The following is a 286987-nucleotide window of genomic DNA, read 5'->3' as shown; positions in this document are numbered from 1 at the left end:
AGAGCTCCCTGCACTGGAGGTCCTCACAGGAAGGCACGAGGCAAGACACTGCTTATAGTGCAAAGCTCAGCAATGCCTTACTCCTTCATCTTTATGCGTACAAGCATCTGTACAACCTCTCTTTACAATGTGTCCCGGTGTGGTTTTGCAGGGACTGTGTTTTCTTCCCTGCCTGATATTCACCACACCCTGCAGAAGATGCACACGCTGGACCTCGTGTTACAGGGGCTGCTATACAGCAGCACAGCCCCCTTTCCCTAACTACCCTGTGGCTGCTGCACCCACCCCTGGTCCTGGCACAGTATTCGCAGAGGCTATCAATCACTCCTGACTTAGCACCATTTCTAGCATGACAGAGTCACAAGCTCTGCAAGCAAATCACTGCAATACATTACCAGTGTGGAGCTGGTTTCCTTCTGCAGGCAAATGAAGACTCAGGTGCCCAAGGCAGTACTGTTCTCCTGGACTCCCCATTCCCTTCTTGCATTTTACCTCGCTGCCTCATGTCCTCTTTATCCATCATTCATTTCTGCACTTTGCCCTTACCTCAGCTCCCCCATCTATCCTGATCATGTAATGGCTATATAATAATATTACTGATGGATTTGTTTTCTTCTGCGGATAAACTGTCCGTAGTCCAGCTGAGTCAAATTTAAGCCCAACAATGAGGACTTGGTGAAAATGTAAAGAAAAAGACCTAGAGGAAGAACAGGTCTCCTGAGTCATGATCAGCGATCTACCATCAGTGCAGATGTGCCTTTCTATAGACATTTCTTACAGTACAGTATTTTTAAATAATAATAATAAAAAAAGACCCTGGAGAAAATAACCTTCCATTTGGCACAAAATACAGTTCTGGACACCAACCAGATCTGCATACATTTGCTTCCTCTTGCACAATGTCTTTTGTTGCCTTCCTCCCTTCTCTAGAAAATGGACAACACAAGACAAGCAAATATACGTATTTTATTTTTGTTGTGAAACACTTCTCCTCATGAAAGAAAGGAAGCCTTGAGAGCATTTCAGACTGTCTTTTATAGTTCCTGTGGCTATAACTACAATATGTGTTTTCAACATGAATCAGAGTGATATAACTACTTACACATCTTGTATGGTGCCTTTTTGTTCCTCCTACAGAAAACTCCAACAGGTTCCAATAGAAAATAACTCTTTTACATCCAGCTTCAAAAGCTACATTCCCATTTATAGCAAACAAAGAAAAACATGAGAGCAGATGATGGCAAAGCAAGCTGGGTGATGCAGACCTGGGGGATCTGGGAGTTCTCCTTCTGTGCAACACATATTTTACTGAAGCTACGAAACCATTTCATTATGAGGTGCCAAGAGAAATGCATGTTCCAGTCAGATCAGATTTACCCAACTGGGTCACTGGAAGCCAAGGTGCAAATACCCAGGCTGTGCCACATAGACTCTGGCGTGGCTGGTGGAGCCTGGCTGGTTTTCCACCCCTGTGATGGGAGAAAGGGTTGGCATCTCAGATGTTGCAGAGGAGGAGAGGCAGACATCGTTAAATGGTCTCTCAGGCCAGCTTTGCTGTACTGGCCACCCAGGGACCCCGTGTGCCCTCCGGGTGAGCGATAAGGGAAGCATGGTTTGAGAAAGGTGGCTGTGATGGTGCAAACATCCTCTGGCTACAGCGGCGAAGCCTAACTGCAGCCAGCCACAGCCGTGATGAGAAAGTGGAGTGCCAGAGCCACACAGCCCGGGCTCAGGCTGGAGGAGCTGCCTGGCTGGCTCCTCAAACAGGGGCTTAGAGCGTGACACGGAGGCACAGCACCGCCTGGAAATGTATGACCACAAGGTGAACCAGGGAGAGCTGTCAGCAGCAAGAATGGCAAGAGGAGGTGGGGCTGTTTGACTTGGCTCTGGGATGCCGGTAAACTGAAGGAAATGTCAGTAAAGGTAAAAATGTCACTCTAATAATAGTAACTGACATTGCTGCTCCCTTTTTAATCAGAAATAACAAACACTCGGGGGTGGGGCGGGGAGGGTGTGATAGGAAGAAGATTGTTTGACCCACAAGGGTCGGGCGGACACCTCTGAAACAACAACATGGGAAGTCTGGACACAGAAACACCTAAGACATGAGTGCAGAGCCCACAAGAAGACCCTAGAAACGTGGGGGTCACCTTTATTTTCAACAACCACCAGCAGGAGAGTTTGAGCCATGCAAAAAGGCAGAGTGCAGATTTAGGTCCAGCCCAAAAGGCAGTTGTTCCCGGTATGTCAGGTTTTAGATTGGATTCACACAGGCTCTGGTTGGAGGAAAAGGATCAGGAATATTACTATTGCTTTCTGTGGAGCGGTAAGAACATAACCTTCTCCAAGCCTGCCATGGCATGGAGCAGCATTTTGCTGTTACTGGTTGATGAAATTGCACACCAGCGAATGACAATCAGCTGTCCTGAAGGTTTTGTTTTCTTGCCTTTTAGACTTTACTGATCCTCTTCCCAAAATCACACTCTCAAGCTTGACTGCTGCACGTGGTGAAAGGACACCATGGAAATGCCAAAAGCAGCTCTGAGAAAGCCCTGTGCTGGCATGATGCCTGTGCACTGCTTCACTAACAAGTGCCACTCATGCCCACCGAGCTGCCAGGATGCCTGAGAGTGCCGAGAACCTGCTGCTTTTGCTGGAACTCACTCGTAGGAGCTCTGGGACAGAGACAGTGACGTTGACAGGACAGCGTGCTGTGGCACAGCTGCTCCCTATCTCCTGGCCTGCAGCACGCACTGCATTTGGCTGGCACTCATGTGGAAGCAAAAACGTTCTGAGCACCCCCCCTTTGCTATACCCCAAAGGGAAGCCTCTCTGCCCTGTGGATGCTCAGCACTTCTGAAAAGCAAATGTACAGCTGGGAAAGTATATACACAGACGTGCACTTTTTTCCTCAGCCAGGGCCTATGGATGTTCCAGATCCAATAGATGTGACACTTTGCTTGGGTTTGTTTGGAAAGAGCTTGAGGGGCAGAATCGTGAGGTACAACTAGCATGCACTTACTAGACACGTCCATACTTCTGGTTGTGTGTCAGTGGTAAGATTGAGAGCCAACATCCTGGCAGTAGGCATAAAGGCCACTTGCACCTCTGAGAGATACTCTTAGACAGCCAGGAGTTTGCGTGCTGTTTACACTTGGAAGGATTTTCTTTGCAACCAGATACTAGTCTGCATGTGTATAAAGGGTTGAGAAGTTGCTTCAGTGATGAAAGACACTAGGCCAGCATGCTCTGAAGTCAAACGCAGACAGGGTTTTTTCTTCCTTTGTTTCTGCTCCCCACCTATCTTGCACTGTGTGGTTTATTTATTAAGAACATTACAATCATTTAGCTTACTATAAGCCCAGAGAGTGCTCAAAAAGGGGAAGGCAATATGTGAGTAACTTCTGGCTGCTGCCCTCTGTTGCATCTGTTAGGACAAATGCATATAAGCAGAAAAGCTGTGTGAGCAAAGAGGCAAACGACAAAGTTCTGTTAGAGAAAAAGCGCCATCACTGTGTACTGGATGGTATGTTGAAATCAATGCTAATAGCTTCCTTGGAAAGAGTTTTCAAGGTAAATGTTCCTGAGAAGTACCTAGCAGATAGATGTTCTGACTCACAGGAGGAGGCTGTAGTGCTCGTGACTCTCAGCTACTTACTGATACCACTCGGATGAGACAAGCAGAGGTTTCTTATTTACTGAGCTAGAGAAAGGTGAAAGTTCTGATGTGTTTAGTCTTTTAGTTATTTCAGTAATTTAATTCTGATTCGTATAATATTCTTTTTTCCCTTTAAAGCCCTTTCGCTTGGAGTCCTGTGATCAGAATCAGGGCTTTCATTTCTTGCAAGGAGGAAGTTTGCGGTTCCGATGTTTTATGGGGGAAATCTTTAAAATACAGCCCAAAAGCTAAAAAAACCCAACCAACCACAAAACAGATCAAGTAAAACCCAACAAATACCTTCCTTCATCTGGCAGTGAAGCTATATGCACACGCCTTCTTGTCTGCATGAAGCAAATGCTGGAGCTCTAATCTGCACATGACAGTCACTCTGGGTCAGAATAGCAAAGCTATTTAAATTTGTTGAAAAGATGTCTCCAAACCTTTGCTTCAGCCTATTGTCCCCTTGAACATCTAGGCACACAATTTGAGGCTTTGTGTCCTGCACTTCCCTTCCAACCTGTTGAGATTTCCCCGGTGCTGGCCCTTGACAGCCTGGTTCTCCTCCTTGCTGCTCTGGCATTGCTCCCACAGCTGTCTCCCGGCTGGCCGCACTGGCAGCCCTGTCCAGGAATGATCTTCCCCAAGAGAGGGAAGGCTGAAAGAGGAGTGCCAAGCCCGGCAGAGCAACGGGCAAGGACAAAATGCCAAAGGACCCAAATTCCTCCCAGGCATCCAACACTAGCACTCTGATCACCATCTTTTAAAAAGTCCTGCACTATTGAACTCTTGGTATCCAAGGCATCTGATGGAGGGACATGAAAGATGTCACCTCTAGGTGCCTTTTCACTTCTTAAACATGATCTAAACAACCCTCTAAGTGCAGCAGCAAAGTTTTCTTTGCCATACTGCGGGACCAGAGGGATTCCAGACTTCACATTTTTACTATCTTACTTTCATGCAGTGTTAATTTTGTGTAGAATAGAAGTGCTGGAAAGAAGCACAACAGTGCTACTACATATAATGAAACGATGGTTTTGGATGCTGGGAACAGGCTTAGTACAACAAAACAAGCTCTGGTGTACGACAACCATGGCTCCTGGTGCTCTGAAAGTTTGGGTGTGCTAAACACACAGATGCTGAGACACTGGTTTACATCATCCCAGAACAAAACTTGCTCTTCACTTAGGTCTTTCACATCAAGGGGATTGTGTTATCCTCAGGGACAATGAGAATGGGCCCAGCTCTGTCTCCCGGTGCTCTGGGCAGGGCTTAGTGACAGCTTCCTTAGCTAATCATCAAGAACCTTTACTTTTCCTTCCTTGGTGGCACAAGACATCATACCCCACTGCTTGGAAGAAGACTGTTTCTGGTGGATTAAGGCAATTAGATGTCGTACCTAATGGCAGAGGACTGTGCTCTCTCCCTTCCCAGCAACAGCAGAACTTTGCATTGTGAGTTAGAAATATGTCTGCTATCAAGGACGAAGGAAGCAATTCAGGAATATCTGAAAAATCCAGGAGTCTGCAGATAGGACAGCACAGAGGGCTTAATATACTCCCCAGAGTGAGTATGCCAAGACACATCACCTGCTCCTGGTGGACAGACAGCAATGCCAACAAGCAGTGGAGTCCAACTCTGGCCGTTGGACTCCACAGTTCGGGAGCAGGAGTTGAAGTAATATCATTTATCCTTTAGTTGCTAGCTGTTGAACTGCTGACTGATGCCAATGACTGTCATCCAGGAAAAAATGATACCAGTGTATTACACTCAGTTAGTGTTAACGAGCCTGGAATAATCTAAATTTGCAGGTTAATTAGGCTGCTCCCATCTCTGGGCTTGTACCACAGCATCCTGCCTCTACAGCAGTGAAATATAGTCTTGCCCTGGGCTGCCCAGGTTATTCTGCAAAGAAATCACTAGCATAACACCTGAAGAAACTCGGTGGTTCACATTCAAATAGTGCTATTACACTAAATTAAGGTCACCAGGGCTGTATCCAGATCAGGAAACAAATAGATGCAGGACTGCTATCTGACACTGCGGACAAGTGGCCCAACGCAGCCCACATCTGCGTGGCTAAACTCTCCTTTCCAGGAAAATAGGATGGCTGTCTCCAAACTCCCTGTTGGAAATTACCTGGGACATCCATATCTTAAGTCATACCTTGGATGGATCCATAACTCTAAGAAAACTGTTCACATGAACACTAAAATTATGCCTCTTTTTATCTAACAGACCTCTTAGATCCAAACCTCCTTTCATAATGGTGTAAACCGATACTATAAAACATGGATGTAGGAAATAATGAATAAAGCCCTGTTCTCCTGTGGCACAAGCAAGTTTCTCCAGGCATCTAAGAAAAAGAAGATTTTTATTTCATTTTATTCCATTTTTATTTCATTTTCTCAATTTTTCAGTTCTGCAATTAGTAAAATCGTTAGTATTTTTTAAATGCAATTCACAGAACACTTTCAGATGAATGATGACTGGTTGGATATGTATTCAACCTAACATCTTGACCTTGCTTTCCTTTACATGCCAGCATGAATCAGTGAAATCACTATATAAAACCAGTGTGAGATCAAAATCAAGTCTATGTGCAGTGACCATTATTAGAGGAAAAAAAAAGTGCTTCTTTCCCATTATATCACATAGAATCATTTGCCAAACAACATGCCATGTTGCCTTCAGGCACATGATTAATGCCAGTGCAGTTCCAATAAAGCTTACAAAGCGCACAGCCCCGGTCTCCCTGGAGAGTTAGGAACAACAGCGAGCAAAGCCTAAACGATGCTGTTCTTCGTCTTTCAGTCACCAGGGATTTCCAGCCTTTTCCTCATTTCTGAGTATTAATCTTTATTTCTTTTTCAGAGTAATGACATTTCTCAGCAGTGGATATTTTTATCAGCTGGCTACATCCACAAGACACTGAGTGTTCATTTCAGCTGTCCTGTTGAAAGGATTTTGCCTTGGAGTGCCACTTCCATTTCCCTTTTTCCGATTTGCTTATTCTCTCATTTCCATATTGTTTTCCAATTTGTTGTGGTCTGGGTTTTCTCTGTTGTAAATACCAGCCCCCAGCTTCTTTGCCAGGACATAGGGCTTTCTTTCAAAGTTATCTAAGGTATGCTGTGTGTCTTTTGTGCACAGCACTAGGTACAAGTCCCTTTGTGACCAGGATAGTGGGCTAAATGCAAATGCTTTCACCCAGGCAGAACTACCAGGGGCCAAATTCTCATTTACATGAAAACCTCTTTATACCAGTCTGGTAGTGGCAAGAGCGCTTACAGTGCCTACAGATACTTAAGGGCCATTTCCAGTGCCAGAACATCAGCATCCTTCATTGAAGGATCAGCTCCCAATCCTGATGCGTTTGGGCTAACTCTGAAATTGTGGTTTTGACCCACCGTGGCTTTTAATCCTGGACACTTCATAATATCAGTCAAGGCACTGCACAAACTAGGCATTTCTCTGCCTCCTCAGAGGCAGCTGTTTGCAGTGATTGTATTCAGGTGTAACAGTATCATCTCTGAAATGCGAAGGTCAAGGAGTGAAAAATACCTTTTCCTTTAATCCTCCAGGGGCAATTTTTGGTATGAAAAAACCCCATAGGTGCTCAGCCTAACACCTACCAGTGCTCTGGGATTTCAGTGGCCACACATTGCCCTTCCCAGCAGCGGGGGGAAGGCAGGCAGGGAGGTGTGGGGTGCGTGCTGCTGGCACGCTGCAGGACCCAGCCCCAACCTCCAGGCTCAGACTGCTCGGGCAGGTATAGCTGATGAGCTCACAGCATACAGGCAGGGCTTCGGTGTGACAGAGTATGTATGTTTACTTTATTCATGGGTGCCTGGTTCTATTTTCTGATAGATAGATAGATAGATAGATAAATAGATAGATAGATAGATAAACAGTCTGTGTGAGTGCATTAATAGAGTGCTTTCTTTGAGTGAATGCAAATATGCTTTCATTACCAATTGACTAAATCAAGTGTGGCTGTTCTTTCTTTTACCCGTTCTTGAACATGCTTATTAGAAAACCCTTGCTGATCAGGCCAGAAATGATTTTTAAAAAGGCTTCTAATGAAAACTCCTAGCTGCAGTTTCCTGAGGAGCCCTGCATATGCACTGGAGACTGATAGGGAATTGGGCACTTAAATCATTGGTGGTGCAGCTCTGGGGGAATAAATACAAATTCAGTATGTTTAGTAGTGTCAGCAAGATCTGACATGATGCAAGACACTAAAAGCGTAGTCAAACCTAATGCATTAGGGCATTAGTTGAGCATGTGCAGGTGGTGAGACACAGGTAGCATTGTTTCACTGGATACATGAATTTTAAAGGAGTCAGTGGAGAGAACTGCTGTTTTTTACAGCACCATCCACTGTCCATCCCTGGAGGCAGAAAACAAGATGTGATGAGCCAAGAGTCTGATCTGGGGTGGCAGATCCATCTTTACATGGGAAAAACAGATAGTTCACTATGAAATGACATCATCTTTAATAGCGTGGGATCTGTCACCAGCAGTTGTAAACAGAGACTGATTTACAAACCAAGCAGCCTTCTTAGACAGCAAGACTTGATTCAAATTTGCAATTGCAGACCTTGGTAGGAGAGATCTTAAAGTACACTGATGTTATCTAAATCCTTCATTTTAAAGTTACACGGCAAAGAATTTCTCTAGACTCAGCAAATCTGACCTTCTCACCAAGCATTTTCTACTTAAACAGAAGTTACATGGAAAATCACCCTCTCAGGGTCTTTAAAATAAAGGATCACATGCAGGTGAGGGCCAGTTCTGCAGCACCTAAGACTCCTGCTCATTTCATGCTATGTCACACATAGGACTTCAGCATGACCCTGTCATTGCAACTAATTTTGGACCCTGAGCACAGGTTTCAGTTCCAGCAGTTGAAGTCCATGCTGTGGACTCCAGCCTCACACCTCCCCGGGGCTTGGGGACGCAGCTTGTGCGTTAACAGCCCCCACGACACAGCCTGTGTCCTGCTGTAGGGCTTTGCCTTGTCAGGCTGTGATCTGCCAACCCACAATCTCCCTCCTGTATCAGAAAGGGGGAGAGCAACAGAGGTGCTGCCTTGCAACTGCAAGAGCTGTCCCACAACTCGTGCTACAAGCCATCCTGAAAATCACCCTACAAGCCAGCCCAAAAATCACCCTACAAGCCAGCCCAAAAATCACTCCACAAGCCAGCCCACTCCTTAGGGGCCACCAAGAGCCCTGGCCCTTTGCACCAGAGTTCTCTGCTGTGTCCCCTGCTGTGATGCCCAATACAGAGCACATAAAATGATGCTCAAGACAAATGTGTTACAGCATCTCTCTGAGAAGGTGGTTGCATGCAGATATGAGAAAATTGTCATCCTAAGACAAGTTGCCATTGTATGGATGCTTTATAGTACTAGAGCCTTCCAACTGAACAATTGTAACAGTGTAGAAGTGGTTTTATTTACCTTAGCCTAAGTGCCTCCAAATTTGACATGATAAAACAGCAGAGACCTTCTCATATTAAAATAGCCTACATTACTAGACTGCTATAAATTTACACCTGAAATTATAGCAAAAATATTTATGTGCCTGTATCTTTCTTCCAAAAAAGACAGTAGCATTTCAAAGAGATGCTCAAAATCAGCTCCTGTAAATTTTAGAGACTGTTCCCATGAAGTGGTTTATTAAATAAACCCTAAGAACGAACAGGGGGCAGACGACCCTTTACGGAAGAGTATTATTGATGATCTTTACCCTGCAGGACGATAACAGTGGAAAGCTTAAGGCAGTGCTAGTGCTGCAGCTGAATTTTTAAAGACTGCCACCTCACGTCAGTTTAGAAAGGAGACACAATCCAGGCCAGTCTCCCAGTGCACTCGGTGGAGATTCCTCTGGTGTTTGCCTAGCAGCATATGGCACGGCAGCCTCGCTCCCAGAGGCACTGTTGGCCACATTATTGTTGTTAATTTTTAATTGAAAATCATTAATAATGTCCATACCACTTTACAAACCTAGAGCCAGCATGCACTCACTCTTTTCAGGGCAAGCATCCAGAAAACATGAGCTATAAAGCCAGATACTGCTATTTGCTGTTTCACATTGGTACCCATGTTGTGGTGGCTACATCGACATCTTTTGAGAAGGTGTGAGGCACCAGAAGATCATTTCTCCTCCTTTCTGACTCTGCAGGAAGGCTTCAGGGGAAAGCTGGACATGGACAGACACTCCTGAGGTGCCAAGGCTGCGACTCCAAAGGACAGCTGCCCCTGCAGCTGGCTGCGTTTCCATATCCTGCAGCAGGGCTTGCTTTATTGCTCTATTTTCTGCTACTTCTGAGCAAGAACTGAAGTTTCTTGCTTCCATATCAGGGAGACAACTGGTGAGAGACTTCTGGCATGACTGTTGGTTTTAATATAGAGCAAAGAGTTAAAATGAGTGCTGTGGTTTTGCAGTAAATAGGAGCGCTTCTGTATATAATATTTCAGTTATCCAACTGCAAAAGGACTCTTTTTGTACCTGACCTGCATTGGGCAGTAGTTACATTGCAGGCCAAAGAGCAGGACTGCAACCCTTTGTGCCTCTACTGCTGGCTAAAACTTCAGCACAAAGCAGCCAAATTCCTTAGGAAGAGCAGAGCTTGGGGATTTGCATCCCGTGCACCTGGGAGCTGCGGCTGTCCAGACTGCAGCAAGGGGAGCATCAGCAAACTCGGTGCTGAGGTTACCCTCCCAGAAACATCTGGGGACTGGACTGAGGTGCTGTCTTCATACATGATCCCGCCTGAAAACAAACCGCTTCTTGCTTTTTGGACAGTTAAGTTTTCAGCCTGTTCAGCTTTCTGAGACAGCTCACAGGAGTTACAGTGTTGTCCTCGGGACATGCCCTGAGGATGGAGAAGGCTCTACAGTTGTGCACTGTCTGCTGCAGTGTTTGTGCATGCATGAGCTGAACTAGGTAGACCCATGGCAAGGGCTAGGGGTCCCCCAGCATCCTGTCCTGTTGTCCCCTCAGTCAGTCTATGTCTGTTCATCTTATACGTTTACGTGTGTGTGTGTAACTCACACACACAGGGGCGGCAGAATTAGGCTCTATTTCAATGCAGTCAGATGCCCAGTTCAGCAAAAACACATAAATGTGTGTTTAACTTCATGCTCTTAACACTAGGAGTAACGTCAGTTTACGCTCACTTTAGGAGGCATAATTCTTACTTCACTTTGAGTAGTCACCTGCTTGATCGCTTCCTCCAGCCTCCCTGAGACAGTCTGGCACCTACAGAACCCACAAACACGTTGTGCAAGGAGCGCGCTGAGCCTTGAAGTGCTCCTCTGGCTCCTGCAAGCACTCGGCGGGGACAACTTCTGAGGGTGGTCAGCTGGGGCGCGGGCACCGCAGCAGTGCCCCGGCGCCAGCCGGCTGCAGGGAAGCAGTAAGGTGCTTGTGGGACACAGGAGGGGAAAGTGTCAGCAGTCTGGAGGTGTGGATTAAGGGCAAAGCAGCATCTCCATGCTGAAGAGAGAGAAGTTTAAAATCTGCCTTAAATACTTACATGCTTCCCAGAACGGGTGTCAGGGGCAGACTTAGCCCGTGGGAGGCTGCGTTTTCCAGTCACCGCTCACCCTTTGGAGGGTCTCCATGGACAAAACTCCCTCATTCTCAGTGTGATGGAGACTCCTGCATGGAAAAGTAGGTAGGGTTGAAGGTGGGAGCCTGTCACAACCCAGTCTTATGCCAGTTTTAAATGTCTGGGAACCACATCCTCCAGCTGCAAATGTTTCAGAGCTAGAGACAAGAATTGCTGCCATGGAAAACCAGAGAATAATCCTCCATCTGCCCATGGGGAAAGTCTTTTCCAAACTCTAATCTGTTAGTAGCTAACCTAGGTCATGTAGCACAGTGATTTGTATTTCCCATTATGCTATCAAATGTAACAGTTTTCAGTATTTACCTAAATGGTTAATCCTTCTTGCATTCAGCCTCTATTATGGGACAGATCCTGACATGCTGTAGCTGCTCTGGGCCATTCTGTTCATCTCTAGTACCCAGAAATCTGGATTATCCTGCTAGATGTCGAATTTCCAGGTGGAATAGATGCAACTACCCTTACCATCCCTCCATGCTTGTGCCCTTTGTACAGCTTTTAGGGATTTCTGCAAGAAATCTCATTCTCTGCTGTCTTTTTGACACCAGATTGTCAGAAAAAGCAGAACCAAAATGAAGACCTAACTTCCAGAATGGTGGTTTGCAGATATCCATGCTTAAAATTATATGGCTGCATATTTAGGTGTAGTTAATACCTTCGCCTGAACAAACAGGTTTCCCTGCTGTGATGAGACAAGCCTCCCATGCAAGTATCTAGAAATCCCTTTTGCACAGTGAAAACATCTGGTAGTAGGTGGATTAAGTAAGTCAGAAATTGAGCCCAGAGGAGAGGAAGGAGACAAGGATAGGAAGGAAGCAAAGCTAGCAATCAGGTCCAGAGAGCTGTTACTGGGCAAGCTGAAGTGGGAAGAGAGGGAGTGAAAACATTGTTTGGGTTGTCTGGAAGAAGAGAAAATAGAAGTCATGACAAAGAGGGAAGAACAATAAATATAGATGAGTTGAAGTGCTCTTCAAATCCACGTACCAGTTTTTGAGATTGAAAAAGCTTACATCAGACCAGGGCTTCTCTATCAACTCAGCCCAGTGCCGTCCTGTTCTCTGAAGAAGTCATGATCCCCCCTCAAGGCAAGATGAGTCCTGGCACCCCAGAGGCTCCCCAGTGCCAGTATATACAAACACATGCACATACATGCACACACAAGCAAACAACAAGGACACACATGCACACAGCATGACAGGAGAATATTCAGAATCGCATTTAGCATCCCAAGAAGCTTAGGGTTTACAGACTGGACTGCAAAAATAAATCTGTGCAGCCTGCACTGGTACTGAAAATCTACGCCCACCAGCCGCTTGGTAGCCATCTGTCCTTGCCGCTGAATACCAAGCAGGAACACTCCACGTATGCTTGCTCAATTGCAATTCTGCTCACCTTAAGTTTGGGAGAAGCAGAAAACACCATGAGAATGACAAGGTGACAGCAACAATACTGCAACAATATGCTGTGGTGTAAAGAAAAGGAAAGAAAGAAAGGGCATTTCCAAAAGAGATGAAGAAGTGATGCTGACATTATCACACTCCAGGGAGAGGGCTGAAACCACGCAACTTATTTAATTTTCAAACTTAAGGTTCATTCAGATTTCCATTCCTAAAGGTAAGCAGCCAATTTCCTTTCTCCATGAATAATTCAGCCTTGCTATGTATTTACTATTTCATATGCCATCTCCACCTTAGTGTGTAACAGCTCATTTTGGATAATATCTCCTCAGCATTCTGAAAAATATCTTTCTCTTTCCTATTACAAAACATTTGCAAATTTCTTCAGTTTCTAGATCAAAGCTATTGGAGTAAGTCCAGGAAAAGTTGGACGGGGGGGTTAGCTTGTGGTTGTGTATCAATCAGCAGGTCACCAAAGGTTTCTGGATCCAATGTTAACACTGCTTGGGAAGATGTCCATAAGTTACTGAACATTTCAGCACAGGAAGGAGGAAGCAAAGAGTGAGTGACTCAACTGAATCTAGGTTTTCTTGTTTTCAGTAAGAGAAAACCAAATCTCTTCAGAACTTTGCCAAAACCCATGATTGAAGGCACATGGAAACACGTCATAGCATAATGTAGCTGTCCCTAAAGTCCATGAAGACATCCTTGCAAGGTCTCTGTGGTCTTCGGCTCAGACACAAAACGTACACAAAGTAGTAATCAGCAAAAGGACTGTGGAGAACTCCGTAATGAAACAAAACCTATCAGGGCAGGCTGATAGGTTAGAGATCAAACTGAACTAGTTGTGAACTCCTCTGAAATGTAGGTTGGAAGGAAGGTTTTTATTCCTAGAGAAAAAGCATCTGAAAATTTTAGAGCCAGGTCTAAATCACCTCAAAATTTGGGAGACATTTGGGTTTGGGATTCTGTCTCGCATTCATCCTAAGTATAAATAAGAGGAGTACTGAGAAGGGGTCCTTTCAGTAATCTAGCCACTGGTGCTGAGCACAAGCGAAAGCAAACTAGAAGTCTGAACCAGATCCCAAACTTTGTGTTCAAGCTTGAAATTAAATTTCTCCCCCACTAAGTTTTAGTGTCCAGCTCTTCCAAGTGTGAAATAAACCGCATTAACGGAGCCAAGAGAATCAAAAGGAGACACCCTTCTCACACCAGGCTGGTGCCGATGGGATGAGAAGCTGCTTGCATAAGGCAAGCTTGCTTTATACTCCCTGCAACTAATAAAATAAAGGCCTCGCTATACTAGCATTTTAGATAATAACAGAGGTATAATTTGCAAAACTGTAGTCGAAGGGTGTCTTTCTCTCTTCTCATATCAGCACGAAGACAGCCTTATAGGAACTGAGCCAGAACTTGTTGGAAGCTCCATCTATGACCTGGACCAAAGTGCCTTCCCCCCACCCAGTTCACAGAAGTTGAGATAAGGATCTGCTATTTTTGTCTTTCAGCCTAGAGCTGACTGCTGTCAGTCTTGTTAAATGTGCAACATGTTCAGGAACTTGTACAGGGCAGAATTTTGCCAGAGGGCAAAATCCGGCTAAGGGTATTAAGTCTCCAAACATCCAGGGTGGACGAAAGCAGGCCTTGTAGTGAGGCATCCCTGAAAGCAGTAATAAAATGGTAATCTTCCTTCCTTCTCATAAAATAAAGCAACAAATGGTATCTGCAGTGCTGACAGAACTTGCTGTTTGCTGAGGCTGAGATATAGCCATTGGCTGTTTATCTAATGCAGATAAACAAGCAGATATCAGAGTAAAGGTCAATGAAGTATTTGCCCTATCCCTAAATTACACAAGCGTGTGTCATCATGTGGATCATAGCTCAGCCTAGCTACCCTGGCTTGTGTTTTAGCTCATTCCTTTCATCCCAGAAGTGAACATTCCTGCTTTTGGCATGTAAAGGCATAGTGAACAAAGTTCAGGAGGCACCACACAGAGGGAGAGCTCCCTAAGGTTGTCATGGGAAAAGGGCTGCTGGCCAAAACAACAACTGTGTCAGCAGCACGTGTACGTATTCAGAAAGTACATTTTATGTAGTGAGAGAATGTCAGAAAGCAAACACAGAAACCCCCTCCACATAGTTTACCCAAATAAGTGGCCTAGCATAGTCTAGGAGGAGAGAGGGAATGGGAAGTGAGAAGTTTTACGTGACTGAAAGAGCTTTTTTTCAGTGTGTGGCCATACTAAATATGAAAAATATGAGTAAGAGCCATGGGAGAATGTGAGAAAATCCCTTTGGAGCAGTTAGAGGTCAAACCCTGTTTCCTTGGACACAAATCTAAAAGCAGGGTGCGCACTGGTGAACCTGAGTGCGGATGGAGTTCACTGGCTTCGTACTGGCTGGGCTGAATGTGGCTGGACACAGATGCCAGCGCATCACTCGCTCCTCCTCTCTGAGAGAGTCCTCCTGGGCTCCTATGATACATTGTTTTTTCTTCCTCACATCACAGCAAAGCATTCTTGGGGAATCACTGCACTGAACAGGATATGGAAAAAACTATTCTTACTTTTTATTTGACAACTGCCATAGTGCCCTGAGGCCCCAGCTGTGGCTGGAACTCCACTGTGCAAGGCATCACGCCACGTGGAACAAACATCTTTCCTGGCTTTCGACATCACTCCCTGCCTCTGAGGAAATAGTATCCTCAGGGGATAGTCTGCAGCCCCACACTCCCCATGCTCGAGGTGAGAGCCTTCAAGTGGGCTCAGGACTCCAGCACAAGCTCTGCTCCAGAAGATGTGTCCACAAGCCCATGTTGTGGCTTTGTCTCACCTCTGTTGAGCATCTCTGACCTTCCACTCCCTCAACAAAAAGGAAGAGTAGCTGCTTCATGCCTCTGTGACTTCATGCAGCAAATTTCCTCCTGCAGCTGGCTCTGTGCCCTGTATTACATCACTAGAAGGTGGGATAATACAAGGCTGGGTCTGTCTTCACGATTTCAAGACACTGGGGACAGTAATGTTTTCCAAGCCTCCTCCACTCATCTTCAGGAACTGCAAGGCTTGGAAAACCAGATACTCAGGCATATAATTCAGGCACAAGGTTGGTGCCATGAATCAAAAACAATGCAGGAAAGGATCTTGACTCATTACCATGAAAGGGAGAAAGCTGAAACTTGTGGCTCAAGCCTTTCGAGAATTTATGCTCAGATATAACTGAAACCTCCCAGGAGATCCTGGGTCAAGATAGAAGAAATAGACAATTTATGTCATTCCTAATGTATCCATCTCCTCCCCCAGCACATAGCTGCCATTTACAATAGCTGTGGATTTTACTCAGACAAATTACTTTTCCTGCAAACCACTGTGATGATTCCTGTTTCTTTGCATGAGAAATAAGAATACACACAACAGAAAAGTCAGATGGGACGGAGTAGAGGCCAGAAAAAACTTTATTAAAAATTATTATGTATCCACAGCAGCAAGTTATTACAGACCAGTAACTTCAGTTAGGGTGAAAAATAATAAAGCAGTTACATGGTGCCAGCTGAACAGATGTGGTTGTTCAAAGAACCAACATTTGCAAGACATACCAGAACTGTTAAATAAACATCCTCTAAGAACCTACAAGACAAAAGATGAGACACCACTTGCTACTTTCTTTTGTAAAAGGTCCTGCTGTAGAAATATGCACATTTCAGAGGGGTGCTGGTGGCCTCATGCCAGCAAGATCTGCAGATGTCGGGTGATACCTGTCTGGTGGATGCTCTAAGGTGCTGGGTTCTTCAAGCAAGTAGCATGTGCCACGGTTAAGAAAGCGCTGCTTCCACAGCAAAATGGGAAGCTTGCCTTTGCTGCCTATCTGGCCCAAACCCAGACTTTGAAACAGTCATCTGTCAAAAGCCACAGCACTTCTTCCTCAGCTTTGGTGTAAATGATCGACCCTTTGCCCCAGTTACCACCGGCTTGGATTTTTCAAACCACTTACAGTGCTCAAGAGTGACCAGCATCCCAAAGTTGGCCTTGTTGTCCCCCAGTGATACCCCTTGCAGGCCCAGGTGAGAGCATCACTCAGTCCCCAAAGCAATAGGCCATGCCCACTGGGCTGTCACACAGCAGAGCAGAAAATAACCCACTAGAAAATCACAGCCTTTTGTTTTACCAATTACACTTCCCAATTTAGCTGCACCAAGACAATTGCTGAGTTGTTTATGGTTTTTTTTTTCCACTGTGGCAGCTGCTACTTCTTTGCTTTTTCCAAGTCTGCTTTCTGGCCACCGTTCAGCAGCTGGCCAGCCAGGGAGCAGGGGGGTGCTGGAGCAGCAGGTTACATGCGCTTTCCCACAGCCTCACTTCTGAGGAATTACTAATATTGACTAAATACAAACACTTTCTGGATTTGACAGATATATTTGCTGTTTGTGCTATCACAAAGGCTAGAAAAGTTGGGTCCCAGGAATTTTACAGCTTTCTCTTATTTAGTAAAATGGCATGAAATAAGAGGTAGATTTCATTTCAAGCTTCTTCTCTATTTGCACAGGAAGAAATTATTTATTAGGTACAATTAAAAAGAATCTTTGCATTTGCTAAGTTTCTATAAAACATTCAGAAAGCAAGACCTAACAAATTTGTGAAGGACATTCTGTTTAAGGCATTTATGTTTAATAAGAGATCAATGTAGCAGCATTTTCACTCTTAATAGATGTTATTAGAGGTTTTTCAGTTTACTAGGATACTAGTGAGGGTTTATTTGAATGATGACATATTTATGATTTCTGTATTTGACAACCAGCTTTGAAAATGAAATGTTGGTTAGAAGAGATGTATAATTATGCACATCCACATGGGGAGTTCTGTATGTTTTACACACAGATGAGGCAAGCCCTGCCTTTAAAAGCAGCTTCTGGCCCCATCCAGGGCATCATTGGAACCAAAGTCTGGGAGCATTTTTAGGAGTATTTGAGGAACTTTCCTTTAGGGGTGATGCTAGTGATTCCTAATTCTAACCATAGTGGCCAAATGTCTGAAACTACTGGAAGCCCAGTTTAAATTACCTGTTTTCTATGAGCCTTATTTTTTGGAAGGATGGATCAAATTAATCTTACTATTAAAACAACGGCAAGGAAACCATTGACTGCAAGCACAGGGCATTGGTCCAGGGAGAATGAGATAATTAATTGCAGTTGCTATAAACTGACTTGGGTACACCTGCTAAACTGAGGAAGCCAAAGCAATATTTATTTTGACACATTTTTGTGGGAGAATGATTGGAAAGCTAAGGATATTGTAACCTTATTAGTTTGTGTAGTTTTAAGTCTGAATTGTCCACAAATGATTGAATTTCACTGAGCTGTTAATACATGAGACTTACACATATCCAATTAGGGCTATTAAAAGCAAGAATGTTGTGGATAATGTGTCCAATGTTAATTAATTGAAATAGTATCAGCTCCTCAGAAGCTGCCTCAACCAGCCCCTACCAGCTATGATTTATAGCCACTTGGCTTGGCAGTGTGGAAATCTTGAAGACTGAATTGCTGCTGCAAGCTTACTCTTTAGCAGTGAAATTGGGCTATAACTCCATACAATTTGTTAGGAATGAAATAAAGAAATATTTTTCTTTTAATACTGATGTTATTTTAGAATATTGTAAGGATTTGCAAGTTGAAGCCCAAAGGATTTCTGTGATGATTACTTGAAGCAAGTAGTGGGTAGCCTCTCTAAGTTTATTAATTTTATAGAATCGTAGAATAGTTTGAGCTGGAAAGGACTTCTAAAGGTCATTTAGTCCAACCCCCTGGTTCAATGGCTACTGTGAAGAAAAAAGCCACCAAAGAAAAAAACAAAACTGCTCACAAATCTCAAATGTAATTTTTCAGCATGAGCTGGGGCAGGGGTGTCAATTCCTGTGTACTGCAAATATGAAGAACATGTTTTAAGACTCTATAAATTGGGAGATACCTGAAAAAGCCTGAAACAGGAAAAGATGCTCATTATAGGATGGTGCGGTGAGAGGCAGGTTTACTTTTAACCTTACAAAAGGTTTGAGGCAAAACGACTAAGACATCCAGTGGGTGCTCCCTGAATAAAATTCTCATTTTAGCTCAGTTTTGAGATACAGGATTTGCTTATTTTTAAAGATTTTTAGATAGCAGAACCTGTTGTATACGTTTACGGTTAAGAACCTTTCCAGAAAATGCAGATGAAAACTATTAGTTAAAGTTTTGTGTGCAAAATGCATCAGCCACAAAAAACCAAACTTGTAATTCAGTTTAGAATACATCATCTGACTAATGAAAAGGGATTAGAAGAATTATTCAGCCAAATATAAATGGATAGGGAAATAAATCATTTACTTAGTTGATAATAACTAAGATAACATGCTAAAGTTTTACGACCCAAGCATGAAATATCCCTTTCTCATTTTATTACTTATTTAAATAATTTTAAAATAATTATACTCACAGAGTTTTATTACCTGCCATGGTGTTTCAGCACATAATTTAAGAACTATTTGCATTTTGGCAACCCTCACACTATATCCAAATATGGTTCTTCTTGTTGGGATGGGAAGACCCTGTCTGTGTCATTCTAGAGTTTTTACCTGTACATGTGTGATTCACAAGATGCTGATATTTATGCACAATCATGCATTTCTGGTCATTTTGAAACCAGGATCTATAAGACTGAGGATTAATTCCATGCCTCCCTTTTAAGTATATAGCAGGAAGATACAAACATTAATATCCAGCTTCACTTTGTCCATAGGTGTGGTGGGTTTAGAGTGACAACTAAAAAGTAAGCGGTGCGAACTAAGAGAAAGACAATGATCAGAAAAATTAATTAGAAGAATTTTGGTCAATGGTGCATGATGTACCCCAAAAAATGGGCAAAGAAAAGCATCCAAGTAAAGGTATAATTAGCATATGGGTATTTATTTAAAATACCTCAAAGCCCAACAGAAAAATTCAGCAGCTACAATAAGCTTTCATTTAAAATTTTATTAAGTCCTAGGAGTATTGTGGCTGCATAGTTATGATTTAACTTGCAATATTAACAATTTATTAAACAGAATTATTTTTGGTAATAGAAATTAATAGTCACATGCCACTCGCAAATCTGATTACTAGTACAGGACCAAAATTGTTACCAACAAGATTAAACACTGAAGATGTATTAAAATCTCCTTCCAAAGAAAGGCTGCCTATCAGTGTGTAATCTTGTTATCAGCTCAGACAGGAGAGACTCCCCCGACCCTGAGGGAATATCCTAATTTTGCAGAAATACAGGTTGGGAATATTTAGAGGTGAGATGTTCACCTAATGTCAGTGAATTTCATTGTAGGCATGCAAGTATGTTACTCAGAAAGGTTACAGGAAGCCTTTTTCCTGGTTAAGAAGGAAAATGAAAATATGCTGGTTTTACAAGTTTACTAGAATTCCTTTTGGTTAGTCATGAAGACAAGATAATATGAAAATATAGTGATGATTTACATTTTGTAGAAACCATTTGTGGAGCAACAAGATATTAATTGCCTTGACTAAAAGTTAATTAGAAAGGGAGAAATAGAAATAGAGAAAGCAGGGCCTGAGCAGCATATTTAGGAGGAGGGCTCTTCTAAACCCTCCTAAAAGTGACATTTCTAGACTGCCCGTCACAACGCTGCTGCCTGGCTGTACTGGAATAGCCTAGGTAAACAACTGCTTTGCTGAGAGCAGTAAAGAAAATTACCGCTATATTTCAGTTTTAACATATCCCTGAGGTTTCTCTAATAATTTGTAAATGATGGGCCAGAAATTAAGCTGGCAAAGGCAAGAGGTTAATTGGCTGGGTTTTAATCTGAGGATAATCCAGTGCTATCTTTGTTAATGTCTCCAACAGAGAAAGCTTCGATCTGCCTCTGGACTGCTGAGTGATTTGTGCCCAGAATTTTTTAAGTATCTAAAAATTGTTTATTCAGGCCCAGGGCCTTCTCCCAACAGTATAGACCATGAGCATCATTTGAGTTATCCTCTTAGCAGATCACAACTGGAAGCCCAGGCCCAAGAGCTTAAATCTTGTTACAAGTCTTTTAGTGTAACTGTAGTGTTGACAGGCTGTAGGCGAAGCTCCCAAAATCTCCTTTTACAATATCAGATGGAGTGACATTTTTTTTATTACTAACAAAAATATTCTGAGCACTTGTGCAGGGAAAATGTACCGAAACACGCACAAGGTGCAGAAGCTGAAAGAACACAGTGTAGAGCATCCTGGGCTGTGGAGCTTTCTCCCACGAGAAACAATGGGCTTGCACTATGTACCCTCAGAACATGATGCAGACTGTCTTTTTGAATGTATGCAGCAGAAACCACCGAGAAGATCATTCAAAGTAACCATGCATGGAGTCCCCAAAGGAGGGAGTGAAATCAGTCTTTTTCTGTCTTAATCAATGTGAATCTCCTCGATGTACAAGGTGTTTAAACACTTCTGTAAAAGATATGTTACAAAATATAGAGTTAGGCATGCTGGATCAATTGTACCTCCTGCAGAACTAACTCTCACTACTGCTTCAGGAAGTAAATCCACTGGATTTATACTTTTATAGGATTTCCATTAAGTCCTGTGCTGTTTACATTGGCTTTATATTAAGGACCTTATGTAGACCTAAATCTGATTTCTGGAACTTAGGGAGGGATTGTGTGTCTCAGCTGTAGTAAAATGTAATCCTGAGCCAAAACTTTGAGCACAGTCAGTGATCTGCAGAGTATGAGCATCACCCCATCAGCTAAGTGGTGTCAGAAAATTATCCTTCCAGAAGAAGCTGACCTACACTGCTCCTGTTATATTTAATTACTTTAATTGACTTTGTCCATCTAGACAATGTTGAAATCAACACATAAGCAGAGCTTTCATGGTTTAATTGACAGAAGCCTGCAAATACATATTTGTATAGCTTTAAAGGATGATGAGTTGTTCCTGTAGAGAATCAATTGCTTCTTTCAGCTGCAGCTAGGATTTTGTTCAGTTCCATTTCTTTTTCACTCTCCAGCACAGAAAACCTCTGCTGTTCTTTTGTTTATACGGAAGAGCATCCTACATTCTCAGGCAACACTTCATCCACTCAGCAAGGTAAGTGCTCAATTTATGCTTTGAGCTCAGCAGGATTTTCTCCTTTTTTTTTTAAGGTCTTTTTTTTCTATTGCCATGGACTGACACTGGCATGACCTTCCATGGAAGACCCCAAGAGCTTTGCTGGCATACACTCCCTGTCCCTTAAAAGGAGAAGCATGTGAGAGCTTCCAAGCTGCCTATTGCAAGACAGCTCATGTATCTGGCAAACGGCTCCTGCGCTCTTGTTCCTCCTTTGCTGAAGGAGAGGTAAACACCTGTGGTCAAGAGTAAAAAAACATTGTTCAGATACATATGTGCTAGCTGTCTGAGGAGGCCACCATGCTGTTAGGAGGTCACTTGCCAGGTTACGGAGGTCAGGTACCAAATATTATGCCTGGCACAGCACCAGTGCCTGTGGAGAGGACCCAACCAGCCTAGGCCCAGTGCCATCCTGACAGATGGACATGTGTGCAAGCATCCAAGTAGATGTAGGCAGGATACCTGGTTTGGGATGCCTAAATAGGCATCTTCTCTGAATTTCTGTGCCCTTCTGACTGAAGGGAGGCACCAACCCTGATCCCAGTCGATACACAGCTGCAGAAAAGCTACAAGCTGAATTCTGGACTCTTAGTCCCACATCTATACTTGCTTCAAGGACATTTACATTGACAGAGTGATCCAAAGGGACCTTAACATGTGAGAGACAGGTTTAGACACGTGCTTTTAACCAGAAGGAGGTGCTGCTAAGTGCGTCTGCCCTCAACGCTGAGAAAGGGAATTTGCCCTTCTGGGGCGCTTGTAATGGGCAGAAAGAGACATTGGGACGAGCTGGTTCCTCTGATGTACCCGGCTGTAGGCACTGCTGTAGGTTCAACGCACTTGAAAGACCAAAAGAAACAAAAACATTCAGCTGGCTTTGAAAGAGAAACACAGTGAAGGTCAAGTCTTCTGACAGACTTAAAAATTCTGTAACATCTGCCTCATTTGTCTTCAACTCTCCTCTAACTGGTGATAACAGATCTGTGTGGGTTTTATGTGACAGCAACAGCTAGGAAGCTAGATAAGATCATCAAACACATTTTATATAAGCCATCAATAACAATATTCAGTCACTAGCACTGTAGGCTGGATGGAAATCTATGCCCATTCATTTCAATCAATGTGTCAGTTTAATGATGTAATTTAATAAAAAAAAAAAAAAAAAAAAAAAAAAAAGGAGAAAGGAAGGAAGCTTCTTCATAGACCAAAAGTATTTCCAAACTTTTCTTTTTCAAAAAAAACTATGGAAAGAACAGCTACAGAGGCAAAACTAGATACAAGGTTATCTACAAGTGAAGGTGAACCAGGCAGGAACACAGCCATGAAAAGTTATATGCATGGCTAGAGGCAGAATTGCATTTTGGGAACTGAGACTCACTTGCTGCACAGATATTGTTATATTTAAGCACAGATTCTTCCTTCAGACACTGTTGAACATGCCTAGTGCTCCTTTGTAGCCCAGGGGAGCTTGCACACCTCATCCACACGGGGCAGCTCAGCCATCTCTGTCCCAGCAGACACAAGGTACATTCCTTGGCTTTTATACCAAAAATATTTTATATAACGAAGCGACTTTAGACCTTAGATGTTCTGAATTTTATGTGTGTCTGCAAAAAAAATAATTCAAAGTCTGATCCCTCAATAGGTGACCATTTATTAAGATTTTTTTTGTGTGGAATGCTTCAAGAGTATATGATAGCAAGCTGAAAAATGCTAATCTTGCAGCTTTACAGACAGAAATATTCTGTGGTTTCAGAGAAACTTAGCACATATTTAGCAGTGAAAGGCTTAACACTGCATTGCAGACTGGTCTTTTCAAACCATCTTGGCACAGATCACATCTCCAGGCTCATGCAAAGCCACAGCAAGATTTTAGGCCTAGAGATATTGCCTCACACATGGCAGCCTTCTCTTCCCAGCCCTCTTCCAGCTGCTGAGCTCTCCTTACGGCCACAACAGATGTGCAATCTGCCCTTCTTTGGCCTCTTTACGTGAGAGCTGACCTGTCCCAGCTTTCATGGCTGCATAGTATCACCACGTTTGGGAGAGAGAGCAGTATCAGGAAAGCACGACATGCAGTTGCAGATTATTTTAACAACACTGAGGCTGAAAACCACAGCACCTCATGACCAGAGGATTCTTTTGCTGGTCAGGGAGCTCTGAGCATAGCTTGGCACTGCCAGTGTCCCACCAGGTCGCCATCTAATCACATCTGTACACACAACAAAACAAGCATATTCCAGGAGCTTCACAGTCTGTTTAAACCATTTAATGAAAGCAACTTTCAGAGGCAAGGATGCCACTACAGACTGTATGTTTAAAGGTATGCAGCAGTTCAGAGAGGAAGATAAGCATATTAAAATCTGGCTTTCCTCACCAAACCTGAAAAAAGGTTGCCCATTATAATTCCAATGGCATGATGAACTGCCAGTAGCAGGTCTAGAAGCTGCAAAATAGTATACCATCAGCCAGTTGCACACACCTCCTGGCCGCTTCCAAAAGCAGCTGCCAGCAGAGCCTGCTGTGAGTATGCTGGCAGCAATGGATTCCTGGGGAGGCAGGAAGGCAGGGGACAGCCAAGGGACATGGAGCCAGGGGATTCAGTGGTTTTCCCCACCAGCCTGATGCCTCATCACTGGCCCTCCTCCACTTGCACAAGTAAGGTCTGAAGAAAGGAAGATGAAGCCAAACCCTCTGGGGTGGGGTTTGACAATTCCTGCTTTTAGGTATCTATAAGTCAGTTTTTTAAGGCCTGCGTTGGGCTCCCTCTGTAACACAGCCAATGAAGAGAAGGTGATCCATTCTGTCCTCAGATGATGACAATCCCTGGGCTGAAGACCTCTCTGGAGATGCCTCTCATTCTGCACTGATACAGACAGTGTCAACCAGTTTGTGTTTGGGCTACACCTGAACAAGGCACATAGGACTATTTCCTTGGGCCAGGGTCCAGCTGCACTGCTACTTGCAGCCCCTACCACAGCAAGGTATTTTGGACAGGTCCCTGGTTGAGCTAGCTGAGAGACAAGGACCTTGGAAGCATGAGATCACGCATCCACCACTTGGCTATCTGTAACATGGGATGTGACAAGACAAATTTCTCCTCAAGCATGCAGCTCATGCACGGACCCAGACAGAGGCACGACTTGCTGAGCCATCCAGGTGAACCATGCAGGCTCACACCGGTGTCCAAGGCCAGCCTTGATTGCTTCCCGGTGCTGCATTCAAAGCAACTGAAGAGGCAGAATTTAATCAAGACTGCTACATTGCGTCTTGGAGGATATTAACTTGAGGAACAGGACCCAGATGAGCAAGCTTTTAATTATATGCGAGTTCTCCTGAGCAGGGAGAACCGTTTTGAGCTTGAAATGGGGAACATTCATGTGGCCTCGAGTGTCCCTGAGTAATCTATTAAAAAATCTAGTTCAAGTATGTGGCATTAAAAATATCAAACCCCTCAGCCATTCCCTATTGTTAAAAGTGAAAAAATGCAGCTAATTACATCCCATTAGCACTATTTCACCAAAAAAGCAGTTAATCAGTGACACCATGAGGCTAACTTCATAAAACACAGGTGTCACACAAACCTCTCTGTTCTAGACACCGTCAACAAGTAATGCACTTTTATAACATGTCCCAAATTTCTGCTGTCTTCATTTTCCTGTGCCGCTCATGACATGCTGAAATAAGTATTTAGGCCCCTTCATTCTACATGGTTCTTGCAAAATTAAATCGCTTTTTTTGAAAGCTATGGCCTAATCTGATTTGCTTTAATTTTTTTTTCCTATTCTGTGCATTTCTTTGTTAAATACAGGGGTTCTATATACCTTTATGCTAGTGAAAATGCACTAACATGTTCCCCTGGACAAAACACCTAAAAACATTACATGGGGTTCCACAAGACAAAAAGAGATGGTACTCAGTCCCACATCAGGGCAAATTTGTACTTCTGCATTATAGCATGAAGCTATCCTAAAATGAGCTTATCCCAGCTTCTGGTGATTCTTCACGAATACTAAGTTGCACAGTGTGGCGCCTTCTCCCTACTACTGGTGAAGAGAGCATGATAAAAGAAAAAAGCAGATAGCTAGAATACAGCATGCCGGACTCTAGCCATCACTAGCTGTCAGTACAGTAGTGTAACTTGAGGGCTTCATATTTATTCTTGGAAAAAGTCCATCATGGGGCAAGATAAAGGAGTTCAATTACAGCACAAATGTACCTTTGCAGTCACCTTCTTCACCAGCTCCCATCAGCCTGGGCTAACAGCTGAGGGATGAGCCCACGATTTTAGAAGTATCCAACCCATAAATTTTCATGCATAACTGCAGTTACATTAATTGACAACTCTGTTCATAGGTTGAGGGCAGCTTCTGTGGAAGATGGAGATGACAGTGTTCAAATTATGTCAGTTGTTTTCAGATGAAGTCACGTGGTCAATGACCCTGCATACAGGGAGGTCGTGGAAATCTCAGAGGTTTCTCAGAGCATCAATCACCTATCATCATATTTCATTTGGGTTGTTGAAGCCAAATTAATTGCTGCTTCAAATCAAGCTGAAGCCTGCAGCTTCCATATACACGGTTGCTTTCCGTAGTCAGCACGCAAAGAACAGGGAAATGCGGCTGAATACATTATTCTCCATTTCACCTGAGTCTCTCACATTTGCCACCCAGCCAGAACTCATCGAGAAAACACACACAGCAGTGTCAGGCTACAGCGGTGCCTTTCCTGTACGGCCTCGTAGTGCCACCTTCAGACCACAAGAAGATGTACCCTGTCACTCTCCCAAGGAACAGCCCATCCCACCTGTAGCTGCGCTCCCGCTCCAGCCAGAAGCACTCAGCCCACAGCGAAGGTGAATCCAAAAGACGGCCCAACCTCAGATCCAGGCTGAACTTTGTTTCCCTGCAATACGGCAAAGGAAAGCGGAAGGATCTTTTGCAACACTAGGTCATTAAAAGCCGTGTCCGAATCTGCAAGTCCTATCCAAGTCTTCTGTTTTGGAAGAAGAGCTTTCACAGAGTACCCCATCCTGAGTCTGGCTCTGATGAGCTCTTGTGGGTCCTCTTCCATTCCTATTACGGTACACTGGTTAGTAAAAACTAGTGAAAAATGAGATTAGCAGTTTTAGAGAAACCTTAACCTACTGAGCGGCAATTTTACAACCACAAACAATTACAGGCACAGTAATTGTGGTGAAACTAATTTGAGAAACAAATGAAAGCATTTAAATGCCTGATCTGCAGACACAATTTGCCATAATATATCTGTTTTTACACGAGCCAGAGGCTTCCAGCAGATGTAAACAACAGAAACTATAAATCAGAAGAAGAAGTAAACATTTGGGTTTTGGGTTTTTTCACCCTCATATTCAAGATGGACACCGATGAGGTCAATTCTAGCTATTTATTTTTTGATTACTCAGAATGAATGATTTTATTAATCATTAAAGGACCCTATATTCTCAAATTACCAAGGCATCAACTATATATTTTCTAACATAGTTCAATCTTTCTTAATTATGTCTGAATTTTACTTTTTGTTCTAATTTCTCTTCAAAGCACAAATACTGAAACACAACTCCTATATGCTCTCCTGTCTTTGCTTTACCATTCTTCCAACCTCCATCTTCCTCTTCAGTATTACTAATAACTCTTACAGAAAGCTTTACAGTTTTAATGTATTTTATCGGCGTGTGCTTTTAAACTAACTGAGAGTGGTTGGAGGCAGAGGAGTGTGGCATTGGTGCAGTGACATACCTATCAAATATAACCTCCACATAGGGAAGCTCATCTTGCAAGATACACGCAATAAAAAACAAGACCTGACAAGACTGATTTGTCTCTTAAAGGATCATTTATACAGTGTAAGATGTCTAAATGTCCATGTTTTCTTACTGATATAACATGACATATTTTTAGTAATCTAGTAAAATCTGTCTACTTTCGTGTTAACCAGTCTTAGGGGACTTTTTTCTTAACACTTTTAGTTTGGTTTTGGGGTGGGTTTTTTTGTGCAAAAATAACCAACATCTATCAGGGTGATGTATTCAGTGAGGTTAGACCAAACTTCTTCAAGGCCCAGCCTAAGCCTCAAAACGTACTCTTCTGGGGGAGAGCTTTCAGCCACAAAGCTCTCGTCTGTGACAAACTGGGATCCATGCGGCTCACGTGAAGACCCCTCAGCTTCCTCCAGCGTTCTGGAGAGCAGATACCCCAGAGAAATGCTCACGTTAAATTTTAGACCTCAATATCCCCTGTGCATCAGGGCTATGATAACTTTGGGAACCTATGTATATAACCTCTAATTACTGTTAAGAGCAGGAACTCGTTAAGTAGTTGGTTCTTTGAAAACTGTAACAAGTTTCTTTGTCTATATGTATCCACAACATCAAGAATAATCGGCAGGTTCTGTGAGGGGTTCTTGGTGCTGGCTCAGTGTCTCACCGATCAGAGATAGGAACTTAAAAGCTGACCGTAAATGGCTGGGCAAGGAGGTGGCTGGGACTGACAGAAGCAGTTTTTCCAACAGCTTGGGAGATGACAGAAAAGCAGAAAGAATGGGAAGTTGCGAGTTAAAAAGCTGGGAATAACAGAAGAGGAATTGTTGAAAGAACTGGCAGAAAGGAGAACGTGGGGGACATGCAGGAGGTATTGTCTGGGGAGGGAAAAGGTAGACAGGCTGTTGTGAGGGAGCCTTAGTGCCCCTTGCTGCCAGACTAACCAGGATCCCAGGGGAGTTAATAAGACATCAGATGAAGGGTAATATAAATGAGGTGGTGTTACATTCAAGAAGTTCATTCAACAATCTGACTATCTTGGAGGTAAGAAAAGCAACGGTGAAGTCAGGAGCACTGCAAACAGACCCAGATCCCTGTCAGGTTATGTACACCATGTCCCTTAGAGAGATTGCAGCCTTTGGCTGAAATGCTGGCCCATCGGTGGGGCAGGGGGACAGGTGCTATTTCAAAGAACCTGGGGTAGACATTTTAGAACTAAAGCTGGACAGTGGGATGCAGATTTCAGGAGGAACTGCCCCAGGGATGTTCTACACCAAGGAAAGAACGTGCTCACTAGCAGTAAAGTCAACTGGAATGAGCTCAGATCCAAGACAATTAAAACGTGCCAGACCCGGTAGTCGGGCAGGAGGGCCCTGCTCCCCGCAGCGGCCCCCCAGCGGCTACGCTCCTCAGGCAGAGCTGAGGGGAACTTCTTAACCGCACAAACACCATCAGCTGCCGAGCGGCGCGGAGTGTTCGGTGAGGGAGGGCTTTGCAACACCGACACGGCGGGCGCTGCCGCCTCACCTCACGGCCCGGGGTGAGGGGCGGGCGGTCACGTGAGCCGTGCCCGCGCCCCGACGGCTCTGCCCGCCCGCACGTGCGCCGTGTTGTGCTGACGGGCGCCAGCGGGAGGTAGGGGCCGGCCGCGAGCCGCCGCGCCTGCGCGGAGAGGCGGGGCTCCCCCCGCGACACCCCTCCCCCCCGTCACACCCCTCCCCCCCCCCCGTGTCACCCCCCTCCCCGTGACACCCCCCTCCCCGCGGTGGCGGGGGGCGTGGCGGGGGGCGCGGCGGGCTGGGCGCGCGTGCGCAGCGGGGGCGACTCTGGCGGGGCTGAGGCGGGCCGGGCCCGGTGGGCCGGTCGCTCGTCCGCTTCCCTGCCGGCCCGCCCGCTCGGCTCTGCCGGTCAGCGCCGTCCCCGGGCGGGGCGGGGCGGGGCAGGGGGGCGGGCTTACCGCTCCGGTATGTCGCAGACTGCCATGTCCGAGACCTACGGTAGGAACCGCGGGCGGGGCGGGCTGGGGGAATCCTCCTCTTCCTCCTCCCCGCCGGGGGAGCGGGTCTGGGCAGTCACCCCCTGAGGAGCGGGGGGGGGAGGGGGGTGCGGCGGGGCCGGTGTGGCGAGAGGAGCGTGCTGGCAGGCGGCGTCTGCCGGGGGTTTCTCTGCGCCGGGGGGTGTGCTTGTCCTTTTCTTATATATATATATTTTTTTTTTTTTTTTATTGTTATTATTCTTTTGCCTGTGAGTTGCCTGTACTGCAGTGCCCTCCCCCGTGCCCGGAGCGAACGCTTAGTGAGCGTTCAGGATTATCTTCCGCGGTGCGGAGGTGCTGGCTCGAAATTTAAGTGAAATCTGGCCGAGGGAACTTGGGCGGTACTTGTTACAGTCGGGTGGATCCCGAAGGGAAGGCGCAGTGCGTGTCCTCCGGGAGAAGCCGCACGTTTCTTTCCTTGGAGGTGGCGTTCCTTTGACGGTCAAGTTAGGATTTCGGGCCTCTTGCCTTAGGTGTGCGGGCATCAAAAAAAGCTGGTTGTGAGTTAGGCAAAAAGATCAGTGAGTATGTTCGTACGTCCCTGTGCTGGCCTGAATGTTTAACTACTGGTAGTAAAACACCCGAAGGAGTAAGTGAGGGTGCAGGCACACCCTGGCAGTGATTACACTGGAGCATCAAAGAGCAGTGAGCAGTCTGGAAAAGGTATTGCCGGCTAGGTGGAGGAGATGGGAAGTGACTGAATAGTATTAATTTCTCCTGTTGGTAACTTTGCTTGAAACAGCTCTGCTTGATTCAGTTTGGTTTTTCTCCCCTTTCCCTAACTTACACTTCTGTAATATTTTGCAGTATAAAAATGTCATCATACGTGTAAATGTAGTCAAAGTCCATGTGATAGGTTGTTGGAGAGTAAGACCAGAATTGAATACTGTGACAAACCCCCGCTGTCATTTTCTAGCTTTGTCTGTTGCAGCATCTTCAGTAGCTATTCAGACTTCAGAGCTGGACTTGCATCCTGTTGCTTTTAGTTAGTCTTGAAAATGAGGAATAGTTTGGATAATTAAAGCAAAATAGGACACAACAACTCTGCTAATGGTGAGGGAGGCTGGGGCGCCCATCAGAAGCTCTTACTAGTAGGCTAACTGACCCAATTGTTTCTGCTGTGTAAGTCAGTTTATTTTCAATGCTCTTGTCATCCGTGCTTAAAGCAGTGAACTAAGAGGCAAAATGAGACAAGAGTGTGGTGCAGCCCTGGAAGTGCAAACGTTAGGATATTAAGATCCAGCTTCTTTTTTCCGTACTTTCTTGAAACATATAACATTTATATGTAGAAACCAGAGGTGCGCTTTGTAGATCTAGATTTGAGTTTAAAGTAGTTCTTCATGCTCTGAACTCTTGTGAACAAGAACGGGGATCAGTTTGGCTGTGTTTATAGTAGGATTGGTGGTCTCTCTAAGCAGAGGGGTTGGTAGACAACCAGAGATGATAGAATTTTCAGTGATGTTCCTCTTTTGATGCTGTAACAGTAAGCAAGCTAAATAGATTATTATATCTTGAACAAGTACACTTCAACAATTTTTGCATCATTCCAGTGATGCAAAATAGTGATTGTAAGCCCACTGTAGCTGTTGATACTTTCTGATTGTTTTGGTATCCTAAGATAATTAAAATTGGAGAGTTTGCAGTTGTGGGTTGTTCCTTTTGTTTGTTTCATTCTGGTTTGGTATATTTCTCTTTCGAGTTTCAATGTTTCTTCTGTTCTTACACAAGCTACAAAAATTCTGAGCTAGAATACTTGAGAGTTCCAGGTTTTAGAGTAGATAGAAGAATAAAAACCAAGTTATAACGTTTAACAATGGCTATACCATCACTGACTAACAGTAATCAGTGTCTAATTTTGCAGTGTCCTGTCCATATATGTAGCAGCCCAATTGACAGTTCAAAGTAAACAGTATGATGTGATAAAATCATGGATCTTCCGCGCTTGATGAACTCTGCAATTTAGAGTGCTTGCTGTCCTAACGGTGTTTCTAACCAGCTGTTACAGGGATCATCAAGGACGGTAGAAGTATTAGGGGAGTTTCCCACTGGTGGCTGAGGTCAGTTGTTGCTGTATCGCCTCAGTGCTGGAATCCCTGTATCTTCTGCCCTTGTAGATGCTTATTCATGAGTTGGATTTTTCATCTTATCACCTGGATTATGAGCCGTTCTGATTATGTAACCTCAAGCTTTTCATCCTGTATGGATAGGCTCAGGAAAGCGGTTGGTGGTTTGTCTGACTTTTATATGACTTTAATTTTGCTGTGATGTTTCACCTTTTCCCTTTGAAAGGAGGGAATTTTTTTCTGATATTTTTCTCGATCCATGAGAAACAAAGAGCCTTTCCTCTGGTCTGCCCTTTCTGCCTATCATACTTCATTACCCACCTCAGTTAATTTACATGTCTCTTCCTGTTGGGTCTTTTTTTCCTGCCTGAGTTCTTTTCTCTGTGTCAGATTGTCTGCTTTGAAGCTTTTCTGTTCACCTGTTTTTCCCAAGTCTTTTTGTCCCTACTGTGATTCTTGTCTCTTCCCGCTTCAAATCAGCTTCTGTAGCCTCTCACTAAATTCTTTGTTCGCAATCCATATTTTCTCTCCTGTGGATCTATTTCATCAGTTGTATATCTTCTGCTCTTAGCTTTCCGATCTGTTTATCGCTTTCCTATGTGATCAATTCATTTCACTTATAAAGTGCCAAAACAAACCAATCGTGAATAAAAAAAAAAAAGTCTGTGAATTAGAGACTGAGTTTAGAAAGAATGTTTCACTGCTGCTTTTGGGAGAGGAAGGTCATTCTTTAAAAAGTTACCTGGTAACATTGGAAACAAATCTCTTATTCATAGGAAAATCATTTTAACTCAAATTTTCTGATATTCAGTGGCCTCTCTATGGACAGGTGCTGTATAACAACACATGGATGCTTTCTGCTTCCAGTTGCAAAATGCTATCAGTTTTATGTTATGGGAAATATAGACTGACATAAAAGTAGCTTACCCTTATAGGTAAATGCAAAGCAACCTTTGGATTTTAAATGGTAGAAGGATAGAAGAAAGGTGGTAGTACCTTTGAGTAAACATGATAAGTAAGATTCCAGTCAAATCTCTTCAGTCCTTACTTCCCTCTATTTTTTCCACCAGTATCTACTACTCACAGTCTGGTCACATTGGTTTATCAATCTCTGTTGTTGTCAGAGAATGTGTAGTCTTTCTGTCCATTTAAAAGTACTCCTTTTTGGTCTGGACAACTTGATTCGTCCTTTTCTCCCCGTCTCACCCCCCTTAACTGATGGTCTCTGCATTTATCACCCTGGCCTTTGGTTTATTTCAAATCTGATTTTATTGCTTAGAGGGCATAGCTCTTTTGCTTGTCAGATGTTCCCTCTTTCAAGCATTCATTATGCAAATTGGAATAGAGCCAGGCTTATCTGTTCTACCTGTTTATCTTGCTAACTCTTACTGCTAGAGAAAGGAGTAAGCTGGGGGAACAGGTCCTCTTGTCTCTTATTTAGAGGCAGCGTATGCCAGTAGGAATGTTTCAGAACACTTTTCCCTTTTGCAGACTTGTGCAAAATAGAAAATGAGAAACTATGAGAAGACTTCTTCATGGCGTGAATTAGAGTTTCCAAAGGGTCAGCATTAATGAATATAAGTTCTACTCATCAAGGAGTTAGAAGACAAAACAAACTGAGATTGAGGATATAATTGGGGGGTTTTTTCCCCTTCTGTATTAGCAAGCATATAAGAAAAAATTCAGTCCAGAGTACATTTTAAAGACTAAGCTGTAGTAGCTCAGAAGCTGTTCTGTTATTCCTTCTGCTGGAATAAACTTCGGTCAAAGGAGGAGGTTGCATGTCCGGGGGTGGTTTCCACATCAGCCATCTGTTTTTGCTGGTACTTGAGTCAAAGCCCGCAATTGTCTCCTCCTTTCCCCTCGGCTCCCCACCCCATCCCACCCACGTGTGGTTTAGCAGCTGATGCATCTTTGGGATGGAGCCACAGTTTTACTCCTTTTCACCTATGCTAGAAAACAAGTTTTGTTCCCTGTACCCCCTACCCAGTTTGGGATCAGGTGATGCATGTAGCTCACAGAGGGGAGTAAGTTGATTATTTACATTGTCTTATTTGCTTAAACAGCCATGCTATCCTATTTTTCATCTCTCTGTGCTTTCTCTAGTACAGGTCTTGTAACCCTTTTTTCCTTTTGGCACAGAGTTCAGTTTTCATCCCAAATCTTTCCTGTATAATGATGATCATCTTTACAGGCAAAGTACTTGAGCTTTTCTAGACCTTTTCAGTAGCCAGTGTGGTAGCAAGGATTTGTAACATCTGAATGATGTTGCTTTTCAGCTTTTCCGTGAAGAAGGATCAACAGGATTCAAAAGAAAAACTTCTCTAGGGTGACAGCCTTGGCAGCTAACTGGAATGTTGGAGCTCAGAGCTGCTTTGTCAATCACAAAAAAAAAAGGCCAAAGAAAAAAAAAAAGCTATGAAATTAAGTGACTTGACTTCTATGGGAAGAGGAGAAGAGGACACCAAAAAGAAAAACTACAGCAATTAAGCAGTAGTGAAGCACTAGAATATGAGTTGCATTTGGTGAAATTGCAAAGAATGAATATATAAAAGTTTTTCCCAAGTGTGAGTGCGCAGTGATGTTATAGCTGGGCTAAAAGAAGCTGCCCAATCTCAGCAGGTTTCTGCATTACCTAACTGTGCTAAACTTTTAGATACATCTGCAGAGTTCAAAGAGAAGATATTTCATGTCCTAAATAAAAAGTTATAAAAATGTAATTGATGTGCTTCCCTTTATCATACAGTATGACATTATAAGAAAGAAATTTCAGAATAACAAAATGAAGAATATTCTCCCTGTTCTTACCTGGTATTACCTTACTTATTAATATGCTAGGCTGTGAACTTCAAAATTTGTTAAATATGGATATTTGAGACTTTTGGTATTGGCAAATCCTTTTGGTTTTTTGTCCTTCCTTGCAGTTGATTAAATGTGCAAGGTATTCCATATTTCCTGAAATGTGTTATCCAGTCCTTGTGGATAAACCGTTAACTTAAGTCCAGAAGCCTTTTGCTGTTTTGAACAATTAATATAAAATTGGAGTGTAAACTGATGGAAGCACTGTTACATTTGTGAATGTGACTTTTAAAGTGTCATTTAGAGTCTACCTGTGTTTGGAAACATTGCTGCCGCCTTTGGTGCAGAAAGATTTTTATTTTTGAATGATAAAATTTTGATATGGTAGAATAAAACACATTTCTCTTACTTTCATACAGTAAACAAGTGAATTTTAACTGCAGCTTCAAGTTTCACCTTAGAACACCCGTTTGCTATTTTGTCAGAGGGAAATAATGGGGTTTTGTCTACTAAGTGTATTGAATGGGCATTTAAGTGATGTATTTGTAAGAAAGATTCCCTTTTAAAGTTGTCTGGCAAATAGAATCTTGGTAGGAATTGAGTCTATTAGAAAGTGCTGCTAGAGTATGCTCTCAGTTTAAAGACACGAATATAAAATCCCTAAATAGCACTCTTGCTTTCAGAGCGAAATATAAAGCAACTCCACTTAAAACACCTCAGGAAAACTACGCTGCTGTTGTGAAGCTGTTCTGGATCTGTCCCTGACAGTGACACCGTTGTCTCAGTTTCTTGCTGGCCTCCAGCCTGTCTGCACAGAACAGAGCAGTGTGTTAGATTTGCTGTTCATCATGGGTTTGGGGTTGCACAAGTACAGCGTCATGAGCTGTGTTTAACAACCAGCACTCACAGTTACAGAGCACATTAGCACAGGAATACAGTTTTGTTTTTCTTCTTTTCCTGGTTTAGTTTGGAAGTAGCTGTTACACTACGGTCAATAACCTTCCTTTGAAAAAAGGAAGGTAGACGTGATTTTTGTAGTTGTTTTTAACAAGAAAGTCTAACAAACAGCATTCACTGGGTACAGAGGAGAACCAGTTTTAACTGGATTTTAGATTTACTTTTTGAAAAACTGCAGAGACCAAAACCAGATTATTTCCATTGTGACTATGTCTCAGAACATCTTGCTTTTTGAGGAACTCTCTGAAAGTGGTAAAAACAGTGAGATTACACCCACCCACAGAAGTTTAAATATGCAAAAAGGTACACAAGACAGCTAACTAGTGATACTGGGTCCATTAAAAGAGAAACTTGGCTTGCTTTCAGAGATGAATTCTTTCTTAACCTAACGCTTTGGGGCTATTGGTGATATCTGCATTTCATACTAACAGTGAAGGTTTGGTAAACGAAGCATTCTCAGCTTCAGCACCTTTTGCAGTTGAGATGACATGAAGGGCCCTTCTTCACAGAAGATAACATACAAAATTTTCACAACCTGAAGCAAAATCCTTTTTGTAACTTATTTTTTCCATCCAGAAAGCATGAGCAGCTGAGTGGGGGTGTGAAGAATGTGTTTGGAACAGAATGTCTTGAGCATCTAAATGGTCATATTTGTGAGCACGAAACAGCAATCTCTTTCTGAGAAGGGTAGAATACAGAATCTATACCAAGCCTGTTAAAACACTTGAGACGAGAAAAATCATGCAAAGGTAAAATGTAAAAAAGCAAAAATCCTTAGTAAAACACTACCTCACTTTAAATATGAATGAAATTTGGAAGACAGGTGAAGACAAAAAAGGATGGTGGACATTCCCAGGGCTCATAGGCCTCTGTTCTCATTGATTTCGTCAGTGGGAGTTTTGTTACCATATGAGAAACTTGCTTATTGCTTTTACCATTGCTAGAGGGTGTTTATGAAGTACCGTAACAAATAACAATTCCTGCATGAAATGATATGAGCAGGTAGATTTGTGTGCATGTTAATTCAATTTGCAAAACTAGACTCAAACAAACTTCCGATAGCGATGTATCAGTGCTTTGACTTGCTTAGCATAGTCTATTTTATATTTCTTTTCTGCCATCCCTGGGGCAGTATCTATGTAACCCATCTGACAGCTCTGAACACTGGTAATGAAATTCATGTTAAGTTTTTATTTTTGTTGATATTGCAAACCTAATCCTTTTCATCACATGCTTACCTGATGTCTTCTGGAGACCTGCTATGTTCATAGGAAAAACTGTACAATAAAGTTGTAAAGGTGACTGTAAAGAAAACTGCTGGTGGTAGAAAAATACATAGTGGATCCTGGGTGAACTGTAAAGGTTGCCTTGTTTGCTATATATTAGGGGAAGGAATTGTAAACCTTCTAATCACAGTTTATCAGTGTATATGTTTGAGAGGGGTAAGACAAGGAAGCTTTCTTCAGTCTTTAGCCAAACCGAAAGCAGATCTGAGAAGGTAGTATTAAAGCATTATATGTAGCGGTTGAAATAATACAAATGGACCATAAATCTTGAATATATGTATTACTAATGCACACTGATGTAAATGGCTCATAAATGGGTAAAGTACCAGAAGTATCTGTATCTTCATTTACCCTGTGGAGGAAATGTGAAAGCAGGCATTCCAGAATAAAAATTACTTCTTGCCTGTAAATTCTGTAGAAAAATATTGTAGGTGTTCTAGCTTTACAAGTATTAAAACAGAGTTTTAAGCAGTTAATATAGAGAAGTTCAAATCAATGTGAATAAAAATTTTAAAAAATATTTAGAAGTACCAAAACATACAGATGTAAAGAAACAACATCATTATATAGGAAGTTTGTACTGACTGTAGTTAATGCCTTACATACCTTTAAAACAGGTTACTGGAATACAAGTCAGCTATATACCTGTAATTCAGCGTATTTTAACTTAATTCAGATTCAGCCATTTCCATCTCTTCTTGTCATTCTTGTATCTCCATAAAGAGATAGCATTCTTAGCTCTTACTTTGTAACGTCGCTATTGAATGCACCGGGTTATTCTTCAGTTTTATTGTTATTTTGTTGATTTTGTCATCTGTTCCCTTCTCTTTGAAATAACAGCTACTAGAGAATAGCTAGCTTGTGTACTTGGTCTTGTGGAAAAAAATGTGAGTGCATACTAAAATTCAGCCGTTTCTTTTTTTTGTCTTTCAATCTTCAGATTTCCTGTTTAAGTTCTTGGTCATAGGAAATGCTGGCACTGGAAAATCCTGTTTACTGCACCAGTTTATTGAAAAGAAATGTAAGTATATGTGAGCACAGTAGGAGTCTCCATTGCTTTGTACCACAGATGAAGGCTCTCCTTCATGGGTGTTTATTCTTTGTATGGAAGTTCCCCTAATTCTCTTATTTGTTTAGATGGGGATTTTGACTGAGAAATGTGTCCAGAACCGTACTGTAAATCTTTGTTGCTCACTGTTTGCCTCCAATCAAAAGCCTGATATTGAGCAGTATTCTTTATTATTCTTAAATAAATATAACAGGATGTCGATGAAAATACAGACTTACTTTTAGTGAGAGTTGTGTCTTGCAACTGTAAGCTTTCCTAGGTATAGAGACTTGAATCTTTTAGAAAAAATACCGAACAGATGAAAGAAAAGTTGAATTGCTTGGTTCTGTTTAGAACCTGTAGTCTCTTTCTAAATAGACATTCAGTGTTCTTTGATAAGGACTGTGCTCTATGATGAGTACTGGCAGAGACTCAATTGTAAATTTAGAGATAAACAGATGATATAAAAGAAAATTCCATGTTGGGTAGTGCATTTAGCATCATGATTTAACAAAAATAATACGCGTTTAGAAGCCTTCTTACCTTGCTCAACCAAATGTTAATTCACCTTATCTCTCAAGGAATAATTTTATGTGTAAACACTAAGGAACATGGCAACGTTTCTAGGATTGAGCTTGAACTGTGTCCTTGCTTCTAGTAAGGGCAGTTGTCTGTTGCTGATAATCTGTGATATCAACAGTGTACATAGAGCAAGTATCATAACTTTGCGCTTTAAAGAAGTAGCTTTTGCTTATTCATGTCTTTTTGTGCTCTGCTTTTCCATGAATTTAAATTTTAAATTGCACACAATTGGTAAAAAAGTGTACAAATGTTATCTTGCTATTTATTAATGTGAACGGGGAATGAGTTGATTAAGGCAAGTGTTTCTAGTAGTAATTTTGAATTGAATAAGCTGTTCAAAAACTGTAAGTTTTCAAAATAAATAATTCAAAAATTTATTTCTGCATGGTGGCAGCAGACATGAGCGGCACTGAATATGATGATTCAGGAAACAGTTTGTAAGTTGAACACTGGGGAGTTTCAATTACACTTAAATTGGACTATGTGAAAACTAGTTATTCACTCTATATAGTCTCCAAATAAGTCTTGTTTTTATTTCTTTTTTGTAGTCAAAGATGACTCAAATCATACTATAGGAGTGGAATTTGGTTCAAAGATCATAAATGTTGGTGGCAAGTATGTAAAATTGCAGATATGGGATACAGCTGGACAAGAGAGATTCAGGTACCCTTTTCAGTCCTCGTATTAAGTGTTGTTAAATTGTTCCTGTGGGTGTTGGGTATTATCCCTGCGTTTAAGTAGGCATAGTTTCTTGGTCAGTGGAATTGTTAGTCTACTTTCATATTACTAACTAGGTCAGGTCTTACAACTTGGACGTAGTGACAGAGATCCACTGATTCCAGTAAAGCAGTGCTGCCTTGCAGGATTGGAGATTCTGCCCTTTCTTTCATTGGGTATTTTCTGTGATAGTTAAGGTGTACGCGTAGAATATATGGCTAAAAGTTTGTTCCCTAGCCAAACTCAGAATAGTTTTTTAACTAAATGTGTGTGCTTAACGCTGTTTAGAAGACCTTCTATTGGTTGGAATAAATAAATGCCAGGAGGTTGTAAGCTGTTCAAAATCTGCATGAGAGCAATTTTGTAGTATAATACTATTTTATTAAAAGGGGGAAACAATCAGTTGTCAAGTTCACTTGGCTAAATACACTTCTAGAAAGACCAAGATCTCTTAATTTTCTTAAAGAAAAAGCAATGTATTTGTCAGCTTAGAACCACCTATGTATTTTTAGTGCTGTATTTTAACTGTGTCATACATCTGAGGCATAGATCAAACTCAGTAAATATCTAATGTATTCCTGAGTATATTCACCATCAAATAGCACATAATTTAAAAAATATTTTTAGGGAGTGGGGTGTGGAGGGGAGGTTTCTTTGGTTTGGGGTGGGGAGGCAGTGGTTAACAAAGGTGAGTATGGTGGTAGAAGTCTGAGTAATAGGCAGCAAGCCAGGTAAATCTTCTATTAGGCAAGCTCTTTGGAGAATCCGTGACCACGTAAAGCTGGGCGGTAGTCTCCATTAATGAGATCTCTTCAGTGCGTTGGCCAGATACCCTGAGGTTCTGAGGAGCTTGGAGGCTGTGTACTTTCAGAGGCTTGTGCAAATTCTGCTCATTCAAGTTCAAATTGTTCACAGATGTGCAAGTCTTTTTTTCTGTTGCTTTTTATAATTTGTCTAATTCTTTTCTTTTTAAGGCTGATCACACCTCTATGTACTTAGCAGGTGGTTTTTTTTCTGCTTCCTCTGCCTTTTGAAGGAGGCTTTGCTTTGGTTTGCTTGCCTCCTTTTCAACTTAAGGAGTCTTAAATTGTTCAATTACAGCTAATTTTCTCATTCTTTTCTCACTGTTGAGATTTCAAACATAAATTAATTACGTGGGTTTCATGCCACAGAAACCACCATCAGCTCCCAGTTCTGTATCAGGCCATACAGTATGATACGAACTTTGAGAATCCCTGTACAGCTGTATTTAGTGAAAGTGCTTTGTCAGAAGTCTAGTTGTAAATAATCTGCTGCTGCACAGCTGATAATGTTGTCTTAAAAACACATTTTATTTTAATTATGTAAATGATAATTATGGTTCATAATATAGATTGCATTATATTAATACAGATTTGAAACAATGAAAATATTACAGAAATGTGTATTTTTAATTCCATTTCAGGTCTGTAACAAGGAGTTACTATAGAGGAGCTGCAGGTGCTTTGCTTGTCTACGATATAACCAGGTGAGAAAGCTAGCAACTCTTTTGCTTATAGACTACCAGATACAATTAATGTATAGTGATTCCTCCCCAAGTACATAATTCTCTAAAGGAGAATGGGCAGGAAGAAAAGAAAATAAGTATAAAAAGTACTTCTGTTTTAGTGCGTATTTAAATTGTAGAACTTGCTTATATGAGATATTGTGAATGTCGTAAACATAAATGGTCTCAAAGGGTTAGACAAATGCATGGGAGTTGGCCCACCAGCAGCTGGTCTAATCGTGGTGGACTCCATACAACCACTTGCAACAGAAACTAAGAGCAGACTTTAGCCACTTCTAATGAAGGTGGTACACCCCTATTTGTGGAAACAGCTTATTAGTATGCTGGTATAACAGGTCATCCTCTGGAAAAGCTAGCATAGGTAGGGCTATGTATAGTAGCCCAAAATTCTGTTCATCTCTGCATCTTTTTAAAATTTTAATATTATAGGCAGCCAACAGAATACCTTACCATTACACATTTCTGCATTTATTCCTGGCCACCATTGACTGATACTTGTCAATCAGTTTTGTGTTGGTCAATGGTGATTTGCTAGTTCTGTTGCCTTTTGTCTCATGAGCGGACTGTTCTCCTCTGAGCAGTCTCTGAAATCTGTGTTTTGTGCTTAAGGTCAGTTGGACTCACCTGGCAGTCTTGCTGCTTGCAGGCTTTATCTGTCACCACCACTGCAATGGCTAATGGTGTGTGCTGGGTATCTGCCTGTGATATTACTGGTCTTGACACAAACGTGAACATTCAGAAATACAATTCTACACAAGCATAGTAGATTCTTACAATCCCACCTGAAACTTAAGTAGCGGTTGCATTTCACATTAAACAATAACTCATTCTGTTATCCCAAAATTTCATGCACAAAGGGCTGAAACTAGATTAGTGCTTAAAATTTTAGTTTTTCACATTAACAGGTTATGTTATAATTGTGTGTATTTATTTATTGTGGTTGATTTAATTTTGCTTTTTAAAAACTAAGTTTTTAAGTAGTTTCATGAAGGAACTTGATACTCTTCCCAGTTCATAGCTGGCATATTGAGATCGTAGGTGACTTGCCTGGCTAGCAGCAGTTTGTTGTTTGCCACAAATACAAATTTGCCTTTTGAGTTTTAGTACAGTGATCTGTTCACAAGAAACAAATGTGTTCTAATAAAGGATGTAATTTTCTACATAGCCGGGAAACCTACAATGCGCTTACAAATTGGTTGACGGATGCAAGAATGTTAGCAAGTCAAAATATTGTGATAATACTGTGTGGAAACAAAAAGGATCTTGATGCAGATCGTGAAGTTACCTTTTTAGAAGCATCCCGGTTTGCACAAGAAAATGGTAAGTAGTACAAAATCCTCATGTAGCATTCAAAGGTGCTTAATACTTAAAATAATTTAAATTTTTGTGCAGTTCGAGAGTACTTTGCCCACAGTACTTTGTCAAGTATCTATAGAAAGGAGAATTCTGTCAGTATGTGAGGCACAGAGAGAGGATAGTGCCTGCAGTGAAAACTACATGTACTGTTTTAAGTCTCATTATTAGTGATTCTTACAGTCGCAGCTGCTACTGAAAGAATACCTTCTGTGTGGAGATCTGTTCCCTAGGAAATGTTAATACAACTTCAGGTGTTGCCTTGCCTCCAAAGGGCTGAGCACAATTTCCTAGTTTTCAGCATCTTACAGATTCTATGGATCATAGACAAGGTTGGATGGGCTGTGCTGCTGTTGGAACCAATGAGTTTTACTCATGGGAAACTGAGTTCAGTGCATGGCGTGAGTCCAGAGGACCATTACCTGGTCTATTTATTAATAGTATTCAGAATTTTCAGTCTGAGGACACATTTCTGTGGTAGCTAAAACTAATCTTAGTCTGAGCTTCTGTGCTGCAGTCCTGCCATCAGTAAAACCTGATTTTTACTTTTATAAATAAATCACAGATAAAATTTTCTACCAACTGTTGCTACGGGCTGTCCTTTTGCATATAACTTTCTATTAGTGGGAAACTATGAAGTTCTTTGTCTTCATGTGCTATTTTGCAGCTCAGACCAGGTTATTATCTTTGGATTCCAACCTTCTAGGATTAATATATAAATTTCAGAGGAAGTTTTTTTGTGGTTTTGCTATCAAAAGCAGATTTTTCTGGACCATACTATTTGACAATAGTTCTCCTTAAGAAAATTTTGACTGTTCCTAGCTTTCTTGCTTTGAATTACTATGTCAGATACTCCAGACTTCATTTGAGATTGTTTTTTCTGGTGTCAAATGCAGAGCTGATGTTCTTGGAAACAAGTGCATTAACAGGGGAAAATGTTGAAGAGGCCTTTGTACAGTGTGCAAGAAAAATACTCAATAAAATTGAATCAGGTAAATTGAGATTTTTTATTTTTTTTTCCCTGAAAACTAAAAGTACATGTGGAAAGATCGCCATTCAAAGTTCTCGAATAGAATTAACCCTAAGAACCAAAATTTCATTGCAGTAAAATAACCCATCTTCTTTGAAGCTGCTTCCTGTATGTTTTAATAGGAATGGATGTCTAAGTCAGGTCTGTATACCTAAAAAGGGGAGAGAGTGAATTACAGATATTTTTACAGTGTTTACCTTAACAGTCAGTTCTGAGTGTAGGCTGTGCATTTTGTGGGTTGCTATGTCCCTACAAATATCAAGCCTGACGTGAGACAGTTTTAGCAATGCGGAATAAAAACCTCTTATCAGGGCAGACTTTTAATTCTGCTTCTCATATATAGCAGGAAATACACTGAAGGGAACTTCAACAGTAATACTGAAAATTTCAGGGATGTTTCCTAGCAACTGTGTTTCTCTGAAGTGACCTTCCTACCTCTGAGTTGAAACCATTTTGACTTTTGCAGATCAAGAAATATACGAAAGCTTCTCAGCACAAGTGGGCAGGTTTCTGCTGGAGACAGGCTCCTAAGTGTTAGGTGTCATTACAGCTAATTTGCATTCCAGTTTTCCTCTCTTAGCTTCTAGCTGTTTGATATCTTCAAAGTTTTAAGTATTGGCCGTGTTGGAAAGTCTGTCTCAGAGTAATTGTTTATTTTGAATGCCAAACACAAATTTTTGGATTATAAGAATATGGTATTTTCATATGAGTTTCCTGATCAATGCACCAAATCAATGCCAAACAGCAGCTTTCATTTTAAACAAACAAACAAAAAAAAACCAAACAAAAAAGCAAAGTATAGCTTGTTTTTCATGATACTGATGTAAAGAGGCATTACCGCAACAGAAGTAAGTCCTGTTTTCTGTGAGCTGCTCCTGTTGTCTTTGTGCCAGCACACATACATTGAATCATGGAAAAAGTGGGACAGGAAAGAACCTATGGAGGTCTCTGGTGTAGCCTCCTCTTTAAAGCATGTTCAGGTTCAAAGTGAGAGCAAGTTGCCAGGGGCTTATCAGGGCACATTTTGAGATGTTGGAGGAACAGAGATTCCACAGCCCGTCTGAGCAACATGTTCCAGCACTAAGCGGTTGCTGCTATATACCTAGTCAGTCCCCAGCCGGTACCAGTGCTTGGGCTTGTTCCATCACAGTTGCAGAGCTCTGCAGTTGTAGCTGCTGAATTTCATGATATTCCTGCTGGCCTCTGGCTCAGCCAAGGCCTTTTCTTAATGGCAGCCCAACCCTTGACCTGTCAGCTGGTCCCCTCAACATGGTGTCATTTGCTAACTTACAGAGGGCTCACATGTGCACAGTGAACCTGAGTGAGTGATCTGAATTATTCAGAGGGATTCTTTGTTTTGTTTTGTTTTTTTTTTGTTGTGGGGGCTTTTTTTCCAGCCTAAATGTTTCTAATCTTGGCCAGTAAAACCTACAGCCGTAAGAACACTTCTGAAGACACGGGGTATGGCAGAAATGGGTACCAGAAGCAGGGAATCATTTCCTCTGGGGGAGTGCTTTATGGAATCCTGCTGTCAGATTGATCCATTTTTGTTTGGCTCAGTATCTACAATATTACTATCTTTGCATATTAGTCTCTGAAAGCAGGTGTATTTTAACAGCATTCACAGAAGACATTTTGGACATTTCCTTTGTTAGAAGTAGTTAGTGCAAATACATTTCTTGTTGCAGCCTAACTCAGAGACAAATTGCTTTGTCATTATGACTAAGGGTACATGGTTGAAATTAGAGAATAAAATGGTACAGGTTTGGAATTGCCTGAAAGTAAACAGAATTGTGGTAGATCTCTCCATAACTAGAGCAGAATATTTACTCCATTTAAAACTGCATTTTTTATCTAATGTTGTCAGTTACATCAAAATGTATTGTTTGCACATGATCCATCCTCTTGTGACCATTTTGTTTCTCATCAGGAGAACTGGATCCAGAAAGAATGGGCTCAGGTATTCAGTATGGAGATGCTGCCTTGAGACAGCTGAGGTCACCACGTAGAGCACAAGCACAAAGTGCTCAAGAATGTGGGTGTTAAAGAAACAAAACACAAAAGCCCAAATACTTCCTTTAGATATGGAAGGTAAGGTTACAAAAATCTCAGGGTGTTGGATAAATTACTGTGTTTCATAAATGTGCTGTATTGAGAGCTTGGCTTTTTCACAGTTAGCCTGTAAAGGAACGTAGAATCTAGTGAAATAATGCACAGTAGAATGGATGGGGTTTTTTATACTTTTGATTTTTTTATTCTACCGTCTGCCCACTAAAGCAAGACTACTGCTCTTAATGAAGTATTTCTAGATCTTTGCTTCTTCTGAGTAATGCTGTGGAAAACATCTTAAAATTCTGCATTCCTGAAATGCCTTATAGCCCTAATAGTTCCCTAATGCACTGTAGGGAAGGTGAATCATTTGTGTTGTATCGTGGACAAGTATTACTAGAAATGAGAATTCACAAAATGTATGGTGCAGTGTCTTGTCCAAAGCTATTATATAGTCTTTTCTGAAAATACGAAGTTTAAAAGCTAAGACTTGAGAACTACAAATAATACTGGATTTAAAACCTCTACTGACTTTTTTTTCCTACCTAAAAGAAGTCTGAGGTAGTTTTGATTCCTTTCTGCTATGAGCAGAATTGTGAACAAGAGAATAGTAGTATTTGCTGCTTAGGCAGTGTTGTCATCTTAACAAAGCTCTTCTAGGGCTGTTGCATCCTGTGGAAAGGGTGTGCAGTCTTCTAAAAGTCTTCCAAAGATGTTCTTCAGAGAAAGTGAGGAACAGATTTTTCCCTTTAGCAGTGGTAGGGGAAGAGATGTAAGTCATGTTACCTACTTCTAAATACAGCTTGGTGGTTAGTCTTTCTTATAAACAATTGTCCTTAAGACACTTCTCTGTTCATGGATTTTACTTCTTGCAGTATGTAAGTGGCTCCTGGGGCAGTCCTTTCTCCCTGTGTAGTTAATTATTCTGATATAATTAATCCTTATTCCTCTAATACAAGAACTGTGATACCAAATTAAACAAGTACCACAGACATAGTTATTGCATCATTTTTACTGTATTAAATTTTCTTATCAGTTTGAGCAGTGCACACCAGCAGAAGCTTTACAGAATGTTAAATAAGGCGGCATACAATTCTACATTCTCATAATTTGTTCTGTATTTCAGGAGCTTGGCTCCCAATTAAAGCTCAGAATTTTAAATAATGGATAGGAATCCTTAAACTGCTTTCCTCCTTTATTTTCCTCTTATAAAATATCATCCTTCAACTAAGAGACTGCTGGAAAAGCACATTAATTTAGTTCAGCTCTGGTCTGGCTCCACAGGAGTGAATATTTACTGATCTTACTTCAGGACCTGAGTTTCCAGATTGATCTGATGTAGGTAATTGATGGTGGTCTTGTGTGTTTTACAGCTGTCCTTGCAAATGGTGTTTGAAGAAACAGAAAAGCTTGAAGGCTATGCAGTTCTTAAAAACACTTTCCCGCTATCTACAAACAGAACAGACCACTGCTGACAGAAAGGTGTTTCATGTGGTGTGGGGCAGGAATGTTCACATGACACAAAAGTCTGCAAAGTGAACTTGATAATTTGGTGGACAATATTAAGACATACCTGTATGTAAACATTTTCCATTACCTATTTTTGTTCTTTCACCTCTAGTTTAAAGCATTGCTATATACTGTAAATAATGTAACAGTAAATTTACAAAGCATGGTATACTTACGTATGCTGATAGTGTTGCACTACAAGCAGTTTAATATTTTATTTTTTTATCATATAAACAAATTTAACTGAGGTAGGCTTTGTCATGTTTGTTTGCCGCACAATAGTTTATATTTATGACCTGAATTATAAAACCACTGGCACTGTTGGTGAGGGGTGGTTGTTTTATTTTTTTCTTATTTAGCTTGCCACATTATAACAAGATGTTGACATGACTGATTTTCAACATGTGGTTAGGACCCACAGTTATATTTACTAATATGACAACTTGGAAAAGTAATTTTTGTTGACATTCACATATCCTGTTTTATCACAGTTCTTAAATAATTTCTGAAGCTCTTTTATCAAAGTTCAAAAGTTTTGAAAAAATAGGTTTGAAGTCTCTCAAATGGCTGTTGACTGACTTGGATTTTTTTCTCGGTCCTGATGTTTTGTATAGCACTGGCATCATGAAGGTGGAATGTGTATGTGAACAGAAAATGTGCATCATCTGTGTATGTTGTAATTCTAGGGCAGGGCCATGGGCTTGTGGAGAGTTACCACAGCAGGAGTTCTCCTAACCTTTCATCACGGAGCGATCAGCTGTGAATATATATGATCTCTGTTGAAGCACACCTGGTGAAGTAGTGCTGCACCCCGGTGGGTGGTTCTAAAATAGCCTGAGTGTATGAAATCTAAAATACTAATTTCTTAAAAATTCATTAAGTTCAAAAACTTTAATTTTAAAGTTAGGCTTTAAAACTAGGAATTTACAGTCTGTCTTGCTGGAGCTTTGCCTTTGAACTTCATGTGAGTCCATTATACATATTGCCCCCAGGAGACTTGTGGAAAGGGAAAGGGAAAACCCAGGCATACTACTTAAGGAGTTCTTTCTTCCTGTGAAACTCAATGGGAATTTCAGCCTTGGTACTGATTCCTGCCCCCTGCCCCTCCCCATGTAAAAAAACAATTCAGACTTTCTTTCCTGCCCTCTCTTTATTGTGGGGAACAGGCATGGGGCAAGAGACTAGGAATCTCGTCTTCATTCCTCAGCTGGAGACAGAAGAGACTTGCAACGTGTCTAAATATTGTGTATTGTTTTCACAGTGCTGTGACATCTGATCAGGTAAGAAACCCGTGGCTATTGCTTTGCCAGACAAGCAGCTGCAGAACTAAGCTCGTGTTTCTGGAGGTAGCTGAATTCTCCCAGTTCAGAGGGACAATTTCACTTGTACTGATGAGAATCACTGGTGACATCTTTACTTAGTTACACGCGTAATTGAATGTCTCCTTGGAAAACACAAAATAATTCATTTGGTCAGAACTCAGTACTAAAATTCCAAGGTCAAACATGCTTTATTATTTTCTATATATGAGTATTTTCTATTTAAGGGTTACTTGTCAAGTGCATGTTTAAAAACTAAACCAGAAAACTGAACTTAACTGTGTAATTCAAAGGGCAGTTAAAGCACGAGAGCAAAACAAGAATGCTACCCAGAGGTATGCCATCATTTATGCAATTAGAGTTGTGTTTAAAACTATGCCCTTTGTCCTGGTATTTTTGGTTCAAATGAATGCTTATATGAAAACTATATACCTTAGGTCATCTCTGAATTAAAAGGAGATGAGTTTGGTCTGTACTTGAAAAGCCTGTGGACCCAACAGCCTAAGTTGTTTGTATCTCTCCAAGGTTATATTTAAGATTTGATTTGCTACCTAACTAACAGCATTTATTTCCAAGGAGTATCTTCTACCTGGTAAAAGTGTAAAGTATTTTTGAAGCAGCTTAACTGCATTTACAAGAGCAACAAAGAACTACAAAGAAACTTACCTGTCTTAATCCTCACTGAGTTTATTTTGGCTTCCAGTACACAGAACTGGAAGTAACTACCAAAAGCAAGTCCTCTTGGAGGAGCAGGATGGTGTTGGTTCCAAATCCCCAAACCAGTTCTGGAAAAAGACGGAGTACTGGGGAGTCTGTTCCCCTCTTTACCACTATCTAATCAGGTTTCTTGGTACACTGACAAAGGTGAAAGCAGAGTACTTGCTTATCAGCTGGGACATGGCACCAGTAAAGCTAAAGGTCTCCTGTCACTCTTACAGTGGTTGAAGGGGTAGTCTTGGCTGTGGATCAAAGTTCCTTTCCATCATTACAGTAGCAGTTGAAAGGAGCAGGGGACTGCTGTTAATTAACTCTACTGCTTTTCAATAGAAATTTCAGGGAGTTGGCACAGATTTTCTTAGGCTACTTCCTGTCCTTTTCCCTTTGCATACAGGACTGGGCTCTTTTGTATACTTAGTTCTTACGATCCTTTTGGTCAAGTGTCTGTAGTTAATAAGCAGTAAGCACAGTTTTAACCTTTCTGTAACCAACAGTCTCAAGCTGTCCCCTTCCTACCTGGAAGGAAAGAATGGTGTCATTATAATGAGGTTTGCCACAGTTTTATTATTTTTTTAATGTATATTCTTTCTGTACACACATTAACCAGGTTAATGTGCATGTTTTGTAGTATTGCAACCTTTTATGCTGCATATCTTGCTAACATTTTAAAAAGAAACTTTCTAAACTGGCAACTCCGGAGGGAAATACTGTTGGAAGCAATAGCTCTTACCCATACAAGCTATAGTTTACTATTTCTTCTCTGAGGGTTTTTATTTCTAGGAATAAACCTTATGCCAATAATAGCCCTGGAACAGATTTTAGCCTTTAGCATTACAGTGGACACAGCAAACCAAACGTAGCTCACCTCATTGGTAAGTGATAGATAGGTTACATTATGTATTATTTACAGAAGTAAAATTCTTACTTTACCAAAGCAAGATGGCTTGGGAGTTTTACATGAACCAGTACTGGGTACCTATATCCTAGGATTTATTGGATGTGGAGCTTTAGCTGTTCAGACCTTTGAAAGATTTAAATGTCATATTAAAGCCTGTCTTGCCTTTTAATGAGTCTGTTGGCCTACACTATTTCATTTAATGCTTGTATCCAACACCAAATAAAAAAAAAAAAATCTTGATTTTCTAGGTACTTTCTATTTACTTCTACAAGTTCTGCTTGCTAAGTGAAGTCTAAAACATAAGAAACCTAGAGGGTCTTGAAAACAACACTTTTTCTAAATTCATTGTGTAGTCAGTATGTGGCAGGGAAAGCAGCAGCTAAAGGAGCTGGAGGGCTTCAGGGTATTTCCCAGGAGCAGGGCCCAGGGCCCTCATTGCCCTCCGTGGGGGCAGCTTTGCCCGTGACATGGGCCAGCCCCAGCCCTGCTGTGACCCCCTGTTCAAGAGGAGTGGTAGGGCGCTTCCCCTCTGTGTCTCCTATGGCTGCAGAGCTGCACCTGCTTCCTTGTGTCTTTCTGTGCTGCTGACTAGGGATGAGATGGATCCATCTAGGTGTCTTGGAGAATGTGGCTTCAGAAGTCTGTGCTTTAAAAAAGCTAGAGCAAAGAGGAAGGTGCTTTTCCTGACTATTAGGCAATACAGATTGAATTTACAGTTGACCCATTTCATCTGTTCTTTGTATTCAGTTAGGCACCTTATGGCTCAAAATACATAGCTCCCATAAATCCTTAAAAACACACACTATAAAAACTGATTACTTGCTGAACAATTAATGCTATAAAATTCTCAAGAAATACATTGTAAATCCACAGGAGTAAAAACACGGGTCTCATTTACTGTAGCACTTCAGTGTAACCATCCTTTAGTAGAACAAGTACAATGGTACAAATAGCTTAACCTTTGCTAAGTGATGCAGCTTCCTTTCCCCATGTTACCTTTTTTTTTTCCTCCAAAGCTCTGAATTTAGATTCCCAAAGGCTTCAGCATGCATAGCAGTTCAGGCAGCTATTTTAGATTCAGTTTTTTTCCCCACCCTCAGTGACAGAAAAAGCCAGTCAGACTAGGAAAGGGTATTAAGAGTCTGTGGCAGAGTTACAGGAGGAACATAGGAGACAAGCTCAGCTCTCAGACAGACCTGTAACTGTAATCTAAGCCTTTAGCCAACACCAGTCATTACAGAAGCCTGTCACTTACTTTCCAGGAGAGAATACATGGGACAAGCAGAAGCCACAGTTGGCATGCAGAGACTAAAGCATCTGGTAATGGAAAAAACACAGTACAAGCAGTCAAGGCACTTTGTGTCACTTATTTTATTCACATATACAAGTTGACACTACACTAGTAAATATAGACAATATAGAAGCATTAAAAACAAATACTGTTTAAAAACTTTAAAAAACACATATTGCTTCAAGCTTAGATGATATTTCCCTATTGTTTTTAAAGTGAATTCAGTGCTAACAGTAGCTGAGGCAGCTTCCCATTCACTTGTACCCCTGATTTTACAGGGGCTACTGCCAAGGTGTTGAGTCAGGTTCCACATATGGCTTTGCTGCTGAGTGCACTAAGTGAGCTGGAAAATAAACTGGAACATCCAGGTTACCACACACAAGGCCCTTGTTGCTAGCTTTTGGTCCCTATCACAGTAAAAAAAAAAAAAAAAAAAAAAAAGAGGCCTTTATAGTTCAGTGGCACTGCATTAAGCCATTTAAAAAAAAGATCAGATATACTTCCCTAGAAGTTAAAAAAATTTTATTAAAACATGCATTTGCTACCTGGATAAAATTCTTACCAAAAATTCAGGTCTGCCCCTCAGTTTTAAGTTTGGCTTTTAAGTTTAGCTATCGCTTTGACTATCTCAGCTTCCAGTGGAAAATTCTGTAATTCATAGTTGCAGAGATTTGACAGCAGTGACTGAACAGGCATGCTACTGTATTTTACAGAAACATTCTTACGCATTTCTACATTGTAAACACTAGTCTTCACAACACTATAAATTGCAGCATTACACATTGTAGAAGTCTTGTTTCACTTACCTAAGTACTTTGAGAAACAAAAAGGAATAAACAGCTATTTTAATGAAGACTTTGGACAACTGAGTATTTACTGTGTTCTTACAAAGTTTTACTTCTAAAACAGGAGTGAGAAGTGTTTATCACTTAGCTGAATTCAAGAGTCCATGCAAGACAAATTTCAGAACTTCCTTAATTGATAGGGTGACATTCACTATGTTTTCTGGTTTTTAGTGAGTCCAGTTTGATGCAAAACAGCCACCTCCTGTAAGAATCTATGAAATATAGTTAAAGCTTTTACACTTGAAAAGTTCTGCTTTCCAAGTAATTTGGCTTTTTGTTTGTTATCAAAACACTAAAATAACATTTTTCCAGACTTCAGCCTGCAGATGCCAAATATTTTGCATATACAACTTGCAGTGACCAGAACTATACTATTTCACAGTCTAAGCAAACCTACTAGCCTTTTATTTTTCATCATTGCCCAAATGCAGGAAGGCTACCTGATTCACAGAATAATTTACCCCTCACTTCAGGCATTATATTACTTAAAGCAAGATGGTACCAACATAGCACCCAGCATTATTTTTAGCTACAGACTCTTTGAAAAAGCATGACAGTGACTCACATGACCTGATTGGTGTCACTGCTGTCTTGGTGGGGAACAGCTCTTGACCAGACAAGGATAAGAACTGGATCATTTCCTCAGTACACAGCAGCCCTGATGCTGTCAAAGATTCTCCTGCTCAGCAGAACACCTGAACAAGCCTGTTTGAGACATTTTAAGTTTGGTACCCTGTATCCAAGGCAGAAGACATTTAAGCCTTCTATTGGAAAGACCAACATCTAACAGGAGATCCATCTTACCCAAAAATGGGTACTTAAGGCAGGCATATAGTCATCTTGGCTTTTCCCTTCTCAGTGGGAAGAGAACTGTAGGAGCTGTCTTTGAAAGCATGGCAAGATGAGCCCTGCCCTATACAATCAAGGAAACTGACAAAAATGTACTGAGAGCACCGTCCATCTACAAAGCTTGTGGGCAACAGGGACAGGCAGAGTTCTTGGTGAATAAGGCTGTTAAACGCTACTGAATTGGTGCTTTGATACTGTTGCTCAAAGCTAGTTTAGATTTCTGAATCAAGACAGCATCAGATGCAACTTAAGCATATTTACAGCAGCTATTTAAAGAGGAAAACACAAAAGGAAATTAAGAGAATCTCATATGGAATTAAAGGCATCCTTTGGAATAGTTTGCCTCAGTTTTGGGCACTGTTCTAAAGTTTTAGGAAGTTCTAGCCTGTGGGTTGTCTTAAGTTGGACTACATTAATTTTGCTGTGCATAAAACATAAATGATATTTTGCATTCCCAGACTTAAAAGCTCTAAGATCTCTAGTAGGTAGCCTCAGCAGGAGTTGCCTGTATTTTCATAGCCTTATGCTTAAGACGACAGGTAAAAAACATATTATAATTTCACAGATTCCAGGAGTTCTTAGCAAGACTAGAATTGAGAGTAATGAAACCTTTACCGATGTAATGAACACTAGGAGGCAGCAGGGCTTGGTCCCTATGCACAATTACTTTCCTTCAATAACACAAACCAAACTTTCCACTAAGCACATAGCTGTGTTGCTGTAGTAATTCTAGAGTCCTGCTAACACACTGGAATTGTGGAATGAAGCTAAGACTGGTGCAGGTTTCTGCTGCAGAAGTGCAAGTGTGCTTCCTGTGAGAAGGTGTCCAGTCTGTAAAACACAAGCTTCGAAACAATTAAAATGAGATAACCAACATATGTCACTAACACACAACATCTGAACAAAACTTTGAAGCTCACAACTACAGCAATAATCTGCCTAAAGCTTAGTTATCAAACTGAAAAAAAATTTACAGCAGCTTAAGGGAAAAAGACAACCAAACACTGAGGGTATCACAATGCCTTACTCTATAGAAGTAGGACCTACAAAGCAAGAGTGCTCAAACTCCATTATATGTTCTTATTTACTAAAAGGTACAACTCTCCTTCCCCTAGCCCTCACCCCTCTATAGTGAGGAGTTCTGCATGAATTTTGAGAGGCAGAAAGCTTCTCAGAACTTCCTCTACAAGTTTCATCAACGTGATTTAAGTTTAAAACCTTTTAACAGTATACTTGTACAGTACCACCAAATGGAATGCTTATTGCACTCTGACCCCCACTGAGCAGAGCAGATAATTCTTGTGTTAAAAATAGACTTCACTAGATAGGAGCCAGCCCTCTCCTTCAATAAATGCGTCTACATGATTAAGTGTGGAGTAAGTGTGACCACAAGCTTAATGCAGTGGTACAACTTGATACTGGTAGAACAAGCAACTGCTTATTGAGCAGCAGCTATCAGCTAATGATTGTCTACATCAGTTATTTGGTACAACAGGCACAGCAACAACAAAACAATCCTGTAGCTGCTCCTTGCCCTGAAAATTAGTAGTTTACTCTAACGACCTTAGAAATAACAATAAAAGTTAGCATTGGCAGATTCACTAATTGAACAAAGGGGTTTTTTTGAAAATTTCTATATACAGACAATACTTGGTATTTGCCTGCCTAAAGCATCTACATTTATTAGTGCTGCTTACCAGAGCCACTGGCTTTCCTGCTGCCTGACTTAATACTTCTACCAAAAAAGTATATTAAGTCAGATAGTACTATAAATGCAAAGGCACCTCCATCACACCTTTAAAGTCTTTCCCCAAGACCACCTCCCTGTGACTTGGACTTTTAAAATAAGGGACAACAGATTAGTTGTAACCAAGATTTTAAAAGGTGTTTGCTTTGACTCCCTGTATGCTAAGGTCTCCCCCCTCCCACCCCCACAACAAGTCAACTGAAGTATTAGAAAAATTCCCAAAAGGGGAATTGTTTTAAAAGTTTGGGTAGCTATATCTGAAAGCCTCTTCAAATGTTATGGCTCCAACGATACACCCCACTGTGAGGTAGGTAGCCAAGATAAAAACATTGTAACAAATATTTTAACAGCTGGAAACTCCCTATAAAAACCTTGCATAAGTAGTTTGGTTCCTTGCACCAGTGTCCTGATATGCGTAACTTCTTTTGAAGATGCCTAAGGGAATGCAAATTCACAGAGCTCTCGCTGAGTAGCATCTCATATATTCTGTCATCCACGGGTTATCTGGTGGGGAGGGCTTTATTCGCCAGGCTGTCTCTGCTTCTGCTGATCGTACTCGCCTCTGAGAAAGCTTCCTTTTCTCCACTTGCCTCCTGTTCTTTGCTCGTAGAGCAGATTCATGAATCTAAAAGACCAGAGTTAGTATTACAGCAGGAAAACAGCCTAGGGACACACACACACACCCTTCAGGAAAACTAAGGATCACTTTGTATTTGTCCCAGTCCCCATCCTGAAGAAGTGGGGTTTGCTGGCAAGATTATGTTTTCTTCTTTAACTTGTACCACTAACAAGAAAAGCACAGGGGGTTTTTTATATATAAAAATGCCTCAATTTCTATTCTGCATTATCATTCCCACTTCACACTATTAAACAACTGCAAAAATCTGGAATGTTTCTCAATCCTACTGTGACATATTCTCAGTTCTCTTATTTCTACCATTTTTAAATTCTTAAACATCCTCAGTATGCCCAAGCATACCTTAAAAAACAAAGCCATAATAGTAAGGCAAATCCCTAGAGACTGAAGAACTTCATCTTGACAATATGCTGCAGGCACACCCACATTTTTATGTTAATAAATTATCAAATTCCCAAAATTTATTTCCCCAAATTTAGTCTTAAGAGCCAGCTTCTATGTTTGCTTGCTTCTGTCTCCAGATTTAAAACTGTCTCCCATCTCAATTAGGGGAAAGTAACACTTTTCAAACATTTAAGAAAAGTGACTTAGCCTGGCATTAAGTAGTCAGTTCCCAATGAAAGAGACATCCTTGGTGACAAAACACCATGTAATTGGAAGGGTTTCAGAAGCATCCTGGCCATTCACTCCAGCTCAAGACCTGATCTTAGGGGTTCTGTAACTGTTTCTAGAATAAGAAACGTAGAAGTCTTAGAAAGCATAAATATCTCTGCTCAAGACAGGCATCAGCCTCTGTTAAGCTTCAACGTAAGGCACCAGTCAACTGTTTCCTCCGCTGACCAAAGCTTATCAACCCATTAACAGTGTCCATTATCAGGAAGGGCAGCTTCTTTCAAGAGCTGCAAGGCCCAAGTTCCACCTTTCCCTCAAAGGCTGACCTGTCAGGAAGGAAAAGACCGTGCTTCAAACTCTTTCCAAAGCAGCCCATTGGAAGTCAGCTCTACCTTATACATCAAGAACACCACCCACCTTAATCCTCCGGTATCTCTGGTCATAAATTCAGACTCTAAATTCGTAGCAAGATAAAGACAAGACACTAGCAGGGATAGAATTAATGATTACATTTTACCAGGCCATGAGCATTACAGAAAAAGAAACGGATCTACTATAAAACTCCAACCTTAGTGTTTCTTGCTAAGCCAGAAAACAGACCCCGCTACAGCAGAATCCTAGTGCTGTCCGTGACTGTATAAATTTTATTTGTGCTATTTTGCTAGTATTTACATCAACCCTGCAATCAATCAGCTATCTGACAGCCCATTCCACTCTCAGCAAAAAGTTCCCTGCTGGCAGCCCACTGGAACAGGCTGCCCGACAGACGTTCTAGCAGTAGAGCATTTGTACCTTCTCAGTAAGGCTCCTATTCCTCAGAAGCACCCCAGCAAAAGTCACTCTTCCCCAGCACAAGTGCTACCCCAGTGTTTATATACATGTCTGCTATGGGGTGCCTGGTGCTAACTGCCTGCTGCTTTTCTCTTGTTTTAGTGAGGTTCAGAATGCAAAAATACATTTATAACAGCCAGAAACAAGATAGCCAAGTTTTAATCAGAACTTGCAAGGATTAGTCAAACATGGGATGTTTCAAAACCAATTAACAGTTAAGAGCTATTTGATTTGGACATATCAAACCTCTTCAGGTTTATTACTACATATTTTTTTTAAAAAAAAATTATTGCTGGAATCTCCATGCACTCAAAAGCATCCCTGAAAAGTTTTACCTGGGTATTAGATATATGTCTTACCCAAGCACTAAGTAGTCGCCACCCTTTAACAAAACAGAAACTTTTACTTACATCATTTGCTGAAGCAGAAGCACAGACATTGTGAGTTTTCTGGCTACCAGTATCTGTCTGTCTTTCACCCCACCCATACAGGGCAAATGGATGTTTATTCTGCTTTGGTGCATCTGTCTTTTGAGGACTTTTGGCTGATCTTCGATCATTACGACTGGACAAGGCACTTTGGCTTGGACGGCGTCCTGTACGGCTGGTTTTGTCTGCTTCCTTTACAGAAGTGTGTTCTACAGTTTTTTCTTGCTCTTCCTTCTGCTGCTTTTCTTGATCTTCTCTTCCTTTCTCTAAAGAAAGGAAATAATCAAGTTATGCTTTAAGCTCCCAATGATAACATATTAACATCTGATTTGCACAGCTTCTCTTAATACATCACTGAAGCTGTGCCTTTTTTAGAAATGGAAGAAGTCATTATTCCTTAGCAACAGATATATACCCTGCTTAAATGCCTTCATTCTTTCTCTAGTGACTACAATATTTCAAGCCCATCCCTCTGTACATCAGCTTTCACATACTTAAACATGCCTTTTGCTAGTGAGGCTACAGAAAACAAATGGCTGCAGGCAGCATTTTAAAGACTGTTCCCAGCGATCTTCCATCTTCACTATTTCATCCTTCCATCTTTCAGACAGCAAACAGATGGACTGCCGAATGCCTTGGAAATGCTGCCAGCCAGTCAGAGATGAAGCCTGATAAGACTATGTGCAATATTAAATCACTCATGTTATAAGCTTCCACTGAAAGAAAAAGGTGATTCATTTTCAAGCTCCCTGATTACACATACATCTCGACTATGGTTTTCTGTTCATGGAGGAGCGGGGAGCATGAAGCAAAGACATACAAAGCGACAGACATCACCCTTGCTGTCTGTTCTGTAAAGTACCACGCTCTACAGGCAGTACTCTCTAAGCCTTATTTCCTCCACAGGCGCTTTTTAAACCTTCCATAACAAGGGTCCAGCATTTGTCCCCTAGGCATTGGGTTTGTAAAATAAGGTTTGGGAGGAAGAATTTAAAGTCTGTATCATTGTTAATTTGCAGATGTAGATCAACACTGATGGCTGAATCAGCAGTATGAGACATTAAGTAATAAAAACACAAACAACTGTTTCTTAAGATCTAATCTTCTTGCATTATAGAGGTATGGAGAAACTAGTTTTCCTCTGTGGTGCCTCACAGTCAGCAGTTCTTGAGGTTCCCTGAAGCATATACTGCTACTTATACACAAAAATTTGGGTGTTAGACTTGAGACGAGGAAAGCCAATATCTGGTATAGCACTGCAATACTTCATTAATCTAAAAGGCTGGTAAGAAAGTCATGCCTTACCATAAGGATATAAGTGGTTTTGAACAAGTCTGTTTTATAACATCATTAAATATGATTCTGTGATTAAATATAGTCAAGTAAATGCCCATGGATAACAATTACTGACTGGAAAAGAACAGCCAAAGATTTTTTTTTTCCACCCTTGAGACCTGTAAAGTATTACTAACTGGTAACAAGGGGTCTTGAACTGTTAATACTAAACTAATATATTTATCAATGATCTGGACAGGGAGATCAAGTGCACCCTCAGTAAGTTTGCAGACAACACCAAGTTGGGGGGGGGGGGGTTGATCTGCTTGAAGGCAGGAAAGCTCTGCAGAGGGATCTGAGCAGGCTGGAGCAGTGGGCCAAGGCCAACTGTATGAGGTTCAACAAGAAGTGCCAGGTCCTGCACTTGGGTCACAACAGCCCCATGCAACCCTACAGGCTTGGGGAAGAGTGGCTGGGAAGCTGCCTGGTGGGAAAGGACCTGGGGGTGTTTGTCAACAGCCAGATGAATATGAGCCAGTGTGCTAGCCAAGAAGGCCAACAGCATCCTGGCTTGTATCAGAAACAGTGTGGCCAGCAGGACCAGGGCAGTGATTGTCCCCCTGTGCTGGGCACTGGTGAGGCTGCACATCAAATCCCATGTTCAGATTTGAACCCCTCACCACAAGAGGATAGAGATACTGGAGTGTGTCCAGAGACAGGCAACAGAGCTGGGAAAGGGTCTAGAGAACAAGTCCTAGGAGGAGCAACTGAGGGAACCGGAGGTGTTTAGTCTGGAGAGGAAAAAGACTGGGGAGGAACCTTATGGTTCTCTACAACTATGTGAAAGGAGGTTGTAGGCAGGTGGGAGTCAGTCTCTTCTCCCAAGTAAGAAGTGATAGAACAAGAGAAAATGGCCTCAAGTTGCACCAGGGGAGGTTTAGATTGGATATTGGAAAAAGTTTCTTCACCAAGAAGGTTATCAAGCATTGGAACAGGCTGCACAGGGAAGCGGTCGAGTCCCCAGCCCTGAAAGTATTTGAAAAACAGACATGGTACTTATGGTCATGGTTTCGTGGTGGACTTGGCAGTGCTAGGTTAACGATTGGACTTCATGACCTTAAAGGTCCTTTCTAACCTAAATGATTCTATGACAGTAATCAAATATATTGCTTTCAGTACATTAGTGAAATATTACTTTGGGAAAAAGTAAATACTCAGAACCCTGGTTTAGTTCTCCATCCTGCAAATCTTCTACAGTAGTCTGCACAAGTTGAGGTTAGACATTGAACATGACCCCTAAGCATTGTGGGCACAAGCAGACACCGTGATCCGAATCCTCTTTAAGGCCAGCTGTGCCTTTTATGTAAAGGCAACTAAAGCCTTTTATTAAGCCAACAGCGTAACAGTCCACTAATAAGCAATTCCCTTCAGGTGTCCACCTTTGAACATTAGGTGCTGCTTTCTGCTAGACAAACAGTGATACAGTTCAAACTCTGCTGACAAACACGCTGAACTTGCAAGTTTTCTGCCACACCATCTATTTCTAATTGTGGTAGGGACCACCTGCAAGCTACCTCTGTTCCGAGTCTCAGCACTTCCAGCCACCACCAGCATACCTGGCACATACAGAGGGAATTCCTCCACCAGTGCAGTTCACCTAGTTTAAGGCTTGCTTACATATTGAGAGGTTGACCACAAACAACTAGCACAAATTTTGCCTAAGTGTCTTCATTAAAAGCAGAAGGGCTTGCAAACCCTGTGACAAAATAGCAATCATTCTCGCTAATTGCTATGATTTAACTAGTCAAGCAAGTACATGCCCAATCTGACACTGCTTTAATTTCGCTTCTGCATCCATCCAGCTCTGATGAAATGGAAGTTACCTGCCTGGCACACTGGTTAAGGACCCATTTACTCTTACACTCACTTTGTGCTTGTAAAGACACGAAGGCTTGCCACATGCCCCAGCATTCCCATAAGGCGAGCCTCATGCGCTCTCCTGCTAGCCATTAGTCTTGCCAGCATGTCTTCTGCTTGCTGCCAACCAGCACAGTGGCCCTGGTTCAAGCCAACCTATACATGCTTCCAAGTTGTGCAGGCGCAGCATTCATCTACGGATGAAAACGCAGTACAGCTGAGTATTTGGTTAAGACTAGCCAGCAGTGTTAAAAGGATTCGAAGCTGTATTTGTTAAGAATTCAGCTGAGTGTCTGTCCCCACAAGACAACCAAGAAAAGCAGTCAAGGCCAAAGGAGTGACAGAGTGAGAACAAAAAATGGCCCGAAGACTTTCACATATCTAAATATTGGGTGCACATAGTTTCAGTCATTACAGCCAAGGCTGGATAAAAAGCAAGCAGTAGTGATGTCAACATGGTAAAAGACCTGCTTTGCATAGTGTCCTGGGCTCTGGGACACACAGCTTCATGTCTAACAAAGCAGCTCATTCATCACAGTTGCAACAGGCAGCACAAAGCTATTCTCTTACGAAATATTATCCACACATCTCTCTACACAGCCCACTCCTAAAAAGGGACAGGGCTAGGTCCGTTATCAGAAGGATGCACTGTTTTGAGAAAATAAAACACTGAAGTAGGACATACTGCTGTCAGTTCTGAAATAGGAGTGCTTTTATTTTAGGAAGCTGTTCCATCCTCCATTCAAGGGAAAATGTCCTCTTCCTTCTCTACAACGGAACCGAGCACCACAGAGTTCACGAGCAGCAGAGGAGACATTTAGAGACTTAAAAATACAGTAAAGTAGGGACTCTGCAATTGCATGGATACTCTAGCTTCAAGATAATACTACTTCAAGGCAACAGCCGTGCCTGGGGATGCTGTTCACTAGGATTAGTTCCAGCTGGTGTAGAAATGATTGAGCCAGCTTGTCCCAAAATAGCAATAAAAGCATATGGGTAAATGGCACACAGAGTCCTGCACACAGTCTTGCAGTGAATGCTGTATGCCAGAGCATACTATAGCACCTACTATTAGAGCAGGTATTTCAGTGAATTCACTCCTACAAGGCATTTATACAGAACTCTGTTGGTGAAAGCACAAAGCAGGTATCTTTAGCAGTTATTTAAGACTTTTGTTTAAAACTAGAGTTTATATCCAAGCCTTTTGTTAAGCAACCCTTTCCACAGGAAGGTAGAAAAGCAGCAGTTGATAGCAGGAAAGACCCAACGGCTCAGGGAGCCCAACCACCCGCAACACCTTCCCGCTCCAGCCGACACGGGAAACTCAGAACTGACTGGCCGCAGCATTACAGGGATTAGACAGGAGAGGGGAAAAGCTAGGAATATTTAAAACTGCATCATGGATGCTAAGCAGAGCACACTGGACAGGAGGGGATTAAGTGCTTAGCAGGCAGAACAAGGCTGCCAGGCCCACCCAGTATGGCTGTTGAAAGCTCCTGCACAGAAGCAAGTCACTTAAACCCTGCTGCATTGCCCAGCTTGCGTAACACCTCCCCTCCTGGGCTCAAGCAGAGCTTCTCACCCTCCCACGGGACTTCACGCTCGATGGGGCAGCTAGGACTCCCATTTCAAAGACTTTCTACAAGTACCAAAAACCTTCTGATTAGACCTCACAGGTACCAGGGGTCGAGCATTCTCTCTCTATAGAGATGTTTGCTTCTTACAGCATCACCTCAGGGTCAGGAGAAGCACTTTGTGCTTGAACTGCCATGGGCAGAACTCTGTTTCCTGCTTTAGTACAAACACCTCTGCAAACAGGGCAGGTCTCCAAGGCCTCTTGAAGGCAGCATATGCTCACTTGTGGGTATGAACAGGCTACGGCTGGGTAGAAAATAGTTACTATAGCTGCAATAGACTGCAACATCATTGCTTCGAGACAGATCTTGTATGAGGCAGTATCAGAGCTACCAGCAACACAGCAGCTCAGTTGATTAGATTCACAGAAGCTTCATCTGCAGCAGAGTTCAGAAAGAATGAAAGAAATTCAGGCTTAATAGCAAAGCTCATTTCCAACCAAAAAAAAATAATTGACCTATCTTTGAATCACAGTACCATCACCCCCTAAACCAACGCTGTTGCCTTCCCCCATCACAAGCTACTCCTTCCCAGCAAATACGCCTGCAACAGGATGGCTGACAAGATCAGGGAACAAGTTTGAAATTGGATCTTCTGCTGAGTTGCACTAAGCCAGATCAGTCACTTTCCAACTACTGTGTGGCAACTGCTTTGATAGCAGCTTGTCACTGCCATCACTTAAGACCTCTGCACAAAAATGCTGAAGGCAAGATGGCCGTGAGGATTGAAAGATGGCTTTATTCCCCGTGTGTGTGCAGCAGTATCATTTCACAAGCAACAGGTCTGACAGCAGTGCTGCTGCCAAGAGCTCCTGTCTTTCACTTACCAGCCCACTGGGTTCTGTTGACAGTTTTGAGGATGTGTCAACTCAACCAGTTGATTTAGGTCAAGACGTTGTTGGATTATGCTTAAAGCACATCTGTGCCTGGGCATGGTCTACAGAACAGTCCCACAAACAGCTGCTGCAAGTGAAGGGCCAGAAGGAATTAACCCAAAGTTGCACCAAGCACACCTTTGTATCGCTCAGCTATAGCCTGGGCATGAGATACAGTGACAAAACACGTTTGTCCTATGTGCTCTCTCAGGTGTTCATGTTGGTAGTACCTTAGATCAACACCACTGAGCCTTAAAGTCAAGCTGCATACATCAGCTTTCTGTACACACACCAGAAGCATTCACAAACTGCTTTACAAACACACAGAGGCTCGTCTTACTGAGGGAAAGAAGCAACTGTGGCCACACACACCATCACAAATGGGCTTTACCTCAGATACTAGGCAACACTAGTGCTTGGCCAAACACACTTGGCCACAAGCACTGTCAATACCACTCAGCCAGAAAACAGGCTCCCCACAGAACAGAGGGAAGCAGCAGTAGCCAGGTAACAACCAGGATGCTGCAGCATGTGGGTGGATGTCAAGATTCAGAAGACAAAAGATATCATCAACATGAGCACACACAGCTACCCACAGAGCGCTTCAGTGTAATTAAGTTCTTCCAGAGGAAAAAAAAGCAGCAAATAATGGGAGATTCAGAGCAATAGTTTCTATGTTATCTCCTCATGTTTTAATCAGCCAGAAAAAAGAAAAATACATCTTCAAAATTTTCCAGTACTGAATGAGTCACTTGCTTATGTATTAGCATGTACACTAATATAACACGCTTCTCCACTAAATCCAGCTGCCTAAGCAGAATTGTTCTCAGTCCTTTTGCTAAGGGCTTAGCAAAGCTCTTAAATACTTGCAGAACTTCAAACATTCATCCTAAGCCACTTGGCAAAGAAACAGTTAGGTACCATTTTTTTCCCATTCTAAGTGTGAAATAGCAAGGACCCAACAGAACATTAGGCATTCCCTTACAGCAGCCATGGCAAAGTTGCATCAGCTACAGGGGCACAATTGCCCAAAACCCTATGGCCTGGCAGGCTGCTGTTGCTCCACAGTCCCTTTGCCACTGATAAAGTAATGAGGACACAACTACGCACGCACTGCAGAGTCACACACACCATCACTGACCACAGAGTGCCCACATAAGCGGCACATCCACAGTTATCCAGCTTTCACCCACTGCCAAAGCTAACACAACCAGAATCAGGCTACCAAGCAACTCCAGCCAGATCTCTTCCCCGAAAGGAGTCAGAAAGAGCAGCAGGGAGCAGGTGAAGGACCGAGCAGAGTGCCCTGGCCAGCAGTCTATAGCCTTGGCAACTGCCAGTCCCATCTAGATTATAGGAGAATACCTGCTCTATCCACTGGCTCAATGAGCAGAAGAATGAAATTCGGGTCCCTACCGCAACTGCCCAAGACTGGCATGTGTTCAAACTGCATCAGAAAAGGTGGGAATGCAAAGTCCCCAGAGCAGCTTCAACAGCTTCCACCCTACCCTCACTAGAAGCCAAGCCTTTAGGCTTGCCCATCAGAACAAATCACCTTTTCCCACGCAATCATTCCCTGCTCTTTTGCAAACCCTTAGCGCTTCTGAGATGCTACATACTTACTTCTTCCACACATACTCTGCAGTTTAACTTCCTCAAGGCCTGCGGGAGGAAAGCAAGATTAGACCCACTAATACTTTGTTACATACTGGCTAACTGGAGTGCTTCCATCACTGCACAGCTTTGGAGAAGTGGAGTACATTACCCTGGCAGCTAGCAGCTGTGTATCCCCCCATATGGGGGCTGGGTACCACAGGCCCACCCAGCCATGAGGACTACAGCTCACCGCAAAGCCCGGCATCACCAGCGTGCTCTGAAACACCAGGGCTCTGAGATAACAGCGTAGCTAAAGCTTTTGTATAACTGGTATTCTTAAGGACAGTGAATGCAGTTTAGCCTTGAATATCAGAATACAGATCATTCTGGTAAGCTCAAGCCCCAAGGGACAGAATCATATTAGTCTCCCCACTCCAAACAGGCACATCTAGCTGAAAAAAATACCACACAACAAAAAAACCCAACAGGCAGCACAAGGCTTAGCTGAACAATTGCCAAGGATTTTCCCTGCTACTGTACATTTACAGCTGATCCAAAATACTTTGCAAAACACCTATCAATGGCTGCCAGACGACGTCTTCTTGCATTATAGGTAAGAAACTGTACCCTATGGGATAAAAAAATACTAACTTGGGAAGCTTGACAGTGGTCTACCTGCTTTGCATAGTGAATTTTTGAGACATCAAAGGGCAAGACAAGCTGGAAAAGAGCAAAATACCATGAGCTCTGCACCTGCTTAGGCCTACAGTTGCCTGCACTCAGCTGCAACCCCAAGACCAAACCTCAGGTCTTGGTTAAGAACCAAGCGTTCGGCTGAGACAGATTACATGCGCAGATGCAGGAAAGCCACCGCACCAAGCGCCAGTCACTGGCACAGCGTCCAACTTGCCACTGCTTTTGCGGGAGAACCTGCTTATATAACCGCAGAGATGCTCCGCTCCCATGGCAACAGTTTACATAAGTGGCTGTGACTCAGGATGAGAGTTCCCACCACTTGGCTCTTCAAGAGACGCCTCCGATGCGGCAGCTGCGGCTCCGCCGGCCGGGCGGGGAGCGGTGTCACCGCCGAGCCCGGCGGGCCGGCACACCCCGCTGGGCGGCTGCGGGACGGGGGGAGCCCCGCACCCTGCCCTCGGTGAGGCCCTTTCCTCAGCGCCACCCGCTCCCTGAGGTACCGCCCGGGCTGGGCCGCGTCGGGCCCCCGCGCCCCGAGAGCGGGCGAGCCGGGCGCCCCCGCACCGCCACCCCGCAGGCCCCGGGCGGGGCCATCTTTGACAGCCCGGCAGCGGAGGGGCAGGGCCCGCACGGCCCCCGCCGCAGCGGCTCCCCCGAGCTCATCCACCCCCACACCGCCGCCGCCACCCCCCCCCCACACCGCCGCCGCCACCCCCGCTCCCTACCGGGGCTCGCCCGGCCCGCCTCGCTCGGCGCTGGCGTCGCCGCCGCCACCTCCTCCTCTTCCTCCTGCGCGGCCGCGGGGCTGCCGGCGCCCGGCGGCGAGGGGGACCCGGCGGTGCTGCCGCCGCCGCTGCCGCTGTCCTGCTCCCAGCCGTCCCACAGCCAGGGCCGGTGCGCCTGCTCCAGGAGGCGGCGGCTGAGGCGGTAGCGGAGCAGCTCCAGGTAGCAGGCGCCGCACGACTCCCACTTGGGCTCCTTGAAGCGCTTCATGTACTCCGTCTTCACCCGCCGCGCCGGCACCACCATGGCGGGGCCGGGAGGTGGCAGCCGGGTGAAGCCGCGGCCGGGAACCGAGAGCCGGGAGCCGCCGGCCGAGCCCGCTCCCTCCCGCTGCAACGTTTAAATCCAAACAGCGGCGCCCGGCCCCGCCCCCTCCCCAACCGCCACCCCCCGGCCGGCGTCACGGCGGGTGCCGGAGCGGTGGGGGGGAAGTTCCGCCGCCCCCCGCGGCCACAGCGCCGCCCAGCGGCGGGGGGTGACGGCAGCGGAGCGGGGGCACCTCGGCAACCCCTGAGGCGGGGTCCCGCCCGGGGGCGGCCGCGGGTGCTGGAGGCTGCGGCCGCCCGCGGCGCGTCAGAACGGCTGCGTGTGCGGCGGCTGTGCCCTTGCTGCGCAGCGCCGGGCAGGCCTGAGCTAAACGCCGTTTCTGCAGGGCACAAGGGACGGGCAGCCGCGGGGGGCCGGCGGGAGGGAGGCAAAGGTGCCCGCGACAATGCGACAACAAGGACATCTCTCTGTTTTGCATTAATCTGCTTTAAAAACCCGTCTCCGGTGAACGCCGGAACAGGATTCGCCTAATCCAGCCCCGCGTTGGGCGGTCACTCGGGAAATCAAGCGCTTGGGAGGTAAATGCGGAAAGCAGCGGCCTCCGCAGCCTCGCCCGGCCTCCCGCCTGCCCGCGCCGGGCCACGGCCACGCCAGCCGGCCACCCCCCGGGCCCCCACCGGACGGCTGCGCCCCTCGGCCCGGGAGCGGTGCCCGGGCATCGCCCTCCCTCTGGCACTTGCTGCCTAAGGCCTCGCACCCGCATCCCGGCCCTGGGGCTGTGGGGGGCTGGGGGCTGCCGCGCTGCCGTCGCCACCCAGCACACGAGGCAGCCCCGCCGTGAGGAGGTGGCCAGGGCTCCCCGTCCAGCCCCAGCCCCTGGCCAGCCCGGTGCACACACTTTGGGTGCCTGCACAGGGCCCTGCACGGCGGCTCTCCAGCGGCCGCTCCAACGCACGGGGGCACTGATGGATTTTGAGAAGCAGTTCTAGGGGAATACTTTTTTTTTTTTCACCAGTAAGCAAGCAAACCCTACTTTTTCCTTGCTTTACGCAGTGCCCCCCCCCCCCTAACCGGCACAAATGAAAACATGCAAGCTGACATCGATACCCAGGGTGGAAAACACCGGCCCAGACTGTTCAGTGTCTGCCTGTGCAGCAGATTGATGCAGTGCCGGGTACGGCCAACGTAACCAAACTGACTTAGTTTAATCGATGCTCAGACCGAGCAGAATGTAGCTTTCAGTTTTTACGTGGACTGGTTGAGGCTTTGCAACCCTGTGGTGCCCCGGCGTGAGTGAGAGGGGTAGAGGTGCGACCTGACCTTTGCAGAAGTGCTGGGATATGCCCCTCCAGCCCTCACAGCACCCCTCCCCCCCACCCCCCACCCCTCCCAGTCCTTAGAGTTACAGAAACAGCCCCACGACAGCAGGATATCAGGCAAATCCAGGGTCTCCCTCTGTGATTCAGGAAAATGCAGTCAGGAGAGGCCAATTGCACTGGCACCCAGGGCCTGGTGCTGCAGGCAGGCACATTGTACAGCTGCATTCATAAACCTATTAAGCTCCATTTAAAAAACAATTACAGCTTCTCCAGCTCCCTTCAGCTCTGCTGGCTGCTCTCAGGGGTAGGCGGTGATGGAACTACAAGGGAGCGGAGCCTAAGCAGTGTGTCTGCTGGGAACACAGGCACAGAAATAGCACGCCTGACATGCCTACCATCACACAACAGCTTCAAACATGAGTGAGGAGCTCCTTCTGAGCACACCTCCTCCCCATGCTGTGCCACGCGTGGTGCCTTGCTGGAGGAAAACCAGGTAGATGCAGCAGTTTTCCCCCTCTCAGTGCTCTATCCTGGAGATTACATTGGGGAGCTGCCTTGCTCATTCATTATCCCCACCGAGGGCTCAGGTGACAGCTGGGTTGTACCTGCTGCCTTCTTCCATTGCCCTCAGCGGTACCTCTGTGATCCCAGTGCCGTCCAGCTGTGCCCTCAGCACCACCTGCTGTAACAGAGGGTGTTTCCTGGAAAACAATGGGACAATTGGTATAAAACCACCTGTAACTGAAGACAGGCGCTAGGGAAGATGGCTGTAGTAGTGCCAGCTAGAGAGAATAGCAGATTACTCCCCAATTAACCAGGAATCTGGCTTCTTACTCTGATACGCTGCTCAATCTATACGAGCAGATGGTATTAGTGGATTTCATACAAATGGTCAAGGTCTAGGGTTTGCAGCATTTGTTTTCCTTCTAGAAAATGTTATTTTGAACAAATTTCATTTTGAGCAAACTTGCACAGTTTTAGCTTGGCAGCTGTGGTTATGAAAAGGCTGCTGTTGTTCCCAGGTATCTTTAAAGCAACAATTGTTTATGGCTTTTCCTTCCCAAAGAACTTCTGTCCTCAGTTTAGCAAGACACAGCTTTATCAGAGGTACATGGATACTCTCTGACGGCTTCCCTTCCTGATAGAGAAGGCAGTGTTCACCTTTTGCAGGACCAAACTTCTCCTGGGGTGCCCATAAACCTACCACCCAGTCACTGACCCCTGTTTCATCCATTACACGTGAAATGCCAGAATGAGAAACACCAGTTCCTGGCACACAGTCTGCCTGTTCCCATTTTCTGCATTTTTTCCCCTGAACTCCTCAGAGCAGGCATCTACTCTTCACGTCCCTGCAAGATGTCAGCGCTTTGTGAATAACATAGTATTGTTAGTAGCTGCTTCTACCCATCTTCTCCATTGTACCGTACTGGTTTTAGGGCATGTATCCCTTGCTGGCATGAAAATGAGCATCCAGCCCTTACCACGCTATGAGTAAGCTGCACCTTCACACTCCCGCTCCAGTTTGTCCTTTGCAGCGCAACCCTCCTGGCCAACGGTTTGCACACACATCCCGCAGTGCCTGGCAGACTGGCAGCAGCTAGGCTTGGAAAATAACTGTAAAATAATACTTTATGTTCAAAGACCTGTAACAGAAGCATGCAAAGGCACCCAGCAATGCTGATATTGAAAATCACACATTACCTAAGGGTGATGCAAGCAGCAGCAGTGGCTGTCGGGCATGTTCCCCACAGCCTGCCACGACCAGTCTTCAGGCTTACAGTGCAGCAGCCAGCAGGCAACAGGGCCCAGTGTCCCTCTGGGCCAGCTGCCACCCCAGACCAGCTCCAGAGACATGTGGCAGCTCTGGGGGAGGATGCTGAGACTGTTCTGGGCAAAGGACAACTCCTCCCGCACCGCTCCAGCTAGAGCCAAGCAGCTCCGTATGTGCCAGACAAGAACCATTCCCTATCCTCAACACAGCAGCTCTGGATGTTCTCAGCATAGCTGTATAAATATTATTATTTTTTTAATCCTAATGAGTTTTGGCTTTGATACCTCATGGCAGAGACTTCCACGGGCTGAGAGTAGCCAGTTATTAAACAAATCCTGAATGAGGAACTACAATATTTACAAGGCTGATACTAGCAGTAGAATTTCCTCCCTTGCGTATTTTGCTGGGATTTTCCCTCCATTATTAAAAAAACAAAACAAAGATGCCATTCAAACCATAACACTGACATTCTAAACATGCTTTTTCCTTTTAAAGCACTTTTCCCCTGAGGAACTTACTTATGCCTCTTAATCCTTACTATTGCTTTCCTACAGGTAGCAAACAAAGTGGCCACGTAGGTCGAGAGTTTCAAACCAGATCCATGCCAGAAGACTGATCAATGCCAAATGCCAGGAGTTCTGATTTCCTCTGCCACCTCTGTTCAGATGGGAGCACCAGAGTTTCTCGCTAGGGAGGAGAGCAGCCTGGCCCGAGAAACAGTCTTATTTCTGTCTGAAATAACCACAGCAAAGTCAACATGAGAGAGAGAACCTGATTTTAATGCAAAAAGTAGCAGGTAATGAAAAATGAGCACAGATGTTATTTTGCAGAGCGTGGTCACAGAAAGACCCAGGGTAATTGCATGGATAGTTTACACACAGCTTTGACAGTTTTTTGCCATTGCACTTCTCTTTGGCTCTGGGCAATAAGGGGGGATAGCATACAGTTTATAAGTAGTAGGCATGGAAAATTACATGTCAACACATCTTTCAGATCAGCAGACTGGCTTCCAGCTGAAGCAGGAGCTGTCATGATCTGAAATTGGGCTTCTCAGCTATTGCTTGGGTAAAGTCTGGAGGAGAGAGAAAAGAGGGAAAAGACATAAGCTGTTTCTCATAGAGAACCATATTTTTAAAGTATTTAACAGCATAAAACACAAACCAGCAAAAATATTTTACCAGGCAGGGAAAAAACACAGGCTTCCTAGATCTGTGAACTCTGCCTTCACCTAGGTCAGTGAAACTCTGCCAAATACTAGGGGTGCCTGTCCCAACCACTTCACAAAACAAGCCACCGCGCTGTTAATAGAAGCCTGGTTAATCCCATAGGTGCGGGCTCTTTGGTTTCACGGGCTATTATCCCTTTTAGGTCTGCACCAGCTGCCCACAGGGTAACACTGTCATGAAAGAAGGATCAGAAGAGCCAGTTCAAATGCTCTGTGGGGCAGGTTAGCCAGCGGTAGCGTGCTTGGCTGCAGAAGTCCTCCAGAACTGCCTGATACTATTATCCAGAGCTCTGGGAAATTTGGTTGTGGCCAGCACGGGCTGTAACCTGCCAAGGAAGCCCCGTAACCCCTCTGCGAGCAGCTCTGAGCACAAATCCTGTTACTTGTGCAAACCAAACATTTTTCTTGGAGCAACTTGAAGCTTTTTAGTATTACAGCTCTGAGTGGCTGTGCCTCCAAGCACCCACCGCAGCATAGTCTACAGCAACATCAGCAGCTCCTCTGAGCCTTATCGAAGGTCCACCCTTGCCATCCACCTTTCTAAAAGATGGAAAGAGAGATGTAGCTCCTCGGGCCGTGTGCTGCAGGTTTGGGCCCAGGAGCAGGGAGAGACATCTGCTGCTGAGTGCCTTCTGGCTGCTGCAGCTCTGAGTCCTGCACTGGGCACCCAGCAAGGCTGGTGCTTCACCACGTGGTGCAAACACAGCTCATCTCCCAGCTTAAAAACTGTTACCATAGGCAAAGAACAAGGTCCTTACTGGTGTCTGTCCTTTTCTCCTCTTTCTTTTCTTCCTGGCTTCCACTCCTTAAGGTTGCGCAGCATTGCTGACAGGTCAAGGGGGTCCTAAGCAAGGGAACAGATCTTAAACCCAGCACTAGCAGGGTGCTTGTCAAGGCATTGCTCACTGCAGCACATTTGCAAGCTGTCTACTTAGTCTAAGAAAAATCCAAGTTTACATGCCAGCCAAGACAGAGGCAGGAGAATTGGAAGAGATTCCCTGCCTGCTTTCTTTTTATCTCCGGCTTGAGCAGCTCTAGCGACCAGCAGCCGGCTGACAAGCCTGGGTTGCTGCCTGGCTGCCACCCATCCCATGGGTGAGGTGAGGAACCAGCTCTCAGCTGTGCAGCAATCCATGGGCAGTGCAGGGGACTCCGCTCTCTGCTGCACACTTGAGCGTTTTCCATGATGGAGGTGAGCATGGCCCCTTATGAACAGCAAAGCATGGGCACTGGTGGAGGTGGCTGTGTGCTGGCAGCAGTGCTCACCCTGCACTGCCCCACCACAACCCTTCTTCCCAAGTGGCCAGCGAGTGGGGTGTAAATCGAGATTTCAGCTGCTCCCTGAAAATCCACATGTATTTGCTTGCCATCTCCAACCTAGGGCTCTTCTAAAGGCTTGGGGCCACCGCAGGAGCCTGCAGCCACCTCTCCTTCTCCATGCTCAAAGGGGATAGTTCAAAGAAACCCAGTCTGGAAATGTCTGGGCTCTGAATGTCTGTCAGAAATATCTTGTGTTATTTCTGAAGTTCCCCTGAAAGAAAGGATAAGCCGGGATCAAGGCAGTTCTGCATGCGGAGGGATCTCACTTTGATAAAAAAAGTCATCGAGGCAGAACTGGATCATGCTCCAAGTGGCAGATCCCAACATGTTCACTTGCAAGGTGCAAGACATTAAGTTTGTGGTCTCATCCACCTGTAGGATGCCACCTCCATGAGCCAAGGCAGGAGGCAGTCTGTGTGCACCCATCTGGGGAGAGGCAGACAGTGGAGAAGCATCTGAGCCCACATACTTTCCTCCAACCTTACCTCAAGCTCATAATGCTGCACAAAGCTGTTCTCCCCTTACACTCCCTTCCCTCTGGAGCTCCGGGACAGCAATCCAGCCGCTGGTCAGGTTTACTTTTGCTGTTGTTCCTGTTCATATTCCTTTTTCAATCCCAGGCACATCTTCCTCTCTTCTTGCCCCTGGACCACAGCACAGCACCCACAAGAGGCTGGTACAGCATTTGCCACAGGCACGGGGTTATAAATCTCCTGCATGGGCTGGCCACCGCCGAGTGCCAGTATGACACTGGGAGAACACAATTCTTTTTCTGAGAAACGGAGGTGCCTGTGCTGTAACCTGCTCCCCATCTCACAGCAGTAAGGGAGCGCTGCTGAAATGATGAGCTCCGAAAGATCAGTGCTTCAGACGATCGCAGCGTCAACCTCTAGGTGATGGGGACAGAATCTGTTCCTACAGCTTTGGGCTGTTTTTTTTCAGCACGCCTCACTGTCCCCACGTACAAACCTGGCACCTGCCTGTCATGTGGCCCAGTGCTGGTCCTGAATCTAACACCAGCCCATACAGCAGTAGGTCTCAGTTTCCTGAGCAGTAAACTGATGGGCAATAATAAATGCATTGGGGAAATTAATTTAATGCTTGAAAAAACTTCACAGAATTTGCAATGAGAGGGCTAAGGAACAAGTGCAGCTCATATGCATATTCCTGAATCTGATTTTAAACACCAGAAATTAGTCACAGCTCAGTGTTGACTCCTGGCTGATTTCACTGTTAGTCTGTGAAATCTTTGTAGCCTCATCTCGTTGTTCCTTCCCCCAGAAACAGGGGGTCTTCAACACAGAATAAACATCATCCCAATGTAAGCTCTATTTACAGACCTCAGTGGCATGGCTGTGTGCTTTGAGACCATACGCTGAAGATTGCCACAGCCATCTACCTTTTCTCCAAAGTAGCTCCAGCACCAGTTCAGAAAAGCCTGGGTATTAAAAGCTCTTCCCCCGCACACCTAGAAAAGCATCCCCAAAGGACTTCCCAGCTCCAGCTGAGGATGAGTTGTAGAGGAGGAGGATGCAATAGGGGGGGGAAGGGATGCAGGAGGAAGGCTCTGCAGGGAGCTCCCCAAGAGGGGTTTCCTTGCCCTCAGTGGTACCCAGCAGTGTGCAAGAGTCCCGGCCTCTCGACGGGGCAGTGCCGTGCCCTGCCAAGGTTCAGTCCCAAATAAAGCCAGTTGCATCAGGAGCTTGGCTCTGAACAGGGACAGGGTTCAGCTGCTGAGCCGAGCTTCTAAATTGCTTCCAAAATTGCACACAGGCAGCAGAAAGAAACTGGGAAACGGTGTTTGGGAAGGGGAAGGCAGGCTTAGGAACCACCAGCAGTAGGCTGCGGTTCCTTCCCTCTCCGCTGGCACCTTGGCTTGTCCTCACTTTTACCGGTCCAGGAAGAGCACTGGCTTGGAGGAAGAGCAGCCGGGCCCCATCCTCCCTGCCTCTCACCCAGAAGCCACAGCCTTCACTGCCTCTTTAAGTCAGGGTAGGGGGGACCTCGTGGGGAGCCTTCCTATGGGGAATGTGATGGGAGCATGCAGTCCGGACTCAGGGAACAGCATCCCTAATATGGTCTCAGCTGCGCTGACTGGCTGGGGGCTCCCAGGGGAGGAATAGAGCCCCCTATAAAAGCACCCAGGTCCTCCCACAAAGGCAAACCTCCCCGGGCTTTAGGAGAGCTAGAGAGAGGCTTGCTTGATATGGGAATTCTGTCTGCCCTTTGGAGATTATCCAAGCTTTCTTGGGTTTCACACAGTGCAAGGTGGTGGCCTGGGCTGTGCGTGACCCAGTGGATGCCAACAGAGAAAGCCCCTTTTCAAGTAGCACATGGCTCCTGCCAGCATCACTCTGCAGAAGAAACCTGCTGGCACTCCCCTGCCATGGGTACCTCCCTGCCATGGGCACCCTGCCTTGCTCCCTGCTCCTGGCCACTGCAGCGGCAGCACACCTCCAAGGGTGCAGACCAGTGCCACCACAGCAGCTCCCACCTTGTTGCTCCCCTCCGTGGCAGGACCTGCAGCAGCTCTGCTTTGGTTTTCCTTCTTCTATATCTGCCCAAGTGCCCACTCGTCTGCTACACCGATCAGCTCATGCCATCCGCATCCTAAACAGCCTCCTTGGCTCCCAGAGCTGCATGTGGGAACCCCCACCCTGCAGTGCCAGCTGGGGCTGGACCCTGCCCGTGCCAGTGCCGCAGTGTGCCCAGCACACACCGTTTCTCCCCTCCCTTACCGGTGGCAGGGAGGTAGCAGCCCCGGGGAACCAACCCTGGCAGCTCTGATGAGTCTGGGGAAGGCACCAGGCCCGGGATGGATCACCTGTGAGCTGGGGTGACTGGTGCACCCAGGTTCAGCCCCAGCTTTTCCCTATAGCATGCACATGGCAGACGCTTGGAGGAATGCATGTGCTAGGTACCTGCTGGGATGTCCATCCCAAAAGTAGCACCAGCACCCCCCACATGGCCAACATGAACAGGTGGCAGAAAGGATGGTGCTCTTCTAACAAGTCTTCCCTGCCCTGGCTCATAAAAAAAAAAAAAAAAAAAAAAAAAAAAAAAGGAAGAAAAAAGAAAGAAGGAAAACACTACTCCTTCAGAGAGCACCACAAACGTGTGGGCAGTCATGCTGTGGTGCCCGCTTAGAACAGGGCGGTGGGGGCTGAATGCAGCCCCGTGGAAACAGCGCCCGGGAGGGGGGCTAGCGCAGGCACCCACCGCTGTGACAAACACAGAAAAGGGCCTTGAACAGAATGTCACTGTCATGAAGGCATTCTCTCAGGTCTCACAGAAGAGCTAGGATGGAAATGCATTAAAAGCATCTGCGGCAGGGGGGTGGGGTGGGAGGAGAGAGAGGTCTATTTTTAACCCCTTGGAAGTCTGCAGATGTGCGAAGCCCATGTGTGTGGGTCTCTGCAGCTAGCGAGAGGCGTGCGCTCAGCCGTTCTGCTATCCGACTGGGAAAGCCAGTGTAGTCAGGGTTCATTTAGCCCCCCGTGAGGAGGAAGATTAAAGTCTTACCGTGCCCCTTCGGCTCGGTAGCAACCCCAGCCAGCAGCCTGCGCACACGCCTACATGCTGAGCACGACCAACTGGAAACCAGCTTCGCAGTTTTCTTTTTGGAAAAAGCCACATGGGGTCTGGGTTTGTAACCTCGGCATCACCAGGCTCTGCCGGCGGGAGGGATGTGGCAGCAAGGCCAGGCATCCTGGGGAGGGTGAGACACGTGCCAGTGACCCACCGGTAGCCGTGACCAGCAGGACAGCACTGTGGCAGAGGCTCAGCCCATCTGTCAGCACCACTGCGAAGCTGGCGGGCTGGACACCAGCCATCCTGGACTGTGACCTGCCATTGCCCTGCGCCCCACCGCCCCTTCTGCACGGGCGGCAGGCAACATGCACCTGCCAACCCAGGCCTCCTCCGTTTCTGTAATTAAACCACCAGCCTACCTTGGTGGTGGGGTAGGGGGTTTCTGCAGCCCCTCATGCTGTCCAGCACTTTGTAGAATCTCCCATCATGTCTTAAGGGCTTCCTCGTTGCTTCCTGGGAGAAAAGCTAGCTGTTCATCAAAACACAGTACCGATTTACAGTGCAGAACAGCAAACACTGCGGCCATTTCCCCAGATCTCTCCGGATTAAAATTTTAATACATTTGTCTCCAGGCACCTCTTTGTCTGCTCTAGTCCTCTCCATCCTAAAATACCCCAGCAAAGCAAGCCTCCTCACAAGGACAGTCACCAAAATGGCCAGCCGCTCTCCAACAGCAGCTACAGACCTTAGAAAAAGGATACCTCAAATCTGCCGTCACATGGCTTGGCCCTGGGATTTTGGTTCTCAGAGGTCAGGGAGCAAGCGCAACCCATGCCCAGCAGAAGAAGCCCCAACTTGAAACACTGCATCTCCCCCAGGCACCAGAATTTATCGTGAGAATGGTTTTGACAAATGGATACCCTTGAAAAAAACCTGTGCACCACTTGTGACAGCTTCCCTAGAGAGTGCTGACATCTGTGTATATTTTTTATAATGAATTATCTACTCGGCACAGGAAACCTGCTGGCTCTGGAGAGTGGTGTTAGGTGACTTTCATCTCCCCAGCTTGCTCGTGTGAATCCAGCCTGAGCCGCCAGTGAACCAGACCTCTCCCTGCACAGCCCACCGTGGTGCCCTGAGCCCTCAGTGGCACCAAGGCAGCTGGGGCTGGGACCCCCTTCTCCCCGCCACCCCACGCAAAATGAGCCATTGGTCTCCAGAAACACTGCTGTACGTGTCAGCTAGGCTGCAGGTGGAGCATTGTGTGCCCGTTTTCCCTCTGAGGGGGCCAAGGGTGCTGTGGGGTGCTGGTTTCAGGACAGCGAAGGAGCTGGCTGTGCAGCTTGCAGACTCCTGCCCCAGCACTGACACTCACTCGCTGCCCCGGCAAGAAAGAAACGATTCCTGCTGCACCCGCTGCTCACCCTGGATCGGGGGTGATGGACAACGTGAGGGAATTTGAGGGATACGGAACTAAAAAAGCTGTGCTGAGCCGAGCTCGTCAGAAAAGCTCAGTACCAGTACATGCCTGCTGAGAGGCAACACGAGAGTTATCCACGAGCAAAGTGACTGATGAGACAGATGGCTTTACTCCTGAGGGAGAGGAGACTGGGAGGTTGGGATGCTGGGTTGTGCTCCTGGCACTCCCACAACGCTGTGGGCATCCCTGCTGTCCCCACGCTCCCGCTTGCCCACCCGTGCAAAGGCAGAGCAGCATCTTCCTGTGGCTGTGAAATACCAACGAATTTATTGCCGTACCACTGTCCGAACAGCCCTGCGTGACAGCTTTGGTACACTGTCCCCATGCTGCTCAGACTGACCGCCTGCCCCGAGACCTCTGCGGAGGGAGGGGCTCAGCAAAGTCAAATAAATGCTACGGCATCCCAGCCTTGCTGAGCTGGGCAGGAAAGAAATTACTTGCCTATGCCGTCCTTCAGAGTCAGACAATTTCCACCAGAAAGCGGTTAGGAGGCACACAGAAAGAGGCAAGCAGGAGCAAACCCAGTACCTTCAGTCACTGAAGTCTCAGAAATGGGCACCTCTGCAACCCCACCGATTAGCTTTCCAAGGAATATTATGAACGTGCTGGACATGCCTACCTCGATATTCATAATTTTACAGCTATCCCCTAAGGCTCCAAGGACGACAGAGAAGTAGATCTCCTGTAGAAATTGCCCTCCATCCCTCCTCTATCAAACTTCTCCATCGAGAGGAACAAGGCCACATGAACCCGAGATTCTCCCTGGATGTTGCTCAGGGGACAAGCCTGGCCAAGAGATACAAGTAGAAAGAGGCTTCATTAAATATAGTAAATAATGAGCAATCTAATTTCCCAAGATACAGCAGCTGTGCCGGCACAGGGCTCCATGGCCAGCAGAGGCAGAAGGACACCGTGCCTGGCTACTTCAGCGTCACCAGACAGTGAAATAGAAAGGCCTCAGCCGATCTGGTTTCTTGAAGCTGACTTCTGATTACCTGGGGGTTTGCACAGTCATTCTAGACACCTTTGCCTGTCCCATTGAGCCTGAATACTGATTTACATGTAAGGAACTTCATGTATGTCTGTGCATGCCACCAAACTGTGTTTTATGAAAGATCTTTGGGGCTACGGGCTGCTCCTGAAGCACCACCGACTGCACCACCCCGCCTTCTGTGAAGGCAGACATGACCCTTCGGCCCCAAGGTAGCTCCAAAGATGAGGATGAACGCGTGTCCCAGTCATTTGCAGACGACCACCACAGAAAAACGGCTGACAGGGAAAAAGATGATCATGCATTCACCCAAACCACCCTTTAAACCCACTTTACATGTCTTTGTCCCTCTTTGCCTGTTGTCTGTGGGGAGGAGATGGGCAAAACAGGTCAGGACTCTTCCTTCTGCCTTTGGTGGCACTGCTGCTGGGCTCCCCAGGACAATTTCCACTGTGTACCCCATGTCCCTTTGCCTCCCCACCCCTGCCCTCCGCCTGCTCGGTGGGGAGCTGTGCACCGCTCTGCACGAGTCACAGATCTGGGCATTTGAAGGAAACACCAAGCGGGACTCCCTGCGTGACCCAGCAGCTGTGCACGAGGGGTCTGGCTGGGTCCTTGTTGGGGGGGGGGGCACCTCTGCCCCACTCAAGGCAGTAGCAGCGGGGGCACAAGGAGCTTTGTCCTCCTCGTTGCAGGGAGCAACACAACGGCAGAGACCATGTGCCGGAGGTGGAAACCGATGCAGTGTCCGGGAGGGCTTCGGCAGCCCAGCATCTGGTAACACCCCCTTTTCCCTGGCTTCAGCTGGAGCCCGGGGAAGGAGGACGCAGCTCTAGAGATGTGTCTGCTTGCCCTCCTGCGTGTCTAACCCCTGTCAGCACCGAGGCACCCCATGGCGGGCAGCCGGTCGGTGGGCAGCGACCCGGAAAGAGCTCTCGTGTGTGGCGTGGCCCTGGGCAGGTGCCAGCGGGGACCCCCACTGAGACTCTGCTCCTCACCACCAGCAGGGGTATGGACCAGCTCCAGCAGCTCCACGGCCTCCCTCCAGGCACTGTGCATGGGGAGCGAACCGCCAGCGTGGTTGCAGGTGGGTTTGTAGGCATGCTTCCCTGGGGAAACCTCACCCTGCTCCTCCACGCGGCCCAAAACACAGCTCGGCTCAGGCAAGCCCTCGCTCTGCTCACCGTTCCCCACCCTGTGCCCAGCAGACTGAAGCTGACCGCTGCCTCCCGGACTTTTTCACGGTGAAAAAGCCAAATGGCACATTAGCTCTGCTCTTCAGAAGGCGGCAGGCACGCAGAGATTTGCTGTGCCCTTTCTGACTTCCCTTACTCTTCTAAATTATTCCCTGCGTCCCATAATACGCCATCAGAATCCCCTCCGCAATTTGGAAGGCTTATTTAGCAAGTCAGATATAGCAAGGCATGACTTTATAAATAGAGTGGGGCATGGTTGGGGACTGTGCAACGTGACTCACAAGTCAAACTGGCAGTCAAGAACTTATCAGACATTTGCTTTAAATATTCATTTAGCAATACCAAACCCTGCTCACAGTTACACTTACCATATAAAAATATTGTTCCCATATGCAGTTAGTATATTTATGGTAATTTCTCCAAAACGACTCAGAAGCCACTTACCGCCTTGCTGGTCAGAGATAAACCAGGGTTGGAAAGGAAAATACCTCCTCGGAGCTTAAGCCTGCCCTCACTTCCAGCTCTGCAGCTCAGCACTCTTTCCCAGCACAAAGCTGATGGGAAGACGGTTACATCGTAAAACATTTTCTCTGTAAATGCTTCTTTTTCCACCCATGTATCTTATTTGTCAAAGCCACTACTCCTACAGAATACCCGTGGTCTAGACTTGGGACTTACTGCTTTTCAGTTTTCTTCTAAACCCTCATTTTCTCAACTGGTCCTTAATTCAGACTGATTCTTCCATAGAAAATGGAGAAAAATAGATAGGAATTATGAAATCAGCAATAAAATCTGTACAGAACAGGCAATAAAGGCATACATCTTACACGTTTCAGGAAAATAATTTTTTTTTAAAATCTTTTTCTTCCAGCTGATCATTTCATGGCCTTAAGCCATACCAGGTTCTGGATGTACAACAATAAAATTAATGATTTCCTCTTCCTCCCTTCTGCTTCCTCATCTGATTGCTTTTATTGCTGTGGCTTTATTTCTTAATCTGGGACCTGATCATGCAAGCACTTAAACACTAACCAAATCCGTTGTCCTCTCAGCGGCAAGAGGATTACTCGCATGAATCAAGTCCAGCACGTTTGCAAATCATTAAAACAAGGGTTGGTCTAACCCAGCAGAGGGCATCTGAGACTGGTTAAATGGGCTGAAATTTTGCTGCAGTGCTGAAACAGGCCAAATCTGACCTGCAGAAATAATGAAAATTAATACTCAGTGTAATGTCAGTACAAGACCCCTGGGAGCCTCCTCCACCATTCCTGCGCTGCAGATCATCCCAGATGCCTTCTCCTTACGTGGTCGCAGCTCCACGTCCACAGCTCCCATCCTGTCCTTGCCCAGACCCCCCTGCCCAGGCATGAGCCCTCCCCATGCCGTCTGCTGACCTTGCAATATTTTCCGTGTTATTCTTTGCTCTCCCCTTTTTATTTTTAAACAATGATGCACGTGCAGCAGGTGTGCTCCCCGGGCTGCCCGGAGTCTTGCTGCAGCCTTTGCCACGGGAAGCTGCAGCTGATGGAGACACCAAGCACCTCCAGTCCGGGCAGAGCTACACCTGGTTTCTGGATCCCAGTCAAGATGTGACAGGAGTTACGTCAAGTTAATTCTCCACACAGGAACATATGCAGCAGACACTAAGAAAAAATAAAGCAAAGTGTCAGCAGAGGTTAAGCACCTCAAGCATTAAATGACACCCTTTTTAACTTGGACTGTGGATTTTAGCACCAAGTTCCACTTAATGCCATATTTTCCTGCCTAAGCAGATCAATCTTTATCAACCTGTTTGGCATTTAACGCCTCACATGTGAACGAGGGCATTGTAACTCCTTGACCACGCAGCCCGGGGCGGGCTGGCTTCAGCGGGCTAACAAAAATAAAGGGAAGAGGGAGTAAATCTCAGAGTAGTAGGTCTGAAATCAATTGCCATGTTTTTTCCTAAAACATTTATCCCAAGAGAGATTTCTCATATTCTCTCCAAGTTGACCCGATTGAATACTGCAGTCGTCCTAAATTTGCCACTTTCGTTAGGTCTGAAGAACAACCTCATCCCACAGGGCTCTTGCAGGCCAAGTACGGAGGCATCACACCTAAAGCAGGGACAGAAGCTGCTGGTGTTTTGGGTTCTGGTGTGGACAGTTTGGGGGGAAAGCTGCAGGTCCGGGCTGCCAGCAAGTCAATGGACTCTCCAGAGGCACCACCGGAGATCTCTGGCATCGCTGGCAGCTACTGCAGCCTCCGGCTTGTGGCCACAGCTGGAAAAGGTTCAGATTTCAAGACTTTCTCTGGTATTTGTGCCAGGAAACTGGGCTGCATGACTTTCAGAGCTAATTTTAGGATTGCAAGTATTTCACATTCCCCAAACACCTTCTATGACAACATCTCAAACCCCTTCATGAACATTAGCTATTCCTCCTTATCTTCCTTTGAGACAGAAAACAGAAAAGCTGCTTTGCTGGCAACAAACAGAACCACAAGTGTTGACTTGCTCATGATCGCAGAGGAAAGCCATGATGAGGTTGGTATGGGAAAGGAGAAAAGGGAAAGAAAACCAACCTCCCAATGTAAACTGCTCAGTTCCTGCAGTCACAGAGACACGGCATATCACCTGCAGCAGTGCTGCTGCGATCATGTAGGAGCACCACCATCACTGCTTCAAAATGGTCGCGGTTAGGGAGCTTTGGTAGCTCTCTGGTGGGTTTTTTTTGGGGGGGATAAAGGTTTCCAGGAGGAAAAAAAAAAAAACCTTTCGGAGGAAATATCCTGTTCTACAGCCTTTTGAAAATTGGCTCAATCCTCACACAACCACTCTGAATAACTCATGGCAAGAAAGCAGACGGCCTCAGCACCTGGACCACACTTCATTTGCAGCATGGGATGCCGTGCAGAGCACGCAGAGCTCCCTGCTGCACCCTTTGGCTGCACCCCGCAAGCGATAGCCCAGTGACAGCGTTGTCCATCACCAGCGCACTCAAACCGGTTTAGACCCTCATGTCTCTGTTATTGTAACCATTCTTTGTGATTATGGTTGCTAAAGGGAGTAAAAAAAATTTTCTTACAGAAGCAGGTACAGCTGCCCTGGGAAATCTTGTTGCCTTCTTTTGGGTTGATCTGCTTCAGACCTCTCCCGACTTGTGTGGCCTCCCACCCCCTCCCTCCCCTCCCTCTGCAGACAGGCATCTCCCTGCAGCCACAGGGAGGTTTGGGAAGGGCAGGACTGTCCTGTCATTGCCTACTCCCCCAGCACGGCTGGCAGCGCTGTGGGTCCTGCACCGCGCCAGTGACCAGCCCTTCCTGCGCTCTCTGGGCATCCCCTTCCCAGCGCTGACCTGGCCAACGCAACACCAGCAGCCTAAGCTCAGCACCGGCCACCGCTAATGGCAATGGAAACTCGTTTTAGTTCGCACTCAGATAGATCAGGTCTGTGTCTGAGGGACCAGTAGGTGTGAGATGGAAGGGCCACTGTCTCCTGTAACCAGAGCAGAGGTGCCTGTGGGAGCACCCTTGTCCCTGCCTGCGTGTGCCAGGCACCGGGGCAGCTCTTCCCCTGGGAAAAGGAAAGACCTGCATCCATAGGGAGGTCCATTACACCCCTGTACCTGAACCCCCACTCACAGCGCTCCTGCTTTGGTGAAAGAGGACAACCTAACCAGCAGAGCTATGAGGCACAACCTCCTTGGCAAACAAGGCAGGTCCACACACCTGGGTGAGCTGGGGTCAAGGACTGATGCCTGTAGCCAGTGGCTTGAGGCTGCTCATCTCTGAGCACATTTGAGAGCCCCTCTATAAGGTAGTCCTCCCCCTTTTCCCTCCAGCAGTGAGGTTTCTCAGCTTTAAAGCCTTGTTTTCCCTGGAAGGGAGAGAAGCTGCTGGAAGCCAAGTAGCGAGGGCACGGAGGGGCAGGGAGAGCATGTTTAGAGGGTATTGCGGGTGGGAGGGATGTGCCAAGGAAGAGCGCTGCTTCCAGGGATCTATATATACGCAGGTCCCCGAGGTGGGGTTACAGAGAGGCTCATTCCCAGGCTGCCTGCGGCACTCCCTGAACAGCGGCGGCCAGAGCTGCCTCTGCACCACACGCTTTATTTTCAGAGCATGGCCTTGGGCAGCTGATTCCAGATGGGGTTCGGCTGTGGTCCCTGCAGGCACAAGAGGACAAGTTGCCCAGGGTGGCTGCAGCGCTGGAGGTTTGCACGCTGCTGGCCCCAGTTCTGCGCTGGGCACTGTAGCTTCAAGGCTGACAGGATGCCCTGGGGGAGGGGGAAGAGGAGACCCCCTGGGCAGTAAAAGGTTTCTCCATCATCTGCTCAACTCCGTAACACATAGCACATGTCCCCAGCGGGAGCCAGCAGCGCTCCCGGCTTTCCTGGCTGCACAGCAATCATCAGAAGCTGCTTTATTTTTCAGGCCCTAAGCAACTGAAAAACAGAGCCTTTGCCAGCTGCAATTGCAATCGGTTCCCCAGGCTTCAAGCTGGACCCTTTTGGTCCCCTCAAAGGCTGTTCTCCCCCTGAGGGACTGAAGAGGATCCCCAAAGCTGCCAGCAGTTCCCAGGAAAGAGCGTGAGGCCGGGGGATGCTCCAAAGGGCCCTGTCGCTAAAGCTGGCCACCTTGCCCGGCGTCTGTCCACGTGGGAGCCCTCCACACCAGCACTGCCTGCAGTTACCCATCGGCTGATCAACAGGCTACAGTCACCCTCATGTGCTCCTTTCTCCAGCCCCCAAAGGTGCACCATGGAAATCTATACATCTGAGCAGCTCTTTTAATCATTTTTTAAGGAAAAATACCTGTTCGGTTCAAAAAGAAAGAAAGAAAACCTAACAGGTAATGTCCCACTTGATTAATTTTTTTCTGTGGATTAATGAAAGAGAAACAGCAAAATTTATTTCTATAAAATAAAAGCGCCGAAGTTTTGAAGGGCTGTGCTTTGAATGGCTTTGTTTTCCTGATTCACTTCCAAAAATAAAGGTTGCCAAAGAATTTGTTGTTTAGGAGTTTCCTGTGAAAACTAATGGTTATTGTCAAGTGGCCTCTATTTTGTCATTTTACTAAATCACATTGAACAAATATTACTGGCCAAATGTCCATGGGAGATTCCCAGTCAGCCAGGTATGGTGCTGCACTGGTGTCGGCATGGAGGGGGTGTTTGGGGCCTCTCAGCAAAGCCAAACCCAGTCAAAGTGCTTTTTGTTTCTGTGGTTTTGGAGCCCAAGGGGAGAAATGTGTCAGGGTGCCAGCTCCCTTTCCCAAACGGGGAGCAGAGCCATGACATTCTGTGGGAGGTAGCCCATGCTGGACCACATTCTGCTCCCTGTGCAATGCAGATTATCACGTTAGCAAAATCTCTATTAAAATGAAATTATGAAGTACCTTCGGTGCCCTCATCTGTAGTAGCATAGGGATGTGGCGATGCGGAAGATCACGTGTTGTGACGGAAACGTAGGAACTAAGTAGAAAACCACCCACGAAGGGCTGGCTCTGCTACTAGCATCTAAGTGCCTGTGTCTTTCAATAAACTGCCATTTTGCCTTCCTCTCCATGAGAACCTGAGTGCTGATGGTCCCTCAGGTGCTGCGCTGAGGTTTGGACACGTCGTAAGCTGCTACACTCATCTTCTCCAGGATTCCCTTTGCTCTGCTCAGAGGCTCCCTCAAACCCGTCCCTCAGAATACAGGTTTTCCCTGTTACTTGGCTTCTTCAATAGTTTTGCTGACGGCGCAGGCACCTGCAGACCCTGAAGAAGCTGACACCAAAATCCAGTCATGACTGTGCCTCCCGAGCTCATTTAAGCAGCCCCACATATTTTTTGTCCCCTCGAGGATGCTTTCTTTCTCCATTTTTTCTATCCCTTGGTGATATTTGCATCCAGGGCAGCTCCTTGAGTTGCCTACTGGGTGTAGCTGTGGAGCCAGGCTTCGGGGGGCTGTCCTGCACTGGTCCAGCCCCAGAGGATGCAGGCTGTGGAGCAAGCAGTGAGCTACAACCCCAAAGGATGCTGCGGTGCAGGCAGGAGCCATTCTGCCATCACTCTCCCTGCCACAGCACATGGGTGTCCTGCATTCCTATGTCTATTCCCTTTACTCCTCTGTGGTCATATTTATTCCTTTGCCTCTCTCAAAACAAAGGATGCTGGTCCTGGCAGTCCTTGCCTGCCACCAACAGCGCTGTTACAGGCACAGGGAGGATAATTACATTGTACAATGAAGACCAAACCCAGACTGCTATGCACAAGTGAAATATCCTGGAACAGCTTCCCAATGCTGGAGCTTGTGAGCCATGTGGAAATCCAGCTCGCCTGTTTCTAAAAAATCTGCGTCTTCGATTGCTGAAAATCCTAAACTCAAATAAAAGGCTGGTTTCAGATTAAAAAACAGGTTTTGGTTTAAAATTAAACCCTGAATAGGTTTGATTTGGTAGGCTTAAAAATTTGTTGCACCTCAGTTCATCCCACAACAAACCCAACAAAGCAGTCATTTTTTTCAACTGTAAAAATGCACTTTTTCACACTTAACAGGATGAAATTGGCACTAAGACTACCGAGAATACCTGATGCTGTAGAGCAGGACGAGACAAAATGCTGCTGTTAGCAGACAACGAGATGCCAGTGGCAGCACCAGCCTCCTTGTGCGAGGCAGTGTCCGTGTAACGCCCAGGCTGCTGGAGGACTGCCCTCTGCCCACAGCTGCACTCAGGAGTGGTCCTGAACCCAAGTCTGGCACTGCAAAACCTAGGTCTTCATTCAAAGGGAGCAAGCATCCCCTGCTCCACTGATTTTGATCAGGCTGGAGAGTGGGGGTGTCTGGCTTAACATCACTTTCCCCAAAAATCAGCCCCTTCTGTTGTGGGTTCAGACCCTAACTTTAATCACGCAGGTGGAAAAGCTGAATCTGTGCTGGTACCCACAGTGAGTGTTGTCTGATCCACGAGGCTGCTTTTCTATCTTTACTTTTATCTGTGCCTTTTAATTAAATAACAGAAGCAGGTCCTAAAATCCATCTCATAACACCACTTAAGCCACAATTGAACCTGAGATCAGGGGTCAAGTACTGAGGGCTTAACGTTATGAAGCCACATTCAGATGAAACACGTGCCACTACACAACAACTTGCACAAACAGCAAGTAAAAACTCGTGTTTTGTTTTTAAGAAGCAACAGTGTTCCTGCTTTCCGGTTCAACCCCAGTCACTCAAAGAGGGATCTTGGCTCAGGAGCTCCTTCCTAGGGCTGCCTCAAGGCCTCCCTGCCCCCAGATACCAGGGAAGGATCAGGCCAGCTCTTCCCGCAGGCTCTTCCTTTGGGATGAGGCTAAAAAAAATTGTACTCACTTACAGGTCTCGCTTTAATGCAGGTAAACCCAGCCAAAATGTGAAGCAAGTGCACCCTCAGCATAGTCACAGCAGAGCAAAAAAGCTTCCTGGGCTGGAAGTTTAGCTGAAAATCATCATCTTTTTTACCCAGCACTGCTCCCACAGCAAAGGGACACCCCAAAACTCAAGCGCTGCTTTCCTGCCAGCACCCTTTGCTCCAGGAGTCCTCCTCCAAAGGCTGCCGGCTCCTGCATGTGTGCCCTCACCCAGGGAGATGTGCCAAGGCTGGCAAGGCTTTAGGGTGGCTCCTCAAGGGACCTAAGTACCTGGTGGGGGTGGGGGACAGTAGAAGCAAAGGGGGGGGCCCAGAGCCCCCTGCCCCAGTAAGAGAGAAATGAGACAGGCAGGCAGGGGCAGCTTCCCCACTGCCCGCCCTGCTCTGCCTCCTCGTAGGCAGCCATGCAGGGGGAAGCCCCTGGGGTTTTCCTTCGGGTTCCCAGGGAGTCCCTGTGTGAAGGATCTGGCCCTGGGACGGTGGAGGAGAGGGTTGTCCCTTTGCAGGCAGCCCCTCATGTGTGACCACTGCAAAGGGCAAACGTGTCAGGCAGGGTGAGGAAGTGGCCCCGGCTGCCCTCGGCACACCAGGGGCAGCATGGTGGCAGGAGGGTTTCCCATAAGCGGAGTGGAAAGCTCTTTATTTAACCTGCACATGCCACCTGCCCTCAGCCCCAGCCATGCCTCCATCCATCATGCCTTGGAGCTGCACAAGCATGCCAGGGCTACTTTTTTGGCAAGTGGAACCAAATAAAATCTTTTGCAAGCCAAGACTCCAGGTAACCCTTTCCCACCCTGGGTCTAGGGGGAAGCACGTTGCAGAGCAGTGGGCACCCACCTTGTAGCGGCATGATGCAAGGCACAGCCACCACCAGGCTGCTCTCAGCCCTGCTGGGCTCTCTGCAACCCAAGCAAGTCCCATAGAGCTGGCTCCTGTAGCTGGGGTCCCCTCCCCTCCACAGCCCTCCTCCCGCCTGGGGAGGTCCAGCCCCACCACCCCCTGCCCTCACCATTAGACGACACGCTATGCCAGCGAGTGATGGAAGAACCCACACAAATGAAGACATGAACCACATGAGGGGTGTGACAGAATGACTGATGATTTAATGCTTCTTGAAGTTTTTTGTTTCCTTCCACAGGGCGTTGGTTTTAAAAACAAACAAAACGAGGTAAAATAAATTAATTTATGTACACTTTACATACACTGTGTCACATGGAGCTTTGCAGCAACAGTAACCAGAAATCGTTACAAAATAGAAAGTTACATGGCTGTTGCAGGTCCTCGGCAACCTGCAACCTAGAAGGTTGTCATCCTGAGCGTGGCTGGCAAAGTGATCATGTAAACATGTTTAGAAGCATTTACGGTGGACAATGGATGGGCCAGCCTCATCGTATTCCTGCTTTGTGATCCACATCTGCTGGAAGGTGGACAGGGAGGCCAGGATAGAGCCACCGATCCAGACAGAGTACTTACGCTCAGGTGGGGCAATGATCTAGAAAAAGCCAAGAATACAGAGATCAGGAAACAAGCAACCGCTGTGGGTGGCCCGCACGGGGGCACGCACAGGTAACCCGCATGCTGTTTACGGGAGGGCAAGAGAAGGCTGCTCCTGCGCCTGGGTCCTTCGTGGTCCAGCCTTACCTTGATCTTCATTGTGCTGGGGGCCAGGGCCGTGATCTCCTTTTGCATGCGGTCAGCAATACCTGGGTACATGGTGGTACCCCCAGACATGACATTGTTGGCGTACAGGTCCTTCCTGATGTCAATGTCGCACTTCATGATGCTGTTGTAGGTGGTCTCATGGATCCCTGCAGACTCCATACCTGGGGGCAGAGAAGGAGAGAAACGCAGGCACAAGTTCAGCGCAAAGCGAGAGCTCTACAGGAGGACTCTGGAGAAAAGGGAGAGCTGGTAGGGGAGGAGAGAGGGAGAGGGGGCACGCGCACCAATGAAGGAAGGCTGGAAGAGTGTTTCTGGGCAGCGGAAACGTTCATTGCCGATGGTGATGACCTGCCCATCAGGCAGCTCGTAGCTCTTTTCAAGGGAGGAGGAAGAGGCAGCGGTGGCCATCTCGTTCTCAAAGTCCAGCGCCACGTAGCACAGCTTCTCCTTGATGTCACGGACAATCTCACGTTCAGCTGTTGGGGGGAAGCAAAGGCATCAGTGCTTGCAAAGGAGGAACAGTGAAGGCTTGCATCTCCTCCATAGGTCCGCCAGGACTCTGTACCCCCAAGCACAGACAAACTCCCGACAGGGAGGGAGCGCTCACAGGACTTGCAACGGGACATGAGGCTATGGCATCCCTGGAGCTGCAAGGGCTAGAAGCAACGGGGGCTGTTTTACAGGAGGGAATAGTGCTTACCTGTGGTGACGAAGGAATAGCCACGCTCAGTCAAGATCTTCATCAGGTAGTCGGTGAGGTCCCGGCCGGCCAGATCCAAGCGCATGATGGCATGGGGCAGGGCGTACCCTTCATAGATGGGGACATTGTGTGTCACACCATCACCGGAGTCCAGCACGATACCTGAGGGAACAAAAAGCAGCCACCTGAGATGTAGCCCACAGAGGGCCCTGCCCTGGGGGGGCTGAGCACTTGCCAGCTGTAGGGGACCAGTGCCGGGCACCCTCGCTCGGGGAAGGGGGACCGGCGGGACACTCGCACTCACCAGTGGTACGGCCAGAGGCGTACAGGGACAGCACAGCCTGGATGGCCACATACATGGCAGGGACGTTGAAGGTCTCAAACATGATCTGGGTCATCTTTTCACGGTTGGCTTTGGGGTTAAGGGGGGCCTCAGTGAGCAGGGTGGGGTGCTCCTCAGGGGCGACGCGCAGCTCGTTGTAGAAGGTATGGTGCCAGATCTTCTCCATGTCGTCCCAGTTTGTGATGATGCCGTGTTCAATGGGGTACTTCAGGGTCAGGATGCCTCTCTTGCTCTGGGCTTCATCTCCTACGTAGGAGTCTTTCTGACCCATACCCACCATGACGCCCTGTGGGGGAGGAAAGGGGGGGCTCGGCGACCTGTCCACGGGCGGCAGCGCGGGGCTCCCTGGCGGGCCGGGTGTCCTCCCTGCAGGCCGAGGGCTGGGAGGCGGTGGCGGGGCCCGGCGGGGGGCTCGGAGGGGGACGTCGCCATACCTGGTGGCGGGGGCGGCCCACGATGGAGGGGAACACGGCCCTGGGGGCGTCATCCCCGGCGAAGCCGGCCTTCACCAGGCCGGAGCCGTTGTCGCACACGAGCGCGGTGGTCTCGTCCTCGTCGCACATGGCGTCGGCTGTCTGCGGGGCACAGGGTGCGGGCTGAGCCTGGCGGCCGGCGGCGGCCGCACACGGGGGCGGCGGGGCCGGGGCTTACCTGGGCTGGCTGCGGGGCCGGGGCTTACCTGGGCTGGCTGCGGGCTCCGCGCGTCGGGCCGCTGGCAGAGAGGCCTCCCGCTCCTCGCCGGGCAGCTCGTGGGCCGCGCCGGCCGCCGGCCTTTTATCGCGGCGGGCGGCGGCCCCGGCCGGCCCCCAGGAATGCGGCCCCGGCCGTCGCCATATTTGGGCGTCGGGCCCGGCGCGGCCCCGGCCCGGCGCTGCCCAAAGAAGGCGCTGCTGGCGGCGGCCCAGGTGAGCCGGACCCGGCCGTATAAGGCGCGTCTGCCGGGCCCCCCCGCCGCGGCCGAAATAATCCCGCGGCACCGCCGGGCCCGCTAAGGGCAGAGCAGGTGGGGGCCGGCGCGGCGGCGCCGCCGGGGCAGGGCGGGGGAGCGGGCCCGGGCCCGCCGGGGCGTGAGGGCGGAGCGGGCCGCGGCCCTGCCCGCGGCTGCGGGGGCCGGGGGAGGCCGGGGCAGGCCGGGCCTTCGGGGGCCGCGGAGGGGCCTTCCCCGCCGGTGAGGTGGGGACGGGGAGCTGCGGGGGCCGGCGAAGCGACGAGGCAGAGCCGGGTCTGCACATCGCGCCACGTTACGTGCAAAAGCCACGGCGTTACGCGCCGAGCTAAGCCGCGCCATTCTTCCTTTGCGGTGGTTTACAAATGGAAAATAAATGCGTGGGGTAGCATCTGTCAGACAAACGCCTGCAGAGAAGCCTGGCGAAGCGTTAATCCTGGTGACCAGCTGATCCCAGAGCTCTGCCTGACGCGGCCGTGAATGCTGGTGCCGTCACCGAGTGGCGGCTGCGAGGCAGGAGCCCACCGGCCATCGCTGTGGCTCACCCTCTCCGACCAGAGTGTGGGCTCATGGGCAAGGCATCTCTGACGAGCTGAGGGTGCTATGCAAGGAGGAGGAACAGCTCATCTCCTTCAGCTATGGATACCGAAGCAGAGGGTCCACCTGGGACGCTTGGAAGACGTTACATAGACATTCTGGTTACCGATAAAAAGAAGAGGCAGTCACACGAGCAGCCCTGCCAATGAGCCGACGCAAATCAACCTTCAAGACCTGTGAGGGCACAACTGGCCCAAGGGTAAATCCTTTTAAAACTTAGGGAGTCGGGAGAGGAGGAAGAAGAAACGGTAAGCCAGAAGTACTCAAGCTGCAAGGAGTCTCCCGCAAGTGAAGGCATTTCTGCAGCTGATTTCCTCCGCTGCAAGGCAGAGCAGACGGGCCAACAGAGAAGCAGACTTTTCTCCTCCTTTATTTAATTTCTGCATCTTCCAGCTTGGCAGCATTTCTCTTTACCTCTGGCAGCGCTCTATTTCATTCTATAGATTTTCAGTTCTTGTCAAGTTATTGAAGTACGCCAGGGATAAAACATGCTATTCTCTCATACTGCTCTGCAACTTGTCATGTTATTCTTCAGTTCTGTCATCAACAACTGGTAGTACAAAAATCGGAAGTCTGAAAGCACTTAAAGGCATCACGGCCATTGAATCTATTTACAGAACTGTAATGCTCCATCACAGTTTCCAAAATACAGTCAGTTGTGTTGAATCAGAAATCAAGTAACGGAAAGCCCAACGTCACTGAAAGATAAACATTCTTAATCCTACAATGAAACCCGATGCAAGCATAAACCCCACTTCATCCCTTCTGTTTCCCTTAATTTTCTCTCCACCCCAATCTAGTTTACAACAAAATGCCCAATGGCAATGTTAACATTCTTACAGTTCTGCATAAAAGATCATTTTCCATGGGTAGATCAGATACTTAACTGGACTCTAAGTAAATTTGGCTTTGGTGCCAAGTCAGAAAATGTTTGAAGTTAGTTTCCAGAACAGAGCTGGGCACAAAGAAGATCACTATCCACAATGTGTAGCTTCTGAAATTGATCACAAATGACAACAGACAAGCTTTCCCGCTGCTCTGGTGACAACAGAAGATAGAAGCGTGGACATTCTGTACCGTGTATTTTCCGTTTCTGAGAAAACTATTTAAGAAGCAACATATACTTCCTTACTCAAAAGGAGTTACCCATACTCCTTAAGCCATTTTAACCAAAACAGGAATCTCTCTGTCCCAAGTTTGTATTTATTATGCTTGGAAACAACCTAGAGCTCTGGCATGACCTTTGATGTGCAGTGGTAAACGAAGGCATCCTCCCCATACAGTAATCTGAGACAGGAGTTCTGCACCAGAACAGCTTATTACATAATGAAATGGAGGGCAGAGAAGAGAAAGAGCCCCAGATCCCAGCCTCTTCAAGCTTTCCAACAGAATAGCGAACCAGCTCAATGTTCCTTATACAAGACCATCAAACTTCAGTTTAGACGTGGAAGTTATTCTGTTTTGGCAATAGTCAAATGGAAAGCTGTTGCACAAATGCCAAACACCTCTCAACCCAGCAGCAGAATAAACATTAGTTGTGAAGCCTACATGGCTAATAAGTTTCCCGAGACCCTGGAGAATGCTTTTGCACCAACTGGACTAAACCCATCCCAGTGGAGAAGCCAGGCACCTTGGAACAGATGGATAGCGAAAGATGAACAGGAACGCCTGCTTCTGGAGCAAGCTTTCTGGGGCTCACCCTGCTGCTCCTGACAGAGTACAGTAGACAGTCTAGGAAGGTATGAGATATCCCTGCAGTGTTTTATGGTGGATGACAGTCAATTAAAAGAGATTTCAAGCAAGATTTAACAGTCCAGTAGAAGTTCAGGTAGAACACATTTCATCAGGGGGTGGCAATCATTTGTTTGATTATTCCCTTGCTCCTAAAACACCGAGTTTATCAATGATGTGAAATCACCTTTAAAGTGACATTTAAGCAAGCATGGGGAATTCTTCTAAGGCATTAAATGACCCACTCCTTTGAAGCTGCAGCTGGGAGTCATACCCGCTCTTTTGTCTCTCAGCCATGCAAGGCTGCAGAAGAGCAAAGTTCGCTTCTTCGAACAATCTTAGAAGATGACTGCTAGTGCATTTCTTTTCCATATTAGTTAGAACCTCTCTAGATAAATCTATTCTTCCAAACATGTTCAGACTCTCAGCCCAGCTTACTGTATTAGTACAGAGAGGAGGGGAAGCCACGGCAGGGGAGTTGTGCTTTTAAAACTAGAAACTGGATTCTCTTCAACCAATTTAACTTCTGACCTTCTCAGCTGTTGGATCAAGTTGTAGCAGCAGGCATGGAGCCAGACAAGTAAAACATAAGGGCATGCAAGTTGCTCTGCATTCACTCTGGCTGCCGAGCTACTTGCGAAAGAAAGGTGCAACACATCAGATTGAAGTAACTTTTATTTAAAGATGAAAATCTGCTGCCAGTCAGAATAATTAAAATTGAAAAGTTAAATGGATTTTTTTTATTCCTGTGTCAGAGGCAACTAACTGGGGCAGTGGGGTTAAAAAAAAAAAAAAAAAGAAGAAAATTTAGCATCAACCAGTAGAGAACAAGTCAACGCATAAGGAAGATCATGCTGGACCTCCCACACTTTTATAACTGCTTTCTAGGTTTCTTCTGAGCCTAGGTTCAAGCAGTTGCTGTGAATGACGGCATGGTGAGCTGTTAATCTCATTTTTACATGTATTCTAGAAATCAGGATATAGCTTAAATGAAAGTTAGATAAAATATTAACATGTTTTTAAAAAGTTTAATCTTACAGACATAAACTGAAAGAATGGTACATTTACTGGACCAGAAGACTCTGAGAACTGTGCTTTATTCCTTTCTGTCACAGAAATGCTAAGTGACGACTGACAAGCCAGTTTGTGCCAGTAATCTTTAATGCAAAAATTGAAATTACCTAGTTTCTACAGCAAAAAGTGTTGTACAAAGAGAGAGTAGGGATATCTTACAGAATAATTATTTGTTTCTTGGGCAAGCTACATAGTCTCCCAGCATTAATGTTTTCAGTATGTTTCTGAATTGAAGTCACATCCCCAATTAAGTGAGAACAAAAGTTTCCCCACCTTCTGCAGTGGGTCCCACATTTCACTCTGTGTGTCTGTGTATCTTTGAGCCTCAGGCAGGACTCATACTGATGAAGATATAAAATGAAACCACAAGTTTATGAAAGGCACAGAAAATGAAAACTTTATTCTTCTTTTGCCCGAAAACACAACTCTGCCTCTCCTGACTAAAGCGCCAATGTCTATACATTTAAAACCAAGTATATTACTCATACTGATTTTATTACGAAGTTTTAGCAAAAAACCGAACAGAACATAAAAAAGTATCCATTAATTTAACAGGTCTTTAGAAAAAATATTTAAAAAAATAGAGAGAATCATACTTGTCCCTGAACGTAGAGTTCATAGTTTGCCTTTAACACAAATTCGAAGTAAGCACTAGTTCTCAAGTTGCCAAGTTCATCTGCTTGCAGCAAGTCCTTCACCTCTGGTAAATATTCACTTAACTGAACTCCTGCAACACAAAACCTTTTATTACAGCACTGATAAAAGTACTTTGCATTAGCAGTTAAGATCATTTTTAAGTAAACATCTGTACCTGCCTCAGTGTTAAATTACTCTTTTGAATTGAGAAGATCTAATATTACTATATACATCAAGACATGCAATAACGCTTAAGTAGCCTGTAAAACTGAGTTAAAAAAAATATTCCTACCCAAACAGGGCTTCTTAATGAATTCATGATTAAACCTAAAATCCTTAAGCCTAAAATTCAAGTATTTACTTTTTCTTTTTTCTTGGTGAAATGTTAAAAGTAAGATCAGTCATCTGATAAATACTTCTATGATCAGTCACAACATTTCAGTCTCCGGTGTGAGAGTCTTACAAAAGGAAAGAAATTGACAGGACTGAACACAGAAAACCAGAACTGTTCTGAAGAACATAACTTCTGTATTTTTGCCATGGAGCCTTCTGTGTTCTGGAAAACGTGCAGATGCAGTAATATTTAAAATGGACTTTGACTCTAAATTGTTTCCCTCCTCTCCCTCCCCCCTCCAGCTGTAACTTCGATGGCCATAACTTCCCATAGTCAGTTTTAACCCTGTGTGTGTGTGATTGTATTTTTGCTTTTGGAGGGGGAAGACAAAAGCAAAAAACAGTTTAAGCAAAAATAGATTAAGCTCCTCTGAGTGACAGTCAATTAGTTATTAATCCTGAATCTTACAGAAGACATAAGTATTTAACTCCACAAGACACACTTTGCAGTAAGAAACTGCTAAAAATCTGATGGCTGCCCTACTGAGCAAGTAATCTGAGGGTACTAAGATTATAACCAAGAAATCTGCTCATCTCACCCCCCCTACGTTTTACAGAGATAGAATTAGCTCCATATGATTATAATTACCTAGTGGAATGCATATGGAAGTTTTTATTATTCTGAGAATTTATGAACACTACTTCTTACATGTTAGTGTTCATCTTAAGCAAGTTTTGAAACAACTAAACATTTCAAGAAGTTCAATAATATTTAAGTTCACTTTACCTTCTTTCAATAGTTTTTGTAGTATTTTCACAAATATACTGTCTTTAGATGCTTCAATTGGATCATCTTTACCCTCTGAACCGGACCATCTGCAAACGAAAGGATAATTTGTGGAAAGAACTGCACAGATGAAATGAAAATTAAAAAGAAACAATACGCAGAATAATTTCATAAGTTATCAAAAGTGGCTAATACATGTTCACACAGAAGTGTTATCTGATCGGCTATAGCTCAAAGCAAACGGATTTTTTTCTATCTTCTGTTAATTATTATTTATGCTGAGTAAAACTATAATAAATTACACTACTGTAATGTAGTCTAGTTAGAAGGACAACAGAAATGCTTCCTCTCTTCTAAACTGTAAAAGAAAAATTATGTCTTTGATAAAAAATATTATTTATCAAGACAAGACCTACCTATTCTCAGTAATTATATTTTACAATTGAGATGATGAAACTATAGATTTATTTTTTGGTAGAATGAAGCAAGAGCAGTGATTTTCTAACATATGAAAAAAATGAAACAAAACAAAAAAGCAAACACCAAGAAACAGAAGAAGGAGGAAGAAACTGTAGAATTTAAGTTGCTGGCCTGTAACAGCACACACAGGTACAAAACAAATACACGTTTCATCACAAATGAGACAACCTGAAGGTGAAGACTCGTGAATGCAAGTCTCATCTGTGATAAAAAAAATCCAAACAGGTTTTTCTTAAAGATTATTTTAAATGACAATTTATCATCTTTGCAGGGCTTTATATGTAGCAGTTTTAAGTCAACACCAACCTAATTTGTTTTGCTGTGGTTCTAACCTTTCAGTTGTTAAAATTTCCTGTTCCATATGTTAAATGGCCAGACAAAACCCAGTTCTCCTACCACTCCCTAAACTAACGTGCACCTCCTCGGGCCAATGCAACAGATCTGGACCAGGCTCCCAGAAGATAGTACTGACAAATCCTCTGTACTTCACTGAAGCCCTGGATGTCACACAACGCCCAAACGTCTAGGATTTCATCTTTAATTCTACTGGGAAGAATGTGAAGGAAGGGGGTAGAGGGATTTCCTCCTCTTGAGCACAGAGGAAGACAGTGAGAACCCTATCAGATAATCAGGAGCACACTCAGCAAGGCTCTCCGTTCTACCCGAAAACCTTACCACCATCTGTAGCTGTTGAGCCAGAAAACAGTCACCTTCCTTAAAAGTAGGTACTGTAACACATCAAATGCATATTTTTGCACACAGATGAAAGTTAACACTACCTCTTTTTGAAATAGGAATCAACCTCTTTGTGAGCCTTGCTGGACTGGAAACTCAACAGGGACATCAGGTTTTCTAAACGCACTATTCAGTAAAGTGATCTCAAATGGCATCTGGTTAGCTAGCAGAGTGGGCAAAATCTTGTCAGCATTACATATGAATTGAATGGTTTAAGTATTATGTCCAGAACTCTGTTCTTGGCCCAGGGTAGGCAGGTCATAAACCAATCACTGGACTAGTCCTATGTAGGAATTGTGGATTCTTCTGTCTTGAAAATAATAGGCAGGGAAGAAAACACTTGGAATAGTGTGAACCTGTTTCTGCATATTATTTGCATCATATGTGACAATAACTTATTATAGTCATGCAACTAGGAATTTATTTTCTGCAGACCGCTGCCCTTTGGAATCTATCCTACGCATAAGTGTGAATCCAAACGCTGCCTACTTCCTTTTTAAATCAAACACATGGCACAGTGCATTTGGAATGTATTCTTTCCTCTTTTCTTCCTTAGGTCCTCTTGGAACATACATGGGAGCTAGAAAAGCTGGATAACTTCTGAAAATTAGAAAGGAAAAGGAGTATATGCCATTTGAGTTATGTGACCTGGGAGAGAAAAGTAGCACTGTTTAATGAGAAGATTCTTCGGATCAACTGGATTCAGATTGTATTTGGTGTTGTGATTCTGTAAAAGTGGCTCTCTTAAGCAGTATTTAAGGATTTGATCTCTTGCAGTCAAGAATGCAGCTTTAACTCAAAAAGGTCATGAACTTGTCAATGTGGTTCAGTGGCCAAAAATAAGTGAAATAAAAGTTGGCTGGAGTGACCTCTGCATGCATTGCTCTTAAAAAGCTTCTATTTGAAACGCTTCAAAGGAAAGAAAAAAAAAGTTTTGGCATCAGTCATTTTTTTTACCTTAGCAAAGAGTTCAAGAATGAGAGCCGCATGGGTACATTTCTGTCTCAGGTGCTGAGAATGCACGGTAGGTGGCCAGTGAGCTAAGCCAACAAAGTAATACCGTTTTTTTTTTGCTGGAGTTTCACTTTACAAATAAAAAGGCATATTCTGGACAGATACTTTATACTTTACTAAGCTTATACTACGAAATTCAACCTTTTCAGTGAGCTAGAGAATAGTATACTAAAATGTAATACTGGAAAAGCTATGTCACAAATACTCTCAGTAATTTATATTCATATTGGACTTACCCATCTCTTTGGAGAGCCTTACAGAGAATTTTAAGTTTAAGATCATTTACATCCACTTCCTCTTCCTTCAATTCACATAAGGAGAAAAGAGAGGTAGGTTAAAATTTTAATTTATTTTTTAAAATTAAAAAAATAACACCTGCTGAAACACCAAAGACTATTAATTTCCATTTGAAAACATGGCTCAGACTTTCTACATCACCACATGACTGCTGAAGACCAACTACATCAATTTGAAAAAGGGTGTTTTAAAGGAAATTGAACAAATACGAATTTATAAAACACTGTATTCTAAGCAAGTTTTATTTTAACACACTAAATGGTGACTAAAGTCAAGGCTCTTTTTTCAGCGTGGCCAAGCTAACTAGCATGCATTAGGGTCCACATCAGGCTGTATGTTTTATGAATATATTAGTAAATCTCTTCAAAGAAACACATTTGCCTTGGAAAGGGCAATCTCTTCGCTGCACAGAAATGCTGAGGTAATTGGTGTCAGAGCCCCTTTTAAAATATAATGTCAGAAAAAAGACCATATATTTTTTTCCACCTCTCAATATCCTGAAACATCACACCTACTTTAAATTCCCCTCATATGAGATAACAGAAACCATGAATACTTGAATTTAGAAGCCTGAAAGCAAGATGATGTGTCTTGACTTTACACTGCTTCTGCAAGAGAAAAATCAGGGAAAACTAGGGAACAGCTAGTTTTTAAACTCTGGTCTTGACCACCATCTCTAATTTGTGCTGAATGTTCTACGTAAGTTGTTAGAGACTCAAATATTTGAGAAAAAAATAATTTTGAAATCTCATGGGTTTAGTGTGGTATTTATTTTATTTAGATGTAAAGGAATAATAAAGTTGTCTCAGTGTTCATGAATCGTCTTGACAAAATTTAAGAGGAAAACTAACTTGAGAGAACCAAATGAGTTTGCTCATTTATTTTACTGCAAAATATTGTAATTTGGACTATGTTGTAAAAATGAAGGGGGAGAGTTAGAAAAAAAGGCACTGAATTTTCTTTTTAAGCTACGGAGAAATAACTCAGAGTAACATGCTACTCTTAGTAGTAACACTCTCCCCTCAGTACACAAAATGTAATACAGTACTAAACACAGGACAAGTAAACATATTCATATATAAAGCAAAAAAATACTAGTTAACAACAGTAAAGTTATTCAAAAGAAAAATTGATACAAGAAATTCAATTAAAACCAATTTAAAATAGATTTTAAGAACGATTTAAATATATTTATAATTATCAAACCAAAGTTATTGAAGACCAACAAAATGGCACAATGGTGTTTACAAAGCACTACTACAGAAAAGATTTTAACTTGGAGCCCTACCCAGACTACAGGAACTAGGATAATCAGAAAAGAGCTCTCATTTTCAATTGGTAAGGAATACTTTTGCTAAAAATAATACAACTTCAGGTTTTTAGGAAAGACTGTTGTTAATTCAGTTTGATGCTCCTCAAAAGTTGATCTGTTTGTGGTTCCTGGAAAATTACTCTGACAAGATATCTGATCATGCAAGATGCAGTGAGAAAGCAGATAGCAAATCTGTGGTTCAATGCTCTTTACATGTTAAAAAGCTGGCACCTATCCCACATTATCTCATAACAATCAGAGAAACTGCCAATAGGGAAGATGTAAGAACTAAACTACTGAAAACAGATGATCTTTGTCCTGTTTGGAGAAAGCCTGTAAGGAAGGCAAGGCTCTAAAAAAGAATATAGACTATAAATGGGAAGTGAAGATGAGGAGTGTCATTTTTTTAAAATGATCTAAACCATATTTGGCATGAAGTCTCCAGTGAATTAAAAACAAACTGAAGAAAACACATCAGGTTTTTTTTTAATTACCATACACTAAGCTAATATGTTAACCCACATGCACCATCCTAGCTTAAATAATAATAGATAAAAAAAATAAGACTCTGGGTTAGAAATCCTTAAAAAACTTTTCCTACCTCATCAATATATTCCAGAAGATCAAGTGCTTTCTTGAAGTCATACTCATTGGCCCTTCTGTTCTCATCACATATGTACATCTATGATATGAGAGAATAACGTAGAGAATTATTTTTAGCCTACAAACTAATGTAACTGATATCAAGGACAACTCATTGTGGGAAGACCACCATGTATTTTCCACTTACATGACCTTCTCACGAAAATATGTCTTGATTCAACTGCAAGTATTTTTATAGTAATGAATATACTTAAGGTTTTAAAGCAGCATTCCACCTACATGACAATGGTCCGTGGACAAATGATACTGGATATAAGGCTGCTAGGTTTCAAATTTAAATGCCATTTAAGGCTGTAACATTCCTGGACTATTGTAGCTAGAGCTCAGTTCCACAAATAAGCTCTCGGAATTATTTCGGTAATTAAGCTCAAAGCAGTAGTTAAGCACACGTACTGCCTTTTACCTTTTAAAACCAACAAGTTTGCTATCGCTCTTTCATCCCCCCTCTGCAACAAAATTCTAAATTAGTACTTCAAAGGAAAATCAACATTAATGCTCCTTTTATTGGCGCTTTTCAAATTTCATTCTCACATCATGAGCAGCAAATACGAACATTGGTTTGACGATAGAGAGAATTCAGAAGGAAAACTGTCATGATACCAGCACTTGCCAAGTCATGAGTGACACTTCTTACTCTTCTCTATCCCACACATAGAGTCACTTAAAAGATACAGGTAATAACTTCAGAATCTGCTATTAGCATCGTTCTAAGAAAATGAGAAGAATGTAAACAAGCATGCTATCAGCTTTTGGTTTTCCACAGGATTACAGAAAAGTAAGGAGTTCCAAAACCGACACCCAGAAAGGGCCCCATTTGTTTTACAAGGTATTGTTGTTACTAATGGTGTATTTTTTGTGTGTGTCACTGGATGGTAAAAATATGCTGACAACAGGCAGAAACCATAAGGTTACTGGTTCCTGGCTACCACCAGAAAAGGGTGTGGGAAAAGGAGTCAGTGTTATTAGCAATCCCAGTACTGGAGCAGTTCATGGTTTTGTTTCTCTATGGGTTGGGGTTTTGTTTGGTTTTGAAAAAGAAAAAGAAAAAGAGAAAGTAGAAAGACTTTGGGTGCCTCTTTGCAACAGGTGAACAAAAACCTTTTCCTGCAGAAGCCCCTTCCTTCTATACATTGCAGCATCTTTCTCCACTAAGGTGGATTTCTTTGTTCCTTCTGCCTTTTAAGTTCTGCCCCACTGAGAATGTAACAGAAGGTAAAAATTGTCTCATATCCAAAAACTGGCTTAGACCAGTAAATCAACTTCTGAAACTGATTTGATTTGTTTTTTCTTCTAGCAGCACTCTAAAGCACACATTCAACAAGAAAAAATTTGAACTAAAACCAGCATTCTGAAGTTTGGTGCTGGTGTAAACTAAGCAAAGATAAACCAAATCATGTATCCGATCTTTGGGTGCTTAGCAAGCCATATAAGGGATAAAGACTGCTGGGATCTTCTCCTTTATTTGATCACACAGAGACAGAAAACATACTGGAACTTTACCTGTGTAACCAAGTAAACAGGAAATACTTACATCAATGAGCTGAGATACAGACAACACTGGCATATCATTGAGGTTCAACTGTTTCTCTGCCAGTAACTGTTCAGGAAGGGTCTCCTGATGCAACAGAAAGCGTTCCTGTTCTGCTATTTCTGTATTTAAGGAAATGAATATGTCACGTTACTAAAATGTAATAATAAATTATATGGCACAGTAATAACTGGCAAGTCACAATATTACTGAGGTCTACAAGTATTTGTTACGAAGCATTTATTTGGACACTCATCTCTATGTTCCTGAAGCACAGAAATACGTCCACTTCAATGTTGTCATCCTGGTGACCTAGTTCTTACTTTCCACTCAGGTTCCCAGCATAATGCAGACTGGTAACTCTTCTTTATTTCCTCAAAACCACAAAATGAATACATAGGATTGGAGGGAAGCTTTTGCACTATGCAGGACAGTAAGCTGTTTGCAATTTTTAGGAGCTACCTTTTGGCTGAAGACCTGTGCCATGGATGTGCTCCACATCATGAATTATTCATTTTTTGATTGTTTTATTTTCCAATATGATCTGCTTCAGGGTCAGAAACTTATTAGGCTGAAACAATCAAAATGGAATAGTTTCAGCCGTACTGTGAACCCTGCCCTTCCTGCCCAGTTCCATCGCATGGTAGAAAAAGGAAAATAATTTTAAGGAGCATTTTATCAGTTTAAATGAATAAGCAAAATGTGGCAAAAATAATTATTTTCTTTATCAATAGGAAACTGATACACGAAGAGTGTAAATTTTAAAAGCTGTGTCATATAAAAATGTGTAGCAGAGTAAAGTCCAGACCAAATTTTAAGAGTCCATTAGTCTACTGAAATACAGCTTTGGTTTCCTCAGTTTTCTACGGTTTTCCTATTTAAAGATGAGAGTCTTCACATCAACATAGGTTTGTTGGTTTTTTTCCAGAGCAGTAAGAAAAACAAATTTAAAATTTAAGATTTCATTAAAAGTTCTATGATTTAAAAGGCAGATAATGTAAAGCTAAAACGAATTTGTAAAGGCTACTTAGTTATCATAATTATCCCCGGGCCTTCAGGATTCTTTTTTTAAGAACTGTACGTCATATACATGGATAAAGATGCAGATAAACAGAAGCAAGCTTGAGTAGTAACCTCGAGTAGTGTTTCCACGCTTCCCCCGGCGGCCAGTATCAGCTTAACGATAACTCACAGCACCGTGTGCTGCACAAACAGCATCGGGAACAGGGTATTTTCCAAAGTGAAAGGAATGGCAGAGCAGTGGAATCTTTGCATTTGATAATGAAGCAGAACAGGTATTCCTGGTTTTCCTGTTAGCATCCTTTCAGTTACGAGTATAATGAAACACCGTCACTGTAACCTTTCCAGATACAGAAAGAGTAAGGTGCTGAGAAAGCACTGCTTGATCACAAATGTATGTATTTCCAGGTATGTTATTACAATACAACATAGTCACTGGATCGCCTTGTATAGCCTAAGAGTCTCAGGATTTGAGAAGAATTCCAAATTGAGAGCCATTCAATGAACAGGCTTTAAGAAATTAAATAATTTTTACCTTGCATCTGGAAATACAAAATGGAGCGTCATGAAAACACATTCACTGTGAATGGTTCACAAGTTTCAGCCACTTCAGAACTAATGACTTCTCAAGATACTGCGCAGCTTGTTATTTACACCAGTATTTTGTGTGTTATTAGAACAAGTGAAAAGGTACACATTTCCCATGCTCATAGGCCTAACTCGGAGGTGAAACCGAATACTGAGGTTACTGCCTCATTCTGTCTTACTTATCCTTCCTGCAATGAGCATGATCACTAGTCCATTCATCCTTACCACACTGAGTTAGAGCCCTCGATTATCAATCTGCAAAATTAACGTGATTCTAATCCAATAACTTCATTAGTCTACTCTTCACTTTGCTCTGGTTTTATTTCTAACCTTCTATTTTTTCTTGAAGTATGTCTTCTGAGAAGTCAGACGCCAGTGCAGCTAATTTGCTCAAGCCAAGAAGTGTTTTCTTCTTTGCAAAATACCGTGTCTCCATATTTGCTAAAGTCTGCAATGTTCTGTGAGCCTGAAATTAATGAAGACATTAGAAATCAGTTTTATAAGTTAGCACCAGAAGGTTAGCAGATAAGGATTTGCTCTGAAGTCTCATAGCTGTTTATCATTTGTAATACTATAATCCTTATTTTAAGAAGTCATACAACTTTGCACATTAAAACTCTGCACTACACACTTCAGAAAGGGACACAGGTCTCTACTGCAATTATATCAAAAAATCTTTTCAGTACTAACCAGGGAAAAACTATCTTATGATTAAAGGACAAATTGCGACTTCACATATTATACCTCTAGGATCTTATTCAAGGCTGTGGCAGAAAAGCCAGACAAATATGATTTGACAGAACAATTTTGCATGTAGATTGATTTACTTGTTCATTCAGGAATTTGAAAAAACAAAATTATAAACTGCTAAAGTAACCAAATATATAGGCAAGATTTTGTCTATCAAACAATGGAACAGCACGTTTCTGAGCACTTACTCAGAAATAAACCGAACTACTTGTCCATTTTAGAATCCTTGCCCCCTCTTCATAGCGTTATCCCAAACCTGTGTTCTTCGCTTGGTGTGCAAGAGCCGAGTTCAGATACTTGTTTACTGCATGTCTGCACAGAGGTGGGTGCTAGGTAGTTATCCACAAAGCTAGCGTACATCTTAACACGTGGTAAAACACTTTATACACTTTGAAGAATTGTTTACAATTAAGTTTAGTCACTCTTCATTCTCACCGGTTCCTACAGCCTCGTCTCCATTTAAAGGTGCAGCATCCTTTTTTTTTCACATGCATATCCAGTGGGAAGACAGCTTTGTTAGTATGGAGCTTTCTTTAATCGAGAGTGGATTGTGATTTTCTGTTTAGTCTCATTAACCGTTTGGTTCTCCTTGAGCTTATTTTATGCCCCAGCCTGACATATTTATGGTGTCTATTCCTTCTCCCAAGGCCATGTTTAGTTAGCTGTAAGGATTAACTAACATCCTCCGTTTTTCAAGTTCTTGTTTTTCACTAGATATTCACATTTTTTCCCTCTTTTTATTTTTTTAAAGTAAATAATTCTTGTATCAATAGTGCTTTGCTATAACAGGGAAAATCTCAGCTGACAGCAATGGAATATTACAATATTCTCAGGGTGAGGTTTTTTGTTTTATTTTGTTTGGGATTTTGTTTTTGGTTTGGTTTTGGGTGGGTTGGTTTGTTTGGGGTTTTTTTAAGGGCATATACTATTATCAGCCTATAATTTGCAGTAGGATAAACATTGCCATGCTCTGCACACAGTTAAATAATGTGCACATGGATTGAAAGAAGCCATTTTTGTTTAGAAACAGTTTATTTCTAATGTGAAATACATTCACAAGTCTAGCAGAAGGAAGGAAAGACTGACCAGCAGGAAGCGGGGAGAGAATAACTGGGCAGCCTACAAGGCAACAATGGATCAAGTTTAAAAACAATGTCACATAAATCTATCCACATGCACATTTGCTACTTAAAAAAAAACCCACAGAACTTTTAAACTATGCATTTAAGAGATTAAAGTAATCAACACCTTTTTTTTACTTTTGTGATACCTCCAAATTTCTTTGCTTCAAAGTCTTGAAAGACAAGCTTCAGTTTTTCCTTTGCTGGGTAATCTGATAATGCTACTGATATTCACTGTAAGCCCCCAATTCCATCAAAGTAGTGATCACACAGCCAAACAAAACTTCCTTGATAAAACGTATCAGTCACCAACCAGGGAAAAGCAGCCCTAACTTCCATTACATGGTGCAGATGCTGCCTGGAGGGAAGATTCTGGTACTCCATTAATAATCCGTGTCACCTGTCCCCTAACTCATTTAGATAACTGGTCTTTTGATGATGAAGAATCGTAACTAGATAATTTGCCTACCTGAATATATACTTGACCTTTTTAATATGTGCTATTTCAGCTTGGTTGTATTTAAGAAATCCTACCTTTTGCAAATCCTGACTGTTGATTTCATGTAACCAGCTCAGATGCTCATGAGCTTGCAAGAAACTGGCCAGCTGTCCGTGCTGAGCAATAGGCTGAGATAACAGCTTCCCTCGCTTTCCTTTTTCTAGATACCACCGAAACAGGAAATCTGAGAAATTCTGAAGATAACAGGAATACAAACACATTTTAAAAGTCACATTTAAATATCTTTTTTCTTCTAAGGCAAAATGCTTCATAGAACACAGATGGTAAGAACATGGTAAGAACCTGCTTAACAAAACAAGAACACACACACACAAAAATACGATGTTGATGAAAAAGAGTCCTGATAGAAACAGCGTTTAAAGAATTTATGAGCTACTCTGCAACAGATGTTGATACACAGGGCACCCTTCAATGGGAGTGAACCTCCTATGGGACTGAAGGAAGCGCCAGATACAAATTCTTCATGTTAACACATCAGAATGGAAACAGATTATCACATAAATCACAATTCTACTTCAGTTTTTTACCTGTTCCTTTGCCCCTCTCAGAACTCTGTGCTTACTATTTCCTTTCACATGTAAGTTTACTTCTGCTGTCACTATTTTTGAAACATTCCCTCCTATCTCCAAGTGAACCTACAACTTAACTTCTCTCAGTCATCGTTAAAAAGTGGCCTTTTTTAAAAAAAAAACCAACTATTTTATCCTCAGAAACTTCAATGTGAAATAACTAATCAGGATTTATGTTTGAGACAGTCTTTTCAGAGTAATTTTGGAACTATGCTAAATCTTAATTACATTAACAATTTAAAAAAATTAAATTTGAAGAGGCCATCAGTCTGATACTCTATCCATTACACTTGATCTATTCAGCTCTACATTTGCCACAATGACTTCTCTTCAGAAAGTCTTTTTTTCCTTTAAAACAAAGGACTCCAAGAGAAAAGAAATAGAGAATGCATCCCCTTCTTTGTGTGTGAGTATTTAAGCCTCAATATTAAAAATGTTCACTATGATTTCTGTCCATTACTGATATTTTTTTTTTCTTACTATAACAATCTTTCTGTACCCTCTTTATAGTGTAGACTGCAGGATTTCTCTTACTATGGTTCATGTGGAAAGCTAAACAAATTGATCTCACCAGCTCTCCAATTAGGAAAATTTTGTCCCAGTCTCCCTCACTTCAAGTAGTCTCTACTGCCTTTTCCTTAAACTTCCCAGTTTTTCAGCGCACCTTGAAGTTTTTACGCCAGATCTTAACAGACACTGGAAAAAGTGTCCAACAAGTACTCAGCAGGACAATAAAATAAGACTACAGCAACACCCATACATTCCTACTGTTAACTACTTCTCTACTTATATGTTTAACAATGGCACCTTCTCTTTTGGAAATTATGATTATATTTGTTATTACATTAGTTTAATAAAACAATCACTGACCACAGCACCTCAGTGAAAAAGTCACAAAATGCTGAAAGACCTTAAGAGTGAGACAAAACCCAAAGTTCCATGAAAAGCCACTGCCCATACAGCTAGCACCCATATTTCTGCTGACTTGCTTTACAGCCTCAGGGTAAAATACTCCACCGAGTTCTGCACAGTGAACATTGACTTCAATTTTCCATATTTCCCCTGTATGTATATGTAAATACAGATACATAAAACCCCAAAACAAAACAAAATCCCAAAGTAATAATAGCTTCCGCAACATCTCAGGTGCAAACTTATTATAAAACACTATCTAAAGGAAATAAAGAAAGAGTTACCTGATCTGCAAACTGGCTCATGTAACGTTGCAATCTGGCCTGGTTGTCTGTTTGCTCACACATCTGCACCAGGATATCAAAGTCACAGTACCTCTCTGCTAAAGCAGCTGCCATCTGATACTGCCCCAGGGAAACTAAGTAACCAAGAAAAAGAAGTTATATCAAACAAGCTCATCTTTGACCGTAAGAAGGTGACCAAGGACGGAGATCAGAAAAAATAAAACGTTTCAAGTGTTCGGGTCATGGAGATTACTTATATACAGCAAGAGAAACATTAACCGACTGCGCACACACCCTGTGCACGTACAAGCTCACATACCTACTATCTCTGTCCCCCACTACAAGAGGGAAGAAGAGAAGTTTAGAATACTAAATGGCCTGTAAATATCCTATTTTTGCTGAAAGTTAGCATCATCTGCTATTTGTGCTGGAGGGCAGGGGGGAAAATTCAACCCCTGACTTAGTATCTGTACTAAAAGCCACTTAATGACACAAAGTGAAAAAGCAGAAGGCAAATGCTTTTGATAAAAAACAAAACATGTAAAGAGAATGGGTTTTTACTAAAAATATATTAAACTCTTTCTTTTTGGTTCAGTTAATCCGTGACAGTTAGACTACTCAATTTTGTTTGTAAGGAAATATGAGCTTTAGATTTAACATAATGATATAAAATGTATTTACAAACTAGCAGAGCCCACAAACGTCAGTAAAACTGAGAATGACAGTTTAAAAGATTTTTCTTAAGAATGGTTAAGAATGTTAGGAGGCAGTGATTAGATTATTCTATTTATACTAGTTATTTTCAGTCTAAAAAATTTAAATTTTATTAAGTAACTAAAATGTATTTACTCCAAGTTACTTCCACTTAAGGGGACTTTACTGTCAATTACTCATTGAAGACTGGACCACATGTGACATATTAAACAACAGGTTTGATTATTAAACAGTCCAGATTCAAAAAGTAACTTTTTCCTGATACACACTAAGCAAGCTTTCAGGCATATAAGTTTGTCAACTTGCAACAATATAAACGTTCAGGAATCCATTTATAGACTATGTTCAGCCAAGTAGCATAAGATAAATTCCTGCCAGAAAAATGTAACAAGCAGAAGAAAAACATTGAAGCAGCAATGTGTCTTCTTAGCGGCATGGAAGCAGTCATGGATGCGATTCTCTATCTGTTTTTACTTTGTAAGTATCTCATTAAATCATAAACCCAATCATTTATACTCTGAAGGCAAACATGTAGAACAAATAGAATTCACACACAGATGCCATTTACTCAATCAGATATGTGTAATTTCCTCATCGAATGGAACATCTAGCCCTTGCATTAAGGAAAACAGACTACTTACGGAGAGGAGACAAGAGTTCTGATCTTTTCTGCACATACTCCATTTCCAGACTGCTGTATCGCTCTTGATCAGCAGGACGGTCCACAGATTTCAGCTGAGAAACATAGCCATCTAAAAAACAATCCAGCAGTGCCACCAACTGTTCAGCCACAATGCTGCGGAGGTTGCTGTCCACCTGGGGATACACCATCTTCAGAATGATTCCATGCTGACGTATTACTGTTGCACGAAGGACACTAGATGCTTGGGAAAACAATACAGTGAACATTAAAACAATAATCCTATCATGACAGGGACCTATGCTGATGTATAACATTACTACATATAATTTACAAAAATAGAAGAAAGCAAGTAAATATTTTAATTTTAAAAATCAAAGCAATACTATTAAAAAAACAAGCAAACAAAACCCCCGAAACCCAAACACATACTCCCATCCACCTTTACATATTTAATTTGGCCAAAATGTAGTTAACTGAAAGGACCAGAAACAAAACCATCCCCCGAACTACACAGATGTACACAGTCAACTATCAGCTGTTTTTCAGAAGAAAAGAATCACTTGCACAATCTGTAAGCAAAGTAGAGAATATACAAAAGGAAAAGGCAACTTATGTTAACCCGATTGAAATACTTGGATGTAGTCATCAAGATGATTTAAGACACCAAAACAGCTTGCATGGGTCCTGCTTTTCAAAAGATTTTTATCTTGGGAGTACAAAACAAGTGTGGCCTTTGTGGCCATAAAGGCCACAAGAAGCTTAAACACCAACTGGAAAGTGCTTGCTTCTGCAAACGTTTGTTCTGATAGTTTTTCACATTATTAAATCAAAGCAGAACACACTTAAAGAGGCAGAGAATCATCAGTCCTTTTAAAACATTCATAGATCGATCATATTTTATGATTCATTTTAATTTATGTACCCAATAGGTCTGCTAACCAGAACCAGTGCATACAAAAAAACATAACCTGCAATGCTAGTTATAAAGATTTATCATCGATACTGGACAAAATCAGTGTTCATTGATTAATTCCATTTCACTCCCCAAATGAAGCTTTTAGCTTCTCCTATTCCTACTAGACAAACCTTGTAGCAGCTTTTAACAGGAATTTTAACATTCAGATGGAAATTCACGTGTTCTGAAACTCATGAAAAGTACTTTTTGTTTAGGACAGATAATTAATAAAGTAGTAATAATAAGTTCTCACCTGTCCATGGAATATATTCAGGTTCTCTTTCTGGAAGCTCTCCTGTTTTATATAAAGAGGCTCTAGATTGACGATACTGACAGGCAGCTTGCAGCACGTCCTATTTAAAGGCAAGGATGTAAGTATTTTAAAGTCCACTTGCATACACACAGACCGTAAAAGATGTTGTCTTTCATAATTCTGAAATGTTCTTTTAATATCCCCCCTTCTTTCTACACCACTTTCCCTGTTGTATAGAAGAGCATACACTGACTGAGCAAGAAACCTCAGTGGTCAAGAAGAGGTTTTTCATGCTTTGCTACATACTCACATTTTCACAACTGCCAACAATGCAGCAACTTCTCAAACTCTCTTCAGCAGTGACTCAGGAAGAAAAGGAACATCCCTAATTCTGCACAAGACCACCTCTTCCTTCCTAATGTGTTTGGACATGTGAAAATTGCATTCACTTTTCTTCTCCTGTCAGTAACTCAGATCTGCTGCATTCAACATGTTCAGTGCTCTTTGGTATTTACCTTCCCCTCCACAAACATCTTAGTTAATGCAGTTCTCTACCTTAATGATGTTGTTCACATTGACAACTATCTGGGCCCACTCAATTGATTCGATAGGCGTATCTTTCAGGATTTGTTCCTCTTCTTCTAGTAAGCATTCAAAGATGGAATCTATCTGGGACACCTTCAAGATACAAAGAAAAACTGCACTGAACACAAACATATCCACTACCAGCTGATACCTGAAAACCAAGTTACGAGCTGTACAGAAAAACAAACAAATATTAGTAGAAACCCACATCAACAGCCAAAAATATTAAAAGATATTGACTCAAACGGATAATGAAATCACCAGCTTGTATTTCGTACAATACTCAGAATACAATTGCTTTCTTTCTGGATGGAAAGAAAAAAAAAAAAGAAAAAAAAAGAATCCTCTTTTTTTGAAGGCAACTCCATAAAGTTTCATTAAGGATATTCCTCCATCTTCTGAAACAATGGGTCAGTAGAATCTTCATTAGAAAAAGTATAGTGGATAACATATCTGCTTTAAAATAGCTGACAATTGTTTATTTTATATTTATTTTTCTCCATTAGCAACTACTGTCCTCTACAGGAAAAAACTTCCTAAGAATATGTTTTGTGTACAGCTCTTCTCAAAAAGGAAGAAAGAAAGACTGGGTGCTTGACTGGAAAGCGGCACAAACTGAGAACTAGCTTAGATTTACTAATGTTCGAAAAATCAAAAAATTATGAGACTGAATTGATAAAATTCCATCCAGGACAGCTCAAAGCAGTTCCCCTGTCTGGAAAGTTTCATACGCTTCAGTTCACCCCTTAAAAGTGCCAATTTAGCACACATCTTCTGATGGGCCAGAGAATTTCACTTGTCTTTTTCATTGCTTATCCATGTTGGTTAGTTGGAAACCGTAACAGCTTTACTTCTGCTACATGAGATTTCTCAGAATTCACGTTCCAGCTGCAGACATAAAGAAATATGTACACTAAAGAGTGGAAAATACTACCATACCACCCCTATTTAAAGGGAAATTCTGTAAAGTCGAATTATTTTCAAAGAATACATTAAAGCATTGCAACTTTTACTATATGTGAGGCTACACAATAATTCAGAAATAACAGGTTTCTTACCTCTCGAAAGAACACGTCTGCAGGGGTAAGACTCGGTGGAATATCACACTCCCTTTTGTTTAACGCTATGAGTATAGCAGCATTCACCAGATCAGGCAGCCTGGAGTGGTGATTCTTGAGCACAATAGCTGCTGCTAGTTTCTCTGCGTGCTCACAGAGCAACAATCGAGTTGCCATTGGCACCCCTCGGACTGGAAAACTGCCCAGGCGTTCAAATACACCAACCTTTTACAAAAAAAAAAACAAAACAACAAAACAGAACATCACCACATGCACTGTAAACACTGTTCTAGAAGAACTACTTGAAGACAATATAATCTACGGTGTATACTGATACCAAAAGAACAATAGAATTTTACCTGATGAAGAAACTCAATGAAGAAGGAATGTGCTTTTGTCTTATCCTCTAGCTGATGAAGAAGAATGAGAGATGTGTTGCTGAAACCTGCTGCTTCTAAAAACAGAAATATCTTAGATCAGAGCCCTTGATAACTTTATTTCTGGGTAACCAATTTTTTGCCGCCAAGGTAAACATATTTCTATAAATTTCTGCAGTGTTCCTGCACTGGTACTTTTGTAAAATATATGTACACACATTTGTATATTGCTTACCAACTATTTTTAATGTGGGTTTTGAACTCTTCCATATCTGAAGTAAAGCATTTAGAAGAAATCGAGTATCTTTAGTTCAGTACAACTATTCTGAAGTGGTCAATTATTTTGCTGCTAAAATAGCAGCTCACCAGCTTATTCAAGTTGTAGTAAGATTCAGATTCAAATTTTTATCTTCATTGTGGACTAGCTATTGCTAAATCTATTATACTCTAGGCCACAGCTACTACAGAATAAGGTGTTAACACACATTCAGACCTAATTGATTCTGCGCTGCCTGCACAAAACTGGTTGCCCAGCATGGCCCTACTTTTCGTCTTTCTCAAACGAGCTTGCATCTGAAAAACCAGCCAACATTTCTGTCCAGGCAATCAGGACCTTAAAGGTGTCAGTAAGGATGGTGGAAGCTTCCTCATGAAGCACGCAATTGGGAAAAACCAGCATGGATTCACCAAGGGCAAATCATGCTTGACAAACTTGACTGCCTTCTGTGACAAAGTAACCTGCTCAGCTGATGTGGGGCAAGCAACGGACATTGTCTACCTGGATTTCTCCAAGGCTTTTGATACGGTTTCTCACAGCCTCCTCCTAGAGAAACTGATGCTTTGTGATCTAAAAAGTGGCCCGTGTGGTGAGTGGGGAGCTGGCCAACAGGCTGCACTCAGAGGGTGGTGGCAAATAGCTTCTTTTCAAACTGGCAACCTGACAGAAGTGGGGTCCCCCGGGGATCAGTATTGGGCCCAACACTTTAATATCTTCATAAGTGATCTGGATGATGGGATCAAGTGTACCCTGATGTTTGCCAATAATGCCAAACTGAGTGGGGAAGTGGATGCTTTGGAAGGGAGAGCTACCCTGCAGGAAGACCTGGATGGCCTGGAAGAACAGGCTAACAAGAACCTCATGAAGTTCAACAAGGACAAGGGTAAGGTCTTGCACCTGGGAAAACATAATCCAGGAGCGCAGCACAGCCTGGGATCCACCTGTCTGGGGAGCAGCTCTGTGGGCAGGGACCTGGGGGTCCTGGTGGACAGCAAGCTCAATGTGAGCAAACAGTGCGCTGCTGCGGCAAAGCAAGCCGTCAGGACGCTGGGCTGCAGCACCAAGGGCATCACCAGCAGAGAGAAAGAAGCCATTATCCCGCTCTACTCGGCACTCGTCAGCCACACCTGGAATACTGTGTTCAGTTTTGGTCCCCGCTATACAAAACAGATGTGGACAGGCTGCACCGAGTCCAGAGAAGAGCCACAAAGATGGCCAAAGGCCTGGGAAGCCTGCCGTGAGAGGAAAGGCTGAGAGAACGGGGTTCGTTCAGCCTTGAGAAAAGGCGGCTCAGGGGAGCCCTTATCCCCGTGTTCCAGTATTTAAAGGGTGGCTACAAAGAAGATGGAGACCCCCTTTTCACAAGGAGTCCCATGGAAAAGACGAGGGGTAACGGGTACAAGTCTTCCTGGGGAGATTCCAATTGGACACAAGAGGAAAACTTCTCACAATGAGAGCAATCAGCCTTTGGAATGAATCTCCCCAGGGAAGCAGTGGATTCCCCAACACTGGACACTTCTAAGATTTGGCTGGACGGGGTGCTGGGCCATCTTGTCTAGACCGTGCTTTTGCCAAGAAAGGTTGGACCAGGTGATCCTTGAGGTCCCTTCCAACCTGGTATTCTATGATTCATGAGTATTCTCAAAAGTATTTCACCTCAGCAGAGTTCTCCAGAGCCCAAGTTATCTTCCTATTCCAGAATTTTTGTATATTCTGTGCGCTTTAAACCAAAAGACTACCAAGACACAAAAACTCAGAACTATCACTATGAGCAAAATTAGCAAGACTATTTCCAAGAAGCTATCAATTTTCACTTCTTGCTTTAGCCAAGAACAAATGCAGATAAGCGGCCGAATTAAAAATAAAGTTGATTCAGAAAATACTAAGGATCTGAATTTTCCCTTCTTGCTTTAGCCAAGAACAAATGCAGATAAGCTGCCAAATTAAAAATAAAGTTGATTCAGAAAATACTAAGGATCTGAATTTTCACTTCTTGCTTTAGCCAAGAACAAATGCAGATAAGCTGCCAAATTAAAAATAAAGTTGATTCAGAAAATACTAAGGATCTGATGCCTGACAGTTTCTAACTGTCTGCCACGCAGAAACAGCAGCAGAAAGCATCATCCAACTATTTATTACATGAACTTTCAAATTAAGTCTCTGCTCAGTAACTAGCAACTGCTGCCTAGAGGTCCTGGATACAGTTTCAAATTAACACTGCTCATAAGAGACAGGGAAGCATGGACAAAAGTTTCTTGCTGAAAACATGTCTACTTTAATCCTTTACATACAAGTACTCCAAAATACTTTCCAAAATAAATGTCTCTAGTCCTTTTTTAGGCAGACATAAATAACAATGCCCCACCAGGATCCAAGTCTACCAAGAAGCTGTGCAGCTGCTGACAAAGAGCTAAGCATGAGCAAATAAATTCTTTCTCTTAACATATCTATTTGTGGAAAATAATTGAGAACTATCCAAGGAATCATGGAAACACCAAAGTGACACCATCTGTTCCTTGCACAATGTACCCTTCTCAGAAGTATGTTTTCCTTGCTGTTAGTGTTCACTATATGAAGTCAAGAATAACTGCAGTAGACTGCAAGTTTATCTGGTAGTCTCGTAAGATGCTCCTTTTAGCCTCTCTCAAAATGTATCTAGTGGTGGTGAAGGACGCGGACACCTATGCCTTCCTTGCAAGCTTAAATTATAATTTTATCTAGAGTAATACAGACAGTTTTTCACAAAAAAAAACCCAAAACAAAACATTACAAACAACACGTTATGTTTACCTTCAGGTACAGATTCAGCCCATCTTGGATCAGAGGCAGGGTAATCATCCATTAAGTCCACACTGATCTGAGTCACTGCCCTATCCAGTTCAGCATCAGGATCCAGATCTGCATTACTTGGGAAGAGCTCAACTACCATGCTCTGTGCATTGACTATATCTTTCCTGTATAAAAGAAACACAAAGTTTACGAAATAAAAACAATAGATAGGATTATAGGAAGAAGAACCACTCAATTAATAGGATTTTCTGACATGCTTTTTGTGAAGTGCTTCAGATTATAAACATCAAGCATTGTTTGGACTCTCTTTAAACTAATTATGGATAAAAGGTGTCCCAATTCATTTAAAGCAAGAAGACTGCACAATTATAAAACAAAAAAAAGCACAAGCGAGGAAGTGTTTCAAGTCACTATTTATTTTATTACCCCTATCATCATTAGTATTATTATTCAAAAGAAAAGATCCATCATATAGAACTAAGTCTGGATGCCTCTGCCAAGTCACCAAATTTCTATTGCTTGCTTTAAAATCCTCTCAAGAAATGTAATCGCTCCCATAAATGGTAACAAAGTGAAAATTTTCAGGAAAACGCTTCAGCAAATATAATGTATTATTCTTATTTGCTATAACTTCAAAGAATCCTGTTCTATTCAGGTCAGTAAGTAAATGAGCAAGAAGCATCCAAATACTCAAAGCTCCAAGGTATGAAGTTACACTAAAGAATTCTATTTAAGAAGCATGCAATATTCACAAAAAGCACGGATTTGACTTTGTGACTAAAAAGTTACAGTATTCTGACTGAGAATGGATACTGTGATTCCAATATATTATCTGATTTTGGAAATACTTGTATTTTTCATGAAGCTTTCAGTCTGAATATTTACATGACCAAGATGTCTTGAAATAAAAACCAACAGTGCACCCAGAAATTGCACAAAGGTTTACTAATGCAAAGAATACTTTTAAAAACTGGAATATACTGAATCTCGTATTAAACAAGAAAGTCTTCATCTTTACTACTCTGCAGGACATGTGTTTCTAAGGGATTTATATAGGACTTTCTTACCTCCTTCAACCCATTAGCCACTACATCAAAAAGGGTCCACTCTATCTTTCCGCAGAACACCCCATCCCCTGTACAGATCACCAGGTCTGTAAAGCTGACTGTGCTCACTGCACAGCCGGTGGACTTTGGATTTCCACTGGCTACGCAACCTTCCATTATTTGCTCTGCATCAACTGCTTGTCCATCTGGACAGGCCGTTGCTGCATCTGTTCTGTGGAAGACTGCTCCAGTCATTTTAGCATACTATTTCCTGGAAAAAATCTGAATCAATACTAAACACACCAAATTATTAGTTTCTTCTAGTTTCATGAATATAACCCAACTTTTAATGAAAATAACATTAAGCTTTCATACTTTTTCACATTTTTTCCTTACTACCTCCTACTTTCATCTGACCCTGTTTCCAACCCCCTTGTCCACATCCTCTGTGATACCAACTTCCATACATTATTTGCGCTGTCAGACCTTAGCTATTCCAGTCACCTCGGGAGTACAGCCATCTTCAGCAGATGTTCTGTTTACTGACCTGTCCGCTTCTGAATACATACAGATTTTCTTTCTAAATTCTGTGCATGTTTACAGATCTTCTCTTGATATCCTTTACTGTATGTGCCTAATACCCTTTACAGTCTTCTGTCTCACATGCAGCTCTATGTCAAAAGCACTCCTACTTCCTGCTACCTTAAATCTGTTCTTTCCAAGCTCTAAGACTCTTTAAAGAGATTAGTCCTAAGAGGGTTTGTGGCTTGATTTTTTAATAAATATACATCAAAAACAATCCCCTCTAAATATAATTAATGTAGGCTTAGATTATCTCCTCTTCCTCCTTTGTTTACATCATCCATCTCAACATCAAACCTTCCAGAGGCATTGCACGCCTCCTAAAGTCAAGTTACTTGAATCAGGAGTTTGATGAACAATGTATTTTTCCACTCCCATTCCCCCATATCAGTCAATCTAAAAAAGAAAGCATCCTTCCACAAAATCTGCCACGCTAGTTATCTTCATGGCCGCATAAACAGTAACTAAACATATTTGAAAGTATTACTGAAAACAGCTATGCAAATAAAAATGAGGAAGAAAAGAATGCTTTTTAACAACAAAACACTACTTACCAAAAGAATAAAGACAAAATAACAAAGTTCAAATTTGTTCCACTGGCAGTAATTTAACCATATTTACAGAATATAAACAGAATTTACACAGAATAAGCAAAGAGTCATTGAGATTATAGAAGTCCACTCCTTTCTAGCACTTCTTCACTAGCCCAAGACATATCTAATGCTCTCCTAATATTTGCATATGTCATTAAAATAGCTTTAATTAAAACAGCACAAGAGTATCTTTACCAAGACAACCTCTTCCTCAAATATCAGTGTGCCTTCAAGAAGGGCAAACAAACAAAGCCTCAAAAATAAAGTGCAATTTCTACCTGCAGAACTGCAGAAAAGCAGCTTTCAGCAATTTAGTCTTATCTTCTTGAGCTATAATTTCCAGCTTGCTGGTTGCGTCAAACACAGGACTCTGAAAATGCGAAGTAAAAAGTTCAGCTGACAAATACCAGCTTTCATTATGAAATGAGAACCATTTTCCTAAATAGCAAGAACATAGATTTAAAACAAAAATACCACCTGGAAGCAGTTGTGTTTATTAAGGCAAACATAAGCCCATAAGATTCATTACAGTGAAAGTCACACAGTCGTTTGACCCCAAGCATTTTAATAAAACTCACACAATCTGCAAAGGAACTTATGCCAACTTATTTCACTAAAGTTTTTATGATAATTATTTTAACATTCAAACCCGACATTTTTGACAGAATTTAAAAGGTATTCGTGAGGACTACCACAAAAACAATCAGAGTGCAGACAAATCTAACTAGATATTAGTTTAATGAGAAAAATACAGTTCCACCTGAGTATCACCAGAAAGGTCTTCCACTAGAATGCCAGTTAATAATAACTGATTTTAAAGGTGATTTAATTGGAATAAGTATTGAAACTCACTATTACCCCATTGAAATATTGTCTAATTTATATTGTAACAACTTTTCTATTCTTTCCTTTTACTCCAGGGACATCTTAGCAACAAATTCCACATACATTTTAAACAAAATATGTTTGGTGTAAGTAAGAGCTTAATAAACGCACACTGTGCAAAGTATTAACAAAAATACTTTCACATACTTCTAATGAGATTATATTAAAATATATAATAGGGCAGAAACAATATTCAGCCACTATATAGCCCTTCTCAGCCTAGCCTCCAAGCTTTTCACAGCTGATTAAAAAGTGTCTCATATACATAGGAACAGACATAAAAGACTGAAAAAACCATCCTGATCAAAAACAAAGTCTGGGTGTCTGCAGTAGTGTTAGATCAGGCCTAGTGATACATAGTAATACACCTATGTGGAAAAAAAAATTCATAGAAATCTCAACTTCAAAAAAAAAGGAAAACAAAAAAAGTTACTCAAACTAGCAGATGCTGTAAGATTTTTTAGATTTTGAAACCTGCCTTCATTACAAGTCTTTGAGTCGCTATTTAAAAAAATAAACAACCACTTTTAAAATTCAAACAAGCCAGGATTTCCACAGTGAAAATTCAAAACTGCCAGAAAAACATTTTACTTCTACCCTCAGTTTTCAACCAGTAAAGCAAACAACGATTACCTCACTTCTTGGTCCAGCAACAGAAGAGGACAGGGAATCTTCAAGGTCTTCAGGAAGCACAGAAATGTTTTCCCTGGACAAGATGGTGATAAGTCCACTTTTTTTGGCAAAGAAGATGGGAAGGCTAGTACAGGAACCTGCTCCTAAAATGCTGTCTCCTAAGATGAGGAGAAAAAAGCAAAAAGCACATAAATGCCACTTCAAGAACAAACGTGAACAGTTTTGGACAATTATTAAATTGTCATGAACCTATCAACAGCAACTGACAACTGCACCTGACTTACAGAAACTGTGGATACTATTTTACTATTTGCTACTCAAGATGCAGATTTCCAGTTTAAAAAGAAAAGAAAAGAAAAAAATGGGGGTGTGTGTGGAATCAAGATTCCAGTGGTTCAAATTCTACCTAATGACCAATGTGCGCATCCTCCTTGAGAACACCTCTGAAGTTCAAGGATGACATACTTGAGAGATATCTGACACAGGCACCTAGTATGAATTTTAGGCTGAGCCTCAACACAAATTTAACTTCAAGAAAAAAGAAAAGTCCACAGTGAATGCTGGAGTGGGGAAAAAAAAAAAAAAAAAAAAGGCAAAATCTCCTTTAAAACAACACCCCCATGCTTTCGTACATCAAGAGCAGGGATCTACTCCATCTTCATTTGAAACATTGTAGAGCAAGTAAAAATACTGGACGTCACATCAGTGGTTTCTCTATACATTCATGAGAAACTCCCAATTTGAAAGATTGAACAAAGAGAAAAAGGAGCGTAAATATGATTATCTCCGAGAACTCTAAATACTGTAAAAACATTCAATTAGAAGTATCAACAAAATGTGATTTATTTTTATTTCCTGCCTGTTACCTTGTATGCCAAATACGATTTTCTCCTGTGGTAAAGAAATTCTTCCAGTTCCAGTGGAACAAGCAAATACTTCATCTTCCTTATAAAGGTAAGCAGCATGGCTAAAGTAATCTGGGACTACCAGACAGCACAACACTTCCTCTTCTGACTGAAAGCGTTACACATGAACATTATCACATATATAATCAAAACTTGAAACAAACATTTCAAAGGCTGATTTGAGTTGCCTGATTTTGTTTTAATTTTTAACAAGAGAACATGGATATAACTTCATAAGCATTTTTAATTTGCCCTGAAACTTAAGATCCTGGGGTTTTTTTCTTCCATATATATTAAATTCTTGCTAATTTCACACGGAGAGGTAAGTAAACAGATTGATTATTCTACGGTTTTCACACTCCCCTTCCATCTTAAGATTCAATTTTAAGATACTATTACAGGCAGCAGGGAAAGAGAGAAGAGTCAAAGAAGTTTACCAAAGAAAGTTAATGCCCAAATTTCTGCTTCCAGAAGAGATAGCACAAACAAGGTACACCAAGGACGACCAATGTGTCCTCCCCTCCCAGCAAGCCAGTTGTCCAGCAAGGACCAAAATACACGTCTTATAATTCCTTGTCCTGCTACAAGAGTCTCAACAAAGTCTGATATCTGTTCTAAATGGGTTGCATGAGTTAAGAGTTACACCATAGAATTACGTTGTAGGAACTTTCACAGACAGGACAAAAACTAAAAGGTATCAGTAATAATTAGATATTTAGAGTTCTATTCATGAGTCTTTTTTACCTTACACTTTAAAACGTAAAGCATGATCTTTACATACAGTTACTATTAAAAGATGTTAGTATGCACTTTCTTCAGAATACTATGAACACATATTCCAAGAACAACCTTAAGACAGAGAACCTGATTTTCCTTTAGACAAGAATCTGACAGCTGATTTGTGTCCAGAATATTCAGGATTATTCTGAAACACGGTGCTTCCTTCACTCTGTTTCAGACCCTTCATTTGCATACCTGAAAAGACGGATTATACTGTGTGACTTCCACAACAACGTCATCAGACATGTGGTAGCCTTTATCTTCTACTGTTACCAGGGTATAGTAGACAAGACATGGACGATCTCCAGGATGCCATGCTGCAGCAAGTATCACCAGTCCATCACTATTCAACAACAGATATTTGAGATTATTGAGATACGATTATTACATATTTTACTTGCTCAAAATCTACCACTCACAAAAACAGATACCCAAGTACAATCACAAATAAATATTTTCCAGTATTAGTTATTTTTGTTTGTTTTTTTTAAAGAAAGACTATACTATTTCTTCTTTCAAGCTGTTTTATTAACAGTATTCGTACTGCAGTACAAAACTGAACCCAGACAGTTGTGATTTTATATAAATTGAATACAGAGATACTGAATTCTCTGCATTTACTGGAGCAAGTTACAATTGCTTACTTGCTGTCTTTGCAATATAAAGACAAATAACCAAACCTGATAAAATGACATTAAAAAAGTGAAAGGAATTATTCTTAAAGAATTTGTAATGCTACAGATAATGATAGCATGAAGAATAGGATAACCCAGTTGTCTAATACAACATGCTTATTTTATCAACAGTGGCACTCAAGTAAAATTAAATTACTATTACTTACATAAAGTATTTGCAAGAAAACAGAACACATTTACCTCATTGATGTTAAGTCTTACCAGATTCAAGTGTACTTCCTTACCAATTCTGCTGCAAATCCATGTATTGTATATTTACTCCTCCTTTAATATCTTCATAGTTACTCTCAGAACCCTGAAACAGAATACAACTGACTTATAACTGTATACAAATAGGCCATTAAACAAACACACACACAAAGCCTTTCCAGGCGAGCTCGCTCTTACCCAAATCGCATCTGTAATATGTTCTTTCAGGATCCTGTTGATATCCCAGCTGAGAATATAACGTTCTGATGAATCATCAACCTCCCATTTGTTTAGGTTTGAACTTGTTAGCATGTAAAAGCTTGATCTTTCTTTATCCCAAAGAACACTAGAAATCTGCATTTAAAAAAAAAAAAAAAAGTAGAAAGGTTAAAGCACAGCCTTAATATTTTAATACAACAATCTACAACACACTCAGTCCACAAAAAAATCACTCCCTTGGGCAACCTACACAAGTTACATTACAAGAAGAGAGTTTTATAATAATTTCCAAGAGAAGTCTCACTTTATAGATATAACATCTACAATAAATGATTCTCATACTTTCTTCCAGTTTCTGTGGAGTTCAATGACAAAACTCAAGCCAATCCCCAAACCTTGACAACCTTAATTTAGGAAAGTAAAAGTAGGGGTTACTGTTAGTTTCTTCAAGCAGTAATGAGGCCATCACTAGAATGAGGCAGGACTTTGAATCACTGCATATTTTCCTTTTATTTGGATCTAAAGAGCAAGTCAGCATTCTCCTTTACAAAGCATACAGATTTATTTGGTTTCTTTCTCTCACATTTCAAAGAAATATAAGTAACATAAATGAGTTGAGTCTTGCCTTTTTTTTGTCATTATATATCAGCACAGTCTTTTCTTTTTCCTTAAAGAGTGAAGCTAGAAATAACAGAAAGAAACTAAAGCAGATTACTATATGAATATTTTTCAAGCTTACCACAGCATCATTTCCAGGAGACAATATACCCAGAAGAGAAGAAACCTTTCTACCAATTCCAGAAAACATGCCCTGACCCTGTGGCAGGGCATGCTGATGAATCTTGCCAGAACTATCTGGTATCAATCGAACTAGCTGGCCTCTGGAAGATGATAAAATGAAGCTTCCTCCCTAACAAAAAGAAAAAGCAACTTTGTTAAAAAAATAAAAATCACATCGCTGAAACAAGTCTATTGTCAGATAAAATTCTCTATGTCATTTCATAGAAGTAAATGTTAAACAAGAACAAGACACAAGGCAGCCATAGTACCTGAGCACTAGCAAAAAAAAAATAATAAAAAAGAAAGCATTTATCACATAAAAGGATTGCTCATAAACAAATTTTCCACATTATTATCTATGCTTGAATCAGTGCAGCATACAGCTATCAGTATACTTTTTCTAATTTAAAACCATATTTTTGAAAAATATGAAAATATATTGTATCAATTTCTACAAGCACTACTACATTTAACATTCTTATGTTGAATTAAAAATTAAGTAACATTCAACTTCCACATGTGCATTTAAAACTTGATGTGCTATTAAACACACTAACTCATTTTTCCTTCAAGTAGCACCCTATCCTACAGGACACTAATCTAAACAAACTGCATAATAAAACTTCCATCCAGTTACGTCAAAAAAAAAGTCAAAATCTGACTGGTACTTAGCACTGACAGACTCATTTTCTTGGCATTGCATGACATTTTTATCCATGAAACTCCATTTCAGTTTAACAAGAGAACTAACATATGATGTAATGCTTGGAATCTGATGAAAAACAGCATTACATTTGCACTAGGAAAATGTGAAGAGTCTTGTGCATTATGTACAATGTGCACTCTGTTGTAGGTGCTTATATACCTCTTTTAGGAAGCAGAGACTGAAAGTGCATCTTTTGCCTGTCCTAACAGCTGCATCCACATCAGCACTTCAATTAGCATCAGGAGTCTAAGTGACCTTTTTTGAGTCCCTGCATACTACATGCTGGATCATATCACAGAGCACTCTCAGTGTACCAGCTGTACACCCTTTGAAAGAAACTAAACTGAAAGACAGGCTCTGACCACAGCAGATGTTCATGTCATGCAGCTAGGCTGAACTAGTTTAAAATAACAACCCTCACTCCAAAATAACCTGTGTGGATAGTGGTAATCTTTTTACTTTACAGATTCTCAACTATTGCCTTTCACTACTTGCTAACTTAGAAACAGCCTTCATTCCCCTACCACCAAGGCATAAAAGGAAAAAGGTGCCTTCAATTCAAAACCAACCAAAGTTTGTATGTTACAGGGAATGAACAAAGCCTGTAGATGTACAACAATTTTCCAGAAAGTTAATGTTAAGGGCCTGGAGGTTGCTGAACGAATGAACTGTTTACCTGTACAGGCAGTGTTCACAGAACAACATTAAAAAGAAAATTTAAAAAATCTTGGCATAAATTTTCATCATCATACCACACAAAAATTATGTTAAAGGTGAGATCTGCCCAGTGTCAGGATGACTCATTAAGTACAGTTGTCATATACATAATAACACAGCTTTAGAACACTAATAAGAGGATGCTGCTCAAAAAAAAAAAAAGTTCCTCTATCTCTAAATTCACATGGACAACAATGTTTCAACTACAGGTGTGATAAGACCTTGCTTCCCTCATCTCAATGTCTGAAACTTGGGCACAATTCAGTTCTAGGAGGGTAGATACATATTAGTGTTTCTTAACACTCTTGAGAAATCCATCATTAAGATTGCTGTCTTCTGATGAGGTTTACAACTGTTCATGACATGCTGATGTCCTAAAATAGTATTTATAATACAGGACATGAACAGCAGATGTTGAAAAAGTCATGAGAAAAGATGTAATTTAATTTATAATAACTGGTTTTGAAGATAACACATACCGTAACACATTAGATTTTTGGATATATTCCATTTTGAGAGTTTTCCCCCTATAGGCACATCAACAGCAGAAAATGGAATTTCTAAGAATAATTCATAATATACTTGTTCATTACCCTCACGCAGAAGTTTCTCCAATTCAGTCGCTAGTGAGCTATACCACAAGACATTGAGTGTGTGGTTTGCAGATTCAGATGAAGTAGTTCTCTGTGATAGCAGGTTTTCTACTACTGGAAGTAATCACAGTAGTAATACTGACATGCCTGAAGTACCAAACCGGTCCTGTTAACCTTGTGGTTGAATTCTACATGCTTCCCCGACTTTAATGTTACTATTTATGGCTATTTTGTTGATCATCACAGTCATCAATAATCTCTGAAATTACTCCCCAAGAATGTTTGGCAGTTTGCTTTGCAATATTTATTGGAGATTTAGGACTGATAGTGTGGAGCATTCTTTTTTATTTTTAAATTAGGAATTAAAGCAGTATTTTAATATAAATCATACTGTACTGTACCTTTACTGATGTTAGGAAACTGCACAGAGAGCCTCCAAAGTCTGTAAAAGTCTCCACATAGGAACCTTCATGTGCAAGATTGGGCCAGTAGCGCACAGTTCCTTCACTGGTAGCAACCATTATTGCCAGAGACTTGAAATGAGAAAAAAATTAACAGATGAGAAAATAATTAACAGAGCATGAAACATCGTAATAATTAGACTGCAGCTTTAACTGAAATGTGTTGTTTTACGTACCAAGATTGTGCATGACAAATGCACAAATAAATAGTAAATAAATATGGATGCACACTGACAAATCTGGAACTGAATTGCAAAATTATTCTGTAGCATAACACAGTATGTGCAGGGAATATTATACTCTCTTATTTTGCTAACCATAGTATTTTCTACTGGATCTTGTTTCCGATAATTCAGGGTCTGCTATTGAAATGAAACAAAACTTACAGTGGAAACACAGAGAAAAGCCTGTAGAGAACTCCAGATCCCAAGAGTTATAAACTACTATGGAAGACTTAAAATGTAGACTATAATTAAACAAAACCTGCTCTAGTGTCATTAAGTATCAAGTCACACAGTGGTTCTTCTCTTCACAGAGACATAAGCCCACGGTGTGCTGGCATTAAGGGCTTCTGACTCAGGAAACCACCCAAATACCAAATCCAAAGCATGTAGCAAGAGACTGTGTTCGAGTAGAGATTCAGACAGAAAGCATTATACCTAATATACTGGTTGTTGAAAAAAAATATCAGAATAATAGAACTGCATCTGAAAATTATTATTGAGCTCCTTAGAGTTTTCTGATTTTTGACTAGACAGACCTTCACAAAGGAAAGCAGTTGGCTAATGAACATTGTAACAATTTAAATGCCCCCCCAGAATCTGTTGTCCTTTGGGATTCCTGCCCACTATTTAATAATTTTCATTTTAGTGAATTATTTTCTACGACTAATATTTCTGTATCACTCTATAAAATCATAGTACACATATGTAACTCACAAGCTGAAGAACGATGAAATCAAATAATTAACAATCATGGTTTAGGTGTATTACTTCCTCTTAAACTTCTTTGGCTCATAAAACTTTAAATGCTTTATGACAATCATATACAATCACAAGATACTAAGATTGCTTTCCATCATCTGGAAGCATAACAACAAGTCAAAAGAAAAGATCCTATTACATATTCTGTGCTGCTTCTTCCTTCCAAAGACAATTTCTTATCCAGTTTTGTTAGAGCACCACATACATTAACTGAAAACTACACCCAAGCTGAAAATAAGAACCCTTTTTCTCACGAATGACAGTAACAGACACATTAACACCCTTTCAAAAAACTTACCTGATCTTCAACCCTCATCCTCTAGCACAGTATGTTACAAGAAGGCACTTAGGAAAGTAATCAGTCAAGACAGATTAAATCACCTGTCCTCCCAGTGCCAGCTTCCTCATAAAGACCAGCCAAGGGAGGGTGCTGGTGTTTGCTTCTCATCCCTGTGTGCTCAAAATTAAATTACTGCTGAGCAACTTTTTCAGCCAGAATGCATTTAAATTGCACTTGCTTAGACTGAATATTTGATTGCCCTAGTGTTTGCTGACACAGTACTTCTTAATTTACTGTATGCTTGTTTGGTTATGAAAACATGCCAAATAATTCATATGAAAACTATTATTTAATCTGATTCTATAACATGTAAACAGTGTAATCTGAAAAGACAGCAGAATTTTATTTATTTCAAACATACTTATTGCGAACTATCAGTCCTGACCTTTTGAATACATAGTACACCACCAAATGCAGTTTTCAAAGAAGTACTTGATAAAATAGGATGTATTCAGAGTTACTCAAAGTATTTTAAACACTAAAATTTAAATGTTTATCACCTGCAGAGAAGATGCTTCACCCGAAGAACTGAGACAAGATATAGCTGCTAAATTAGAACTCCACTGGAAGTCACTGGGTGGCAGCTGTAGTTCCTTGCACAGAGATAACTGTAAGAAAGAATCAGATGCCATAATAAACATAAGACTGGAAGAACATACTCCTCTGTGACAAAGTCTATAGACTTTCTGACTCTGCTAAAAACTAATTTTCAACTAGCCCAGACACTGTGTAAGAGAACCAAAAGAATGTCAACAAGACATTTTCAGCAAAGTTGTCACAACCAGCGAACAGCTAAAAAACACCTACTTGTTAATTTTCAAACATCACTGTTATTTCTGAATGTTTCTCACAACGTTGCAATCTTGAATTATTTCTTTCAGAGGTGCAATTATCTGACCATTCCTTAATTCAATATACTAACAAGGCAGCAAAATAAAACTAATCTTTAAGTGTTTGAGAAAGCTCACTATGTACTAAAGAGAGGGGGGACACTCCCTCCCTCCCTCCCTCCTCCACGTGCCACCAAAGTTAAACAATCAGAAAAATGACAATCTCTTGAAAAATCTCTGCGAGTACTAGAACACATATACCTGACACTCCACTGTTAAGTGCAGAATCTGTATAATTATCATATATTGCACTGAAGATACTGATTTTGTAACTACAGGTTTCCTCCAACCATACTTGCTATTCACTGAAATGATGCTGAAAGAAATGCTGCCCAGAGCTAAAAAAAAAATAAAATATTGACATAAGAAACCTAGATGAAATATATTCAGCATAGCTGAAACTAACCCTTTTTTTCTGACAAGTTGAAAATCAGTCCCAGAATAATCTAAACCAATCTGTAACAAAACAACTAGTTTTTAACTATTAAAATAAGCTTTATGAAGACTAACTAACATAACAGACACACCTGTTAAAATGCTGTAGAAAAATTACTTTGGCAGGGAATTAGAAAAAACTGGGACCTAATAGAAGCACAGTATTACAGGAAGCTTTTTAGGGTAAAATACAGTTATCATTTTCAGGATGGCTGTTGACATGCGCGAAATCTACTTTACCACGGCTCCTTAAACGATGCCCCCTACCATCTTAGCATACGCTGACAGAAGTAATGGAGGATGGAGCCAAGAAACTGAAGCCAGGCTGTGTTGTACTCCCTGCAGTAATGGGAACTTGATGGTGCCACACAGCTGATAAAATGAGATGTCCACTGCCGAGCCAACAATTGTGGCAAAATTGCTTTCCTCAGATGAGATGATCTCATTGTAATACTAATGCACACCTCCATCCCAAAGTTACCCACCCCCAAGGTACTACCACACCTCACTGGGCATGTGATAACAACCAGTAACAAAAATAGATACGGCTAGAGTCACTCAAGCTCCACCTTTCTGCATCTTGAGCTTTCAGTTACCTTAGCTACTGGAGACTGACCAATCTTCCAAATAATCAGCCTCTCTTTATGGACTAGCCAGGCCCATCCACTGCCATCCACTTGAACGCTTAGCTGGTCATCAGCTACATAAAAAGTAATTTTTTTAAAGCATTCAGATTTTTAAACACTGCAGAATAATCTTACATAAACTTTCATTCTCATAATTTTCTACTAAATTAAATTTCATGTTAGAATTTCCATGTATTTGAGTAAGATACCAAATTACTAGTTTACAAATTCATTTGATAAACGCTCAACTTTTGAGAGTGAAAAGCAAGACAATCCTAGAAGCTATTTCCATCAATTTACAGCAGATTGCAATAGCTTCATAAATTGCTCAGCAATTTTTAAGATTATTTTTAAGATATACATTTTTTTGTTTTGTTTATATCTACTATAAAAAGAAAAGTTATGCACAGGGAAAAATTGCTTAGGACACCTATTTCTTGAACTTAGGAAAAGGTTTGTATCGCTGGCACTTTTAGAAATTACCACAAACGGGGATTAAAAATAAAGTAAAAAATAAAAGAGAGCATCCACTCTAGGACACAACAGAATCAAAACAAATGAAAAAGGTGAGGGAGGACCAATAAGGAAGTTACTAAAAAAATATTATTGGCTTTCTTTATAACCTTGGATTTTACAATATATTGGTTAGGCCAGCACCTGAAGGATATTTACATGCATCCATACCCACACAGGTGTTACTACAATTATAGCTACATAGTTAACCAAGCTGGATTAAAACCAAGGTACATATATTTCAACTTCCACTGTAAAAGGCAGTATTCAAATGGCATCAACAATGTGTTAACACCTCTCTCACCTTTCAATCATCATCAGAAAAATAACAGATAAAATCAATTCTTACCATCAGCCTTCTTCAGGGCTTCCATAACCTTAACAGGCAGAGAGGATCCAAACCCCTTAACATCATAGTTAATAGTCTCACTTGCTGACGGATGCTGGATAACTCTGGTAGGAGTTGCACTTAAACAAGACAAAAAGTTATAGTTCAGTTTTTTATTGTTTCCTCATCAGTTTCAACAGACATTTACTTCATCAGTATCTGTTTAGAAATAGATGTGATGAAACACTTCATGCAAAATACACATGCTCCCTCTTGGAGTACCATCTAAAGCAGTAATTTGGTGGCCTGCTTGCAAGCTGTTAGCTGTCATCAAATTCCTCTATTTTTTTTAAGAACTGATTTTGAATATGCATTCCTTCACCAGCAAGAAAATCACCATTCAGCTTCTCTACATTCCGGTTATCTATAGAATAAAGCTATTCACAATGCCAGGAGAAGCTCACCAGAAGTTATTCCCTGACTGCAGGGTCTATTTTCATCCCTAGTTCCGACACTGCTGGGCTGTACATGCTGTGCAACACTGAACACCTGTGGCAGCTTGTATCTGCTAGCACTTCTACTGCTCTTGTTTTACTGCGGAGGCTGCAGCTCTTACCCGTTTCAGTCTTGATTTGTTTCACAATATATAATTTATAAAAGCTGCCTTGCATCTTTCCCAACCTTCTCTCTCTGGAACAGCATAGGTCTGTCTTGTCTTTTGAACACGATTAAATGGGTAAATTTCTCTGCTTTTGGGAACTTCCCAGTGTGAAATGCCAGAAGTTGATGGTAACACTGCTATTAGACAGCCTGACACTGGGTTGGAAAAATGCCATATTAAACAGACCTGAAGTAGAAGTTCTCCAAAACTGAACACAGGCAATCTTGTTTATCTCAACAACAAACAGCTGCTCCTGAGAAAAGAGATTCTAAATCCCTGAAACTGATCTGGGGCTCTTGTTAAATCTCAGTTTTGATTCATATGGAAGGGAGAAGGGGAAAAGGTGGCAGGGGGAGGAGGAGAATGCCTAAACTTTGACTTTTTTGTCTTGTTTTTAAATACAGAGGTTCTTACTATTTTCGTATTTTTCCTATACCAGGGATACACCTGAGGAGCCCTCAAATTCAAATGCTAATAAGAGATATTTATAATACTGAACGTGCAGTATTGTATATTTAAAGTTTTAATGTAAAATGCTACTTTTAAAGAACCTTAGAACTATTCAGCTATAAACGTTTTCAATCAGAATTTGTTATTGTGAGAAGAGTATATCAAATATCCTACAAAGAATCTGAGAACACCTGAGAAACCACACACTAATGAATAGTCTTGCTACTTCTGTAGGCAACTAAATGAGCAAAAACCAAGTAAACATGGATTAGTAACTCTCATACTTTTTTTTTTTCTTTCCTCTTCATACAGAAAAGTCATGCCCAACAGTTCTATCAGAATTTTCTGAAAAAAAAGTCAAAGAAGACAATCTAGGCAATACTAAGTACTTAAGATTTCCTAAAGTCTTTCAAAAAGATCCCTTATCAAAGATTCCTAAAGAAATCAAGCTAGGAGATATGGGGGAAAGTCTCACTGTAGACCAGACTCTGTATAAATGAAAGCAATGAGCAAAAATAATAGATGAATGAAAGGCTAATTTATACACTGCAGGGAAGTTTCCATTCTATCAATCTGTACTGGTGTTGAAAAGCTTCAGCACAGCTGTAAAATAAACCAACTACCAGAGTGACAATGTCTTGACAGTACAATACCATTTAAGACAGTCAAACAGCAAAAAGAATATCTGAGTGACCAGATACAGAATAAAAGGCACAACAGGAAACATCATGACAACTCCACATACAGCTTCTTCAGTACTAGGATGACCTGGCATGCACACATCTCGAAGGGATACCGCAGAAAAGTTACTGAAAAGCGATTTAAGGATGATCAGGGATATTGAGTATCTTACAATTCCATCAGAACATCAAATGGTAAAACGGCACGTGTGAAACAGCCACGTTGTAACCTACAATGTTAGCTTATGTAAACCTAACATTTTAGAGCATGTAACAATGGGGCAGGGTTTGCAAAGAGAGATGAAATATTTTGTTGAACCTTCTTGTATAGACAGCTGAAAGCAAGAGCTTTCCGGCTGAGCCCTGCCATTAGGCTCATTTAGAAGTATGCCTCCATCCGCTTACTGATGCACAGGACCAATATAATCTAATTGCCAACTATTATACATGGCCAAACGACACCATTTCCCCTTCTTTTACACTGTAAGGTCGTATGATTTTACCTAATGAAAAGCCTCTGTGCCTGCATTTGAGTTTGGGGTTTGTTTGTAAGGATCAAGGAAGGGATTCAGATGGCAAGCACTTGGATTACTTGGCTTTTTTTTTTTTTAATTATGATACTTTTCATTTTTTTTAATCAACAGCCCAACTTCCTATTAGCGCTCTCAACAGTTACTGCTACTTTAGCCAGCAGAGCGCAGGTCTGTTCGGCCCTCAGCCATCGTAACCCGCCTGCGTCCCCCCCGGGCTCCCTCCTCACAGCACAGCCCCGAGCCCCCCGAACCGGGAGGCCGGTGACAGAACCGCAGCCCACCCCCGCCACGCTCCTGCGGCCAGAGGTAGCGCCGGCTCCGCCGCGGCGGGGGGGCGGCAGCGGGAGGCCCCGGCGGCGGGAGCTGCCGCCCCTTCCCCTCAGCGGGCCGGGAGGCGGCGGCGCTGCGGGCAGCGGAAGGCGCGGGGTTTATTCCAGACACGGAAAGGAGGCGAGAGAGGAAGACCGAGGCAGCCGGGAGCCGGCCGGAGGCGGCAGCCCGGCGGGAAAAGGCGGGTGGCGCCCCCTCGCCTCGCCCCGCCCCCAGCGGAGGCGGCGGCACTCACCGGGCCGAGAGGGAGCCGCTCCTCCACGCCACCGGGGAAAACAGCACCGGGGAGCTGGCTGCCGCCGCGATAGCCAAGTTCTTCCTGCCGCCCGGGCGGGAGAGGGGGCTGGGGACGGCGCTGCCGAGGTTCCTGCGGGCAGAGCCGCCGAGGGTCCGCGGGGAGGCGGGAGCCGAAGGGAACATGGCTGGGGCGAGCGGCGCGGCCCCGAGCCTGCGTTCCCGCCGGGCGCCGGCTGACTACGTCACGGCGGGGCGGGGTGCGGCAGCGCCTGCCGGGGGGCGGGGGCGGCCCCGCGGTGGCTGCGGGCTCAGGTGCGCCCGGGCGGCGGGAAAGCGGCCTGCCGGGGCGCCCGGCTCCTCACAGGCCCAGCGCTAACGCGGAGGCGTCCCCGCCGGTACCTTGGCGGCCCCCGGCTCTCGCTGCGCCTCAGAAGTGGATTGTGCTTCCCCGGAGGGGGAGAACAGAGCGGCTTCGGGCCCGCCGTGCTCGTCGGAGGGTGGCCGAGCTGCCGTGGGCTCGGAGCCCCAGCGGCCGCTGCCCTCCCTCGGCACCTGAGGCTGCCAGCTGCATCGGGCCGCCTCGGCCCCTCGTTCTTGCTGCACAAGGCGGAATATGCTCGGTCCATCAGGACGCTCCCGGAGGGATTCACAAGGCTGGGTTTGGGCTCGATTTGGGAACCATTTTTCACTGAATTCAGTACAGGTCTAGGACTAACCAGCTCAAGCAGAGAAAGGTGGCTGGATGTGCCAGAAAAACCTGCTGTTGAAAGATGCCTGCAAACCGCTGTCTGGCATCTTTGGAAAGGCATGTTTTCCACTAATAGTTGCCTGATCTTTAACATAGACAGCGCTGTAACTTCTGTTTGTCTCCACATTTCTAATAAAAACTAAAAAAAAAACCCTACAAAAAATATTCCATGCAAACCTTGGTATGTTTCACATCTCTGGTAGATAACAATCATGAACTACAGCTATTCAATGATAGAGAATCAGACTTCAGTCTTACGGGGGAACTAAATTTTCTTACTGAAAGAAAACACTATTGGTTTGTACTAAAAAGCTTTCAGAACGTACCATCCACTTGTGGAAGAAGTTAAACTGTATATTATCAATGAAGCTAATAAGATAAAATTAGCTAAGAATAAAGTATTCAAAATTTTCCCATCATTTTCCAAAAATACCTTCTTTGATTAAAAAGAGCTATGGGTGTTAAGCTTTCTATGTGCAACGCAGATGAGAAACTTGAGACGGTTCATCTGGCAGTACTGAAGTACGAGGCACCTGTCTGTTTCAGTGCTTTGCCTTTTAACTTCACTCCATCTGCTTTTGCTTTCATTTTATGGGAAAAGCAAAATATGAACATTTAGTGGAACTTCACTATACTGCTACATTAAGGTAATGCCCTTCTATATAGTCACCTCTATTAGACTCCTTGCAGCGATGCTGGATCATGTTAGTGTTGTTTCATCAAGAAAAACAAAACAAACCGGAAAATACACACACAAAGAAGCAAATGGGGAAAACCCGAGTAAAATTCAAGCTGCCATCTCCATTTCCCAATATCCATTAACAGTGACATTCAAATTAATTTAAAAACTGAAAGGTCCTCTTAACATCTCATTCTACAATATTTAAGCTGATGCAGTGCAAACAGTTTTTGCCAAATTAATACTGTATACACTTTGCTACACTTCCTCAGGGAATTACTTCACTTCCTTTTGCTCTCCCAGCCTTGTGCTAAGAGATCCATCTTAAGAAGAGAGGACACAACTCAACCTTTACATTTCATTTTCAATACAGAAATAGTTAATGCTGACACCAGTTAGAGACTTCACCAGTTCCTGAGCTGGGACTCACGTAGTGTTTGTTTTTCACATAAAAAGGTGAATGTCCAGCAAGCAATTCCAACAATAGTGACCTAGTGGGGGCTTGAACTAGGAGAATGGAAATAGTGGACTTATACTAGAGCCACAACTTCAAAATACATGGAATTGCTAATCTCTTTACTTCTTGTGTTTGGGTTTTTTTATTTATTGATTGATGGATTGAAAAACTAGCTGCAGATAGCTGCCTACCTGTTTAGGAAGAAAATTAGTTCGAAAGGATAGCAGCAAACCCCATCATCTGCAGAGCAAACAAATTTCTCATGAATTGGTTAACTGATTATGCCTTATGGGACTATGTGGATGTTTAAACAAAGACGTGTATAGAAGTTCAGGACCATTTTCTTCCTCATAAGATACCTAATGCCTTGCTCATCAGAATACAGTCTCCTCACAGGTCAGAGTATTAATGTCTTGGATCACTGCATCATGAGTTTAAGACCCCTTAAGCAACTGGAAACAATCCTCCCCATTCAAGAGAGCTGAAAATGTCAAGCAGTGGAAATGTGGAGACAGAATTGGTGGAGATCACAAAGGCAGGACATTCTCCTCTGTTACCCCCCTAATTGAAATCCACTCCCTTTTTCAAAGGTTAAAGTACTGACAGAAAAGAGGCTCTCTGTATCAGAAGATCAGAGCAAAAAGTTGCATTAACTACTTGAAACCCAAGCTGAAAGAACTTGAACTCCTTCAGAGATACCATTCACTTGCAGCGATGATGCTGTGATCAGTACTCTTATTTAAACATTAAATAGTTTAGTAAGTAGTTGAAGTAATAAAATTACTCAAGACCCTTTATTTTCAGTGTCTGACCTCTCAGGAAAACATTCATGCTGTCAAGAATCAGAAAACTAATTGGGAATACAGTAAAAGGATTAAGTGTACGTTGAGAGGTGACCCTTCATTATCTTTCCAAATACTCAGTCCTAACTCATACATTCAGTTTAGCAAGGTAGTCTTGAAAGCAATTACATACAGTATTTTAAGCCCCAAAAGGCATGACTGAGTAGCAAGAGTTAAGGAAAGAAATAGTTCTGGCCTCTGAGGCAAGGGTGAAAAAGACAGTATTAATAAAAGACTTCAAAATAATATCCACAGATACTAACCAAAATATGGCAACTAGTCATAGAAACTGCAAAATGTTTATATTATGTATTTGATATACGTGTCTGCATGTCAAATTAATTGGATTTATTTTTGAGTGTCTGGGAAATCATCTTTACTACTTTTCTACACAGAGAAGATATGTTTAGGCCAAAGCTGAACACTGTGTGCAGCACAGAAGAGAGATGGTCTTATATAATGTGCTGCACCAGGGCTAAAGGGACACTTTGAAACTTCTACCAATTCTGAGTAGGGTCTGGACTTTCCTTCATGAAACATTGGGTAAGTTTAATTTAACTTAAATTGTATTTGCCTGCAATTAAAAGCATTTCTGAGTACCTTTTGGCCTTTGGAATACACTAGGAGTAGCACAGCTGTGTTTTGCGCTGTTAATACCACCCCTCATGGAACCGAACCTCCTCCTGCTAACAGCAGCTTAAATAAAACAAACAGGAGATGTACAGTATTACTAAAAAAACGAAGGGGCAATGATGGAAAATACAGTCAGTGAGCATAAGAACGTGTGGTTTGCACTCACAGTCAGTCACTCTCGCGTTAAGTTTTTTCTGCATTGTGTGGCCCCTTTCTGTCCTATGGGCCATGCTACACAAGGCAGCAGCACAAACCAGCGATCCTTAGTGGGAGATGCCTGTCATGATTGTTAGAAATACACCAACAGTTTCCACCTTAGGCAGGAAAGTCTTCAACACTTGTAACAAAAAGAATGCAATACTTCAATATTTCTCTTTCTCACACCTTTTTCCTCATTAAGCTCCTAGGGCTCCTGCAATTCAAAATGCAGCCATATCCAGCGCTGACCTGTGGAAGTATGCAGCATGCCACATGCACACATCACACACGCAGGTGTGTAAACCACAAATCTGAAGCTGTCCAGCAAAACTTTCTACTTGCAGATTACTACGAAACTTTGTTTTCTCACCTCGCTGAGGTCTGTGGTTTGTTCCAAGGAGTGTTTTGAGTGGTTCTAACCTGAATAAAGTCTGTTACCCAAGGCACCTGTTAGGACAGACATTCACCGTTCCGTGGACTAGAACTTTTCTGTGGCTTTTCATGCTTTTCTGTAGACTGCAATACCTGCCAGAACAACTAATGAACAAAAGACATAAAACATTCATTAAGTTCAGCTGTAACCTGTATAAATACATGAATAAAGGGGTTCATTGCATATAACCTAAGCAGAGATTACATGAGTAAAGATTAAAGTTCAAACCTCTCTACATTATAAAGAGAATAACTGATAGTCAACATTGAAATTAAATATTGGGTCAGTGGTATTTTTGGCATATCTTTAGTACAATGTCTTCTTCTAGTCAAATGATATCAAAAGATAAAATTATATCTGGAGGTAATTTTATCTTCATTCCCTGGCACAGGGATCTCTTCAGTGTTTTCACTATGTTCTACAAAGTGCCATTAATGGCACATTAGATAAACATTTTAAGCTTGCCCAGCACTAGGTATCTCATGCCTATTACCAATAATGTTTTCCAGCAACAATTTTTCCTAGCACAGATGAATTTTAATGTGACCTGAAAAGTTTCTAGATTTTTTAAAAAATAAACCCTTGTGGGGTTTTGCATCTTCAGAAAGTCTAAAGAGATTCTATTGAAAGAGATTCTTAAACTAGAAACACGTAGCTTACTCTTTACTGCTGAATGTACCTGCCTGCATTTATTCAAATTAATGTAATGCTATTACTTTACTAGTTGTCCTTGAGAAGGTAGTTTACTAGTTGCCCCTAGTAAGGTAGCTAGGCAAACCTCAGGATTTCTATGAATGAAATTTTAAGTAACAATAAAAAACTTATATATGCCTTAAAAAAGGACAAAAAGCTTAAAATATGTATCAGTGTGCTCTTCTGGACACCACCTTAGAAAGAACCTAAACTAAAGAACTGGGAAAACAGAGAAGAAAATGCATGCAAATTTCAGATTTTCCTAATCTTAATATATACTAACTTAATATATACTTCCTTTGTCCTTATGTCAAGTCATTTAGGTTGTTTCATTTAGTTTCACATTTTTGGGGTTTTTTTGTTTGTTTTAGAGACCTTTCCTCCAACTTATGCTTCCATACTTTCTAAAATGTGTTCTCATATGTAATTCTCTATAGTAACTGTAGATGGTGATCATAATCAACTTTCACATTTCAGAACAAATGGTAACTGGAAGGACAGTGCAGTGGAAGTCAGACAGAACTTTCAGAGTATGTTAGTGTCATGCATTTTTGAAATTCAGCATTTTAAAACTGCTGACAAGCATAGAAAGCAGAAGTTCCTTAAAATGGAAGAGACAATAATATGAAAACTATAATCTTATTTAATTACCCTTAAAATACTGAAGTTACTTGAGAATGCAACACATCATCATACAGTGCATTACAGCAAACAAGGTTTACATGGTCTCAATTAACGTAACACAAAGCAGAAGAATCTATACACTGAAAATATCTCAATGTGATAGATATTTTTTAAAGTTGCAATAATTATTAAAAAGCTTTTAATAAAAAGTTTAAACACATTTAAGTTTCAAAAGAATATTTTGTACATTTTGGAAAAATATAACATCTACTTTACATAACTGAAACATAAGTTATATTCTTTGTAGTTTGTAAGCTTCCATTATTCATACATTCTCTCATACATTTTTTTTTAATACCTCCTGTTCTCTGGTTTGTAAATCTAATGCAAAAGTATCACTATTCTGAGGAAAAGCTTGTTTCTGCATTAGTTTCCTGAAAAGTCCATTTGGATTTGCAAGTAGTTCCTCATGTTTTCCACATTCAAGAATTTTACCCTGGCCAAGGACTGCAACCAAATCAGCATTCTGAATAGTAGACAGACGATGGGCAATAATTAGGACTGTCCTCCCTTCCATCAGCCGGTCCAGAGCTTCTTGTACTAGGTATTCATTTTCAGCATCCAAAGCACTAGTAAGAAATGGGAAGCGGGGAGAGAGAGGAGAGTATTTGTTACTTTAAGACAGGTTACTTTTGTATGCATTAGGCTTATTTTGCTAAAACTATAAATAAAAAAAATGAAAACTATTGTTGGTGAAGATGAACCAATGGAACTGCAGCAAAGTTTCATGAATATGCTCAGTGCGCACATCCAAGTTATAGGCATTACATATTCTTATATGCAAAAATATGCATGGAGAAATTACACTAATTCAGTGAAAAAAAAAAATTATATTGCAGTATAATCATCTCTCTTTTACACCAAAACCTTCATTTAAACTAAAGATACAAAAAGCTTTAAGTAGATGTTTCAAAATCAAGTTACATATTAGAAATTAAACTCCATGAAAAATTACAACACAGTACACCACCTATCCTTCCTACTTTGCATGAACAGCTTTTATCACAGGTCTAACCAATTCACACATTCTAGAAAGCATATTCTTTTTGTGGGTAGAGAAAAATAAAGGGCTAGATAATTTGTGCAAGAGCATGCTAAGAAAAAGAAGAGAAAATACTTCCCAAACCTGAGTTTTACAGATAGATAGTTTCTAAGTTTCTATTTATTTTCTGTCTTACCTTGTTGCTTCATCTAACAGAAGAATTTTAGGATTCTGAGGAAGAAAGTAAAATTGGTTATAATAACAATTAGGTGAGTTCCAAATATTTGTATCAATATAGAGCAGGATTCATGCAGCTTAAAACTCCAAGTAAGTGTAATTACTTCATCAAAAGAACTGAGAGTTGTTCAAAACACTACTTCTAAGAAGTCTAAATGCTAAGAGGACAAAACAGAAACAACACTCTCCCATCTTCAAAGTTTCCACACTAAAGTAACAATACTATTATCTGATAACTATTTGAAAGATACAAACTAAATGTGGGAGACTATTTTTAATGCATAATTGTCAGCACTGTGGTCAGATGTTTAATTTCTTATTTACTGCTCTTACATGGACCTTTTACAGAGGCTCAGCTACCCACTGCCTGTAGTCAGTCCACTATATAGAACTTAGTTACAAAAAATAACAAAAACCTACCACCAAGTAGTATTTCACCCACAGATGAAATACGTAGTACATAAGAACTAGCATTTAAGAACTTCCCAAGTAAATAATAAAAAAGATTGCCCGCACTCAAATCCCTAAGCAGCTTCTTCTGAATTACAGTACCTAAACTGCCTTTATAAAGTTCAGAGTAAAAGATTTAGACTTTATCTGGAAAAGAAGGGTCTCCGCTACACCCCCAATCACCAATACATCATCTACTCATTTATTTTTTACTACTCCCCCCTCCTTCCGCCCCCAGTAAAGTCTCTACTCCTATGAACTGTACTTGACATGAAATGCAACCAGCTTTTCAGCATTTGTGGTAAAAGAGAATTGGTAATACGAAAATTTCCCTGTAATCTAGAAGAACTGGGCATGCTAGGATGCTATAGGGACCTGCACAGCTTAACCTGACTGTAACCTAGTTTCAGCAAGGGTCAAAACTTTCAGCTGAGCATCAGCACCAAACTGCCTCCCCATGAAGCCCCGTGTCTGTCCTTCAACCAAACTCCCTGTGCTTCTGATCCTCAGAAGCCCCCTCAAATTTGGGCAGCACAGAGCCTACCCTAAAGCTAGATCCATGACAACTCTTGAAGAAAAAAAACCACACAAAATTGTGCCCGAAATAGTATCTTGTCCCAAATCCAGACCAGCTCCCCTCAAAGCCAAGACAGGGCAACTATCATACTAGTAAACTGCAACTTAGAAAAACCAACCCATGAATGACAAGAGTTCTGAACAGAGACAGAAGTGTCATATATGAAGTTTACTAGCACCACATTCTTAAAGTCCTCCTTCATCCTTGGCCTGGTCTTATGAAAGTGAGCCATTATACAATGATTTACTATCAGTCTTGGCAAGAACTGTCAGAAAACATGACTGAAAGATGGGAAGAAGCACTTACATAAGTAATCTGTCTTTAGTTAAACCTCTCATTCCTTTCAAACTTCTTCATTAATGTAAAAGATAGCATTTTCTTTCTAAAAATATTTTTCCACCTCTCCCATTGAAAGACCTCCTCCTTTTTAACCCTTTCTGCCTTTCAAAAAAAAAACCACCCACAACCAAAAAAACCCTAAAAAAATCAAAATAGCTATTTGGGTGCTGGCTTACCTTGAGCAGAGCTCGAGCAATTGCAATTCGTTGCTTCTGTCCACCTGGGGGAACAAGCTCAGTAAATTGAAATAGGAAAACAGATGTGAAGTAATTTTAACTGAATGCCTGAGCTGGGCTCAATTAGGTACATGTACTTTGGCAGGCGGGGGGTGGTGGTGGTGTGTGAATGGAGATGATGGTGGGATTTTTTTAATGTATTTATTTTTTTTTTAGTACCTATGGCAGGCTGTGACTTGGAGAAAAAACTGGTAACAAAAAATAATAGAATGTTTACTTCACTCTATAGCATCAAGTTTTTTAAAATAAGCAATATAAAGATGTACCTGAAAGCAAAATGCCTTTTTCTCCAACTACAGTGTCAAACCCTTTTGGAAAGTCTCTGATAAAACTAGCGGCATTAGCTATTTCAGCAACCTTCTGAATCTCCTCTGCCGTCACAGTAGAAGGATCCTCTGCGCCATAGGCAATATTTTCAGCAATAGAACAGGAGAACAGAATTGGTTCCTGATAAATCAAAAAACGTAACTAATATGGTAATCTGTAATTACATGCATGTATTGTCTATATCTCAAATAAACTAAATCACAAGATCCAGCATTAATTCTTTTAATATCTATACAAAAGAATATATAAGCTAGAATTAATTAAAAACAAAAAAACCCCACCTCTCCTAACAACAAAATGGGCACTGAAAACCAAATTAAAAATAACTGGCTTTTTTAACTAACAATACATAACATAACCCTCAATTCCTAATATTTGAGGAAGAGTTCAGAAAGAGCTATTCATCCAAACATCAGAAAACCTCCCTTTGTACTTTACTACGTATCATAATCTGCAACAATGATGATTCTTCTCTTAATGTCTACACAGATTTCATGGCATTTTGTGCATTTAATTTATGTGAAAGGTTAAAACAAAGAAGAGGGCTGGCAGATAGGACAAGTGATGCACAATAGGATAATGTCTGAAACAAGGTAAATCTGCTCTGTATATAAAATAGACATGCTATAGTATGAATACCAGTATCTCCTACTGGTAACTCAAGTGGAATACATACATACAAAAAGAAAAATGCTAATGTGCCCACATGAAAATAATCTTTGCACAAAGGCTTTTGGTGGTATTATTACATAAAGGATATGTTTTGAAATGCAACATATACCCAGTTATCCTTATGCTTTTAATCAGAAAAGTTAACCTAACAGTTAACTGCACTGTGAAGCATCTGGGGAGATGAGGGAAGGAACATACATATTTTATTTGGTCAAACAAGTTTATTTTTAAGAGATCATTAAACATCTCCCTGTACTTCCAGAGTTTGGGGGTTGCTAGGGAGGGGGCACTACAAGAGTAAGTGCCAACAGTGCTGTATTTTCATGCTTTGCTAGTGGAATTGTGTTTGCCTGGAAACAACACAGAGTACAGGTCAGTTTTCAAATGGTTGTGTAAAACATGATTGTGTAACTTCCATTAATACAAAATGTCATTAAATGTTAAGCTTTCTTCAACAAATCATAGCAAACATCAAGATGGTCATGCCTATACAATTTGCAACAATGTACTTTCCAGGCTCCACATGCATACTGTTCTTCTAAGCTAACCCTTTGGATCTCTACCACTATGTAAAAACAGGCTATAGAATAATGGGACTAGCTCTCAGTCTTATTTTTAGAACAAAGCACACACAACAGCAGTTATGGTGAGATGGAGGGATTTCACTGAGAAGCAATATTATGTAGTTTTAAAAAGAAGTGAGGCACAGCTAGTTAATAACACAAAATTATTCACTTAGAATTTTTTTTTCTTCCTTACCTGGCTCACTGTTCCAATCTTTGTCCTGAACCACAATGGATTTAACTGACGGATATCAAAGCCGTCAATGGTGATAGTACCTTAAATGAGGAAACAGTCAAGTGTGTTGGACAAGTACTAAAAGAGGCAGAAAAAAAGAGCTGAGAACAACCCCCGAGGAATCACATACTGGTGCGATCAGAAATGCAAACCTATTCAGGCACTACCATAAGGTAACCATACAGCCCAGAGTGAAGCACAGTGTATAAATGGAATAGTCACATCAGGACCTCAAGAACAGGAACCCTAACTGTTTATAAGGTGTATCTGAAATGTGAAGTATCAATTGTCATGAATCAGAGCAACACACAAAACATACCTGAGATAGGATCATACAGCCTCAGCAGAAGGGATACAATAGTTGATTTCCCTGCACCACTTGGGCCAACCAGAGCCATAACAGAGCCAGCTGGAATGGAAAGGCTAAAATCTTTGAAAATTGATGTTTCTGGACGTGTCGGATACGCAAATTCAACATCCTTGAATTCCAAAGCACCTCTGAATGTGTCTCTGCCTAATGTGATTCCCTCTATGTGACAAAGAACAAAATACAGAAATTGAACAGAAACAAATATCAGCTCAGCCCTCCTAGAACTTGCTTTACAGACGCCCAATGGAAATAGCTATCTCCATGTAAAATCTAGGGATAGCCACAATTCCAGACCACAGGGATTATATTTCAGCCATGACTGAGACTGTGTGGTACTTGTTCCTGAATGCAATTTCAGGTTGCTCTACAGCAAGAGGCAGAATTTGCATCTTGCTAATACCTAACAACAAATAATGTTCATTTCTAATAGAATTATCTGAACTTTTAAACATATTATAAACAATTTAAGCTTTGTCGATTAGGAGTAATGAAATAAAATGGCATTGTTGAAGGCCAAAGTCCTGTTGCCATAGAACACATGCAAAAAGATAAACACTGCAAATCACTTACTGCCCTTTCACCAAGGCACAAGTCACCTAAAACACCCTCCTCTTTGAACAAGAGCAGCTCCCTCTCCACTAACTATTAACTGGGTCGCTTTTAAGCAAAAGCTGTCACCAGAATAAAGTTGCTGCTAGGTTTGTTGTATTAATGGCATTTTTTTTTAAATTGAAAGTATATTTATTAAATTCAGGACAACAGTGTATTCAAAGACCAATCAGAGGCATAACTCTTATGCAACCGTTCACTGAAACTAAAATTTCATTTGTGAAATACCACAACAAACCATCATGAATGAATGATTGCCAAAGTTAAATAAAACCAGCTTATTTCTGGAAAGCAACATTTGATTTAAATGATTATCTTAAAAGAACAGCAGTACTAGAAAAATAAGTAAGACAAAGGAAACCAATTTTTTCAAGCCTTGTTAAGTCCCAGTGACACATATCCATACAAAGCAAACTAATTGGACAGTGGTGCTGCACTCCCAAAGGTCTCACTGACGAAGTTCCTACCCATTTTGTGAAAACTGGCAGCAACAGAGCAACACCCAAGTAGCATTTATTCCTGCTAAAAACATGCAGCTCAAAACCGTTTCAGACACAGCACATGGTAACTAGCCACAGCACATGGTAGCACATGCCCCTGTTTCATTAAACAGTAACTGTGGGTAGGGAACAGACACCCATCAGCAGCAATCAAGATTTTACTAGTCCTGCTGTTGCTACAGCAAATTATTTATTTTGCTTTCTTTTTCCTAGATCCCCGCCTCTTCTCCAAGCTTTCTATTTAATGGTAGAAGCATAGAAATGGCAAAGGCAAAAGCATACAATTTCAGCTCCCTTCCTTGCCTTTAATCCACAGACATAAACACTGTAACTCGCTTGTTACATAAAAGCACCTCAGTCTGTAAACCTCCCTTTAGGAAAATAAATTTATTTGATAAATCCTGTCCTAGAAGCCTAATCCTTACTATTACCAAAGTAACAAGTAATAGCTTATCTTTATTCTCAGTTCCAGTTATTGCACAGTCCATTCCCTGGCCTGAAACACTGAGATCTGCTGCAATACAGGAAGTCTGGTACCACAAGTCCTTCCTTTATATATTACTGTAAAAATATCTAAAAGCTATATACAGGATTGTGCTTGTTTCTTGTTTGGATTCTAGATAGAGGAAAAGATGATATTGTAATTTGTTCCCAAGATATCATCACTAACAACAGCTGGAGATTTGTGAAAATAAAACCTGTGTAGCCAAGAACAGATGTTTCAGGTAGGTTTGGACAGTAGAGAAATAGTCTCTTGGCTTTATTGCCTGAAGAGCCAGAAATCCATTTTAATTGGGTTTTGAGACAAAGGTTTATATCCTCTCCTAATGTATTCAGTTTACACTGAAAGGAAACCTAAAAGAAGCTTTCTGTAAGCCTATGCTACATGGACTTCTGAAATTTTGCCTGATTTACGTTCCATCTATAAAATAAAGATTGTTTTCTAGATGTCACTATAGGTATAATTAAGCGATCCATTAGCTGCAGTAGGAAAGACAACTTCTGCCCCAATACTACTGTTTACTTTGCACTGGTACCACTGTAAAGATGACCACTAAAATAATCCAGATTAAAAAAAAAAAAAACAAACATCGAAATGATGATGAAATCAGCAGTTGTACTAGGTCTCTGAAGGGCACAGCAAATCACAGTGTGGCACTGGATGTCACGGCAGGAAGGTTAAGATGGCTTCATTGCTAAAGAGTGTGCAGCTATCCCTTCATCAGCCAGCTGGTGGTCACCTTTTGGACAAGTATCTGCTATTCTAAGTCTGCTTCCATGCACTGGAGACAATAGTACCTTTCACTGCCTAAGTTAAAGCCTACGCAGATTGAAAAGTATCCTACAGACAGACCTGCAGCTGAGAAGACAAATGAGACAGAGGCCAGACTGTGACTTGGTGTCCATCAGATTAAGAACTCGAGGAATTCCAGTGCAGGGAGACACAAGCAGAACAGAAATTTGAAGAACAGCATTTCTAAAGAACTCCTCTATAATAACCAATGCAAAAGAAAATTCCATTCATTCTGTGTGCTGTGGCAAAGCAAGCCGTCAGGACGCTGGGCTGCAGCACCAAGGGCATCACCAGCAGAGAGAAAGAAGCCATTATCCCACTCTACTCGGCACTCGGCAGCCACACCTGGAATACTGCGTTCAGTTTTGGTCCCCGCTATACAAAACAGACGGGGACAGGCTGCACCGAGTCCAGAGAAGAGCCACAAAGATGGCCAAAGGCCTGGGAAGCCTGCCGTGAGAGGAAAGGCTGAGAGAACGGGGTTCGTTCAGCCTTGAGAAAAGGCGGCTCAGGGGAGCCCTTATCCCCGAGTTCCAGTATTTAAAGGGTGGCTACAAAGAAGATGGAGACCCCCTTTTCACAAGGAGTCCCATGGAAAAGACGAGGGGTAATGGGTACAAGTCTTCCTGGGGAGATTCCAATTGGACACAAGAGGAAAACTTCTCACAATGAGAGCAATCAGCCTTTGGAATGAATCTCCCCAGGGAAGCGGTGGATTCCCCAACACTGGACACTTCTAAGATTTGGCTGGACGGGGTGCTGGGCCATCTTGTCTAGACCGTGCTTTTGCCAAGAAAGGTTGGACCAGGTGATCCTTGAGGTCCCTTCCAACCTGGTATTCTATGATTTCATGATTCCCTAAAGTTAGAGCTTACTCAAAAAATCTCTTAGGTCTGTTGGATGTTCCTTTCTGACTCTTCCCCTTAGAATAACCCTTACAATGTTTCCAAATTACAAGACCATATAAAACTCAAGAGGCAAACTAGTGTTGACAGCTCACCTGGACTCTGCTATATTGCCTTTCTTAACAACATAGAGAGCTGGTGAACACTCATGTATGACTTCTGCTTAGAGGGATGCAGCCGATTAAATAAAACAGCAATTCACACTAGAAGTATCTTCTACAAGCAGCTCACTGAACAACTTTGATGGATACAGGCAAATGTTCTTTATACAAAATATACTGGAGGGCATTGTCTAGCTTCCGAAGAATAAAGCTGTAAATAAATATATATTGCCTGAAGTAATTTATTTACTATATTAAAATATTAAAATTAAAATTTACTATATTAAAATATATAAAATATATTAAAGTATTCAATATTCTAAAAGTTTAATTATACTATTTAAATAATTAAATATTATTTAAATTGTTACTACTTTTTTTTTTCTTTAAATGTTATTATATTTAAATTTTTATTTAAAAGGCAGATTTACAGATGAAGTTTCTGTTTGGGATTTGACTCCTGCATCAGCAAGCTTCCATAAAAATCTAACACCTCTTGAAGATGAGCATATTTTTCTATAAACATACTAATAAAAACAGATGTGACTTCAGACTCACAAACCTATCTTTAGGCCTAAAGCAGCCCATGGAAAGAATTTAGGTGTGAATGACTGATCCGCCACAAAATTTGCTCGTCTCTCCTCACATTTCCAACATCAAACTTGATTAATATGGACATTACCTCCCCTTCAAAACTTCCTTGTTCCCTTAGAACACTGCAGCTGTATGAAAAATATTATGCCCATGTTACCAGGTCAAACGCTACAAGCACCTAACTAAGAGACTGCCTAGTACAGCAGGCTGGTCACTCCACAGTACAGCAAAAGGCCCGTCACTCCATTACCCGTAGGTGAATTAGGTAAGCCATGTGCTATAGTGGCTCCTTGCCCCTCTAAAAGGAGGAAGAAATGTAGGCGGTGCTGCTGTGAGGAGAGGTGCAAATCGTTCCAAATGCAACACCTGCTGTACCTGCACATCCACACTCTCCCAAGAAGCAGGACTCCCCACCCCTTCCTTCCTTTCATTTCCCAGTCATGCCTCAGTCCCCCACTCCCACTGCAGAGCTCCTCAAAAATTCCATTTGGCGCGTGCTGCTGAAAAGCCTCAAATGGTCTGTGCTTGCAAGTTAGGTTTCAAATCAACATGTCTTGCTAAGGAACTGTTTTCATGGATCAGTATGAACTATTTAAACTGGAGAAACTCTTAATGAAAAACACCTGGTTTCAAAAGCTTCTCTTTTCAGATTGTTACTTTCTTAAGCCATTAGAGATGAGCATGCTAAACCTCCTAGTGGAAATATGAGATACAGCTGTCTCAGAGCTTCTTCCCCCCCTTCTTTTAATTACTTCCATTCTTTTCACTCTAAAACTGATCCAAGAGAAAGTGGTGATGACATCAAAGAAATATTCCAAGAAGCTAGAAATGAGCATGTCCTCAGCCACATAACTTTTAAAGTAATATATTTAAAACCATATTCTCAATTAATTCAAGAAGAAAGAAAAAACCCACCAGATTTTCAGCTTCTAAAATTTCTGATTAAAGGAAATTCTCATGATCTATTTTATAGTTAGGAAAAGTCAGAAGAATTACCACTGTATTTAGTTTCTTTCAAAAGAATGTAAGTCAGTACTACCTTCAAATATCACACACATTCTTCTGAAGTACTGGTGACCAGTAAGAGAAAAATCAACTTATGAGCAGTAACAAACCAGGGACCCACCATTAAATGTAAGCTGGGGCTTCCTTTCAGTGAGTTCCCACAGGCGTCCACCAGCACCTAGTCCTTTCATTAGCTCAGAATAAAAGGAACTCAGACCTAAACAAAAAGCAGAAAAGTATTATGCATCCATAAGGAATGGAAGACATAGGAGACATAACATTTGCATTATACTTTTCATCACCAGCACTGAAGCATGAGATGTGTAGGGGATTTTTTACTCCAACACACTATCAGACTTGTTGATTTAAATCCTATCTGCTTTCACTTGAGAGCTACCAATAATCCCTATTCACCATTCTCATTTATCTCTGTGAAACAAATCATTCTGAAGAAAAAAGAAGAAAATGGTAACGCACTTCAGCTTGCATACACTCAAAAGCAAAGCAACTCTTCTTCATTCATCTGTCAGGAAGAACAGCATCCAACTTCAGAGAAACAGCCTTGCATACAACCAGCTATAGTTTCAAAATTGTTCAGTAGAATGAAGCACTCTGAATGCCCTTCTTTGTCAGACAGGGTTGTACTACTACAGGGGAGCCTGGCTGAGTCCGCCACGTGGGAGGGAGGGCACAAAACCTAAGACTAAACTGATGCTTGTGGAGAATGTCAAGGAAGGCAGGCTTCTTGTGACAAGACACCTTTACTTCAGAGTCCCCATGAGAATGAGCTCTGTGCAGAACTATATTCTTCAATAATCTTAAGTACAATTTTAAAAGTTTTATAATTCAATGACGTTTTATCAGTTTCTAACCTTATTTTTCATTTATTTAACATTAATTTATCCCACATTTTCAAAGTGCCAGGTATCAGTCTGCTGACCAAACTTGGATGATTTAAGCACAGAAGAAATGGTTTTGGTAGTTGGAATGGGTGCCACTGGAATTTTGATATTCAAGGAAGCAGGTTTTGTGAATTTTGCCTTCAGGTGCATCTTTGTGCTTCCCATGATATCAGGCTTCATCTTAGAAGAGTACAGATGAACTGCACTGTCCTGTGGGTCTATCAAAAGTAGCAGACTCATTTTAAAGAGGAACCCTTCCAATCAGCTGTCAAACTTCAAGTACCTTATCTTCATTTTTGCCTGTATGCAGTAGTGAAGACTGCTCTGTCAAGAAGATGAACAGTTTGTTTCTGGGCCAGTAGATTACAGAGTCTAAGCTTCAAGGAGGAGTCAGTCAGTAAGGAAAAAACAAAAGGTTAGCACCAGAGTGTAGTGCTCTGCTGGCACTTTGTTTACTCTTCCAGCTCAAGTTGGAATATTGAAGTACAACTAAAATCTACACACTTTTCTAAACAAAGTATGTTTAACACAGACCCACGTATTTTGTAAAAAATATAATACCAGTATTACTTCTTTACACATTATACCAAGTATCTTAATTTAGACCCAAAGAAAATGAAAAGTAATATGTATCTGTCACACACAACATTGAAAAAAAACCCCAAAAAATAACCTCTGTATTCCTTTGTGAAAATGGAAGGTTTATATAAAGTTATATATTATTAATTTCCTTAACTCTTCAGGAAAAAAAATTAGGCATGATTTCTTGAGAAGATCATTTGGAAAAGACTTTTTAAGAAAGCCAGGTCTTTTAAGAGCTTCTCTTCCCTCCCGCCCCCATACTGACTGAAATGCTTTGAAGTGAAGAAAATCTAATTTCTCATTCCATACCTCCAATGCTTATTCCAACCCAGAAAGCATACATTAGGAAAGATGAGAGTTCACCAACTGTCATGTAGGCATTGCCCATTAGTAATCCGCCTTTGTACAAGACTGAGAGGACAATTAAATTTCCAGAAAGGCCAGTCTAAGGAAAAAGAGGAAAAGGCAGATTTTGTCACGTACACCTTAAATTTCACCCTCTAAAATATTGTTTCAGATTTTTCCTTCTAATAAAAGAATTCCCATACTATGGCTATCTAGATTTTTAGAGGACTGAGTTAAATTTGAACAAAACCAATTCTAAAGCAAAGCAATCCAAAAGCCAGACAGACATCCAGTGTCACTGCACTACACTATCCAACACGCATTCAAAGAGCAAACAACTCATTTTTATTTGTTTGGTTTTTTCTCCACGATGGAAAGGAACACCGAACATTCTTAACCATCACTAAAGGAGAAGAGCCTGCAGTTATTCTGCAGTTTTTGAATACTATTACACAAATTCATTGCAAGCTGTTATGAAAAAATAAAACCCCACCCTCCGTCCCCAGCTTCCTTTGCATCGATGCTCATCTCATCAGAAAGCCAAAGCTGTAAAACGCTAAGGGTGGGGAAGGTTTTCACTCCTTTATTTCCCTTAATAGGAGGTATGGGCTCAGGTATAGGGCACAGGGTAGAAATAGAGGCTTAAACTGGTTTTATCATACCACTGTATCTTGAGGTGGAGTTTCACAGCAATTTAGACTGATTTAAGTTCAGTCTTCCCACAGTTTGATGTAGGTTCTGTTTGCACTCAATTCATCTACTTGCAGATTTATAAGTATTTTAATGAATTTTAAAATAATTGACACTTGGCATAACATGGTTGGTTTACTTTCATCAAAAAACACTTACTGCTCCAAAGAAGCCTGCCCGAGCTAGTGCCTCTTTTTTAGCCAGTTGTAGCACATAATCAACTTTATTTGCATATTTCTCCATTTCAGCCACTTCTTGCCCAAAAGCTCGAACTGTTCTTATGTTTCCAATACGCTCTTCAGCTAACTACATTAAAGCAAAGAAGAAAACAAATGCACACAGACACACAATTTAGAACGTTCATATTACAGAACATTTGAAAGTTAAACCACTGTCACTAAGCTAAAGTTCACATACATTGCTTTGGATACCAGTGGAAAATTTCTCATGCCCTCCTCTCCCCCCTCACTCCTTTTTTTTTTTTTTTTAAATTCTACTATGTTAAAAGTAACCTGCATGCCCAGGCAATTTAAGAACTTTGAGATTGCCTTAAGTATTAGCAGAGAGAGAAGAATATAAAAGTAGGGTCAAAAAAACCCACCTTAATTTGATGTGAACAACACACATAAGATAATTATTATTCACAATAACTTGCAATAACAATGTGGCAAGGGGAAAAATTAAAAATATTCTATTCTATGCTAAATCATGCAAGAAAGCCTGCAGTTATTTCCTGAAACAATTCCACTCACTTGATCAAAGCAACATTGGGAATTAATTTAACTCAACTACTAATGTCTCACTTCAACTCAGTATTTTATTTTTAACTGCTAAACAGCAAAGTATTGATTCTAAAATTAACTCAACTGTAACCAATTATTTGGTTACATAACCATATATATATATGGTTACCATAACACTGTAACGGTCTTACAAAAAACAAGGCCCCCTTTTGTGAGTAAAAATACAATATAAAAATGCAATTGTCCTTCTTCCATCCCTCATTCAACATGAAGATTTGAATGGGACATTAAAATTGCTTGTTCATGTGAAGTCCCACACCTGGCTCACAAAGGCACGAGCCTCCCTTCAGCACAGGATGAGGAAGATAAACAGAAGACAGCTAATCTTCCTTTTGCAGAGTCAATTTGCAAAGTCCTAACAAAGGACATCTCAAGTTTAAAACAGCTGACAACTGTGGTTATTTTAACTACATGTTTCCTAATTATATTTCTGTGCTTTTTAATAATGTTTCCCCACCCTCAGCCTGTGAGGAGGTCACTATCACTACTATTCTCTGCTAGCACTTTGCTATGTGTCAGAGCAGTCAGCAACACAACAAGGCCCCTCTACAACAGCCTCTTTAGCTACAACGGCTTCCTCTACTTTCCTCCCAAATACCTGGCTATGTGCTGAGGTGCCCAGTGAAGTTTAAGAAATATCAAGCCTCACAAACATTCAAGAGCTGACGGTAAAGTCAAACATCAAAAATTAATTCCAGAGAAGGATTTGCTAGCAAAGTTTTCTTAAAAAATGGATCCATTAGAATGCTTCCGATGGTTTCAAACTCATAACCATGGTTCAAGACAAGTTTTTCAGATCCAGGTACCAAATTACACAGGACTTCATAGGTTTTTTGTTGGTTTTTTTAATGATCTCACAAAGCTAAAGCCTAATCCTTTCCTATATTTCCAAATTCTCAACATCTGGTACCTCCACATGATATTGTTCAGGACCACCAAAGCATGGTTGGTTTTGAGATCTATGAATAAGTGTTACTGATGTTTACCTTTCATACTATTCAGGTGCAAAACTACAGGCTCAGCATGGCTCAGGGCAATGAACAGTACAATTATCTTCAGAAGATCTGTAACTTCAGAGATATTAACCTAAATACACTAGAGCAACTTTGATGTTAACTAGAAAGCATCTGTTAAAACATCACCTGTGTTGCTTCTGCAAGAGAATCTTGGGTTATTTTAGTAAGTTTTCGCAAGTATCTTCCATAAATCACAGCCAGGACAGCCAAGGGTGGCACAATGCTCAGAACAAACGCAGCAAGGCTGGGAGACACAAAAAACTACAAGAAAAAGGTATGTGTTAGGGGTTAGTGTTCAGATTAAAAATAACCGCTGGAATACTGGAGTGCAACTTCCCTTGCTAGAGTTTTCTAAAGCTAGTAGGATTGTAATTTAGTGCTGCCATGCTTTCATTTATCATATTTTCTTTCTTCCAGGCAAAATATCCATTCTTCCACAGCACTAGGGATGTATCCTGTGGTTAGAACAAAGGATTATAAGCAAAGTGGTCTGGATTTCAGTTCTAGCTTTCTCACTGGTTCACTGTGTGGTTTAGCTGAGTATTTTAACCTGCCAGTAAACAGGCCTACCAGGAAATCTCTTGGGGATGAAAGACATAAGCTATTACATAGTTGCTAAAGCACTTTCCCAGCTTTTAAATAGATGGTGTAATACAGTAAGTTTGAGCGGAGAAATATCATACACTCCTTCTGGGTAACCAAGGAACAGATGGAGTCACCTGCGCTCCCTACACCCATAAATGTTCATAACCTGGAATAATGGATATATTTAATTTACTTTTTGTTTACTGTTGCAACACCTTATCACTTGTAACAACCATCAAAGCTCCTAAATAGGTTATTTTCATTAGGTTTATTGAAATTAGATCTAATGTGTTTTCATTTCATCTTGAAATCATGAAAAGAAAAATCTCTAGAAAAATTCAAAATCAACTTAATTGACAGGTTTTATAATTATTTCATAATAATCTATTCACTCGGGGCAAGCTTTTATAGTCCACCTTTTAACACAGTATCATGGCAGTATTTCTGAGCAGAATGCCTTACATAAAGCTATTCCATTTAATTTATGGTAAGATAAAACCTCAGACTCTTATTTGCTTAGATAAATACAGAAAGCCATAACTCTTATCAGTGACCAAGTATTAAAGCTTTAAAGCTTCATAGTGGAAACTCTTAACAGTTTCTAATAACTGTCAATATTGGAAGCTTATTTTTATGAGGAGAATTTTTGCTGGTTTTAACTCCAAGTAGACAGCAGAAATGACCCGCTTTAAGATAACTGCCACCAACATATCTTTTCTCAGAATATCGTAACAAAATTAATGCCACAAAAAACATCAAGGCAAGTGAGATTTTTATGTAGATGAACTGACCACCAAGGTACATTAACTGATGCACTGCACTTCAATGGCTTTTACAACAGTCCCTTCACACCCTATTTTACCTACAGCCATGGGAATGTTATCACTGATTTTAATATCTTCAGTAAGAATAGAGTTAAGCTATTTGCCTGCTGTGCTTTGCTTGACAAATTCAGGCAGCAACAGTAGTTCATTTCAAACCTTCATTCTCAATACTTTGGCTTGTGACTAAACATCAAGTGGCTACAGCCACATCATCCATTGCAATGCAGTACACAAAAGTTATTGTGGATAACCAGTGAAATACACTTCTATCCAAGAACACATAGCAGTTTCTGAACTGAATCATATTCATACATTACCTAACAGAACTGAAACAAACTCGGAACTACAGGAGGTGACAAGCAGGGAAGAGACGACCTTACCATCATTCCAACCCCCACAGATGCTTGTGCTCCTGCCCTGAGCCCATCTGAAAGGTTTTCAGTCACCGAACGGCCCAAAAGGGCTGTATCTGAAGATAAGCGGTTTATCAGCTCTCCTGTTCTGGTCTTGTCAAAGAAAGCGGTTTCTTGCTTCAGAATAGAGGAGAACATAGCTGTTCTCAAACGTTTCACAATTCTTTGTCCTGTCAGAAACAGAAGTCAGTCAAGCACGGCACACAAGACTTTACACAGACACTGACAATATAAAAATCAGAGGACTATGTAGCACTGAACAAGTCACATTACAGAGTTTTAATATACCAGAAGAGAGCAAACTTGAAGGTGTCATGTAACAGTAAATAAAAATGAACAATTATTCCAACGTACTTATCTTTGCACTATTAGTTTACCTTTGATCTGGTAAAAAAAAGCTACTGATTCCAAGAGGATCTCTCAGCCAGTGCCAAGAATTTATTTCAGATCATTAGATATCCTCACTCTGTGAAAAGAGATGACTTGGTACCACTTTTTGCCTCTGTTCTTACCTGCAGTCTGCATGAGGTAGACACGAATAGCATTAGCAGCAGCACCACATAAAAAGATTCCACTCAGCAAGGCACACAGGCTGGTCAGGCTGTCAGTGAAGTCTTCACTGGGATTTGTATAAATAACGTCAATAACTTTCCCCAGAAAGAAAGGGGCTGACATGGTAATGACACTGGAAACTGTCAGAAAGCCAACAGCAGCTGCAAATCAACATGGAAAAGGAAACAGAAATTACTCTGAATTTGCAAGGTTATTAATAGCACATATGAAATAATTTTTCAATTGAAATGTCTATTAAGCTTGTGAATGCCAGTATTAAATAATCAGCACTCTTAGGTCCAGTTCTGAATGGGATATTTTAAGTCACTGTATAAAGTAACTTAGGCAAGGCACATTTTCAGAACCTGAATGCCTCTGTATACTATGACAGCCCTGCAATTGCCTCTCTCGTATAACCTTCCACACCACCATCCAACAAGGTTAACTTTTCACAGATGTCATCCTTATGGAAAGTTTGGTAATTGTTATTGTTCTCTATCTCATGCATAACCCCTCAACTCCTGTTTGGTTTGGGTTTTGTTATTCATGCTTGTTACTTCCTTGTTAAAGCTTCCATTTTTTTCTGGAAGGTAACACTGGACTGAAATAAAGATCTGATTTGAGAATAGTCTAAAACATGCAATTTTATTGGGGAAGAAAACCCAACAAAAAAGCATTTGATTTACTCTTGACTGGCAAAATTTATATAATTTGTTTTGGTTTATGCTTTACTGTTGTTGGTCTAAAAGAAAACTAGCGTAAGTTTGAATTAGAAGTACATTTGCTGATGAGCTCTTGAATTCCAGTTGCAAGATCACCCATGGAATAACCTGTGTAACTGTTTGAAGCTGTTATCACAGAGTATGAAAATCGCACTGGACCAAGACTTAGCCTTTTAAACTTTAATCTACAAAGAAATTTCTTGAGCCAAGAACACAGCTTGATTCTGAAAAGGCAAGCCAAACTTGGAAGGCTGAGAGCTAGAAAAAAAACCCATCTTAACTGAAAACTGAACAAACTTGATATGAAAACCACTGAACCACAACAAACAATGCCATTTATACAGCATAGTTTTCCAACAACCAACCCCACACTTAAAGTAACATTCACAGGATTGCTAAAGGAAAACTACTAGCAGGTAATGCCTTTAAAGGGAAAAAGACACTGTACTGAAAATCCTGAAGTTGCCCGAGTTTTAGTTCCATTCTGCTGAGCTTCTTGTCTCCCTTCTACGACGGACAGCAGAGAGCTCCCCAGCAGCACACTGCTGTAAGCAATACTTCTAACATCACTCACAGATGGTTTGATGCCTCTTACCACCTCCACACGCAGTGGAAATCTTTGTTTCAGTTTTCACTTGAAGTGTAAATACAGGTGTGCATTTATCATGAAAAATTCAGGGTACAAAACCCGTGTACCTGCCACCACCTGAAGCAAACGCTTCCCTGCACCTTCACTGCAGTGCCCCAGAGCGGTCCTGAGAGAGCTCCACGCACCGCCCAAACAAGCTTTAGCCTTGCCCTTGCACCCAACCTGCAGCCTGTGGTTCTTACTCAAGATTGGTTTGTGATCTTTGCGTTGTATTACATTCAGGCCAGTACGCATGTGAAAGATAAAGGACTCTTTTAACTTGAAGATACAGAAACAATAAGAAGCCAGAGCAGAAAAGGAAAGGCTTCCTGCTGCAAACTTACGTGATCCATGCCATAGCCACATCTCATAAGCATATTATTTAGGAGCTAAAACTTGGTAAAGAATGAGTGACCTCATTAACAGGCTGGCTGCATTGGTGTATTCAAGATGTGAAACATCAGGAAAAAATCCAACAAAAGCCAGGTCATCTCCTGTCAGAAAAAGCTGGTCTGTGAGGAAGCTGGAAATGGTCAAAAGCATTGCTTACAAGCACGGTGCTGCATGGCAGCTCAGTCTCCGCTAATCTAGACAATCTCTCAGTTAGGGATGGAACTGGACATAAGAACTGTATATATAAATATTCACTGAAGGAAGAGGACCATATGGCTAAAAATCTCATATGTCTCTGTCTAGCGGTACAGCCTTCCTGGCTTGGATTTACATTTGGCTCTTCTTCGTTGAAGCTAGCATGGGTTTCACTTCCAACAGCCTTAACTGAACTAAAAGCAACACGAATTCACAAAACAAACTGAAGACTACTAAACTACTCAAACATTAGACAAAGTGTCAATAATATATCAGAGTAACACAATCCTGAAGATGCTTATACAATCCAGATGTCACTTTTAATCTTCCCCTTAAGCAATATATCTGTCATTCTTAATTTAACCACAAATCACATGTGAAGTAAGGTTCCCTAAATGAAACTCTCACTTAGATTATAATACCAGCAGAACAACTAGAAAATAGTACAGATGCCAAGCTGTTGCTCTGTTTCTTTGGTTTTAAACTGTTGACTAACTGAAGAAACAGGAATCAGCAGTCATTCTATCTCCTCATTCAAAGAAGAGCTGTCATCGTGATAACTGGCTAAAGGGAGGAGTACGAGGTGTTCCGCAACCAGATACGAAGACATTTCAGCAATGATGAAGGTTGTTACTGACAGAAAAAAGGGCAGAGTAAACTTTATAGCAATAGTTTCACATAATTCTCTGGGTAACAGAGTAAGCTACGTCTAACAAAGTAGTGTATTTTGGAAGCTTTGTTTTTTAAGAGTAAAACTGTTTTGTAGGCTATGAGATGAAAATAAAGAAAACATGAGGCAGATCAGTGGAGCTTATAAAACTAGGGCTACATCGAAGTGGCAACAGAAGCAAAGACAAGGCAAGCTGACTCCAGCAGCAGCTGAGCAATCCTCTTGGAAACATTAGGCAAACATTTTGCTTGTCTTCTTGCACAGAAATACAGATTGCTGCACAGACAAGGTGATGCCTTTATCACTATTAAGATCAACATGCTCTCTGTTAAAGCTAATGTGGACTTGCTTCTTGACAGCAGATCCACAACTTCATTTCATGGTAGATGTATTTGGGGGCAATGAACTGGTCACCAACTGATAAACCAGCACATTTACAAGCAATAACTCGGCAGAGCTATCAGAAACCTCTCTTCGGAACCTGGACTAAGTGCCTCCAAAGAGTTGCATGTAGAAAACTGGTTTACAAGACCACCACCAAGAGAGTGAAAATTTCTAATTTTGCTGGTTCTTACCAGAGCATCATTCTCAGCCAGTACAGTATGTGGAAGTGTATAAAAGCCAAAAAATTGCTTGCAAGCCTGTTAGAGAAAGAGCTGTTTTAAATGGAAATCCATAAGGATTTGATCTCAGATGAATCAAGATCCCTCAAGCCAATCAGGGATGAATGACAGAAAAATGAGGTGATGATGTCTGGCAGTGCATGGTAACACAGCCAACAGGGCAAAGCAGCTAGCTTTCACTATTCAGTAAGATTATGAATGTCATCTCCCAGAAACTTTTAAGTATTTTACTAGTTTCACTTGAAGATCAGGGCTAGCAGGTCAGACAGCAAGCTCTGTGAGAAGTACCCTCCTACCAATAACTGCGAATGTCTGTCCTCTACCAGTTGTCTGTGCAGTTTTATTCTAATGTATAATGACTTCTTTAGCTTAACCCTGAATTTCCACAAGGGTATTTGAAGTGACAAAGTCTACTGCATTCTATCATATGCATGCACAGAGATTGGGCTCTTCAGCTGTTATTTTGTGGGAGAAAGATGCACTGATTAATTTTATATTTATTGGTTAGGTAAAGTCCATTTCTGTTTGGTGAACCCTGGCCCACAAGAAATTTGTTTTGCATCAGTATAGGGAGGTCGAAAGGCTAATATCAACCCTGTGATGAGTCAGTTCTGCAAATACTTATTTCAAGCTAGAATCACCTTCCAGAATACACTGTGAATATTTAAGGATGCTCTGTATAGTTTTAGGTATGAGTGGTGTGGTTTTCTTTCTGTGTTAAAATTCATACATGATATCTGGACTGCACGATTATTATGCAAGAAGAATCTTTTAGAATCGTCCTCCTTACATTATTAAGAACAACCGTAATATTGTCTTCAGAAAAAAATACAGTTTGTGTCTGATGGCACAGCTGTATACTGGATTCCCAGTGCACTTTGGAAAGCTGCTAGCTTTTTCAGTGGAGTTGTCTTAATTTGCAGGTATTGTCAATATATTAAATCTTGCAAGTTGCTGTTTCCAGTGATGATCACAGTTTATAGAAAATCATTACAGAGGTTTTCTGTAGACAGTTTGATGCAGTTATTGAATCTGTGGTGGTTTTTGTTATTTTTTTAAGCACAAAAGAGCAGTTTAGGTTTTCAAATGACAAAGACTGTTTTCTTTGGTACAATACAGTTGCACAATTTACTGAAAATATCTTCAAGACAGCTCATGCAAAGGCTGGTATACTGTGGGTCATCTGACTGACCAGGACTATCCAAGTTTGGAGAAATTAACAGTTGCAGAAAATTACTGTGGGACAGAATCAAACAAGAGAGACAGACAATGCCTTTGTGATGATATCTCAAGAAGACGACCAGTGTCCAGGGTTTGCAGGACACAGCAAGATACCAGCACAGGAGCAAGCCCCAGAGTATCAGCTTGTGGAATTCCTCATGCTCAGAACACGATGCAAGTTATGGAAAAAGTCTATCACCTCAAAAGCCTGCTCTTTTGAGTCATGAGGTGTTCACGATTGACATAGATCCTTGATAGCTCCACAGTGAGGCTCCTATGATCAAACAGGACAGACCTGCCAGGAGTCTTTTGCCATGGAACAAAACACCAAGAAGCCTTTGCAGAGTAGACTATAGAGGGTTTGTCAGAAGAGCTGTCAGAGAAGATATTTAATAACAGAAGTCCCCTTCCAGGCAGAGGAGAGACAGTGATCTGAGGAAGCCCAAGAAAGGGAAGAGCAAATAAGACTGCCACTTTGCAGAGAAGAGGAGGAAGAAGCGGTGGCAAGGCACGCAGCCTCACAGAAGGCCTAGCAGAGCTGTGCAAAACCTCTGCTCGAAAGCAAAGTTGGAGGCTTGACTCTGTAAGCAAGTATCTTCACTTTCTCTTGAGAACTTGTGAAGCAGAGATACAATCTTTATTATCCATACATACAGTACCACAAACTAGTCTTTTTAAGACACCTAAAACCAGCTTGTTGCAAACAGGCCTGTTTAAAAACCCATTGAAATTTTATTTTTTCACATTTTTTTTGCCATTGTGGAAAATACTTGCAGAACTCATCACACCCCCCCCCCCCAAAAAAAAAAAAATAAAAGCATTTCAGGGTGGGGAGAAAGGAGAATGCTATCATGCTATCTATTTTCAAAAAACTTACTGTCCTATCAAAACCCACAATAAAAGGATGGCTCATATAGCTGAGCTAGAATCCCCTGAATGTTTTCAGCAGCTTGCCTGGACTACTGTTTCAGGAGAAAGCACTAGTCTGTAGCCCAGATACAGCAGAAATATAGAGCTCACTCAGAAAAGCAGGAAAATACTAATAATTTCTGTATTTTGTTACAACATGTTAAAATAGCATAAATCATTAATTATGCACTCTTAGAGTTCAGTTTGGAGGTACTTAAACAGAATTCCTTTCAAAGTATTTTAAAATTTCTCTTGTATTTTCTCATGATACTGATTTTCCTTAGCCATAAAAATCAGCCAAGTTTCCCATCACCAATTGTTGGAAAGTAATAAAATAACTGTAAGTTTGCAAGAGAGAGTACAGCTTCTTATGCTGAGACATTATTATAAGCACCTAACTGATCACAGTGGCCAGCAGCTCCTGTTTCTGCAACTTCTTGCTTAAGTAGCTTCATTAACAGTTCCCCACCAACTTAAGATAAGGAACTGTCACCAACTAGCCACAGAAAAGAAAACTTTTTGTGGTGAAGCTACAAGGCTGTTCGGACCTTCTGTGAGTTTCATGCCAAACATCGACAAAATCAGAAGAAAAAACTATGTGGAGAAACAACAAAAAAACCCATGTAGCCTATTTGATTTCTACAAAAGGCACACTGCACATGAGAAAACAATCAGTAAGTTACCCTTGTATATACCATACATATAGGAATTATGATTTTAAAACCACAAGAATTGCCTGCAGAAAATTCAAGTTAAGTGTGGTTGTTGAGCTGCTTTCAGATGAGCAGAACCACTTTACAGTAACTACATACAGCAACAAAAACCAGCGGCCACGCACATGGACTTGAGAGGTGAACTCAAATTTTGGCCAGAGGTTTCCCAGCTACTGGGTGACAGAAACAGCAAGATTTACAAGACAGGGGTCCAATGCAGGTTCCAAAGAGGATATTCTAGTGCTTGTAAGCCCTCCCTCAGCTCCCACTAGCTTCCTTCCCATTATGCACAGTACAGAACTAATGTGACTCGCTGTCAGTGTTGGAATGGGTGTATGAAAACTGGTTTTTCAGAGAGATACCACTTGCCTGACCTTTAATTAATTTTTAAATGGCAGGGGGAGCATAAGTGCATGGATTATCAGCGCGTGGATTGTCTGCTGATGTTCAAACTCACACTGCAATGCATTCAAGAGCAAAAGTTTCAAAACTAAACCGTTTCAATGTTACTACAAACTAACTACTACATATTATCTGCCTGATTTAATTTCCTAAAATAACTGAAGTTTTCAAAGATACTCCTACTCAAGTAATTGTACAAGTATAAATAACCAAAAGCATGATGTTCTAGCAGCACCACTCACAGCTGTGTTCTACATTTCTATCTGCATCTTGCACAGAAGAATTCAAGTTGCTTACTACCTCAATCATTCCTAAGCAAACGAACTGTTAAAATAGTTTCTCAACTACATTACAAAGAACACACCTAAAAAACTCAGGTAGTCTTAGGCACAACACTTCATTTTTATTTTTTTTCTATTGCCTTTCTTTAAGAATTGTTCTTACAGCCATTTATCCCCTATTAGAAACTATAAAAGATAAATCTACAGCAATCCAGTATTTCTCATTCAAGGATGAGAAAGTGCATCACCTGGTATAAGTTTAAAGAAAAATCGTATTATGAATAAGGCAGTGCTCATCTGATTTCATGGCAAATTTTAACCTACAGCAAAACAGCTATTACAAATTATGCCCAAGATTCTAAAATAAAACTTCAGAAAATAACATTCCTTGCACATCCCTAGAGATCTGTGTACAAAACAAACCTCGCTCAGTGTGCACAGTGTTATACAGGCAACAGGCACACTTTGCTGTCGGATTAAAAATTTCAGAGTTCCTTGTGCTTACTTTACAATTCAATAGAACTATTGTTCCTTCAAGTGTGGTTTGGATAAAGCGCAACAGACAGATTCTCACAGGGAGAAACAAGGAGGCAGGAGGAAATAAAAGGGGTTATTTTGAAAAAGCATTTTTGTGGCCTTACACAGACAGCAATTTCAGCAATGGCCCTGTCCTCTTCCCCGGGAACTTAATTTAACTGAAGACACAGGTTTACCTGACCTGACTGCACAGGATCAGCCAAAGAATTCCTGAAATTACTTCCCTCCTTTGTTAAACCTGGGAGGTATTACAGAATTTACAAACGCCTAATTTCATTACACAAAACTGTAGCCACTAACAGAGTGAATTCCCATGGTAGTATTAGCCATCTTTTTACCACTGTAAATAACAACAAGAAAATTTAACACACATGTCCCGTTTATAATGTATTCCCAGCTCTACAAGTAACTGGTCATGAAACATGGAACATATTACACTGATATATATATATTTTTTTGACAGTATGGTATTTGGTACACTTATTTTCATTCCCAAGAGCCTCCAGAGGGTCAGAACATCCTTCCGTGAGGAAAGCATTGCAAGAGGTGCTGCGTGCCAGCACTCTGGAACTCCTGGCCAGACCACATCACTTCTTCCTGAGCCAGCAGATGGTAAAGAGTCCCTGTGTACAAACAAGATGTGACCATCTCCTTTGGTGCAGTCACAACTAGAGCTGGTCACCTTCACCTCCTCAGCTGACACCATTTCTTTATGCACCAAGATGGGTGAACCTAGTCTTGGCCAACTTCCTCATAAATCAACCTCTGCTCCCCAGGCCTCCACTGCCATCACTGTAACTATTTCACCTTCTGCCACTGTGAATTTCAATGCCCAACTGCAAGAGCAGACCATCGCAACCTGTGCCACATGGAATCACAGAAGAGGTATGTATCACTTCACCCTACAGTGGTAATGCTATACACCTATGTTACCAACTACTGGTTATATAAAAATGCAAAAGATGCGGAAAAGTTCAACTTTCTTGCAGAACAAAACAGCACCTGTAAGCCTCAGAAGAGATCCCACACCACTTGGTCACTGGTTAAGTGGACTTGAAGAGGAAATTAACATGTTTTGCTCTTGGTTTATTGTTTCATACAGTGAAACCATTAACTTTCGTCTTTCTTTGAATGCAGGAGAACCAGAGACGCTGAGTTTTTAAGGACTAGTTTTCTCAGTACAAAGATGCAAGAGGAACAAACCACAACATATTTTAACATATTTTAGACACAGTGGGCAGATGTGATTTCCCTACAAACACTTACAAGGCATTTTACCAGTATTTGTTATTCCTGCACTCTGTAATGACCCAAAGTATCTTCCTTGTTAGCTTTTCCATCCTCCCACTTAATTACAACAACAAAAGTTTTCCTTTAAGTAGAGTGTCAATTAAGAAGAAGAATTTTACATAAATTCACTCCTCTCCCAGAACCAAGACCAAGAGGATGTTGAAAAGCAGTTATTATATTTGAATATTTTTTCCATCCTAATGATTGAGTATCATCAAATTGTACTGGTTTTTGGTTTGTTTTTGTTTTGTTTTTTTAACCTTCAATTTAGACCCATTTTGTTATCGCAAAAGAAAAAACTTATGTACCTAATCTTTAGTAACTGTGATGTTTTTTAACTTGGATAAAACCATCATCAGACAGCACACAATACTAACAAGTATACCATACCCTGCCTGTGATAAACAAGTTGACAGCAAATGCCAAGTAAAGGGAACTAAATTAAGTTCTCAGTTAGAAGCCAAAGACTCCTAAAAGCCATCCTTAAAATAACTGATTAATTTGTTTCTATTTCAATGGGAAAACCAAATAATTTTAAAATCAGCAGGTGATCTATCTGATCAGACAGTCCACCAAAATCTGAACAGACTGATCAAAAGTTACTGGCAAAAGGCTTTTTACATTTTAGTTCATAAGCCAATGAAGAAAAATAATCCTGAGCAATACTGAAGCCTTACTGAACATAGTGCCTTTTCACCCTTCCATCCAGCCCTGTCCCATCAATTTTCCCCTGCTTTTATTCTGCATGCCCAAGACAAAGGTATTAGCTGCATAAAACAGCTGTTCACAGCACAGAAATCATCCTTTCTTATAAAAACTCATTTGGATCCAAATTATTTTGGCCATGTAATGCCAACGCGTAATGAAGCTCTGTAACTACTGACAGTGAATAAAATCTTGTGCAAAGTATTTCGTATTTCTTGAACCACCTCTTCATGCCTAACTCACCTCTTTTCTCTCCCACACCATTTACGCATTCCATAGGGACAAACCAAGTTTTTGCAAAGGCCTACAGGCCACACTACCATGACAGCACACATGCTATCCACCAATAAAGGTGGTTTTTTAAAAAAAAACAAACCACACAATAATTTGATTGTGTTTTCTTACTAACAACTATCGTCCTACAAGCATCCCATGAACAGCAATGTCAAGAAAAGTTTGTTTCTACTTTGTTGTTGATACTATCACTGTTAAGGGGGCAATTTATACAACCATGGTGTTTGACATGTAGACACTAAAAAGAAAGAAACCATTTTCAAAACATCTTACAAAGGTTTTAGGCAAGAAATTCTTGTGAGAAGGAACTCCAATTTATTTCTTAAAAAACCCCTTAGGATTCCCATTTTTACTTCATTGCACGTGGTCTTGGGCCAGAGTTCATTCATTGCAGCCACCTGCGGAGCCAGTGCTGAACACGTACAGAGGCACTAACCAACACCACCAGCAACACCGAAGAGTTCTGTAACTTCCAAAACTTTTGGCTTCTCTTCAGAACAACAACAAATTAAGAGATGGCAAGGCGAGGAGGTGGGGAGAACGCATGTTTTTAGCTTTTTACACGTATCAAACGCTCGCTCAGAGATTTCACGGTGCGCTCTGACACTGCCAGATGCGCCGGCTCGGGAGGGAAATGCGACCTTCCCCGCACCGCGGCCGCTCCGGCTGCGCCCCCGCGCCACAGGCCGGCACCGGAGCGGCGGGGCGAGACCCACCCCCCGGCTGCACCCCCGGCCCGCCGCACCGCTCGGCCCCAGGGACCCTCGGGCGGGGCGAGGGGAGCCCCGCGGCGCCCCGCCGCCCCCTCCCCGCTCGGACAAAGCCCCAGGGCGGCCCCCGGCGCGGCGGCGGGGCAGCCCCGGGCCGCGGCCGGTACCTGTCAGTCTCCAGCGCTCGGGGTGCGCCAGGGCCAGCAGCCTCCGAGCCTCGAAGCCCGGCGGGGCGCCCGCAGCCCCCCGCGGCGGCTCCGGCGGCTCCGCGCCCGCCGCGGCGCTCAGCGAGCGCGGGGCGCTGCCCGCCACGGGCGGGAGCAGGAGGAGGCGGCGGCGGCGGCATGACGGCGCGCCCGGCGGCCGCAGTGGCGGCGGCGGCGGGGAGGGCGTCCCGCACCTGCCGGCCGGGCGCGGCGGGGCGCGGAGGCCGGCGGCCCCGGCCACGGCCCGAGCCCAAGGGGGCGGCGCCGCCCGCCGCAGCAGCGGCAGCAGCCAGGGCAGGCGCGGCGCGTAGCCCGCCATGCGTCCGGCGCGGCGGAGCCGAGGCGGCGGCGCTGCTGCTGCTGAAGCCGGTCCCCGCCGCGCGGGTCTGCGGCAGGAGGAGGCGCTTCCGAACCGCCGCCGCCGCCCATGGGCCGGCAGCCGGGGACCCGCGGCGGCCCGGGCCGAAGTCGGCCTGCGGTACGCTGATAAGGCTGCGGTTGTCGGCCTCCTCCCGGCCAGCGGGCCGCGCCTCGGCCCCCAGCCAGCGCCCTCTGCCGCCGCCCGGCCCTGGGAGGGGACGGGGACGGGGATGGGGCCTGTCGAAATGGCGCCCGAGTCAGCTCGGCAGAGTCCCACCGGGCCGGGGCCGCCGATCCCGGGAGAAGGCGCCAGGGGTTCGGCTCTGCCCCCCTTGCCCTGTGCCTCCTTCCCAGGCCTGCGTGGGCCACGACAGCGGAGGCCATCAGGCCTTGTTGGCCTGTGCCTGCAGCATGGCCTGCCTCTGTCCTTGAATTTGGTCTTGGTCTGGAACAGAGAAAATCTCCAGCCAGAGGAGAGCTGTCGTTCAGAGGCACTATGTGCCCGACCCTGTGCTCAGGCTGGTGCCTACAGGATCCATATGAACAGGCCTTAGGTGCCCACGCTCAGACTAGAGCCTGCAGGATCCGTATGAACAGCCCTTCATTGTCACCATTTTCTTCACATATTATTGTTCAGGGTACAAGCCATTTCCCAAAGAATCTGCTGCCCTGAACCTGGATTTAAGAAAAGGAAACAGTCACCGGGGGACACAGCTTTCCTGAGACTGTGCAAGTACTGGAAGCCAGAGCTTTTTACACGTATCAATTTTCTTTTTTCTGACCATTTTCTTCACTGGGGAGCCCAGTACAGGGATACCTACGCTTTACTTCTAAAATTTTGAGTGAAGTTTCTCTGTGAATTATTTTAACACCAGCTTGTGAAATTTGGTTCGCAAGAGCAGCATTTGAACAACCACACTTGAAAGTCTGCAAATGAGTAAAATGGCATTAAAAGATCAGGAGAAAACATCAATACAATTTTTTGCTACCACAAATGATATAGCCAAATTCCCAGCCTTTAGGGAAATTGAGGGGTTAGCACACCCAGCGAGTGTGCTGAGGGATGGAGCCACATCCTGGGAAAAACACCACCTTGCCAGAGCTGTTTCTCTTGATATTTGAGTAAATTACCATAAATCTTCCTTGCCGCCCTCAGGTGACGGCTGAAACATTTTGGGACCCACGCTGCAAGGGCAGCAGCACCGCAGCCTCACCCGAGATGTTTATTTTTCCTTCTTTCTCATACCCAGCCCCCCCTGCCCTTTACAACACCATTCTCTGAGGCTGCAAGGAGGAGCTGTATATTTATCATCCTGTGGCCATTTCCCAGCGCGTGATGTGCCTCACAGAACCAAAGCGAACAAAGCCCCTGGACAACAGAGCACCAAGGCCAGCTTTTGGCTGCCGAGGCCGTCGCCAAGGCGTGGGATGACGCACGGTGACCAGCGTCAGGTGCAGGCGGGCCAGCAGGCGTGGAGGCCAGTGCTGACCCTGCTTCACACCAGGCCTCCGGGAGCGGTGCCCGTGTGGGAGCTCACCCCTACCCGCTCCAGGGCGCCAGGGGAGAGGCTTCACCGCCCGCCGGCGAAGGCTTTTAATGAACGCTTCGCCTGACAGGCGGCTGCGACCTCCCCTCAGCGCCCGTCCCGCCAGGGGGCAGGGCGCCGCGCGCTGCCCGAGCCAGGCGCAGCGTGAGGCGGTTTTTCACGCCGCTTGGCCGCGCAGAACACCTGGGGGACGTTTCTGGCGCTCGCCACTTCGCCGAGCTGCCCTCGAAACAGAGGCGCGACCAATCGATCCCCCCTCGGGCGAGGAGCGGGACTGGCGGGCCGGGGCGGAGCTGCTGCGGGCCGGCCCGGCGCGGCATTAGGGGAGCCCCCCGCCGCCCCGTGAGAGGGCGAGGGGGCGAATCCTGACTTGAAGTGCCGCCCCCTCGGCCTGTTTTAGGGCGGTTTCAGTGTTTCTGATTCATTCGCTCCCCGTTTGAAAGGGCAGAGCGGCGCGTTGCCGCCTCCCGCGGGTGAGGTCCCAGCCAGCGTCCCTACCTGGCCTTGGCCCGACCAAACCCGCGTTTCCTGAACAACGGGGCTTTTTGGACCAAAACGGTGTGAGATCATCTGTAAAAGGTGGGAAGACCCAAACAAATGCATCTTTTTTAGTAAGAGGGACAGTTAGTTGGGCCTGCTGGGGCTGTGAGGAGACACACACGGCTGCGTGCCGTGGCGCTGCCCGGGGCCCAGCGCCGTTCCCCGTGGCTGCAGGGACATACTGCGTCCCCCCGCCAGCCCCAGGCTGGACACCCCGCACCTCCTGGGGCTGGGGGATAATTGCGTCCTGGGACGAAGTACAGAGGGCAAACCGCCAGCCTGGGTGCCACAGCAAGGGCCAGGGCCAGGGCCCCCTTCCCAGCAGGGTGCTGGGTGTGTGGAGGGGAAACACGGTGAATGTGGGAAGATACAGGTGAAAGGGAGGCAGGTGCAAGCACCACAAGAAGGGCATGCTCTATGCTCAGGACAGTTTGCAGAGATGCAAGTTTATGTCTTCCAGAAAAGCTTCAGGTGTTGCGTGCTATCTGGCCCAGCCTGTGCTGACACCAGGTTACCTGACTGGGTGTATGAAAGCTGATGGGGTTACATGTTGTAGATTAAACTGCAAATGCTAAATTTATATTTAGTTATTGTGTAATATTGAAATAATTTTGTAGCCTGTTCTGCATCTGCAAGTAGAAACAGCCAGGCACCGCAGGACAAAAGCCCTTGCATCAAGCAAAGCAAGCAGTACAAAAGCAACACAGAGCATCAAAATTCCACAAGACATGTTCTTTAGCAGTGCTGTTTGAAGGCAAATGAAATATCTCCATCATGAAACCTGACTGAAGCATGCAGTTCCCACTGCCAGGTGCACAGTGCACCTGAGCCGGAGGAGCACATGCATGCAGCTCGAGTAATGAGGTGTGCAGGGTGGGGCCCTGGCATCCCTGCACACAGATGTCACCGATGTATGAGGTGATCTCTTGATATAATTTTGCAGATAAGAAGTACCACATGCTCACAATAAAGCAATCCATAGATGCAAACAGTGCTTCAGGAAGGCAGGTTCTCTACACCTGTGTGTTTCCTGCAGTGGCTGCAGGATGAGGGCTGTTGGACAACACAGGACATTTTCTCTTGAGAGGCTTTGGAGATGTAATAAATCATTATGGATAAGTAACTAAAAATAAAAAAAAGGGAGAGAAGACAAAGCACCCTCTCCCTCCTCCAGGACAAGGGGATCTGACTGGCAAAGATGATGGGAAGATTCAATGCAGCAGAGCTTTATGTTCCACTTTGGTTTAGCCTTTGCTTCTGGGGAAAAAAACCCTGTAAAACAACACAACAATCCCCAAACTTACACATGGTTATACATTCATCTTAAGTAATCATGCAATTTTGCACTAGTGGACTGGAGTTGCCAGGAGTGAAGACAGTGCCTAAAATTCTGGCTATTCTCTTCCAGTTTGTTTACCACATGCAGATCGCTCCGCTAGTGCGCCAAGTCAAAACTGCAAAAACAACAGCAGTCCAGCACATTAAGTCTCCAGCTCAGCTGCTCACCAATACAAAAAAAAATGAACAAAATCTGGGCAAATGTGCCTTGTTTCAGCTCCAGCAATGGGTTGAAGTTGTCATGTGTTAACATAAAATACTACAAAGTTGCATGTGTGCTCACAACTCCAGACCTTGGGATGCCTGAGCAGATGGTTTGGGCTTGGTCGATTTCTGGTGTTGAACTACAGGCAGCTCCAGAAGAATTTGTGCTAGTTCTAAAGGGCAAATTGTCATTACACAAGTTTTGCTGTGCTTTTCTGGATGCCAGACAAATGGCCATCTTCCAGATGCAGTTGGCACTAATCTGGGGTTGTTTTACAGCATGACCCCAGTTTATCACTGCAGCAAGCACACAGCAGTTTCTGCTTTTATTTGCACTGTCCTTTCTTTCTGCATGAACCACGAAGCATCACAAGTTATTGCAAAGCCAGGTCCAGGGTTGGCCTAAGGCAGACATCAGAGTGGACAGGTACTATCACTGCTGTCCAGAGACCAAGAAACTCCTTCTGGCAAGAGTGGTTTGTTATCTAGTGGCCTTGTTCCCCTTAGTGTCCACCTACCCCTCTTCTATCCATTGCTTTTAGGAACTTCCCAAGACTCCTGTGTAACCCAGCCTTTGGATGCTTCAGCCGGAGCACTGATGTGCCACCGAACAGCTGTGGCACTCACTGCTGTCTAGGTAGCCTGCTTTACTTTCTCTTTCACACTTACATGAATCTGATCTGGCACCTTCCAAATTAGGGGCTGCTGGTCCAGGATATCCACCAAATATCCCAAAAAATATCCCAAGATCAAAGGCTTCTTTCAGATGGAATCAGGCAGTTCAGTATGCTACAGCCTACCTCTGTTACACAATTTCAAATTACAGGGGAAAAAGAGAAAAACTCAAAACTCAGATTTAAGGAAATTTTTACAGGCAATTTATAAGCAAGGAAGGCAGCTTGATTATTTCAACAAGCTGCCTGCCCTGCCCTGCCCCCTGTCCAAAGCTGCTGGAGTTGGTGGTGTTGCATGATGTGTAGCAGTGTGAACAGAAGCATCACTACGTGGGGGGGAAGAAGTGATAGCAAGTAAATAGAAGTGGACACCATCATGACCCCAGTGTCATGCCCTGGCACTCATAGCTTCTGCGCCACCTGCCATCCCGCTCTCCAGAGTTGGGGCAGCAATACCGGTACACCTCCTCCCTTCGACAGCAGGGTAGAAGGATTCAGAAGGAATTCCTTCCTCCTGTTCTCAGGCAGTGTCAGAGGAGCGCTGCCCATGTGCTGATATGCTTGCACAGTACCAAACACCATTAAGTGCCCTGTTCTCAGCTCATCTGCTGGCTGTGTATGACAAAACATTTTTACCATCAAGCTTGTCGGAGTACCTAAACAGAGGACCATGACTTCACTGAGGACCACACAACTATGCAGAGAGAAGACAATTCTATCCAAAATGGAACTGCAAAGATCTGGACTAGGCAGGAAAGCAGAGCTACCAATAAAGCAGGCTTCTGAAGAAGTCTTATTCCTTGTCTGACCCTCACCTTAATGCAGCTGATTCCTTCTCCTGTTTGAAAACAGGATCATGTTTTAGTTGTAGAGTAACACCTATGATATCAAGTTATAGAAATAGCTTCCACAGCTGCCTCGTTCAAGGATTTCACTGTCGCAAATGTTTCTGCAGGATGACAGATGCAGTAAATAATGCCTTGTCTTAAACTTAGAATATACCACCTTCTCTGTACAACTGCTGCTTAGTGCTGTTGTAGAGCTGTGTCCAGGAAACAGAAAGCCAAACACAAGTTTAAAATTGTGAAAAAAAACCCAAAACAACAAAAAAAACCAACCACCACCAAACACCCCCCCACCCCCTGCCCCAGTCTGGAGACAAACTTTACCAGTATTTTGTACTTGAAATACATTGAGCACGGTGAGCATTCAAACTTTACCAGTATTTTGTACTTGAAATACATTGAGCATGGTGAGCATTGTTCAGTTATTTCAGTCGGTTTGGGCTCCTATCCAGTACTTTTTAAAAAACCCCATAGCTAACGTGCAGCATGATGGGATAGTCTTTGGCAAGGGACATCCAGGCAGTTAATTTAACTGTCACATTGGTGTCTTGTAATGTTACAGTTTTAGAGCCTGGCTCACCACAAGCAACTAGACACCACTCAGAAGGAAGGCCATTTCAGGACTTGGTTGAAGAACCTGCTGAGCCTGGAGGACTACAAAGTCAGCAGCAGTTGAAACAAGGTTACCAAAATGGCCTGAAGTCCTTTTTATTTTTCTTGGCAAACCCGAAGGATCTGTTAACGGAAGTATCACTTCTGTAAAATGTTTTTAGACTTAAAAAGCACTTGTGAGACAGCTTTTTCACAAGGGAACCAGAATGGGGAAGGATAGAATGAACTTCACCATTTGGGAAGTTAAGATGTTTAGACTGAACAGTGCAGCAGCACACTGCTCAGGAGATGCCAGTGCCCACAGTGGGAAGGGCAACTTTAAGGTAAGACTTGTCAATGGGTGTAGCCGTTTGTTTATTAAAGCAAGTAACACTTCCCTTTCATGAGTATTCTGTGACCAAGCATGGACTTGTACCTCAGTTTTATCTGTGTTTACTGTGACCTGGACTACCTGACACCTTTTGAAAAAGTTTTTTGCTGTTCATTGTCGTTATCAATTCAAGAGGTTAAGGAATGGATGTCAAAACCAAGGAAGAACTTCCCCCCCCCCCTTATAAAATCAAGGTGTAGAACTTCTTGCTGCAACAAACTGTGGAAGTTACAAGTATATAGCTGATTAAGAAAAGGGATGAGACAAATTTAATGGAACCTACATCCATCAGTGGCTACTGCAAATACATAGTATGCAGCTCTGGAGGTCTACTGAAAAAACAACACCCAAAACCCAACAATAACTGTGGGAAGACAGGAGTTGTGTGAACCATGGAAAGACCACTGTCTATATACCCCTTCTCCAAGCATCTCCTGTTAGCCACTGGCTGATACCATGCAGTGCACTGTGCGTTGTCCAGGAAGTGCATAAAGTGGGCAGAGCTCTGCAGGGGAAGAAGTACCCAGTTACATGACTGAGAACTGTGTTATGCACACTCACAAGCAGCAACAGTCCCTGCTACGATGCTTATTAATATTTGAGTCCTTAACTATATCAACTTAAAATGCTTTTGTGTTTATGATAAGTTTAAAATAGAGTAAGGAAGGGGCCTGTGCAAATGCAGACTTAGTTCTGAACTACACAGATTATGGTCCAAATTTTGCTAGACTTAATGGTATTCCTTCCTCCCACTCATACTTTCCTCCCTGTTCTAGCTTGAAAATCAGCCTGTCAATCAACTGCACACATTTCTTACATAGTCTAGATTGTTTCCTGGCTTCCTGCCTTCAAACATTTACATTCCATGAGCACCAAAACCTGTCCACAGAGTATAGGTTCAAAGTGCATCATTAGTGATACTGTTTTTCCAGCACCTCAGAAATCACTTTCACATCTTTTAGCCTATGCATAATAGGATTTGCTTCCTGAGTCTCTTTACTTGTCACTTTTGTATGCAAAATACTTTAGAATAACCCAACCAATAAAAACCAATAAAAATTCCACTGTAGAATTCAGATGTTAAAGGAAAACTTTGTTCCTTGTCCATCTCACCCCCCCACCCTCCCTTTTGGTGGCTGTTTGCTCTACTTCAGCACTAAAGTCCAACTGCTCTAAATCTAAACACTGCTCAGGACATATGGGAACAAACAGCTAAATGAACTCCAGTGAGCACTAGTGAGCCATATCCTCCCTAGGTGTTCACACAGGTGTTCAGCGAAGCACCTCAGTACTTTGCTATGATATAAAAGCAGTCATTTCACAATGAAATCTTTGGGCTAGAATCTACAGAATCAAGCAAAACCACTCAAAACTAACACAGAGATTACTACAGGTTGAACAATACAATGTGTTTAGTTTAGCGAGCAGTATCACCTCAATAGATCTGAAGGAGAAGGTCTCTTTAGAATCCGCATAGCACAAAGCATCAGCAATAAAACCATCCTCCCATATTGGTGGTTTTGTTTTGTTTTTTTCAAATGCCTGATCCTGGTCTGAGATTGTTGAGCTGCTTCACACTTTTGACATCCAGCCATCAGATTAGCAATGGCATTCAACTCTAGGTGTACAGAGGGGCTTCTGGTACTCTCAGAACTGAACTGCAGCACGTGCTGTCTCTGATCTCAGAAAGGTCAAACACTTTTCTGATAAAAGGTTTTGGTCATTTACCAACATGTAAGCAGACATTAAAAAAAAAAAAAAAAAGAAGAAAAAAAAGAGGCAATTGTGAGCCATTGTCTGGGTGTTCTCAGAGCATTTGCTCATGAAAGTCCAGAAAGTCTGAGGTAAACTGAAGGGAATTACCATTTAATACTGACAGCCTGCCTAGAATATACTGGGATTGTGCCTTTGCTCGAAAGAACATCAAACCACAAAGTACAGGTCATGCAGCACCACAGAATGAGGCCTTTTGGTGTACAACATCACCTCAGGGTGCACCTAGACCCTCCCCGTGTGTTTTAGCTGACCTACAAAGCTGTGTCAACACCCTACTCTGTGACCTGCCAAGTCAGCTCCGTGGACAGCAAGCAGGGGGTTATTAAAATAGCATGCACCGAGTGAGTGAGACCACCAGACTCAGCCTCCAAGTGCCAAGTGGGCTCTGGCTCAAGCAGCATCAGAGAAGCATGCTCCTGACCTCTCCTTCCCATGCAAGTCAGAGCAAATTTCCCAGAAAGGGACCAAACCATGTTGTTTTTTTTTAAACTAAATGCTTTTAATAGAAAACAAAATACAAAATAACTCTTTCCAGAAAGCAGAAATATTTAATCTCTCCAAATGACAAACTAGAACGTGCTTTTTCTGCAGATCCTTGTTGTAAATGCTGATGACTTATCTCACAAAGTGTTCATGAAACTGATATTGCAACATGTTGAGAAAAATCCAACACTGGCAGAGCTGCCTCTGTTTATGCACAATAATTTAGTAATACTATTTTTTCCCATGTCATTTTGTATGTTGTCTCTCCCTGTCTCCCTCTCCCTAGACTGCCAATTTCCATTTACGGAAATATTTCTGTGAGGTGCAGTGGCGGATTGACATGCCTCATTTCCATTAGGAGTCCAAACTCAGCCGCTTCAGTTCTCTTGTGTCCTCCCTCCAGACAAAGCAAGTTGTTTATTACCCTTAAAACCACTGCTCTACCCCCACTGTCTTCCCATCCTCAAAACACAGTGCAACCAGATTCAGAAAGATTCCTAATTAATGGAACATAAATACAAATATCACAGCTAGTACCAGGAACCAAACCCAAACGACAATGCAGAGATGGGCCCCAACTGAGGTCAGATTTCCATCCCCTCGCTAAAAAGAAAGATGGTATTTTCTACTTTAGCTAGTCCAAAATATTCCAGAAGTGCTCTAGGGAGCTGTAATATTTAGGACCACTATCACTTAGAAAATAGATAATGTTCTTTTAATAGAGGGGTCTTAAGATGCTGGTCCTCTGCAATACCAGGAAAACAAAAGCAAAACAAACAAAACACACTGGGCCAGTAGTTCTCCACACACTCAAGCCTCAGTTAACAGTAGGTAACATGTGCCCATTAATCAATGCAGGATATTTAAGTGCAGGTCAGCAGCTTATCTGGTTGGCAGTTTCACTTGTCTGGACCAGGCTTTTGGTTTCCCCAAGCTACTGGCTTTACTCCCCTTGTCCCCATCCTTACAAGTTCAAGGTTAGAATGCATACATATTTTTATCAGTTCTCCTTTTTTCCTTATTCCATTCAACAGCACAGGCCTTTTGTGGACAAGACATTTTAAAGCATTTTCATCACTCTGAACATGCCTTTCAAGGGGACAGAGGAAGAAAAGTGTTTCACAGTCAGTAATCTCAGCTTGCAATGGACTCTGGCATTCAATACACCCACCCACTTCCCTAAGAAAAAAAATAATTAATGTTCCTGATTTTCTTGTGCAATTCCAGTCACTAGAAGAAGATTACAGGCCATAAACTGTACGCTCAGTACATTATTCATTTGTCCGGTATATACACCAACCAGTTCACTGGAAGACCCATCTGCAGGGGCATTGCAGTAAGTGTTCCGAATGTCCCAGACCCGGACTGAATTGTCCATCGACGCTGAAGCAATTAAACTACTATCGGGGCTAAAAGTAAGGCTGGTTATGTTGTCCGTGTGGCCCCTCAGTTCTTTGTAAAGAGTTCCTGATGCCAAGTCCCACAGCTTTAGCCGCTGGTCTTCACCCGCTGATGCTAGGTACTTACCGTTGGGAGAAAATGCAAGTGCTAGCACAGGGCCACGGTGGCCTGTGAAAAGACGCACTGAGTTGCCTTGCTGAGTGCTCCACAAGCGCACAGTTTTGTCCGTGGAGCCTGTTGCTAAGTAATTGGAATTGGGGTGGAACTTGACACAGTCTACATCCGCCAAATGGCCTGCGTATATTCGCAGCGGGTACGTCCGATCGAATGACCAGAGCCTCGCAGTGCGATCGTGGGAACCACTGGCAAAGTACAGGCTGCAGGGGCTAATATCCAAGTCCCAGACAGGATAGGCATGTCCTTGGTACAACACAGTGTTTGTAAAACTCCCAAGGTCCCAGTATCTGATGGACATGTCCTCAGAACAAGATAAGAGTCCTGAACTGTCTGAAAGGAACCTCGTGCTATACACAGGTCCACAGTGTCCTCTCAGGATCTTCATTTCTGTGCCTGCGCTGTCGTCCTCTTCCTCCTGGTTGGGGAGGGGAAAAAGAAACAAGAAAGGAAAGCATGTTTATTTGTTCAACAAATACAGGAACCACCATGAGGAAAACAGGCGGATGTTAATACAGAAGAAGTTATTTTAGACATGGCACGTTTTGTGCAACTCTTGAGGCACAAACATTGCTAGCGCACTTGCTACATCTAGGTCAATGCTGAAAGTGATGGCAAGATAAGACTTATATAAAGGTTTTATCTTCATTTTGGGTAGCCTCATGCTTACCCCAGAAGGCACCTTAACCTGGTACTATGTGCAAATAGGGGAAAAAAGGATATTTTATGATATTTTTCCGTTTGCTAAAAACATATGTTATTCCCTATCCACTCTCAACCAAACTTTTAGCTAAGATCTTGAAACAGATCTTGGTGTCTGTTCTTTGGTGTGGTCATTATTGGAAGTGAATCTCACAGAAGACAAAAAGAAACACAGATACCTTAAAAGGCAGGAGACAAAGACAAAGCATATTTGACAAGGTGTCTGCTGGACATTTTTAGTCCCACATGTGAACAGAAACCCAGTTAAGCTGTAATACCTATTTCTCCATGCAAGCTCCGTCAGGAGGCTTTCACATCCTCATCCTTCAAGAACAGCAAATGTATGCAGCTTATTTAATCAAAGGATCTGTTTTTGGGTAGAAGGTGAATGAACACAAAAACGATGGCACTGGAAACCTTTTTATCCTGTAATTCTCCAATTCAAGTACCAGGGCAAATAGTCAAGTAAAGGCTTTCATGTTTAAAAACTGTTCAGTGAGCTGTGCTTACCAATGGAGGGTAAGAGCCTCTGAGTCTACTCAAGTAGCGCCTCTCAACACTCAGAGCCTACAAGTTTCAACACATCTCAGCTCAAGAGAGTGTCCTTGCCTGACAAGCTGAGGTCTCACTGACAGAGTGCATGATAACCATGGCTTGGGGTGCACCTGTGTAAGCAGCTTGACATCAGCCTTCCTTGGGGCTATCAGGCAGACACTCTTCCTCAGTACTGAACCAGTAACACTCATCCACAGACAATCTGTGCACATCAAATATAACACAACGCCCTTTTGTTTGTGAGCAGCCCCTTTAACTTTTATCATCACCAACTGGCCCGTTTCCTGCAGAAGGAGCACTTCCTGCCCCAAGAGGAAACACAGTTCCCCAGGGCTGCTGGACTGCTGACGACCAGTACAAGCCGGTGTGTCATCAGCAGCTCTCTTGGCTGACATGACATCTCCCGTCCCTCTGACCTCAGGATCCACAGACAGTTTTGCTTCAGACTTAACAGTAGTCCTGAAAGCCCTTCTCCTCCAGTGGTTTCAAATCTCACATCAGAAGTGAGCAAAGTCTGAGCTAACTAGCTCGCTGTCTTTCTCCATCTCAGCTGTGTGTTAAGTAGTAAGCAGCAAGCTGTGTTTAGCAATGTTAATTCTCTTCAGAGTAGTCTGTGCCCATGCGAGTTTTATGATATGGCTGGGAGCCAACTTCATCTCTGCTATGGAGGTAAGGCAGAGAGAAATTGCAGGCTCTAGCATGCAAAGCCCCATTCTTATTCAAATTGCTTTTTCTACCTCTGATAGACCTTTTCTTGCTGGAATCCACAGCATCTCTAGGCTGTTAACCACATTAAAGGAGAGAGGCTGACACCTGCAGCATTTTATACTATTTAATTATGACCATAAGATTCCTGACAAGTTACCAGTGGAAGCCCATTTAACTTACCTATATTGTATTATAGTTTCTGTAAATTCTGCAAGTCCAGGTACTTAATTTTGTGATTCCAAATTCATATAGGGCTGTTTGGGCTGCCTGCAAGCACATACTCTTTCTTACAAGCATGTACTCTTCTTCTTGTATTACAGTAGCAGCTTATTTGTCAACGCCTTCTGCAGCATTCAAAACCACGCTCCTACACAGTCACAGGTTGCAAGTCTTACTTCGACTTCTGTTTGAAACCCACTTAATATAACAACTGCACACTGTATTATAGCTCACCAAACCCAGTATGCCTATAACGCCTCCGAGTCGCTGAATTCTTCTGTTTCCTCCCTATCCAAGTCTGCTGACCGAATTAATAAAGCAGCTGAAATGCAGCCACTAAATTACTGCCTTGCAGAACCAAGCTTCATTTCTTTGTCAGATCAAACACGGTGTTCCTTGCATCCCACAGCTACTACCGTGTAGGTATGTATTTGCAGCAGCTATAGGAAGGTTGCAACCTGTGTTACAAATCAGCAGGGAGGCAGGAAATCCCTCTTCATAGTATTTTTTCAGGATTCCAATTCCACACACTGAATATATTTCCTGGATGTAACATACCACTGGAAACTACCCAGATATCAATTAGCTCCTTCTGAAGTGGTTGCTGCTCGAGGTTAGCATGAACAATTTGTATTTCCTTGGAATGGACAAGAAATTAAGTTACATAAGCCTATTTTAATCAATAACCTAAATCCACACACACTAAAAGCTAACTTTTACTGTTTGAATTATCCATTTTGAAAAGAAGTACTATCAAAACAGATTTTAAGTAGTAGGATAGAACTAGAACACCTACTAATACTACTAAAACAACCTAAAAAACCAAATTTACCCTTCAACAGTGAACGGGAAAACTTCCTGAGCAAGTATAGGAATCCCCAAAATTATGTTATTAAGAAACTGGAAAGACCAAAAACGTTGGCATGTTTTGTTACACAGGACACTTTCCAAATGGTACACCTATGGACAGACTGCCCAACTCCTCAGCTATTACTTAAATCAGTAATGGATTTTGCATGACAGTCATTTGGACCCTTAAAAATGTACTGCTGATGCACTTAACCTTGTGAGCAGCAAACATTATCTAGCTGACAAAAATTATCTTGATCTTCCACCCAGCATAAGCCTCAAGGGAATGAGTAAGCCTGAAAAAGCAACAATGATAACCTCGAAAAAACAAAACAAAAGTTCACCCCACCCCTCCTTTTTTTTCTAACTAGTAACAGGTTTCCCTGGGTGTTGTGATCTCTCTCATCCTGCAGTGTTCTTAAGATGTCAAAAGGGAAAGATCTCTTATCTGCCTATAGTAGGGAACTCCTAGCAGGGAAAGATGCAGAAGTAGATACCATGGGCTGTCTTTGCAGGACATTTCTTATCGCTCCTTCCAGAATTCCCTCCCACCTACCATCCACCAAAGTGTCAGCATCATCCCTGCTCATTACCACTTGAAGGACCACTGCCACTTAAAAGCAGAATCTTAGAAGCAGAACTGAATACGGTCAAGTCTTAGTTTTCACAGAATTTAAAGGCTGCTACTCTTGTGGCTTGGAACAGAGAATATTATTTTCTGTTGTTGATTTACGTAGTACAGCCATGAGCATGGCAAAATTGCAAAGAGACAGACAATACGTCCATTTGCACAGCTGCAAAACTGCATTTTTGTACTGGACCTTAAGTAAAAGAGATTATAGTAGCATCTCACAAATGTCACTTCATAAAGAAAACAGAATTACTTTATCTCAAAATGGTAAGCTGCTTGTGTTTCCAAGAAGTAAGGCAACACTGGTGAAGTGCACTGGGGCATCACACTGAGCAATACTCACTACACCGAGCAGACAACTTTGTCCTTAGTGACGCAAAGGCTTTATGTGGTCTAGGAAAAAAATACGTTCTCTTAACACTTTTGCCAAGTCTCAACGTCATTTTTATATATATACCTATATGTATATACACAAAAAGAGTTAATAAACCCAGTAGTGCGGTTTTAGTGCCACCCTGAACAAGATCCACTGAAACCAGCACAGTTTTAGACTTCTGTATCTTCATAAACAGAAAGACCTATTTGCTTGCAGCAAATCAGAAACCAGAGTAATTATTTCAGGCACTACTATTTAAATACAGTACCTAAAGCTAATTAAACTATACAGACATCAAGCGAAACAAGCAACATGTAGAAACCTTACAAAACCCAATCAAGTTTAACATCCTCACAAGTTACTCTACAGAACTCACTGAAGTAATGTGAAAGCACATTCAGAATTTTTGATCTTTGTCAAAGTTTTCATCAGATTTATCACTGTGCATTGCTGTCGATCAGACTGCAGTGACAGTCTGAGAAACAGCCCCTGTTCACACTGAGCTGCATTACTATAGCTGCAGCGTGGTCAGGGTGGTCTTGTTTGAGCTGTCTTAGTATCCGTGGCTTCCACTCCCGTGGCACCCAAGTGGATGCTGGTCTGTTCCCACCTGCGACCCTGTGGGTGCCTGTGTATTTTCACTTAGGGCTTGCAGACACTGGGATTTATTTCCTTTGTAGTCTAAAGGCTTTCGTTTGCATTTGGGACATGTAACCAGCAATGCATTCAGGCTGATGTCCTCCTTTAACTTTGAACTCCTGATCAGTTTGCTATTTGTTTTGTCAGTGCTGGAAGTCATTCAGGGCAATGATGAGTATGATCCGTGCTGGTCTTTGACCAGTTTCTGGTTTTAGACCTGGGCACAAATACTGCAGGACACAGAAAATATTAAACAGCCAACAAGAGCCATTTGTACTCAAGCTTCCACGGCTGTTTCATAACACACGTACAATATGCAAGTATGTGCCTACGTGCCAAAAAAAGCTAATACACACTCCTGATAACCTGCCAATATCTCACTTTTCTATAGTCTGGAGCCAAAGGAGGTGACCTGCTGATCTACCAGAGAAGTTCTCCTCTGTTGCAGGTTATTGACTTTTGGTTTCCATGACAGGCAATACACAGTCACACGTCCTACGAGCTGTTGCAGCTTATAATGAAAACAAGTCCCTAGCTCTATCCTGGGCTAGTCTGACCCACTTACCTGCTCACCCTGCAGAAAGGGTTAACCTGGGAAGCAGTGAGCATGCCACTGTGCTATCTCACCTGGATGCCTGCCTCCAGTTCTCAAGCTGACTAACAAAGCAATCCCTAACCATAGATCTTGGCATACAGAAAGCTCTCTGCAGTCTTCCAAAATAAACAGAACCCTGCCACTAGGTAATTTTTATGAGAAGAAAAAACAGTGGAAAAAAGGATGTTTCCCCTGCTAAAAGCTCAACACAAGAGCAAATGAGGGTTTTTTTGGGGGGTTCCCGCTGCCCCCACCCGCAAAAGAGAAGTGATTAAACAAAAGAGTCACAAATTCTAGTCTCTCCAAATATAAGATGCTATGTGGGAAGCTCTGGCAAGAGTGGAGAAAGGGTGGGACTAGAAGGCAAAAAGCAGAAAAGAAAAAAGAGGGGGAGGGGGGAAGAGTAAATGAGAAGATGCTATCTAGCCTGGCATGTGAAGGCACACACATCCCTGTCCTTGTCTCCAGCACTCCAGAGTGGGAAGCCTCTGAAGTTTCTACACTGCAGGTTCCTTAGCAGAGCCATTTTGCATAATTTTTCCATGCTAACGCTTCACCTCTGGTTAAAGTGATTCCTGAAATAGAATTTTGCACTTAGGCATCTCTCCTTCTTCCAGAGGCCTCAGACCAGTCTCCTTTGGCTCCTTCCTTACTTTGTCTTTATTTTCCTCTGTCTGCATCTCTCCCCTGCTCTCCACCCTTCTGATATGGTGTTCTGAGCCATTTTCCTTCTAGTCTTCATTCACCACAGTGTTTTTACTGCCTGCATCTCTGTGTTTCATCTTCCCATCCAGAAGAAGGCTCTGTGCTCCTCAGGAAAGGGTGCCTTCTCTAGTCATCTGCCCTTACTGGGCTGTCTGTGTACTGTCGTCTGTTCAAGGACAGCTGGAAGATCAGCACCTAGGACTAACAAACTATGACCCCAGCACAAACTCACTGCACCTTGGTGCAGTATTTATTTACAACTACTGCAGGAAAGAACAAGGCCACAAGCAAGCTATAAAATTTGTGTGGCAAGGCAGGCAGGTTGAGGACAGCCTCACAGTCCCCTAAGACAGTATTAGATACTCCACAAAGCAATGCTCAAAACACCTCGACAGAAAGGGTTGGGGGAAGAGGGGGTGGGGGGAAGGTTATCCAGACCTCCTCATCCAGGATGTCACAAGCCAGGCGGATGCGGGACACATCAACGAGGTGGGGCTCAGATTTTAACTTCCTGGAACGCAGGCTCCACAGCTTCACACACGAATTATCAAAGCCAGCAGCCAGCAGCTTGCTATTTGGTGAAATCTCTGCAGTGTTCAGCAACTGCTCCGTGTTATAGAAGGCATAGAAACAGATGGTCGTTAAGGAAGGGGGCCCGTCCTTGACACGTTTAATGCTGTCCTGCAGTAAATCCAGCGCCGCCTCATTTTGCAGAATGGAAGCTGGCACATCACTGGGTTCTAGGCCGTTGCTCTCGTTGCGTGAGGAGCTCCCACCAGCATAGAGCTGGTAGTCAGTCCTCTTGGCGGGCTGCACATCCAGGTGAATGTGCAAGGTCAGGACTTTGCACAGGGCGTTGTTGTTATCACTTTGGAGGTAGCGAAGAAGGTAGTTGTAGCTGTCCTCTTGAAGGCGGATGACATACTTGTTGTCCAGAAAAGCCCGGAGCTTCAAGTTGGACAGGATATCTTGAATAGTCATGGTAGTCTGCAACTGCTCAATGATATCCTTCTGGCTGGCATTCTGCAGGAACATGCCATGGAAGCGGCTGTAAAAACTGTCCACTGTGCTTTTTAGGCCATTCTGGACCATGTTCAGATGGAGGTAGACGAAGAGGGGATACAGAAGAGGCATCACTTCATGGCTGTGCTGTGAATCTGAATCTATATAAAAAAGAGCAACAAACTTTGAATGATTTCTCAATCCACGTTCTACTGGGAATAAAACAGAACAAGGACAATTACTGCAAAAAGCCTGGACAGTAGCATCAGAGAGCAAGCAAAAGAACACTTTTGTTGGGGCATCTAAGTGAACCTCTTCTGTCACCTGTGTATGGGATACATGGTACCTATTACAGATCTGAATAGAGATTTTCAAGTCAGTGAGGCACCTTGTCAGAACAAAATGCAGATATTTCAAAACCCTTTTTAAGTGTGGGCCAGCTATTAAAATACTACCTCATAAAACACGACAGCTGAATTTTTCTCCTGTTTATTTAAGAAGAAAAACTATGCCCTCTGTTTATTGCAATAAATGGCCTTTAAAATTTACTCATTATACTTAAAATAGTATCTAACATGCTTCAGTCATCATTATATACCTAGCTTGTGTGGGCCTTAACTTTGGTGGCTTTTTTCCGTCTCAGCTTCGATAAAACTTGCATGTGGTGCTTTGGATGGAACTGATTTGTCTCCAGGGAAAGGGAAGCTGGTTTCCAAAATGTACTGCAGTATGCTGCGCTCTTGTTTTATTTCTGTGCCTGCTCATGTGCATGCTTTCTCTCTCTCTCTCCCCTCTCTCTGCCAAGGCAAATCCCAGCAGTAATTCCCAGTACACAGTGTAACAATCTCCCAATTAGGCTGTGCTGTACCTTGCAGAGGCTAATCTGTACAACAGCTCCACCCCACCTCCTTCTCCAGCTTCTTGGGGCTGTTTTCCTGCCATGTTCAGCTGGCTGCAGAGCTGTAAGGAGCCGAGCCCAGCTGCAGAACACCATGGCAACATACAGGGCCACAACGAGTTACCAGAGAACCAAATGGTCCACATTACTGGAACAAAATAGGCATTGCTGATCCTCAAACAGCATTGCTGGTGTTTAAACAGCATTGCTTCTTTTCAGTTTGTTCTTCCCTTCTGTCACTCATTAATGCATATTCCTTTCCCCCCCTTTCCATCAGGCTATTTTTCCTCTCCTGTTGAGCACTCTTCCAGACTTTCTCTGGTCCATACTGTGCCTCTGTCCCATTTCTATTTAAGTAACCACAAAGTCTGTGTGGTGTGCAGTGTACACACATGTATTTGCATACTTAGCCATCATTCTCCTTTCTGACCTACTGAAACTGGGCCAAAGCCAGTGAAACCAGTGGTCATATGTAGTAAAAGCTCTGAGCAGCTAAGCAGGTGCTCTTCTCTTTGAAGGTGCTCTAGTCCAGAAATGCAACAAGGGGAAGCACCTCACTCTGCAGTGGGGGGGTAGAAAAGGGAAGAGATGGGAAGTTTGCAGAAACAGGAATGACGAAAATGTTCCCCAGGAACATATGAAGAGACGCTACAGGAGCTGGGTCTGTCTAGTGTGGAGAAGAATAAGGGGTATCCAGCTGCTGCCCTCGGTACCTAGTGAGTCATTATGGAGAAAAAGGAGCCAGCCTCAGAGTAAAAGTGAAAGGCCAACAGGAAAGCTGCTGCAAGGAAAATTCTCATCCAACTGATCAGCCCTGCAGCTGGTGCCCCCAGGTACAGAACAATCTCCACATTTTTTGATTCTCAAAACCTTGCTGGACAAGGCCCTGAGCAACCTGATCAAACTCTGATCCTGCCCTGCTTTGAGCAGCTGATTGAACTAGAGACCTCTAGAATAAGTCCTAAACTACTCAGTGGTCTTAAGTCCCCTGCCCACTTCTCAGTGCCCCTGGGGACAGGCATCACAGAAATGGGAAGCGTCCTGGTGTGCCTTATGGCTGCCTGGCAAGTTACTTCCTTGCAAAAAGAGCAGCAGTTCATGCGTGCAAGAACCCAAAACTGAGCAAGAGGGATAAAAAAGATGAAAACAGTTCACCTGAACACCAAAACCATGCACAGCGCTTCCTCAAGTGACACTTAGATCACTCAACAGAGCAATCATACTTCTCAAAAATCCATTAAACCATAAAAATTTACTTCCAATACTGAAGGCCAATGGTGTTGAACTGCTCTAGGCGGCAAGGCTAAGACTTCACTATTTTCTGCCTCTGCCTTCCTGTCTGCCTCCTTCCCTTTCCCTTGAACAACTATCAGGAATATTAATCCTAGTGTTACACACACTAGGATCAAATCCTTACGCTGGACAAATGCAGACATGCCCAAAGGTGGGAGGAGGGGCAACCTCACTTCCCTTGGTACCATTCTCTAAAAATCCTATCTGCTCTCTTCTTCCCACATTTGAGGTATAGAAGAAATAAGGTCATTCCCAAGTGTAGCTTTTATTTTAATTATTAAAAAACTATGAAAAGAAAAATAATTATTGTCTTCTGCATCACACTACGGAACAAGAGTATTTTTTTACTGTCATACACCTCCAGTCTCAAAGCCAGTAATTTAAGGGAACAAATTCCCCCTTAAAACTCTAGACCACCATAAAAATAAGCCAATTATGAATAAAATTTAAACCCCTAAACTAGGAGACAGCAGGGAATTACACTAATTTCTAAGTTATCTGCCTTTCACATAAAACACTCTAATCTTCCTGCTCGTCCTGTATATATATGCTGTTGTCTAAAAGATCCGCAAATGTCAAATGCTTGAATAAGAACAGGCAGTCAGCGATCTACAAAACCCAAAGGTACTCAGCAGCAGACAACAAAACATCAAATATTTCTAATTGTAGTAACTGCAATCTCAAAACCAGAAATCTAAAGATTGTTAGGGACATGATTATATAAATTTTATTATATTGTCCTTTACTCCTTGAAATGACAAAAAAGGCAGCTACTTTCCTCTTCCTTGCTTCCTGATATTTACCTGTGAGAAAATTGCGTAATCGTCCAAATTGTACTTCATATTGCTGTGGCTCTGCCAGGCAGGGAGCTGCAGACACAACGTTGGCACAACCAGATTCAGACTGGACTGTGAAATAAAGTAAGTAAAAATTAGATCGGGATTTAAGGAGTTTTACATGTGTGTCTGGAAACAAAGCTTCTCATAAAATCCAACGCAGCCACCAAGATGACATTCCTGGGATGACATAGTCCAAAGCATCTAAACGTGGCATTAACAACCTAGACAGAACACGAATGAGAAAGTACACTGAAAGCTTAAAAAAAACCCCTCTAAAAACCTCAGCAACTCACCTGCTCCCCCCAGAATACATTTTTATGATTTCAAACATAACCTTCAGTTCCCAAGAAATTCAGAATCACACCATCATAGATCTCTTAACAGTTTTACAAGATACTCAGCAGTTTTACTACTTCACACTCAGAAAAGATAAGGAAAGCAATCTACAACTTTCTCCAAAACAAAGTTTCTTTTCAGTGAGACCCACCAACCTTCATGGACAGAAGGTCTGCCACTACCCAAGTCTCAAATTCCTCATCGCAGTCATCATCATTTATCAGTCTCCCAGAAGTGGTGGTGGAAACACACTGACTCTCTAAGCAAACACTTAGAAGTTTTTAATCAAAATGTGTCTTCTTCCCTGAGGATTCTGCAATAAAGAACAGTTGGTATCTGACAAACCCAGTTGTTACGGTCTCCTAAGACGGTGTTAAACTGATTTTCAGAACCAGTATCAACTCTGATAAAAGTGGTTCTGAACTATTTAGAGAGAGAATTGGCTTCTCCTTCTTTGGCACCAGACCTTTGCTCTTCTGCTCATCTCTCTGAATCCGACAGGGATCTTTGTGCAAGTTTATGTACACCCACCAACATACCCTAAGCATATACAAATACCACTGATTAGAAACTTCAAAGATCTTCTAAGAAGAACACAGAAGGGCAAGGAGTTTCACTGTTCTCCTTTCCAACTTTTTTTCCCAATGCATATTTCCCCCCCCACAAAACCCATTTTCATCACTCTTAATGCCTTCAACTTTTTCCAGTCTCCCCTGCCACCTTCCTTGCTCCCCGCCCCCCCCCCCCCCCCCCCCGCCCTTGCCTCCCTACTCCTGATTGATCATTTTCTGTTCCAACATTTGACTCATGCACAGTCTGACAGCCCTGGAAGTCTATAAACAACATCATAAAATGTTCACATGCTAAAGAGAGATAGGCCAGCCTCCAGCTCATCTCAGTGCTTCTAATTTAAAAGAGATCAGCACATGGCATTCAGGCAGCCTGTTGCTATTCTCCCCTCACTCTCTCCCTGGTAATACACAGGTCTATCTTCCTGGAGCTTAGGGAAATACATGAGCTATGTTTTACTAATTCTCCAGGGCAAGCTCAATTCAGCTTTGGAAACAGAGAGCTGGGCTGTACTCATCATCCCCTCATGGGAAAAAACAAATACAGATTCCAGCACCAATACCCTATCTTCTCTCCCATCAGTTTAGAAATAAACAAATATAATCTGCCAAAAGTCACAGATAACACTGCACTTTCTACAGCCTGGCTGCTTCAGAAACTCAAAACTGGTAAGAACACCAGGCTCACATACCGGTATTACTCAACAGCTGGAATAAAAAATTCTGCTATTCTGACTTAAAAATTAATATAATCACCATTTAGCATGAGAAAGTAAACTGCATGGGTGCACACGTAGCAACTAAAAAATGCTCACTCATACTACTCGCTGTAAGAGCAAAGAAACCCAGAAATGTGAGGGCTGCCTTTTACGTTGTGTCACAGGGTTATATACAAGTGTCAACTCCCCAGAGTTCTGGTGGCCTCATGTCAGCAAGAATGACAATGACTTGCCACCTAGCTCGTGCCATGCAAGCCCAACTTACTGTCCTTGGCTTTACGAAGTGCTCCTTCTGTGCCACTTATTCAACTTTCTCTGCATAAACAACTTAATTCCAAAATGAAGATACACTTCATGCTTCCGAAAGAGGAACATCAACTTTGGCTACCTATGCTGGAACAGTCTGATGAGGTAATCATCAGGCAAGTATGCCCAGCTCTTTCAGTAATGATGCTAGAGCTCATTCCCATCCCAACAAACCCTACACACCAGTTACAACAAGTTCAAATTCTAATTCTTTTCCTTCCCAAAACTTTACACCAACCAGAACTGCAAAAAAGATCAAGAGCTCAACTGATTCTAAAACAAGAGTAAATTTTCAAGCGCATTTTTCTCCTAGTAGAAATAAAACACTGACCATAGCCTTCCCACACATTAATAAATTCACCACAGTTTATTTTCCACCTTCCCCAGAGGTCACAAGAACATCTATTGGAAACTTCTGCTCCTTGACTTCACTTCCAGTACTCGCAGCCAGCTATGCAACCTGATAGCAAATCCAAAGGAACTCACTCCTAACTCAGGCAGTACCCTCCTGGTCTTGTGTGTTGGCTACAAGCAGCATTGCTTTCAGCTAACAAATGCAGGACTACTGTAAACACTGTTTAACAGCAACTGATTCCTCTTTTACATGAGTGTGATGACATAATTTTACATTATTTCAGATAGTCCTATATGTTGATAGTATACTACGGGCAATATTGGAGGAACCTGTTCCTTAGTCACACATTCTCTCCTCAAATATTCTTCTAGTTTTCTACAGAAATATGGGATAGTCACGAGGAAGCTCTGTGCTGTATTTTACTGCAGATGTGATCGGACAGGGTGCTAGATAATGTCATCTGGGCTTCCTTTCCCACAAAAGGTTGGACCAGATCATCTTTGAGGTCCCTTCCAACTTGGGCTGCTCTATGATTCTGTGAAAACAGAGCTGTACAGATACAGCATGTGTATGAAGCAATGGAGGAGGGCTGAACTGATGAGACTCTGGAAGAAGACAAAAAAAAATGCTGAGGTAAAACTGAAAACCAAAACTATTTAAAACCACAATCAGAGGACAGTTTTCACTATGAAGGAAGAAATCACACAATTGAAGACAGAAGTAAGCAACTCCATTAATTTAAAGCCAAACAAAAGAAAAGAGCTGAAGAAAAAGCAAGGTTAAGGAACAAGCACAAACATCTTCAGAAAAAAATGTTTGATTGCTTTCCCCAAAATAAAGCACCGCAGGCTTTAGAATCTGGCCAGTTTTTATTCAGTTTGCAAAACTAAGATGACTGCAGCAGAAAGTATTTTCAGCCTCTGTTGTCAGAATAACAAGAAGCTGGGTTGTTCTTTTTCAACAGTCATTCATGGAACTGTAGCATACTGACAGCTTACTACAAGCATGTCTGACAAGGAGGAGTTAGTAGCTGAATACATGAGAGCAGACCATTTTCAGTTCTAATGAAAACTGATGACTAAGTTCTGAATCACCCGCCACAAAACCCTTGTACTGGCAAGAGGATACAGACCAATAAGAAGAAATTTAGTAATAACATTTGGTGGAAGATTAGTAAAAAGACAAAATCCAACCACTCATTCACACTCTTTACCAAGGTAAAAAGATTTTTTTTCTCCATGATGCCATATGCAAATACAAGGGCTTATAATCCAATTCATCTCTCCTACTTCAGATACTCTTGTGTCCTCCTAGTATAGTTGGTCCCAAGTTTTACATTTCATCACTGACTTTCTACTCACCTCTCCCATAAAACTGCCCATCAAAAACAATTCAGCATTTTACTTCGGTTTCATTCCTTCCCTATCTCCCCCAGTATTATTTCAGGGAGTCACAACAAACTTCTGATAATTACTTTGAAAAGAGCAAGGAAATTAAAAAACTAAGAAGATGTAAGTCACTTCTCATAACAAAACATTACACAACTGCTTTCAGGCCCCTGAGAGATCAGCCTGGACATTTACCCACAAGTCACTCGTATTTGGATTATAACAATGGCAGTATACTCTGGAGGTGGGAAGACCTATTTTGGCATCCAATCTTATCTAGCTACAAGCACAGAGCTATACTGCAACAAATGTTTTGTCAAATCAAGTTGTACCGCAAGTAACTAAGGTATCCACGACTCTTTGCCTGAGATGCTGTCATGATCTAAACAGTTTCATTAACAGAAAGTATTTCCTTCTTGCACTTCCACTGAAAGGTTGGCCCAGTATTTATTTTCTATTACTTTCACAAGTAAATTTAATTTTTATAACCTCCACATTGCTTACGTCCATTCAAAATCTGTATGCACTCAAGCAGCAGCATAGTTTGTTGTAAGAAAAATAATTACAATGAAGACTATCACAGACATGATTTAAAAAGAAAATGGCTTAACAGGATTCAGAAGACTTTAAGAAAGAGAAAGGGCATGCAGGAGAATCAACTGTCTCATCCACTGAATGTGGTAGTCCCCCCCTGTTCCCCCAAAAAGTGACAGAGCAGAGCTTTCACAACTAGAAAGCTGACTGGGCCAGAAAAAGAAACAGCCTGTACCACCTCCATTTCACATGATACAGCTCTCCTGGAATACAAAGGTACAACTGATTTTTCCTGCTTCTACTTAATTCCTTATGTAGGTTCTTCTCACCTCTGATCCAAAGAACCAATGCTCACCAGGCTTCATGTTCTTTGGGATACAACAGACACATTTTCTCTACCCTGACCTGGTATTTCAGCCTGCTGTTTCACTGACCACAAATCTCACCTCGTTACACTTTCACCCACATTTCCATTCTTCAAACATTTGTAACGTACCAACTTCACACTGGCAAGTGTCTTTGTTTCAGAAGGAGAGCTGTCCATAGGTGCAGACAAATTCACGTATACACACTCAACTTGTCACAACTCTGCCAAGAAGCACACAAGGGAAATACGATAGAATTACCTGTGAGATTAGCTGCCATCTCTTCAGCAGTCTGACACAGCCTCAGCCCTTGTTTTAGGGGACCTTCTGAGTCCACATACTGACGGCGCTTGAGGTAGCAGGACACTGCCATCTGAATCTGTTCTGTGCGTACGCGTTTCATGACCTCAAAAGAAAAGAAAGAGATGATGAGGCTCTAACTGTGTAGTTAACTGAGATCAACATACACCGCAGCTGTATTAAAACTGATAGAAAACAAACGGCTCGGTATTTTCATTGCTGAAGTCAAACAACTTCATTACTCAAGTATGAAACAAAACCTTGAGGCGATTGCCTCTCAGTACTAAGGCGTAACTAGACACTTCAAATCAGATCCCTGAAGGTATTTTGCTGCCTAATTCTACTAATTTCACTGAGGAATCAAAAATACTTTTGAGGATTCTGGACTAAAACCGCAGTGGTGAGCTGAAACGTTTGTTTTTGTTAAAAATAACTCGTTAAAAAGGGAATGTTTCTCCTCCTTGATTTTTGATAGTAGCAGTTCGGGTATTTTTCAGTTGTTTTCTGATTCCTATGTTTGATCAACCAACAAAATAATTCCAGAAGAGTCAAGGGAATGAGGAATTAATATACAAAGAAGGAAACTTGAGAATCATAATGCTTTATAAAGCATACCTGCTTGAGGAGCCTAGAAAGCAACAGCTTATCACCTGAACGTAAAGGTTAGAGCCAGACTTCTGGCACTTCAGTCAGGTAAGCCCCCAGAAAAATACCTAGGTCAATCAAAACAAAAGCAGAGTTTTCTGCCTTTTTCACCTGCCCTCATCTATCCAGATTTCCCTCCTACAAAAGTTAGGGAAATAATAATTCAAAATAATCCTTTGATGTTTCCTTTATACAAATTTTGAAAGCCATCCTCACAAACACCACTTGGTAGTATCTCGATACTGAAAGGAGCCTGATGCTAGCTTTTGGCCTCTGGCTTGTAATAAAAGAACCTCAGTAAGATGAATGCAATAGCTCTCTTGCTATTTCAGTCGTCCCTGACTGCCACCAAACTTTCGCAATAGCCATCTATTTTACACCAAAGTTTAGATAACCTGAAGACCTTTAAAAAAAGCAGAACTAAGCAACAGTTTCATTCTACCAGAATAATAGGTAAAGCTTGCTTCAAGATAGTTCTACACCTTACAGCCCCACTCTCAATGACCTGCACACGTTTTACAAGCACACAGGTTTTCTGGTTTGAGTAGCTAAACCTGATTAAACACAACTTCTCAGAGAGACAGACAAGGATGCCCTTCCCCCCCTTATAAGAACCGCATTTCTAACAAAATGACAGCTTTAAAAATATGATCATAAATGAGCCTTTTCTAATACCCATGCACACACACTTAGTGCTTATCTCAGCTGCTAGAACAATAAGCCCTCTGTGAAGTTCCAAGCAGATGAGGATGCAAGGTTTCAGCAAAAGTTACTTTAAACAGACATGTGGAATTGCAAACCCATATATGCTTTGGCAAAAACCTTAAAAATTTGATTTCCATTTGTTCTCACAAGTGAAACAATGGTTGAGGGTGGGGAAAGGGCATCAACAGGTGTGGAGTTTTCAAAGCATTTCCAGACAGCACCATTAAAATCTGCGTTTCAACCACAACTTTTTCCACTCCAAAAGCAAACTTCCTTTTCACCTTCCTTGCAACTGAAGAAATTATATCTGAGACTTTGTCTCAAACATAATGCTTTTTCTGCTGCACAGAACTGTAAGACAGACAGAATTCTAATGAAGACCACAAAGAAGGGAGGACACAGGGCTGGACCGGCATCTTAGCACCCTCCTAAAAAAAAACCTTAACTGAACTTCACGATGTATTATGTTACCATTCTGCATTTCAGACAGCAGCATGGACTCATGCACAAGTGACCTGCCCAGGACCACATTAACGCCTCTGCACGCGGTCTGCCACACAGCGTAGGTTTAGGTAGCAACTTAATTGTACTTGAGATGCTCTCATAGATGCTTAATTCAGGTCTAAAAACTGTTTGCATCTAGACGGTTGTATTTGGCTTCTATTCCAAGAGAAACTCACTCCCAAAATGGCATGGAACAGATTCAACTAGATGTTTCTGAAGTGGTTTAGCCAGTCAGAACTGTGCGAATCAGCCTCAGGTCTGTGGTTCAATTGCAAAGAGAGAGCACCTAGAAATATCCTTGCCCATACTTTTTTGCTTCAGTTACACGATCAGTCTGCACTAGGTTAGATTTGGTGGGAAAACCCTTATTCGTTGTGGCACAGCATACATTTACAGATAATTCCCCTCATAAACTCATAATGGATCAGAGAAACTAAGAATTGGTGTGTGGAAGATGCAGGATCCAGAGGACCCTTTGAAATGACAGTGACAAACACGAGAAGCACCGAGATCAGCCTTTTCAAGCTGCTGAGTGAGCACATGACCAACAGAGAAAACAGTAAATTTTAAATGATAGGCAAAAAAAGCAGTAGATTATCCAGTAGTCTCAAATTCTAACACAAGGAACAGACATTTCAACAGCAAGAGAGAAGGGCCTGGGAAAGGAGCAGTCACTGACAGCTGATTCAAATCTGACCTTTTTCAGAGCTTTGGGGATAACAGGGAAGCCCCACTTCTTCAGCCAAGGCTAGTAAGGCAGTGTTCGCAGCTGCTTTATGCAATCTGTACAGCTTCCTGCTCCCTTCCCATACCTTCTATACTTCTCCGGGCAGTCACAGTAGTGGGTGTTAAGTACCTCAAGATATCTTTCCCTACTCCCAGGTGACAGACCAGGAACTACCTTACAGGAAATGCATCTTCACCGAGAAACACCCGTTGGCAGCCACACTATCACCTCTACTTTCATTTCAGGTCTTTGTTTCTTCATTCACCTTGCCTTTATACTTCACCCTCAGCATTACAAAGAGTGATGTCACAAGGAGCAGGGAAAGCAGTCAGGAAAAGTGCAAGAAAAGCAAAACCAACATTCCTACAAATATTCTTTATCAAGCCCTCAAAATTAGAGTACATCATAAAATAAACATAAGGACAGGCTGCAAAAATGCCTTTAGCTGGGTTCAAGCTGAGCCAGTTCACAACAGGTCAGGGATGCAGAGTTTAAAGGCAAAAAAGGACAATCCTGCCATTTTAACCTCCAAACAATTTTAAGCCATGGCAGGAGGCTTGGAACTAGATGATACTTTAAGATCCCTTTCAACTCAACCCATTCTATAATTAATGAAAATAACCATTGAAATATGAAACAAACTGAAAAGCATATAGCGTTCCCTGTCCATGCCTGCAGAAAGCTTGAACAGTTGCTCAAAAGTCCCAGCTGCTTCATTCTTCTCAAACAGCCAGAGAACAATAAATACTAATGCCATTAACCATTTTTACTGATAAGCAAAATACGTAAGGGAAAAGAGAAGAACACACTGGGAGTCTGCACAGCTACAATGCAGCACCTTCTGCAGTGTCACAAATCGGAGCACCAAAGAAAAAAAAAAGGATATTAGGTTAATTTTTTTTGAGGAACCAAAACCACTGAAGAAACCCAGAGGAGCGGCTGATGATACAAAACGCATCACAAGTTCCTCTTTCCTAGAAAAGCTGGAAATTAGCTGGGTACTAAGCACTGGGCCAAGGAAATTAATTTCCTGCCCATGCTACATCTCAGGTGCAGGTTTACGCAGATTCCACGGCCCTGAAACATTACCAGCATAGACACAGGAAAAAAAGCCTGGAAACTAGTATTGGAAATGCTGCTTTTAAAGATTCTGCGTTCCTGTCTTGACACTGGGACTGCAGCCTCTTCCTTCCAACAGACTGAGGAAAGATTAGTGAGCTTCACAGCAGAACCAAGGACAAGCAATCTTATAAAACATAAAAAACCAATAAAACAATCATCAGAAGCATATTTTGAAAACCATCTACTGAGAACAGTGTTTCAGGCTTCAGTTGTAGGCAGAGAAGTACCACCCACTACAGGTGAAATTTAGGACCTACCAACAATTCTAGATTACCTAATTTTTAATTTTGTGACGTTAAATTCATCTAAGAGTTACAAAATTTCAGAATAAACAAGAGAAGGCTAAACTAATATGAAGACAACCGTGGACCTAGAGCTGAGGGACTTCACGCATGCAGCAGCTGCAATTCAGAAAAAGAGGCAAGTAAACATGATGGGTCAACATGGAGACGCAGCGTGGTGGTGGTGGTGCAAAATAGGAAAAGTGCTGCAGGTATCAGGAACTAGAGGTGGCTTTTGCCTGAGCAGTGGCGATTGAGCAAAGAGGCTGAGAAGAAACCGCTGTGATTTTAGAAAAGCCTGCATCCATCCGCATTGGCCCTAGATTCGGCTCACGGATTAAGCACTGCCAATTCCTCAGTGTTGCTGCTTTTTTTTTTTTTTTCTCATCTTAACGTGCGAAGGCAGAGCCAAGCAGCGCGCTGCTTCACCCCTTTGCTGCTTCATGCCTTTGAAGTCCTCTGCGCTACCTGGGCAGGACACGGCTTCGCTCCTGCCCCCCGCACACCCCCGGCCCCGGGCGCGGAGCCGCCGCCAGGCCCTGCGCGCAGAACCGGGCCGGGCCCGGGTCCCGCCGAGCTCCAGCCCGGCCCGGGGCGCCGCGGGCTGTGCTGCCTGCCGGGCGGCGGGGGGCTGCGGGGCGCTGGCCGAGGGGAGGCGAAAGCGAAAGTCTTCCCTTGTCAGGTTGAAGAAAAAAAATTAACAAAAAGGAGATGGGAAGGGAAGCGGTGCGGCAAGGAGCTCGCTGAGCCCACCCAGGGCAAAAAAACACACCCGCCCCTGACGAGCGCAGCCCCCCCGCCCCAGGGCAGGCGCCCGCCCCCGCCCCCCCGCGGCTGCCCCCGAGGGCCGCACCCGAGCCCGCGCCCCCGCCCGCGGCCGCCGGCCTCCCGGGAGCCGCCTGCCGGGCCGGGCCGGGCCGGGCCTGCGGGCCTCCGCCACGAGGCGCCCGGCGGGACGCCCGGGGCCCGCTCCCGCCGCCGGCCGGCACCGCCCCCCCCCGCCCCGCGCTGCCCCCCCCGTCCCCTGCGGACCTCGGGCCGCAGCCCCGCGCCGGTCCCCGCTCCCCGCCACTCACTGAGCATCGCAGGCGGCGGCGGCGGGAGGCGGGGGCCGGCGATGCCGAGGGGGCGCTGTCACTGCGCCCAGCGGCGCCAGGCGCTGCGGGCGGGCGCGCCGCCGCTGCCGCCTCCCCTGGGTGCCGGTGGTGGTGGCGCTGGTGCGGCCGGTGCTGCCCGGGAGCCGGCGGCGGCTGGCGGCGGCCGCTCCATGGCTGGCTGACACACGCCGCGGCGGGCGGGCACGGGGGGGGGGGGGGGGGGAGCGGGGCTGGGGCCGCCCCGCGCGCAGGCGCCCTGCGGCCGCCAATGGGCGCGAAGCACCTCTCAGCCCGCCTCCCGCGATCGGCGATCGGCTGGCGCTGCCTGGCGGGGACGGAGGTCAGCGGGCGGCGCGGGCCCGGCGGGACGGTGAGGGGCGGCGGGGCCTGCGGGCACGGTGAGGGGGGCTGGTGGCGCTGGTGGCGGAGAGGTGGCTGCGGGGCCTGGCTGCGGGGGCCGCGAGCGGGGGCCGCGGGGGCCGCCTGTCCGACCTACTGCGTTTCTTTCAGTCGGGCCTGGTCGCCTTCCCCACGCGCGGCCCCCATGGCCGCCATCTACTCGGGGATTTACCTGAAGCTGAAAAGCGCCAAGACTCCTTGGGAGGACAAACTCAAACTCGCCCGCTTTGCGTGGGTTTCGCACCAGTGCGTTCTGCCTAATAAGGAGCAAGTAAGTACTTTCTAATGGTAAATAGCGAAAGAAAACAGTCGCGGTAGTTAATTGCTGCTGAGGAATGAATTGATTTACAAAATCCAGATCTAGTTGCTTAAGCTTTTGGCCCTGGGTAGCAGTGCAGATACAGCTCTGGTGTGGAACTGTGGGCGGCTCTTGATTTCTGTGTGGTTATTTGAAATTTTTTTGTAACATATTTCAAGTAGCTTCAGCACAAAGATCTGTATTGGGGCAGGAAGAGTAATTTTTTATGGAGAGGGTTGTGTGTGCATTCTGTCTCCCAAATAGATGAGGAACCATTCCCTTCAGAGCTGTTGTTAGCGTTGGTTATTATATTTTATACTGGACGCTGTGAAGTTTGGTGCTTCTGGTCACAGTTAAGAGCAAGAACTTCAGGGTGGGAGAGCTGACTGTAGCTAGGTTTGTGTTTTCTGATGTTCTAAACTTGTTGTGCACTCACTGTGGATTCACAGGCTTCTCCTTGGAAGGTGGTTTGGTGTTCGCTTCTTGGAACCCACCCTCTCCCCTCAAGTCTTTTTTTTTTCCTGAAGGTCTGCTCCATGTTTTCCCAAGTGAGGGGTGTCTTGTGCTGCTCCTCCTAGCTAGTAGTTTTATGGAGTCTAGGGTTTGTGCCATCTGAGATTTGTGTTTTGAGTTATGGTTATTCCAGTAAATCAGAATATTAAACTTAGCCATACACGATCATTGTACTTTTAAATCACTGATTTAAATTAGTAGGTTTCAACCTTTTCTGGTTTGCACACTTCTAAATTCCTAAGCCTGACTTTCTAGGTAATGAATTTAAACATACAAAGAGAAGGATATGAAAGAAATACCAGTTGCCTGAAGGTGAAACCCATCTGATTGTTTGTTTTAAAAGACTACATTTTCTAATCAGTATTGACTGTCAGAATTATGCCCTGATGAAAGGGCCTTAGGATGTTCACTCCTGAAAGCTGTTTTGGGATGGTACGGAGGAGCACAGGGCCAATACTGGATTTAGGATGAAAGCTCTTAGGAATTGAAATCTACAAGGGTGGAATTTTTTGCTTATTCAGAGCTTGTTCTGCTTGGATGTAGAGCGGCTGTCAAATCATGAGTGCCGTAATTGTGAAGAAGTACTACTTTTGTCTTGTTGTTATATGGGGTTATTAAAGATTACTTCTTTTCCCTTTTGTTAACAGGTATTACTTGATTGGGTAAGCCATGTGTTGGTTTCGTACTACAGTAAGAAGTATGAACTGGAGGATGAAGTTGTTGAGAAACTCTGGGTGTATTTAGACAACATTATCCATAGTAGAAGACTGCAGGATCTCTTAAAGAGTGGGAAGACAATTGGTCTCAGTTTTTCAATTGCACAGGTAACTAAAACTGGGGATACTTTGTAATATGCTGGATAATAGTGCATATCTTCTACAGTATGCGACTCTTCCTCACGGTGTCAGTGTTACATGAGATATGTAATATTCTATCAGATGGCTTTTAGGACCTTTACTAAAAACTTCTCTGTTTCTGTTCTGCAATACGGTTTGTATTTGTACAGTATTAAGGCTGAAAATGGCAGAGTATTCTAATAGTTATCTTCCTCTCTGTCTTTAACTTCTTTGAAGTATCAGAGAGTGAACTGGTTTAAGTATTTCAATGGGTAAGTAAAAGCTCAGTTCTGTATGTTGCTTTTCTATATTATTTACTGCTTTGTATTGCCAGTTTGCCTGGGAGTCTTGGGGAGAGAGAGGTTTTCCCTCACTGTGGGGCTCATTGCTGTCTTTGGCTTGAGTACTTGTGCACTGTGACGTGGCATTCAGCAGATCCTGTGGCTTCTTATGATGGCTCTAAACAGTCGTGGCACTGAATTACTATTGACCTTAATCATACTGTTATTTTAGCCTCAGCTGAAAGTGAATGGGGGAGACTTCAACTACAGTTTAGAATTGAACCAGAAAGTGTAATTTCTTATTCAGCTTCCTCGTTACAGAAATAGCAGCATTGGTGGATGGCTGCAAACGCGTTCAAAATAACTGGAAAAAAGACCCTTTTAGTTGTGATCTGTTAGAAGGAAGCATGAGGGGACTGTCTTTACCGGCAGAAATTGACTTGTGAAGTACAGAGATTTAGTTGGGTTGAATTTGTGCTACGCAGAAAGTGTGCCAAATATAAATGTGATCTGGGTGTGAAAGCCTGTCTGGCTGAAGATTCGGTGAGAGGTACAGGCCAGGGTACCCTGACGACTGAGGGTAGAGGTGGCAAGGGGTCCAGTGGACAGAATTTAAGGATCTGTTTTAGTCCAGTGGGGTTTGAGCTAAGGAGGTGAATCATCCACTACAAAGTGTAAAGAGGCAGATGAGGTTTTTAACCCTGGAGTAGAGACAGATTTGTAAATTGTTACTGAATTTGTTTGCTGACAAGATTATCTGGAGATGAGAAAAGGGAGCAAATGAAAAGGGGATCAAAGGACCCCTTTGAGGGGGATAGGGAAATAGGGACAAAAAGATGGTGGGGAAATCAAGTTTGAGAAAAGGAAGGGAAATGCAAGTTCAAATAAACGTTTATTCTGTAGTGTTGTGTATCCCTCAGAGAAGAGGGAGAACAGTTCTTCATGTTCCGGATATCAGCAAGGAAACTGGCTCTTTTTAAAATATAAAGATGATACTTGGTCAGGGACATAAACTTCCTGGATCAAAGGTTGGATGTGTGTTGTGTGGGGGTTTGTTCATGTATGTTTGGAGCATAATTTTGGGGATCGTTCAAGAAGGGAGGAAATCTAGCCCTATTCCCTTTCTGCAGGATCAACTATTAGGATCAAGTGTGGATAGTCTTATGCTGTTGCCAGTAGCACATGTACTGAATGAGGGCTTCCTCAAATGCAGGGACGCAGTTCTGGCCAAAGGAGCTTCTAGTTTGAGACCAACAGTGTGATAGGCCTGGCAGCAGCTGTTGGCAGGTCCCTGTTGCTTCCTTCTTGCAGCCAAAGTTCACAGAAGGTGATGTTGGTTCATGATGATGAGCTTTGTATGTAAAATTGACTGGTTTTTTTTCTTTCTTTTTTTTTTTTCTCCCCCCCCCCCCCCCCCCAATCTTCAGGTCATAAACGAAAGGTTATCAGAGGCCTGTTCTCAAAAAACACAGCAAAACATTGGCACAGTGCTGAGTTGCTCCAGTGGCATCCTTTCTACTCCTTCGCTCTCCATCATTTACACAGCAAAGTGTGAGCTCTTGGTTGATCTCCTCAGCAAGCTGGCCAAGCTGGCATGTCAGCAGCTGGCGTCTGATGATGCTGTGGGTTCCCAGTTGTTCAGAGTCCTCCAGCTTACCTTTACTCAGTACCTCCTGATCCAGAGGCAGCAAACCAACCCAAATCGTGTGTTTGGGCAAGTGACAAGTCACTTGCTCCAGCCGTGTCTGCTCCTGAGACACTGGCTAACTGTGAGGAGCTGGACACAAGCAGATGACAACCATGTGCGTCAGCACCTGAGCAGGGAAATCCGAAACCAAGTAGAAACTTTGCTGCAGGCTGGGTTATTCCAGCCTGAGCTTTTCTTATCCTACAAAGAGGAGCTGCTGCCAGAACAGAACCTCCAAGAGAAGAAGAAAGGAGCTTTGAAAAGTGTTTTGCTACCAGTCAGCACAGTGCAGACCAAGCTGGGCAGTGGCTTTTGTGAACCTGCCCTTCATGGAGCTGCTGTGGCTGGTTCAGTGTCCCTGCTATATAAGCTCTTTCTGGACTCGTACTGTAAGGCGGAAAACCACCTTGTGTGTTTCCACATGCTGAGCAGCCTTTTTGGCTGTCTCAGGCTCTCTGGCCTACAGCAGGGTGTGTGGGAGGATATGCTCTCCCCTGCGGACTGGAGCACGGAGCTGCTTGCTTTAGAACAGCTTCTGAACTTGGTGCTTAGCAGTGATATCTATAATGTTGCCCGTGACCGTATCCGGCACAAGGAGGTACAGTTTGGGTTTTACCGCAAGCTAGCACAGGTGTTGTTGAGGCACTCCCAAGCTTCCATCCCTGCTTGGTTCAGGTGTCTCAAACTCTTGATGTCATTAAACCACCTTATAGTAGAGCCAGACCTGGATGACTTAGTGGCCTCAGCATGGATTGATGCCGAGGTCTCTGAGCCGCGCACGAAGAAACCCCAGGAGGCTCTCATCAACACCATGTTTCAGACTTACTCCAAGCTGCGACAATTCCCACGGCTCTTTGAGGAGGTATTGACAGTCATTTGCCAGCCAGCTGCTGATCAGCTGAGACTGCCTGTCTTCTCTGCTGGCCTGACAGTAAAGCTTCATGAGTGCCTCCTTGAACTGCCACCCAACCAGATTCTGGACATTTTGTGTCTCTTTGTGGAGAAATGCCAGACCTTTATCATTCCTGATGTTGAAGGGTCAGTTGACATGGCCTTGAAGCTGCTGTCGGTGAGCTTGGTGCTGCACGCTTTTCTGTTCAACATGAGGAGCCTAGATGATGTCACCCCTTCCCCTGTGGTCCTTCGCACTCAGAGTCTGCTGGCAAAGATGCAGAAGGGAATAATTCAGCCACTGATGGAGCTGCTGCAGGCTCCTAGAAGAGAGGAAGAGAAGTCAGACTTTTGGCTAAGAAAGGCCAGTGACTCTGCTCTCCTCCTTGTTTACACTTGGGTTGAGGTAGACACTTTGTTTTGTGTTAGCTGCAGTAAGTATGTGTCTCCAAAAGCTGAAATTGCTGCTGCTGTTACTGAACCTGCTGCAAGGCACTGGGGCATTTCAGCTTTACTCCCTGGTGTGGAGGAGCAGTGCTGGGAGAGAGTCATGGAACTTGCAAATAGTTTTGCCTCCACTAGTAAATATTGCTTAGAACTGCTCACGCTTCAGAAAATAAAGATGATTTTAATGCAGACAAAAGCTGACCTACAGACCTTGCAGCATGCTACAGCTTTCATTCTGGAGTCCGGGAGATCCAGCATGAACAGGGGAGAATCTGAACCGTGGGATGGAGATATCGGCGCAATAAGTGATCTTACTTACCCCACAGCACACTGGCACCTCATCATCTCCAACCTGACTATCCTGTTGCCATTTATGTCCCTGAAGGATGTAGAGTACCTTGCAAATGTGCTTCTAGAGACCTTAGTATTGGCCAAAGGTCAGGAAGCTGCCGCAGACCAGGAGTCTTTCATAAGCATTGGGAAGATATCTCTTGGTTTGATGCATAGCTCCTTTCTTCCAGAAATGAAGGTCCTGCATTGTGCTTTTCTGACCAGTCTTATTTGTCGGTTTGCTAGGGTGCTGCCCACTGCTGCCAAGGATTCAGTAGATCTGCCAGTTCAACAGCTGTCTGCAGGTAATATCCCTTGGCATGAAGAAATCCTGGCTCACTGCAGATCTGTTGATCTGTTGGAAGCACCATCAGAAAACAAACTGCAGAAGAATGAGTTCAGCTTGTCTTGGAAAACACTGGAGAAGGTTGCCCAGTGTATAGTACTGTTAGCAAAAAACTGCTGCCCTGTCATCCTGAAAGAAAGTCAGCTAGAAAGCTGCTTGGGTTTGCTAGAAATTGCTTCTCTTCTGAAACTAGACAGTCTTCTTCCCTCTGACTGTACCCGGTGTTTTCTGGTGCTCCTGTCCCTGCTAGCCAATACCAGGGCTAGAGTCTCTTGCAGCAAGCTGTTACTGCTGAAGTTTTTAAGTACCTGCTTCCGCCTCCTGAGGTGCTTGCAAGCTGGCAGGAATGCCAGCTGTATTTTTAAGGTGTTTCACGCCAGTGATGTTCTTGAGGCTGTTATGACCTCCCAGCTTACAGCTAGCAAATTCTTCACTGATGTCTTGACTGTTCCTGTTTGGGGACAGTATCTCCAGGAAGCCCAAGCCTTTTTGGAAAACTTTCTTCAGATGATTATTGAAAGAAGGCAAAGTGTGAGGCTCAACTTGGAAAAGTTCATGTCTTTCCTGGTAAGCTGCAAGTCAGATGGTGGTGCAGCCAAAAGCAAAGGCTGGAAAAACTGGAATCCTGCAGCTGGGCAGTTACTGCTCATGGCATTCACCACACTCTGTCACGTAGTCACACTCCACCTTCAGCAGCTGCCAGAAAAGAAGCTGCAGTCTGCGAATGTACTGTCTGCTCTGTTGGAGCCAGTAGTTGTGCAAATGGTCAGAACTGTTGAAGATGGTCTTCAGAGTAACACTGAAAACCAGCCTTTGCCTGTAGCATTCATACCATCTGTCACTACTCTTCTCAAAGCAGATCTGAGCCCTGCTGTCAAAAAGGGCTGGCAGAAGGAGCCCAGTGGGTTTTTGGAGCAACCCCGTATTAAACTGTACCAAAAGTTTTACTCTCAGATACTGAGAGAGCTGCCCTGTGCTGGAAGTAATCTACAGTTCCTTCAGTCTGCGTTGCAGTTCCTAACGATCTTCTGCTCAGTGCCAGAGCTGTATCCTGGAAAAGAAACAGCGGTCATGGTTGTTTTTGCTATAAAAAAACTGCTTTCTGGTATGAAAACTCCCTTTCTCCACTTCCTTTGCTAATTTTGCAGTGCAGAGGCGAGTTAAAAGGCACATAGCTTTTTGAAAAGCCTCTATGTGTTTACTTGTGTTAAAGAAGTAGCCTGTCCTTTTATAAATGCATAACAGGAAATTTTTCTAGGAGGCAATGTTGTGGTACCTGGATCACAGCCACCATCTAATTTGGTAACGATCCTCTCCTGGAAGATGCAAACATCTTAACAAAGTTGAGGTCCCGAGTTACTTGTCCCTGTAGATCATTTTGACAGTAACTAGAACATGGTAATTCCTCTGGATGTAGGGCTGAAGGTGCCATGTTCTACTCATATAGGCGGTGTAGTAGGCACCGCTGAAGCAGCTGATGTGTGCCAGGTCAGATCGGATGTGTCTTATCTGACGATCGCAGAGGACCTTACAGTAAAATACTCATCTGTTTTTGTATCTGATAGGTGAGGTTTTAGAATGATGACAATCACCTAACTTAAGCGTGCCGAACACCTGTAATTCTGATTAAAAAAAATTCTGAAGAAAAACCCAGATCAGTCCCATTATCCCCATCAAATAAAGAGCCAGGGCTAGGAAAGACGTCTCTTGCCAGCTGTGTGACCTAATGGCTTCTTTTTATTGTCTTGTTCAGAGAGAGGAACTAAACACAGCACAGATGTAATGGTTCTCTTTGACTTCTTCAAAGAGTTGAAATTAATTGAACTTACTGCTAACATGCTCCACTGCAGTAGTCTCCAAACATTTTTGATTGTGCACACATATCAGTAAAAAAATAAATAAATTGAGCATGCAGCCTCAATATATGTTTATTTATATGCATGTGCTACTCTACTGGTATGCTATGTACTTTACAAAGCATACACAAAAGTTTAACAAGCATGAGATGAAGATGAAATAAACATTATTTTTACATTTTATTTTATTTATTAAAGATATTTTCTTTATAATTCCCACACCCCAGTGGCTTGTCTTGTGCAGACCCTGGGGTGTGCGCTCTCCGCTTCAGAGGCTATTGCTCAAATGAACCACAATCATGATCTCAGATGTTTTTACTGGCATTAGGTAGCTGAGAACAGAGCACAGCTCTCCATGGAAAATCTGATCTTGAATTTGCAAAGTTGAGTTTGATCTAGGGGTTCAGTAAGGGCACTGAGAGCAGGGATTTCGCATTAGAACTAGGGACCATAAGGATGTGTCAATTGCTGTGATTTTTCTCCTGAGTTTTCTCTCCCTCATCCTGTGCCTCACTTTAGTGTTGTAAGATTGGTAAAGTGCTTTTGCCTGGAGACATAATTAATCACTGTAAAATGCTGTAAGAATTTCTGATGAATAAGTAAAGTATTCAATGAGGTGAAATATGAATTCCTGTTGAAGAAGACTTTTGGCATTGCCACAGATCCTGTGGATACTTGTGGAACTAAGAAATAAGCCATCGGAATCAATTAAGGTACAAGTTAGTCTAGGACTCCCTACGTAGTAATAATGGAGTAAGTGGGGAGTGTGAATTATGATCAGTAGAGACCTAAACTTTCTCAGCCTAATGCTTTTGTGACTTGTGATGGCTCTGTGGCCAGCATTTGTCGTAAAGCCTTGTGGGCTGTTTAGCCTCCTCCCTTGGCTTGGGCACGCGTTTTATTGTAGTGTTTCTGTGCTGGTAAAGGCTTTTTATTGGTATGATGACTGCTCTGTGAACCCTAGGGTAGGAAATACTTGAGAACAGCAATCCATTGCACTAGTAGGGAGGGAGGTAAAGGGAAATCATGGGGCCCTCTATGCATTTGTGTGTTAAAAAGGTACCTGCAGAGCTGTTTTAAGGTTCAGTTCACCCTGTTCTTACCTGTTGAAGTCCTTGTGTTGGGAATTGATTAATACATGCTGCTGTCTCTTGACTACGTAGGTCCTGCAATCACAACCCAGATGATCCAAAGTATGGAGATAGAGCTGACAGAGGTGCTTGTCCAGCTGCTGGGAAACTGCTCGGCTGAGGAGTTTTATACCATAATGAGGCTGGTGCTACAGGGACTTGAAATGAGGAATGTTTGGCAACAGAAAGCTAAAGTAAGGCATGAGCTTAGTTTAGTCAACTTCCTTCTTCAGTTTCCTGGATCTTGATAAAATTTTGTTGTCTGAATAACATCTGATAAATATTTTTTTCCTCTTCCTGCTTTATGTTCAGTGGTCAAGTCAAATTTACGTGTTTAAGGGCTTGGTAACCACGCTGAGGTATATATGTTCTGGATATAAATTAAGAGAGGTGGAAAGATCATGGAAACCTACTGGAAAAACTTTCTGTCCCGTTTAAGGACTCAGCAGTCTTAATTCCATGTATTATTAACAGAAATCACACAGCTGTGATGTTACAGGCCATGCTACAATTATTTTTCTACTTGCTTATCAGAGCTCTTGCATGACAGATACTAGCAGTCAGTGAGTTTAACCACTGTTTGTCTGTGGCTGCTCTTAAAGTGTTGAAGGCACTTCTAGAAATGCTGGCATTTTTACATAAAATCAAAACTGCACCTGTGCTTTTGATATTTGTCTCTATAAAGATATACTCTGTAATAACCAGGTACCATTCAGTAGCCTTTTAAATACTGAGCCTTTCTCCTGAGCATCTTAAGCAGCAGCGGTGACATATGGAACACTTCTGGCAAAAAAGCCAGCTGTACCTCCGTAAAAAGCTCAGTGACATGAGAATGGAACTTGGATTGAACTTGGGGGTTTATCTGGCTCTGTCTTATTTGTCAGAAATAGACAAGAATGTACTGCATGAATTCTAGATAGATCTTTTTGAAAGTGTGTCTGGAGTTCTTGTACTGTGCATATAATTCCTGCCACCTAAGAATAGCTAGAATAGCTTGTAATGTATTTTTTTTATCAACCTCTCATAACAGCAAGCAAGTAAGAAAAAAACTGCTGCCAAATGCAGCATTCTTAGCATATAGTATACTGCTGTCCTTGTATTCTCATTGCTTCCCTCTGTTATCTAGTGGCAGTTGAAGGAAAAGGCTTTCCTTTCTTAAAAATCACGTAAGCCTTTCTGTACAGTAAGTTGCTTGTGAAATAAATATAGCATGCAGTACATTTGGGCCAGTGCTGCTCAGCATATTGAGTTTTGCTGAGCTGCTGCTTACTTCACAGCTTCCAAAGAGATGCGTTGGTGGGAGGACTTTTATGTGTCAAGGCTCTGGTAATGCTCAAAACTGCCACTGCCCTTGAAAGAGCTCTTCTGTACTTGAAAGCAGCCAGTGCATCTTGTACCCACGACTGATCATCAATTTGCTTTCTGCAGGAAGTATTGTCAGCTGTTACGCTAACCAAATTGTTGCTTAGCTGCCCATTAAGCGGAGACAAAGAAAAAGCTTTCTGGTTTGCCAGCCCACAGATAATCACAGCTTTAGCTGTAAGTATCTCTTTATTGTAACTTCATTACCTATCCATTTTATTTGTTGGAGTCTGCAGTGTTTACATCTAACATGCACAGAGGCACACAGAAACAAAAAAGGGGTGGATATTAGACAAAGCCATACCACATCCACCTGTGCTTTTTTGTCTAGACCCTCTCTCCCCTCCTTCCTCAAGTAAATCTGTGAGTGCAGTGCGTAGGTCGTCCATTTCTTATTATCAGTAATTTTCTGGGACTGCACCTTGTAATCTGGAGCTTGTGAGAAACTGGTTGGGCTGCAGTGAAGAGAGCCTAAATCTCTTGTCCTTCCTCCTGTCCAAAGGAGAAGATAACTGTCAGCCACGTGTCATAGCAGAAGCCAACAGCTGCAAAACAAAACAAAACAAGTGCTTGTATTAAGGAAATAATAATATAGATTCACTGAATTATGAATGGGAAGCTTAACTTAAAGTTATGAAACCCATGTTTCCTGTCCCTCATTTGTACAGCATACAAACCTAGTGATGCAGTTTTTTCTTCTCTGATAGCGATGGTGTCTGTAGACCCGCGTTTGTCAGAGGTTGGCTCTGCAGTGCCTGGGAACCATGAGCATGCAATTTATGCCTTTTTTTGTTTGGTTTGCATGCTTGTAAAGAAGAGAACTGCATCCGTGCATCCATGTGAGAGGGTGCAAAGAGCTGGTGGTTGTCAGGGGACTGGAAAGTATTACAATTCCACACTCACAGCAATGCTTTCTTGAAGGGCATCATGTGCATCCTTGCCCAGGATGCCGTTTCACAAAAATGGCAAAAATGCAGGAGTCTCCCTGTCAGTCCAGCTTGCAGCAGTCTAGTTCCACTGACTCAAGTCAGAGCATTATGGTTCTCTGGTGTGCAAATGGTAGTGATAGGTGGCTAATGCACTCCTCATTATCTTGTTTCCTGTATCCTTGTAGATGCAAACCAAAGAGGCCTGTCAGGACCAGTCACTGGTTTCCACCATAGTTATACCTATTCTAGAGACTGCAGCAGCACTGCTAAGGCAAGGAGAAGGGATTCTCTTAAATCCACACCATGTGGCACTGTCATTCAGCATTCTCCTGACAGTCCCTTTGGATCATCTGAAGACAGAAGACTATCGTGGTGTCTTCCTGGGAGTCCATGAAGTGCTCTTCTCTATTGTGCAGTGCCATCCAAAGGTACATCTGTGAGGGAGTGGGAGGAGGGGAAAAAGGTAGAAAGAACCAACATAGAGGCTGTGATGAGATTTTTATTTTTCTTTGAATAGTGGCTTTGAAAGGATTTGTCCTGATAGTATGAAAATGCTTTGTACTGTTTGTCATTTAGAAGGTTGGGATTCTGAAAATCACATAATTTCAGTTGCTTTTCTGCTTTGTTTTATTGCCTGCATTGTTCTTTGGCAGCAGATTGCTTATCAACATCTGATGCCAGATTAGAATAAAACTTTCCCTATTTTTATGATTGATTTCTAGAAGCACAAATGTCGCAGGCTCTAGGAGCTCATTGTCACTGGAGATCAAGATTCTGCAATCCTTAGAAAGCAGGCCTTAGATGTGTTAGAAGTTGGTGACCTTCAAACGTCGTACCATCCTGGTGTTCTTGTCAGCCTCCTGGCGTGGGAAAGTGAAGATGTGCCAGCACTTGCAGGGGGCTGGTGATACTCCTACATGGAATATGTAGGCAGAGGTGGAAGAAAAAAAGGAAAGGGGCCTCATGCATTTGTATTAGAACTGAGGGTGAAGCTAAAGATGGGGAAATGGCAAATTCTAAAAGCAAGGCAGTACACATTGCTAAAATGCCCTTACGAAAACCCTGGTGGTAGAAAGCTGCCTATCCAGGCTGTTTTCACACAGTGATCTGTGGTGTTATTGGACCCTCTGTTCTGTGAATCATTCTGGCTACACAGGTTCTCTACCAGCAAGAACAAATTTCCTAGACGTTCGGGTACTAAATCAAATGCTCCTTCGGAGAGATGAAGTAACTTTAATATGTTTATTTGTTATTTGTATTTGAATATGACCAGGACTGCAGCCCTGCCTCAGGATTTTCATGTTCTAGATACTGTATGGGAGCACAATGAAGAGAGTCTCTGCTCCTGACAGCTCTATAGACCATACAGTTCCCTTCACAGGAATTGATCTCCCTCAGCCTGTGGGGTGCTGTACCTCTGCCCTCTCTACTCCCTTTACTATATCATCTCAGATGTTTTTATTTCATGTCTTTGCAGGTGCTGTTGAAAGCAGCACCGTCTTTTCTGAACAGTTTCCATCGTCTGGTTGTTTCTGTCATGCATGAAGGACGTCAGAAAGGAGACAGAGGTACCGGATCTTTTCCACTTTTGCATTATATATACACACACACTGGAATTTTGTATGCTTTGCAAGAGGAGGTGCAGAAATGGGCGGTCTGACACCAGAAGCAAAGTCCTCAAATGCTAGCTGTGGCATTAAAACAGTCAGTCCTGTAGCCCTGTCTGTCCTTTGTGTAAAACTGAGGATAAGCTTTTTAGTGTCCGTGGGCTTACGAAGATAACTGGGGCACCTGTGGAGCTGCATGCAGACAGCACTGCTTTAGGTGAGTAAGGTGTTCGCCACAGGAGAACTTACAGGAGTCAGTAAGGCTTGCTGTGCCCAGGTTCTGCTCTTCCTATCAACCCCCGGTGCCTGAAAGCACGGTGGCTGTGAAGTCTGGTGGTCCATGCTAATATGCCAGAGTTCTAGCCCCAAACTGATTGTACTAAATCGAGCTTCTCGAGGCTGGAACTAAGTTTACTACAGACCTGAATTGTCACCATTCTATATTGGGCTTAAAGCCAGAACATTACACATATCTGAAGTACCAATTGGGATTAGCTGATATATCTGTATAGTCAAGTATTTGGAATTAGGGTAGTTAAATATCTCAACAGGTAGAAAAAAAAATAAGACTTTACTGGAAGTTATTAAAGAATTTGCATTGTTGAAGTAGCCAAGTCAAAGATGTTCACAGTGATGAAGGTAATCATCCTGTGCTTTATGCTGGTCAGGACACAAATATCCTGTCATTAATAGCAGTGACTTATTGAGACAATCAGTTGCAGGCCATGAAGTCAACTGGTATCCCGGCTTTCCACTGACATCCTACAGATTATGCCATGTTCAGATTTATCTCGGTTGATATGTTGCCCACAGCTGCGGGCAAGTGTAAGTGTATGTGTGTGTCATGGAGGAATATACTAAGAAAGGCTCAGTGATAGACAAAAAGGTATGTTGAACTGGTGCCAAACTTTGAGATTTTGAGAATTATTGCTTGCTTCTGCAATATGTTTACATAAGGCAGGGGTAACAGGAAATATACAGGTATGTGGCACCCTCAAGTTGATGCAGGATTATTCTATTTTTGTAACAGTTTACAAGAAAAGAATTTCTGGAATTTCCTTCTCCCTTGTTTGTGTTACCTTCATTTGTTGCCTACTGAGTAAATTCTCAGGTGATCTCTCCAGCCTCACTTTAAATATCTCCAGCGATGTGGCTTCTGCTGCTATATTCCACATAATAGATCTCATCAGGAAGCTTTCTTACTATGCTGTTTCTAAGAGATGTCTTCTGATTTTCTGTAGGTAGAGAATATAATTTTCCTGTCTCCTTGTTCTCTCCTCCACGGTGCTAGCTGGGACTGAATCATGGAAGGGACTGTAGCAGTAGTGGCTGCTTTTAGCACTTCAACATCTGTAACAAATACTTTTTGCCTTGCAGTGCACATGGAGTCGGAATCAGCGTGCTCTTACAAGATAACCGCTGTAAGAGATGCGTATGGTGTGTTGTTGGGGGCCTCTCAGCTGGGGCTTCGTAAGAAAAGATAAATTGGGCAAGCTGGCATTGGCTTCATGTAGTTCAAGAATCATGGAAGATTGGGTGATGATTCTTTGGTGTTTTTTTCCTAGTGTTTTTAAGCCTCAAATGCCAGGCTGCACATCTTTTTCTGTTTTAGGCAACACCGATGAGTTTGAAGTTATACTGAAGTGTGCACACTTGGTGGAACGGATGTATACTCATATTGCTGCAGAAATGGAGGACTTCACTGTGTTTTCTGCTTTCATTGTGGCTCAGTATGTGACTGAATTGCAGAAGGTAACATGTTCTTACCCATCTTGAAAGTGCCATGGTATTGTGCTGGCTTTGGAATTCCTGTTCCAAAGTGTTAAGTTGTGTAAGATCTGTGAAGTTATGAAAGTTGCTGTGCCTCGTGGGGATACAGGTTTGATCTAGACACTGTTACTTTGAGCAAGAGTTCCTGAGAATCTTTCTTACCCAGCTTCAGCTTCTGAAAACTTTCTAAAGGTGTGAGCTGTGGGGGTTTTTTAAGGCAAAACAGTGCAATGCCTATTTACAGAACTGCTTTGCTTTTCTGTCATGTCGGGTGTTGCTTTTCCTTCCTGTTGTGTTAGGTGGTTCTCCCAGCTAGTCTCAGTTGTCCAGAACTGAGCAGATAGGGCCCCATCTGGCTAAACAATGGAGAAAAATTCTCCTGGAAAATATCTTTTAATCTGGTCGAAATGAGTAAATGAATGGGAAAAATGTTACCAAGCTGGAGAATTATTAGCTTTTCAGTAACTCTCCTTTACCAAAGATACTCTGATCCTTACTGAAACAACTGCTCATGCTATTAGGGATGCCAGAGCCAGGTCAGTAGCTTCTGACATCCAGACCTAAGTTCAAATTGTCATTCTGTTCAGCCTGATGGATTTAGATTTCACCAGGGTTTGAATGCTGCGTGTGTTGCAATTACCTGTAAATGGTTTATTTGTGACTCTGGTCTGGGCATGGGCTGAAATACAGAAAGGAATTTTAGTCTTTGTTTTTAGGCTCTCTTACTATAAAAATATCCTAACTGGTGCTATGTTTCTGAAGGATTATGATGTAACCAATGTAAGTAACCACGAAGGTTGTTATGGATCTTAAACTCGTCTGTCTTTTCTATTACCTGGCTTTTTTCCGAGGTTTGTGAGCAAAACAGCGGGATATGTGAGTTTTTAGCCATGTTTTTTAGTGTTCCTGGTAAATTGGTTATTGTTTAGGTAGTAAACATAGTAGTTCAGCAAATACTAGGGATTTAGTAATTTAGTAAACTGAATTACTGTTAAGACTGCTGCTCTGTCTCTGAAATCTGTAATCTGTTCGCCACTGAATGTGAGTTAGAAAGCCTGACTTGAATTGTCAAATGACCTTTTAAAGTTGAAAGGACACTTACCTCAAGACAAAGTCTCATGAGACTTCTAGGAAGGTTTTGTGCTGTACTTGCACTGGGAAATCAAAGTGTGATAGCTGAAACCACAGGTCAGTAATGTATGTATGGAACCCTTGGGTGTGGAAAGGGGAATTGGTGTAGTGAGCCACCAGATGCTGTGACAAAGGCGTTTTCTGTCTGACAGAATAGGTAGCTCACAAGTAGGCAATGATTTATTGCTCATTAGGCTGGTTGGAATTGATGGATACCGGTGGAAGGGGAGGCCTCATCATGCCTGTCTTGAGAGGCACGTACACGTCTTTCATGTTGCTCTGCAGAGGGAGAGAGAAACTCCTTTAACCGTTCATCACTTCAGACTCCAGATCAGTGGCTTTCAGCCTGTGATCTGAAGACCCTGGAGGTCCATCAAAGGTAACAGAAAAACATGTTGGTAGATTTAAGTCTGTGTATGGGCATCTGCACACTTCCTGGAACCCTTTTAAGGGTCTGCAGACCAAAACTGGTGAAAGCTACTGGCCCAAACAGTCACTTACTCCTAAAGTAGCTATGTAACAGTCCCCTCAGTGCTTCCTCTTTATACCAGGAAATTAATTATCCTTGTGAATTATTTTGTGTTAATCTAGAAAGATTCCTTGTTGGAGTGGGTGGCATCTATAGCCTCTTTCATGCTGTTGACAGTGCTTTTCCCCTGTTGTCTATGAGCTATTGCTTAATTCAGCATAGTGAAATACCTCTTCACACATTTAATGTCTCACATCAAGAGCTCTGTAATGCTTGACAAATTGGTTGTGCTAACTATATAGACCATAAAACACTTACAAGCATAATTAACTGCCAGCCAGTAGTGGCAGCTGTTTAAATCTTTGGTTGTGCTTCCCATAGTGTTATTGGAGGTTGTTTATAGGAAACTGCACTGCAAAGCAAGAATGACCCAAATAAGGCACGGGTCCAGATTAATTTGTGATGTGAGGGATGCAGTTCCATTAACTGCAGCTCTGAGGTATCTGCTTATCCCAAGTGGGACATCTGGTCCATCTTGTTAATAGCTGTGGGTTTTCCCACCCTTGTTCTCTGCAGTCATTTCTCTGCCCTAGGAAGGGAGAGCCCAGCCCAGTGCATTCACTGGGAGTTGTGATGCTGAACCTGGTCTGTTACTTTGGTGCATGGTGCAGGGAGAAATAGCATCTGTTGTAAATCAGCCAATAGATAACTGACATAGAGGGGGAAAAAATGACCACCTTTTGGATATGCAAACTCTTCAGGGTCACAGAAAGTCTTATGTGCCTTAATACCCACTGTATGTTTTTCCCAGCTATGTTAGCAGGTCTAATAAAATATATTAGCTGTTTTATGTTTGGGGCAGAAAAAGAGCAGGAGCCTGTCACAGTGATTAGGAGTGCACTTCATTAGCCGAAAGTTTATTAGTTGCCTCAGGAAGAAAGAAGTCTGAATTTTAATGACAGCTTTTTATGTAATTTTCATTAGGCCTGGAGTGCAGAAGCTTAGGTTTGGAGGCATAAAGCTCATTTGGGGATGCAGCAAAGACAAGACATGGTTCTGTGGCAAAAAATAATGTGATTATGCCAGAGGCCTGCACCGCCTCAGGCAGCGAAGTACTTAGGGAGTGATTTGTGAGCATAGGAGAAATTTCAGTTAGCCTGGAGCACCTGAGGACTCCAGAGTCAGTGCTGATACTCCTGGCTGTAGTGGCGGTTCTGCTGGTTGTGGGGTTGAGCAGGGTAATGGCAGGAGCAGGGCACTGAGTCCCGAGTCATTTGTGGTATTTCTTCAACTTTCTGCATGACTTCAGGCAAGGTGCCCGATTCTTGGTCTTAAAACAGATCAAGGAAGTACACATCTCCTGAGCTTTTTGAAAGCTTCTTTTATTAAGGCTTATACTTATAAAGTCTTCGGATACAAACTGTTAGGTAAGTATCAAGTTGTTAAGTGATAAGTTAAAATTGATTGACTACCCAGTGTAAATTACAGGATAGCCTAAAGGAAGTGCTCATTTGAAACTGAGACTCAGTAGCATACGGCATGCAGAATTAACTGAAACGTGTAATCCAGGGCAAGTATTTTAGGTTTCTTTAATTGTAGTTTTCTGCTGAGGAGTTCTCTTGTGATTCCAAGATGATCAGTGTCTTTGCCTCCACAGCAATGTGTATAGCAGCCCTCTTGCGGATTTTATTGCAAGGGGCATGCTTGTTCTGCAAAACACGTTTGCAAAAATCAGGAAAATACTGCTTGAGTCAAAATATTGGATTTTATCTAATGGGCTGTTCCAGGTGGTCTGATGCACTGGATATCATGTTGTCAGCATTTAATGTATACTGACTGTTAAAGGGGTATTTTCTTGCCTTTTTGTTTTAAGTTTAATGCGGTTTTGTTCTTCTCCTAGGTGACTTTGCACCCGGCTGTGAAGAAACATCTCACAGAAGGGATATATCACATCCTTGACCTCTGCATTGAACGCGACGTCAAGTTCTTAAATGCATCGCTACCAGCAGGTGTAAGGGAGGTCTTTAAGGATCTGTATAATGATTACAACCACTACCACAAAGCAAAAAAACAGGGGGAGGAAAAATATACTGCATGATGAATCCTGCCTGGTGCTGCATAATCAGTTACGAATTGATCTTGCAGTGCTCAGAAAATCCTTCCTTGCTGTTGGGTTTGGGATGACTAGTGAGATCAGATCTGAAGAGGGTCCTCTAAACGTGGATTGCATCTGTCTATGCAGCCAGCCTTTGTAGTGGGGAACAGGGGAATGGGGAGGGAGGATATGCTGTTAGGTCTGGTCCTGCTGTGTGCCAGAAATGGCAGAACTGCTGCACCTGTGCTGGCCCCAGTGAACTCACTGGGAGCCCTGGGGAGCTCGCTGCAGTCTGGCAGCAGATGTCAGGCTTCAGGCTTTGGCACATCATAGTGCTTATCTGTGGAAGCAACAGTCTGGCGTAAAAGCCAGTGAGGGTTATAATGCCTGCTCTCGCTTATGTGGTAAGCAGAATTAAAGCGGTTAAAATGCTTATTTTTGTACGCTGTTATTTTATATTTTGTCACTGAAGAATGTGACTGTTACACAGCCACAGGGTATGTTACTGTGTAAAACTGTGGAAGTACAGTAAAAAATTTGAAGGTTTGTATCTCTTTGCTTGTTTGGTTTTGTTCTTGAGTCCAGCCCTTGGCAACCTGGTCTGACCTATTGAATTACCTTGCCCAACTGTATTATCCTGTGATCTCCTGATAATCGAAAAGGCTATTTACTGCTCTGGTTGATTTACTGTCATTAAGCAATTAACACTTAGTCATCTGAGCTGTGATCACTCTCGGTGCACATTTTTAGCTTGTTACAAATGTTACATAGCAAGACCTATCTGAGACCTTTTTGGTCTAAGCTGAGCCTTGTTGCTTTGCAGTAAATTAATCACATTTGAGCCTGTAAGAAGCTTTGTCAAATAGCTCCCTTTCATTAGCTAAACTACAGAAGTTTATTTTCTTTAAATCTAAACTTTTATGTAAGTGGTAAAACTATCTTCACACATGGACTCAGTAAAAACTCAGTTCTCTCATGTGATTATCTGCTTTAATCTGAAGGTAGGGGGTGGGTAGGGGAAGACTTTGCACTTTTACTGGGTCCACTGCCTTGTAGCAAAGTCCAAAGGATGAAGTTTTGCTGGGGCAGGAGACTCCACGTGGCCCAGACAAGGGAGGTGAGCGGGACTGTGGGGGGAGCTGAGGCAGGTAGAGCTGGACCTTGGGGCTGGCAGGGGCTTTATGTCAAGACAGCGGTTGCTGTGCCATGCTTCGCCCTTCACGCACCTCCTGCACTGTCCCACTGGCTGTGGCCCTGGCAGGGCACTGCTGGCACATCGCAGACCTCCCTGGGACCTTAACTAGGCTGTGGCAGCAGGTCCGTGGCAGGTGTGCCCCTGTGCCCGTGGGTGGCTCCTGGGCAGCGCCTGCCCCTGGCTCTGGGGCAACTACCTCTGCAACTCATGCGGTGCCTGCTCACCTCCTCCATCTTCACCGTGTGGAGCCTCCTGTGCTGGCTAAACTTCCTCCTTTGGGCTGGAGATGATCCTCCTCACATCCCGAAGAAGCAGCTTGGAGAGGAAGCTGTGATACTGTGCAAGCCTTCAGAAGTAGCCCCAGCAGCGGTATTTTGTATGTTAATCAACGCTGTCCCAGCCACAAATGCAAAGCACGGCACCATATGGGCTGCTGCAAGGCAAGTTAACTCCATCCAAGCTGGACCCTGCACACCACTGTGCCATTTCTGTATTTTATTTCTGATGTGGGCCACCCTTGGGAAGGGCAATTACTGCTGCCCCACCAGGCGGTGCGACAGCGAAGCAGGTCCGGGGGGGGAAACGTGTATGAGCTCAGCGCAGCCAAATGGGCACCAAAAGGAAGAGGTCTTCAGGGTGAAGACAGTTGATGTGCTAGTAAAACAAAGGAAGGTTATGAGCGCTGGGAGAGCATCTGGAAAGAACAGTAGAAGAAGGAGAGCTACGTTTGGAGCGCCGGAGGAAGGAAGTGAGGTAGCATTTCTGGCACGTAAGTGTCAAGGCTCCCCGATGTAGCCATATGGTTGCAAGCCACACACATAGCTCAAAAGCTTCTGAGTATAGACCACGGAGTAAGTAACAAATCACCCGTAGCTTTAAAGGAGGTAAACTACTTGAGTTGATAACCACTTTTATTTCATTAATATTAACTCAAAATTTTATCACTTCTAGCTTCTTGGCTTGGAAATGAAAATGTGTAAATAACTGACATGGAGAGGGCCGATGGAAATAACAAACTCCTCCTATAAAAGGGACACAGTGATTGAATGAATGAAAACTTGAAACCTTGCCACAATTAAACCTTTATTTCAAATAAACTGTGTGACAGCCCCACAACCCTCCTCCTTCTCCAGGCTTAGCAGTGGAGTTCTGAAACACAAAGCAGCGTTTCTGTGTGGAAGTTACAAAGGGGTTAAAAAGAAGGCTGTATTTCACTTGCTAATCTTAGGTCTTTGTCCAAGAACTGCTCTGGGTTTTTTTAAGCTAGAATAAATTAAGTCACTGGCAGAGGACCACCTGCTGAGAAAGCAGGCTTTGTTGTATTGCGTCCCCACGTGGCTGCAGCGCCCCCCTTTGGCCACACGGTGGAGCCATCCTGCAAGGCTGCAAAGGCACCGTCTGCGCTCGGAGGTTCGCAGTCCTTCCTCCTGGCCCGGCTTAGCGGAGATGCTCTGAGCGCCAGGAAGGCGAAGGGGTGGGAAGAAGCACTACCTCAGGGCTAAACGACAGGCTTGCAGCCTTCCTCTCACTTGAGCCTTAGCTTCATGCAAGGGAACTTGCATTGTAAGTAATTGTAACTTGTAAAGGCAGAGCCATTGCAGGCTTTTGCAAGGGTTAATCTCAGCTAGATTTCCAACTGTTGATGCAGTGCATCTCTTCCAAGCGCTTCTCGCTGCTGCTGCACTGGCAGAGATGCCCCCCCACCCCCGCCCCTGGCAGAGCTCTCGGGCTGGGGTACTGCGGTGCTGCTGGCTGTGCCCCTGGGGTGCTGTGTGCCCGGGCAGTGCCAAAACTAGCTCACACATAAAGAGACAGGATGAGCAAGAAGAACAGTCATGACCGACAAAGACCATGTTGAGTTTTATTTAGCTTTTGGTTTTGTGTAGTTGCTGTGAAAATCAGATGATTTTTCTATTTATCTGGAGGTGGGGCTTGAGCCTTGATTTATCTTGCTATTGTGGATATAAATGCCAAAAAAGATGGTGGTGTAAGATGGTAGAAATTACTTTGTTAGTTTAGAAATAAATTATTTTTTCTGTTCTTACCTGCTGGGAAGGGACAACATACTGAGTAATTTCCTTGGAGTGTAAAATGGATCAGTAACTTTCTATTTGTTTACTTCTTGATGTGGGTCCGGGGCTGCTAGATAACAGAAGGCGCCTTTCAAAGCTTCCTTTATGGGTTAAAATATAATAGCATGAATAAAGGATTACTTTGAGAGACTCCTAATTACTGAACCATTAAACGCCTACAGTGATAATAGTTTGCCAATGATGCCAAAATGAGTGGGGAAGTGGATGCTTCGGAAGGGAGAGCTACCCTGCAGGAAGACCTGGATGGCCTGGAAGAACAGGCTAACAAGAACCTCATGAAGTTCAACAAGGACAAGGGTAAGGTCTCGCACCTGGGAAAACATAATCCAGGAGCGCAGCACAGCCTGGGATCCACCTGTCTGGGGAGCAGCTCTGTGGGCAGGGACCTGGGGGTCCTGGTGGACAGCAAGCTCAATGTGAGCAAACAGTGCGCTGCTGCGGCAAAGCAAGCCGTCAGGACGCTGGGCTGCAGCACCAAGGGCATCACCAGCAGAGAGAAAGAAGCCATTATCCCGCTCTACTCGGCACTCGTCAGCCACACCTGGAATACTGTGTTCAGTTTTGGTCCCCGCTATACAAAACAGACGGGGACAGGCTGCACCGAGTCCAGAGAAGAGCCACAAAGATGGCCAAAGGCCTGGGAAGCCTGCCGTGAGAGGAAAGGCTGAGAGAACGGGGTTCGTTCAGCCTTGAGAAAAGGCGGCTCAGGGGAGCCCTTATCCCCGTGTTCCAGTGTTTAAAGGGTGGCTACAAAGAAGATGGAGACCCCCTTTTCACAAGGAGTCCCATGGAAAAGACGAGGGGTAACGGGTACAAGTCTTCCTGGGGAGATTCCAATTGGACACAAGAGGAAAACTTTTCACGACGAGAGCAATTGGCCCTTTGAATTAATCTCCCCAGGGAAGGGGTGGATTCCCCAACACTGGACACTTCTAAGATCTGGCTGGACGGGGTGCTGGGCCATCTTGTCTAGACCGTGCTTTTGCCAAGAAAGGTTGGACCAGGTGATCCTTGAGGTCCCTTCCAACCTGGTATTCTAAGATTTTATGATCACAGCTATACTGGTATAATCTTTGTGTATTACAAGTTGTGAGGACACTTGCCTTGAGGTTCAACAATTGCTTTGCTGCTTGAAGCAGATTCTAGCTATTCAGGTGGACGACTGCATTTGTATCCTAAGCAGTGTTTTCAAGCATGGAGAAATTATTCTTTTAAATTTTTTTCTCAGTGAAATCACTGCTTGATTTTTTGCAATAAGTAATATACAAAAGTGCCATTGTATCATTGTTGGCAGCGCTGACATTTGCTGCTGCATGATCAGGGAAGTATTCTGCAAATGGTTAAAGTTTCCAAAAGCGAAGATACTTCTGTTATTGTACCTACCCTGCAAGATTTATGTCACAGGCAAGTGGAAGCGAAACCTGACTTACTGTGGAGCAGTACTGATTTATATTCACATACTTTTTTTAAAGTATGAAAGGTTTTTGTTGGGTTTTTTATGGTTTTTTTTCCCCCCTGTGACTTTAAAGCCTGGAAAATCTGTGAGAGCAAGTGTGTCCCTGTGACCTTCTCAGAGCTTTTAGTCTAGGAGAGCCCTTGAGCAAACCCCTTGACAGTTCAAGAGAATTTGGGAAGAATAAATAAAGGCACTCCAAATGTCTATGCTGTATTGCCATCCCCTTCCTCCTGAAGAAGGACGCTGACTTTTTTGTGCCTATTTCTAAAGATCGTAACAAATGAAAATGGCAAAATCCATTTTGTCTTTTGTAGGCGTCTTTTAATACAAGCATAGAGCAGCAAGAGGTACAGGCCTGCAATGACTTCCCGGCAGTGGCTGCTTGGTCCTTTCTGAGTATAGAGCTGTTTGTGTCAGAAGAGCCTTATTCTGACACGTAGTTCTGAGGCTTCTCTTTTAAGACTGGTGGAGACCAACCTCTTCCCCAAAGCAATTGTCATTGGTTTGATTACTTTTTGTAGAGGCTGGATTCTGAATTGCTGCTTGAAGGGAGAAGTTCCACAGATGACCTGCTCTGAACTAGCCATCTTCTCCTGGAGGCTGCTGCAGAGCCTCCGTCCCCTTTTTCCAGCAGGGACGTCATTGTAATGCCTTTTCAGCCCTTCCCCACCACCAGAGGACAGGGGTCTTTCTGCTGATAGCTGCTGGAGATGATTTGGAAAGCAAGCAAAGAATAAAAGGAGAAGGAACTTAGGTACATGTCCCTTGTTAATTCATTCAGCAGCTGAGTTTTCTGTTTGGTTCAGGCACTGTTGCTCTTACTTCTGCAGCTTCCACTTGAGGGGTTGGTTCTGCAGGCTTCCCAGAGCTGTGTGGGGGCTCCTCAGGAGTGTGGGCAAAGCTGAACATTGCTGTCCTAAGGATGAGGACCACAGGCTGCTTCTGCTGTAGGAAAGAAGAAAAAGAGCAGGAGTGGGGGTCTGGTTTGCAGTCAGCCTGTTGCCAGGCTCTTTGCTGATGAGATGACTTTGTTAATGATCTGATTTTGGGTAGGAATCAGCAGCTTACATGAAGAAAAGAAGCTCCTGGTAGCTGAAAGCAGCTTTGAAAACGAGGCTGTTCCTGGTTCTCACTCAGTGCATCTCAAACATGTGTTGCTTTATTTGGTACACTACAAGTGCCTAGAAACCTCTTCTGATGGTGGGCTTCCATGTGTGCAGCAGTGTGAACTGTGAGCGGGCACTCGCTCTCCTAATGCACTGCCAGCTGTGAGAGACGGTGGGTGGGAGAAGAGACAACACTGCAGGAAGAAATGATTGATTTGTGTTTAGATTTTCACGCTGGTTTTAGAGCAGAGAGTGGGAGTTCCCTCCGGTAACCTCAGGGAATGGTATTGTTGGGTTTGGGTTTTGTTAACATCCCAAGAAGAAAGAAAGAGTAAATGACTGTGTTACAAAAGAATCAAATTTTCCTGTTGGGGTACACACAGACAAATGCATAAAAGACAATTTGATCAACTCCTGCCGTTGATAATCACTTGGCCAGTGCAAACAAAGCCTCAGCTTTATCAGGCAGCGGGCTAACTTGTGGAGGGAAGGCTGATGTAGCTGTCAGTCTGTAATCCCCTGAAGGGAAAGTAGCCATCCCTGCTTATCACTTGAGAAGAAGCACCAGAACAAACAAACAGATGCTGATTTTAGCCTGGCAAAAAACCTTGCCACTGGAGCACAGCTGACCTGTCTGAATGCAAGCGGCTGCTGCTTGCTCCTGTTCACCAGGCTCAGGGGTGCCGCTGATTCTGAGCGCCCGTGGCTGGGAGTGGAGCTTGGGGCTTTGGTGGGGCTTTGTTCTTGCATTGCTGCAGGTCACCTGTGTGCTTTGCTTGCCAAGGCCTTACCTTCTTTGGCCTCTGACACGGACAAGAATCTTCCCTGCAAGGGATCTGTGAGGTTTGCTGAATGTTTAATGCTCTGTGGGTACTTATGTGAACTGAGGTTTTAGTTTTTTGAAGATGCTACAGAGATGAGTGTGATACGGCGTTACTTGGTTTATTCACAATATCCCAAGTGATAGCCAGAAAATACGTAGACTGACAGCATAATTTCTGCCCTTTTCTGACACAGGTGAAGCTTGCTATTGTTTTAGCGTGCATTTTGCTTTCTTTTCTAGGATTTGTTGAGACTGCTCTGTGTTTTCAGGAGACAGCTATGCAAATGTGAGCTGCTAGCACCTGATTTCTTCAGACTGACATTTTAAAATATGTTCATTAAAGTTTTCATAACCTAAGCCCATAATAATGAGAGCCTAGAGTATGTGCCTCCTGGTACCACAAGCAAAGGAAATGTGTGTCTAAGAAACCTGTTATTAGCAGCTCGTATTTTGTTTGTGCACTGACATCTGAAAGACTTTTTAAGCAACTTATTTTCCCTTGCTGTAAAGGCAGATTTCTTAGTGCAGCAAGAGGCAAATCCGTTCTTCAGATCTCGGCCTGTGCTGTACTGCCTGGATGAGGAGAAACCTGGGGAGGAGAAATACTTTTGTTCCTGAGCCATGGAAACTTCCCCAGCTGGAAATCTCCTTTGACCCACATGCCCTTTCCCTGCAATAGCCAGGGATTATCATCTGTCATGGTATTTCTGCCCACACTTTTGCTCTAAGCTGCTATTTCTCTAAAAGCGTCACCAGACCTGTTGCATCCCGTCTACTAGCAATGGACCATCTCAGCAGCTCTTGTCTGGAGGGAGACTCTTGGCATACTAAGAGTTAGGAAAACCCATTAGTGTGAGTGGTAAGAAATGGTGACGTTCAATATCCAAGGTGCAAAGTTTCAATCTGTTCCTCCTAGGTAAGAGCAATGGTGTTGTAGCCGGGTCGTATATCCACGGAGCGTGGATGAACTGCATTAAATGGCTCCTCCATTCCTGTTTTTGGAGGAGAATACGTAGCTGTGGTGTCTTCACACGGGGGGTATCTGGCAGATGGGTTAACCTCTGCGTGCCGATCCGGGGTGTTGAGGAGTAGTTGTGGCATGCGTATCTTTTTCCCTGCCACACTGTAGTAGTGGTAACGTTTAGTGTTAGCTTCTGCACACAATTCCTAGGGACTTTGGAGGGTAGAAAAGTGCCCTTAGAGCTCACGGCACTTTTAATCTTCAAAGTGCTTTATAATCATTAATACATTAATTAGGCATTCTTCCCTTCCTTCCTGCTAACAAGGTTTATTAAGCTGAATGTATTTATCTTTGGGCAGCTTCTACAAGCAATTGAATGAATAATTTTCCTAATAACTTTAATAGCAAAGACATGAAAGGGAACAGGGATGATGAGAAGAACAAGAGACCGAGGTAAATAAAGCTGCACTATGAAAGGAGAGGAGCAATTTCATCCTAGGTGTAACTCCACCTACCCCTGCTACAACCAGCTGGCAGCTGTGCAGCCTTTGTTTTGCTTCTGTCTCCCCTAACCTCCATGTAATTGCACATCTATGCAACATTTATGCTAGCACACACAAATGCATAAAAAGGAGGTCATGGATGACTGGGACCTGTAGGAAAGCACATGAGAATAGCTTGCGTTTTCAATGTGAAGAAAGGCTACATGAAAGCTTGACTTTTACCTAATGTTTACAACATCTTAGGTGTTTTTGTGAGAACCAGTGTAATCTAGCAGAGTATTTCACAGTGGGTAATTTGCAGGACCCAGGAGGTGGAGGAAGGTGATGAAAGACTATGTCAGGGGGTTTAAGGTATTGAAAACTGTACTCTAAGCAAATGAAATCTTGCTTTCCTCCTCCATCTTTACCACTCAAGCATCGTCTGTTGTGCCCTTGAAGCACACACAAATACATGATGTGTGGTTGTTACCATACACATGCTGGTTTGCTCCTGCTCTCTCAGTAGATGTTGGTGGAAGGACATAAAATGTTTTCTCTGAATAAGGACGTGCCCCCCAAAAGCTCTGAGACTCGATGACTTAGTGCCTGGGATGCTGCACTGTGAATTTAGTGATTTGCATCTTAGGCAGTGCTTTGCTGTTTGCCAAGTGATTTCACCTCTGTCTCCTTCCTGTCTTGTTTATTTAGATTCACAAGCTTAAGACTAGGAGAGACTACTAGATCATCTGGCCAGACCCCTTGCGTATCATATCACAGTCCATTGAACTTGATATAGTTACTGCTGTAGCAAACCCAATAACCTGTGGGTAGTTGCAACATATCTTCTACAAAGCCGAATTTTTGACATTAAGCTCTTCAGGGCAGGAGTTGTGTTCTATCCATGCTTTAAGCAGAGTTTCTCAGCTGTGTTAGTAAACCGACATCAACACCAAGAAAATCAGCAACAAGGGTAATACCCATAATCTTAGTTATAGTATTTTATTGGTTAAGCTTGCAAAAAAATTTTTTTTTTTAAATTGTGAAGCCTGCCACTATATATGAACTGGAGCCTTTAGAAAGGTGATTGAGAGGTGGCTTTTCAATTCTTGCACACAAATACTTCTGCAGGGTGACAGACCAGGTATTGGGAGGGCTCTTCAATGCAGTGGAGGAGCCTGTAACAAAAAAACCTCCAGCACGGCTAGGAGCTGTTCTCCAGCAATGCAGATTTGCAGTTAAATCGCAAACAGTTATGTTATTGAGGTCCATGCAGCAGTAAGGGAGTAAAATGTTACAGCTGATAGAATACAGGATAAATGCTTTGAGTCTGAAATGTAGATTTTATTAAGCATGGAGAATCAGCCCTGTTCTTAAGTCTCTTAATTCCTAATTTAAAGTTCAAGTAGTCTGCCTGTGCCACTTTGATGGAAAGTGGATGCCAAATGGAGCAAATTTTTTTTTTTTTTTTTTGGTAATTCTTTCAGCTAATGTGGATTTGACACTCCCACAGCTTTGCTCAAACTCTGTCAGACCAGGAAGACGCTTGTCAGCATCCTCTTTTACTGAAAAAGCTAACCTAGTCTGAAATCTTGAAGGAAGAAAACCTTGACTTAAAATAGAAGCGTTTGTGACAGGACAGGGTCAGAGGAATGGAAGGATCCTTCCTAACCACCTGCCCGGTTGTCAGAGATGCTCATCTTTTCCCCTTGGCACCTTCGGCTGGGTAGAGTTTGCCGTGGACTGCCTGCAGGCTGCGAAGGGAGCGGGGGAGACGAGAAGGGACAGGAGTTTATTCGCTGCGATGGGAGCAGTGCCCACCGCCACCACTGGCAGTCACTTCTTAGAGCCCTCAGATGGAGGAGCTTCACCTGCTTGAAGCAGTGTATGGTCTTATCAATCCCTCTGCACCCTGCTGGGGTTCAGTTTCCCCACAGCAGGGTCAGTGGGGCAGAGCTGTTGTGTAATACACTAGAGGAGGCTGAGTTCATCCCAGCAGCTGGCTGCAGCGGTGCTGGGGGTTTGCCTGGTATAAAGGAAGGACAAGGCAGAAGAAGTATCCCCCAGGGGAGGGGAGAAAAGTAGAAGTCAGAATGGTGGTGGAGGGGTCACTGCCTGCAGCTCTGAGCCTGATCCATTACCCCAGACCACTGGAGAGGACAGTTTAAGATAAAATACCAAGTTGCAGAGGAACTAACATGCTTCCCTCTCTGCTGCCTGCTGGAACGGGTCTGTGGCACACAGGCAGAGCAAACGTGACTGGTGCAACTCAAGGTAGTACCTGAAAGGGATGCAGCTCAGTCGGACAGAATTGCCCATGAAGTCCCAGGGCACTGCTGGTCCTGCAGAGCCCCGTCCCCAACCTCCCACCCTGCCCAGCGGTGTGGTGGTGGTGCAGACGGAGCGCTTGCAGCACCAGCAGGCGAACTAGATCTCAGCTGGTTTCTTACAGGTGCCGAAGCTCAAAAGTCAGGCTTCAGTCCTGGCTACTAACTGCCTTGGGTGGGGGTGCTGTCTTGCCTTCAGCCCTTGCTACCCTGGCACCACCACTACGGCCATCACAGCTACCTGGATTAGAGCTGGCCAAAGCATAGCCAGAAGCGCTGCAGCCGTACCTCTGGTGGCAGAGTAGACGTGCCTTGGCTTTAAAGCCTTGCCTTGGGCTTCGGCACAAGAACGGCTTCTTCTACTTCCAGCAGCATGGGAGTTGTTCAGACTCTGCAGCAAGAGAGAAAGGAGGGAGTGAAACTGGACTGGAGCAAAATGAGGTTTATTGTTGTAGGGCTTGCAATGCAGGTTCCTCTCTGCAACCAGAACTGAGTTTTCAGCCTGGTTCAATGAATGAAATGAGCCACTAAGGCTTCATTAGTTTAAGGTGCAGCGATGACACCCTGTTGTTTGGGAGCCAAACAGCTCGTGAGTCCATCCTTTTGGGACAATCTTAAAAAGAAACATTCACAGGTTCAGATGCCAGTCTGTTTCAGAGCTAGTAGGAAATGTTCAAATGAAAAGCATACAGAAAGACAGCAAAGTAGGAATCCCCAGTGCAACTCAGTTCAAAGCAAGGTCTGCCCTGCTGTTTCTATTTATAGTACTTCAAGAATGTGTTTATTTTTTTATTACAAGAGACAGCTGGGATGGGAATCGCAGTGTGAAATGGGACAGGTTAAGACAGAAAAGCACTGCTGTGGTAGCCCCTTCTTCCTTTCCTTTGGGAGCCAATGCAGACTGCAGGTGAGCAAGGCCACAATGAGACTAATTTATTGCAGCTGACAGATGTTAGCTGGAGTGGTGGTTCTCCAGAGCTTTGAAAAGCAGGTCTTGAAGACTGTGTGGCGTGTGTTACAGCGTGGGTGGTTCCGTTCTCCTTGCCTTCCCACAGGACAAGCTACTCTTCCCTGTGGTACTAAATGTGAGCGGTAGCCAGCCTGTTAGCAACAGCAGCATAAGCTGGGATGTGGTAAGTGTGGGCTCCTTGTGGTGTAGCCTTTATTAAGGGTAAGATCTTTCACTGTTTTTTAATTGATTGCAAGTTGAGGTGGCTTTGTGCTCAGCTTTTGTGGATACCCAGGCTGGTGAGCCTTCATCTTGCCCAGGTTCAGATGCCCAAGTTCGAATCCTCGCTGCTGAGCAGGGTCATCTCCTTCAGGCTGCTGAACCTCCTTGCGGAGCGCTGTGTCCCAGCTTCTGCAGCATCTCACCCCTCCATGCACTTCCTGTGTTTGCACAGTGAAGACAGAAATAGTTTTTGCCTGCTGTACAACATTCCTGAGGTTCTAGAAAAGCAGGCTATTATTGCGATTGTAAAAGAAAAGCAAAGCTGCAGCTCAGTACTGAGTGTGAAACATTCTCCCAGTCAGATGTGGTAACTATGTCTATAACTTTCAGGTTTCTGAGATGTTAAACTGGTCTGAGAAATGAATATGGTGTGTAAGACCACTTAGGGGAAGCCAGCCTCTATAGCAGACCACTGGGCATCTTTACCTGCTCTAAATGCTTCAACTTTTCCCAACTCTCATTTTCAACGCATATCTTCTGAAATGCCTTTTCTCTCTCTGATCCTGCTGACAACAGCTTCCAGGGGCTTTCTGCAACAGCATAAAACTTACAAGCTCTGCCACTTGTCAGTCTGAGCACCGCTTGGCTTTTACGTGCCATCCACATGAAGCCATGCTACTATGTTGATCCTTTTGCTCCTCCTGTTTTGGGTTTGGTATTTCCACAGCTATGAACTGATCAAATGAGCTGATGTGTATTTCATGGGCCAAGGAAAGATTCTCAGCATTTGCAAGAACACTGCCCTGCCCTTACGGGGATAGGACCGTATGGACATAGATAGAGGACCCCCAACATTTTGTTGCCATATGCTTTTGGCTTATTTGTGGCTTTAATCATTTCCTCTTGGCATGAGACTATCCAGCTTTCTGTGCTCTCGTACCAGCAACATACTCATGGAAATGGAGTTTTGCCTCATTGTGTTGGGAAAGCAAATATCTGTGTGTGTTTGAGGTGGCTAGTGAGCTAATGTGCAGAGATGATTTCTAAATGTGGGGGGAAAACCCCTATCTGGTGATTTCCCCAGCTTCTCATTTTATGCCTCAAGCAATTGGAGGTTCATCTATTCTAAGTCAGAGGTTTGTCTGCCTCATTGCTTACAAATTGCAAAGCTGGTGACCTGAATGTTGTTGCTTTGTAGAGGTAAGTGATGGCTGGTAGTAGATGGAGCTGATACCATGGTGATACGCCTGATATAAAGTACAAACCTTAGTCTTGCTTGTCAGCTCTGGGCAGCTCTTGCGTCCTGTGTCGATATAACATCATGGCCTTGGGCATCATCATCTAGGCTTGAACCTGGGATCTAAAAGCACAACCTGCTATGAGCTGGAGGCTCAGGCAGGCAAGTGCACTGTGACCAAACATGAGGTAAAGCTTGTTTGCGTAAGCTGTAATGAAAAAAAGATTTAAGCAAATATATTTTTATCTCGCTTTTGTGATAGGGTAAGTGTGTATGCAGCCTGCCACTTCAGCTCGGCAGATAAGCAGCACCTTCTTGAGCTGTAGCCACTAATCAAGTATCTGAACTGGGAGCTGAGGGGGCCCATCTTTGTTATCAAGAGACCGAACCGTCTCAGCAGTATTTGTGATCTAGCCTGAGGAAACAGAGCAGCAGGAGGCAGGGGTTCAGGCTGTGTTTGCAGGAAATCCAGTTGATCATAGCTGATCATAGCTCGGGGTGGGGGGTGGGGGGTCCAGGGATTTGTATGTTCAGGGGCCTCACAGGATGGGTGCCTCTGATGTGTTAGAAGTGTCTTGGCAAACAATTCTCATTAAATTATATGGTGTGCCACCTGTACTGTCAAAAAGTTGGGTTTTTTCATACTATTTGTTTTCTTCTGTTATAGGATTAAGCATTTCAAACAATGGAGCTTTCTCAGTATCCTCAGGAAGTTATTTCCTACCTTTAAAGATTAATGTCATGGAAATTTTCCTTTGATCTCAAGCCTGACTTTCATTGGCTCAATTTTATCCTCTTATTCCTGGATACAAGGGATGATGGCAGGAGAAGTAGGCTTTCTTGCATCGAGGTTTGGAGGCATGCTATCGCGGCTGCCCCAGCTGCGGAGGAGTTGTGGATGGCCAAGCTTCGAAGCGGTGCTGCCTTTCCCTTACAAGCAGGAAACCTGCTGCATTTTACCTGTGCTGCCTGTTGACCCAGTGACTGATCTTTGATGTTCTTACTTTGAAACACATCCCACCGTACAAGACGCATGTATAGCTACAGCGCTAGAAGATTATCGGTATGCTGTTGCACACGAGCAGGCTGCGCCCAAGGCTAAATCCCACAGCCTAGCCTGGTATTAGCTGACAAGCAGGTGATATGCAGACAACAAATGGGGAGCACAGAGGGTGTTTGTTAGGCTCCTGGGGCTGAAGAAATGGGGGTCTGTACTCGGGAACAAAGACAATTTGCATTTAATTTCTCTGGGCTGCAGTGCTGGCAACAATGGTTGATGTTCATCTGTAGCATTAAACCGCTGCGCAGGCTGAGTGAATGGCTGTCTTTGTTCAGGGCTGGAGCAGCACTGCAAGTGGGGACCAAAGCACTGCGTTGTAAAGCATGGCCACAAGCATGAGAGAGGAGAGGGAGAGAAACTGGATGCTTTTAAAGCCTACCCCATCTCTCCTCTTGTCCCAGGGCAGGTGTTCAGTGACCCTGGGACACCCTAAAGGGAAAACAGTGCCATCCTCAAGCAGCTCCCCTGTGGAGTTACAGTCAGTGCCTGTCTGTGCTGGCATTACCTCTGCTCTGCACTAAGGAGAGCAGGAGGAGCTGGATGCTGCTTTTCCCAGAGGACTATTTTACCGGGTTGGGCAGGAGCAAGGCAGGCCGTGCACAAGGTGCATCTTGCTCCTGCAGCTAGCTGGGGCTCCACACGAGAGATTGAACAGCCCTAAATCTTACCTGGCTGGGAGATTGCCTCCTCCCAGGAGGAGGCCTTCAAAGGTGGCGAAGGAGGGTAGGGATGGAGATGGAGTGTGAAGTGTCATGCACAACCATCTAGCAGACACCAGAGTTCAGCCAGGTGTTACCTGGAGGGTGCCTCTCCATTCTTTGTTGGGCGGCGCTGAATCTGTCATGCAGCTTAACAGCCTTTGCAGAAGGTACGGCTTGGAAAGCCCTTCCCCAGGGGACTCCCAGCACTCAGTGGGCTGCCAAAAGCATATCCCCACAGACTGGAGGCTAGCAGCTGCAGAACACATTGTGGCGTCCACCAGCAGCATTATCTTCCCCATAGTCCCAGACCCCCTTGCTCACTGCAGTATCCATCTTTCCAATACAAGCACCAAAGCAGTGGGAATCTTGTCTGAGACCACCACCAGGCAGCAGGTGGCTGCTGGAGTCTTCTACTGGGCTCTTACCAGGAGTGAAGCCTGCTGTTGACCGCAATAGGCGGGAGGAAAGTGTGGGAAGTAGGATCCTGTTCTCTAACCCCACAGAGAAATGGTGTTCGGCTCGGGGATTGACTGTGCCAAACACCATCTCAGAAACCTGAGCTTCTCCTGCCTCATCGACCCCTTTGTACAGTGCTCGCTATGCCAGCTAAATCAGAAGTAGTGTTAATTGCACTGTGTGCTCCTAAGCTTCTTTCCATGGCTTTCTGGAGGCTGATTAAGAGAGAGAAAGTAAAGTGGGGATTATTGGGATCCTGGTGGAGGCTAGCGGCAGTGTGGGGGGCGGGGGGGGGGGGGGGGGGGGAAGGCAATTCCTTGGAGGGGGGGAAAAAAAAAAAAAAGAGGGATTTGAACAGCTGACGGCAAGCCTCTGCAAACAAACCGGGAGAGTTAGGTAGCAGATGGACTAACACTCCCTGGGCTTGTGCCAATGCATCAGATTGATTTTAAAGATGAAGCACCCACTGCCTGGGAAAGCAAGCCAGTAGCCCTGTGAGTAGGAGCACTTCCTGGCAGCTGTTCAAACACTAGCTGCTTTGCAGCTTGCTTTCGGTGCACCAGGAGTCAGCGAGAAGGGGGACTTGGGATATGAAATATGACCAGTGGGAACTATGGACCAATAAAGAGATTATTTTTGCCTGGAGGATTGCATGGAAAATAATGTCCAGTTGCTTAGAAACTCACGGTGTGCAATTAAAGGACCAGAAGAGATCAAAGGGCCATCAAGACAAACTCTGTGCCTCCCAGCACGGTGAATGCTGAATCTTTCAAGCAAAGGTGTAGACTCCTCTAGAGTTCAATTCCAGAGGGGAATTTTCTTGCTGGACCTCAGCTGCAGACCTCGCTGTAGATCAGCTTATGTCCTGAGATATGACTGCTGTCCGGAATGACATTATGGTGTATGTCTGTGGCACAGCTAATGTGTTTGAACTGAACTCGCAGGGTAAATCAGTGATGGGTTTGGATACGGACGCTGACAAATACCTCCTTCTCTCACACCATCCCTTTCCTTCTACAGAAATCATATGAGCTGGAATAGTTTATTTTTCTCTCCTGGACTTTTCTCAAAATGAAATGACCCTCCCACCCACCCCCTAATGAAATAAAACCACTGAATAATAAAACACATAAAGACTCCTCAGGAAAATAAGCGTTTTCACAGCAGTTCATTCCATCGGATTATATACACATACGTATTTATATGTAAGGTAGTCTGATGGTCCACCTAATTTATGAAAGGTGTCCCATGGTTCTTCTCTTAAATTCCCATTAAATATAATTTGGTTCTCTTTTAAGTATGCCATACACTGTTTTTATGGTATTCGTGGCAAAGAGACACAGACTCAGACCCTGAGCTGGTGCCAGCTCCCACATCTTGAATTGCCCCTCGAACATAAGCTTATATAAAAGTTAATCAGTTTTTAGGCTGATTGTACAACATGTGCAGTTGTGATTAGAGTCTATATTTAAGACTCGGCTGCCAAAAAGGCTTCAGCAATGACAAGCTTACAAGTATTTCAGCAAAAGGCTGATACAAATGGGGGGTGGGCTGGGATTGCCATGCAAGTTACGCTCCGCCCCGAGGAAATGCCACCCCCCACCCTGGCATGGCACCCTCCTCTGCCTGCATCAGTGTTGCAGCAGAGGGGGCTTGTGTTTGTCATCCTGCCTCCTCCTCCGTCCCGGGGTTTCTGGTGCAATAAGACTGGAGTGGGAAAACAAGTATGACGCAGCAGGCCTGGTGAAGCATGGCTGTGGTAAATGGAAAAGTGCTGGGAGGCTGGCAGCAGGTCTGATGTTGGGGGATTTCGGCAGCTGAGGTGCGGAAAGGAAAAGAAGAAGCAGCATCAGCTGCTCGTTCACGTTGATGAAGAGTTCCCCATTCCCCTCGCTGTGCTGCAGCTTGTTTGCAGCCAGAGTAGTTTGGAAAAAACCAATATCCAGCTGTCACTCAGAGCTCAGATGGGTTGTGTCTTGACATTTGCAATAGTGTGTCTTGACTTTTGAGTAGCTAGGGTCTTGCTGAAGCCAGAGAACCTGATCAGAGAGGATTTGCAGTCAGATTTTCAGCTTAAAGTTAAGACAGATTCTTATATGCCTGCCTAGCTGACAGCCGGGGGTCTTGGGCCGGTGACTTGACTTGGCCTTTCACTGCTGGGGTGTTCGTGCAGATGTACTCCACACAAATAGCGTGACAGGCTCTACCGGCTGCTCGGCCATTTATAATGGCCTTGTGTGAAATAGATGTGGTGGTCCCTGGAAAGCCAGCAGGAATTCAGCACAAGCACCTCTAGGCTCAGATGAAGATCACTTATGTGTTCACTAAACTGGCATATATCCAGATGTACCCAGTTCGACGAGAGATCCTTCTTCTGGTTCCCAAAAGTAGCATCCCATCAACTGAAGCCCTCTCTTTGTCTGCTTTACTCTTAAACAAATGTTACTTCCCCCTGTTACACTTCTCTGTTGTATCCTGCCAGTTTTACACCACTGACTTCAGCGGAGCGATGCTGGTGTGGAATTGAGACAGCCTGATGCAAACTCATTTAGTGGATTTCTAGAAGCAGGAATGTCATGGTAACTGATGGGAAATGCATCAGGTAAGAAATGACAGGTTTCTGACTGATAGCCAGGCATGTTAAAGGTATGGGTGTTTACTGGCAGGCAGAGTTATGGAACAAAACATTTCGTGATTCATGGAATATAAATGTAAACATAAAATTATTTTGTTTTACTTTCTTCTCTCCTGGTCACTGAGGACACCTGATTTTAAATGTCTCCTACCTGCTTAGAGAACAGAAATGTTTTCTGGGCAGATTCTGAGCCTGGTAACGCCAAAGTCAACCTGGAGTCATGCCCCAGCGCATTTCATGGAGTTCTTCTGCGTTTACACCGGCATCGTAGATGAGCTTCTGGCTCATGAGAGCAATCAAAGCTAATCGACGTGGCTAGAATTTGAAATCTCAAATGCTTCTGCTGGTTTGTGAGCAATCTACAGGCTAGGCATTATTTGCAGAAAGTATCCAGCAGTTAATTTCAAATCCCATATACATTTGAGATGTTCATAAGCTACTTGCAGACAATTTGCAAACAGAAAAAGAGGCTAAAATTCATCAAAATAAATGATCTTCCATGAATTATTCATTTGGCTCCCATCAATCATGCCAAATGTCTCCCTTGTTGTTAGTCTCTGCAAAGAGATCAGGATTGAATTTAGCTTAGAGACAGAAGTATGCTTTCACCCCTAGAGGTGCTTCTTCAAAGCAAACTAGCAGCATGTAGGTGATGAGAATAAGAAAGCTTCGGCGGCACAAAACGTTCCCACTCTGTGGATAAACAGCAGATTTTAGCTAGCAGGGCTGTCAGGCAGGCTGCTTCCACAAGGACCATTTTTACAAAAAAACCCCAACCATCAAAACAAACCCTTGAAGGGGAAAGGAAAAGACAACATTTGTGGTGTTTGTTGTAAGCAGGAAAGGTGTCTTTCAGCCTGTCCTAGCAGCAGGCTGGGGTAGTTTTGGCTTTTAAGGTGGGAGGAAAGAGTACAGGTGAAGTGAAGTCTGGGTCTCTGAGAAATAAAAGCAGGTGTCACAACCCGAGAGAGTTTCAGGCACCAGCCTGGCTTCCCTTCCTTCCATATGTAATTTGTTTCTGGTCATGAGCACGGCACAGTCCTGTAACTATCAAGGAAGGGGACAGCCAGAATTAAGCAACTGCGTGGTGTCCATGCAACGCCTTGGAGAGAGGAGCTGTGGTGGGAGGGCTCTGTACCACTTGGTTAATATAGTGGAAGCCATATCCAGACACAGCTTTTGGGGGAACAAAGGTGGCTAATTAAAGGGAAAGGGCCTCATTCACTGTTGTTTTTCTCAGGTTGACAGCGGAGAATTATAGCTGACACCAACTGCATTTTGATAAATGGCAGTGGCACAGTGTAAATAAGAGCACTGAGAGTAAATAAGCTGTCTTACGTTAAAAAAAAAAAAAAGCTGAGTTTGATTCAAAGGCAATACATGTAGCAGCATAAGCCGTCAGCACTCAATGGGCCCTCATATGAGGCTTATAACCTGGATTTAGTTGCAGCATGGATGTATTATCCCTGTTTTTTTCAATAAAGGCATTGCCATGGCTGCATGCGCAGTGACAAGCCAGACCCAAGTCCCCAAAGCCTCAGCCCAGTGCCTGAGGTGCTAGGTTACAGATTTTACTGTTCAGAAAATGGAAATAAATAGGGCATAATAGAGTTTTGGGAACTGAAATGCCACATAGCTGGAAGAGGGGCATCTAGCAGCAAGACTGATAAGAATGTATGTTGAAGCAATCTCTTTGCACTTCATTTTACATCTTACGCTTTGCTGCGAGCCCTTTATTTGAGAACCACTCAGCAACATTTAATTTAGACAAGTGTACCTGTCATCTTTGGCCTGTTGCTTCTGATGGTGGTATAACACAGGTGGCTTGCTGGGGCTGAGCGAGAGGGGCTGGTCTCCCAGGCTGGGAGAGCTGGGGCTGCTGGTAAGCGCCTGGCTGGGTTCTCATTCATGTTCTGGTTTGGAGAGGAAGATCTTGTATGTCTTCAGGAGAGAGTAGCCAGAGTGTTTGAGAAGGGTCATGTGGGGGAAATGCTGATTTCTTTTTTAATAATCTCATTTCCTTGCAGTGGATTAGGACCAGTATTTCGGTTCATTTCCCCTCTATTTTAAGCTTTTATTTCAGATTATTTGACCTAAAAATGAATTCTAATTTGCCACATACAACATAACGTGTTTTATTTTACAGTACAGTATGCGCACAATGCTTCAAGGTCTAAACGAGTTCTTGTCACCAACCTAAGGCAAACTAAGGGTGAGGGCTCAACAGGGCGCTGGAGAACTGATGACGCTGGTGTCACGAGAGGGGGAAGAGCCCGTGTCTGTAAGGGGGCTGGCTTGAGTGCCAGTTCCTGCCTGCCCTGGCATGCCACCCCTTTCCAGAAAGGCTCCCTGGCCCCAGAGGCAGGGTGCAGGCAGCAGCGTGGCTGAGACAAGTGGCACCAAGAGAAACAGGAGCAAACCCCATGACGCAGCTCAACTGGGGATTCCTGTGTATAATTACTGTGTACAAAACGCTCAGTTTTTAAGATTGCTAAAAACTGTGCAGGAAGGGAGCATTCAAGTCAACGTGGCTGGATCAAGCCGTGAGCCTGATCTCTGTGAGAGGAGACTCGTTTCCCTTGCCTGCCTCTGTCGACCAGGGCTGCAGCGATGGCGTCGACGGAGCAGGTGCCATTACGACATGTGCAGGACCCGCTGTCAGCCAAGCCCACCCCTACCTCTTGCCCATTCCTACAGCCACCTCCGTGCCTCCTCCACCTGAGAAACCCCAGCAGGAGCATCACTGCCTTCCCATGACATCCCCGCCTCAGCACAGGCAATCCCCATGCTGTCCCCTGCCTCCTCTTCAGGTCTGTGCTTCAAAAGGCTCCTGACAGGGGATACGGCAGCTCCTTCCCTCTCCTTGGCTCAGCTGACCGCTTTCCAGGTCCCCTCCCCACATTTACACCTTCCAGAGGGAAAACCTGTCACCAGCCAGGAGGCCACCAGTCTGTCCTGGGAGGAGTCCCAGTCCCGCTCGGAGGCCGGAGGGGACTGAGGGCAGCGGGCCTGGCTGCGGCCCAGTGGCTGGGGGCCGGGGGGGCCCAGGCGCTGCTGGGGGGAAGCGAGAGCCTTTTCCCGGCAAGGACCGACCGGCTGCTCTGCTCCCCGGGGCCGCCTGTGTTGGGTGGCTGTGCGCTGGCGGGGGGCAACAGCCCTGCGATGTGAGCGGTGCCCATGGCCGCTGAGGGGGGACGCTGCTCCCCGCAGAGGGTCCCTGTGGCTGGCAGCCGGGGCAGGGCTCTCACGTTGCAGTGGGTGGTGGAGGTGCAGGGGACATGGGGACCTGGTGCTGCTGAATGGCTTTGCCATTAGTGACACCAACTCTGTTACCTCAGTTACCTCATGTTTCGTTTTAAATACATTTGCTTGCTGGCAGCAGTTAGTTACATTGCCATAGAAACAATCTTTCGCTTTCCTCTGTTGTGCATTTTTGTTAAAGGCTCTTTCTTCTTTACTTATCCACTCCATCTTTTCATTTGCCGACGCTTTCTCCATTATGGCCTGCCAATTCCTTCCCCTTCTAGCTTGCCGTGCTACAGCTAAATATTTTTTTTGGGTAACAATACCCAGCTCACAGCCTCCACCTGTGGAGCTGTCAAAACCCACTGGTGACACGCTACGCGTTTAAGGACATCGGACTAAGCATGTGCCAGCACTCACGTGTCTATGCCCACAAGCACTGGGATGAGGAGAGGGGAAGGAGGTGGGAAGAAGTGTGATAATCTGGCATCAGACTGGTTGCCCTTGACAGTAATGAAACCAATTTTAACTTCTGCTCTGTGGCCAGGGAATGAGGCTGCCCATCAGATGAGGGGCTGTGGGACTCCAAGGGATTTCTCACCTGGTTCATTTACGCCGGGAAGGAGTGCTGCTTAAAACTTCTGTGCTCCATGTAATTATAAGAAAAGAAAAATCTTTTTGGGCATGCTGATTAGACAGCCTGAGTGATTTTACGATGAATCACTCTCCCCGGTGGATTGCATTTGATTGTTTGCTTTAGGAGAGAAAAGGAAGAAAAAGGTAAAAGGAAGATGTTTAGGGTTTTTCTGATTGCAAAGGGTGACTTTTGCTAGCACTCGGATTATATCTTGTTTCCCTTCTCCTCTGCTCTCATTGGCAGGAAGTGTCCAAGAAGAAATAAGAGCTATTCATGGGGAGAAAAAAAAAAAAAAAAAAAGCAAATATATTCAGTCACTGATCACATGTAAACAAATACGTCTTTTTTTCCCTGCATTCCTCATGGGAGGCTGCTGTGCTGCTGGCGAAGGGACAGGCAGCGATGCTTCCACGATCACCTTACACTGCAAGTGCTGGGCAGGGCTGGGGACAGAGCCCTCTCTCCTTGGACACAGGGCAGGGCTCTCCATGCCAGGCTGGACACTTCTCCTGAGCTGGTGGAGCATCTCCCGGCAGTGAGTCAGTGTCACTGGCTGCAGACCTTTGGGAATGTTTTGTCCAGCCTTTGCTGTGCTGTGCAGTAGGGCAGGGAAAGGAGGATGTTGCCTGGTCTCCGCATTACCACCACCTATTTTCCTTTTTTAAAGATTTTATTCAAGTGAAGGGTTAACTGCTTTGCATTTACTTTTCAGCAATACCTCTTCTTTAAATTCCTCAGAGATGTATGTCCAGGCAAGGAAACTGTGAGAAGTGGCTGCAGTGTATAGGAATCCTAAAGCCTTGCTTGTTTTGCATGGCAGCAGGATAAGCAAAACCAGAATTTCTCCTTTAAACAGGGCAGGAGAAGAAGAATTACCAGCTGTAAGAGTGTTTGGATTCACCATCAGGAAGCCACACACAGCACAAATGCAGTTCCTTTCTTCCCTTGCCTTTAGCAAATACTTTAGGAGCACCAAGTGCAGTGAAGATGGGGTGGATGGAGAAGACAAAAGGGGGAAAGCAGAACAAGATTTAACTTGATTCTTCCCACCCGTCAAAGTCAAGGCAAGCATGCTCAGAAGAGTTTTTGATTCTTGCTGGGTTTCCCTTAATTTTTTCCCTTGAAGCAGCCATGCACCAAAATCTGTTTATAGTACATAGTTATTAAGATCAAATGTAGCAGTAATAGCACGCGTCAGTCTTCTGAATCAATTTGTACCATGCATGAGTTTTAGTCCTGATGGATGAAATGAACTGTGATGATGTCTATCCATCCATCAGGATAAATCAAGCTCTTCATACATTTACGCTAAGGACTTCTTACCGCATTTAAGATCTTTTCCTGTGGCAGAGTTTCTCTGTTTTGTGATGCCAAACGTAAGAACTGTGGGGTCACTAGGTCCTTCAAAATTGTGAGAACTGCGTTGGCTATGTTAGCTTCATCTAATCACTTGTATTTCTTATATCTGGGTTATCTCCAGTGTTGTTTTCTTTTTCATGGCTTCTTTTTTTTTTTTTTTTCTTCATGTACGGGGAGCTCCTTTCCTCATGTCATGTATGGATGTCATGCACAAACTCACAGCTGACCCATAAAGATGCTCCAAGTGCTATTAGCTAATGGCAGCTATTAGTGCTGCTGGCCTACTGGTGTGGAAGAGCAGGGGCTCTTAGGGTAGAAATGCACACTTTTTCAGCCTGGTGATGATGCAGTGCAAGTTCATTATTAGAAGTGAGTTACAGTAGTGGGAAACTTTGAGAGGCCCCAGAACTTTTGCTCAGAGGGTCTGAAACCTGTGTTAGTGCTAGAGCAGAGCACCTTTGCCCTGCCTGGGAGAGCAGGGCCAGCCATGGGCGGCTCTATCCAGTATATCCCCAGTAGAACTTGTTATTTATAAAGATATGTCCAGATATTAAACTCTGGGGTACAAATTCTTCCCTTCTGTAACTCCATGTGAAGTGGTAGTTACCATAATCTGACTCCCAGGTGGTTGGGGTTTTTTTTGTGTAAGAATGTCATTTCTCTGCTAGGGAAGCTCGCGGTGCTCGTTCCAGCAACCTGAATCCGTAAAACTCTTCAGAACCTCAGCTGCAGCTATTGATACTTTTTGTTTCCTAAGTTATTTTTCTCCCCTATCCTCTCTAGAGGCTTAATTACGCAAGGAGCAGCTATATGAAGGATCAATAAGTGACTTAGAGCAAGTGATGCTTCCACATGGCAGCACAGTGGCCATCGGTGCTTTCTGATACTCAGACAATTAGGGGAGCAGGCTGACCAACTCTGACCTCCATTTCTATTTGCACTAGGCTCCTCTAGAGCATGCTGACTTGTCAACAGGTTTATTGATATGGTGAGCTACAGCTTCCTCCCTCCTGCTTTATGCATCTTCCCCTCCAATGAGACCAGTCACGCCCGGTAAGATGACCACTGTTGCTGTGGGAGAGAGCTGTTTCCTGCTATCACATCCACCCCAAAAATGCAAAGAGCTATCTTTGCTCATCAGCGAAACAGGTTTGGCTGGATAGAAGAGAGCACAATAAATCCCTTTGATGAGTCCCTGGGTGGTGGGTGACTAGTTGTGGTTCAAGTCTTACACCAAAGTTTTGTTTTCACGCCACTTTGACCACATTAGGGCAGCTGTAGGGAGTTGTTGCTCCTCCAGAGGTAAACAATATTTTGGTAGCAGACTAAATGGATAGTCCTTTTGCACCTCCCTGCTGGAAAAGTGGCTCTGCTGGAAGGGGAAGAGATTACCTCAGGTTTTAGCTGAACATTTGGGTTTTTTTCAGTAAAAGAGGTTCTGAACTACAGGCCAAAGATACTATGTGACACAGCAACCATACCTTCACCAACACAGACGCTGCTGCCCTTGAAGGACCCAGCCCTGTAAGCAGAAACTGCTAAGTGAAGCCTTTCCTCCCCTGAGCAGACTTAGTGGGGCTGTTGTGGACCTCCTGGAAATAGTGACTGTGGTCTGCGTTTGTAACTGGATAATAACGCAGAGATCGCATGTGCTGTTAAGTACTGCGATGTGTAGGACTGTAGGCTCAACCTTGTACTCACACTTACTTAAAATGTTCTCCTCTACTCTTAACTAAGCAATAAGTTGTTGTAAATTACTCTTCTATACCCTGATGGTTTAGTTAAAATGTTTCATTAAACAGCTCAAATTGAATATCTGGAAAAGTTTACACCTCCCACAAATTCCTCTCTGCTAATGGAAAAGTCATGTAAACAAGCATCACTTTATTATATCCATTGTTCCAATAATCCCCCTTCTAACTGGGAAAGACTTGAATCAGAGCAATTTAGTCCTTGTCTCAGTGCAGTTTCTCTTCTGGCCAGTTTTATTGGGGTTGGGGGGGAGGATAAAAGGCACCCTGAAAAAATGTTTATGTGAAAAATGGTCGCAGCTTGCATGCTGCGTGGGCTCAGGAAGCCTTTTGAATGGCATATTTAAAAACAAGTTGCAGAGCGTACATCGCCTGCCAGGGCTGACGCAGCCACTGAACTTTCTGCCCCAGTGCCCGTTGTGCTGGAGTGCAGTCGGCGTGCTGGCAGCGCAGGGGTGGATCGATATTCCAACGTGATGCGAGACAACCAGAGCCTGAACTGCCTTCCAGCAGTCGAGGTGCTGCGGTCTCCAGCAGCACTGTTCCCAATTTTCCCTGACTTGTAAGGTCTTCCAGGCCTGTAGTTTGGCCCGTGCATTCAGTGAGAGCCGAAGTTAACCCCATAAGGTAAAAAATAAGGGACTTGATACTTGCGTGAAAGCTTGTAAAGAAGGTAATACCTAATCACAGAAAAATGTGTCCCCGTTACATTCCTTCTTTCCCATCATTTCTGATGGATTTGTGCAGTAGTTCTTTTCTGTTCCTAACCTAGTGGGCAAGGCTGGGTGGATCTTCCCAGGACTGGGGACACACGGGTGCACAGCAGTTCACTGCAGTTGCTTTTAGGGGTTTTGACTGTAAAGAGCTGAAATCCTCTCTGATGACCAGCCTGAGCTTTTCACGGCAAAACTTAATGCCCCAGGTAAGGAAAGACCTCCAGCCCAAATGGTGCTGTTTCTCTGATGCTCTCATTTCAGCCTTTGCTTTAGGGTAGTCCTTGTACCAACTTGCACCTTCAGTGGGGGATGCTTTAGCGTGTCTCCTTTGAAGCCACACCAGAACAGCAGGACTTGTGCCTGGACCAAAGGCTCAGGTCCTTCACTGCATGTCAAGGGAGGGTAAAAGGCTTCAGCAAGGATCGTTCTCCCTTCAGCTGCTGAACCATAAAAACTTGCAGGCAATTTCCCGGTGGGGCCTCACACTCAGAGCTGTAAAACTCCATCCCCGGTTCTTCTATGTGGTTTTTTCAATGACCTTGCATGAATCAGCTACCTGGGTCCTCAAGTGACCTTACTGTAAGAGTAGCAGCAATCTGACCCTGCAATGATGGTGTCCTGGCACTGCAGCTGGGAGCCTCTGGGGTGCCCTACCCTACACACATGACCCTGTTTCCTACAGTTCACCAGGCAAAACTTCCAAAAGACAGCGTGAGTGCCCCTTTCTGTGGCTTTGATCACCGACTCACGCCTGATGCAGGGCAAGGAGAACCAGGCTCTGTACCACATGGGATACTTTGAATTCTCTTGTCTGTTTTGGGGAGAGAAAGAGGAAAATGACATCAAGGCAGTTACTGAAGGCAAGCCAGGCTCAGACTATAACTGTGCTACATTTAAAATATTTAATTCCACAGTATGAGTCACTATGACTAGGCTGCTATTGACCTAGGTAACCTAAGTGAATATTGCATAAAAGGCCCTCTCGTTTTGTCACCATAAATAAAATCTGTGATTATTCATAGCGAATACTGACTTTCTATTACTATAAGCAGCCTTACAAGAGCTCCAAGACGGGGCTGCGTTTGCAGAGCTTGCGGGTCATCTGGAGCTGCTTTCACGGATGACCGGCTTGAAAGGGGCAGCGCTTCTGCCCTTGAGCATTTCTGTCCCTGCCTGGCAGAAGGAGAAGCCTGCATCCATCAAGAAATGAGAACACTGAAAATATTTGACTGTGAAAAAATTGTGCAATGATTGAAAAAGCAACAAAAGAAGCTGAGGGAAAAAAAGTGAGAGGAACTAAACGTAGGGAAAGGAAAAAAGAAAAGGAAGAGTTAAGTTCTCTTCCTCCCTGCCTTCCCCACGGGGCTAATTTTCATTATTGGCTGCTGTTTTATGGCACTGTCCCCTCTTGTTCCATGTGTTGTAACTGGGCTGGCACATGCTATACACATCCTAAAGGGACATGGTAATTTTTGTTGGATAACCAGAAAGTCTGTGTGGAGTTCTGTGCTTACAATGAGTCCTGCGGTGCCATCTGGCCCTGCCTGTAACCAGTCCATGCCAAACCTACCTGTGATCCCAGCCCACCCTACACAGCCTTCTCTCTTCTCTGACAAGTGTATAAATACTCAGTGGATAGCACTGGGTACCTCTGCAAGGGGCATGAGTTAGATGAGCCACACTCGTGTGCCTGAAAGGGAGATTTCAGTAAGCCCAGCAGTGATGCAGGTTGTTGTCTACCAGGCTCAGGAGCAGCTCTGGGCAGCAGAGAATGAAGGGTGTGTGAGGTTCTGTGCCCTAAAGGAGGGGGCAATACCTTGAACAAGTAGAGGGGAGAGCAAAGAGACTGGCGTGCCGACCAGACATCAGAGCAGGGAGCTATTTAAATATGTGAGAGCTGTCCTTTCTAACGTTTTATTCCTGTATTCACTGATGATTAAGCATCATGGAAGGAAAAGGCAATTAGATACTTAGAGTGAAGTGTGGCCTCTTGATTTTTGCCTGAGTGGTGACACTGAAAGGCAGTCCGTAATTAGCTCTGTGATCCTCAGGGGAGCAGCACAGATCTCTTCCCTGCTCTTAGTCTGTGAGATGCAGGAGACAGACATCCCTGTCTTGCGAGAGGCATCCACTGAAAGCAGCCATAAGTAGAGAGATGCATGGTGGTCAGATTATGGTGCTTGTGTTGCAGCTTGACCAGGAAGTCTGGGATGAAGACGTTTTTCATGTTGGTGCAAACTTTAATAGTGGGATAGCAGTGACTCATCCTTAACACAAACTTCTGGTCTGTGTCACAGCACTCTCCAAATTATCAAGCTGCAACAAGGATTTTTACCATCTCATACCAATGCACTCTTCATGCCAGTCCCTCTGCTGCCTTCTCCTCATCTCACCTCATCCAGGGCCCGCTCCCTCTTCTCGTGCTTCTTCCCTGCTCTCTTCCTTGGCTGCTCTCTCTTCACTGGCTCTCACCCACTTAACAGAACCAGCCACAGCTGCACCTTATCTACATCAGCCAACCCACCCCCCTGAAGCCAGCCCACAGCTGTATGTTATCCATGATAATTAACCCAGCTTCATTCCCCTACAATTCCCCCTTCTTTTTTCTTTTTAATATTTCATACCTCATGTTTTTACCAATCATCACAAACTTTTTTACACATAAACTTTCCATATAGTCCTCTATAATTCCTCTGCAATTCCCCCCCCCCTTTTTTTCTTTTTTCCTTTTTAACATTTTATACCTTATGTTTTTAACAATCATCACAGCCTTTTTACAAACAAACTTTTCAGACAACTTGTCCCTGAACTCATACTCTTATTCCTTCTTTGTTTTCATCTTGGGATTTTCATCTTCTGCAGATTGATCACCTTTCTTCTTATCTGCTTTCTTAGCATCTGGGATTTTGATTTCTTCAGAGGTGGGTTCTGATGAACTTATAGTGCCTTGTCCTTTCACCTCTTTGGTCACACTGGACAGTAACCTGAGTGAGCTTTCAGCAGCAGCAGATCTAGAATACAGCACTAACACATTCTGTGTCCTGAAAAACTACTTAACATCCTTGTGGTCGCACATTTCTTCTACAAGTGGAGACACCTTCAACAAGCACATAAACGCTGGCAAGAATACCACCAGGCCGAGCAGCAGCAACAACAGGAGCTGCCCACAGCACCGCGCTGCTCCCACGCCTTCCCCCGGCACAGCCATCACCGCTGTCTGGCTGGACCTGCTGCCACTGCGGGCTGCTGCCACGTCTGGCCGTGTACTCTGCCGCTATCACCCGTTACCCTCGGTCTCGTAACTCCACGGCAGTCAGCCTTCCTTCTCTTTGATCCCAGCTGCTCACCTTTACTGGTGTCTGACCCAGATCCCCAGGCTCTTCCCGCCTATCCCAACGTGATCTGGATCCCAGGCCATCCCCGCCTGTCTCTGCTACATTGGGCACCGCTGTCACTGTTCAAAACCTCAAACAGCCCCCAGCACAGCTGTCACCGCTCATTACACTCAGCCTCATAATCTGAAGGGCCTCACACGGGGCACCAATTGTTGTAATGGGAGCCCAACTCAGTCAGCCTCACACGGGGCACTAATTGTTGCAGCACAAATACCACTGGTCAGATTCTACTGTCTGTGCTGGATCACCTTCCCCCAGAGGTCAGACCACACTACCCCCACGCTCCTCGGGGCTATTTAACCACTTAGCAGGAACGAGCTACAGCTGCACATCATCCATGTCAATCAACCCACTGCCTCTGGGGCAAGGCCACAGCTGCATGTTATCAATGCTGATCAACCCACTGCCTTCGTTCCTCTACAGGTCTGCTTCCCTGTTGCATATCCTGCTCTACCTAAAGCCTTCTCCCAAACCCTTGTGCTGGTGCTGCAGAGAGGGGCTGTTCCCAGCACCGCATCCCATCCACCTCATCCTTTTGTCCCACACAGCACAGCGGGTGTCACGCTGACCTGCAGTGCCTTTCAGCAGTAGCCTTATGCCTGCAATCCATTTAGCTGTCTGTACAAATCAGTCTAACAGGTATCTCAGCTGCTCAACGGCTTTTCACACGATGTTCTCACACAGATGGTGAACCCTGTGGCAGACAGAAAGGTCTTCTTCATTAACTACTTCACTCTTCCAAGTCCTTTACTACGGACATCTCTACCCACAAACAAGGTAAGTAGATATTGTTGGCTCATTTTATGGCTGGGAAAATTAAGTCCATGGGGTGATCATGAGGTTTAACTAGAAAGAGACAGATGTTAAATGACTTTCCAAGAACATTAAGGTGTTCACTGTCCCCAGAGTCCTTGGCTTAGATTCACCAGCAGAGAACATTATTATAACGGAATGGCAGTGGGTTGGTTGCCTTTAAAAGATTTTCATGTTTGAATTGAAAGACCCACCTTGCAGAAAGTGCCCGGATACGCGTGTGTGTCATGACAAATGCAAGCACCCAGGTAGCAGAGCATCACAGTGCTGAGCTGGAAAATGCTTGTTCCTGTTATTTACCAGAGATGCTGGGACTGGGACTAAAATAACGGGCTAGACCACTCGCAATCCTTTTTCTCATCTACGCAAGTTCTACTGTAGGTGTTGATTGTCACCCATCAAAGTTACTACTTTCTCAGAAAGCTGGAAAAACGTTAAGCCTTGAGACATGAGTAGCCAAAGGAAATTTTCTAGAATGATAGGATACCACTAAGTAGATAATCTTGCTGGGAGCTCAGGTACAGCTGGAATCCCTCTCTGCTGCTTGCACAGTCCCAGCTAAGCTCTGTTGAATTAATCTGTCCCCCTGGCTTGCTCATCTGATATATTTCTAACTCACCTTTGGACTCTTAAATATTTTTACACCAAATACTCCACTGTACTCTGCAAGCATTTACATAGCGTTTGCGTGATTGATGCTCCAGTGTACACAGAGGTGTAGGGGGACACGGTTTTGGAAAGTGTGTGTTGAATATATGTTTAAAGATAGCGTCAGTTCCATGAAATCGGGGGCATTTGCAGGCGTGAGGCGGGTAGCAAGCTCATGGCAGTGCTTAGACTGGAGGAGGAGGGATCTGGCAGAGCAGGTTATTAAACCCAGACCTGTAGGGTCTGGCTGAGAGGTTTTGTCAAGGCAAGTCCTTCTGTGGTGCCTCCTTCCCCTGGCCTGTAAAACAGTGCTGGCACCTAGCACCTGATTTGCTATCCTAGGAGGTTCTGAGGTCTTTATCAAGAAGCTACAAGTGCTGTCTGAGATACCATACACAGCTAGAAAAGCTTGTGCAAAATACTGCATACCTCAATCAAAACCCCTCCAATGGCCTGTGTTGGTTGTTGTCATTTTTTCAAAGAGCTATAGGAGATTCTGTGCTCTTTGCTGTGCTCTGAATCAAGAGCCCTTGATGCCCATTAACATACATGTTTCTGCCAAATTATGTTTGCATTTGCACTAGGTAAGCTGCAGCTAACATTTTCTTTCGGTTTTTTTTTTTTTTTTTTTCCCTAGCAAATTTTGTGGCAGAGAGAAGCCCTGTCAATAAGCAGAAGCTTTTTCCAAATGAAAATTGAAGGGTTTTCCCCCTTTCCCTCCTCTCTTGATTTCTAGTGGTTATTTTAGAAATACTGGATCTTCATAGGAAGATGAAAAGCAAACTCTGGGTAAATATAAATTTGTATATATTTGTATGTACATGTGTATGTACATACGTTTACTTAAACACATAAAACCCCAAACACTTTTTTTGTGTTTGCTTGGAGTTATGTAGATGGTTTTGGCTGCCAATTTTATTTATTGTACTTCTATTTGAGAGGAAAATTGGATTTGGGTCTGTGTCTGTATCTGAGAGCGCATTATTTGACTTCTAATCTACATTGTACTGTAACAAAGCACAACCCATATCACAGCTTCTGTTGTTTTTTGTATAAATTCTGTATTTCAGGGATATGTATGCATACAGGATAACTTAGTTTGGTGGCAGAGGTGTTGCATTCTGCGTTTTTTCTTCTGAAGGGTATTACTGGTTGTTACTGATTAAATTGACTGTCCACATAAATTCAGTCTATGGAATGGGTGGACACACATATGGGCTGGTGAATACTGCATGTCCTCAGTAAACAAAGGGTTAACTTTGCATCTCTTTTCCTCTGCTGGGGGAAGGCTGCCAGGGATGGAGAGAAGAAGAAATGGAGGCTCCCCCTCCGGTTTCTGAAGAGGGGATGAGCCCCAGCAGGGAGGGGATCCCCAGGGGTTTCCTCGCTGCAGTGGTGGTGGCTCCAGTGGATTTGCTCTGGGTTACAAAACACGAGTGGCTCTTGACACACCTCTCTAGTTACTGCTACAACCTAGCTGGGAGGAAAGTCAATAAAGTCTGTTTTGTATAAGTTATTACATCTTTCTTTACCTGCATTGGACTAGTCAGATTTTGACAAGGACTTGTCTAAAACTTCTCTATTCAACTGTGGTCGCTGTACCTAATTTTTCCACTTGTCTTGTCTCCCTAAACCCAGCTCCTGCGGATGCGTAGGCCCATCCGAGACTTAAAAAAAAGGGGAGCAGCAGCGCTGAGCTCTGCCAAATTGCCTTGACAGCAGCGTTTTTTCCCTCGTGCCCTAGACAGTCCTGTCAACTGCTGTGCTCCCGTGACAAGGTGGCTGCATTTCACAGCAAATAAGATGCTTTCTTAGTGTATGGCTGTAAAATACTTTGAAACCCTAGCGGATGAATAATGTATCATAAATATAAAATGAATATTGTTTTACGGTTCCTGAAATATTAATTTGTGCATGGAGCCATTCTAGGAATGTTTTTTTACTAAATGTAAAGATCCTTTGAGTCCTGAATGTCCTTGCTTTGGTTTTTATTATTAATATTCCCTCCAGGAGACATTGACTTTCCCTTCCCCTAGACATGCTGACTCCTGCCTGCCAGAGTGATTCAGCAGCTTGCCACTCACTTTTACAGGAGGAAAGTTTTCTCCTGGCTTCTTCCACTGGCCTGCTGTGACCGTGGTTGCAATCGAGGGACGTGTTTGTGTGGCTGGTTGATTCTCCACACCGACTCGCTGTCGAGCAGCCGGGTAGCTCTGAGCTCTCTGTCTAGCTGGTGGCTCCGTCCTTTGTGCAGGGAAGGAGGTCCCCGTGGAGAGCATCAGGGTGCTCTGCTTCGCAGCTTTCCCCTTCCCAGGCAAGGTCATGCTCGGTAACCAAAAATTATTTCTACTCGAGGCTGGTCACTGACTGTCTGTCACAGTCATCCAGGCCTACAGAGGAAGGTCTCTGGAAAAATGCTGCTCGTTTGTTTAACTGCAGCAAATGCCCATAGCAAATGCAGGGGATAGGGAGTGATTAACGCTTCCTTCTCTTTCTTTCCCATGCGAAAAATGGGGGTAGGCCATTACTTTTAATTGAAGCTGAGGAAACGAGACTTACATTACAATATTTTAATTACATTTTGGTTTTCCTAATAAAGTGTTAAATAGCTGTCAGAGCTTAAAAGCACAAAGCCTAACATAAACCAAACCAGACACATAGATGTATATACCCACATGCAAACCAACTGACTGGTGTGTCTTTTTTTATTAAAGCATGGTATATGAAGCTAAATTATATGGGGTTTATGGATCCTTAAATTACATGTTTTTATCGATCTCTTGCCACTCCTAAAAGTATATTACGAGGAAAAAGAATGCAGTCTTTGGTATTGAAAAAGAAATTCAACTGCAACACATAAAAGATCTGGGAAACTATAATTCAGTGTGTGGGGCTGACGCAAATGTGAAACACTTAATCATAGCTAATTAGATGAAACATTCCCAGTTGCATGCCTTTAGGGGCCAGACCAGGAACCAGTGCAGTAGTTGTTCATGGGACAATTTTCCTGGTCACCCTGAGATAAACATTTTGAAGCAGACATCTTTGCACAAACCACTCGTATCCCCCAAACCATCCAACGAGCACCTCTGCCCTTCACCTTTCCCCAGACCTGGGAAACAGAGATGTGGGGTTTGAGAGCCAGGTTTCCACAGCAGCATCCTTTCTGGAAAGCCGGCCTCTCTCTGGGTCCCAACCTGGGCGGATAAGGCTGAGCGAGCTGCCAGCTCTGTGTGTGGTCTGCTGTGCTTGGACACTGAACAATTTGGGAAGTGCAGACCCATGCCGGTGCCTTGGGAAGAGCATGGGTGTGAGGGGCCAGGATCTGGCTTGGCCCCCTTGTAGCATCCTCTGTCAGAAGGGGAATAGACCTCGGCAGCACTCACAGCACGTGGCGAAGCGCTGCTGGTGAGATTGAGGATGCTGCGGTTTGTCTGATATGGTGTGGAGGAGGCAGGACGGAGGAGCAGGGTGGGTCTGGTGCTAATTCTCCATGCCAGACAGGTGTGATTTGGCTGATGGCTGTGGTGTGTCTGCCACAGCTCGTTGTCTCGGTCGAGGTGTTGAGTGATTCAGAACCGTCATTTTTATATCTTTTCAGAAATGAGATTTCAAAATCTTTTTCTCTAGTGGCCTCTTGCCATCATTGGAATTCAGCTTCTAGTCCCCAAATGGGCATCTCCTCTGGTATTGTTTGATCTCGTTACACAAAACAAACCAGATGCTCATGGCTGATAGACCTGAACGTAACCTCAGTGCCATCTTTTCTTACAGTAGAGAAATCTCATCATTTAATCTGTCTCTGAACCTGGATTTTTGTCCTCACATAAAGACAAATATGAAATATGTACTCACATCCCAGGACTTCTTTCTGGTACTTAGCTACTAAAAATTCAGCTGTGGCCTTCATAAGTTGTTAGTGATGTTTGAAGTTGCTTTTTTACCTTATCTGCAAGGAGCACCTGCACTGCTGTGTTTACCAAGGGCAAGAGTATTTCTTTTGTTTCTGCAGAGAGATTTAAAAGAGGGGACATGGCCAGTTCATATGTTAATGGAGGTACCAGCAGAATGTTAATAGCTGAGATAAACAATATTGAAAGGAAAAATAAAAGTACTTTTGTAGGTAGTTTTGAGGCTGAGGGCTGGGTTTCTGGATTTGAGGACATTTTCAGCCCAACTTGCCTGCCTGACAACTGGATTTCATTCTAATACAACTTTTAGTGGAGGAAAGGTGTGAGTTTGTCTTGAACAGTAAGTCTGCTTTGAAAGTCCATTGAAATTCAAAAATCCTATTTTCCAGCAGCCCTCCCCTGGCACTTTACAATTTGTGCCTCTAAATGGGATCGTTTGCAAGAAACTGAACTGTGAAAGCATAACGTGTAAACTTTGCAAATGTTGTCGTCAAGTGTTTCACTGGGGCCTCGCTATGGCTCTGACCCTGCTCTCAGTGAGGGCTCTGACCTGTGAGTGAGGGCAGTGTCCTCGGGACATCTGCTTCCCTCTTCCACCTTCCACTGCCGTCCTTCCCAAAGAGGCTCCCACTCAATTGACACTCTGATGTCCATTTCATTTCTCCCCCATGCCTTGGTGTGCACGCTGTGGTGGTCTAGGACCCACCTCAGGGCCACCTGCGGTATCTGCAGTGGGGCCAGGGACCTCCCAAAGAGAGCAAGGCAGCCATCCGAGCACAAAACCCGCTGCACCATCCTGCTTGTGAATCAGAGCTGCCGGGCTCAGACCTGCCGTGTGCGGAGCCAGTGAAGAGCCTTCAAATGTCCCACTTTGAACCCACGCACTGAGTTATTTGTTCCCAAAGAGAGGAAGTGGTGTCATATGCTGATGGTTGTCTGTGAACCCAGGAATGTTCTGTGCCAACGAAAGCCTGAGCGTGGCTAGCTGACAGGGTGGGAACGTGCCTGCAAAGGGCCTGGTGACTCATCCTGGATGCAAGTGATGTGGAACCAGGTAGGACATTGCTGGCACAGGCTGGCGGGAGGATGCTTCTGAGGAAGTGGCACACTGGCCGGGTGAATCTGCATAGGTAATTCCTTTATTGCATGTCTTCCCTCCCCTGACCCCAGAGGAGGAAAGAGGCATTGCTCCAGGGGACAGCGGTGCGTGCTACCTCCGAGTTTGTTCTGTGCAGAGCCTGTGGGGTTTATCCTTCAAGGAGAGCAAGAAAACCGCTGTGTTTGCAAAGTTCAGTACATCATAGCCTGTGGTGACACTTGTGCTGCTATGTATGTCCAGGTTAGCACTGTGCAGTTACAATAGGGCTGTAAATGAGCCTCTGAGGCTTTAATTCAATGTATGTAATTTTTCATACTTTCTTCTGGCATAAGGAGCAAAAGATGTTTCTTCCTAGAGCTTTATGGAGAGGTTAAGGCCTCTTCACAGTCAAAGAGTTGAAATAGCAGTGGGCATTCATTGCTCAAGAGGGAGGGCACACTCAGGGCACAGTGTGAGCAAGGGGAGTTTGCGTGCCTGGGAGGGGAGAGCAGAAAACCCACAGAAAACGGGAGCAGAGGCAGCAGAGAAAGCCTTCAGCATTATTTGAAATTGCTGGGAGCCTGGCACTGAAAGAAATGCCAGAGGTGGGGCGCTTCTCAGTCAAGGCTGTGGGCAGAGGACAGTCTCCTGTTGTTTGAATCTTGCGGTGTTCGGGAAAACCAGACATTTCTGTGGTCAATGATTAGGGATCCAAGGAAGACACAGAAGACTGCCACAGCTTCTCCTAAGAACAGAAACAACATGCAGGGCCCTGAGCTTTGGCTGGTTGCTCATGCCAGGGGTAATACCGACTTCAGGGAACGAGCACCACCAAGTTCTGTTTTCTGCTCACTCCTGCAGCAGCAATGGAGATGGCCTTCCTTCCTCCTCCCTTGGGTCAGTGGCTCTTCAGAGGCTGAGCCATGGGGGGGGCTGCCTCACTTGCCCGCTGTGGCAGTCGGTACCTCTGCCATGCCCCTTGCCCCTTGCCGTATTATGCATGCCAGGGAAGGGCTTCCACCTGTGTGGAGAAGACTGGCTAACACCGACAGGCCCAAACCCCATGTAGGTGCAGGAGCGCTGCATGAAAATGGGGTGATGAGCAGATGCTTTCTGAAGCACGCACCAGTCCCCCTGTGCTAGCTTCCCCTCCATCCTCAATGCAGAAGGCATGGGATGGCACCACAGGCTGATGGTGTGGGACAGGATCACGAGTTCAAGTCTTCCCACAAGAAATGCTAGAAACAGGGTTCTGCCACGCATCTCCATCTTCAGGCGGCAATGAGGAAACCCCTGGGAGTTTTGTTCTTTGCTGCAGTTATCTAGCAGCAATCCTCCAGGGGCAAAGCCAGGGTGTCTGCCAGCCCACTCCACCAATGTGCTGGGGTGGGAGGCAGCATCTCCCACAGGAGCAGCCACAGCTGTTGGGGGTGATGCCGCTGTGGTGGCCTTGGGAGCAGACACTGAGCCTGGGTCCCACTTCCCAGGGCCAGGATTTCACCTGCAGTCCACTGTCAGGGGTCAGGGGTAGTGTTCACAGTGTGCTCAGATGAATGTTTACCCAGGACCGACCCTGTCTGAGTGTGCTGATCTGAAACACTGGTTCTTCTGAATACGAAGTTGGTTGGGAAAAGCACGAGTGTTTCTCTCATACCGTCAAGGCGGCAGAAGGTCGGGAGAGAGGTGCAGATGGGATAAAAAGAATATTGAAGAGGGGTTGAAGGTGCAGGGAGCGTTCAAGCAGCACTGCTCAAAGCAAACACATACTTCTAGGAGCGCTCTGCAAGTTACGTCATTATTATTGTAAACTCCACCGACTGAAAGCAGCTACAAAAAAATGCTGTTCACACTGTTACAGCAGAATCTGGCATCAGCATGAGTCGGCAGGGGACGTTAAAATCAAAGTGGATTTGTATTTATATTCTGGGCATGAATTAAGCCTATGCTGCTGGAGATAACATACATGCTCCTCACCACCTACCTTCGGGGACTTTAAGCCTCGCTCTGTCAGTCTGACTCCCACTTGGGCAGTGGTTACTTACAATGCCATGGCATGAGCTGTAGGTTCCCTTTGAAATACAGCCTTTCCCAGTCAAAGGCCTTTGGAGCAGGGCACTGCCTCTTTATTCTGGAATTACGGCATTTATATTAGCAAGGCTGCTAAGGAATTAATGTTCAGAAAATATGTGCTCTGCAAAAATGTTTCATGGAAATCAGATTCAAGAGGCAAAAATAGCACAGTACTCTAACACTGCAGAAGGTGGAGATCCTTTTCTTCCTGCATTCCCCCAGTAATTAATTTCTCCTCTGGCATAATTTGAGGAAAATACTTTCTTTTGTTAATGCATATCTACCTCCTAGGGAACATTGTCTCAATGGATTTTTTTAATTATGCACAACTTTGATCGAGTGCTCATCATAGATCTGACAGAACAATTTCATAAAATCATAGAATCATAGAATGGTTTGGTTTGGAAGAGATCTTAAGATCATCTCATTCCAAACCCCCTGCCATGGGCAGGGACACCTTCCACTAGACCAGGCTGCTCAAAGCTCCATCCAACCTGTCCTCGTACACTTCCAGGGATGGGGCATCCACAAATTTAGTGCTGCTGAGCGTTTTCTTTGTAGGACACTCATCAATGTTCCATGCACTTAGTCAAATCCAAGTTTGGGGCGGGTAGGTTTCATGTCAGTGAAGCCACTGGAATTGCATCCACTTCTACAAGAGCTCTACTTGGCCATTTGTTTGCACAATCAACGTGGTGGTGACTCATTAAGTCAGGTTGTATCTGACTGAACAATGTCTGTGGAAACACAATTAAGTGTGTTCCAGTCCTGTTTATTTATAGTCCTTTTCTTAGTAGGCTTTTATCTCAGAGGATAGTGAGTCTCTGCTGATTTAGGCCATGAGTGTTTCTCCAGACCTTTTACCTCTAGAAAACTGAAAAGAAAGAAATTCACCTTTTATCTGACCTGTCCAGATAGTTCCTTCACGTCAAAAGTCAACTGAAGCCTTACCTGAACACAGCCTATGTCAGGCAAACATGGTCAGGTTCAATGGAGGGGAACTGGGTGGAATCCATAACCCATGATATGCAGGACGTTCAGCTGGAAGAGTCCCTTCCAGCCCTGAAGTCTAGGAGCTGATGGAAAACCCCTTTCTTCCTTTCCATAAGTAAGACTATGTAAGACATCCCCTTGGCTCAGATCAAGATCCTCCACTGTTTGGGGTCCAGATCCATCAAGAATGAGATTGTACATGGACCTTTCTATTCAGAACTCCTCCCTGTTCCTGGAGAAAACCCATTACCATAGAGTCTGTTCCTTAGTGACCGTCACTTAAGCAAGAATCCTTTATTATTAAAGATTGGTGCAGGGTCTCTTGGGCCTTTCACCTCCTCAGCTTGACATAATAATAGTTGAACTGCAATAAGATGGCTCACCTCAACTTAGAGAGTTGTGTGGTCAAGCCACACTCTACATGTCCCACAGCTTAAGGTCTTTACTTAAAATGGCAGGTCTTGTTTTGAAGGAAATCACATTTTCCTTGTCTGTAGGCTGATTTTATTCTCAAAGCTCAGCAATTGCGTGATTCTTGGATAAACGCTGACGTTCATTGCATCCTCCACATTGTTCAATGCACGAGGGACTAAGCCAGCAGCTTCCAGAGCTTTTCTCCTCACAGAACTGCATTTGGGGCCACAGTCTTCCTTCAATTGGCACTTCTAAGCTGAAAGACCCATGAGGAGCCACAGTTTATTGCACAGAAAACTGCTCAGGAGCTAGGCTGAGTCTTCTCCATGAGCGAAAGGGAGGCAGCGGATACTGCAGCCAGTCAAGTAGATTCTTTGGGCATCTACAGCTTTTGTGTGGGTGACTATTTTTTTCCCTTAATGAGAAAAAATAAATAAAACCACTTGAGTCCAAATGGTCCATATGAGTCATGAAGAAACCGTTCTTCCTCCTCCTGAGACAATCATTTACCCTTTACTACCAGAAGGGAGAATTGGAATTGTTTTTACTGCACGGGAGGCATTTAGGAAAACCACTGATAACCATAAGTGGAGCACGAATCCTGTCCAAGTCCTGCCTTGTCATTGACTGTTGCTTTGAAGAAAGTACTCAACACCTGTGCCTCATCTTCCCATCTATGAAATGGGAATTACAAGGGGAATCACAGCTGTCCTGTGCCACTGTGTCATTCTGTGGATCAAGTAGTCAGTGTTTGGAAATCACTTCCAGGCAGTAAAGTGCTATCTTTTTAATAGTAAAGTTGCCCTTTTCCCCAGGAGTCCTATTCAGAATCTCTCAACCTTGACAATAAATTGAAATAGAAATCTTTTGAGTACTGTAATGAATACATTATCTTAATTTTGGAGGATTTTTTGAAGGGGTAAGATTTTGTGCAGAAGGTGATTTTGAATATTTAGCAACACAAGCTTAGCTAAAGCTTTCTGCTTTCATAATTATGTTTTTTAAAACCATTCTCTTAGTGTTTTAGTTTTTAGTTTCAAAATGAGGAAATATCCTTTGGCTCAAGTTCAAAGCTTCCTCTGTTTTTTGATATTCTCTCAAAAGATAAGGGTCTAATTGTCGCTTCCCCAGTGCAATTTATGGTCATTTACATGTGTAAAATGCTATTATTCTTTCTTGGAAACATATACCAAAATGCAAATTACTCTACAAAATGAGCAAGCATCAAACCCAAGGACCCAGAGGACAAGGGCAAATGGGCATCCAACCAGGAACAGGCTGGAGAATCAACTTAAACCCTGTCAGCTACTTTATGGTCATAGTCCACATTCCCGTCCTTACTCTGGGGCAAAAGGAAGGCGAGGTAAGTAACACTGCCCACAGCCCGCAAGCACACGCACGGCTGTAACTTCGCTTCTGGTCTAACGGGTTAGCACCGTCTCTGCGGGTCCATGCCCTCAGACTAACCCACTGCAAATGTTGTCTAAATATAAAACTGCAGCTCGCGGTGTGCATTCACGGGGTATGTGGCCTTGTCTACATTACAAATTAAATGGCGGCAGTGGGTTTAGCAGGAGGGGTGACCAAGCATGCGCCAGCTGCAAGCAAAGCCAAGGGCATGCTCAAGCCAGCCCTGGTGTAATAATAGTTGGACTATTAGTTGACAGTTGAAGCCTCCTCCTGCCCGCTTGTCGTCTGTCTCTGGGCAAGCCTGAGGAGCTGGGCTGAAGGAACATCTTGCTGCCACCTAACCTCTGCCAGACCAAACGGTTTGGGGCCGCCCTAAGCTTTTGCAGGTCCTTCCCTCCCGTGTTGGTTGTGCGTTTAAGGAACAGCTGCCAGATCCAGTTCTGCTCTACCCTGTCCTTTGGGTAGGCAGCCTCTCGAGGCAGGGCTTTGGGTTGAAAGGCAGCCTGGCTGGGCTTTATCTTCCTTTGAAAGCAGTCAATAAGCCCCCAGCTCTGCGCTGTGTAGGGCTGTCAGAAAACATCAGCCTGACGGGCTCCTCCATGTATTCCTCTTCCAGCCTGAAGGAGGGGATGGACCTGAAGAAGCAATCTGGCATGAAAATGAGAAACAGGCCAAGCTGCTTGCAAACCTGGGCCCCAAAAAAGAGGTAGGGAGAGAAAACAGAAAAGCAATTATTCCAGAATACCAGGTTGCTCCTTACTTGAAATTAGTACAGCTGCTTGGAAAAAACCTGACAAACCTTTCTGTAGCTCAGCTGATTTGGTTTTTTGTGGTTTTTTTTTGTTTGTTTTTGTTTTTGTGTTTGGTTTTTGTTTTTTTTTTGCTAAAGGTGCTCTGTTACCACCGAAGCAGCAATTTCCAATTCTGGAGGAGACCACATTTCCACTTACTGAAATCCTCTGTGAAGTGGAACTACCCTTCTCTCATCAGAGGTTTGAGACCCTCGTCTGAAGAAAGCCCGATGCTAGAGATATGGAGAAAGAGGTCTAGGTTTATAAAAGGTGTCCAGGTGCCTAAGCGGTTGCTGAAATTCCCATGTAACACAGTTAAGTCTCTGACCATCTGTATTTCTTCCTGAAGTTTGTTGGAGTTAGTGGTAGGTACTCAACAGCTTTCAGTGTCAGGCTTGTGCAGTGACTGTGGCATCTAGGAATAATTAATATATGTATCATAAATGCACTTGGTCTCTTCTTGATGTATGTGCAAAGAAGTATTTTTGTGATGTGGCTCATTGCCAGTGTTCCTGAGAAAGTCACATATGTAATTTTTCCTCTATAAGTTGATAAAATACTATAATTAGTTTTTTAAATATTTCTAAACCTATTTTTGCAGGATTTAACTCTTTTTTGTTATGAAAAAGTCAACATTTCCCTTATTCCCCTGGACTCCCAAACCAAGACCTTCTCTCGCTTGTTGCAATGACAGGGATGTGTTATCAGGCACCAAAAGTTACACGCCTCCTCCTCTCAGGGCTCTTCTGAAAAGTCAGTAGAAGGGACTTGGTCAGTGGATTTCCTGGCTTGCTTTATGGTTTTCATCCCTGATTTTAATGCTATGTTAGAATAAATGTTTCTCATTTAATGTTAAAGTCTCTGGATGATTTCTGATCCCGCTAGATGAATTCCAACTTCCTTTCTCTTGATAGTTGATTTGGATATACCAAATCATGTTCTGTCTATTCTGGCAGCTGCCCAAGTTAGCCAGTAATCTAAATTGCTGCTAGTCAAGTCCATCTTTCAAAAAACAAATTAAAACATAACTCTCTTATACATCCTTTACCTACAGACCGAGTACAGCAAAGAGAGCAGCAGTTTTCAGATTATCTTGCCCACCTGTCTCCATCCCGGAGGGGGCCAATTTATGAAACGAGAGTTGGAAATTCTCTGTGTCTGTTTAATCTTCTGCTGAAACGGGGGACAGGGAACAAATTACTGGCTATTTCAGGGTCTAATGGTGCCAGAACGAAAACCTGGACTTAAAAAAAAGCAGATTTCAGCAAATTCAGGGGGCAGTTAGGCAGAGTCTCTTGGGAGGAAATTCTAAGCGAAGAAGCACAGAGAGCTGGTGGCTGTATTACAAACAAATCAGCAGCTTGTCTCGGTGCAAACGAGCAATAGAGTTTACAGTAAACCCTATATAGCTGCAGCAGGAGTATTTCATTACTTGAAATCCAAAAGGAGTCTTGCAAGGAGTAAAAACAAGGCAACAAGGCAACATAAACAACTCTCCTGAATGTATGAAAAGCAGGAGTAAGGCAAAGGGAGCTGTAACTCCATTACTTAATGGACACAGAGAACAAATAAAGCACGGCAAAGAGGTGTTTGAAGTATTCAATGCTTTTTTTTGGGTGAATCTTCATTAGAAAAGAAATCACCGTGAAGTCATGTTCAAGTGGTTGAAAAAATGTACTGACTGGTTTGCAATGGTATCTTGTCAAAATAAGAAGGCATTTTAAGTTGGATTCTACGGGCGAATTTTTTGCTTGGGACTATTTCTGTTCACATCTTCATTATCAGGGTGGATGATGGAAAAGACTTCATGTGCAGCAGAGAGCGAGCTGAAAAGGAGCTATAATGACTTTGGAGGACATAATCAGAAAAAGTGATCTCGAGGAGCTGGAGAAATGATCTGGACCCAGCGAGATGGAATTATTTTGAGACAAGTTGGAAGTATCACACAGAGAAACCAAACGCATAAAAACAGATTGCACAAGAAATGCTGAGACAACAGTACTGAGGAACAGAGGCTAGGATTTTGGCGTACCACAAACTGAGCAAGCCAATAATACATTGGTGTTTTGAGAAAGGTGAATCTTCAGGCAGGAGGTGTTAGCAGGCAGACAATATGAGAGCTTCTTACGGCACTCCACTAGGGCTGCTGAGATCCCACCTGGCACAGCGTGTCCAGATTTGTGTCAGAGACAATGTGGGCAAAGCAGCAAAAAAGGGAAAAGTTTTGGAAAGCACGAGATAAGTGGGACTTTGGTTTTGTCTAGAAAGCAGATGACTGAGGGGAGTCACAATCCTCTCAATACATAGGGAATTGGGTTTTTACTTTCCTCCTTGTCTCCTACAGGTAAGATGAGAAATAATTGGCTTAATATATAGCAATGCAGCCTTAGATAAGGTGTAACAAAAGCCTGTAGGAGAGCTTTAAGCCCTGGGTGTGGGAGGAGGAAGGATATCACAGAAGTGCCCTCACAGAAAGCTTCCAGAGCAGATGAGAGGTTATAAGGGATGGAGTCAAACAGCTCGCAAGATCCCTCTGGTATCCATCTCAAGCCAGGCCATGGGACTGGGGAATTTGGGGAGACCATCTAGTCCATCCCTCCTCCCCAAAGCACAGTTAGCTGCAAAGCATTCTCCTATTTCAGAAAACAAGTTAATGCTGTTTAAAATAACCCCACAAAATAGGAAGCAATACTTTTCATTTCTGCTGTACCACAGCAGAGTCCCAGGCTCTGTCTCTGCCTGGCACAGGTGGCAGTGGCAGCCCTGTGCTGCGAAGGGGTCTGCCCTGCAGCCTGGGCGTGGGTGTTGTGGGGTTATGCACGATATTTTTTACAGCCATCAGGTGTTCTCCAAGTCACTGCTTTGTTCATATTAACCTGCCTTATGTGAGGATTTACATCCAAAGAGCTGGTGGAGGAAGAACCATGCTGGGATAAAACTGCATCGAAGGTGAAGCTGTTTGCAGGGACAAGGCGATGACTGTCTCGGCTACCCAGCCTCCCTTCCCACAAGGCTGGACATCTAGGCTCTGAGACTGGAAAGCAGCTGGTCTTGGAAAAGAAGAGGGCACAAGAGACTTGTCTGCTGCTGGAGACAATCCCCTCGTCTGACTGTAGCACCAGGGATGGTGTTTTACACAGGGCGAGCCCAGGTGGATTTTGTCGGAGAGGATGGTGAACGCAGAGGGCCAGAGTTTACTGGCCGCGAGATGTAAACTGTTAGGTCTTGGTGCTGGGGATGGTTCCCCAGTCCCTACAAACCTGGGTGCCACCAGATGTCTGATCTTGCATGAATGCTGTTGCACTGGAGCAGCCATGGCATGGGCACAGGGAGGCTCTGTGCGATGGTGCAGAGGATGGGAAGCTGGCCCCAGCTCTATGTCTCAGTTGCACCTTTTTCTCATGGTCTGTGTTTAAAAGTAAAATAGCCCTAAGGCACTGAGATGTATGTCACCCCAAAATCAAGTATTTACGTAGGACTGAAGCTGCAGAGCTTCACTTTTTTTTTTTTTTTTTTTTTTTTTTAGCTCTGGAGGAGAAAGGGGTCCCAAGAAAACTTGAGCATGAGTTTTGAGCTTGAAAAAATGAGTCTCTCAATCTCTCCCCACCTTGCTGGAGTTATTCCCATAAAATAATCATTGCTTTTGAAGCCAGTCCTACTTTTCTGCCATGCTTGAAAAGCTTATCCCCCCCAGCTCTGTGTACAGGCACCAACTGGCTCTTCTCCAAGTTATACTCAGGGAAGAAATGCCTGCTCTCGTACCTGCTGCAAACTATTTACATTTCTCTCTCTTTGGCAATAAATTAGCTCCACAGAGGAGGTCTGAGCAACAGTCGTTCTGAGCAGAGAGGGAGTCTGGATTCTGCGACAGCATTTAAACAGCCAGCCCTTATCATCATGAGTATAAGAGAGCAGGGAGCTTGTTGATGCAAACTAACATCAAGTGAACTGTGGTTGCCAGCAGAGCAGCTTCCCATGCGAAAACCCTGATTCTCTTCTTCTTGACGAGGCCATGGCAAAGCCAAGTCAAGGACAGAACCTCTTTTTTTTCCCCCCAAACCAACTGTTAATGGCATAAGTAATTCTGCAGACCTGTCTTTCGCATCTCACTCGCTTTATATGCAGTCTAATTAATTCTGTCGGGGAAAATAATTGGCTCAGATCAGGTCGATCTGACTGAAGTTCTAAATAACTTTGGTTGAGTGGTATTTATATTTCAGCAACTAGTCTTGGGTGAAGCACTCACACGCACAGAATACTAAGCCTGTGCTAACTTGGCACAAAAATAGCGCTGTGGTCCATCAAGTGACATTAAGTCCCATCTATAAAAAGCCGTACAGCTGCCTCTGAAATGCGGCTGTCTTGGGAGAGGGGGAAGGGAGCAGACCGAGGGTAGGGTGAAATGCCTCTCAGCTGGGGAGGAGTGATAGGAATGACCCTGTGGGGACACAGGTGGACACAGGAGATGGTGAGGAAAGATTCTGAGGATGCATTCATGTTAGGAGAGCGCCGAGGCAAGGAGCAGTCAGTGGTGGGGAGGGACAAGGGTTTCAGACAGGGATGGAAGATCTGGTATTGGGAGGAGACAGGGATGACAGGGAACAGGGCATCACAGGCAAATGAAAGGCTGGTGTAGCCGTAGGCTGTGACTCTCCTCACCTGAGGGACAGACCTGGTCAGAGCGGATGGGCTGAGAGCTGGCAGGGAGATGTCCTGACAGCTGGACTGCCATGGTCAGTGAGTGAATATGTAATATGGAGTGGGGTGTTGCCATCTGTGTTTTTTTAAAGCATGAGCATCTTGACTGAAGAAACACACAGATGGAAGGCAGGTGTTACTGTGCTGAAGGTCAGAGCTACAGTGAGAGTACCTTTCGTTTTCTTCATCCTACAGTTTCTCTGTGAACATTTGGGCCAGTGCTTCTCTCCCCCTCCGCCCAACAAATTTTAGATCTGCAGCCAGATCCTCACTCTCCAACTCAGCCTTCATCTCCGCTTGCAACAGCATCAGCCCACTCTCTTGGATCTTAGAAAAGGAAATTCATCTTTCCATCTGGTCCTCTTCATCTCCTTGTTGAATAGGTAGCATTTGCCTGAGATGATAGCTCGCCCCGTACTGAAGAACAACATGTTTCATGCTGCACCGAGTGCCACAAAAGGCCTTCTTCCCGTAAGCAAATCATGTAAACTGGCTCTCCTACTGCAAACCTTCTCTACTAGCCTGTGTTGGCTGCTGATCTCTCTGGGGGAGGCCTGGGTAAATGAACAAGTGTGAAGAACAGTGTCACAGCTTCTGCACTTCCTTTCTCCCCAGTGTTAAAAATAACATCTCATTTGTAAATAAACTAACTCCTAGCCTATTTTTATAGGGCTTTTGAGACTTGGATTAACAAGTCCGCATCCTGACTTCCTCTTCAACCACAGCTCACCTCCAGGCTGGGCAATAGTTGCATTTGCTGTGTCAAATCACAGCATGCTGGCGGTGGATTTCCATCCTGCTCCGGAGGACCCACCCTTGTGGAGGAGAGCAGTTTTCCTTCCAGATGAGGTTCAGATTTCTCCCCTGAGATTGCCAACACGATATGCACACTGGCAGCTTCTGATCATCGTAATGAGGACACCAGTCTGCAAGAGCTATCAGCTCGTTCGCAGGTAGTAACTAAAAGGTACAGAGCGTGCAAGCAAGTGTCACTGTCACACTCACTCCCCTGCTCTGTTCGGGGCCAAAAGCTGCCTGCTGACTGCTGGGGTTTGCCAATACTGTCACCATACTCGATATGGCTAAAGAGTCTTGTCTTCTTTCCCAGCCCTGCAAAGGAGCACACCGAGGGGAACGTCTCTTTCCACCAGCTCTCGTGTTGACCCTGGGCTTAAGTCCCCGCAGAAGTCAATAGTCCTGAAATGAACTGGCAAACAGAAATCTGGGAGTGTGTGGGTGCTTAACATCCAGCCCACAAACTACACACCGGGCTGCCATTGTCCAGCTCTCCTTAATGTACCTGAACGAGGTTGGGCTGTGAGACAGCATGGAGAAAAGCTACTCACAGCTGGTAGCTATTCCTTCTCATCGCTAACCTAAAGGAACAAAAGGGTTCATTGCAAAGCTACTCAAGCTACTGGACTGGGATTGTGACCATCACAGGTAGAATGGAGCTAATCTCTAACCTCTAGCAATAAAATCATGGCAGCGTAAAGCCCAGGATGCCAGGTGAAAATGTGCCTGGAACCATGGCACTTACTGCTGCCTGGATCACTGTTGTTTCATCCTCATCTATACCTAAGCCAACTTTGTTGCAGCTGTCCTGAGTGCGTGTAAAGATACTGGTAGTTAGCCTGTATTCAGCTGGGATGGGGCCTCCAGCTCTGAAGAAGCACCAAGGAATTGCAGTCTGTCAAGCTGTGTCCCAGCACCCATCAGATCTTTCCCAGCACAGTGCTGAAGTCAGCAGGTACCCTTAATGGGACACTCCGAGTCTTTCATCAGCTCCCAGAGCCTCCAAACCCCCAAAAGATTGTGACTGTGCTAAATTCACTGCTGAGGAGCAAATCAAGTAAGAAACCTCTGGTGGTGACAGCGGATGGACCCAAGCTGGTGGGACGGCACAGAAATCCACCGCTTGCCCTGGGATCCTCCTCATCCCACTGCTCTGCACATCTAGAGCAAAGCTTGCCTGTGATCAACTCACTGCTCTCTGGCATGGTCCTAAAGCATCTCGGGTACGGTCCTAAAGTGAGACCAGCCAGATGAAATCCTATGACCTGTGTTATGAATGAGATCAGGCACCTTCTGCCTTTAAATCTGTGAGTCCGGGAAAATAACCCAGCATTAAAAAATACTCTGCCTTAGGAAATGTCTCTGAGAGTGTTACCTATTTCTTACTTTACCTTGAAGTATTTTCCCCCATCCCTCCCTGCCCTCACTTAAAGATTTATTTGGTTTCCTCTCTCTTCAGGCTCAATCCAATTAAACAAAAAAAATTGCTTTATTCATGTGAGTGTTCTGTGAACTTTACTCAGGAAAAGTGCTGAATATACCAAAAGTAAAGAACAGGTTTTATGTGACTAGTTTTTTTTTCTGGGATATTTTTTTTCTTTCTTGCTCAGCAAAGCTCTTTTTCTCTTAAGTAAAGAAATGGCTGAAACCCCACACTTCAACATACAGACAAGACAAACTTCAATAAAATGACGAAAACATGTAATGCTATTTTATTGGTCACTGAGTTCCTTTTCCACATTGGGAGCATTTCTATACAAGCGATTAACAGAATAAGGCCTTGATCCTCTGAATGTAAGAGGATTTTAAAACAGCAAAATTAAGCTCTTGGAATATAAGAATGGTTAGACTTAGGATTGTCTGGGCAATATTCATTTGATTCCCATTTCCATATGTATTATGATACCATCTTTCATCTTGTACCTACGTACTTGCATACTAATTTTTCCCTGGGAACCTCTCCTACATTCACCGTCCAAAATAAATTGTGATCTCATGATCAGCAAATTCATATGTTTCATCATTTCTCCTCATTATTCAGAGCGCGTCTCATGCCTTATTTACAACCCATGATTCAAACTGTGCTGTGGAAGAAATGGACGACAATTTCCTGATTAACTTTCCTGCCTAACCTCTTGTGGTAGCATCCAAGTGCTTCCCAAGTTTTCACGACTTTGTCTAGACAGCTTCTGTGTGAGGTCTACAGGGCTGCCTGGAGGCAGGGATGTCAGAAAAAAGACCTGGGAAAGGGGAACGGTAAGAACAAGCATTTGCAAGGCAGCCTGGTAAGGAAGGAGAAACGAGACGCAGATTAGTCACGGTGCTGTGAACAGAAGGACAACTAGGATCCTGAGGGAGGGCAAAAGTGTTAGTGGGTAAGCAGGGGCACAGGGTGCGGGTGTCCTAGGAGGAGCTTGGCTGGCCATGGTGGTGGTACCAAGCACTCTGCGAGACAGCCAGGGCACCCAGGCAGACCTGCACCCTTGGCCCCACGAGCCTATCGATGCCATTACGGCAGCACCGGGCAGCCCCCTGCTCCCCCTTCCCATCTTTTTCTCTTCTGCTGGTGGGGTGAGGAAGACCACGTTACCAGCGAGCACTCCTTCTTCGACCGTCAAGGGCTCGGCTGCCAGGCTGCTGCTAGGGCAGGGTGTGCTGGACACGAGGAGCCGTCTGATGGGGCGGTTGTGCTGAACGCCCCACAGGGAGGTTTCAACTAACGCGTGATGCAGCAAGATTCCTAATGAGACATTGCATCAAATTCATCCCTGGTCCATCACACTACAGCTTGCTGGCAGTCGTGGCCGAGGTCAGGAGGTAAGGGTTGAGTCCAAGAGAAAAAAAAGTCCTCTTCTCAGGTGTGGGATCATCAGAACAAGGGGCTCCTCACAGGGACTAATCACTGGGGTGAATGTAAAGAGCTGGTAATCTCCATGTGCGGCTGAAAAGGGCAAGTGGAGATTTTCCCCTTGCAAGAGAGCAAGCACCTGGCCCTGTGCACCAGCACCCCTTCAGCTCCTCTCCTGAAGTGTCCATCCCTTCCCCCTCCAAACCCGACCACATCTTTTCTGATATATTGATAGTTGTTCTGCTCAAGGGCACTTCAGCTGGGAGGTGCAAGTGTGGGTATGCCAACGTGCTCAAAAAAAAACGGGATTAGCAGGGAGATCTCTCAACTTTTACAGTGCTCACACCACTGGCCACTGTATTGCATGCTTGGAAATCTCCAGGGGATATAGCTCTGCGTTTGCTATTCCGCAATGAGACTTTCTCAATTAAAAAGCAATTGCATTTTCTTAAGAGGAAAGAAAAATGGTTCTAAGAACTAATATTAACAGAGCCACACAGGTGGATTACAGATATAAATTGAATGTAATTGAATGTTCTGTATGGGAGGAAACTTTTGATGTGAATTTATGGGTTAGGTGGTATTGTTTGTGTACTGCTCGAGGGAGGTATAATGTATGTCTGTATTTTAGGTGTGATGCAGGTAGTTAACTCTTTAAGTGATAACAGAATGTGATTATTCCTGCTTTTCTGATTTTCTGGCCTTTATTGCAACTGCTGCTACTCTGCACCTGGAGCCTGCAAATACGTTAAAGATTGAACCTCAGCCAGTACACTGTCAAACAACTTATTTCAGCAAAACTTAGTGTCATGCCTGGATGACTGTCCCCAAGCTAAGCTCCGCGCCATTGAAATAGCGGGGCAGAAAATAACATATTGAACCACGCGAAGGTATGGATCAATGAAGTCATTAACAAAGTGACCTTATGGATAGAGGAGACAATGCAGAGGCCCTGTGCCATGATGCCCAAGAGTCTTCTTTAAGAGCAGACTATACAGTAATGACTGGTAATGCGGAGAACGGCAATATATTAAAGAGGCTCTTTACGGACCCCCCCCATAAATGGATTTCCAGGAAGAAAAGAACTTTTCTTTTTCTCTTGTGCCAAGGCTTGTTTGATCTGACACACTGGCAATGTCAGGAGGCTGATTTGGGGAAGGCAGCCCTGTTGCTGTCACCATGGGCGCTGGTCTCCTTCCGCTTCTCGCCCCGGGTACGGCTGCCCCTGCCCTTGCCTCCTGCCAGGCTCGGGGACGGCGCGGGGTGAGCCCTCCTTGGGGGACAGGTAGAGAAAGGCAAACTGCAAGTTTCCAGAGAGGACCTGGCACTATGAAGCTGTAAGTCAGGCTTCATCGTCAAGCCACAAACAGCACCCCACCCCCACCCCCACCACTTGGCTGGCTAATACCACGCATGGTAAATGGAATGAGTACACAAAGTTTTACTGACTTGAGCATCTCTGTCTCTATTATGAATTCACCAAGTGGAGTGAGGTAGGAGCCAAGCCTTCATAAGGCAAAGTAAATAAAATAAAATTAAAATCTAATTTTCTCTAGATTCCTGCAAGCCTTTGGGAGGACAAGAGGATCACAACAAGTATTTGTTTTCCTATAGATTTCCAATCATACTTTTGTTGCCTTACACATTACCTACACACACAGAGCGCCTCTTTATTTCTTCCCCATTCCACAAAAACATGGAAAGTAAATTAGGGGGAGTCCAATTACTGAAACTTAATTAAAACAATTTAAAAATGACTTAAGCAATTATCTAACAAGTGATCTTTTTGGTAACAGCTGTACACAGGCAATTTATTTAGTTAGTGAAGCCAACCTTGTCTTTTAATATAAACAGACTAATTAATCAGTGGTTAACTCTTGTAATGACCAGCTCTGGCATTTAATTATTGCTGCTGTCATGAAGCATAATAGCTTATTTCCCAGAGTTATTATGCAAATTGCCAACAGTGACCACTCTGTGTGAAGTTTAAAGCACTTTCTGTTCCACATTCTCATGACTTTTTGGAGCAAACACTTTTCCTGGTGTGAAAAGTTTCACTCAGCTTTTCAGCTCCGTAGCAAATTTTTGGGAACACTGGAGCGAAACATCCCAGTTCTTCAAGGTTTTAGTTGCTGGAGAGGAAAGGAGGAGGAAAAAATGTTTATTTCCCTCATTAGAAACCTGCTTTATGCACACCTTTTTGAATGGGGCTGTGGAAAAAAAAGCGCCAAGATCTGCAACAGGCAGATGTTGGGGGTAATTATTTAAGCATTTAAATCAGTTTGGCGGTGAGGTCCTGAGCATCCAGTGAAGCGAGGCAGACCCCTGTGGAGGAGAGCTGAGAGCTCTCCATAGCCCAGCAGAAGGGAAGTCTGAAAGTAGATAAAAAAAATACCCAATGTGATACTAACAGGAGAAGGCAAGAAACCTCCTGGAGTCCGCAGAGCTCATGAAGAGCAGACTAAGAGCTGCTTGTAGTTAGAAGAAAGGGAGAACCACAGGGATGACCTAGTCCTCACATTAACCCTGGCCTTTCAAAGGCTTTGGGACAATGGCTAAGGTAAGAGTAGTGCATTGAATAGTAACACTTAAAAGGAGGCGTGGGCGTTAAGCAAGACATAAAAATCTCTGAGGTGAGGATGCATATCTGGAACTTGTAACCAAGGACATGGCAAGTACAGATGAGTAGGTAGGTGGATGCATGTATGCATACACCAGCCCGTAAATCGCCTCCCTGCCCCTCCTCCTGCTCACCCCCCGGGAATTGCCCCCTGGTATCGAACCAGCACAAACCGTGCATGCACTGGGGCTGCCCCTCCTGCTTCCCCGCTGCCGCCCAGCCCGGCGCTCACTACAGAGTTAAAGATTTTTTAACAGATTTAATAAACCTGAAATGTCCTGCAACAGATGCTGGATTTGATCATCTCACTGGAGCCGACAATAAAGAAGTTCACATAAACGCAGTGGGAAGGAAAGCAGAGGAGAGCAGAGGAGCCGTTAGAGGAGAGGCCAGCGTGAAGCAATTGCAGGCAGCAGTCAGTAGGGCAGTAAAAGCTAATAAAACCTTGATGTACAAACCACACTAATCAAAGAATAGGTCTCACAGCCGTATCTCCTGTCTCCTCGGCCTTCACGCAGCAGCTGATGGGAATAGCTTGATTGCTTTTGCAGCTAAACAGATCCCAAGTAAGCCATACCTGAGCATCTCTGCCAGCCCACTGATGTGCAGCAAGCCTTCGAAATACCTAAACCGTGGCTGTGAACTTCCACAAGTTTTCAAACCGCGGCTCTCCTCAGCGGGGCTGGCTTTGAGGATCTGAGTCAGCACAGGGGAAGGGAGGGAGGAACTGGCAGCTTTTTTCCAGAGCCCGATTCTGGCCTGTAGTAACCTTGTGAATGCAGAGGCAGAACAGGTAGGAGCTGCTGTAAAGGACCTAGCCTAGAGGTGAATCTGGATTTCTGCCTGCCGTAAGCACCCCTGCCCAGTTCTGAGGATGAAGGCACCCCCATCTCCCTCCCCATCACACAAATCCCACCTGCATCTGCAGCCCTCTGTGAGGTTAGCTCACATCTGGGGAACAGTGAAATTGTTTTCTTAGAGACCTCATTACATAGGTTAGTCCTGGTCACGACTAGGATTAAACCTGTTCTGAGAAATCTAGCCCCGCTCGGCCACCGGCGAAGGCAGAACAGGCGGTTTTGAAGCGCTTTAAACCCTGACCATTATTCTTGGCGATGAATCAGTTTTTTAGTGGCTCGGCATCCAGAGCTGGGGTTAACCCGGCTTCCACTTAATTCGAACACCAAACCCAGAATGAAACAGCAAAGCAGCTTTGCTGGCTGGAAATGCACCGTGGAGGCAGTTGCTTTTGTCCCAGCTGCTCAGGCTGCACCATAAAGCCACACACGGGCTGGCAGCTGAGGCGTTTGCTAGCCACAGCCCTGCAAGCCTCCGTGGGTTGTAAGCAGGCTGCACACGTGGCAGCGAGCGCTCTCCTGACTGGGGAAGAACTGGAGGCCAGACCTTTCATCAGGGTCCATGTCTGCCCTCATGCTGTCACTGGAGAAGACGCGAGGGACTTTGTTGGCTTTCTGCGGGTCAATGGCTTTCTGCAGATGTGACAGCAGCCTCCTTCTGCCAGGGCAGCAATAGGCTCCCACAGCGATGGGTCAGACACCTGAATGTTGTGTCTCCAGAACACCAGGAAGCGGCTGAGATGTGCGGCCAGCGTGCCTCCATCCCTGGGGAGTGGAGAGGAGGTGTGCTCGACCAGCTGAGCTGTGTGCTGCCTTCTGCATGGATTTCTGTTACCCCAAAGGTTTGATGACTCAGAAGTTTGTTTTCATGGGTGGGGAGAAGGGAAATTATTGCATTATTTCTTGTTTACAAGCCATGGTGTGTCTCCAGGAGCACAGGTGCTCTTACAGCTCTTGGTACCAACCAAGCAGAGATTAGTCTGGTCCAAAGCATTACATTTTTACTGAACATCAGGGGGTACTGCTCCCCCTGGGTGCTGGCAGTACCAGCCAGTTTTGTAACTGATGTTCACATCTCCCATCAGAAAGCACATGGAAGTAGGGCAGCCATATATTTCCTCCAATTTGGCCTTGAACCAGAGGCATGGAACCAGTGCAATTTCCACTCTGGGCTGGAGATGTAATAGGAAAGCCATGTAACAGGTGAAAAACCAAGTGGCCACTGACACAGGCTGCTACTCCCTCCTGCCTGTCACGGCCTTCCCCACTGCTACCTGATGTCTCTGTGTAATACAAACCGTGCTCATTTTCCAAGCTCACTGCAGGCCAAACAGCTGTTAATTGCACTCAACTGTGCTTCTGTAATCATCTGCAGGCGTTCGGCTCCTGCGCAGGGTATCACCGTGCTGCAGCTGGAATACAGCATTGTACGTGTATGATACATCATAACCTGATGCTGCAGAAGCACAGCTTCACTGCGGGCTGTCAAAGCTCGCTGGCGGTCTGGGTACCTCCCTGTGCTTTCACGATTGACCACAACCAGCTTGGTTGTGCCTACATGTATCACAATCACACCTCCTGGCAGTGGGGCGGATGTGTCTGAGACAGCAAGCGCTTGGAGGGGGACGGTTTTTTGGATTGACGGTGATGGTCCAGGTTGCTAGCGGGGCCCCTTGGAGTCTGGCCAGGAGGGAGCACTCCCACGCCTGCCATGGCCTTCCCTCACTGCCTGGGGGCTGATGCAGTGGGTCCCAGCTGCAGGATGAGCCCTGCAGATGGAGGTGTGGGCTGCACATGCTGGATGGGAAAGCAGATGGGGAACAAGCACAGCTTGCCAGAGCTTGGTAGTAAAAGCCTTGCTCAGTAAGTGCATTGTGTGTTACATGTTCCTAAAGAACAGCCACTTCTTTGCTTTTGCTGTGCCTGCTCTTCGTGGTCCGGTGGCACAGGCATGACTTGCTGGCTCTGTATTCCAAGAGAAGCCACCTTCTTTCCACATTGGACCACTCACATATGTGCCTCATCACCACCAGGGATGTCTTTCCATGGTCCTAAAATAATTTAAATGGGTTTCATTAGCAAAAGAGGATCTGCTTTGAAAGAGATTTTTTTTCTTTAACAGATGTCCCACTGGGCCCCGTCCCAGTACAAACTGGCAGCTGTAGCGCAAAGCACCTGAGCCTGAGGATGGCAGGGAGCGTGCTGATGTCTAGGTTAGTGTTACATGGGCCTGCAAGGGGCAGGGAGTTGGGCTCGATGATCCTTATAGGTCCCTTCCAACTCAAGATCTTCCATGATTCTGTTCCTCCTTGTGGTTATCCTATCTTAATATCCCAGGCTTGTTTTTGTAATATTTAACTGCAACCCCAGTGAGTTGCCCCTGCTCTTGTTTTGTCTCCCAGTATGCCATACTTCCTCCCATGGATATCGACCTGCATTAAGTGGAATCAGGGGATTTTTTAAATACTCAGTATCTTGGGCATTTGCTGTTTCAATTATATTAGCCCCTAGAAGGACCTCACTGTATACCTACTGTATAAGCAAATGGCTAGGGAATTCGTTCATTTTCAAAACAAAATGCATCCTTAGACCTAGACCTGGATGACTGATGAGCAAAATAATGTTGTGACTAGGGCTTGATTAGACCTTAGCATTTAAAATAAATGAATCTGCTTTAGTGATGCTTACACAGTTTTTCTGCCTACCCCTCCATGACATGGTGGAGCTTGATTAAAGGAACATGGATTTCAAAATCTTGTTCGTACATATGTTCACTCAAACTGAATTTGAAATGTTTAAATATGCCTGTCTGCTTTTCCTTCATGCTAATCAATCACAGAGGTGAACTGGCATACTACCCATTAGCTAGCCAATTAGGCATCACAGCTCACAAATTCTAAGTAAAATACTGGGCAAGATAGCTGTCCATCATATTTGAAAAATAGATTTGAGGAGTTAATGGTCTGCTCCTAGGTATGTTATGAGAAAAAAATTGGCCTTAATGTGTAGAAACAATTATTCACTGTGAAAAATTCTCCCAATTTTTCTCATTCAGAACACAAGATAGTTAAATATGTGCCATTATTGCCACTTTTCTAGATTCACAGATCTTAAGGCCAAGGGGGTAATTAAGATCATCTAGGCTGACCTTTAGCTTAATACACGCTAAAAAATCTCTTCTGATTATTTCTGCATGGAGATCATAATTTCTGCTTGAGCAACAGGACATCTTTTAAAAAGACAGCTAATTATGATTTGAAAACATCATGTGTTATGGAATCTGGTACATGCCTTTAAGCTGTTTGGATAATTACCCTCGTTGCTAAAGCTTTTGTCTTGTTTCTGATCTGAATTTGTCCTGCTTCAGCTTTCAGCCATGGGATGGATCTTCTTATGCCTTTACACCACCCGATTACAGATCCATCTGCCATCAGAAATCCCTTTCATAATGGTGTTTCTAAGTCAGGATCAAGCCACCTTTTACCTTCTTTTGAATAAGCTGGAAACATTAAGATTAGCTAGTCTTTTACTACAAAGCCACGCTGTCCCATCTTGAGTTATTCTTGCAGCTTCTGTCCGAACCTTTTCTGGTTTCCCCTTTTATGATACAGACACAAAATTTCCTTAGAACTGCCAAAACCCGTAGCTGGCAATTCCCTGACTGGGGACTGGATCCAGCCTCACATAGCTCTGAATCAGGCATTAACTCAGCAAGAAGGGTGCGTTGGGCACAGAGCTGAAACTTGCTGCTTGCTGGAGTGCAGTGATGGTGGCTTGAGTGTCTCTATTATAATCAAAGCAGCTAAAGTCCAAGTCAGTAACACACCAAAACTTTGTAGTTTAAAAGCCCGGTTTCATGCAGCTGGAAACCTTTAAAAGCCGAATCATCCTGCAGAAAGAATTTTAAATGCAAGACATCATAGTACTGTTCAGCGTTTTGATTCCCTGCGTCTCTGAAGGGTAAAGGAGAAGTAGAAAGGTTCAGAGCAGGGCAAGGCCAGCGATCACAGATAAAGTGAAAATAATTTCATTCAAGGAGTGATTAAATAGACTAGACTTTGTCAGCTTGGAAAGGAGTTGATTGAGGAGGCGAGGCGGCAGAATGCAACTGAAAATGATGCAGAAAAGGTGAATGGCAATGACTGAATGCAATGATGAGGAGGCATCGAATGAAAAGATGGAGTGAACAAAAAAAGGACGCTTCTTTATCCATCCTCTAATCAAACTCGGATGTTCCCTGTCATATGGGCTGTGTGGCTGCTAAAGGTCTATAGGGATTCCAAAAGCGACTGAGCAAAGGAAAGGGAGAAAGATCCAATAAGTCCCCGGGATGCAAAGGTTCAGACCACTCTGGGGGACACACAGGGCACAGGGGGGTCAGAGGGTGGGTACAGGACAGGCAGGCGCTGGCTGTGTTCATGCTGCTTGGTTTTTGTACTGCAAGCAAGCTGGTCACTGCTGGAGCATCACTGGATGGGCCTTTGATCTCACCCTGTCCAGATGTTCTCATGGTCTTAAAATGGGAAGTGTAATTGGGAATTTTATACAATCGCTTATTGCATGCCCGAAAGCCACACAGCTGCCCAAGTAAGAGAAAAAAAGTTGTGCTGGTAAAAAGAACCAGGCTGGCTTGAAACAGGCAAATGCAGCTGAATACAAATGCATACACACAGAGGAAAAAGAGATAGTAATGAATATAAATTAGAAGGGTGGAAAACCAGAAAATGTCTTAGTGAAGTGACAGGACACAAGGAAAAAACCTAAGGCAAGAGAGCAAATGGCAGTAAACCAAAGTTTTTAGTATGTCTCTTCATAACAAAATCCTAACAATTATACTAGTTTGTAAAAACATGTTTTTAATGTAGAAATAGTGAACAGTTTCAATACATCTTGTTGTTCCAAGCGTTTTTATGAAAAGTCTGCATGAAGAATTCACCGAGGGCGAAGATGAAATCTGTTCCTTTCCAACAGTAACTTGGCAGTACGCGAAGCAAGAGCTAATAAGCTGGCTGTTTTTAACCAGTAGGTCTGGCTGCAGCAAGAGCTTTAAAGAGCTGGATGAGGAGATGTGTGGGCTATTAAACTTGGTAAATCATGGGAACACTAGCAAGACTTGCTTGCCTGGAGAAACAAGATACAGATATTGGTAATTATAGGCATATCAGCCTGACATAGACAGCGATCCTGAGCAAAACGATGCGATTTAATTAACAACAGGTCAAAAAAAAAACTATACTTCACAACAATCAGTTTAGGCTTAAGGGAAACAAATTGTTCAATACCAGCATGGTACAACGCGTTTTTCTTTGATGGCAGAGGTTTTGGGGGTAATGTATTCAGATTTCTCTAAGGTATTTGTTATAATAAAGATTTTTTTTAATTGAGGATTTTTCAAAATAACACGTCATATTGAACAGGATTAAAAACATGTTAGCGGACTGGGCTCAAACCCTTCTGTTAAGTATAGGACCATCTTCAGTAGGCAACTGCTGGCTTTCTTGACCTGTGCTGTTTAACCTTTGTATGAGTGACTTAAAAGCCAATCTACAAATATTGCTGAAGGCTGGGGAAAGAATAGTGAAGAAGGCATGCCACTGAGCTATAATTACTTCTTAAAACAGGAGCCTGCAAACACTGTGGGCTTCAGTACAGCCAAAACTGATGTGGTACTTGCAGGGAGAAAACAAGTAGGCTGCACCCACAGAAAGGGTGATGAAGCCTTGGGTATCAACAACCCCAGAAAGGACTTGATCGAAGCCTACATATCTACAATAGGAACAGGAATCTGGTCCTAGAAAGCTCCTCGCCCCATGGGCTTATTAACGGGATCCAACAGTTTGGAGCTGAAGCTACAAAGCTCAGTTTTGAGAAAAGATTCATTCTTTTTAACACTGGGAGTTCCTAGCCATCTAACCGTTTCCCAAGATTTCTAGCAGACTCTTTGTCACTGTCAGTCTTTTGTTTGAGAGAGCATATAAAGGTCTTTTATACAGGAGGTCAAACCATAACATCAATGTTCACCTTTTTCAGTGAACAGACTTACCAAAATTTCCATATGCCTACTGCTCTTTTTGTGCTCTTTTACAGACCTTCTAGAAGTAGCCCATGGACACCTCAGGAGACCAAATTGCCCCACTGACCCCTTCTGCATGCCTAACCAACACATTTACAAGTAAGTCTGAAACAGGCGCAGCGTTACTGTGGTAAGTTCGCTGGCTTTACACAGATGATTCTTTCACCTCTTTGATATTTCCTCATGTCCTCCACATAACTGTACGATTGCACAGGATGCTCAGCTGTGTGTCCGAGCTGATCACCTCCATCCTTTTCAGTATCCTGTGGCCCAGCTTTTAATGGTCACCATGTTCTTTGTTCCTACAGACACGATCTGGCTCCTGCGTTACACACTACCCAGACTGGTATGTATAAATGAGGTGTCTCCCTCACTGCTTCACACTCCCTTATTTTTAGACTCAGATAAACCCACTGTAATTAATGATTTTTATGATTTATTTCAGATAAATGTATTAAATGCAGCTAGCTTGCAGACTGATAGCAGAGAACTTTATTGTACAGCCTAATTCCTGACCACCTAGGGAGAGTCTTTGACTTCAATAGGAGCTGGATTAAGATTTGACCAAGTGAGTTATGTTAGGATTGGGATTACAATTTTGTAATTAGTTTGCTTTTCCTGCTTGGACTGGTAGACACTTTGGACTCAGTTATTTCTATAACAGCAATAAGGGACAAAGCCAGAATTCAATTAAGTCAAAGAATGAAAGGCGAAAGAAACGATCTTCAGTGGTGTGGGATCGTTCCTTTCTGAGGAGGCACACAAAGTGCCTGTTTGTTGTGTGTGCATTTGCCAAGCTGAGAAGTTATAGACAATATTGATTTGGGCTCTCAGCTCTTTGGAAGCAGGCGCTGGGTGGAGGCCAAGAAGGCTGAAGCCTAAAAGCCAAGTCGGTCGGCCTCAATGGGCCGTTCTTTGAGAGTGGGGTCCCTTCTTTTCAGGGTTTGCACCTGTGGGCATTGTGTGTGTGTGTGTATGGAGCTAACAGGAGGCAGCACTGTCTGGAGACCACAGCAGGGAAACCAAGGGAAGGACACTCCATGCCATCCATGGTTTCAAGCTCTCTTGCTGGGATGGCAGGCAGTCCGTGTGAACTCTTCCCTTGCCTAAATTTAATCACCGTCAAGTGGGGATAACACGACACGTGACATGTCGAAGGTGCTTGGAGGGCTCTAGATGAAAGCTGAAAAGTAAACAAGTACTAAGTTTCATTATGAAATTTCATAAATCCTTTTCCTGAATTTTGATGGATATTAGCTTTTCATATCGCTTCATGACTGCATAAACCGGGAACTGAGATCGACTTTCTCCAACTGTGAGACGACTTAATCCAAATTGATTTGATTTTTATTCTTTCACATAAGCCCTACAAGATTCTGCAATAATTGCTCAGTGGTGGCTTCACACAGGTAAGAAGAAATACAACCTCACCAGCCCTTCTGGGCAGAGTGCTTGAACCAGGTGTGGAAGGTGAAGTCTTCATAATTACAAAATTTTCTGCCATTTCAGATGTTTTTGCCATGTTTTCTTCCTGCTGCAGGGAGTTTGACGACAGATCTGGCATTTCTTTATCACAAAACTGGCTGGAAAATGTGAATTTGCATTCTCTTTTCCTCCTTTATAACCAACACAATTTATATAGTAACATTTACAAAGCTTATGACTCTATCTGGTTTTTATGGCCAGCAAATGTGGAAAACGTGTGCCAAAGAAGGGTAAAAGCACTCCCAGAGATCAATATAATACAAATGGCCCCACACAGCCAGCCTGCAAGAAAAATGTGATGGTTGACAAATTCTTTGCTCCCTGCAGTACTCTGGGTTCTTGGCTAACCTCAGACGTGCATCATTTAAGGCTCCGTGCGGACAGCAGGATTTTGCTCACATCGGCATTGTCTGACCTCTCCATTTCTGCTGAATATCTGTGTCACCTCCTGATTGCTCTCTCTGTAAAATAATCCTCCTTAAATTATTTAGATACATATTCTGCCTTCCCCTCGGCTGGTGTTCTAATTCTGGTGAGCGGAATGACCTCAATTACAAATTCTTGCTTAAACGTACAACATCACTGAGAGGGTTGCAGTTTGTCTTGTCTCTTCTTGCTTTTCTTCCAGCCCCGTTTCGGATGTGTTTGCTTGTCTGCAACTCATTAGCTCCTGTCATTACCTTCCCTTAAAACAAAACTTACTAGAAGATAATTATTCAGTTTTCAAAAAGGAATTTGAAAATGCCATGTTTAAGGTTACAGTTTTCCTTTTTTTATCGTTGGGTGGGGGTGCTATGTTCTCTAATTGCATAATCATACAAAATCAGGCCCCATATACATATATCTGCATGTTTTAGAGCAACGTAATTTTTTGTGTTCCATTAGAAACACTTCCAATTTATGGCAGCAAAAGTGAGATCAGTATTATGGCTATTCATTCGCAATTCACAACCTTTTATTGTTGCTCAAGTTACTACATTAATTAAGATGTAAAGCACTGTATGTCTCTTAACCACTCTCTTTTAGTGTCATTTCCAAAAATGTTTTGCACATTATTCAGATGTCAAAATCAGTAATAATGTGGCTCCAAAAGTAGTTGTTTCCTGACAGAGAGAGGACTTCAACTGGCTTTACCTATTCTTGCCAAGAAAACTGAATTTCTCCCCAGCATCCACCTACCTACAATTTTTTTTTGTTGTTTATTAGAAACGATCGGGCACTTACTCTGAAATTTAATTCTGTGGCCAACCAAAAAATTCACCACACTTTAATTTTTTTAATTCATCTATAGTAAACTTCGGGTGCTTTCTCATTTATTCTGCTTTACCCCTGAGAAAATCAGGACCGATAGTATTGAGCTCCGACCTTCATGGAAGCCAAGGTGCTCTCTGCCAGAACAGGCTTTTCAAGGTCACTCCTGGCTGTCACATCCATGGGATTTGAAGTTTATTGAGAATCCAGTTCAATTTTTACCTCATCTTTCCAAAAGCAAGTTATTTTGTGGAGAAAACCCACATCTGTCTGACATGATTTGCCTTTCAAAAAACTCTCCTGACTCATGATTAATAAATAATTCTCTCAGAATGTACAGTTTATGGTCCAACTGTTTGATCCCTAATCTCTAATATTAACTGTGGATTAACTCATACTTCCCTGGCATTTTGCATCTGTATCCTCCATGAGAGGGCTGTTTTGCATTCTTTCATTAATCTCAGTAATCTCTGGTTCACGCTCATTAGTACCCACACATGTCCTCTGCAGGTTTATTGTTAATGTGTTTTCTTAACTAATTCAGAAGCAAGGGGAACATTTAGTTCCTTTGTCACTTTTTTCCCCCAAGAGGTCTATTTATTGACCCATTATTTCTCTGTAGTTTTCATTCCTCCACTATGTTGATGACATTTCCTTTCTTTAAATATTTATACACTTTCTTCTTGGTTGCTTTCCCTCCCCTTTTGCTCTTCATGTCTTAATGTTACTGATGTTTCTTCCTCAGATTGCTGTACTGTTTTTTTCCCGTACCCACAGTTAGACCATCGTTTCTTTACTGGAACACTGGAAGTATGGCCAAATTCCACCCTGACAGTATTTGTTGGATTTGAAAGATGAAAACCAAACAAGCCACATCCGGAATCAATTTCATATGTGAATAGATTGCAAAATTAATCTTATATTTACTTCAAATATTTACTGACATCAGAAGATACCTTTCTTCTTCCTCCTCGCTTTTGCCCCTCCTGCCACCCGTGTATCTTTCCTACCATACATCACCGCATGCTGCACCCTGCACAGTGACACGTGCGATGAGGCAGCGTCATGTGTGATTCCCGCTGCCCCCTTGCTCCTCACACATCTGGCAGTTGTGCTGATGGTTGATGCAGAGCGTGGAGGACTGCTGCCTTCCCCTCGAGCCACCACTGGACAGGGGGAGGAAAAAGAGAAAGGACCAGGCACGGACCTGTTCGGCTTTGCAAAAGGCAAGCAATACATTTTCTGCTTCTGGAAGACGCTTATGCTACAGCTTTGCCTTCTTTTTTCCTTTTTATATTCCCCCCTCGCCCCCCCCCCCCCCCCCCCCCCCCCCCCGTCTTCTAGCATCTCAGTGAAAATCTTACAAATATATGATTTAATGGGGAAAGGGGGTTGGTTAATAAAAGTGGTAAATGAAAATGAAGTATATGAGGAAAAAGGAGAAGAGCCCCATTTCAAACCCAGTCAAATGAACATGACTGCTCTATTTTGTAAAACAGTACCTCCAGTTTTCATAATTTCTAGCAAGTATGCAGGAAGAGATGGGAGAAAAAATTCATCATGGAAAAGTATAGCCTATGGCCAAAGTAAGGGTAGGCTTTCTCAGTAGCAGCAACTTTAGGAAGACATTTGAGATGATATGAACCCAGCTGCCTGCAGCCTGTTGAATATAACTGTTGGAGAGGTACCTGGTGCGTTTTTTAATGTGTTTATTATGCAGGTAAGTGCAGAGATACCCGAGCTGGTGGCTGGCTGGGTACACAATTATCCAGCACCTTGCTGTCCCCACTGCTGGTAACTATGGCTTCTAAGTCTGCAATCTACACGCTGACACCAGCATTGTCAGTCAGTTTTGACCACCTGTGTGAGAACAGGAGAGACAAACTAGATCAGGCTAGTTACACCTACTGCAGGTTGTGGTGTATTTATCATTTTATCACTTTGATTAGTGACAGTGCTTTGAGACTCTCACTGTGGACCGGAGCCCCGCTGCGCTATGTGCAGTGCAAGGACAAAACAAAAAGATAGTCCTTGCCCTGAATAATTTACTTTTTCAGGACAAAACTCCATCCAGAGAGCATAATGAGATAAAGGAACAATAGTCGTCAGAGCAATAGTGACGCTTCGGCGTTATGGGCTAGGGATGTGGGTCTCTGCAGCAGTAGCCTTGCAAAAGGATGAGGGCAGGATTGCTTTAGCCAAATAAAAACCAGAGAAATGGATGTTGCCCCTACAGAGACATGAGACGATGAGGAACAGGGTGAGATTCTCACTGGGTGACTGCATCATGCTTTGTAAAACAAATGATGCAGAAAGAGGGTGGTGGAGCCAAGGGCAGAGCCTTGCAGACCCAAAAGCTGAAGGAAGGACACAGAAGACCTTCCAGTTGAAGAGGTGGGAAGGAAACATGCTCGAGAAGACAAAAAGATTGTGGTTGCCTGCACTGCTAGGGATGGGCAGGCCAAGGCAAAGGAGGTGAAGGAGCGTGGAGTCCTGCAGTCTGGTTTAGAACAGATCATTAAGGACTTGCCTGTAAATCCCTTGCCAAGTCCCATCCCTAGTGATATCTGAACACTGAATATATATGTAAATTCCATGTCCTCAGTTCCCATGTGTGAAACAGAAAAGGCTATTCACAGCCAGGTAGAATAGGCAGGCATCTGCAGGGAAAGCAGCATCCCTGACTGAGAGCTGTGCCTGTGCCTGTGCCTGTGCAGGAAAGAGGAGGAGGAGGGATGGGAAGCAGGTTATTCCCAGCTGCCCAGTGCAGGAAGGAGGGAGCTGCGGGGAGCTTTCCCAGAAGCCAAGAGCAGCAGCAGGAGTTGAAAGAGGAAGTGGTGAGAGTCCACATGTGATGCTGAGGTCACCAAAAGCACATGGAAGAAGCATGAGGGAAACAATTGAGATGCCAATAATATCATTGGCGAGGGAGCTGCTGAAATCCACCAAGACATCAAGAACGTCAGGACAAAGAGGGAGAGAAAATGGAAAAAGAAAAGATAAAGAGCAGGATCATCCCAGCACGTTCCTGTGCGTGTGTGGACAGTGGCCCCTGGTTTCTGTGCTGTGAACAATATCACTTCACTGTCTTCTCCAAGGAGGTGGTCACAGCAGACCTGGGCAAAAGTGTTGACTGGGGCCAGAAGCTGCAGGGCTGGTGTCCAGCCAAAGGCTTGTTCCTGCTGGGATCTTCTCCCTCTGCTCATCACCCAACTCTGCCCCATACCCAAAACAGGCTATTTTTTAGCCATTGGGCTTTTTTAACCTCATCCTACATGATGATAAGCTACATCCTACTGATGGCTAGTGACACGGGCCTGGTGGCATTTATATCCAGTTTTGTTACTTTTCTCTGTTTCTTCACATTTGGATTTACACCGCTGCTTTGTGGTGTGTGAGGTGGGGAGAGCCTTTACATAATATATGGCAGGCGATGTTTATTAAAAAAAGAGGGAGAAAACAGAGGAGTGAATGATTTGGTACAGCAACTCAATAAGCCAAAACATATTTTACAAAAAAAAAAAAAAATATCGGCAGTCGTGTAGTATAGTATCACATATCCAGCGAAATTCATGGCTATGCATAAGTTAGTGCAGTATCTTGACAGAGAAAAAGATTAATGAAATCTTCCCGCTCTGCTCACAGAAAAAATGGTTCTCACAGACTCCCTTAAATCTCTTGTCATTGCCAAACTCCCATTTTCCTTCTCCATGAACTCAAAAGCCAGGGATGAAAAGGCATAGAGAAATTTTGCCAACCTCCAGCTTCATATTTTCTGGCATCGACATTTAATTATCTCTGCAGGGATAGATACCACAGTGGGCAAGTCTGTTGCTGTACATTTTTTATATACAGAGGATGATATTTTGTGGGGTGATTAGAAGGTGGTACCTGAGGTGGGGTGAGGAGGTTCATTGGCTTTTAAAATTATTGTCTCTGTATTAGCAAAAATGTGTAGGGCACTTTACATATGAAGTAAGAAAATTTAGCTCACAGTGGGAGCTAAATAGCTCAAGCCCCAGCTCTGCATTGATTTACATATGCACTCAACATAACCTGCCTGTGCTGCTGGAGGGACTGGGAAACCTCTGGGCTTGACCCAGTAAGCCCCAAATGGATGTTTAAAGCCAGCTGAGATGTCCTTGAAGAACCTGCTGGGGCTGCAGCTGGTGGCCCAGAGGGATCTGGGGTCCCAAGGCACTGCTGCACCTGCCTGCAGCTTGCCCACATCTTGGGAACTGGAGGGCAGCTTGGGCAGCACTGGGAGGACCTGGTCCCCCGGTGGCTTTTGAAGTCTTGCTGAGTGGCCCTTGAGCTCATGGTGAGCTCTGAGGTTTCGGATGCCCACACGGGTTTGAGGTGCCTGGGGCAGGTGATGGTTGGGGCTGGCCAGGGGGGTCAGGCTTTCCTCTGGCACTGCTTTCCCTCCCAGGCCACTTCGTTAACACAGGGAACGATGATGGAGAGGGCTGCAAAGTGAACTTGACACCCGCTGCTTTCCTGCAGACAGGACCCAGCTGCAGCCCAGACAGCTGTTTTGTCTGCTTTCTTGCTGGTTATATTTGCCTAAGCTGCTCATTATTTTAGGTGCCCCAAGTTGTTTAAACCCTATCTTCCTTCACAGCGGCCCTTTTAGCAGCTTCATTGTTGGTTTTCCTTTACTTTTTTCCATACGCGAGAATAAAAATTGAAGTATTGAACAGTTTGTTTTCATATTTGCAAGACAGATGCACGCTGGCAGAAGTAGCTGTGCACCTTACAGAGTCCTCCTTGAGCACTTTCTGCCCCTCTTCCCAGGTCTAGCCCATAGACTCTGCTCTGTCATGTCTGTGCCAGTGAAAAGCTGCCTCTTGTGAGGTTGGTGCATCTACCCAGAAGATCTGGCTGATGCACAAGTCTGTAGCTACCATGAAGCAGCATCTGTAGTTATTATGAATGTCACACAGAGACAAATAAGTGTGCTTTGGCAAACAAGACGCAGTAAGAGATTTTTTTTTTAATTTCTAAATTTTTTTTTGTTTTCATTTTTTATTTTAAAAATATAATTCTGCTTTATTTGAATGCCCTTCCACTGGTAGTCTTCCCCCCACACCCCCTGCCTTTTGGAGAAAAAACATGTGAAAGAAAAGATGTGAAAATGTAAAATGATGTATATTCCCTCATGGAACAAACGAGGGCTAGGCATTTTTAACCAATTCCCCTGACTCACAGGGCTCTTTACAATAAGCAAAGAGTGTAAAAACACTTAACTGGCTCTTGCCTAGACAAATAGAAAGCAGTGAGCCCAAACTTTCCAGCTGGGTGGGTCTTGCTGTTATTCTGGTGTCAGGGTGGGCTGGATGCCAGAACCATTTATCTTCTATCTGACTGGTTCTCCTCCCCATGCGCTGTACTGTCTATCTGTAAATCCCAACCCCTTGTCAATGTGTAGTACAAGTACAGGTCGTTTGCAGTGTGTGCTGCTTGGGGACAGGGCGCAGTCCCCAGCCCCAACAGTCTGTAAGAGCAGATTAGATGAACATCTGTCAGGAGGCCTGTAGATTTAGCATATGATGGGGCTTGATGGCTCACAGAGTCCATTCAACAGCATGGTTGTGCATGCTATCTGTGATGTTCCTGTTATTCCTGGGGAGGCCCCAGGAGGTGGCCATCAGGAGGACAATGAACGCTACCAGGTCCCCACCACCCTCTTTTTGCAAAGCGCCTTCAGAGCGGGCAGGCAGCAGTGTACACGTGCTGTAGCTGCCCTGGGGCAACATCTCCTTTGGTCATTCCCAAGAGAAAAGGTGCGGGGAGTAGTCTGTAGATGGGGTAAATAGTCCTGGTGGTCTGTGCTTGGTCCGTATATGAGCTGTGAGTTTGGTACGCCAGATGCAGATGCCTCAGGACCTCTCCAGGTGACACGACACACTAACATGCAAGTCAAAGCAACACAGGATAATAAGAGTGGAAAAGACGCACAACAGTGAGCCACGTGGAGGAAGACAGCTTTGCTGGTGGATGTTGGGATTTTCTTGCTGTTACCCTAAGGAGTTAGCTGAATAAGGAGGTAGTGAGAAATCCGCTCCAGAGGCAGGAGGAGACTGACAGATGGCACCAAGGTGGATTGAGCAGCATCATCCCAAGTGTGCTTCTGGAAAAGCAGCAAGGGAAAGCGTTGAGCAGGAGTGGGGCAGAGTTAAAAGGAAAAGCAGAGCCGACGGGAACCACAAGGAGCTTTGGGATGCAATACAGGAAACAAAGAAAGGTGGTGCAAAAGGTCCAGGCCTGGAGAGGACAAGGAAAGGCTAAAAAGCTAGGAAAGAAGGTTGTCCATCATACTGGCTTATATGTGTGATGGCTTGGGGAAGGATTGTGGTTACTCTGTGGGGATGAGGACGAAGTAACAGTAACAGTCCAGCAAGTGTGTGGCCCAGTATAAAATTGCAAGCTCTGTCTGTGGTTTTTAATCACTCTAAGAAACATCTGGCTAGGATTAGCATGTCCATGGCCAGAGCAGCTCCATTAGCCACCCCTTCAGAGCAGGCAAGCCAGTGGGCTGGCAGTGGCCAGCACTCAGGGAGAGGCAGCGACAGTGACTGAAATGAATAACTTGAAGTGGGGTCCTCCCTCAGGACTTCCAAGCAGCACTTTGTAGGACCTCCCTGCTCTGCACGGACCACAGGAGCGGCGGGGAGACTCCTCCTGCCTCCAGCATTGCAGCATCAACACAGCCGCAGGCAGCGGGGAGGGTGGGCAGGCAGGGTGCCCCACACCGCCCTACCCCATCCCACCTGCCTTAGTCATTAATACCCTTGCCCCATCAGCACAAGTGGCTGAAAGTCTTGATCCCATCACAGTTTTATTCTCTCAAATAGTTTGCAGAGAAAGGGCAACACAAGTATCGTCAGCAGGTCTGTTGACCCCAGCTTAGTCAAGCGGTACTCACATTTGCAGGGTTCTTGGTGAGCATGTACTATGGTAGCCGGTAAATGGTTTCCATGTGCTATTCACGTTTGCATTGTTCTTCTGAGAGGTGATACCTTTTTTCCATTGAAACGGTATCCTCTCGTTGGCAGGCTGCAGGTCAGTGAGGGGGAGATGTGGTCTGTTCCAGTTAATTCTGTAATTGCCGTCTAACTGCTGACAGAAAGCGTTTGGGAAGCTTCTTAAACAGCCTAATGATTTTACATTGTGTACACCTAGAGGAGCACTCAGCCTTTCCAGCTCTGTTGGTGCGTTAACATGTCATGTAATGAAACTATTCAGCCGAGATTAGAGGAAAGCTGTAGGGGCAGGCAGTGGGGAATTGGTTAGTCACAACTGTGTCTTCCTGACACTTGTATTGCCAGGGTCACAGAAACAGGCAGAGTGGAGCGTGAAATGAGTACATTGCTGATAATTTATTAAACAAAACAAATTGATATTAAGCTGTCTAACAGAGACATTATGATTCCACTCCAAAAGCCAGCTATTTCAACGCCACCCCCGTATTCCTACAAAGCACTTTTCGCTCCACGATCTTGAAGCACGTCCTGGGCTGAGCATTCTCAGTTTGCAGATGGGAGTCAGGAGCTCAAGGACGGCAAGGTTCAATTGCCCACTGCCTGTGTCTACAACCTGGGGGCAAAGCTGGGCCTTCAGCAGGATTTTTGAGTGCTAGTTCAGTGCTGTAACTCAGAGGCCACGCTGCCTCACTTGCCAAGTGGGCAACAAATCATCTGCTTTAAAGCACCCCCTATTCAATGATGTCCTTTCATTTTGGACAGGGGTTGGCATTTCTGTGCAGCATTTCTCAAAAATGCCTGTAGCTCAATAAATTGCAATGGATTTAGAAGGCGATTTCTATTCCACGACAGAAGCTCCCCCATGCCTCATTATTAATAGTTTTCAAATGTTGAAGTTAAGTCAACAAAATTGCAATTTTTTTTTTCCTAATCTTCTAGCTAAGGGAGGGAATATTTACACAGATATTGCTCAGAGTACCCAAGAAAATGTTTGTTTGTGGCTTTAAGTAAAGGATTGCAAATTTCCAGCAGAGCCCCCCCCCCCAGCCCCAGGTTATTTCACAATCCTGTGCTTAGGAACTCGGCCACGGCACAGCACAGCCTTCTGCAGCCCTCACGAGTGCTGGGCAGCTGATGCTCCTGTCTGTAGCTCCTGGGAGATTCAAGGGACTACTTTTGTAAGCAACACTAAAAATTCATGTGGATTTCGGAATTTTCCCTGGAAACTCTTGTAGGGAAAACTCATCAGAATGGAGTGCTTTCTCAGTGCTCCAGACAGAAGAAGTTGTTTTCCTTTTGTTCGTTCATTCCTCCATTTCCTTCCTTCCCTCCTGCCTTCCCATCCTCCCTGGCTTGCTTTCTCTTCCTTCTCTTCTTTCTCCTTCTTCAACACAGATAATTGAAAAACTGTCATTCTGGAATTCCTTTGTCCCTGCAGAAGGCACTGAATAGTGATTCCAAAATAGCCCAGCCTTTTCTTTTAATCCATAATTCATCATCCTAAATTGTTGTTCACTCACTGCAACCCTGAACAAAATGTCACAGACGCAGCATAAAGAAAAGAAATCAAGCAAATGAAAAAGGGACAAAAGGAAAAGCAGCAAATCCTCAAGGGTATCTGCAAAGAGAAATAATTTAATCCATAAGGCTCCTCAGCTCTCATATAGGAAACCTTATTTGCGCCACGTGTGCCACCATGTATTAGGGGAACACAAGACTAGTCTTATCCCAAGACATGCTGTAGAGTGACTTATTGGGTGGAATAAAATGGAGACAGGACAGAGAAAGACACCAGAAAATAAAGTTCTCCACCACCTGCACAAGCAGGACTGCAGTGAGCAGCCAGGCCTGGCTCGGCCAAGACTTTCCCCATCCCACAGCAGGATCTCACCCAAGTGTGGTTTGCTCCAGCTGACACAAAAAAGCTGAGCCTGGTGGCTCTGGCCCGGTCCCCGTGAAATATTGTAGCAACCGTGGAAATGTTTTTTTGGGAAATGTTAGGGGAGAGCGGGACCGCAAAGTGGGATAGAATCCAGTGGGGTTTTCAGGCCTCTGAGACTTGTACCCAGAGCAAACCCCACCAAGCCTTCTCCCCAACACGTGGGGTGTCTTGCAGCGCAACGCACACCAATCTGAATATCACTTGAATGTGGGATTTCTTGAAAATGCCTTCATCTGGAAGGAATCCAGAGAGAAGGTTTTGTGGCTTGCAACCTGTAATCTGTCTTCAGCGCTAAGCACATCGAGCTGTGGCAGCGGTCACCTGGAACCGGCTCCCTCCGTGCCCTGTGCAAATGCCATCAGCTTCTGGACTAGGAGCAGACACCTGGGGCAGGGTTGCGAGAGGAGACAGGTAGAAAGCCAGTCAGGCAAGAAAGGATCCCGAGAGCTGGAATAATTGAATTAATATGTATAAGTTTCCCGCTCCCACTCCCATTGATGCCAGTGGGGAATTTTACTATGGCCTTCAGGGGAAACAGGATCGGGCTTACTTCTGGGAAGAGCAGATCAACACTGGGGACAAAACACATGTGATTCAGCTGTGATTTGAGTCTTTCTTGTTTTCCTGAGATGCCCATGCAAGGATGTTGGAGAAATCAGATTAAAAGAGAAGATTTTAAGGTCCCCTAACAAGAGAAATGGAATGGAGAAAGCCACGGGGTTTAGTAAATGCAGTTATTATCCATTCATCCCACTTACACCCTTAGGCTTGTGGCATTCACATTAGAGTTGTCCTTCATATATACTGCTTTAAGTTAGTCTTGATGCTCCAAATAATTCCGGGGTGGGTGGGTGGGTGGGGTGGGTGGGGAAGATTATAATCATATTCAAAATCTTTTAAAAACTTTCTCGGCTGTGAGAAAGAGGGGTTAAGTCCTAGATTCAGCAAGGTGTTTGGACATATGCCCTTATTTCAAGCATGTGAGCGACCCCATTGATTTATACTTAAGAATTCTGCTAAGAGGGGTCTTTGGCCTCCGCAACGCAGTTACACACGTGCTTCGCTTTTGGTGTGTGTAGTCCTGTGACTTTCCTGAGGAAACTCACATGCTTGGCTGGCTGGGGGTTGAGGGAGTCTTCAGGAGGTGGACGACATTGCGGCATGGCCAGGGTTAGAGGGAAAAATGTTCCAGAACTGTGCCTCTGGCTCAGTCACCACCTCTCTCTCGACTGTTTAACTCTACTCAACCGCTTGTAGCTTTGGGATAAGCTGTAGTGGGGAGAGAGTTTCTCAGGGAAAAAAATAAACTTTCACTCAGCATTTTGGCACTTGCAGTTCTGGCCTTCACCAGACACGGAAAAGAAAAGGTGTAGCCAGAAAGTTGAGTCTTGAAGGAAAAGATACTATAAAAGTTTGGTTTTAATCAGGGAAAGGAGTTTTGGAAAGCAGAAAGGAAACAATAGTTTGGGTCTAATTCTGCTCCTTTGGCAAAATACCACCCCCCTGCATGAGCTCATTAGCATGGCTTTTCTCCAAGCTGATAACAGAAGTGTCTGGCTTGTACGCCTTGCTCACATGCTCAGATAAACCCGTTGCCAATTTTGGGGCTAAAATGGATTTCTCCCTCAGGTCAGCTCTGCTGACTTGATTTCACCCTCCTCTGTGGGGAGAGACACTGTCTGCTCCCCAGGACCACTTGGGATGGTCTGCCAGCCCTCCTCCTGGGAATAGCTTTTGGTCTTTTACTACAAGACTTGAGCTTATAACAGGACGTTGGGAAGTATTGTACATCGAGACAGATGATCCTTCTGCCCTAGGTCCCACCCCACATTGCCTGTGATGCTGTCCCCTGGGGTCAGCAGCCCCAAGGTGGTCCCTTCCCACACCATGTCTCTAAAACCCAGCTGGCATCTGCACCGTGGAGAGGCAGACCCATTACAAGCAGTAGCTGCTGGTGTGTTGGCAAGTAAATGTTATCCCAGTAAGGGGATAAGGTGGACACATATGCAGTGTATGGTTTGTCGATTCATTTTGACAGCTGGAATATCTTCTGACTCACTGTCAATGCACAACTCTACTTTCAAAGCAGAATGAAGCCTCTGTGCAGGGCACGCCACTAAAGCTTTGCTGGGAGCTGAGCAGCACAGGCAGCTTGAGCAAACCACATGGAGCAATATCTGAGCACGCTGGGACTCAGGAATGCTGGGGAAAGGATGATGGAGTTGTCTGGGATTCCAGCTCCTTGGGCCTGGCCCAAAACTTTACACTTTGTTTATACAATAGTAATCCCGAGCACTTCACGTGATAGATCCCCGGTGATACATTTCAGGGGAATTACTGATTTACACTGCTCGAGGCCTTGGCCTTTATTTTCCAAAGGATTTTCCAAAATTTCCTAATGAAAAATACCAGAGTGGTCTAATCAGCAGAGGGTTGGGTTACCACAGCCCCTCTCCCCAGCCTCCCGTGGGGAGCCCTGGGCTGCGGGTGCGGGATGAGGTCTGTAGGGCATTGGGATGTGGAGAGTTTATCTGCTGGCTCCCACCCCCTCTGGAAGACTGTGATGCGCTCAGCTCCCACTTTTAAAAGCTGTGGGGCTCCCCTCTCAGAGCTTAAGGTTTAAAAGTCTTGAAACTGATTAACTCCTTCAGCCCCAGACCGTACCCCAGAGACAGGCTCCTCCTTTTGCCTAAATTCAGCTCTGGGAGGAGCAGAAATGAGCTGACAGTGCATTAGAGCCTGCAAAACCCCATTCCTCAAGTAAGATGAAGTAACAGCTGGGTCTTGACTTATTCTGCATGTTCCTGCTGCTGTACAGCTCAGAAAAAGGGCACTGCCCTTGCCAGGGCCTACTGGGGGGAGCCGTTTGGCAGGAGGAGGGAAGAAGGAGAGCAGGCATGACCAGAGAGGTCAGGAGATGCCCTTGGCACTGCTGGTGCCTCAGACCCATCTCCATACGTGAACAGCCCCAGCAGGTCAGCCGCAGGCTTCATCTTGCCCAGGCTCCCATTTCCAGCAGTGGCCCGAGGTGGGCGTCATGCGCGTGACCCTCATGACCCTGGGTCTCCTTGCCCTGAGCTTCCTCACAGGGTGCTGTGTTCCTTTGAGGTAAGGGCCAGCACAAATGTGGGTAGCAACTGAGGATTGCTATCCAGGTAGGAGGAATTTACTCCTGCTGCCTTTATGGATCAATGGAGAAAGGATGTAGGAGGAGAGAAGTGCTGATGAGAACACAGTACGCAATCTAAACCAGATTGTTTGTCAGGATTTCAAAGTCTGTGTAAGCCATATTATTAATACCTAAACAAGGCTTGCTTTTTTTTTTTTTTTCTTCCCACCCCCCCACCCCATCTTCCTGTTACAGGATTGCAAAATTCATTTCCAAACAAGCTTATTTCTTTCCTGTTACTAATAGCAGCAAGAATGATTTATATGCACACTGGGGGAAGAAGTGTATCAGAAAAGAAAAACCAGCCATGCTTTATTCCACCTGTATCCAAACTTCCTCTCTTTTCTTCATTCTTCCCTCAGGGCTCAGACACAGGATGAAGTTAGTGCCATTTCTGGAGCTGCTGTGGCAACCTGATAGCATGTCCAGGCCCAGGAAGAGCCCAGCTTTGCCATGTTCAAAGCAAAAGGTCCCTGGTTTTATTTCAGGAGCTGTGCAAGGCTGCAATGCTGAGCTAAGAGCATTGCCTGCCAACGGGCAGTGAGGTTGGTCTGAAATTCATTGCTCTGGTAAGTATTTGTGTTGCAGGATTTCACCTGGAATTCATTTTAATGATTACATCGGGCAAGCTCTGGCAAAAGGAGTTTATAATGGAAACACTGGCTTCACTTCAGCGGGAGCAATGACAGGGCAATATCAGTGCCTGTGGTTATTTAAGCTTGTTTGAGCTATTTTGGTATTGGAAATCTGAAAGCCTTCCTTGGGAGCCACAGCTCAGCCTCAGGCTGAAGCGTGGTGGCCAGGCTGCGGGTGGCCCCTGTCCCTGCGACGCAGCTGCTGGAGAGGGAGCTGCAGACCATGGCCGAACAAGCCCTGCAAAGTCCGTAGCCCCACGCAGATGCTTTCCTGTGCAAGCAGTTTACAAACCAGTACAGAAGAGCTGACCACTAACACTGTGCCCGCACTGCGGGAGAAGGGTCAGACTGAACTGAAAAGCAGTTTTGGACGTGAAACAAGTGTCCAGGGAAGGGCTTTGTCAGGCTGGAATACAAGAAGTTA

General features: G+C 43.9%; 7 protein-coding genes across 14 annotated transcripts; 2 read left to right on the top strand and 5 right to left on the bottom strand.

The window, feature by feature from the left end:
• The first annotated feature begins 29407 nt into the window (after positions 1–29407).
• Positions 29408–46825, top strand: RAB4A (RAB4A, member RAS oncogene family). The gene is made up of 8 exons (XM_080388901.1): positions 29408–29600; positions 37684–37764; positions 38922–39036; positions 40535–40597; positions 41802–41956; positions 42886–42981; positions 44950–45110; positions 46442–46825. The coding sequence occupies exons 1-7, from the start codon at positions 29570–29572 to the stop codon at positions 45063–45065; spliced, it is 657 nt and encodes a 218-aa protein (XP_080245027.1). The 5' UTR covers positions 29408–29569; the 3' UTR covers positions 45066–45110; positions 46442–46825.
• A 4033-nt stretch (positions 46826–50858) lies between these two features.
• Positions 50859–65994, bottom strand: CCSAP (centriole, cilia and spindle associated protein). The gene is made up of 3 exons (XM_080388900.1): positions 65470–65994; positions 56734–57017; positions 50859–54868 (listed from the first exon to the last, which is right to left on the bottom strand). Exons 1-3 carry the CDS (start codon positions 65771–65773, stop codon positions 54695–54697), a joined length of 762 nt encoding a protein of 253 aa, XP_080245026.1. The 5' UTR covers positions 65774–65994; the 3' UTR covers positions 50859–54694.
• Positions 65995–87073: 21079 nt separating this feature from the next.
• Positions 87074–89533, bottom strand: ACTA1 (actin alpha 1, skeletal muscle). Of its 2 annotated transcripts, none has more exons than XM_080388890.1 (7): positions 89377–89533; positions 89132–89272; positions 88659–88983; positions 88355–88516; positions 87939–88130; positions 87634–87815; positions 87074–87484 (listed from the first exon to the last, which is right to left on the bottom strand). In XM_080388890.1, exons 2-7 carry the CDS (start codon positions 89258–89260, stop codon positions 87341–87343), a joined length of 1134 nt encoding a protein of 377 aa, XP_080245016.1. In that variant the 5' UTR covers positions 89261–89272; positions 89377–89533; the 3' UTR covers positions 87074–87340. The 2 variants fall into 2 exon arrangements, with proteins under 2 accessions (XP_080245016.1, XP_080245017.1); XM_080388891.1 differs by lacking the exon at positions 89377–89533 and adding an exon at positions 89349–89358.
• A 3882-nt stretch (positions 89534–93415) lies between these two features.
• Positions 93416–133038, bottom strand: NUP133 (nucleoporin 133). 2 transcript variants are annotated; one of them, XM_080388863.1, is made up of 27 exons: positions 131035–131168; positions 130002–130065; positions 128167–128285; positions 127275–127378; positions 125854–125961; positions 123971–124102; positions 121513–121683; positions 120753–120908; positions 120590–120660; positions 119866–120013; positions 118852–118999; positions 117986–118143; positions 116746–116837; positions 114247–114410; positions 111162–111256; positions 110803–111027; positions 109715–109837; positions 109160–109259; positions 107950–108192; positions 106595–106728; positions 104844–105002; positions 102769–102904; positions 100834–100952; positions 99241–99321; positions 97267–97331; positions 94802–94890; positions 93416–93772 (listed from the first exon to the last, which is right to left on the bottom strand). In XM_080388863.1, exons 2-27 carry the CDS (start codon positions 130037–130039, stop codon positions 93636–93638), a joined length of 3315 nt encoding a protein of 1104 aa, XP_080244989.1. In that variant the 5' UTR covers positions 130040–130065; positions 131035–131168; the 3' UTR covers positions 93416–93635. The 2 variants fall into 2 exon arrangements, with proteins under 2 accessions (XP_080244989.1, XP_080244988.1); XM_080388862.1 differs by lacking the exon at positions 130002–130065 and having other exon boundaries at positions 131035–133038.
• A 3306-nt stretch (positions 133039–136344) lies between these two features.
• ABCB10 (ATP binding cassette subfamily B member 10) lies at positions 136345–164663 on the bottom strand. 2 transcript variants are annotated; one of them, XM_080388878.1, is made up of 13 exons: positions 163572–164663; positions 153072–153272; positions 152527–152729; positions 150864–150998; positions 149078–149224; positions 148193–148328; positions 146521–146616; positions 141341–141550; positions 140983–141062; positions 139491–139671; positions 139165–139208; positions 137582–137616; positions 136345–136972 (listed from the first exon to the last, which is right to left on the bottom strand). In XM_080388878.1, exons 1-13 carry the CDS (start codon positions 163927–163929, stop codon positions 136681–136683), a joined length of 2118 nt encoding a protein of 705 aa, XP_080245004.1. In that variant the 5' UTR covers positions 163930–164663; the 3' UTR covers positions 136345–136680. The 2 variants fall into 2 exon arrangements, with proteins under 2 accessions (XP_080245004.1, XP_080245005.1); XM_080388879.1 differs by lacking the exon at positions 163572–164663 and adding an exon at positions 163058–163526.
• Positions 164664–172404: 7741 nt separating this feature from the next.
• On the bottom strand, positions 172405–194109 carry TAF5L (TATA-box binding protein associated factor 5 like). Its single transcript, XM_080388885.1, has 5 exons — positions 193878–194109; positions 188779–188923; positions 183910–184014; positions 180352–181076; positions 172405–174352 (listed from the first exon to the last, which is right to left on the bottom strand). The coding sequence occupies exons 2-5, from the start codon at positions 188918–188920 to the stop codon at positions 173555–173557; spliced, it is 1770 nt and encodes a 589-aa protein (XP_080245011.1). The 5' UTR covers positions 188921–188923; positions 193878–194109; the 3' UTR covers positions 172405–173554.
• Positions 194110–194176: 67 nt separating this feature from the next.
• URB2 (URB2 ribosome biogenesis homolog) lies at positions 194177–212825 on the top strand. 5 transcript variants are annotated; one of them, XM_080388861.1, is made up of 10 exons: positions 194177–194268; positions 194409–194568; positions 195756–195932; positions 197653–201031; positions 202946–203106; positions 204341–204451; positions 205389–205631; positions 206681–206771; positions 208423–208562; positions 212081–212825. In XM_080388861.1, exons 2-10 carry the CDS (start codon positions 194443–194445, stop codon positions 212276–212278), a joined length of 4626 nt encoding a protein of 1541 aa, XP_080244987.1. In that variant the 5' UTR covers positions 194177–194268; positions 194409–194442; the 3' UTR covers positions 212279–212825. The 5 variants fall into 5 exon arrangements, with proteins under 5 accessions (XP_080244987.1, XP_080244983.1, XP_080244986.1 ...); XM_080388857.1 differs by having other exon boundaries at positions 194207–194296; XM_080388860.1 differs by lacking the exon at positions 212081–212825 and adding an exon at positions 207527–207635 and having other exon boundaries at positions 194207–194296; positions 208423–208545.
• Positions 212826–286987: the final 74162 nt, after the last annotated feature.

Source organism: Falco punctatus, assembly GCF_963210335.1.
Source record: "Falco punctatus genome assembly, chromosome: 5".
Lineage (NCBI taxonomy): Eukaryota > Metazoa > Chordata > Aves > Falconiformes > Falconidae > Falco > Falco punctatus.
The sequence above is the reverse complement of the archived record's forward strand: the minus strand, read 5'-3'. Positions and strand labels throughout refer to the sequence as shown.

What these genes read in the sequence shown, in the direction of transcription:
- ACTA1 (XM_080388890.1), bottom strand. Translation starts at nt 89,260, where the DNA reads ATGTGCGACGAGGACGAGACCACCGCGCTCGTGTGCGACAACGGCTCC. An exon ending in CTATTCCTTCGTCACCACAG is followed by an intron (nt 88,131 to 88,354) that starts GTAAGCACTATT and finishes TCCCCCCAACAG; the next exon opens with CTGAACGTGAGATTGTCCGT. An exon ending in CTTCCAGCCTTCCTTCATTG is followed by an intron (nt 87,816 to 87,938) that starts GTGCGCGTGCCC and finishes CTCTGCCCCCAG; the next exon opens with GTATGGAGTCTGCAGGGATC.
- URB2 (XM_080388861.1), top strand. Translation starts at nt 194,443, where the DNA reads ATGGCCGCCATCTACTCGGGGATTTACCTGAAGCTGAAAAGCGCCAAG. An exon ending in TTCTGCCTAATAAGGAGCAA is followed by an intron (nt 194,569 to 195,755) that starts GTAAGTACTTTC and finishes TTTTGTTAACAG; the next exon opens with GTATTACTTGATTGGGTAAG. An exon ending in TTGTGCAGTGCCATCCAAAG is followed by an intron (nt 205,632 to 206,680) that starts GTACATCTGTGA and finishes ATGTCTTTGCAG; the next exon opens with GTGCTGTTGAAAGCAGCACC.
- ABCB10 (XM_080388878.1), bottom strand. Translation starts at nt 163,929, where the DNA reads ATGGCGGGCTACGCGCCGCGCCTGCCCTGGCTGCTGCCGCTGCTGCGG. An exon ending in CTACCTCATGCAGACTGCAG is followed by an intron (nt 152,730 to 153,071) that starts GTAAGAACAGAG and finishes TGTTTCTGACAG; the next exon opens with GACAAAGAATTGTGAAACGT. An exon ending in GGTTGGAATAAGCATTGGAG is followed by an intron (nt 146,617 to 148,192) that starts GTATGGAATGAG and finishes CTTTTTGTTTAG; the next exon opens with GTCTGAGTTCCTTTTATTCT.
- RAB4A (XM_080388901.1), top strand. Translation starts at nt 29,570, where the DNA reads ATGTCGCAGACTGCCATGTCCGAGACCTACG. An exon ending in TGCCATGTCCGAGACCTACG is followed by an intron (nt 29,601 to 37,683) that starts GTAGGAACCGCG and finishes TTCAATCTTCAG; the next exon opens with ATTTCCTGTTTAAGTTCTTG. An exon ending in ACTCAATAAAATTGAATCAG is followed by an intron (nt 42,982 to 44,949) that starts GTAAATTGAGAT and finishes GTTTCTCATCAG; the next exon opens with GAGAACTGGATCCAGAAAGA.
- TAF5L (XM_080388885.1), bottom strand. Translation starts at nt 188,920, where the DNA reads ATGAAACGCGTACGCACAGAACAGATTCAGATGGCAGTGTCCTGCTAC. An exon ending in ATTACGCAATTTTCTCACAG is followed by an intron (nt 181,077 to 183,909) that starts GTAAATATCAGG and finishes TTTTTTATATAG; the next exon opens with ATTCAGATTCACAGCACAGC. An exon ending in GTGACATCCTGGATGAGGAG is followed by an intron (nt 174,353 to 180,351) that starts GTCTGGATAACC and finishes CTCCCCAACCAG; the next exon opens with GAGGAAGAGGACGACAGCGC.
- CCSAP (XM_080388900.1), bottom strand. Translation starts at nt 65,773, where the DNA reads ATGGTGGTGCCGGCGCGGCGGGTGAAGACGGAGTACATGAAGCGCTTC. An exon ending in GGCGGGCCGGGCGAGCCCCG is followed by an intron (nt 57,018 to 65,469) that starts GTAGGGAGCGGG and finishes TCCTTTCTTTAG; the next exon opens with AGAAAGGAAGAGAAGATCAA. An exon ending in CTTCTGCTTCAGCAAATGAT is followed by an intron (nt 54,869 to 56,733) that starts GTAAGTAAAAGT and finishes CTGGTCTTTTAG; the next exon opens with ATTCATGAATCTGCTCTACG.
- NUP133 (XM_080388862.1), bottom strand. Translation starts at nt 131,219, where the DNA reads ATGTTCCCTTCGGCTCCCGCCTCCCCGCGGACCCTCGGCGGCTCTGCC. An exon ending in AGCGGCTCCCTCTCGGCCCG is followed by an intron (nt 128,286 to 131,034) that starts GTGAGTGCCGCC and finishes GTCTTGTTTAAG; the next exon opens with TGCAACTCCTACCAGAGTTA. An exon ending in GTTTCCTAACATCAGTAAAG is followed by an intron (nt 121,684 to 123,970) that starts GTACAGTACAGT and finishes TCTTTTTGTTAG; the next exon opens with GGAGGAAGCTTCATTTTATC.